Below are 250,075 nucleotides of genomic sequence, written 5' to 3'. Positions count from 1 at the left end.
TAGATGCCTTTTTTAAGCTTGAATGAGTCATAGGTCAGTTTTAAGTGCTTAACAAAAAAAAGAAGGTACAAAGACTGGACTGAAAATGATTGAAAAAGCAGCCAATTTCAAAAGAAGAGAGAAAAATTACAAGAAAATTGGGTCTATGAAAACAAAATGTGAAAAAATGAAGGGTGGCTCAAGTCTGTTGCGCAACTCTGTACATTTTCCTGCTTCCGGCCAGATATAAAGCAACTGTGTCCGGAAGGAACAAATTCACCTAGAAAGCCCACTAATTAACTTGTGTGGTCTATTTTAATATGTTTTCTTTTTAATGAGCTTTTGAGACAAACTGGACAAAAGATGAGAGCCAAAACGCTTTTGTTTTTATCTCTTTAACTGCACATCACTAGGCTAGCTGTTAATGTATTTGTGCTAAGCTAAGTTAGCCAGCTACTCCCTATAGCTTTCTATTTTACTTACAAACAACAGAATGGCATCTATCCTCTCACAATACAAAAACTAAAAGTATGCGTATTTACCATAACATTGAACTATTTAATGTTCAGCTTTTCAATATAAGAGGATCCATGCAAGTACACTCGTAGAGATTGCATATGAAGCTAAATATCTGTATGTATGTATTCTGTAAGTGACAGCCCTGCTTGACCACTGCAAGAAGACAGTAGTTGGAGTCATGGTATCTCTCACCTACAGCTTGAGCAGTTTGTGTGGTGTATTGTAGGTTGTAGGGAGTGTCAGAGAAGCACACATTGAGGTCAGAGATGCTCTGGAGGATCTAGTGGAAGAGACTGTGGGAGCCATGGAGCTTACCGAGGATTATTACACATACAGGGACAGCTGTCATACACATGCTCACACACGTTGGGTGCACAATGTGTGTGGAGAGGAGTTATACATGCCATAATCCAACCAATATTGATATAATGTATGACAGCAAGTGGATTTCTGTTCTCATTCACGACCACAGTCTTTCCACACAGTGTCGTGATTCATCTTCAGTGTCTGTCTGTGTGCGCTGTAGGGCTCGCTCTGTATGTTCTGACAATCAGCAAAGCAGTCTCTTGTTATTGCGGCTCATGTTTGTACAGTAAAAGAATACGGTATATGTGGCAGGTTGCATTTTTTTTTCAATAAAGTGTGACAATGGTGTTTCCATCACTCTCTCTAAGATGGATTTGAGCTTTGTTTTGACCTACGTTGTATCACTGAAACATTTCTTCTCTCTATTGGTGTTTTTTTTTATAGTCACAGTATCTCTCATTTGCTCCTCATTCCTCTCTTTCCCCCTGAACCCACTCGACCCTCTGTGGCCCAGGATTATGTGGGCATACAGTTTCAGTTTCAGCGTGTTGTCAGAATTCTTCTCCACCCAGCTGCTTTGAGCTCTTTGGGCTGACAAAGGTGAAACCGAGGTCAAAAGTGCGCTTGCGTGCACATGTGAGCGTGCATGGCGAATTTGAGGCTTTTGTGTGCACCGCTATCGTCTGCCTTGAACAGAACGACCTTTGGCTGTAATTGTTTTCGCTCTTTCTTCACTCATTCCCCACAAAGTCTTCTTCTATGACTATTTCGCCACGTAAGCAAAGCACAGGTTCATGATAAGCTACTTTTTGTATTAGTGAGAAATAGCCTTTTTTAGGGTATTGCAACAGTTCAGAACCTGGAGGTCTGGACCCCCAAAATAAATCTGGAGGGACACGAGAATATTAATTGTATATGAAATAACAAAACTAATATAAATCACATTTGGCTTTTCTCTAATCTTGGCTTTATATGTAAAAAGTTTGGTAATACATGCAACACTCAAACTTCAACATAAACAGTCACAGCCACTGCATTAGGTACACCTTGGTAGTACGGAGTTGGATCCCCTTTTGCCTTCAGAAGTCTCTTAATTCTTCTTAGCATAGATTCAACAAGATGCTGGAAACATTTCTCAGAGATTTTGGTTCATAATAACATGGTAGCGTCACAAAGTAGCAGCAGATTTCCCAGCTACTAATCTACTAATGTAGATCCGACCATTCCACCACATCCCAGCGATGCTCAATTGAGATCTGGTGACTGTGGAGACCATTTGAGTGCAGTGAACTCATTATCGTGTTCATGAAACCAATTAGAGACTTGAGCTTTATAACACGGAGCATTAGCTCACAGGAAGGAGCCACCAGAGGATGGTAAACTGTGGTCCTAAAGGGATGGACATGGCAGCATGGCATTTAAAAGATGATCGATTGGTACTGAGACACTCAAAGTTTAGTAAGAAAATATCCCCCACACAATTATATCACCAGCAGCAGACTGAACCACTTTACAAGGCAGGATGGATTCATGCTTTGATGCTGTTTATGCCAAATTCTATAATCAAAGCAGAATTTGAGGCTCATCTGACCATCCAACATTTTTACAGACTTTCCAGACTTTCCTGTTCTTGGCCAACAAAAACAGCCCCTAGTTTGATCTTCTGCTGCTTTAGCCCATCTGTTGTGTGTTCAAAGATGCTCTTCTGCGTACATCAGTTGTGATGAGTGGCTATTTGAGTTACTGTTGCTTTCCTATCAGCTTGATATGAACAATGACATAAGCAAGGCATTTTCATCCAGGGAACTGGATATTGTCTCTTTTTTATTTAGACCATTTAAACCCTAGAGATGCTTGTGTTGGGGAATCCCAGTAGATCGGCAGTTTCTGATCTACTTAGAAAGCCTGTCTGGCACCAATATTCAAAGTTACTTAAATCACCTATCTTCTTAATTCTGAAGCTCAATTTTAACCTCAGCAGTTCCTCCTGACTATGTATACACATATAAATGCATTGAGTTGCTGCCATATAATTAGATATTTACATTAACAAGCAGTTGAACAGTAATAAAGCGTCCAGTCACTGTATATTATTGTAGGTGTATGTAAATTCCCTTTATAATGAAAAAGAAAAAATAAATAAAGGGTAGTCCACTAGGGGGCACAACCAGGATTTAGGAATCCAGGAAGTAGGCCAAACCTTACTTGCTTCAGTCTGCTAGTACATCCAGTGCCCTACCTGATCTTTGTGAAAAGGCAGTGCTACACGTGGGCACATTATCAAACTCCCTGGAGGTTATGGCAAGGCCGAGCAGTGACGCCAGCACATCAAAGGACAGGCGCCGTTCAAAGCACTCTGCAATTTCAGAACAGTAAAAAAAAAGAAAGGAAAAAGAAGCAGGAGAACAGAAGCAGAGAATAGAGCCACAGGTGGGCACTTTCTGTTTAGCCGATGCAAGCATTTTTACCTACTACTGATGATAGATGATTGCCTGTCTTGCACCCTAGTTTTCTGTTCTCCTGCACTGTAATACCTCAGTGTAAACAGTTATTTTCACCTATTTGCAGCCTGTTCTTTTCCAGCCTTAGTTTATATTCTGTTCAGTGTGTGTGTGTGTGTGTGTGTGTGTGTGTGTGTGTGTGTGTGTGTGTGTGTGTGTGTGTGTGTGTGTGTGTGTCCTTTGATCCTGTTTGCATGCACCTTAGTGCCACCATCATCCCACCCAACTATGCCAACCATTTCACAGTGCCAGGGCTGCCCGGGATGCCTGCAAGGAGAGAGAGAAACCAGAGACTGACAGGGAGGTGCACAGAGAGAGAGAGAGATGGAAGGGAGGGGTGGAGGGTGCGTTCCCATGGCAACTGTGTTTTTGTTAGCGCTCGTGAGTCAGACAAGCAGTGAGTCACAGTCAGGAGGAAACACACACACACACACAGTCACATTCATACGCTCCCACTCACTCAGAGAGAAGCCAAATAAGGACAGCTACATGCACAGAGAGGAGACTGAGAAGGCAAAAAAAAAGAAAAGAAAAGAAAAAAGAGAGGGGAACGAGACGAATAAATTGCTCAAATCCAGAAATAATCAAGAGAAAGAAAATTTAAAAAATGATAAAAAGCTACAAGCGGGTCCAGGTAAATGAAGAAAATACGAGGAGAACGAGGATAGAAGAGTGCACAAAAGTGGAGAGAAGCAAAAAAATAAATAACTAAAAGCCAAAGGGCATGAGCTGCAGGCACATAACCTCTCCCCAGAGCACCCTTCACATGGGCGGAGGCAGCGGAAACACACATACAGACACACCCAGTTTGTGCACACCTTGGCTTAACTTGCTAAACCACCCATTTATTGTCTCACGGCTACACACCGAGGAAGGCCACCTGGTTATGCACAACAAACTTTGCATAATCTGCAGGTCAATGTACACTTTTATTATTTTTTCCTAACAAACTGAAAAAAGCGACACGTTTAGCAAAGCTTTTGACTTCAGATCTCGTCGTGTAATGAAAATGAGTGATTAAACCCGTGTTTCATCATCTTCTGTCCTCTGCGACCAGTCGACGTTCCCACGGCCTGTTGCGATTTTTTATAGCCGTATGGTCCTTTGGGTGGTAAACGTGACTAAAAATTATTTACACAAAGAAGGTGTTTGTGTAGGCAGTAGCAGAGCGTGGCTCACCCCCGTATAAAATGTGTGTTTTGACTACTATTGACCCCTGCTGAGTAACAGAAAGTAGACCGCACACAAACGCACACAGATCTCTTTTTTTTTTCTTCTTTCTGCACTGATGTGTGCGCGTGTTTATAAGCTGTCATAAACGTTCACACACTGGAAGACCTAGTTGCTTCACAAAGCTGACTACCATCTTCCACTCACGGGCTTTTTTTGTCCTCTCAGTTCAGTTCCCCGACTTTTAATGGTGTGATATACTACTGGAGCTTTTGTGTAAATAGTGAATGAATGACTGCATTTAGTAGTATTTAAAAGGAACATGTGTGATCATTTAAACTCTTTAAAACAAACCGGGTGAAGGGAGGGAAAAAAATGCAACTTTTCCCTTCTTTCTCTCTGCTCTAGTCTTTGACTGAAGTTCAGCTCGAAGCACTCTATCAGAGCTCGTGTTGATAACCTGTCATGTCAGCTTTATAACAGCAGAGATAAGGCACTAGATATTTCAACTGTCCTCCAACTGCCATGGGTTTGTTCATTTTTTCACAATGTACACAATATTGTCAAAAGTATTCACTCATCTGCCTTCACACGCATATGAGCTTGAGTGACATCCCATTCTTAATTCATAGGGCTTAATATGATTTCAGCCCTCTGGAGCTATAACAGCTTCAACTCTTCTGGGAAAGCTTTCAACAATTTAAGGAGTGTGTTTATGGGAATTTTTCACCATTCTTTCAGAAGCATATTTGTGAGTTCAGACACTGATGCTGGCTCATCGACTCGGCTCTACTTCAACCCAATGGTGTTCTTTTGGGTTGAGGTCAGGACTCCGTGCAGGCCAGTCAAGTTCTTCTACACCAGACTCACACCAATACACAAAGCTTTGTGTATTGGTGCGCAGTCATGTTGGAAGAAGAAGGGGCCATCCCCAAACTGTTCCCACAAAGTTGTGAGCATGAAATTGTCCAAAATGTCTTGGTATGCTGGAGCATTAAAGGTTCTTTTCACTGGAACTAAGGGGCTGAGCCCAACTCCTGAAAAATATCTCCACACCATAATCCTCCCTCAACGAAGCTTTACACTTTGCACAATGCACTCAGACAGCCACGGAAGTGACTGGAACACCTGACTTCAATGATTTTAATGTGGGGGAATATTTTGGGAAATATAGTGTGAGTACAAGAAGGTCAAAAAACAGCAAAGCCTAAACTATATTCTCACGTATGTTTAAAATTAATTTCCTGTGCTTCTATTGCAGGTGAGCAGCAGGTGGAGAATGTAAAATGTAAGTGCTGTACTTGTAGAAAGGGTGGGGGTCAGAGGTCACTGCTGAGTGGGCAGGGTATCTGGGAGCTAACGAGGGAGGGTAAAATGTGTTGTGGAGCTGTGAAAGGGCGCAGGAGAATGTGCACGCCTGTTAACGCACAAGTGATTAATGAGACGGAGGAAGCCAGTCGGCCCGTGTGTGTCACTCCAGATGATGTCAACGGTTGAGCAGAGGAACAGAAACAACCCCGTTGCTACAGACAGGCTTCCTCTCTCCTGCGCTGAAAAATTATGCGTTACACATACAGTACGCCACATTTCATCAGTTCCTCATACAGAGAAGGAACAGCACATCCATGAGGAAGGTTCACAGGTTTACTTTATTCTCTATAATTATTCCTGCCTTGAAGCAGTTTCGGCTTCCTCCTTTTTGCAGCCACAGTGGGCTTTCGTTATTTCTGTCTTGATTTTCTCAATCAAGTCTCTGTGGCGGCTTGTCCTGTTAACGGTTGATTAAAGTTCTGGTAGTCACACTCAAAGTAAGAGTCGCAGAAATTCCCCTGTGAGTTTTTGGGGCCCTGGTTTCTCTTCTGAGGCTGCTCAAAGGTCACCTCTTGGTTTCACAGGTTATCAGTCTATGTTTTTGTCAGCTAATATTGACACGATCGAGCTGACTTAATCAAACAAGAAATCATGAAATCATATAAAATGACTCATAGGATGTTATAACCCAATTATAGCATTTCGTTCTCACTCTGCTGACTTATTTGTGGTTCCTTAGTATTTTAAAGTAGTATGGGAGGAAGAGCCTTCAGTTTTCAGGGCCTTGTTCTGTGGAACCAGCTGACTTAATCAAACAAGAAATCATGAAATCATATAAAATGACTCATAGGATGTTATAACCCGATTATAGCATTTCGTTCTCACTCTGCTGACTTATTTGTGGTTCCTTAGTATTTTAAAGTAGTATGGGAGGAAGAGCCTTCAGTTTTCAGGGCCTTGTTCTGTGGAACCAGCGCCTAGTTTGGAGCCAGAAACCCTCTCTGCTTTTAAGATTGGGCTTAAAACTTTCCTTTTTGAATAAGCATATAGTTACAGCTGGATCGTGTGACACTGAATCCTCCCTTAGTTACGGTGCAATAGTCCTGGCTGCTGGGGGCTTCCCATGATTCAGTGTTTCTTCACTACTCACCTCTTTTAACTCTGTCTGTTTATGGACCACTCTGCATTTAATCATTAGTTATTATTAATCTCTGGCTCTCTTCCACAGCATGTCTTATGCCTTATCTCCCTCCCACTGTTCCCAAGTGCTTGCTCATAGGGTGGGTTTTTTTAAGTTTGGGTTTTTCTCTGTATTATTGTAGGGCCTTTAAAACGCCTTCAGGTGATCTGTTGGGATTTGGTGCAATATAAATTAAGCTGAATTGAATCGTTTTAGGACACGTCTAATACAGCAGTTTCAGTTTGTTTGGGATTTTTATTAATTTCTTCCTCTTTCTATGCTTTATGGTGTTTTAATCATAAATGAAACCAAAGCTATGATTGTGGCTGTGGCCAGCACTAATATTGTTTTCCATCTTCATGGCCCCACCGACAAATAGGTCATTCAACCATATCTGCATTTAATCTTTCCTTCTCCCTTCAACTTGTTTTGCTCTGTCGCTCACTCCCATGCTATGAGCTCACTTCAATAAAATTCACCTCTGTTTCTTCTTCTCTGTTTATGTGTCCTGAGAATTCAACTGTCGACTGAGTTTTGACACCAGAAGCTGAACCCAGAGGGGTTGGCTGGGTGCATGGATGGATGGATGTCTATCAGAAAGGGGGCCACACAGAAAAGTATGGGGAAGTAGAAAGAACAGGAGAAAGGGGCAAAAAGAAATCACAGCACACAAGAAAGTTAGGTAAGTTAATGAACTGGTGTTGAGTAAAGAGACGACAATGAGCAAGAGGGACAGCAGCAGTCGAAGGAGGGGGGGAGGGAGAGGGCCAAAAGAAAGGCAAGCACAGAAGGCAGGGGGTTGTAAAGGTGGTCTTGGCAGCGTATTTTTAGCACACTGAGTGGAAGAGGGCGGTATCTTCTCAAGGGGTTTTTCCAGAGGAGTATATTTAGAGGCAGGGTGTGTAAAAAGACAGAGGGAGAACAGGAGGGATGTGCACTGTACACTAAGGCCTGCCTGATGTAAGAGTCTGCAATAAGACCACACACATTCCCTTTGTACTCTCTGTGCCACTGCCCTTCTCATATCTGCCTCTTCACCGTATACGAAACACTTTACAGTACGCAAGCAGGCCACCGCCTCTGTAAGTCGCTTTCAGGCGTTCACTTATGTTTTTCACTCTTGAACCCGCACGTCCTGGAGTCCTCTCACAAGCTCCAAAACACACAGTAAACACACGCATTCTTGACCCAGTTTTTTAAAGCACGGGAGTAAGTTTCTCGACCTGCCTGCCTGTAGTCGGGCAGGTCGAGATATTTAAAACAGCCCAACAGCTTTTCAGCACATCAACTAACACCAAGGCATACCAGACACCGCAAATCAGACAGCAATTTTCCAAATACTGAGGTAGCTAATGTGGTATAAAGTTGAAGGGAGAGCGGGAGACAGCTGAAAAAGCAATGCTAATAATAATGAGAGAAATGAGAGAGACGGGAGAGAAAGAGAAGTGTGGTCTCTGTGTATAGCTCTGCTAAGGATAATAGCATGCATGCTGGCTGAGGCAGACAGAGGGAGAGAGAGGAGGGGAGGAGAGGAGAGCGAGCGCAGAGCCGCAGTGACGCCATTGTGGTTCCACAGCACTTCCTGTCTACCGCCACAGTGTTTGTGTGTCCTGTCTCCAGGGCAACTACCAATACATAAATACCAGAGAGGTAGTAGGGAGAGAGAGAGACAGAGAAAGAGAGAGCATAGGAAAGAGAAAATCAGGACAGACCAGTCAAAGTCAAGTGGATACATTCGGAGCCTCTTAACTGACTGTTTTGAGCTCAGCTTAGATGTGCTGGTGTGTTCATGGACTTTATGACCGAGTACTGGACCAGTTTCCAGCGAATTGGTCCAGCATGGATGAGGTGTAGAAAAGCTATGACCTCAAATGTCCCAGGACTGGGTCAGGGTTGGATGGGGGGAAAAAAAAAAAGAGGCCAGGAATGGGAGGAAAATGCATGATGGCGCTAATTCAGGGTGGAGATGATGATGATGATGATGATGATGATGATGAGAGCAAAAAAAAGAGTTGACAGGTTGATTAAGGAGGCCACCTATCAGCTGACAGGTTGCTGGTTCTCTAGCAACTACGCCAATACTGCTGCAGATCCAAGCAATATATCTATTTATACGCATTTCACAGTGTACCAGACTGTTTTATTGACGTGAAAGGAAAAATGTTAAAAACAGTCTTTGAAGTGCATGCTCCCTTAACCTCTGCAAGGGGAAAGCGCTCCGCTGTGTACTCCTCTTCGACTCCAAAAATCACATACTCCTTGTTTAACTCAGATACAGATGTTTGTGCACTTACATGCAGTACCGCAGATGTAAAAATCCAGCATGGAGCTGCAAAACAACTATCATTTTTATTACCTGCATAAGCCAGAAGTAGCCAATCAACAGCCAGCTGTGTTGTTGTTGTGCTGACACATGCACACAGTAAAGGTAATAATTGCTTTAACTGTAAAGTGGGAGGCACATCTACTCATTATTGTAGTGAAAGGTACAGGTGGGTGTACCTACAGACACCAGTTTTCCACACTCAGCTTTGTGAAAGTTATTCATACACCGCGGGGTTCATGCTAGCCGTATTTGCAATGGGAATATAGCAACATAGCAAATGTAAGCATCAAGACAAGTGATTTGGTACAGCTTTGGAAGGTAAAGAAACCTTTTTTTTTCAATGAGTAGGTTTAGTCTTACTTCACAGTACCCGCTTCTCCTTCTCCTTCTTCTGCTTGTTAACTTAATTGCTAATGGTAGCACACTACCATGCTCTCAAGTGATAATTTGCAGATGTTTGGCACGTCTAATATTTGTGTTTATGCCGTTTGAGAGCATGTTAGCAGGCTAAAATCTGAGCTCCATGAGAGAGAGAGAGAGCTTGCCGTCATTGCTCTTCTAGCAAGCCCTACTACTAGCAATGTTGGCACTGTTTTAAAGAAAGCTGCTGTGGAAAACTGTGCCAGCAGCTAGCACGCATTACCAGTCAGCTTTATCGCCACAACTTTTCTTCAAGCTGGGCAGAGTTAGAGAAGAAGAAGAGGTAGACTGAGGATTGAAGGACATACAGGAGAAAGGACAAAGCTATGATTACTAATCACGTAACAGAAAACACTTGAGGCAATTAGGTTTTACAGATGCGCTCATTTTTATTGGAGTAAAATTTTCTTGAAAATCTTAATGCAACATTGCAGTGTTATTTGTTCTGCAGTAACAAAAACAAGGGTAGAGCAACTGATTTAAAAGGCCTGGGGGGCTTTGGCACCAATAAGGCAGGCTGAATGACATTTAGGCTTGGGTACGCTAATCATTAAAATCAGTCATCAGATTGCAATGTTTGTTGCAACAAGCAATATCTGGAAGAGGCTAATCACTATGGTAAAGTATATCAATATGATCTTCTTATAATCTCTGTTCAGAGGGCAGAAAGTCGTTTGCCTTATACTTGATGACAGCATTGTTTAGGCAGATTTAAAAAGGACTCAACAAAAGTATTATTTCATGTAGTGAAGGGAGGATGGATTGTTTCAAATCCTTGGGCTGGCTCTTGACATGCAAAGGCAATAAAGTCAAGGTCGTGATGCCCTTGGGGAAAGCATTTGCAGGGCCCAGTTTCCAAGAACAGAAGAATAGTTTTAAAACTTAAACAAATCTGTGAATGCGTATCTCTTTCTGCAGAACCTGCTGCCGTTCACAGGAATGTGCCCTTAGCCAATGTGTCTGGTTAAATAAGGGTAACGCTGATACCTCTCAGATCAGCTGGCACGGCAAGCGGCTTTTTCTCCCAAGTCTCCTGAATATCTGTCTCTCTCCAAAACCATTTTCCGCTGCCTGTTGCATAATTGGATCTAACTCACCATGACAACCAAATGGATGTTGATTTTTTTTCTTTTTCCCAGACCCCGCGGCCCAGATTAGAGTCGCTTCCTGTCGTCTGACTCACCGGTGAAGATGATCGCTCAGCTGAACGTCCGCTGTGACCCATCAACACAAGTGCACACTGTTCATCCGCAATAAAAAAAAAAAGTGATTTTTATAGAGGCTTACTGAATGCGCCAAAAAATATGAAAAACACACAAGCCGTCCAAGAACACACACAGAAATACATGTTTTGAGTCCCATGTTACATGTTACATGTCCCATGTTGAGTCCCCTGAGCTGGGACACCAAAGCAAACCAAAGTGTGGAGAATATTTTTCAATGAACTACTATTCAGTGACTACTATAACTAAAAATGACACAGCTCAACCATGACTCCACAGAAGTGCCCACAACCCTCACAGGATTTCTCCAGGCCACAGTGAAGTTAGGTTTTTTTTTTTTGCAACATGTAATCTCCAACTGTACAAAAAACAGAAATGGGAATTCACACCACCTCGGCCACAGTTATCTTTCGAAAATGGACTGATATATGTTGAAATATAGACATATGCAAACATGTACAAATGTTGGATTCCATTTCCCAGAACCATAAAGTACAGAGTATGGCCTTGGAGTGGAGAAGACGCATCGTTTTCCAAATACCACAATCCTCACCGTCAGCAGGAAAAGCTCGAGAACGTTACGCACCAGAGTGTTCTCATTAATGTGTGCAAAAGCTTTGAGAGAGCATCGGTTTCATATCTTTCCTCTGTTCTGTTCATATTTTAGACAGACTGAAAGAAGTGCTACCAGCCTGAACTTAAGAGTGGCACATCTCTGTTTCAATTCTGTGTTATCTCAGTCATTACAGTATTTGGTTTGCGTGTGGCAGCGCTCATTGCCGTGCCTGTGAAGCAAAGCAAAAGAGGAGTGTGCACGGCACGCATAGTGGTTTAGACCACAAAATAAAGATGAAACTCATCGCTTAAAAGAGCACGTTAACAATATTCATCTCTCAGTTCACCACCTCAGAGAGGTCGTTTTTTTGGGTTTTTTTGCTTGCTTGACGCAAGCAGGTCATCATTTTATAAGAAGAGTAGGAAAGGACAAGAAAAAGATAGAGCTCCATCATCATCATCAACACAAGTTTACACATACCCGTATGTAATCTTTGATAGCTATCAATCAAAAGTTAAGGCCCTCATTAAAACCTTTTGGCTCTTGTGCAAAGCTGTAAATCCCCTTACGAAGACAACATAGAAACTGAGGTCCGCAAACAAAACATTATCCCATCCGAAGATAAACGATGTGTCGCAGGCGGTCACGTGTCTTACTGGCACAGTCATTTCGCTAAGCTTGAGTGTATGCGTTGCCTAGAGACGCGTATGTGTGTGTGGAATGTGTGACGTCTGATCTCGCACAGGGGCGTGGCTCTCTGTACAGGACTTTGCTACTCTCACGCACACACACCCAAAGGCTTCAGGGGAAGTTGTAAAGCTTCTAATAGCCCCTCTCAGAAGCTCATGTTACTGCCCCAGTGTTGCCTGGAGGGTTGGTTGGGTGGGGTGGGGGTCCTACGCTTGACAGGTGGAGATGAAAATCAAACGCTTCCAAAGACCTGAAAGTTACAAAGACAATGATTTTAAACAGATTGTAAGCCAGCATGAGTGATTTAAGTCATTTTTCAATGCTTTATTGATTATCTGACGTGGCGTAATTGATCCAAAGATCTCTCTCAGTTTGATCTTTATGTACCAAATGGAGCGTGTAGGGGAGGGAAAAATATCAGCCATGTTTTGCCATTTGCTAAGATTGCTGTGATCCTCCATAAAATCTGTTTAGTGCCTCAGGGTTAATAGTTTTATGACCTCAACAGACACTTTTTCAGCTTTGACGTCTCTGATCTGAAATCCACAACATGCACGGCTTTGATCTGACTTTTAAACACTCAGTTTAAAGACTTTTTAACAAGTGTGTCTAACCTCATTAATGTCACGTTTAACTTTCTTTTATTTCTTTATATTTAATTTCTTTTTTTCGGTTAATATGGTTAATATCTGCTTATATGGGGATGAGTATAGACATGCACTCTTTTTTCCTAAATTGACATAAATGGGCAAAAGTAGCAAACTCGTCTCAGTGTACATTTAGCTTCTTCCTGTCTGCTACTGACACAAACAGCCCTTGCTCATTTATTAGCAGCTGTGCAGCCAATTATCTCCCTGCCCCCTTTCCTGTGTTCTACCAGCAGCTTCGGCCATGCACAGGGGAGGAGAGGTAGGGAGGCAAAGGGGGGAGGAGAGGAGAGAGAGAGAGAGAAGGGGAGTGTTCCTCTCCTCTGACATCGTCATAAAGGAATCCCCTCTGCTAGGCTGAGCCCGCCTACTTGCTTACTCTCACCCCGTCTGGCTCCCAGACACACTCGCGTTCACACACACTCCTGTCTGCACGGCCAAAGCAGGAACGGACTGACAAGGAAAAAAGGACAAAGAGTGGGAGACGCGGAGACATTGCGAGAGAGACGGGAGATGGGATGGGGACTGTGAAGGTCAACTTTTAGAGTGTGACATTGAAGAGCGTGAAGAACAAGAGGGAGAGGAAAAGGAGTAAAAACTGTTGTCTCAGGTAGGTACAGCAGTGGGTTTGCCTCTTCTCAGGACATGATTATTACTTTTATGACTTTATGATCCATGAACACTGTGTACCTTCCTCTGACTTTTTTTTTTTTTTTTTTAAACCTCTGGTCTTCCACAGAGGGGCAATTCAGCAGTTCCTGCAACCTGTTGATCAGGACGGGACGTTCACACAGAGTCGGAGTAAAAGTCTGCCTGCTGTTCAAATGTACTGTGTTGTTGGCACTGGAATATTGCCCCGTTATGAGGTCTGCCACTGTGGACCGGCTCCATTACAAAGGTCAGATGAATACAGTGCCATTGAATGGGATGGTTTCATTCCTCGCTGCCTAACTCGCTTGTTAATTTAAAGGTTATGTACCACCCCCCCGTTTGAGTGATTTCAGGCATAATTGTTTCGCCTCCACCTGTTTCCATACAGCTTTCTGCTTATACAGTATGTTTGTCATCTGTCTGCCCATGTGTGTCATCTGCCTGTCGTCATGTCTGTCAGTCTGTGTGCCTCTCCTTGGGGTGTTGCTGGCAGCACGGAGCGCTAAGTGAGGTCATAAAAAGCCTGAGAGGCGTAATGGCAGTGTTGAAGCAAGGCCGGAGCCGCTCAAACATTCCTCTCATTGTTCAGGGGCCCCGTAAGTCTGCGAGCTCCCAAACCTCCATGAAAGGAAGGGAATCCAGTGGCTACTGTAGCTAACCCACTTTGAGCTGCATTTCAGGGCTGGCTCTCTGTCTTCCTGTTTGCCGTCCTGTCTGGTGTGTGTGTGTGTGTGTGTGTGTGTGTGTCGGGGGTGTTGGTATAGACCAAACTGAGTAGCGGAAGGCAAAAATGGAACTGAAGGAGGTAAAAGTGAGGTTGACCTAAAGAAGAAGGATAAGATAAAGTGGTATTAATTTAGCCCCGACAGTGGCGTCTATCACTTTGCTCCGTATGCGTCTGGCTGTGACTTCAGATAACCTCCATGCCAAATGACATGGGAAAGAGAAGGCACGGGTCAAATGTGTTGTTATTTTGCCTTCTGCTTTGAGAAGGTGGAAAAATGGGGTGATGGATTGATGGTGAGAAAGGATGGGAGGAGCAGAAGAATGTGGGGATCTAACCCTCAAGCCTTGGCTTTGGTGGGGTGGTTTGAGTGGGTGGGTGTGCCCGGCAGCAATCTGTAGGAATGGGCCCAGGCTCAGGAAACCGTGGCGTAGTGGAATAAAAGTGTGTGTGTGTGTGTGTGTGCAGCTTCAGCATCCACTTGTGCATGTGTGGTTCAGTGGCAGCAGGGCAGCTGTACTCTAAGTACAGGGCTGGTGGTGGTGGTAAGGGTGTTTGGCAATGAATCAGGCTGAGGATAGGATTACACGCACTGGGCTACAGGGAGTGGACCACGGGCTTGGGCTGGGCTCTTCACTGCTGAGGCTAGCTTTACAGCCCAAAGAGACTTTGAGCTTTTCCCTTTAAAAAAAAAAAGGAGTTGGAAATACTTCTTTTTTACTTCTCAGACTAATGTCCCACATGTGGCGCGTTCCATTGATTCCAGGCCAGCCAATGAACGGTCGCCTTTAATTTGGGAAAACTGCAACATAGAAGGCCCATAGTAGAGGCCTGGGCTCTTGTTTGAATGTCACTAAATGTCACAGCCTCAGCAATGATTACACCCTCGCACGTAACATGAAACAAATACAATCACATGCGCACACATACCCAGACAGACCCTGTCTGGTAGAAAGCAAGTTAAGGTGTGGTGCTGCGTTGTGTTTTAGTTGGCGGGCTTTGCCGTTTCGACTGCAGTTTTGTTGATCCTGTGGTTGATTTTCTGGCGGATTAAAAATGCAGCCTTGAATCTGGATAATTTTTTTTCTTTTGATGTGTCAGCTGCTCGCTCCTCATCATTTAACCGTTTTTAGGCTTTTCCACCTTTTCTTCCCAGGAGTGAGTTTAATAGGCGCAACAGAGAAGATAGCAATTATGGAAAGCAGACGTGGCAAATTTACACCGTAAGAAGGGAATTAACATGTTACTGTAACAATTGTGACTTCATGTCTTGAACTTATAGCATTTACAGAGAAAGATGAAGCTGTGGCTGGAAACAGCTTCATCTGGCCCCTGTGAAAATCAGTGGAAACATAAATGACTTGTGCTCGGCTTTGAGAAACAATTCTTAATGACATGCACGAGCCTGGGAATCGTACTGCTCACTGTTTGTTCTGTTAAGCGGTCCACAGCCTGGAGGTGCGAATGATGTCAGCTTGGTATTTTTACTATTCACAGTTTATGAGAAAGAGTGAAAACCAGCTTACGCGAACCACACGTTTGCCACTGACATCACTGTGTTTGCTCAGTGATAGTGAACATATTGCGTGTGTGTGTGGAGAGTTCGGTAGATTGCGCTTGGCCTGCGGAGCGTGTGTGCATTTCTGTGCAATGCGCACACAAGGACACGGGCAAAGAGAAGATATGTGTTGAAACAACAAGGGTTTGAGATCCAGCTGTCCCAGCAGAGGCTTTTCCACTTAACTGTGTGCCCTTGTGTAAACGGCAATGTCAATTCTGAACTCGAGCCGACGATCTGAGAAAACAGCCAGTGGCCACGTCTGCACTTGGGCCGCCATACGTCGTGTGCATGAACAATAAACACACATACACACCACGAAACCATCAAAGAACCCACACATGAGGCCATAATCCACGAAGACATGCTCTCTAAAAACACTTTAATTTCACTAGAATACATCTGCTGGCAGGCGTCACTCGGTGATGCTCATTTTCCAACCCTACGCCTCCGTCGAGGTGCAACAAGTTGCCACGGTTGCGAGCTACCAGTAAGATGCAGCCTATATGCCACATACTTGTTATTTCTAATGATAATAAACATCCAGTATGAGAAGCCAGTAGCAGGAGGGCCGCCTGTATCCTCCCCCCAAAAAAAACAAAAAAACAAGGCGAATGTGAGATCCTCGCAGAGAGTGTTTGAGGTGAGGTGTTGGACAGCGTGCGTCAACCAGAATGCCGTCATTACAGGGGAAGGAATGAGCTCATGGACATTAACGGGCTGCGGGTTTGAGTGGGGGGGGGAGCGAGAAACCGATGGAAACGATGAAAAGGCAGAGAAAATAACACACCAGGATGAAAAGAGATGGCGGTATAAAGGGTTTAAGGTTAAAGGCGGGTAGGAGGTAAAGGGAGCAGTTGTCGTGTCTTTGATGGATGCCAAGACCTTAATTTACCTTCTTTCTTGACAGCATCTTGTTGTGACCGTGTGGAGACCGGCCTAGGCTTTAAAAAGCGCAACTCGTAAAACAGAAAGGAAATTAAGAAGACGTACAACTGGGATCTAAAACGGGCCGCACTGGGTACATTTTTATGTTGACATTTTGGTTTTCTGTTAACCGAGCGATTAAAAAAACTGTCCCGAAGGCAATGTAAATGTACACTTTAGTTTACTGTAGAGTCAAAAAAGTTGATTTTGAAAGTTAGCGAGAACAGACAATGCTATTCTGTTTTCTTCCCAGTAGCACCCAAACACTGAACCTCACTTTGGCCTGGTGAAAACTGGAAAGCTTCCACATGAGATGCTGCTTTTAGCTCAAAACGATGCTCACAACTGGGCTGGAAAAAGTTTGCGTTCTATTTATGGAAGCTCTGTCTAAACACTAGATTTGTGAAACAGAGGTGCCCGCTTTAGTGATAACATTTCCCGGCCACTGCCCCAAAGAGACAACAGACAGCCAGCTAAAGCTTATTTAGAGTCTGGAGTTCCCACTGACTCATACCTTGTACACAGCAAAATATTCAAGCTGCTGAAAATAAGAGCAACTCAAAGGAGGGCGGCAAAATGAGCGGATCAGCCGGGATCTGGAGACTGGAATGGTGTTCATTAAATAAAGTTTATCCTGTCCAGACAAGTGAAATTCAACCAAAAGAAATTCACAGCATTATGTTGTGCTCCGGGGCGGGATGGCTGTGTGTGCTTCTCTTCTTCTCCTTTTTTTTTCTTTTAAGGAATACGCAGGATCAGACTTTATGTTTTCACAATGTATAAAAGCAAAGGTTCTCTATGCAACATGAAAATCCCTAACAATTTCTTAAGAGATTTTGCTGTAACTTAGCAGCAGAGGAAACATGCTCCAGTGCTCTTTTTCTCATTTTGTTTTGTCTTTGGTTTTCCCCTGTTCACAAGGGGCACAGATAAAGGGTGCAGGGTAAGCGTCTGTTAAAGGCAGTGCCATTCGAGTGGCCACTTCCTTCTAACCTAATTCTCCATTCTGTCATTGAAAAGCTATTTTTATAAGAGGCCACGGGAAGTCTGGGAGTTGACAAGGACCACGTACAGTGCACACAGGGTTGAGAAAATGCAGTGACTGACCTGCGAATGACAAACATGTGACAGAGCCAGACTGCTCTCTATGTGTATTGGGGGGGTTAAAGAAGAAGGGAGCTGCTGCTTAAAAAGGTGACAGTGATGCTCGAGTCTTATTGTGGTATTTATTACTGCGCATGCTTTGAAGTCTTCTTTCCACCACAGACCGTCCAGCTCTATCTGTTGGCCAGGGGAATTCCTGGCAGAGTGATTTTTTTTAAACTAGAGGACTGAATCACATTGCCAGGGATTTCCAATGGCTGACACGAAGAAAGCAGCCTCTTCGTCGCACGCGCGCCAATTTGCCAACTCATACACAGTCACTCATTTGCATACACACATAGAAACGTCTCCTTTCTGTGTCACAAACAGATGCCCGTCGAAGCCTGGCTGTGCGGCAGCAGGACTTAACCCACATGTGAACAGTGAGTGTCTGCCATGTTCACAGTGGTTAAGTTCTGCCGCCACAGGGCTGCAGCCTGCAGGGGACAAGGGAGAGGAGTAAAGGTCAGGGAGGGGCCGCACTGCATCAAAAACACCACTCTCCACATCAACACCAGGCTTCACATGAGCATGATCTCGTCCCATGACTATATCCTCCCAACAAAAATCTGCTTTTTTATATAAAATGTGGATCTAGCCGCCTGTTCGATGATTTACTTAAGAACCTGTGACCTTCTTTGGCACTTGAACCCAACAACAACAAAGCAAAAAAGATCTTTATCTGTCACACCATCGCCCATTTTTTTCTGTTATCTCATCGCTGCCCTGCTTTCTCAAGCGGTTTATAGAAACTTGAGCAGCAAACTCAGTGAGTCTATTTTTCCTTAAAGGAAGCTTTTCAGGAAGTCTGCCACACAAACCCGGCACCCATCAAAGGAAGTGTCAAAAAAGCCAATTTCACCTAAATGACAGCAAATGCTGTGCCATACTGCAAATTTTGGTATCGATCCGATACCAAAATACAGAGCCAGAATTATCAATGCTGCTACTTTTAACTGATAAATGCAGCTTATGTAGGGGAGTGTGTCATGACTTATGAGATGAATTACCACAATAATCACTCAGTACAACAAATCAGCGTTTCATGTGGCTGTCTCTAAAGCACTCTGGATCAGCTTCTGTCCTTTAAATGTGCTACGTACTGAACATAAGGATAGAAGAGTATCGGTCCAATTGTGCTAGTATCCATCTGATACCAACACCAGTATTGGTATCGATACTATCAATATTTGAATCGATCCACTGCCCGCTACTAGAAAGCATCACGTTGCCGGTAACGAGGCAAATACGTCCTACTCCTCAACAGCCAGATTGATCCTTTGACTTTATTTTTACGAGCTTTCCTGATCGTTGCTAAATTGACAACATGTGTCGGAGGCTGTGTGTGTGCACGCGCGTGCGGGAGTACTCCATGGATGACTCAGTAGTGTTACGAGTCGGCACTGTGATGTGGCTGAGTGGGATGCATGGGAACAGGTATCGCACTCCATTATGAGCGAGTGCCTGGCAAAAACAGCTAATCTGGTGAATTAGCCGAAATTGTTCGGTCTCAGTGTGTCAGAGCCTGATAAATGTCAGGCGTCTCATTAGTGTCGAAGGCTGCTCCCGTTCCTGTTGGGCGGGCAATATGTCATCTTGTGTTGTCGGGTGTATTGCTAGCTGCCAGGCTCTCTCTGGTGTGTGTGTGTGTGTGTGTGTGTGTGTGTGTGTGTGTGTGTGTGTGTGTGTGTGTGTGTGTGTGTGTGTGTGTGTGTGTGTGTGTTAGTTTCACTTCTACCTGTTGATTTCTGCATGAGCATCAGTGTCTGTTTGGCTCGTTGTTGTGTGTCTGTGTTTATGTGTGTGTGACCACCTCTGTCCCCTCCTCCTCACCCCCCCGCTGGGTCGGTCTCCTGTGCCTGCTGTGCTGATAATCAGTGTGTGACGTCGGCTGGCTCAGTTCAGCAGGAACAGGGGACTGTTCTCATTTCCACACTCTTTCTCTCTCACACACACACAAACACACACACACACTTTAATGTCAGTTTAATAACAACATTAACACCAGCGTGTTTTCTTTAGTTATGCAGCTCTTTTTCATGACATACACAGACCTTTAAAAGCATATAACCATAAAAGCTTATAATGTATTATAAATGTTAGAAATTTTTTAAACTGTATTTTTAGGGTTTCTTTCTTTGTTTTTTGTACCGTGATCTATGAAAATGAAAAAATATATCAATTAATTAAGTCTGTTTAAGTATATTTGAATCTTTTTTGGAAAAATAAAACTTGTTTTGGAAAAAAAAGAAGACCTGTGCATTTGTGTTCTGTGACTCATTCCTTCACCTATCAAATAAACCTCTTTAACCTTTGCGTCTCTCACTTGCTCTCCATCACTTTCTTTGTCTTTCTTATCTACGCTGAGGTCGCAAGCAGGAAATCAGATATGCGGCAAATGGCCACCAATCAGCAGGTAAAAGTTACACCGCGCCTGCTTACGTTCGCCTGTGAAACCAGAGAGCGAATGAAATCACTCGGCTCTGGTTTTTTTGTGTGGCGGTGAACTTAATTTGTAGGCTATGTTTCTATTGTGTACAGAAATTCATATTGCTTAAATCCAAAGAGCTTTCTGTGCCATTACGCAACAATAAGCTTTTACTTCCTACGGATTTCGCACAGTCTGTCACGCTTACCACACAACTGAAAGATTTGTGACAACAGAGGTGTGTGTGTCTGTGTGTGTCTGTCTGTGTGGGGGGGCAAAATCAAGAAATTGACAGGCAGCAGTTTCAACTTTCAAAATAAAGAAAAAGTGCAAAATTCATCACTATTCTAACTCAAAACTACACTCATAATTCATCAATCCGTGTCCACATTATAAAGAAAACAAGCACTAATGTGGAGAAGGGGGGGGAAATGGACATTTCTACACAAAAACCATAAAATATATATATATATATATATATATAAACAATGGTTATGAGAAGAGGACAAAGGAAAGTCTTACACTGTTTTCCATTTTTTCATTTGTGCTTTAGTTAGGATGTACTTTTTGTTTCCACAGCGACCTGAAAGTGAAAAAAGTACAGTGAGAGCTATGAGTGTAAAGGTTTCACATCTCTCTTTTTTTTAACAGTTTAATCATCACCCTTACCTCATTCATGGACATGTCAGAATTCATTCATTTAGCTAAATGCAGTTACACCTCGGTAATTTTAACAAGAGCCTGTAAGAGATATAAAAACCCTCATGCATCTTCTCCATGCAGAGTCCAGGTTTATTTCGGTGCTGTTAGGCATTTATTTGTTGTTGCTCTTTCACACCGTTTTGACCACATCCTCAGCCCATAGACATTTTATAAAAATACTTGTAAAAACACCCACCGAAAGCCTACACAAAAATACAGCAGGAAGTGTGACAAACATGACTGTATTGCAGGGTTAAGTTTTTTTTGTACATTTTTAACTTGAGCTAGCTTTCAACCTTTCCTGAGCTTTGCCTTAAACAAGGTATAAAAAGTGGTCTTACTATAAATGAGCAAAAGGGTGCTTTTAATAAAGTACTAAAGTATTGCTAGAGTATTTTTATTAAATAGAAATCAGTTCACTTCTATATCAGTTTCTCTCAATTTGTACCCCTTTAATTACTCTTCCACATTGTTAAATTTATTATTGCTCTCCTATCAAATTTCTTTACAAATTATACTTTTTTTTAAATAACAAAAGAGACACTTAACAAATGTGCATGAAAATGTTAACCAGCTATTAATATTAACTTTATTTATATGGCACTTTTCAAAACACGGCGTTACTATGGGTTATTTTTCCACGCAGACATGAAAGATGTTTCACGGCGGCAGCTTTAGAGAACATCAATACTATTAAACACAATTTGTAATCATTTAGAGCAGGCATGACAAACTCACTACTTTGATCTTAAGCGTGTCGGATCAGTCAAACTCCTATTTTCTGTCAGTGTAAAGAAACTAAACTACACAACTGTGAGATGAGGAAAAGATGTGCAATTTCAATAACACGTCTCGGTTTTTGTACATAATAGAAAGATGCTGCTGTTGAAAACAAAAGAAACCTGTGAGCGTGGATCTTTCTGTAAGAAATAAATGTGTAGAGTTACTGAAAATGGCATTGCTCAGACTATCCTGTGATTATAAAGTACACATTTTTATTTATGTATTTTTTGTTTACCACGAACCCATTCTAAAAACAAACAAACAAATAACTGGAAAACTGGAACTTTTCTATCATTTAATTGTTTAGCTGTTTAGCTTTAATTATGTTTGTGTAACATGAATAACCCAAGGTTAGGTATTTATCAGTTGAGGAGCTGTAAAAAAAAAAAGAAAGAAAGAAAGAAAAGAAAAGAAAAGAAAATACAGTTAAAGGACCAAAAGGACCAAAATTCATGTCCTCCCTTACATTTTCCAAAATGGTCATTTGGGCCACAATGGAGTCTTTGCTGGGCCATTTCTGGCCCCCAGGCCTTATGTTTGAGTGCAGTAAATAAGAGCTTAGAAACTACTAAATGGAACAGTGCACGACTCCCATACATACATACATATATATATATATATATATATATATATATATATATATATATATATATATATATATATATATACATATATATATATATATATATATATATATATATATATATATATATATATATATATATATATGCAGTATAGTGCACTATTAGTATTTGGATGTAAAGGAACTGACTACTAGAAAGCTCAAACCAAAGCCCGTCCTGATACCTGGGTTGATAATGCGGTTTTTCTTGCTACAACAAATCTGATGAAGAACGATGACGGTGCAGCAACAGACACATGACATCCGGATGTTTGTCCTTGTCCAAGCGGTTGCCAGAGCAACGCAGACACATGGCTGTCATCAAACTCAGCCAGCTGCGTCACTGGAGGAGACGGCGGTTCAACTGACGACTTCCTGTTTCTGAGAAAGCAAGCGAGGTGTGTGCAGTGCCCCCCCTCCTCCTCCCTCCTCCTCCCCCTCCGTCTCCACTACTTCCACCTTCACCTCTGTCCGTCCATTTATCACAGCTCCACCCCCCTTTCCATACATTTATTGCCCTCCCTATCGCAATGTTTATCTTTCCGTCGCTATCAGCCGCCCCTTTCTCGCTCCCTCAGCACGCCCACGCAGCTGCACTCCTTCACCTGCCGATACCTCTCCGGGTGGACCAATAGGCTGCCGAGATGGTGTTCCCGTGGCAACAACAAACAGGTAAACATGGGTGGAGCGAGGACGCCGCGGCTTTGCAACAACGTGCAGAATACTCCCTCGTATGTAGGCCACAGGTTTGGTTTCATGCTTTTTTTTAAAGGAGTTTTTTCTGTTCGGGGATTTAAAGTAACTGAGGGAATCTTTCTAGAAAGTTAACCGAACTATAGGCCTGTTATACATAAACATTATATTAATATATACATATATTATTTGCTCTGCTAAAGCTACCTTACTGCTAGCTTAAACTTTCAGTAGGCTAGTTTAATGATTAATTGGTAGTGAAATCAGATTTTAGTCCATTTAATTTGGTAAAGTGGTAAAGTGAATTATTTATATTTTGTTTTGTTTTTTAAATAAATGATCCAATGATATGTTTTTCCATGTATAAAGTGTCTTGTGTATATCATATTTTTCCCATTCAGTCACACGTAAGAAAAAAAAAAAACATTAACATGGTGAAAACACACTCTGCGTCATGCGTTATTCAACTCCCTGAATCCAGAAGGATATCTTACATCTATTTTACATCTACTTGTGAAGACACGATGATAATCTTCCTCTCTCCTTTCAAAAATTCCTGCATACAGATCCGGATAGACATCAAAAGGTAATTACTTCTAATCTGGGCCGAGCCCAAACTCCATAACTCTTTGAGTAATCCTGCAAGCATACATCCTTGGCGGAGGTTAAAAGACAGCGAGGGAAAAGTGTTATATTCCAAAGAGGGGATGGTTTTTGGACCTTTTGCAGGTTGGATTCGGTCTGAGAAGCAAAGCTCGGGGCAAATTAATGTGGAAAAAGTCTGCAAAGCAGCTAGTTGAGCTAACTGAAGGTGACTCAGACAGACATTTTTATCAGCACTTCCCTTCTCTTATCTGGAAATATGGTGACCGGACACTTGAAAAAAAAAAAGGGGGGGAGGACACAGTTTAAAGAGACCCAAAACGGTGAAAATAAAGAAACAAAGCAATGGGAATTGGCTCTTGCATACACTTGGACACGACTTTACTCAGAAACCAATGTAAATATGTAAATGGCTGCATATTACTTTTCTTTTCCCCTTTCACTCCTCACTGATCCACCCCACCCTGCAGCTGTGCAGCAGGTCAGTGCTCCCTCTCCCTCTCTCTCTCTCTCCCTCCCAGTCTGGCTCTTTGGTTCTCACCATAAAAAAGCTGCCAATCTGGCTGGAAGAAGACATAATTGCCATTATGACTGCTGCGGCCCTGCACATCACACAGTATGCTGATTGTTCCTCAGAGCAGGAGGAGAAAGGGGGAGGAAAACACTGTCTGCTCTGTGCAGACGCCACACAATATTATCATAGCGTGACTACAGCTCATCCACACACACAGATACACACAGACAGGGTCTCTACTCAGTTTTTTTCTTTTTTCAGCCCACTCAGACTCTGTAATCTTTCAGCTAAGCGCAGAGCAAACACGGGTTTCTATAGGGATAAAAATCCATACACTGCTGCCTTTAAAGAAAAAAAAGAAAGAAATTGTAACTGTCAATCCCTGGGTAAACACACACTTACACACACAGTGCCACCACCAATAGGAAAAGATAGAAGGCCTGAATGGAAAAGCAGCTTGTACCAGAACAGGAACACCCAGTTAATGTGTGTGCGTGTGTTTCTGAGAGCATATGGAGCTGAGGTTTTTGGGAAAGCTGACCTTACCCCGTGTCCAAGTCCACTTCTTCAGCTCCAAAAATTAAAAGGTCACAAACACATTAAAAGTACTGACACTTTAACAACTCCATAATATAAATAAATAATTTTAAAATAGCTTCAGCGAACATGTTACACACATCCTGGTGTAAAAGCAGCTCTGTGCAGAGGATGTGAGAGCACTGATTAGCTGCAGGAAATATCCATTCCCACAGTAGTAAACTGATGTATTTCGAAGGGAAACGTCTTTATCCTTGATACTTGATTACACGGCTTATTCGGCTGACAGCACAAAGAAAAGGGGCCAGGGAGTCCCACCTCCAACGGGTGGAAGAAAACTGTGCTGCATCTGCATGCGCGTGAGAAAACAACCCCACGTGCACGTGCCGCTTGAGGGATTTGAAGGTAGGATCTCGCAAGCCGCATCAAAGCCATTAGACTCGCTCAACAGACTTTATTCAAGCATTTGCTGCTCGCTGAGCAAGTCGAGCCAGATTTCAATTTTCTTTGTTTTTTGTTTTTTTTCCTCTCCTTGAAACCTTAAATTCTGCCCGAAGCAACAGAGCACAGAATTTGTTTTATTTGCTCAGTTTGGAAACAGTTTGATGAAGGATTTTTGAATCTCATAACTACAAAAAAAGGGGGGAGGGTCATAAAGTTGAAGGTTTATTTGATTAAAAGCACTGCTCTAGTCTCACACAACCCACCACAACTATTAAGGAATATTACAGCAGGCCAGGGGCCAATCATATTTATCAGGAAAATAAATTGTTAAGCATTTAAAGGTCTATAAGGTCATAAAAGGCCACTGACACCAGGCCTATAACTGCATATTTTACTGCATTCAAACAGCTGTTCTTCAGGTGTGAATAGTTACATTTTAGAGTCTGTGCATCAAACAGAGCTAAAAACCTTTTAAATTATTAATATTAAGTAAATTAGAAAATAGTCTGCGGGCCAGCTGGCACACTATGGCATGCCCGATTTGGCCCCGCAGGCTATAAATGGAGTATTGCTGCCATAAAGACAGCTTTAATGACACCGTTAATGTTCGCTTCCCTCACTTTAATGGAGGTTTTAATTATGCGTTTTAGCCCCGAGGTCACAGAGGTTTCGGATATCAGAATATCTTCTATTCAGAGGTATGCAAATGTAAGTTTGAATTGTTTCAAGTCAATCTTGTAAACACGAGGAAAGTAATTCAGATCTGTGCCTTTACAGAGATGTAAATGTGAAAGTTTAACAAGCAGAGCTTCTTTATTCATTTATTGCTTGAGTACCTAATAAAGTGACCTCTAATCAATGCTTAATAGCCACCTCTGTGTTCCTGGATGAAATGCTCCTGAGCCACTTCAAACTCTTTCTGCAAACTTTTTATGCAACAAGGATCGAGTCATGTGAAATTTAGTGTCATATGACAGGTCCTCCGCAGCCTTTTCTCACAGGACTACTGCACAAAGTCTCTGTAAAAGTGCAATAAACCTATTTTAAAACAGAGACAGAACTGATGATTTCATGGTTTATTAAGACATACAGGGACATCTTTCATCCTGTAACCATGACGAGAAAGTAAAGGTTTGCTTAATATAATAGAAAATAAGAATTATCGACCGGTGTATGTGTGACGCCACAACTAAAATGAAATAAATTAAAACTACACACACACACACACACACACACACACACACACACACACACACACACACACACACACACACACACACACACACACACTAAAACCAGTTACATTATAGACATAATCGTCTCTTTGGTGCATGCATTAGCATGATATCTATGACATTTCAGCTTTCTGAACAGTAAGAAATAGAAATGCTGTACTTGTTCAAACAAGTAAATACTGGAAAGCATTAAAACAGAAAAGCATCACCACCGTTTCCCATTCAATAAGTCGTTCAGTTACAGCACTGTATGTATGACAGTACACGGTCTTGAAGCTGACCCAGGATCAGGCTGAAGTGTTCAATTTGACAAACAAAAGGCGTAAACCAGAGGAGCAAAGACAGTCGTTTTTAAACAGAGCAGCCAATTAATCCGTTTTCTTGCCGGCGGCCAGCTTGTCGACGTGTTGAGCGAAGGTCTCGGCCACAATCAGAGGGAAGACCAGAGAGGCATCGGCGTACACCTGAGAACCAAGAACAGAGCCGCTGATCACTTTTCTATTATGATAAAAATCATATTTTTTAAACAATGATGCTGTATTATTGTTTTTCACTAAAGTGAAACCAGACAGTTTTCCTAGTTATGCTTTTCAGTGCCTTGGATGCACTCTGAGTACAAACACTGTGCAGACGCTGCCACCTTGAGGCCAAAATGAGGAACACATCTCCTAGTTGCACCACCATTGACACCATTTTCCCCCGTTCTGTTTGACTTGTTCTCGTTCCTTCGTTGTGTGCGAAGAATCTGTTGCTCTGCTTTGTTACCTCGCTGCCATTTCTGGTCCAGTATGAAAATATATCTAAACACTTTGAATGCCCCTAAAACACATTTCACTGGAAAAGAAGGAACTCTCCAAACATGGAACAATGAAAGCAATAAAAACGCAAGTCGCTCAGATCAAACAGAGAAATTCTTTGTTATTAAAAACTCACTGGCCACTTCAATTTGCACATCTATTCATACACTGCTGAACTACTGGGATTTACATACAAGAGAGTGATCTCAAACTGGTTTTCGGAACAGGACAATGAGTTCACTGTACTCAAATCACCAGACCACAGTCACCAGATCTCAAACCAGCGGAACGGCTTTGGGATGTGGTGAAACAGCAAAGTCTCGTCAGAAAGCCGACAAATCTGCAGAAATGTGTGATGCTATCCTGTCAATATGGATCAAAATCTGTGAGGATAGTTTCCAGCACCTTGGAGAATTAACACAGTTTTGAAGGTAAAAGGGGTCCAAACCAGCAGAACCAAGGCTTATCTAATAAAGTGTCCGTGACTCTATATTAAGCATGACAAAAAAAAAGAATTAAAAATTAAAATGCTGGTGGCTCCCAGTACCTCCCCCCAGCCTCTTAATAGCACCTATGGTGTAAATGTAAAAGTTCAAGGTGATTTTCAGAAAAGACGAGCTCTGACCTTGAGGTTCAGGTCACTGAGATCCAAACTTACTGCACTTACAGTATGAATTTGAAAATCCCGTGTTCACAAACCCCCTGATAATACCCCATCAACCTTTGACAGCTACAGGTAAAAACCCAGTAATTTAATATACTAGCTTAGCTTCTCAGACATTACTCAGTAGTCATGAAAACAGAAATGTTTGGATCAGTCTGGCCCGCAGTTATACGATCTCAACCCTGCTAACCAACCAACTCTAACCCAGTGGTTCCCAAACTTTTTTTGCTAGGCCCCCCTTTGTTTTACAAGAAAAACGTATGCTTCACCATATTTTCTAGTCTTTGGCTTAGAATGAAGTTGGTTTGGAAACATATTCAGCGATGCTTCATCTCCTGCTTTGCGTTTCTGTAGGCGCCCGCTTTGTCCCCCCCCTTTCATACCGCGCCCCCCCTGCCATGGGCCCCACACTTTGGGAAGGTCTGCCCTAACCCAACCAACCAACATCTCCGTGATGCCTGAATGATCCCATAAGTGCATGGAGCTGATGTGTCCAGTACAGCAAGCGTATGGGTGTTATGTACCGCACTCTTAAAAGTCTTCAAAGGCGTTTTCAGTTCTTAAAACACCTCTGAAACTGACACCCTTAGACTTGTGTGCTTAAAAAAAAAAAAAAAAAAAACCCCACCAAAAAAAATCCCCCAAAGACATCTCAAAATCTGATGTGAATAAAGACCATCTGACGTAAAAACAGGAGGTAAAGTTGACATTTATCATCACCTTAACAGGTTTGGCATCTGTTCTGATCTTGCCCCAAGATACAGCCTCGTCCGGTCTGGCCCCGGAGTCGGAGCCATCAAACTCCTGCCCCGTGTTCACATACACCACGTAGTCCGCTCCATTTCTCTGGCAGGAAAGAGAGAGTGTCAAAACAGGATTCTGATTAGGTTTGTGAGGAAGTTTGCTTTACTCGTTTAAACTTGTTAATATTTCTCGAAATAAGAACAATTTCTTATGAAATTGTCACAGCAACTTACAGGTAGAAAATCACAGTGAATCTGAAGTAACTGCAGGCTGTAACTGTTAAAGCAGCTACAGTGGAAATACTCAGACAGCCCACGTTCCTCAGATTTGTACTCAAGTAGAACCTCTTAGGTATAACCTAATTTATCAAACTTTTTCAGAAGTGAGAAAAGTTCAAGCTAAAGAAAAGAAAAAAAAAAAAAAAAAAAGTTCAAGCCAAAGATAAAAGAATTTCGTTACCATAAGATTTGCATTGGATATATGATGTTTGACCAGCCCCCCTCCCAGGATGATCATCCCAGTCCTCTTGGCGAAAACCGCCTGGCTGTTCAACCTGCGAATATCTGAAAATAAAGCGCGCATTAGCAACAAGAAACGACTAAAAACCTGCGTTTTAGCCAGCAACATCGGCGCCGCTACAAACCTTCTACGATGTCCAGAATCAAGCCGGGGTTCTTATACGAGTGGAAGTAGATCATGTCGCCCAGAGAGCCGTCTGTCAGAGCGGGGCTGAACACCGGGATGTTATTCTGAAACGCAACACAACAGCACATTTAGCCACCAAACAGCACAGACAGTTCAAAGTAAGCAAAGCAAGTGAGAATACGAGGTGCATAACCACCTTGTATGCCCAGTAGTAGACAGACTCTGTATTATTTATCTCCTTTCCAAGTCGGTGGATCATTTTGGAGGGAGTCCAGCGGGTGCCCTGGAATCGCAGAAACTTCTTATTATTCCTAATTCTTTATAAAGTTGTATATTACATATTAAACCTAAAAGTGCATAAGACTAACAACTATTGTTGCAGTAGGCTTTGGGGTGCAGGGAGCGACTCACCTCTGTGTTCTGCTCCAGCAACATCTGGTCCAGGATGGGCATCAGCCAGTCTTCAAATTTACAGTAGTTATCGTTGGGCACCACCAGATTACCAATTCTACAGCCAGTGAAGACAGAGGGAGACGGACAAGGACAAAATCAATACATCAGCAGGTTTGTCTATGTGAACCAAGGTCACAGATCAGCACCTGCCTGTCAAATCCTTGCACCAACACAACATGTGCCATTTGTGATGAAAGCATAGAGAATAAGAAACTTGTCCACGACTATGAGGTCAAACACTGTGTCCTTGGGTAAGAAACTGTACCCCGAGTTGCCTTCAGTGCATCCATTGGGGTGATCAGAGTGTGAGTGTGTGATTGGTAGATATTAGTGCTTAGGCATCGATAAAAGGACTGTATGTATGTATGTATGTATGTACGTACGTACAGTGGGGCAAAAAAGTATTTAGTCAGCCACCGATTGTGCAAGTTCCCCCACTTAAAATGATGACAGAGGTCAGTAATTTGCACCAGAGGTACACTTCAACTGTGAGAGACAGAATGTGAAAAAAAAAATCCATGAATCCACATGGTAGGATTTGTAAAGAATTTATTCGTAAATCAGGGTGGAAAATAAGTATTTGGTCAATAACAAAAATACAACTCAATACTTTGTAACATAACCTTTGTTGGCAATAACAGAGGTCAAACGTTTACTATAGGTCTTTACCAGGTTTGCACACACAGTAGCTGGTATTTTGGCCCATTCCTCCATGCAGATCTTCTCGAGAGCAGTGATGTTTTGGGGCTGTCGCCGAGCAACACGGACTTTCAACTCCCGCCACAGATTTTCTATGGGGTTGAGGTCTGGGGACTGGCTAGGCCACTCCAGGACTTTCAAATGCTTCTTACGGAGCCACTCCTTTGTTGCCCGGGCGGTGTGTTTTGGATCATTGTCATGTTGGAAGACCCAGCCTCGTTTCATCTTCAAAGTTCTCACTGATGGAAGGAGGTTTTGGCTCAAAATCTCACGATACATGGCCACATTCATTCTGTCCTTAACACGGATCAGTCGTCCTGTCCCCTTGGCAGAAAAACAGCCCCATAGCATGATGTTTCCACCCCCATGCTTCACAGTAGGTATGGTGTTCTTGGGATGCAACTCAGTATTCTTCTTCCTCCAAACACGACGAGTTGAGTTTATACCAAAAAGTTCTACTTTGGTTTCATCTGACCACATGACATTCTCCCAATCCTCTGCTGTATCATCCATGTGCTCTCTGGCAAACTTCAGACGGGCCTGGACATGCACTGGCTTCAGCAGCGGAACACGTCTGGCACTGCGGGATTTGATTCCCTGCCGTTGTAGTGTGTTACTGATGGTGACCTTTGTTACTTTGGTCCCAGCTCTCTGCAGGTCATTCACCAGGTCCCCCCGTGTGGTTCTGGGATCTTTGCTCACCGTTCTCATGATCATTTTGACCCCACGGGATGAGATCTTGCGTGGAGCCCCAGATCGAGGGAGATTATCAGTGGTCTTGTATGTCTTCCATTTTCTGATGATTGCTCCCACAGTTGATTTTTTCACACCAAGCTGCTTGCCTATTGTAGATTCACTCTTCCCAGTCTGGTGCAGGTCTACAATCCTGTTCCTGGTGTCCTTCGAAAGCTCTTTGGTCTTGGCCATGGCGGAGTTTGGAGTCTGACTGTTTGAGGCTGTGGACAGGTGTCTTTTATACAGATGATGAGTTCAAACAGGTGCCATTCATACAGGTAACGAGTGGGGACAGACAGAAAAGCTTCTTACAGAAGACGTTACAGGTCTGTGGGAGCCAGAGATTTTCCATGTTTGAGGTGACCAAATACTTATTTTCCACCCTGATTTACGGATAAATTCTTTACAAATCCTACCATGTGAATTCATGGATTTTTTTTTTCCACATTCTGTCTCTCACAGTTGAAGTGTACCTCTGGTGCAAATTACTGACCTCTGTCATCATTTTAAGTGGGGGAACTTGCACAATCGGTGGCTGACTAAATACTTTTTTGCCCCACTGTATGTATGTATGTATGTATGTATGTATGAATGAGGCTTGTGGAAAGGTGGGCTTATATAATGCGTTATATAAACACCAGTCCAATCCATTTGGTTTACTGGCACTGCTTCCTCTCTGTGCAGTGGCATTGATTCTAAGGCGAATAAGCATGTTTTCTTTAAAGTGGACCTATTATTGCTTTGCCTTATATGCTGTTCATCTACACTGTTTAAAAAAAGTTTCAAAAGGGGAAGTCAAACAGAAGAAAGCCAGGGGGATGAGCTAAAACAGAAGCTGAAGGGTGGCCACGACAAACAGTTTTATATTTTACTATTAATATTTTTATTTTACATGTTAGCTTACAGATAAACCACAGCAGCGCTAACAAACCTGTTGATGCCTCTCAGGCGGAGCTCCTTGCCAGGGAGGCTGAAGTCTCCCAGGTAGGTGTGAGCCAGGCACTTGATCAAATCCTCCTCCACGCCTCCTGCTGTGGTTACAATAACATCCACCTGACGCAGAGGAACAGATTCTGAGAAACCGGGTGACTGATTTAGAGCTTATGTGGATCGTTACATAAGACGTGTCATTTTGTACCATTTTGTGCTGCGCCAAATAGCGGATGCTTTCTCTGACTCCGGAGCTGATGAGGTTGGAGGTGTACCCCAGGAAGATGGTGCAGCCTGACTTTGGGGTTTCCGACTCATTTCCTTCCCCTTCCTCCACTGGTTCAAGACGCTTCTCGATCTGTGGTGGTCAAAATCATTGCTGAGCAACAGATAAACAGATATTGCAAACATACAACGTGGATCACTGTGGCAACAACCACACCTTACAAGTGAGGCCAAACACAACAGCGTCGAGCAGCTGGCTCCAAAACCACCGCTGGCTCAATGTCAACTTCATCAAAGTCAACAAATTTGTAATTTTACACTCCATCTCCAAGTTTTGAGGTAAACAGAACGCAGGAGAAAAGTCAGGTTGGATTGTGGGTGTGACACATGTGCCCAGTCTGGAGTGACTGATAAGTTTTTTGAATGAGGAGGGCGAGTAAAAGTCTCTCAGTATCAGTGGACCAAGACTCCAGGAAGTTAAAAGCTTTTAGGGTTCTTTGTTTTGTTTTTTTAAAATAGTGACATATTCATATCAATATGATCCCTATGATTCCCATCAATAGGACTCCTCTTGTACTACAGTGGAAGAAGAAATGCCAAAAGATGCACATAGCATAACCTGGGCAAGCAAAACCAAAACTACTATAAGACAGGAGAACGTGTGGGTCCAGACACCTTGTAGTCGTTTACTGAAAGTTAATAACCCCCCCAAAGGCTGTCCTCTCACCATGGTGTTGATCTCCTGGATAGCCAGGGCTAAGCTGCTGGCCTGGAAGCCCGTGGTGAGGTAGGACTTCAGCACCGCATGGAGATCGACTCCCTGGTTGAAGTCGTAACCTCTGATTTTCGGCATGTCCTCGGGGAGATCGCAGCTAGGCTTCAGGACAGCCTCCATGGCAACTGAGGGGGCCTGGTCTGCCATCTTTTCTGCAAAAGACAATCACCAAACAGAGGCTCTTTGAGATTTCCACAGAGGTGGGCCTTCTTGGAGGTTTTCAGCATATTTTAGGTAAAAAAAAATAAATAAATATAACACACACTTGCAGATCCAGCTTATTCAGGATGAGATTCATTTGAATGTGCAAATGTTGGGAAGAACATTTTCCTGAAACATTTGGTTACTGGAGTGTTTGCATGTAAAGAAACTAAAGTTAGTGGATTCCTAGTAAAAATTTGAGTAACTGAATTCCTGGAAAGGCTAGCAGCATGTTTCTAAGGTGGATGTCCATCCTGCAGATTCCTTTAAAGTGCACCTCCTGAAGTTTTCCTGATTTTCTATTCATCATTCATTACAGTGCTAAAAACCTCATAGTAAGGTCAACATATGTAAAAGTAATCCGTGTGAACCAGAAGTGGAGACTATAGACTGCTTTGTTTCTGCTATTTCTTTTTGGGCCTCTGAATGATGCCAGTGAGGGAGGATGTCTTAATCAGAATACTTTATTAATCCCGAAGGAAATTAGGGTTACAGCAGGCAGCACGCTAGTGGCGCATGCGCACTTACAAAGGAACCTTCTGACCAACTTTACGCAAACATCACATTGGGGAGACATGTCAGAAAGGTAGGCTGATAGGAAAAAAACAATGAAAAATACATAACATGAGGTAAGAGGAGGAGAAAAAAAAAAAAAAAAAAAACTCCACTCAGACTGAGCTCCTAGTGGGAGAACAGTTTGATAACAGAAAAAACACCTCAGCACAAAAAGCACATGACTATCAATACACCATAGAAACACAAGACAAGCAACAGGGGCGGGTAAAGGGTAAGAGAGAGCCGGTGTAGACAGTGCATCCGGTCCTGCAGCATGTCTGTGCTGGTCCAGTCGGCTGCCATCTTCCCCGGTAGGGCACAAGCATCGAAGGCGTTTGGAAAGGGAGGGGGGATCAGTGTGTACATATCAGTGTGTGTGTGTGTGCGCGTCCAGAGTTCAGCTGAGACAGTGTCCTTCGCCCTGCCAGGCTAAGTAAACAGTCTTCCAGCCAACCCAGGTGGCCTTGCATGGGATGGGGGGGGGACAGTCTAAACACAGTCGTTATCAGGGTGTTTTGTTCAGCTCCAGCCTTGAGACCGCAGCTGGCGCCAAGAGGGTCTCCGCATGAATTGATGGTGTTTTTTACTTTAGTGCGAACAACTCATATGAATTTCAAAGCTGTTCTAACAGTCCAACACTGGTCTCTCAATCTCCCGTTGGAGAGCCGTGAGCTTTCTATGATGTTATCCAAACTTACGTTCTGTGATGTTGTCATTGTTTTTGCTCAAAGAGCAGGTTCTGAGAACTCACCACTGCAGTGCACTTCCCAAGATTAATTAATTTGGTCAGCTCTGGCTCTGTGAACAACAGCTCCTCCCATCTGCTATTGAAACCTTCTGTTTCCGAGGGCAGCCAATCAGGAGAAAGCAGGTTTTTAGGGAAGCATTGCAGGCCAGGTACAAGATAAAAAATTATTATTTTAACTGTTATTTACATAAAGATACTCTAGTAAAGCCCATAAGTAAAAACATGGAGCTGGAAATGAGCAGATAGCGGGTCTGTTGTATATTCTCGTCTCTGGTGGCTCAAAATCTCTTTAATTTCATACCGTAGTTGAAGTGGAGGAAAATTACTTTAATACGTTTTTGAGGCGTGCAACAAAAAAAACAACTATGTATATTTATTACCACAGCACTGTACTGCAGTTACATTGCTATAGATCTGCTGCACAGAGACATACGGCACAGTTTACTCAACTATGCTGTAACTTGTTAAGACTTCACATAAACATATTGCAAGCTTATAAAATCAGCTATCTGATTTTATGAGTACCAACACTGTCGTGAGAGGTGACTGGGCATTGATTTATCAGGATATTCTAATACTTTGTTTGAGGATTACATATCTGGTGACTTTTCGTTACAACACGTGCTAATGTGAGAGTAAGCAGATGAATATTTTAAATGTAAATGCGACTTCTGGCCATCACATGGGTTTTGATCAGCTTTAAACAAAAAATAACATCGATTTCACAGGCACAAAATATCGAAACTTTAAAAACCCTATGGTTTAGATGTAAAATTCCACTTATTTTTGGAATAAATGTCTTTGTACAGGGACTAGCCTTTATTAAAAGAGCATATGGCGTTTAGCAGGTGCTACAACATCAATGAAAACATACAAAATCCATGTGATAGACGTTAGCTAGAAGCTAACTCTGAGTCAAACTAGCTTGAATGGCGACTTAACATCTAAAAGAGAAATGAAGACATACCTGTTCTTGAAGAGGCGTCAGGTGATGAAGAAGGCTGAACAATAAACGGCTGTCACTACGCGCAAAAAAACAAATATTGAAGATTTGTATTCCCCTAAACGTCGCATGGATCGCCTGTGAGAAACGAGCTACTTCTACGGAAAGTGAAAAGGGACAAATGTGATCCAGGTTGCCCTTTTCTTCTTCTTCTTCTTCAGTCAAGTTTAACGGCAGCTTGCATCCAAAACTGTTGCATTACTGCCAGGTTGCCCTTTTTTTTTTAGCTACTCTACCTTTGTGGTGTTCACGGTGTTTTTCTTTCACATCTTCCGCAGATAGACAAATAGTAAAATTTTAGATTTTTTTCCACCCGTTCTTGGATCTCTACAGAATTCCGTGAACTTTCCCATTGTTTTGAGTGTCGATCAGTCCAGTGAGAGCTAATCGCAAATCCTTTGTATGCTACACCCACCAGTTGCAGTCAATCATGATCACTAATGAGAAATTAACAGGCCTTGACTATTTCAAGTCATAAGACATTATAGAACCCTCAGCGCTACTTATTAAAAGATTTAAATGAGTGTATGTACATATTGGGCCTGTATGTATACTGTTGACACTGTGTGGATTAGAGAAAATCCTAAATATAATATAACATAAAATCTAATGTCAAAGTACAGACGCATAATCTTGTTTTAAGGGCAGACCACATCTCTAAAGCACAGCCTCCAGCAGTGCCTGTGAAGAGATGTGATGTTTGTGACATTTCCACCACTGTGTTGTCTGACCTTTTCTATCACAGTCTTTGAACTGGCCCCAACAGGGAATTAAAAAACAACAAACAGAGGAGGATACAGGTCAAAAGGGAAAGCCAGGAGCATCTCTGAGCAGATGCTCCTGTATAACCTGAGCTGTTTAGATCAGGTAAGTGACTGGTGTAACTCATTTTTCTGCTGCTAACTTTGGAGTCATAGGAGTATGTTTTTGTTGTTTTTCTGTGTTTTTGCTCTCAAGACAATGTCAGGAAAGATGTGCAGCAGCAGCAGCAGTGTTATTCAGGCACAAAAACTGGTGGATCAACTTCGGGTAGAGGCAAGCATGGAGAGATTCAAGGTGGGTAAGAATCTAAATCATCTGTTAATTTGCTTTATAGAGGTGGGCAGATTGATATAAAAATTTATTGTATTGATACCAATGCTGGTATCGGTATCGGATTGAGACTAAGCATGATATGGTCGATATTTGTTTCCATCCTCTACGTTCAGTATGTAGATCACTAAATTGTATTAAATTTTGTGTGTGTGTGTGTGGGGGGGGGGTGTAAAAAACCTATAATTTAAACATGCGCTATGAATGATGTCTTAATCTTTTTGTGTTTATTGTCACATCAGTTTTATTTAAAGCCTGCGGCACATTTAAACAACAGAAGCAGATCCAGAGTGCTTTAGACACATACACATTTACATCCCAGGTCTCCCAGAAACAGTTACAAAATAAATAGAAATCTGAAATGGTCATTTCAGTGGTCATTAAGATGTGTTCAGAATTTGAAAATGTATGATTCATCTGGTTGAATTTATGACACACTGGCCTCCCGACATAAGCTGCTGACATAAGTTAAAGGTATCAGTATCTGTATTTAGCTGGTATTGGATCAATATTAATTTTTAGTATCACACAGGACTATCATTTTATACTTTAATTGCTAAATTGCCAAAGTACTGAATATATATGTATTTTTTATAAAAACTTCCCATGCTCACTGTCCAACAGTTTTTCATACTTGTGTCTAAAATCCAGTCAACTCTCTGCCCCTGCAGATCTCTCTGACAGCAGCAGATTTAGTCCAGTACTGTCAGGAGCACAGGCGCAGTGACCCCCTGCTTACCGGCATAGCTGCTTCATCCAATCCCTTCAAAGATAAGAAGACCTGTTTGATTCTTTGACAGCTCCCAGACGGCGCTGTGAGGAAAACCTCTGTCCGAGAACGCAACCACGAACATGTACTGTGTAAAAGATACTACATGTCCTCATCTGGAAAATCATGAAAGAATCCACGCACTTGATTTTTAGAACTTTTAATGCTGTCTTCTGTGGAAACAGTCTCTCAGCATGTTTGTAAATGGATTTTTGGTCAATAGTAAAAACACACACAGCATATGGACACAAATAATAACACTTTCCTGACTGTATTCAATTAAATAGCTATAGAAATACAATCAGTTTGTCACAGAGCAATAATTAGTTTACTGTACATGAAATGTTTAAGTAATTATTCTTGTATAATGCCAGTTTACATATGAGATTCAATAAAGGTATTATAATTACAAACATTTACATGTCTGTGGTTTCAGTGCTGTTTGAACACTTAAAGTGTCCTTAAGAGTGATTCAGTGAGTTTTGGCACAAAATGAACATTTTTGGGGTAAACAATGAAAATAAACATTTGCTTTTCCTTCCATAGAAAAATCTTTTCAGTGGATCAAACAAGATAGAAATAAAAAAAATAAAAATATAATGTGAGGGTTTGTGACAAGACTAAAATACCTGAAATATCCTCCACCACATATTTACAACTAAATTAAACAACTGAAAGCAGTCATTTCAAAATAGTTCACTTAAAAATTAAAAATAACCTGATTGGTCATCATCTGTCATCATTTCTTCCCTTCTGTGTTTGTCTGTTTACTCAGCACTTACATGACTGTTGATGTAGCCAGCCTTCCAGGCAACGGCAGCTTCTTTATTTACCTTTGTTGATTTGTATAGAGACACAGAACAACACAACAAAGACCAGGGTTCCTGTTTTCATTGTTACCATGTAGTTGCTTCCACTTCATTTTCGAGGCCTCCACACTTGCACCCTGACGTCACCGGACGCTATAGCGAGGACTCCGGCCTCCACGCTCAGCTGAAAGTTTTCACACAGTGCAGTGAGAGAAACAAGAGGGAGAGAGAAGACACATGAACGATGAAAAGAAGCCCACATTAATAAAGTTAAAATATCATCACTGATGCCCAGAAAGAGAGAACTGTCAGTACTTTTGCGATCACTAACATTGAATTCCTCCAAAACAGTTCAAAATGTGTCATCCTTGATCAGAGTATGACCTCCCTAAAGGAAACTATAGCAACCCCTTCAGCTACTGCAAAAATGACAGATCCTAACCAAAACCAGAAAGAGAGCAAATATAAAACCAGTTTTAAAGTCTCTGCATTGGCTTCCTGACAAGTTTTATACGGTGTGTGTTTGCTGGGTTGATTTTTTTTTTTTTGCACATGTTGTTGTTCTGTAAACCATTCTGAGCTACGAAGTTGTATAAAAAAGTTGCTATATAAACAAAGTGTTGACTGACTGCACAGCACTCACCCCATGGACTCCAGTTTGATAGTGCAGGGTGCTTAACGTCCTCGGAGGCGCGCATGGTATATGAACCTGTAGCGCAGGCGGAAAAATTACAATTCAAGACTTTCAAGACATTCAGTAGCAAAGTTCCAGCAGCTTAAGGTAACGAAGAATTCTCTCACCTTGACGGTGCAATCAGATGAACAGGTGTAGAGGCTACCGGGGGATCTGTGGATGCCGGTGATCAGAGCTGTGTGCCCCACATCAAACTGAGAGACAGGTTTTAAGGTCCCCGCCTGCATGGAAAAGGAGTGGAGCATGCCGCCGTTGTCTCCTGCCCATACCTCACAGCCACTGTAGCTCATGGACAGCAGGTAGGAGCTCAGCTGTAAAGTGGTGGGGTGGGTGGAGTTAGTGGCTTGGTGTAAAGATGGATATGAGTATGTTTACAAAAACACAAGCTCTTCAAGAAATCTACCCGAAGTCTCTTCAAGCCTTTGCCCGCTCTGCGGTCATAGACAGCCACAGTGCAGTCTTTGCTCCCTGAGATGATGTATTTGTCATCTGCACAGAGGCACATTACGGCGTTACTGTGCATACGGATGCTTTTCACCAGTGGTGCAGCAGCTGTGGACAAAAACAGACAGAACCCACCTCAGCAAGTCATTTGTCTATATAACTGCTTTGTATTTACTAAACTCTTGACTCTCATGTGCACTTTCTACACAGCAAAACAAGCTTCATATAAATCCCTCTCACCTCTGGTGTCATACATGCTGACCCGCTTGTCAAATGTACCAGCCAGCAACATGTCGGGCTGACAGGACAAGCAGAGAACAGCAGCCCCGGTCCTGATGAGGGCCCTATCTGCACCTCCTGCCTGCAGGTCCCACAGCCTCACAGTGCTGTCAAAGCCCCCTGAGGCCAGCAGAGGTCCTTGAGATGCCAGGCACCAGACCCAGCCTCGATGGCTGCTAAAATCACCCTGCCGTCCCATCGTTTGCAGCAGTGATCCCAGCTCCAGATCCCAGAGCTTTACGTTCCAGTCTCTGGAAGCTGTGGCACAGACCTTCCCCTCTCCCCCAAGAAGGAGGACCGAGTTTACATGGGCAATGTGGCCTGTAGGCAGGGTAATGCATTCCAGCGCTGGTGGTGGGCTTGGACTTCTTGCCTCTACATGTTGCCCATTACCCAGATTCCTGTGGTCTGGCAAGTCTTCTTGGTGATTAAGAACTGCGTCTCGGCCCTCGTTGGCAATAAAAACCCTTCTGTGGTCCATTTCTTCTTCCATTAGTGCTGCAGCATCACCCTCTAGTCTGTCTTCAAGCTCTTCTCTCAATCTCGCTACTTGGTCCCCACCTAAGACGTGCTGCATTTCACCCTCTTCACCTTCCACTGCCACCTCCATTGCCTCATCCGCACCATAAGCAACCTCCTGCACTGCCACTGCCACTCCGACCTGACCCTCTCCACCATCATCCTGGCCTCCCACACCAGGCTCCCCATCCTGAGGCATCGCTTGCTCCCTTCTCTCCTCATCCTCCTGGTTTTGTCTGGCTACATGCTCAACTTCACCTGACCAGCAGGTTATGAGCTGTTCCATCTGCAGGCAGGCACCAGGCCAGTCAAAGTCCTCTCTTGGCCCCACTGGAAAAGCAGCTCTCAATCCCACCAACCTCTGTGCTCGGAGCTGCCAGGAGGTTCTGTCCTGCCCCACGTTACTCAGCGCATGGCAGACCTGAAACATGAAGGGGAAGGCATTGAAGGACATTTAAACATCTGCATGAGACAAATGTGGCCATGTGCCAAACATCTGTATTTTCCTGATTCATCTTTAACCCTTTCCCCCCCTTTTGGACGCCTGCTATGGGTAATTTTTGTTTCTCTTTGTTGACCTGAGCAGTTTCTGTCATATTTCAGGGCTGCTTCCAGAAGTTTGCGAGGGTGATCTCTGCCCATGCAGCTTACTAGGGATACCCTTCGAAAAACACAGTGCCCATTCTAATGGTTGTCAAACCAGGTCTTTATTGACATATACAGAGGTGTTAAAACTCATCTTTAAAGATACCGGGGAGCCCATCAAATGTTGTCTTTACAAAAATAATCAACCGTAAAAAAGGCTTTCAAACTAACCTTTGGCAGCACGTTGACTACAAAGTGAACAGGAAGATATGAGACAATGTGGGTTAATATCTCCCATGGTAAGGACAACAAGCCACTGGACTCAGCTGAAGGTGAGGGGCTGATATCTGCTGAGGATGAGTGGCTGGTGGTCAGCAGACTGAGAAGATTAGATAAACACAGATTAATTATTTTCTTCATGACACTGTGCCACATGAAAACCCAGCTGATTGTGTGAGGCTCACCCATGCAGGTCAGGCCTGGTGGCTTCAGTGCTCCTCACCTGGTCAGGAAATGGCTGCTCACCGCGTACACCTGCCTCGCCTTCCTGCAGCTTATCGCTGACCTCAGACATCACCTTTCTCCTCCAGAAGGCTAACTCATGGACCTTAGACTAACTTTATTTTGTGTTTTAATAAAGGTGGAGCTCTTTAAGCTAAGCTTAGCCTCAACTACACTGATGATGTTCGTATTCAGGGAAACTCTGCCTGAGGAAAGCTTTAGATAGCCGTCACAAATGAACGCTTTCCTTTCCTTGATAGCTGCTAACTGCAATAGAAATACGGCTTTAAAACGCCCAGATAGCGGTTATCTTCCAAGTGTTGGCTGCTACTCCCTAAAAACAAAACCTGAAAGCGTTTACCGCTTCTTAAAACTTACCGCCTGAGTCAGCGTTACTAAAGCGGAATATAAATCGAATTAAAGGCTAATGTAAGGCAGAAGCACCAATTGTTGTTTCTGTCCTATCATCAAACACACACACACACACAAAAACATTCAAACGGCAGTTCCGATGTCGTCATCAAACTGTGCAGCAGAATTACAATTCTATTGGTTGCGATTGGATCAGCCAGTATGAGGGAGGGGGACACCCTCATCGGTGATTGGTGGATACGTTGTCAACGCGACCATCACGGGGAAGACTTTCCTAAAAGCTTTTGCCCGCTATATGTTATCAGTTTTTGTATTTCGCGTGATGGAGGCTTTCTAGAAAAGTTAATACATTTATTTCTGAAATAAATGTATTGAAATAAAATAATATACACATACTTACATATATATATATATATATACATATATATATACACATACATATATATATACATACATATATATACATACATACATACACACACATATATATACATACATACATACACACACATATATATACATACATACACACACATATATATATATACATACATACACACATATATATATATATACATACATACACACATATACATATATATATACATATACATAAGATTATGGCTCTTAAAGTACCACTCTTATGACCGACATTAAAGTAGTATGCGCCTATTTAACACCATATACAGTTTACACATGACAATTTTATTTCTTATATGAATGAATTTATTTTAACTGTCATAAACAGGATATGACAAGTAATAATAATAACTGTACTGCATTAAAACATTTACAGCAGGTGCCACATCCGGTCTTTTGGACTTTTGGAGATTTATTTCCCTGGATGATTGAGAATGCATCAAGACGAACACAAAAGGAAGTTCACAGCTTTTAGCAGCTCCCCCCCCCCCTCATTCACACACCCCCACTCCCCCCCAGAATTCCCAGATAACAACCTAATTTACATATGAATGACTAGACAATTTAGCTTCCACTTGGCTGAAGCTAAAGCCTAGCTAAAAGCCCACCAGCCATTTGGCTGGAAGGCGGGTTTTAAAGGTAGAAGGCTGGGCAGTGCTGGTGTTAAGTAATGACGTATGAAGCATGCTTCCGGGTTAAAACTAATTATCAAGGCTGTTGTGTTTTTAACATGTTTTACTGCTTTGTGTCTTGTTTTATTTAATCTGAACAAGCCCCTAATTCAGTGATCACTGTCGGCCTCTCTCGGTTTTTATAACCACTGTTTGTTTTAAAGCTCAGTTCTTAAAGAGAGAGAAGCACTTTCAAGAGCTTCTCTCAAAAAATGTTTTAGGGTCTTTAGGGACTTTGAAATGATGGTGGTTTATGTGATCATAGACAATAGAAAATTCTGAGTCAACTCAAAGCTTATAGAAAAAAACTTTTATTTTCCCCTATTCACAAAAATTAAATAAAAAGAGACACACCAGATTACATCCAACCTGCACCACAGTTCAGCAAAAGAAAAAAAAAAAAAAAAAAGGTAATACATGAAATTCAACTGCTGGCCTTGATATCAGATTGAAACAAAACTTCTGAATTTGTCTTCCACGTTCTTCCCTCCGGTATGCACCAAGCACCGCCTTGTCCTCAGTACAACCGTGTCAAATTTAACATCATCAGATGGTCCGCTATAAAACAACGAAAACAAACTGTTCTTTAAATAAAAAGAATAAAAAGGAGAAAAAAAAACTTTTAAAGTCCAAAAAAAATTTGTGCATTACAGCACAAAAACACAACATAAAAAACAAAATAAATTAAAAAAAAACTTCTTTTTTTTTTTTAAAAAAGGGAAGAAAAAAAAAAAACAACAACCTGTGGACAACTTGTATTTATGTATCAACAACATGGTGAGATGTGGCAAAGCTTTTTATTTTCTTTTAACTAATTCTTTGTGGCACAGGAGCTGCAAGCATGCTGGTGCAGCCTGTGACCAGCAGGGGGCCACCTCATCTCTCAATGGCTGCCTTCCAGTTAAATCTGCACAGGATGCCCTCAGTTATTCACACTGTGGAGTGCTGCGGCTTAAAGTGGCCACATTAATTAGCAATAAACAAAACTACCAGAATTAAAGGGTTTATTCTAAAATACATAATCTACAGACAGAAGATGATGTGAATCCAACTTTGATCAGGCAGGAGCATGTGTTAGAGATGTCCATCAGGCCTCAGACTGATTGGCGACCTCCGGTGGCTAAATGTGAAAAACCTTCAAACCAGAAACTAAAAACATTTGCTGTCAAAGTAAAAACCGGGCCTTACTGATGCAACAATTTCTTTTCTGTTTTTTCCCTTCTGTCCTTTTTTACTTTTACTTTAAAGGGAACAGTTTCAGTTTCTGGTTAGTGGTGAACTTGGCAGTTTCACCAGCAGTGAGCAGTCTTCAATAGAAACTATAGACACAGAAGCCACCTGGAAGTATTCAAAGCAATTTCGAGGTTATCACTAGAACGCTGTATAAATCCCCTTTGTGACGAATTTCCACCTGGCAAACGCCAGAAAACACTCGTGAAATAGACATTTTTCCTCTAGCGACTGGAGGTTGCCAGGGAGACCCCTGACCGGTCTCTTGCCCTGCGTGGGTAGGATCTTAATCATCATCTCTGAAGCTTTTGTGCACCCTGTCCAGCTATTAACCACCAGGCAAGTGGCCTAACTTTACTCCCAAACATAACTTTTTGAGTAGGGCTGGTGTGAAATTATGTCTAAAAAGTACTTCTGGAAACACCAGGCAAACAGCCATATACAGCTCCATTACAACCGTCCACACCATGGACAGTGATGAGAAGATAAAGCAGAGTAAGATAACCAAGATGAGGGAACGTACTATCAGGACTCAGTCTGTTTATCCCAGGCATATCCTACACAGTATCAACGGGTGAATATATGGCAACGACAATCACTAGTTTGATCATAAGCTGGAGAAGTACCTTATCAGTCCAGCAGCGCGTTGCATTGCCATTGACAAGCACTTATAAAGGTGGGTCCCTAAAAAGGGACCAGCTACTAGAAGAACAAGAAAAACGAAAGGAGCAAGACCTGTCAAAAAGCATGCAACATTCATGACAAGGTGAAGCCTCGATGGCTCCAACAGCCATCACTTAACAGGAAGCTGTAATGAAAACTACAGGGGGCGAGGGGGGAGCGACATCCTCAGACACAGGTATGGATTGACGACTGCAAAAGAAAAACACTACAATTAAGATGTCTCCCTCCACTTACATCCTAATCAGTCCATTTTATAAGGAGCTACATTATAAAACTATGTTAAGAGGCCTCAAGTCTTACCAAGTCATCGTATCATTGCTTAACATTATCATTATGCTTACCTCGGCAAGCCGTTAACAGTCCTAAAAATCACTTATCAAGACAAAACGCTAGGTTTCAAGTTCAGTATATTACTGTATGCCTTACATTAGAAATTCTAAATTTATTACAAAAGAGAGAGAAAAAAAAAGTGCATTTATACCAGTAAGAACCAATTCATTCTTGGTGATGTCTTATAGCTCTGTTTTGCAAATACTCTATTTAAAAAGAAAAAAAAGAAAAAAGAAAGCAGCAAATATGATTCTCAGCTTGCCTACAGTATTTAAACTCCTGTTGCAGTGTTGGTTTTTTCCCCAAACAAAAATGCGCACGGGTTGATTAAACCTGCCTATAATCTGCTCTTCGCACATGTGCGCGCTGCCTCCGTTTTAACTACATGGACACTGATTAGACAATATGCATGAAAAGGGAGGACAAAAGAACCACGCACGTGACGGCTTTACGTCATGGCAAGCCTCCCCGTTCGGACGACGACTAGCGCGATAAATGGAGAAGGAAAAAAACAAAACGATACAAAAACAAAACCCATTTACTCTAACGTGCATCACTTAAGAGGTGATCGTATGCCATGCAATATTTTGGTACTGCGGTGGTAAAACCTTAAGAGGACAGATGTACTGCATCTCTTTGCCTCCGACAAGGGAAGGAAAATAGCTACAAGCCTGAAGATTTTCAGCAACCAAGGGAAGAGGAAGTAAACGTGAAACGGAGGGAGAGAGGAAAAGAAGAAAAAGACCCATGTGTATGCACACAAAATGCTTTGATGATTTTTGCAGTGAAAGGTGCAAAAGAAACTGTGTGCACATTGTTACATAGTAAAAGCGCCTGTTTTTATTATTTAGCCTCTGGCACGAGCCTGTTTAAACACCTGTGTGGGGTATTTGGGACTGTGGCACCCTATGCTGTTTCAGATAATTCCTTTTTGTTTTGTTTTTAAAAGTGTACCTATCTGCCACCCCCCCTCCCCTCCCAGCCGTCATCTATGTCAGACTAATTTAAAAAAAAAAAAAAAAAAAAAGAGGAAAAAAAATATCGAGGAGGGGGGGAGGTCGAACTTGGCCTCCGTTTTGCCCTCACCTACCTAGAATCCCTGCGGTGCTGTTGGCGAAAAGTCACTTTTGAGCATTTTGGATTTAGTGAGGCGTTTTATCCGAGAGGTATGTGTATATCCCCAGTTTACCCTCCCCACACCCACCACCCTCCTCCCACCCTCCCTCAGAGAGACAAACAGGGCAACGGGGGAGGGGAAATGGAGGCTATCCGCAGAGTGGAGGGTCAAGGCCAGTCACGTCCCTCCAGCTCTAGTTTCTCCCCACGTTCTGGGCAGTGCAATGAGTTCCCCTGTTACCCTCCCCTTCATTAACCTGGGGGACAAGCAAACACAAGAACAGAGGAGACACTTTTAAACCACATCGTGTGAACAGATGCATGCAGAGCTGATAATGAAGCGGTTAAAGTGCGATTCTGGATCAGAAAAAATGATTTGGGAACAAAATGTATCATTGTTTATCAATGAGCTGGGTGTTTCATCACTTCCAGAGGAGGGCTGAGGGGTATTTCATTTGGGTGACATCATTTGGTGAACATACCTAACAGGTCAGTGTCCTGCGTGGACCAAAGGGGTGGCCGGGTTAGACGCCGTAGCAGGCTGACAGGCGCTCCTTCAACAGAGGAGGGAACTGCTCAGAGAACTGCTGCCAGTTCTCCTCTCCGACCTGGTCCTTGAAGCCATGCAGGATCTTGGAAAAACAAATGAGACTTAATAAATTCTGCAGCAGGCGTTCAAATCTGAAGGTCAGACTTTGTGGGCGAAGTCTTTCGCAGGCTGATAGCAGACTGTCTTATGGCAACATTAATGGTAGATTTTCTCACTGGGTTGCTGTGCTTGACAATCTCAGTTTGCAGCAACTGAAGCGAGATAACTTGATAAATCATTACGTGTTGCTGACATATTCAAACAGACTGGAAAATGTTAAAAGTCACCATAATATATGGAGGGGTGTCTGTTCACTGCAACATCAGTTTATGGTCTCAGTTGCTGGCTTCATGTGTTATTCAATACACAACACACTTGTTCTGACTGTAAAGACACTAAAGAGATAGCTGTTCAGTTTTTTAAGCCAAAATAGCTTTGACATTTATATCACAAATAAACCAGCTAGTTAGCACTAGCTCTTTAGCTCCTCCTTACCGTCCAAATAAAGTCATGACAGCATAACAACCACACGACGACAATCAAAATTAAAGGCAACGTTTCATAATGGCAACCCACAAATTAATGTGTAACCTTAAAGTGGCATCATCCATTTTCAATATACAGTTTTTGTACATCTAGCTATGACCTTGCAACTGCAGCTGCATCTTGGGCCGAGCACCTAAAACTAATTTAAAGACCCCTCCACGATCTGGATTGCTCAAAGTAGAGGCCTAATGTTTTAAGCTTTAGCAAGAGGGATTTCTAAGGCTACCCAGAATTGATTAGTATTGATTATTATTATATTATAGTACTCATTATTGACTGATCAGCTTGACTTAGTGATGTACCACACTTCTCAGACTTCAAAGCCATCTGCACCATGCCGTCAGATTTCCGATGTCTGATTAATGATCATCATAGGTCGGTGACCCAAAACTACACAAGAGGGAACGTTTTAATCACAAACGCTGGTCCATCCTGCAGACTGTCACAGAAATATGATTTTTGATGAAGTATTTACCTTATAAAACATGTCCCTTAGGTCGTCCTTCGGGTTCACCCATGAGGCCACAGCATCACAGAAGAAAATAAAGTCCTGAACACAGAAGACTTGTTAACTCAGCACTTGCCAAAGTAGACCTCCCCTACTTCTCTAACCCCTTTAAAGCAATATCACCTTACCTGCACCACTCCTGCAGGGTTCACGCCGATCATCACACAGATTCCCCGGAAAGCCGAGTCCTTCTCCTCATTATCTCTTATATTCCTCAACGACGTGCACCTGTGAACAGGAGCAATGTGGCGACAGAAGAATGAGTTCAACTTGGGGTTTTTTTGTTTGTTTTACAGCAGCTCCACTTTGAGCAATTTTTCAACTATTTTCAACTATTTTTAGTTTTTCAACTTTTTAAACTAACAAGTTAAAGAGTTTTTACTCATGCTGTGAAAGTAGAACGTGAAAAAAAAAAATCAATCATATATGGTAATATCCATACTGGGACTCACCATGGCCTAATGAAATGCTGCAGCTGTGGCGCCACTTCCTGAGGACACACGAAACCCAGCCTGCCGATCGTAATGGCTGCATAGAGAGACATAAAAGAAGTCTTCAATATCAGAATCAAATTTAAGAGACACACTTATCATCATTATGTAGCTGATTGTTTACCTGTGTTTTCCAACAGAGTCTTGGGAGTGTTGGGTCTATTGATGATCTCCACCAGGTGTGGCAGCACCATACCCACATACGGCTGCATTTCTGCACCTGGAGAGCCACAAAGAAGAGAAGGAGGCAGTGAGCATCCTGCAGTGTGGATACAACATGGTAACGTCTCTAAGTGTGTTAAAGCCAGGAATTCATTGCCAATCAGGCACAAGACAGAATCGGACCTGCTTCAATCGAATAAAAAGGAACACGTGAAAAACCTAAAGCTGAAATGTCAAAAATACCCAACACTGATTTAACTTTCTTCCGGGCTTCATTGGTCATAAGTTACTGAGAAGAGCTTTCAGGTCCTTAAAAAAAAAAAAAAAAGAAAGAAAAGGGAGTGTCTGAACACTTATCAGCAATAAAACCATTTGCAGTTACCAAGCCCTTAAAACCTAAACAAGCCTTGGTGTTGTCTCTTACTTAAATTCAATAGAAAAACTAGTTTCTTACTAAACTATTAAATAAGATTTGTGAATAGTAAAAATCCATTTTGAGAATCAGGTTCTGAACACGTCTTTGATTCAAGTTTGTCTCAGCCAAAATATGTCGCCCACACTGAGGCAGAGTTTACAATTCCTGAACGTACGAGCTCAGACTGCACAGGCCTGCATGCAACATGTACTGTGAATGATCTGGATCAGAAAACATTATGGGAACAAAATGTATCACTTTGTGTCAATGAGCTGGGTGTTTCATCATATCCAGATACTGGGGGGGGGGGGGGACGACAGGAAAACCATCCACAATAAGATCTGTTACTTACCCATTTGCATGGAGATCTCCCCTATGGCCCAGGTGGCGTTGTTACACACGGAGATAAACTCTGGGTTCAGGTTGAGCCCAAGGATGGGCATGAACTCAGCTGGAGAAGAGAAATGGACACCAGTTACAACAATGATTCACAAACACACAGCTGGATATTCATTTCAGCCTCCTATTTTTTACAGCTCATCATTAAAGACATGAGCTCATGAGTGGCTACAACAATCACTAAATCTGGGTGTTCCCTGGTAATAAAATGAGAGGGCAGCTAGTAAATCAGTCAAAATGTGACAAAGTTGCTCTGATAACGCACGCTCACCAATACAGGGCTTCACGTGGAGGAAGCATGCCTTTGTTAGATCGCCCAGGAGAGCAAAGGAGCTCTGCCTCACCTCGGGCATGGTATCCTGCAGCAGAACCACATAACTTGGTGTTACACAGGGATCACAGAAAACTCAGAGGGAGAAAAAAACAAACCCCAAAAAAAACAAAAAAACAGAAAAACTAGTTTTTGCATGTAGAAAAATAAAGAGAACTTCCATCACACCTGCATGCACTGGAAAAGCAGGGTCATGATGTTAGAGCGAGCCACAAGCTGTTCCACGTGTCCTCCCAGACCTTCAGCCAGGCCGCTCAGCAGATCCAAGGCCACAATCATGAAATCCTTGTCAGGAGCTTCATACTGGTCTGGATGCTGGTTGTACATCTATGTAGACAGAAAGAAAAAATGTGAATTTTTAAGCACCAGTTCAAGATTTAAACAGACTCCACCACATTTATTCTATTCATGCTTGCTCTCTCACCATAGCCTGAGCAAGTGTCTTCTGGACTAATGTGACACAGCGCTGATAGACGGGCTCGCAGTAGGGCAGAAACCCACTTTGCAGGGCGGTGGCTACTGACGACAGACACTGAAAGACATCCGGACAGCACAGTTTTGTTTGGGTTTTCTTCTCCTTCCTCTAAATGACGTAAAGCATTTTTTCTTCGACATACTTGGACATGTCAAACAGAAAACAGGAAAAACCCTGTTTCTAAGCAGCGCTAAATTTACTCACCTCCAGCAGAGGGAAGAGATCCTTGTCTTCGTCCTTCAGCTCGTTCCACTTTGCAATAAGAGGGGGCATCAGCTTCTGAATGTACTCCTGAAAAAGCAACACAGTGGTAACAGCTCAGGCTTTCTGCAACAAATCAATGATTCCCTGTTATTAGTCTCCTCCCAAAGCTAAGCAACCCGATTGACTTGAGTAAATTCAAGACAAATATACAAGATCCAAATCTCAAACTCACAGGCTGATTGAGATGGTGACCCACTGAATCTGCCAGAGTTCCTATGGCATCATACAGGATGAGCAGATTCTTGTGCTGGTACTTCCCGAAAGCAAAGACCAGAGTGTCCAGAATGTAACTCAGATATGGCACCAGCTCTGTGCATGCCTCTTCCTCCAAGGTTGCAAATGCACTGAGAAAAAACAAGATGATGAAGGTCAATGCTGAATCTACACACACAGTCTTGTGGTCCAGGAATACCACAAGCAGGATGTGGATCAGAGTACAATATGGGAACAAAGTGTATCATTGTAAGTCAATGAGCTGGGATTTTCATCACGTCCACGTTAGAAGGGAACAAAGATTGCAGCGTGGCTCACCTGCAGGCGGCTTCCTGCACCTTCTTGTTGCTGTCCAGGATGCGTTTCAGGAGCTCCGTCATGAGCGGTTTGAGATACGAGTCGGGGGGCTGGGAAACCACCCAGTGTGCATAGCGACTCAAGGTCCAGCAGGCAATGGAGCGGACCAGGGCCTTTTTGTCACACAGACACTGGATGAGGTGAGGGATGAGCTCCGGCAGGTAGGGCACCATGCCCTGCATGCAGCCTAAGCACAGAGTGAAAGCACGAGTGAGAACGACACCAGACCTTCTGCAGTCAGCAGAGCAAATCTACTGATCCTAATAATCATTCGCCGGCAGTATGTGGCATAATGCAGCTCTTCCCTGTGAAATTCTGTCTCACACCAATGTGTACTTGCGATGTGCATCAATTTAGGGCGTTATATCACGAGAAGACTGCACAGCTGATTTGCTTCAGAGGAGACGATACAAATGTAGGTTTCTCTGCTTTATGCCTCTTAACCAACACTCAGACTTCAGATCTCACTGCATACATGGAACAGAAGCAACTCAGTTCTGTTTTAGTACAAATCTACTACGTCACTTGTTGTAAACAGAAACCTCAATCGCAAGCTTAATCCATCGCGCCCACTGCACTCCACACTACTGAGGAGCAGAGCCTAACTCATACTTATTCAACCTTGCTGCAATAAAGAACGCTTCAGGAGCTCATTCCTACAAACTCTGTGAAACTAAACAACACTTCTTTCTGTGACAGGTTCATTCTGACTCTCTTGCCAATCTGGGCAGTCATTAATCCATCTGCAAATCACTCTTTATTCATGCAAATTTAAAAAAATTAGGCTGAACAGTTTGTAAGATTGCATTTGCATTCCCTCTTTTGCTCATGAAACAGACCATTTACCTGCATGCAAAGCCCGACAAAACGTGATTGGTTATTATAACTCAGACATTCCAACACAGACATCACTTTATACAGATTACTTTTGACAGATGTGGTTCTGCATAAGGTTGGCGACCTAATTAGGCACCGTTGAGGGAATTCTAGGTATCAGTTGAAATGGGAAAGTACCAAATCCCAGTTCTGCATCCAAAAGATTTGAGAAGTCCCCTCTCTATGTTTCTGCCTCTTTCCCAATTGAGAAATATCAAGACTGCTTTAGCAATTTCAGAAAGAACAGTTTGACACAAATTACTTTTCCAATCAGGATTCACCACATCCGCAGATAATGCCAGTAACTTTGAATAAAGCATAGACGGCACTGTGGGGGTGATTTCTTAATCAAATCAGGTGTCCTGGTGATACCAACCCTGTGCTAATGAGGCATGACATTAGAAATCTATAATGTGTCCTTCAGAACACCAAGTGAATGTCTGCATGAACATGCAGACAGGCTTTTTGCACACTGCATATAATAAGGTTAAACCTCATTACTAGATCTCAACTAGGGACAGATAACTGTCTATGCATAAACTGGGAACATTTCAGGAAGGTGTAGCTCGGGTTTTTGCAGCTCTGACCACTAACCAGAAAATCTGTAGATTGCATGAAAAATGTGTGTCCTTTCATCTTACCCTCAGCTATGGCCCCCAACACCAGGATACCAGACTCCTTGATCACCCAGTCAAGGTGAAAGAGCAGGCCTTTCAGGAGTGGCAGGAGGTGGGGTAGCAACTCGTCACGGAACACGTTGGCCAGCACGTCCAGTGCTGCTGCAGAACATTTCCCTACGTGAGAAAGAAAAGCCATTTCTCTTATATCACCTGAAACTACAGCAGGTTTAAGTTTTCTAAAAACTCACTGCATGTACTTCCTGAATGACATCCACATGTCCACTCACAGCTTAAAAGGTAATAGATCTGTGCTACATTTGGGAAGGGGCCAGTTGGCATATTAATACCTGATATACAACATAAATGGAAACCAAAGTACAACCAGTCAAGTCACTACACTCACATTCTGGCAAATAATGTGTTTCTCCACCACTTACGCAGATTCCAGTCAGACAGCGTGTCGTCATCGTCGTCGTCGTCTTCCTCGATGTCCTCCCCCTCCTCCCCCTCGCCTCCTTCATGCTGCAAAGTGACCGTGCGCGACTTGTGGAAACGGGGTTTGATGTCCTGCTCGCTGTCTGGTACCGCCTCGTCCTCCTCCACGTCACCCTGGGGGAACGGTCAAAAAGCAGATTGATGGCAAAGAAGTACAGCTGGGTATCCCAAGCATTCAAATACCTACGATGGCACTCACCTTCAGTAGTATGATGTCTATCTCAGAATACTTCATCCCATTTACTAAGATAGGGATCAGTCTATATTAAACAAGTGAGACAAAAGAGGATATCCTTGATTAAAAAAAACACAGATGGAAATTCACACTAATAATAGGCACATACTAACAATATTTAACAAGCTACTCACTGCACTAGGTGTCCGGAGAGCACCTCTTTACAGATGGGTTGCTCTGCTAGAGTCAGCCAAAACTCGCAGGCCTCCAGAGCCACGTTCTCGTCAGGGTCCTGGGTTCGCTGCAGCATGTACTGAAAAGCAGATGTTTGAGAATGGGAATGTGTGATCAGGTGAGTGGGAAGGGAGGAAAAAAACAAAAACCAGCCTAAGAAGAAACTTGAGAGAAATCTGGATCAGAAACATTAGGAACTTGAGGTATCATCGTGCTTCAATGAGCTGGGTTTCTCATCACATCCAGATGGGCTCCAAGTTCCACGTATTTACACGAAAATGTGGCGTACGTGTCCTTTTACTTCCACTGTGTGCTCCACAGCTGGTTATCTGGTTGTCCTAACACTCACCTGGATGATGCTGTGCATGTGGGGGATGAGGCGGTCGATGCGGACCTCCAGTAGCATTACCAGGGCTCGGCATACATTCTTCCTGACCTCAGAGTCCTCATCTGCTGCCAGCGCAAACAGGCTCTAACAAAGGAGAAGAGGAGCAAAAAGAAAGGAGTGTGAAGTAGGCACAAAACTAACACAGCAGCCTGATACCGAAGCACACACAAGCTCACCTCTATGAAAGTGTCAATGTTGTCCATCAGGGCTTGGGCTCGGCCGATGATGAACTGGTTCACGCAGGCTATGGCATGGGATCTGCAGAGCAACAACAGCAATGATCAGACATTGTAGTGATGAAGAAACTGGTTCAAATGAAAATGCCTCAGATAAGAACCTTGTATAACTTACATGTGCCTTTCATTTAAACAGAAAACACCGGAAGGCTATAGGTCTACATAACGTAAAACAATAAATCTGCTAATAAATAAAGGAGTTATGAAAAGATCTGATCAGATAAGCACATTAAAACTCGCTTACATGCTCACAATGGTTCCTACCGTAGTATAAATATTGTAATGAGGAAGAAAACTTGCCACTGAAACCAATCAACACGACTCTTAACTAACCATATACAGTCAGGCAAATGTTAGCATAAATCACACCCAGATTCTCTCTTTCTTGTACCTAATCTTGGGGCTGCAATGCTTGAAGAACTGAAGAAATTTGGGTATCATTATGTTGAGGGGTCTGTTCAGAGCGTCGCTGTCCAGCAGCTCCGATGAATCCTCGCAGATCTTCTGCAGTGCGCCAAATGAGCCCTGAGACACGGACATACACAGAGAAGCTGTCAAATCAAACGCAAACGTACAGGGACACAGAGGAGAAAACGAAGACCGCATCAGACAACAAGACCGGAGCAAACAAGTTCTGAATGCACTGCAAAGACTCTGCCTATCAGCTGAGAACATCTTTTTCATGTCAAGCACATGTGCGACTATGAAATCGTCATCATAAAAGGAACGACTGGAGATATTAGCTGCTCCAACACAGATATTACAACTAATCCTGCCTGATTTTCATCTGTTTTATTATTATTACTACTACTATTACGACATCTACTGCTCCATTTCAAAGTCCATGCAGAGCTATATCTGGTTCTTCTCAGGAATCATTTGCAAACTATGACTTTCCAGTTAGCCTTGTTGTGGCTGTCTGTGTGGGATGAATTCAAACTTATGTCTACTTCAAGAATACGCGCCTCATTCAATTGTCAGATACTTAAACCAGAGCAACTATCTAAATGAGTCAAATGCCAAACAGGAAGTGCAGACCTCGCACGTGTTGTAGTCCTCTGAGTTGAGCAAGTTGCAGAGCTGAGGCAGCAGCTCGGGCCATGTTTGCAGCTCTCCTTTGGAGGCAATAGTTGTGATCAGGATGCCTACAGGAGAAAACGCAGTTCAGGTCAGTTGTTCACCACTGACAAAGACCGCAACCTTTGGCCTATGCAGAAGCTCTGGATCAGACAGTATGAATACAAACACCTTCACAGACACTCAGATGGATTTTATGCATCATTTCCAGAGAGTAACATAAGGACACACAGGAATTAAACTGGTTACTCTGTGTGTAAATAGATGGTATATAAAGTTATAAAACCAACACAACCAATACACTCACCAATGGTGGCACGGATGAGCGGCGAGGGATCGCCGATGTTGTTGAGGCATTCCTGCTTGATGAAGTCAGCAACGGCTGATGGGAAGTTCTGGTAGTGGGCTTTGACATTGTTCTTCAGTATCAGACCACTCAGAGAGCGAGTCGGCTCATCTGAGAAGAAGAGAGGGCAGTTAGAGACCAAGATGCCAAGCCATCAGCGTGTATTTGGAGTCTGATCACTACATCAAAGTGCACAACGTTTTCCACTACTCAATCCTGAGGACGTGTAATCCAACTCTTCATCTTACTTTAAAATCTGTGTGCCCTTCATTGTGGAATTCAGAGCAATCACTCTTAGTCAAAGTGGACGCAACAGTTTTTCTCAGTCTATTTCATATATAAACTCTTGCAAAGGTGGATATTCATATTCAAACTAGCTCCAAGTTTCAAATCATTAGATCAGCCAATCTAAAGGTATTCCCTGTGGGCCAAAAGACAGGCTTCAGGCTGCTCCAAGCACTCAGATCTCAGAGGTTTTTCCTACTCTTGGCACTCGCTCATGCCAGGAACAATATTATTTATACACACTCTGAACACAGAAGCACCACTCACCTATTATTATTATTATTATTATTCTTCAGACCTTCTGATTGTGAGGGACAGCCAATCAGAAGAAAGTCCGCTCAAAGAGAGCAGACTTACTCTAAAGGAAAAGGGATGAATGCAGAGCTGCTGCAAAGCCCGATGTAAAATCGATAAGGATTCATTTGAACTTTGAAGAGTTCAGGGCTGCTCTGGTAGAGGCATGAACAAATTCCTAAATTTTTACCAAATATAACAAATCTATATCCCTAAACTAAGACATGTATCCAAAGCAATGGTGACAGCACGGTTCACGGTTCTATATACTTGTCCTGTTACATTTATTGGTATATGTTTAAGTGCTACGTTGATTAAGCAATTGATGCGTCACTGCTGTCAGTCTGTGAGAAGAGTACAAGTGGCACAATTCATTTTTTTGCCCCCCTCACACTGTATAAACATGTATGCAAGGCCTCTGCTGGGAATGAGGCTCCAACACAATAAGTAACATTCAGTGCATCCAGCTATTACGTGCAACAGGAAGCACTAAATTCTCACCATAATGGATCAATGATCTGAGGGACATAAGACGCACGTGCCAGACTACTCACCTTCAGTTTTGAGTCGTGTAAGGACAAAGATGAGATAGTTGTTAAAGTCAGGGAACTGGTTGAGTTGTTCGAGTTTCTGAAGTGGCAGTTAAGGATCATTTCACTTTCAAATCACCCTTTCAGTCTGAGCTTTACTTGGCTCAGACTGAAAGGGCTTATTATAGATTACTCATTTATGTTAATCGCACAGATGTGATGTGACATTTCTTCCATCATGTATTTTTGGTCAAAAATATACTGTAAGTGAAGAAAAGTAGACAGTATAGATGCACTTAGTCCTTAAAGATGACTGAGGTGTCATGTCACAGTTGCTACCTCGCCTTTGCTCTCGCAGCTCCTACAAAATCCTCAAACACTTTCATTGTTATACTACATTAAAAGCAATAAAGGATCAAAATTTAATTAAATACCATTAACCAGTTTTATTATGCACACTCAGAACAGACTGAAGTAGGATACTTGTTGGACAGCTCTCTGTGTGACTGTGTTAGGTGACTGGGAGTCTTTGAGCAGCTGTAGGACCTGCTGAAGTCCCTGCTCATCTGGCTGCCACTCCATCCTGACACACACACACACACACACAAATTAATCCACATTTCTCTTTAAATTCAAAGGAAAATATTAAGAAACACGTAAGCAGGTGAGGTCTCTGGATCAGACAGTATGAATACAAACACCATCAGCAACAGGTCAGATGTTTTTTAATGCATCATTTCCAGTCGACATGCACGTATATAGTTGATATAGGCAAAAAAGAAGGATGCCTGTACATAGAAGAACAAATCTTCACACAGGAGTAATGCAATGGACCTGAAACTACCACAGGATGCCAATCACGTTGTACATTTCATCAGATGGTCTTCTGCTGGGCTTTTATCCAATCAATCACTACTTAAAACAAGATACCTCTGCTTAATGACATGCAAAGTTATTGGAACCCACTGAGGGTTTACTGTAGTTACTTAATGCATGCATGCACGAAACAGCTGAAGGAGAAAAGATCAGTTCTAAAACAAAACTGCGCAGGTGTCGGTTGGGAGCTCTCTGGCCGCCTTCATAGTGGGTTAAAGGGTGAAACGACCCGGCGGCACCGGGACTGGTCACCCCCCCCCGTCAAACACCTAAAACCCTAATTGCAGCATGCGGCACAAAAACGAGGACATCAGACAACAAGACCAGCTAAAATCTCTGTGACCCGGCTTAACTGCTCCAAGTTAATCCTACCCCCATCCCCACCCCCACCCCCACCCCACCCGGTCCTCCGGTCTGAGTTGCGGAACCGCGTTGCGCTTCGATATTTTTTTTTTTCGCTCGAATTTCAACGCAATGCCGTAACACGTGGGCCCGAGCCGCGCGGTTAGCCCGTTTTGTGAGGTAGAAGGTCACACTCACTCAGCTGTGGCTGGTCAGAGTGAAGAGGGGAAAAAAAGTTCTCAGGAAATGAGTTAGCAACGAAGCAACGATCGCCATGTCCGGCTCCAGGCTCATAATCATGTGGTTTACCTTTACAACATTTAGCTTTACTGGCTAGTTTTCTCCAATTATAAAATCCATTATCGATTAGCTTGTAGATTGTTTGCGCTATGGACAGCTGACCCCACTAATACCCAACCTGCCCTTCTTGCTAGGGCCTGGTCGACAGGGCAGTTCCCGGCTGGAGGCTCACAATGTGGTCGGCATGAAAACAAGAAAATTCTGCCGTTAGCTATCCAAAGAAAGGGCCGAGCTGAGCAATTATTTTGCAGAACAATAACAGCCATGCGGTCGTTTTAAACATAGCGGTTAAACATAAGGATGTCAATCAGTATTGGGTAATAAGTAGGTGAACACGCTTTGTAAGTAGGCGCTAGCCGCTAAATCGTCAGGCATCGGAGTTCGACTCACTCTGCTAATGCTAATACTGCTAGCAAGGCTAATGCTATTTAACTGAAACTTGCTTTGATTTTGTAAAACGCCTTACCCGATGAGTAGGAGTGATCGAGGTATTAAGAATTCGTTGTTAAAGTGCAACCCTATTAGGAGTGTACGTACAATATTAACTTGAAAGTTGAATAATCAGTACTGGGCCGCTCTTCTCTTCTTCTTCGTAGCGGTTCCTCTTGTTCAAATGAGCACGCCGATTGAAATTGACCCTTGGCGGCTTCCGTCACACATTTGACTGACTACGCGAGATTTGTCGTAGACTGAAAGGCAACTAGTTTTACTATCCATATTTGGTTAAACATAAATAAAAAAAAATACATTATTATACAAATACAATAACAATATATAATACTATAATTAAATACTACCGCCAACAAAAAATAAGCATTTTGTTTTAAATAAACGTTGTATGCACGCAAGTTTTATTTTAACTAAAAATGGAATTAAAGACGACCTAAAAGATGGATTGTGCATTAATTAGGAGTTAAATGTAGAAATAAATGTAGTATAAATGTAGTTAACTGCACAGAAGTTCGTTTTTTTCTTTCCTTTAGGCGTCAGCACAGCAGAACATCTGCCACTATCTCACTGTGTTCCAAGCTCCCCTGTCACACCAACCCTCTGCATTTCCTCCGTCACTACATTCACAGATCTTTTCTGTGGTCACCTTCTTTGCCAGATCCATCTTCAACACTATCCTTCCTCTGTAAATGTCCAAAAAATCTTAGCCTTGTGCCTCTAACTTTGTCTCCAGTGCTGTCCCTCTAATCTTGTCCATCTTCACTTATTTTTGTTGTTGTTACCATCTCCAAACAATACATGATAGCAGGTTACTACCATCTTGTAAACCTTCTCTTTCGCTCTTGCTGCTATCCTTCTGTCATAAAGCATCCCTGACACTCCTCTCCACCCAACTCTGATCTTAAAACTGCAATCATAATCCAAAATATACTTTTAATCAATCTATCTATCTATCTATCTATCTATCTATCTATCTATCTATCTATCTATCTATCTATCTATCTATCTATCTATCTATCTATCTATCTATCTATCTATCTATCTATAACAACCAACTTAACCATGTGTTACAATTATGGCCTTTTGGGTTTTGTTATTAAGTGTAATCATCTCTAATCATTACACCTAAATTGTGTGTTACACCATATTCCTCCAGCATGGTGTTGCTTAAACAGTCAATATTAGTAATTTAAATCAAATGTGATGGCTGTACATGTATTTGACAGACATTTTATTTATCAAAATATAAAGTATATTGTACAACAATGTAAAAAACTAAGAAAGATGTTAATATTTCCAACACACTCAAAATCATTTAAAAATCAAATTCAAAGGATTGTCATTTACCCCACAACCCAGATTGGATTGGAATAGAGTGGATGGATGGCATTTACAGAGCATGTGTGTGAGTAAATAGCAACAAATTCAGACTCTATTTCCAGTGACTTCATACAGGTCATGGATATGATAAAATTAGATCCAGTGTTACCTAAAGACGCTTTATGTGAAAAAACAAACAAACATCTGTTTAAAGCACAGTTTTATAATTGTACAGATAACTTTTATTTTTATTGAGTTTCCTGAGATACTTTATAATACCATAAAGTGTTTTAGCAGGTGGTGTCAGTATAATTTGTCACTCTGTGCACTTTGATTAGGGTTAATATGCAGATTCGAAATAAACTATTGTAAACTACTGCACATCCTGCAAATGTTTCGACTCTTAAAAATACTGCTGTTGGTGTTGTCATAGTCAGGCTCAATGCTGGGCAAAGTGTGGGATGCAGAGCGAGTCGACTTTAACTGAAATAGAAAAAGTATCCAAAAAATAAACAATAAACATGATATGATTAGATGGAACAAACTAATGCAAAAGCTGAAAACTGTGACAGAGAGAGACATAAAATCAGCTTCAGCAGACAAATTTTTCCAGTGACCCAAATGCTCTGCAGGCATCTCAAGAAAAAGGCTATCCAGAGGTTTCCCATCTTAAACAATCGTATATTAAACAAACAAACAAACAACGTGCCAGATGAGGTGTGGCGATATAGCCAATGTTAGAGTACTTCCAAAGGAGAGGGCATGAAGTGTTTCTCATAGCCGGATGTAAACTGTTCTTCCTCTGATGAGCTACAGAAATCCCCTGTCTCCTCATAGGGATCATCCATTTTGTTGTACACCTCTCTTCCACCCTCCCTCTGATCATCTGGGCTCTCCATCTCCGAGGACTCATCTCCCACCACTGGCCCTGTTAATCCCTCAGAGTTCTTGGGCTGTGTCTCACTGACGGGAATGCAGATAAAGTCCAAGGACTCATTAAACTACAGAGAGAGAGAAAAAAGGATTTGAATAAATAAGGGAGCCTTTAGTTGCAAAGTGTATATAAGACTGGCAGAATTATGACATCATAGTGGAATAAAAAACAAAAACTAAACATGATATGGTCGTATACTAATGCAAAAGCTGCAAATCATGACAGAGTTAGACTACAGGCCATTACAAACCAAGCACACAAAATTCTGAATTTTTGTGATCTGAACTTGTCATCTAATGTATACAAACACCAAAAGTGATGCATTTTGGGAGAAAATCTGCCCTCAAAAAGCACACAGTGAAAAAAATGAAGTTGACATCAAGCAATCAGGATGTTTCTAAACTAGAAAAGTAAGAAACTGAGATCCTGGGTCCACCCAATTCTCACAAGAAGGAAGCAGCAGAGAGAATTTCCTGGTTTAATCCAGGACTTGAAGCTGTATCACAGCTGCTTGATGAGAAAGAGTACAGGGCTGTGGTCGACTCCTTTGTCACGTGGTGTGAGCAGAATCATCTGCAGCTCAACGTGGCAAAGACCAAGGAACTGATCGTGGACTTCAGGAAGACCAGGAAACACTTGACCCCTGTTTCAATCCAGGGGGTCAGTGTTGACATTGTGGAGGACTATAAATACCTTGGAGTACACATTGACAATAAACTGGACTGGGCTAAAAACACCACAGCACTTTACAGGAAGGGCCAGAGTCGTCTCTATTTTTTGAGGCGACTGAGGTCCTTCAACATCTGCCAGAAAATGCTCAGGAGTTTTCTATGAGTCTGTTGTGGCCAGTGCGATCCTCTATGCTGTTGCATGCTGGGGGAGCAGGCTGAGGGTCGCAGATGCCAACAGACTCAATAAACTGATCCGTAAGGCCAGTAATGTTGTGGGGATGGAGCTGGACTCCCTCAAGGTGGTGTCGGAGAGGCGGATGCTGTCCAAGATAAAGACAATGTTGGATAACACCTCCCACCCACTCCATGACATGCTGGTCAGTCACAGGAGCTCGTTCAGTGAGAGACTGAGATTACCGAAAAGCACCACTGAACGACACAGGAAATCATTCCTGCCTGTGGCCATCTCCCTGTACAACGCATCCACTTAACACACTGTTTGCTGCTACAGCTACACATGTTTCTTTTCCAGCTATTTATTTATGAGTGACTTATGTATGTATGTATGTATGTATATGTATATATTGTACTATTCTTAGTTAGCGTATTGTCTGTCTTGTCTTAATGTTGGCTTATAATGGAGCACTGTAACAAAAAATAATTTCCCCCAGGGATCAATAAAGTATTCTGATTCTGATTCTTTCGTACATATTCCAGGTTGTCAGCGGGGCAGTTTGAGCTCTTGCTGGCAGAGTTGGGAGCACATCCGATGACGCAAAGAAATAATTTCAGTGAGCTGACTGACCTGGACCAGTGCTTAGCTGTATGTCTGAGGTAAAATAGTATTACTTTACTATTTGTATACTGGCTCTTTTTAAATAAAGTCAATAAATAACAACAAAGAAAGAAAAAAATGAGAATAATGTCTCTGATCAGGTGTGAGGCTTTGATAAAACTTACTTCTAAAGGAGAGGGCATGAAGTGTTGCTCGTAACCAGACGTGAACTGTTCTTCCTCTGATGAGCTGCCACTCGTTTCCTCATCGGAATCAACCATTTTGCTGTAGGGCTCTTTTCCATATCTGCGGTCCAACCTTCCAGTCTCCTCTCGGACAGCATCCTCCCTCTGATCATCTTGTGAAAACTTGTCTCCTGTCACTGGTCCTACTAATCCATCAGGGTTTAAATTTGGGGACTTTATTTTTACAACTTCGAGCACAGAGATCTTGGGCTGTGGCTCACAGACGGGAATGCATATCCAGCCCAAAGGATCATTAAACTACAGAGAGACAGAAAAAACAAAAAACAATTTCTTGATTATCATTGAGCCAAGTTTATATATCAGTGACCTGTATGCATCAACTGGTATTGGTCTTGATTTAGCTTATTTTTTGTCATTAGTAGCCTTGGGATTGTTTTGGAGCCAGACCAGGACACCATGAGCTCCTCTGTATAGTAAATTATGCTCCAAACTGGGTCATGCAACAGGGCAATGATTCGAAGCAGAGCAGCAAATCTGCAACCAAATGGCTAAAAAAGGAAAGACTCAGCATGTTGCAGTGGCTAAACCTGATTGAAATGCTTTGGTGGGAACTTAAGAGATCTGCATTTAAAAAAAAATTCCCACAAACCTCAACCAACTGAAGCGACGTTCCCCCACAACACTGTGAGATGCTGATAGCCATACAGGAAACAATCAGTTTAAGTTGTTGCTAAATGTGGCTCTACAAGCTGCTGAATGATGATGTCTACTTAGTTTTCCATGAGATTGCATACAGTCCTGTGACAACTTTCTTTTTCACATCACAGAATGACTGCTGTTGTTTCTGTAATACAGATCTATAAAGAGCCATTTTGTTAATTACTTACAATACCAGAAAGTATCTTTTAAAGGATTTTTGAAACCATTATTAAAGTTGTTTTTTAGGCATAAGGCATAAGGCTTTTACTATAACAAATACAGTAAAAAAAATTAAGACTTTTAGGAGTCTATAGAAACCTCGCAGTTACGTTTCATTCAGTCTAACCTGATGCTTCATCTGTTTAAAGATGTGACTGTTGCGGGGATCAGGCACTTTCTCATAGGTGCACGAAGATATCAGTGGACATGCTTTGATTGGTCCTGGACAAACGCTGCCAGAGACAAGACAGTAAACAGCAAATATGTTAGACTGGGAGATCACCTCATAAAAAAGTAGAAGTAACTATGTTCATAAAGACAAAACTGGAGGGAGTTTGAATTTAATATGTTTTGTGTCCTTGGTATACTGTGATATTTTTTTTTTTACTATATTTCTCATGTTATTCAACATTTATTCAGAATATAAAAGTATTTGTTAACAATACGTAACACAATTGTGATGTGCTTCAAATATGATGTCAGAGATAAGTTTAAGATGAGCGTCTCACCTGAGTAAAATACAACACACACAAAGGAGCACAACAACAGACAGAACTGGTATCAATAACCCTAAAAAAAGAGGGAGAAGCGATCATTGTGAGAGAAATAATAAATAGTTCATATCTTATAACACTGCACAATCCATTACACCCTAAGTTAGTTACATCCAGCAAGAAAAATAAAGAAAAATCAACAACAACTTCAAACATAACGTCAAACCCATCCTACCTACCATACATATCTTGCTGGTGGTTTATTTTGAATGTTTCAGTGGCATTCGCTTCACGTCCAAATTCAGTAATAGCTCTCATCCACACCTCATAGTCGCCTGGACTGAGATCACGGAGCGTGAAGGGCTGATGATCATTGGAAGCATTTACATTGAACACTGAAAGAGAGAAAATGTCTGGAGTGAGGTTACGTGTGTAATCAAAGTTATTGAGTCTTTATTTATCAAATATGTCAGAGCAGGAAGTCACTAATCAGGTGTTAATCATTAATAATGCACGTATGTCAGACAGATGAAATTAGTAGGATTATACTACTGTAAAATCATCACCTATGATGAAATGACTAAAGCACAAAGGCATTAGGCTACTATGATTACAAAAATAAAGAAAAACACTGAAAGTAAACTAAGAACTCTAAACTATAATCAAAAACTGAAAATTCTAATTATTAGACCAGAGTTTATATTCCAAAAAATCCTAAATCAGAGGTCCAATACTACAAACCACGGCACATTCCTGTCATGCGTTCATGCTGCGGGTGTCAATAAAGTTGGGCTGTGAAAGTTCTTGCAAATATGGCAGAAAAGAAGTGAGGCAGTGGTAAGTTGCCATTGCTTGCTTGAAAAGGTGGGCTGGGACACAGTTCATCTGGACTCGAGCACAGTGCAAATCTAGTAGCATTCCTATCTGCACCCCACACCTGCCCCCATAAAAATCACTGGGTTCAGTAGTACAGGGTGGGCCATTTAAATGGATACATCGTAATAACATGGGAATGGTTGGTGATATTAAAGTCCTGCTTGTGGTACATTAGTATATGTGAGGGGGCAAACTCCTTAAGATGGGTGGTGACCATGGTGGCCATTTAGAAGTCGGCCATCTTGGATACTACTTTTGTTTTTTCAATAGGAAGAGGGCCATGTGACACATCAAACTTATTGGTAATGTCACAAGAAAAACAATGGTGTGCTTGGTTTCAACGTAACTTTATTCTTTCATGAGTTATTTGCAAGTTTCTCTTTGCCATTGACATGTCAAAGAGGTTAACACATGAGGAGCAGATCGAAATTGTGTTCAAACTGGTTCAGTGTTGGATTTGCCAAAATGTGGACGCAAGAAAACTGTCACTAATGAAGAAACATCAGTGGCTGTCCTAGCTTCATTCAGCAAGAGCCCACAGCGTAGCACTCGCTGCATGTCACTGGAGAGTGGCATTAGTCGAACATCCCTTCGGCGGATATTAGCTACTCACAAATGGCACCCTTACAAACTCCAGCTACTGCAGCATCTCAACGAGGATGACCCAGATCAGCACACAGAATTTGCAGAATGGGCAAAACAAAAATTGGAACAGGACCCTCAGTTCATGCAGAAGATTTTGTTCAGTGATGAGGTAAACTTTTATGTGAATGGTGAAGTTAACTAACAAAACCACCGCTATTGGTCTGACACTAACCCACATTGGATGGATCCCTCCAAAACTGTTGGAACAACAAAAGTGATGGTTAGGTGTGGTATATGGGGTACAACGATAGTGGGTCCATTCTTCATCAATGGAAACCTCAAAGCCACTGGATATTTGAAACTGCTACATGATGATGTGCTTCCCTCTTTATGCACTGAAGCTGGCACGTTCCCTGAGTTTTTTCAGCAAGATGGTGCACCACCACATTATGGGTGCCACAAAATGCACAGAATCATGAGCTCCTTGGGTTCTGCAAAAGCTTTATCTAAGAGTAAAAAAGTATTTGTGACGCTAAAGGAAACTTCAGTGAATTAGCCCAGACAGTTAAACGCAATGTGAGTGCAAGCCTGCAGGGGAGAGGGGATGGAGGGAAGTTCTTCTCGAGTATGGTACATGTCAATTGAACCTATCGTTCACACCCTAAGACAATGTACAGTCAGAAGCACAATCCAAGTGGCTGGGATACAGTGCAGGAACATCTGGGTCACGTAAGTATTAGTCCACACGTCTCAGTGGGACACACCTCTGAAAGTGGAACAACAGGGGTAAGGTCTTGTGGGACTTCCAACAGCTGTTGGCCAACCAACCAGACACTGTGGTGGTTGACAAGCATCAGGGGACTGCAGCTGTGATAGATGACGTGATCCCAGCTGATAGCAATGCTAGAAAAAAGAAAAGGAGCACAAGACGACTGCTATGTACTAGTGGCTGAAGGAATAGGCGTGGAAGTCCAAAGTGGACCCAGTGGTTGTTGGGACCGTTAGGGGGTGTAAACTGAGAGAGTGGCCTTAGCAGATTCGGGGAATGTCCTGGGAAGAGTTAAGATACTGTGCGGAGCCCTCAAAATCCCAGACCTCTGGTACAAGACCTGAGCTTAAGGCAGAAATAATACATCAGGAACACATTTAAAACACAAAGCCAAGTCCTATATTATGCTATATAGGACTAATTCTGAGATGTTTGATAAATACAACCCAGAAAAATCTTTATCCTGTTTTCTGTCTTTTTTCCCTTCATATGTAATGTGCTTTATATTTTAAGCATGCATGCTATCTTCTTTACTAACTATGAACAGTTAGCTTTGCAAAAATCAGCCAGAAATAACTGAACTGTAACATAGTTTGCTGCTATATACCTTTTTGCGTATCCAACCATTTGTATCCAATTTCGTAGCACCAGATCCGGGCAGTCTGCTCGGAGAGAGGAATGGCTTTCCAGTGAAGAGTCACCTCAGTCTCAGTGAGAGTTTCCACCTTAAATGACGGCACTGCTAACAGAGCTGATTAAGAAAAAAAGAAAAAAATTATTATGATGAGAGAAAAGAGGCTACAGTGGCCTGAAACCATCAAAGGAACAAAGCAGAGAGCGCCACCTTTCTGACGAGAATATCCAATCTCTGTGAAGAGATGGAGGACTTTCTTGCTGTTCAATACCTTGAACACCGACACTTGGTATGCTTTGTACTCCTGAAACTGACCTGTAGGTGGAGACATACAACACACAACAGGGTTCAAAATGCAATCAACAGTTATCATAACAACAACAACTCTTTTAATTAATGAGGTTTGACACATTACAGACCTTTAAAAAATGTTCCGTTCTGGCTTTTTTTCACTCTTATCCAGTCAAACTCTCGGCCAGGTGGAGATCCTGCCTGTTTATATTGCACCACGTATTCTTTTAGCTTGGAGACGTCAGACGGTGGGTCCCAGGACACGCTGAGGTTCTCTTTATTCATCTCGAGGTTAACTTTTAGAACATTTTCTTCTTTACCTTAACAAGAGACCAGTGCTTAAGGTTAAATGTATCCCCTATCGGAGATGGTTAGATGCCGCTAGGGGCTTCAAAGCGTCCTGTAGTTTTTATGAAAGTCTGAACAGTCTCTTACCTGTTGTTGATATATTCAGAAACGATTCCTTTGTGGCACCTTTAGAACTGTAGGCGATTATGCTGACTGATGACACATCCTTCAGAGTGGCGTTGAGGAACCATTTTGTGGTACCGTTGCTGCACAATTGCTCCACAATTTCATGCACGTACTGCCTGTTTGGCTCGGCCGTGGACATCTGCAATTCAGAGCCGTTGCTGTAGAAAACTGTGAGGTTATATCCACGAATGAACCCACGTGCCTGAGAATCAGAGAGACTCTGGAGGGAATGGAGAAAAGGCGAGGAGAGTGAGGGATGAGTTGGCTCGTGGTGAGACAGAGTGAGCGAGTTAGTTCTCAGCCTACCTTCCAAGTCAGAAAACAGTCAGAGCTTAGAGGGGAAATACCGCAGTCCCTCCATAAATCCACTTCTCCAACAGGGTCTGAGTGGCATTGCAAGAAAGAGACAAAGCCAGGGAGATAAGGCAACATTTTCCTTCTAGCTGCACGAAAGACATGCCACTAAAACAGCTAAGAGAACAGTTACAGTTTAATGCAAAACTACAGTAATCAGCTACAATTCAAGTGGCTTCCCAATTCTGATGTAATATGTGAAAGAATGTTAAAGAGGTTTTTTTTAACAAAAAAACAAAAAAACCCAGAGAAACATGAACCTTTTTTGAATTGTTCTTAAATGCTAAACTTGGGAAAGTGATGCAATCCTCGTGACATTTCTTAGGTTCCACTAAAGGTGCCATAAAGATCTAAGTTATTATTATTATTATTATTTTTATCATCATTATTATTACTCCAAATGAGGACTCTCACCTGACTCTGAGCTCCTAACGCTATGGATCTTACTCCAGTCGCTCATTAATCCTGTACCACAGTCACAACGAACTTGGAATTCATAAACCGTAAAAAAGTCCGGTTCCTCCACTGCGTAGGTGCTATGTACTTCATCCTCAAACTGCACAAGAGGAAAAAAACAAGCTTGAGCATAATTTCACTGGATGACACTTTTGTCTCTCAAACTATACAATTTAACTTGCCTAATAAGCTTTTTTAAGGACTTTATTTCATGTATTCATTTGTTAATGGGGAAGAAAACCCCTAAACGCACTACACCTTTGGCCAGTCTGTTTCTCCCTTAGTCCGATATCGAATGTGACAGCGTCCAGAAGACTCTATGCAGGAAGTGTTCCACAAAAACTCCAACGGTTCCGGTTCGGCTGTAATGTCTTTAGGTGGGGGTGGCTTGGCTAGCAGTGAAAAAAAAAGTTTCATCTTTAATATTACTTAAATGAAAATCAATCATTTGAAGATAAACATCAAAAAATTTTCGGTATTAGGAACTGATCATTATTACTGCCGTTTGTGGTGGCGTTTGTATTTGTGGGACTGACTCACTGATTCCTTCGACGTTAAAGACGACCGGCTGAGATTTGTTGGAGCCATTCTGGTTAACGGCCTCGACCCAAACCCGAAGTTCTCCTCCACCGGAGAAGTCCTCTCGAGGAATGCGACCGTCTAAACTGGTCCCACCTTTCACATGGCTGTCGCTGAAAGAAAAGACCAGACGAGACATGACACCAGGAGAAGTTCAAGACAAATTCAGGGGGCATTTCTTATTGTTTACAGCTGTAAAAAATGGGTTTTATTTACTGGTTATGAGCTGGCTCCCAGTGCAGGGTGTAGTTAGTGGGGATCTTAGGGTCTGACTTTGGATCCCAGGTGCACTGTATGTCCACATGGCAGCTTGTCTCGTCACATGGTCTAAAGCACTCAAGATCAGAGGGAGGAGCTGGCGGATCTGAAAAAACACAAAGGACAAACACAAGTCATCGTTACCAATCTGGGTTTTGTTTGTAGTTTTTCTTCCTGTTTTATTTTCAGACCCACTTTCATTATGTTTTATGTTTCACGTGAGTTCATATCTGCTTTTTTGTTTCACCCGCTTCCCTTTGTGTGTTTAGGATGCTTTTGTTCTTGCCCGTGAGAGATAGAAGGAGGATATCCCTCCTTTGAGCTCCAAAGAGGAAAAGTCCAAAGAGGCAAACCTCTCACTGTTCTCTTCCTCCCATTAATGCTTCCTCACTCCTACTGTTTCCTCTGTCTTTCCTCTTCCTTTTCCCCATTCCTTCCTTTTCCATATTCCTTTTCCTCATGTTTGTCTCTTGCTCAATAAAAACAGTTCTTAGTTTGTACACCCTGAACTCCTTTCTCTACGTCTTCCTCTCGTGTTCCATCAGGCCAAGATGCAAGTAAAGGTGATGAGAAAAAGGCATGCTCACTCATATACAGTCATTTTACAGTGAAATCAAGCCCACACACCTACAAATAATGATTTAGAAAGTGTCTCTGTAATAAACTAAATACATGGTTTTTCTGACAGCTGTCTAGTTTGCATTAGATTATGATTTGAAGTTCCGCTTTCCATTAAAGACAGCTGCTGCATTATTAGCCTATGCCCATCCGCTGAACCATGATTCCACACCCTCCCAAATCTGTCAACACAAAGTAGGGGGGACACGTGGGCAGACGATCTTTCAAGGCACAGGCATAGAGTCCATGGGGCACTCAGGGAACACATCGCCCCAATGAAAGAAGCAGAGGGATTACTCCTATAAACCTCAGAGGCAGGTCTTTTTCCAACAGTGGGACTTTTTTTAAATTAAAAAAAAACTATATCAGATATGAGTTTGTACAGTTTATACATGAAATCTTTTGTGCCAATTTAGTGAATGTCTATGTTGTGCACACACATCCCATGGAGGAGCCACGAAATAAGATGAAGAGAAGGTTTGGTGTCAGTATTTTTATTTTTTTTTAACTCACGCAGCTTTCAGCGACTTTCTCGCCACAGCACGTAGTTCCTAATGTTTTGAGTTGGCAGAGTCATCACACACCAAAGGGATCTGTGTCTTCGGCTGGACTTGAACTGTTAACCTTTTGCTTGCCAAGCAAACGTTTTAACCACTACACTAAAGACGCCAAAAGCATCAGTCCCAGCAGACAGGCCCAGGTAGTCCCACTGTGGGCAGGTCTGGGTGAACCGTGGGAAGGTGTAGGAACGGTAAAGCCACACTTAGTCCACATGAACCCGTAAGGGGGTGGGTGGGGCTTATACCGACAAGGCAGGGAGAACATTACATTACATTTCAGATTACTTTAGCTGACTGCCAACTGTGGGCTGCCAAACAGGGGTCATGTTTACAAGGATTACGATCCACTTTTTAAGCCCAGGTTTAGAAGTACTGTTGCTACTTGGATAACTGACAAGGAAATTCTCTATAACCACAGGCTTTGTGAAAAGTTCTGAATGTGCAGAAAGTCTTGAACATGAGGTGAATATGAGCAGAAACACATATTTCTAATATTGAATAACATAATTAATCCCTGACATGAAGGGGTGACATATTTAAGCATTTTATACTCTGATTTTCTGCGGATCTGAACTAAACACTAAAGAGGACAGAAAATAAAATACATTTGTATCCATGTTGAGCCCTCAGTGTCAGGGATAATACTAGAACAGCGGCCCCCAACCTTTTTTGCGCCATTGACCGGTTTATGTCCGACGATACTTTCACGGACCGTTCTTTATGGTGTTTTGGATAAATACAACAAAATAAAACCAGCACCGGTACCAAAAAAAGAAGATTTATTCATAACACACAGGAAAAGACCCAGGGAAACCGAGTTAACGATAAAAACGATAAAAAACAACGCTAAAAACCGATAAAAACTCTGGAAACCATAAATTTTACACCCGAGCCTCAACTCTCGTGGCCCGGTACCAAACGACCGTGGCCCGAGGGTTGGGGACCGCTGTACTAGCTGACAAAGGTCAAAAGTCTGTTTCAATTATAAACTCAGAGGTCACTTGATTAGTTAAACTGTTACATGCTTCTTGTTAACACAAACATCAAATCACATAGAAAATCAGCATCCTCTGATCCGGGATGACCGGATGCTAATGCTCAGTTCAAACTGAGCATTAGCATGAAGGAGAAATGTTATTGCAGTGACTTTCAATGTGGCTGTTGGTGCCAGATGGGCTGGTGTGGCTGTTTGTCAAACTGCCATGCCTGTCATCTAAGAATAGGAAACTGAGGTCAAAATTCACACAGGCTTACCAGAATTGGGTAATAGAGGAGTTTCTGCTTCCTCATTCAGATGGCAGGCTCAGAATTTGGCATACAAAAGCATGGATTCATCCAGGGTTGTATCAACAGTTCAGGTTGCTGGTTGTGTAATAATGTGGGGGAAATTCTCTTAGCAGTCTTTGGGCCAGCCTACCTGAGTACTGTTTCTGCCCATCCCTTTATGACTACAGTGTACCCAGAGTCAGGTGGTTGCTTCCAGCACGATAAAACACCACATCACAAACCTCAGATTGGTTTCCTGAACATGACAAATAGTTCACTACACTCAAATGACCTCCACAGTCACCAGATCTGAATCTGGATGTGCGACAGACAAATCTGCAGCCATTGTAGCAATATGGACAAAATCTGTGAGGAATGTTTCCGGCAACTTGTTGAATCTTTGCAAGAAGAATAAAGGCAGACTTTGATCCAACCCACTACTAGCAAGGTGTGCTTAACGAAGTGGCAGGTGAGGTCCACTCAGTGCCTGATTTGTGTGTTTTCCATTACTTTAACTAGATCTTTTTAACATAAAGTGATGTAGAAAAGTATCAAACATTTCTAAAAATACGAACAAAGTACAGGAAATTCGGCCAGTGATGCACAAAATCTTTCCCAGATGTGTTCCACAACTTGTCCTTTCAATACTGCTCAACCAAAAACCTACGCTGATGCAACACAGCAGCACGCTGAATATAAAAACTCCCAGCTCACAGAATGCAGGAAGACAGAGGAGAGATGAAGTACAGAAAAAATAAACTGCAATGAGTTCCCACCTCATTGTCCATCTAATCAGCCTGCACTCATCCACTTCAAGATCCCACATTACTTAAACCACACCATGCACTCTCCCTTCTCCAAAATCCAGCCTTAGCTCCCTTCTCTAGTCACTTTCTGGCAGTTCTGTCAAACCTCTCTCTCTTGCTACACCAGTCACCTTCACTGCTGCTAAAACCCAAACACACTAACAGCACGAGTATTTATTTAATATATTTAATGTGGTTCTGCGTCTTGCTAGTGGGGGCTAATTTAGCTTTTTATAACAGCTTTACTGTTAAAAAGCTCCAGATGTGTTTTAAATCAGCTCCTTTGTCTCATTTCCTAGGAAATAAAACTAATGAAACAAAAGACAAAGAAAGGAAAGTGACAAAACGTCTGCAATAAAACTATATTTGGTAATATCCCCACGAGTCACAGTAAAGCAAACTGACCCTGTGTGACAGACTGCGAAGCTACAATGACTCACAAACTCAGACACATGTAATGAGTGAAGAAATAAGAGTGAACACGACTGATTTACCGTCAGTTCCAACCATATTCTCCACATTTATTATCATTTAATAAGATTGCATAAGTTAAGGCTTTTAGCAAAGGTGACTATAATTGTTATAAAATGATACAGGAAGTGAGAGATGATGAAGAAAAGGGGGAGAAAGCAATAGATCTAACACTGTTCTCAACCACAAGAAAAAAAATGTGCGCGCATCCGTCTATCTGTGCGCACACACACACGCATACCTTTGATTTTACTCATCGCAAGATTGCCACCTTTACACGTTTCTTGTAAGCCTCTACACTTTTAGCAGTAACCCATTCAATATATGCCGACTACTGCAGGAAAGCAGATTGCAGAACAGGAAATGAGCAGTTTGTGCAGTTTGGATCCAAAACAAGTGTAGTCTAGTCAATTATGACCACTTCTCTTTAAAAACAGCACAAACAATGAGGAAAGACTGATAGGTGTGATAGATGGGCCACCAAATAAATAAATAGTGAGAATAAATAGTAAAAATGTGTTGAGATTGATGTAGTGTCCTCAGCTTCAGGAAAATGTGATGCACATAAAGCTCCCAACTAACATTTTCTGTTATTGTACAGGTCAGTCCTTTACTAAGAACTAAAATACTCATTCATTTATGGATAGCATTTGCATGTGCCTAGTTGAAAAGTGGAAAATAATGTGAAAATTAAGCTTTAATATACTTGGTCTGCTCTTGGTTAGTCTGCAACCATTCCCTTGTACTGTGCAAAAGTCTTGAGCTACCCTCTTTTCTTTGTATGTTGCATCTGGGGAGCCAGACTGTTTTGTAACCTTTGAAAGTGGTCTAGTTCTCTTGGAACATGTTTCTTTCTTTGGTTGTTTGTTCCTTTTTTCACTCAGGAATGTCCACACACTATTTTTAGGGCCACTTAACACTGACCAAAGAATCATTCAAGCATAAAAAGGGATCAAAGTCAAAGGACGAACCAGTGTTGTGCCTACATAAAACACAGAACTGAGCAAAAACCCATTTTTTATTGTATTTAGCCACTTTTTTACAAGCAGCCTGTCTAATAAACAAATAATTTGCTTGTATTTCTTTAGTTAAATCTAAGAAAAATATCAAATATAACCTAGTTTGACAGGCATAAAATAGGATTTTTGTAAGATGATTCCAAAAGAGCTTTTAGCTGAAAACATGGCATATTTAGGCATAGTGTGCAGTGTGTCCTAAAACAAATTTGAGGAAGCTACAGCTACAAAACTACAAAAGAAGAACTGTCAAGCCTAAAAAACTCTCTACAGCAGACGGACACTACTGGAAACTCACGTTCTCAAAAACAGGAAAAAATGTGACCAGAACAAACAAAATGACCTGAGAGATGCATCTGACCCTTCAGGTGATTCATCTACTGTTCACTGAAGCATTATCAGAAATGGTCTCAGTGGAAGACTGGCTGAAAATTCTCAATAAGGGTGAAACAGGGAGAAAAAGCTGAGGGATGCCAAATTACACCAGAACTGGACTGAAAATCAGTGGGAATGATGGGGTGATGATTCTAATCTTAAAATGTATAGAGAAGGTCAGGACAGCGGTACCACAGTGAGTGTCTACAAGTTTAAGTTTAAGATTTTAAACCAAAGTATTACTAAACAAAGAAAGCAGTACAAAGAAGGAATTTCTAAAGCATTAGAGAACAGGAAAAACAAATCATTTAGGGGTTATGATAAAGCAAAACCTCTCAAAGTACAGAATTAATCAAATAATCAGTAAACATGACTGTAAAGAAAACAGCACTGCAGATAGCATGGCATTTAAGTGGGTTAGTGTAACAGGGTGTTAAAGTGTTGTGGTTATTACAGTTGATAAAGTTGTGGGGTACAAGGCGATAACACTTCCCTTTGAATGCAGGCGCAAGTACTTTTTATGAGTATTTGTGCACAAGCGCTTTTGAACAGGCCTACCTGCTGCAGCAGCAGAGACACTGGTCACCAAGATGGACAGAAGCCACCTTGTTATAGGTCTGGCCATCACATTTAGACAAGGGCATCTAGTGCCTGCGAAAAGCCCAAATTCATCAGGAACTCTCACATACAAAATAACAACAACAACAATAATAATCAATCACAAGACATAGTCAAAAACTCTGTTGGTCTTACAGAAAGAGTTCACGCATTGACCTGTAGCTGCAACATGTGGGGTAACTACATCCGTATCACAAATACAACATCTGGCATAAATAGCCCAACTGCATACAGACTGACAGTTTCAGACTTCCTCTTGGGTGCAGTGGAGCGTAAAGTCATTTGGTGATTAACAAAAATAGGCGTATTGCCAGATAGGAGGGAGCAGCTTTGTGATAAGTACCGAATTACCAGACACTCGGCATTTTATTCAGTCTCAAATTCTATTAAACCTTAATTATGATCTCTTTTTTTTCTAAGTAAATATTAAGTATTATTAGGGTACAAATGATTTACCTCCGGGTGAGACACGCTGAGATGTGAGCCGCCCATGCTCTGCAGGAACACGCAGCTTTTGTTTTAACTGAGAAACTTGCTGTGAAGTTCAGAAATGTCTCCTCTCCGCAGTTACCGATTCGCTCCACCCAGTTGCTGGAATTGCCAGTGACGTCAACTCACCCGCGCGTGCTCGCCGGCAGCTAGTCGTGTCAGTTCTTCCCACACACTAACTCGCTGCAGGTCCCGAAACGTGTCTGTCGTAGCTACCCTGTATTTTTTATTTTTTTGTTTTTTAATTACGCAAACGCTTTTCATAAGTTCAAGAAAAGAAAGAGAGATATCACGTGACAAAAAGTAGCGTAAGATATTTAGGTTACTGAACTTTGAGGTAGTTTTGTTTTGAATTTCTGCCGCTCAAACGTGAGCACGTGTATGAAAGTGTCTAATTAAAATGACAGCTACTAACCTGAGTGTATAAAGCATTTTGGGCTTATATAAACTTTTGAACACACCATAATTCCCTCTGTTTTAGAGTCTGTTACCTGTTTTAAGAAACACGTTTGTGTCTGCTTGTTTCCTTTTTAAAAGAATATCCTGAAGGTTGTTTGCAACCTTTAAAAATCATTATAGGAAAGTTCTCTAAACGTATTCATGTGAAATCTATGTGTCCTAATGGTCATTTGAATTAAAAAAATATATACACTAGCCATTTTATTACAAATCTGTATGAAGTGGATGGTAAGTGTGTTTGTGATAGAGCAGTAGAATAGTAATATCAGTTTGCTAAAGCTAAACTGTTAGCTAATATAACATTAGACCAACTAAAAAAATATGTGGCACATAAAACACAAATCACAGTAACATGTGTTAACCTGCATCAGAGGCTCTTCGTGCATGCATTTCCAGAGGGTATGTTTACATGACATGAGATATTGTTCTTTTTTGTGACCCCTTGTGAACTTGTTGACCTAGATAAATAGCATCAGTGATCAAAGCTAAAAAAAAACAAAACCCCAAAGCTAACTAAACTAAACCTAATACTGAAACTAATAAATAGTAAACTGAAACTAAACAGACATTAAAACCTAAACTGAAAGCAGCATATCAACTGTGGAAACCGACTCTGCAAATATAATTTCCCCCAAGTAAAAGTCATTTTTATGCTGCAGTGACTTAAGTATCGTACATTTTAATGTTTGCCCCCCTTCCACCAATTACAGCATGTTTTTAAGGAAGTGGAAATGCCTCAAAAGCTAAGTAGGCCACAGCAGCATATTTCATGGGAAGCAAAGCTGCTGTGTAAGCATTGGGGACTGAGGTAAAAATACACATCTACCTGTCACTTTATGTTTGTTATAACACAGATTGTAATGAATTTTCCATTCATTTATCCCTCCGTGTCATGTGACGAGTGTGTTTGTTAGTTTTTTAATGAACTTGTTCTCAAATGATTTTAGCAAAGCATTTTATTCCCTTGAGCTCTCATCAGTTGCAGCAGAGAAAGTTACTGGTAATGTAAAAAGAAAACAAGCAAAGACGTCATAAAACAAACGTGTCTCTTTATATATCATACTGGCCACATAAAGATTTACTTGATACTGAAAATTAAAGACATTAAACAGACTTTACTGAACAGACACACGCAGGATATAAAATTCACAAAAAAGTGAATAAAGAAGAGTGCGTGTGCATATGTGTGTCTCTGTTTGTTTATTAAGGTGTACAACATGCCTGGCAGCCAGCGCGCTCAGATTGCATATATCGACCCTCAGCAGAGAGAGCTGATCTCGCTCTTGCTGCAGCCCCACTTGCAGCAGGCGTTGGAGAGACCCACCACCACATCGCGGCCTTTGCGGTCAGCTTTGCGAAGCGCCTCCAGTATCTCTTCGGTGATGAATGAACGGGTGGAGCGGCTGAACGCTCCCTCCTGGTTGTCTCTGGATGCGGAGCTTGGATCTGTGTTTCTCTGAAGGAGACTCTCCACCGCAAAATTGTGATTCAAGCCCTCTGAGAGTTCATCCTGAGGGGAGGTGAAGGGGTCCTCTGAAGCATCTGTGGGAGTAAAAACAATAAAGTATGAAGGAATGGGTTTCTCTTGCATCCAAGCAAAATATGTGCATTATTTGCATTTCATTATTGCTGGAGACGATACGATGGAAGGAGCGAGGGTGGGATGCCACTGGATTGTTGCCAAGTGTGCCTGGTGGGTTAGATGCTTAAATGTACATTTGGTGGTTTATAGCTCAGAATAGTAAGCGCACATCATTATAGTAAATGAAAACCAAGGCACTTTGATTCAGAATATCACATTTTCAGCCTTTCAGGGCTGAGAGCAATTACATTTTAAGCTGTAGTCATTTACTGAACAGTTCATACATTTTTTTGTAAGTAATAACATAATTCAGTGGATACACTCAAATTCAATCTTAAACAACAATACAGATAGATAGATAGATAGATAGATAGATAGATAGATAGATAGATAGATAGATAGATAGATAGATAGATAGATAGATAGATAGATAGATAGATAGAGAGATGTGAAATGCAAAAGTCATAAAATTATAGTTAATAAGGTAAAAAAAAAAACAGACAAGAACAACAACTATAATAATACTACCATTAATTATAATAAAAAGCTAAAAATTAAGTAGGAGTCACTCGGTTTTTGTAATCTGATCATATGTAATCCATTGCTAGCTAACCAGCCATTCTAACCAGCCGGCCAGTCATTCTACACTTAAACTTACAGGTGATTTCCTTCCATCATTTCTCTGGATACCTCTGCATGATCACAAATGAGCAGAAAAAGACTAGTCTAAATTATTTACATAGTCATGGATGGCACATTGCACGTCTCTGCTCAGCTGAACACTCAAAGCGCTTTCTACTACAAGTGTCATTCACTCATTCATATAGAGCTTTTATCTATGCCTGAGTGCTTTCTGACATTCACACACTCCGACAGATGCATCGGGGCAACGTGAGTTTCAGCATCTTGCCCAACAATACTTGAGACTGGAGGAGTCAGGAATCAATCCACTGGTAGAAAACCTGCTCTATCACCTGAGCCACAGCCACCTCGATTCACAAATAGAAATTTTAAAAGTGGTTGCAAAAGGTAAAAAATAAAGTGAAATATCACCGGGCTTACCTAAACTCCTGAGTGACCGTCTCCATCGTGAACCCCCGCAGGTGAAGATGACTGCCCGGATGAACTCGCGGCCACAGAGCTTCACCCCATACGCTGGGTCATCCATGGGCTGAACGCCAGCCACAAGCAGACACACAGCCAGCACCACAGCTTTCCACATAGTTGCGAGGCAAGAAGTGGGAGGAGAATATTTGGTTTAACTCGCTCTTTGCATAAGCAATGACTTTTTAGATGACCCAGGCGCGCTTTATAAAGGTGTTTGAACCCCTGAAAAGGAGGAGATGCATACTGCGCATGTAGGCCTCCTCTGAGAGAAGAACAGATCTGAACAGGAGATACAGTGGGAGACCTTTATGGAGACAAAAAGAAGACCAAAGGTGGCATAGTTAATGAGTTTGTTAGAGGAATCTATAATCTAATAGTTTAGGCAAATGTTTGTCCCTCTATATAATAAAATGACCAGACCAGAAAACCCATATTGTGTACAGATCACTGACAATGACAAACACAATTAGACTGTTATAACAAGATTACTTGATTGCTGTTTGGTATACTAATTATAACCATTTTTATATACATATTGTATATCAAATGTGAAAAAAAGTTTACAAACACATGTATACATCTCCTTTAGCACTTAAAAAATACATATAGTGTTATTAATCAGTGTATAGCACATATTTGTGTAGTTTTCTGCACAGACCATTGGAAACTGAATGACTTTTACATGTTCAATTTTTTTTTCAAACAAATCCAATTTAATTCATATAAAACTGTATTATTAAAAAACAATGCCAACACACTGTAAAAAAATATGGTCCCTAAAGAATTAACATGTTAGTTCTGCCGACGCATGTGGCCTTTAATTGTCTTGATGACATTTAACAATATTACAGCCATACATTCAGGTTTTTGCAATCCTAGTTCATTACATCACCTTTGACACAGTTAACCTACGTAAAAATTCTTTATGTAGAACTTACCTTTTCTGCAGGAAATTACTCATCCTGTTAGCTCTTTGCCAAAAGGTGAATTGAAGAAGAGAGACTGGACCAGTGACATTTCCAAAGTCTGATAACACAGAAGTCTTATTATGAGTCAGAGACAAATAAAACACATTCTTATCTGTATATCCGCATAGCCAAAGGTCGCTCATTTAGGAAATTACAAAAGGGGTGCTGAATTTGTAATTAATGTGATGATACAAAGCTAACAAAATGACATTTTGGGAAGGTATCCACCATGACACTTGTTAAAACACTGTCATGCTGGGGCAACCTGTGGAGGTCAAGGGAGCAATATCAAAATGCTACAGACCACAGTAAATAAACCAGTGGTGTGTGGGAAAAAAAATGTATAAATTATGTTGTATGATGAGAACATTAAATGAAATTTAGGGCAAGAAATTTGCCTTTGGCTCACTATTATGCAGTCATATGCCACATGCACATATATAATAACCTGTAATGTGTTGTGATGACAGGTAAAAATGCAAAATTCACTGTTTATTTTTTAATTCTGTTTTCAAAACTTTTAAATTTGTCTTTATATAGCCTTGTGTTTCCTTGTATTCATTTATTTGTAAAACACTTTGTAATGTCTTGTTATGGACTGATATTTACATTATTGTAAAAGGAGAGTAAAGAAAAGGAAGAAACATATTAAAATAAAACAACACATCAATAGCCCATTCTTCAGGTAGGCTACTAATGGACCCTTGGGTAAGTCACTGAATGAATGTAGCCAGATGGATCAATTTAAATGACAGTCCATATAGGCTGTGCATTGATTTTATTCCAATTTAAAAACAAACTACAAACAATTCTATTACTTTCACTGGGATTTAACTGGGAGCCTCCACCTCTGGGATTTTCCACAAATGGGCGTGGAAGGCTTTGTAGTAAAATTTTCCTGGAGCTGTCACTTTAAGACAATTTGGCAGCTCTCAGCCAATCACAACAGCAAAGGGGGAGGGAAGGGAGCGGGTGGGTAGCAACAGTTGCCCTGGTGAGGACGAAGCGCCATAGCCACGGTAGCCCTGGCGACAAGAACCCAGCAACGAGAATCAACAACAACAACAACTGAAACCGCCATAAAAATAAAAGAAGATATTTTGCCAGTGGGAAATACACACGTGGAACCAGAGGTGAAGCTCTTAACATGATCTGTAGCATTTTATGTCCTCTAACGCTTCAGCTGAATTCTGCTATTGCTTTTCCCCCTTGTTGTTTCAGTAGCCATAACAGGCAACTGCCTCCCAGTGTTAGCTGGGGGTTAGCCTGCAAGCTAGCCGTCATTCTGATAACCGGTCGGGCTTTCTAGTGTGCGATAGTTTGTGCCTGCTTGCTGCACATCTGTGTGACTCTGAATTTCGCCTGCCATGACGACGCAGCCATAGATGCATACCCAAGCAGGCCGTTGTTATGGCGATGTCAAATGCAAAAGGTACAAAATGGCGGTTGTTGTAGAGACCAGTTAGCTTCCTGATCCTGCTATCTCGCTACACAGCTAGCATCAGTGGCTGTCACGACAGGCTAGTGCTTGCCGCCGCTCGCAGCCAACGTCTGTTTGACTATAAACGGACACTCATCTTGTTAACGGTGAATTATGTACAGTCAGTGATGGGTTTGCACTTTATGTTTTTCTCCGTTAGCTGACTAGACACACATATGGTGCATAAAGCTAGCGACAGCCCCCATCCCTTCCAAAATAGAAGGGAGGCCAATTTGGGATTGTAAAATTAATAGAGGGACGTGTTTTGTGTTAGTTTTGAGCAGTTAAATAAATTGAAGGCTGACTAAAATGCCGTTCTGTCTTTTAACGGAAAGTTTAGAAAGCTGTGGCAGGTGGCGGACATTTAATACGTAAGGGGCGTGGCGAAGGAGGGCGTTCTGCAGGTGCTTTCTAGGTTACAGTTCACTTTCACCTCTTTGTTCACTGACGCAGACTCCTAAGTGTACACCTTTACAGGTTCAGATTCATAACAAGCTCCCTACTATCTAACTGAAAAGAAGAAAACACACATTTTCAGTTACAAATGTTTCTTTCTGCTGTGTTTATTTGACTTGAATTATTGACAGCCAGAAGTTAACTATCTGTGTTATGGTATTAAAAATGTGGATTACGGTGACAGTGTACATGACATAAAGCAAAATAATAGACAGCACTGTAGCGTTAATACAGTTTGGTAAGGGATTTTCCCTAGCTGTTCTACGGGCATGCCTATGTACATCAAAGGCGGTGCGATCACATTACAGGTAATGAGACACCAAAATGCTTGTTCCCATCAATGCTCCTCCCCCGCATACCCTCATGAGTTGCACCACTGAGAGGCCCTGGCCACAATAGTACTTTCAGACACCCCCCTCGAGCATTCATTTACATCTAGGCGAGAAATGAGCATGTAAAAATATCTGTGTGGTGTATGAGCTGCTTATTACAGGCTAATATTGTTAGAAAAGACGTGATCTAATGCTGATTCCCATGATAGAGTTTAACCTCCTACCTTCTGTTTAAATGTTACCTATGCAATTGACAAGTTAGACTCCTTATTCATGATTGTTTATATTTTGGTTGTACTAAATTTGCCTCATTGCCTCTTTTTTTTTTAACACAGCATTGTCTACTACAGGGTGGGCCATTTATATGGATACACCATAATAAAATGGGAATGGTTGGTGATATTAAAGTCCTGTTTGTGGCACATTACTATATGTGAGGGGGCAAACTCCTCAAGATGGGTGGTGACCATGGTGGCCATTTAGAAGTCGGCCATCTTGGATACAACTTTTGTTTTTTCAATAGGAAGAGGGCCATGTGACACATCAAACTTATTGGTAATGTCACAAGAAAAACAATGGTGTGCTTGGTTTCAACATAACTTTATTCTTTCATGAGTTATTTACAAGTTTCTGACCACTTATAAAATGTGTTCAATGTGCTGCCCATTGTGTTGGATTGTCAATGCAACCCTCTTCTCCCACTCTTCACACACTGATTGCAACACGGCAGGAGAAATGCCAGCACAGGCATCCAGTATCCGAAGCTTCAGGTGCTGCACATCTCGTATCTTCACACCATAGACAATTGCCTTCAGATGACCCCAAAGATAAAAGTCTGAAGGGGTCAGATCGGGAGACCTTGGGGGCCATTCAACTGGCCCACGACGACCAATCCACTTTCCAGGAAACTGTTCATCTAGGAATGCTTGGACCTGGCACCCATAATGTGGTTGTGCACCATCTTGCTGGAAAAACTCAGGGAACGTGCCAGCTTCAGTGCATAAAGAGGGAAGCACATCATCATGTAGCAGTTTCAAATATCCAGTGGCTTTGAGGTTTCCATTGATGAAGAATGGACCCACTATCGTTGTACCCCATATACCACACCTAACCATCACTTTTGTTGTTCCAACAGTTTTGGAGGGATCCATCCAATGTGAGTTAGTGTCAGACCAATAGCGGTGGTTTTGTTTGTTAACTTCACCATTCACATAAAAGTTTACCTCATCACTGAACAAAATCTTCTGCGTGAACTGAGGGTCCTGTTCCAATTTTTGTTTTGCCCATTCTGCAAATTCTGTGTGCTGATCTGGGTCATCCTCGTTGAGCTGCTGCAGTAGCTGGAGTTTGTAAGGGTGTCATTTGTGAGTAGCTAATATCCGCCGAAGGGATGTTCGACTAATGCCACTCTCCAGTGACATGCGGCGAGTGCTACGCTGTGAGCTCTTGCTGAATGAAGCTAGGACAGCCACTGATGTTTCTTCATTAGTGACAGTTTTCTTGCGTCCACATTTTGGCAAATCCAACACTGAACCAGTTTCACGAAACTTAGCAAGCAGTTTGCTAACTGCAGCATGGGAGATGGGTGGTCTCGTAGGGTGTCTTGCATTGAAATCTGCTGCAATGACCCGGTTACTGCGTTCACCAGATATCAACACAATTTCGATCCGCTCCTCACGTGTTAACCTCTTCGACATGTCAATGGCTGTGAACAAAGAGAAACTTGTAAATAACTCATGAAAGAATAATGTTACGTTGAAACCAAGCCCACCATTGTTTTTCTTGTGACATTACCAATAAGTTTGATGTGTCACATGGCCCTCTTCCTATTGAAAAAACAAAAGTAGTATCCAAGATGGCCGACTTCTAAATGGCCACCATGGTCACCACCCATCTTGAGGAGTTTGCCCCCTCACATATACTAATGTACCACAAGCAGGACTTTAATATCACCAGCCATTCCCATTTTATTACGATGTATCCATTTAAATGGCCCACCCTGTAGTTTGAAAACAAACAGCTTAGGTTGAAAATGTGTAACTTGTTGTCTTGTTTTCTTTTTTCCCCAGCCTGATTCCCTGCTCTTGTAATGGCCACTACAGGCTACGTAGGTGAGATCCAGCCAGCGGCCCAAACTCAGGGGACTGCTGTCACTGTGACAACGGGTCAACCTGATGCCAGCTCCACCCCTGTAACTGCCCCACAATTTTTGGCTGAGATTCAGACTACTGTGGCTGCTCCCTCTGTGGTCACACCCACAGGCCAAACTACTCCCACAGAGCAAGCCGCTTCCATCACCACCCAAAAGCCCGCTGCTAGTCAGACCCAGTCCACAGTGCAAGCCCAGCCAGCTCAGACGCAGTATGTGACTGCAGAGATCCAGGGCTCCCCCACGCAGTCAGGAAATGCTCAGAGCACTCCACAGTACATCGTTGTTACTGTCACAGGTAAAGGCTTTCTGCACTAACAGTGCATGTGATCCCAATTAAATATTTATTTTATTTATTTATTTTTTAGAAAGAGGGGCAATACATATTAATGAACATTTTAACAAATGTAAATATGCCAGATTATAGCCTTAGGCTAATTTCCATCTGCAGACCCTCCGGCAGGTTGGTGTTAAACACAAGTTAGTAAAAACATACAGAGACACTATTTACAGGTCATGTGACAAGGACAAAAACAGTGATCACATTATACTACAGGGAGTGCAGAATTATTAGGCAAGTTGTATTTTTGAGGAATAATTTTATTATTGAACAACAACCATGTTCTCAATGAACCCAAAAAACTCGTTAATATCAAAGCTGAATGTTTTTGAAAGTAGTTTTTAGTTTGTTTTTAGTTTTAGCTATTTTAGGGGGATATCTGTGTGTGCAGGTGACTATTACTGTGCATAATTATTAGGCAACTTAACAAAAAACAAATATATACCCCTTTCAATTATTTATTTTTACCAGTGAAACCAATATAACATCTCCACATTCACAAATATACATTTCTGACATTCAAAAACAAAACAAAACAAATCAGCGACCAATATAGCCACCTGTCTTTGCAAGGACACTCAAAAGCCTGCCATCCATGGATTCTGTCAGTGTTTTGATCTGTTCACCATCAACATTGCGTGCAGCAGCAACCACAGCCTCCCAGACACTGTTCAGAGAGGTGTACTGTTTTCCCTCCTTGTAAATCTCACATTTGATGATGGACCACAGGTTCTCAATGGGGTTCAGATCATGTGAACAAGGAGGCCATGTCATTAGTTTTTCTTCTTTTATACCCTTTCTTGCCAGCCACGCTGTGGAGTACTTGGACGCGTGTGATGGAGCATTGTCCTGCATGAAAATCATGTTTTTCTTGAAGGATGCAGACTTCTTCCTGTACCACTGCTTGAAGAAGGTGTCTTCCAGAAACTGGCAGTAGGACTGGGAGTTGAGCTTGACTCCATCCTCAACCCGAAAAGGCCCCACAAGCTCATCTTTGATGATACCAGCCCAAACCAGTACTCCACCTCCATCTTGCTGGCGTCTGAGTCGGACTGGAGCTCTCTGCCCTTTACCAATCCAGCCACGGGCCCATCCATCTGGCCCATCAAGACTCACTCTCATTTCATCAGTCCATACAACCTTAGAAAAACCAGTCTTGAGATATTTCTTGGCCCAGTCTTGACATTTCAGCTTGTGTGTCTTGTTCAGTGGTGGTCGTCTTTCAGCCTTTCTTACCTTGGCCATGTCTCTGAGTATTGCACACCTTGTGCTTTTGGGCACTCCAGTGATGTTGCAGCTCTGAAATATGGCCAAACTGGTGGCAAGTGGCATCTTGGCAGCTGCACGCTTGACTTTTCTCAGTTCATGGGCAGTTATTTTGCACCTTGGTTTTTCCACACACTTCTTGCGACCCCTTTGACTATTTTGAATGAAACGCTTGATTGGTCGATGATCACGCTTCAGAAGCTTTGCAATTTTGAGACTGCTGCATCCCTCTGCAAGATATCTCACTGTTTTTTACTTTCCTGAGCCTGTCAAGTCCTTCTTTTAACCCATTTTGCCAAAGGAAAGGACGTTGCCTAATAATTATGCACACCTGATATAGGGTGTTGATGTCATTAGACCACACCCCTTCTCATTACAGAGATGCACATCACCTAATATGCTTAATTGGTAGTAGGCTTTCGAGCCTATACAGCTTGGAGTAAGACAACATGCATGAAGAGGATGATGTGGACAAAATACTCATTTGCCTAATAATTCTGCACTCCCTGTAGCACAAACAGTGACAAGGAGAGTGGACACAGAGGACAGTATAGATAACAACAACAACAATAACAATAACAATAACGGAAACACATCAATTATATTGCACAAAACCCAGTATTGTACATGCCCTGACCATCGTGATATTGCGTTCACCCATTGCACTAACAGTTGTTTCCCTTTTTGTAATACACTAACTCTTTTTCCCGTCCAATATAAAACATGATTATTAAACATGATTACATGTTTGTGTGTCCCTCAGCCGCCCTTTTAAGTGACTCTTAAAGATGGGGAGACTTGTACTTTCCCTCACTGACAGTGGAAGACTATTCCAGAATCTCACTCCCTGATATGACAAAGCATTCTGTGAAAAGGTGGTCCGCCTGAATGCCAGTTCACAATCACCTCTAACAGTGGCTCGAGTCAGTTGAGACCCGGCAACACTGGTAGACTTTTGTTTAATAAAATCACTCATTGGTGGAGGCGCCAGACCATGTATAACTTTGTATATTAGACAGGCAGATTTAAATAATTTGAAATTAGTAAAATTTAAAAACTTGTATTTTTCTAAAATTTGACAATGGTGATATGAAAAAGGTTTTTTATCTAATATTTTCAATGCTCTTTTGTAGCATACTTCAATTGTCCCAATAGCAGCAGAGCTCGTATAGGACCAACTTGTAATACAATATTCAATATGAGCCAGTATCATTGAGTGCAGGAATGTAATCGCTGCTGTGTCTGTTAATGATGTGCAGATATGTCTAAAGTTCTGTATATTAACATTTACAGTTTTCACTACTTTTTCAATGTGTTTTTTAAAGGATAATTTAGTCTAGTAGCACTCCCAAATACTTAAATTCCTCAACATTAATTAATTCTTGTGCACCCAAGCAAACTTTTACTGCAGCCACGGTTGTTTTAGGTTTACTAAAAAACATTGATACGGCCTTTTTAAAATTAAGGCACAAGCATGAGTCATTCAGCCATTTTTGTAAATCATGTAATGCCAGTGAAAGCTGATGGGCGGCATCATCAGCAGTTTTGGCTTGCGTAAAAATTACCGTATCATCCGCATACGTATCGGATGTGTCCACATTTTTGCACACATTAGGCAAGTCATTTACATAAAGTGAAAATAACAGGGGGCCTAGAATTGAACCCTGGGGGACACCTTGCGTACAGTAAAGATAGGGTGACTTGCTATTCTTTATTTGCACGCATTGTTTTCTATCTAATAGATAAGACTGTATCCATTTAACAGTGTGATTACTAAAGTTAAATGTTGACAGTCTAGACAAGAGCTATTATATCATAACACAAGTGTCCTAGAAGTTCCTTGCTTCAGACTGTGTAAATATGTCTCTATCTGCCACCCCACAGTCATATAACACATCACAAATAAAGATCTGTTGGCGCAAGGCCTGAAGTTAACCAGTCAGAGGTGTTTCACAATGGATGATGAGAATTTATCTTAAGGGGTTTTTCAGACTCATCATTTTATTTGACAAAGCAGATTTGATTTATAGGGACAAAATCAAAAAGGGTGAGGCGTGGAGTTTAATGCACAGGTTCTAGAAGTGGAAGGTAAGTAAACTAGTAATTAGCTGCAGCAGAAATACCTGATTTTGCCCGACTTATTGAATTCGACTTGTACAGTCAAGTATTTGTAAAGACAAAAACGCTCGGCTCACATACCGGATAATCCCAGTTTGGTATAAGGGTGTGTGGCGAATGAAGTAAAACTGTGTTACAGTCACAGGCTTATCCTCTGTGGTCAATTTTAATTGTGTCTTTAAAAGATGTTTTTTTTTTTTTATTACTATCATTAGTTTTCATAAAGGTTTTTCAAGCAAAAAGTTGACAAATAATTAAGTGCAAATGTTTTTTTAGGTGGGGAGATTTTTGATTTGTGCATACTTTTATGTGTTTAAAGACATGATTTTATCTGCTTTATTACACCATTAGTGTTACCACTTTATTATTAATCAGCTGTAGCAAGAGATGAGAGGCAGTGTATGATCAGCTTAATGAAGTAGAAATAATATCACTAATTTGTGCAGGTACTAAGATACCCTCTTTATCTTTCAGAGGGTTCCCTTCACTCAAATGACAGTGTGTCAGACTCCAGTCCACCTCCAGCTGTGGTGCAGACTGGAGTCCCCACACAAGTTGTTCAGCAGGTGCAGACAGCTCAGCAGGTAAAATTTGCACACATACATGGTTATGTCCGTCTATGTTATGTTATGTTGTTTTCTTTGCTCTTGAATCTTCTCTTCATCTCAATAGAGGTCAGTGGTGCAGGCCACCTCCCAGATTGCCAAAACTGAGCCAGGCACACAGCTCAGCGTCACCAGTCTACAGCCTGTCCACATCACCCAGGAGGTAAGCCAAACTCCCAGTGGAGTTTGTCAGTGGTGATGGCATATACGTGATGTCTGAAAATAACTTATGCTTTCACTAACCAGTGTGTAAATGCGAGCTAGTCATCACAGCTTCACTTCACTAAATGTGTGATCAATGTGACTTGTGATGCGTACAAAACTTTGCAACTTCCTTGTGTTTTGGCTCAGTATTAGTCAGCTCATCGTTTCTGTGGTCAAATCTGCAACTTTTCAGCTTCCCCTTAGCACGGAGGTGACCGGTTTAGTCAGGGATAGGAAACTAGAAGATTGGCAGCTGCGTCATGAGGCAGAGGAGTCAGTCTGCCTTGCCTGGATGTCAGCAGACTGCGTAAACGGCTACTGCTGCAAACCCGTCTACCTCCCCTTGGATGAGTATTGGCAGTCACTGTGCATGCTCTCTGTGCATGCTGAGAGAGAGATAGGCTACCCTGCCATCCTCAGCTCAGGTCCCAATCAGCCACCTCTGCACACAGCAACCGCCGCTTTCCAAGTAGGTCAGGGACACGAGGGAATCTGCTGCTACAAAGATGAGTGGACAGAGAAGCTGTCAGTATAAGAAATGTTTGTAGTGCAAAAACAAGGCCGGACATGAAAGATATTAAGATTCTAAAGGATGAAAGAGTTGATGTGGTTCAACAAGATTGCTGAGGATTTATTGGATTTTGGTGTGTGTGTGTGTGTGTGTGTGTGTGTCTGTGTGTGTGCGCGTGCTCACTCCTTAGGTCCAGCAGCAGCTCACATCAGTGCCAGTGCAACATGTGTACACCAATCAAGTGCAGTATGTTGAAGGAGAAGACAACAACTACACCACCAGCACCATGTTAGAATGAACCTCATTTTCTAACACTTGTCCACACAGAATTATTGTTTTCTTTGTCTTACTTCTTTCTTCGGCTGCTTGGTTTTGTAACCCATCTTTGCATGTCTCTCATCCAGTCGCTCCGGCACCTTCCCTTATACCGACACCCCTTTGTACACCCAGACCACCGCCGCTCCATATTACGAAGGTCAGCCGACTTCCGGCACCCAGGCCTCCACGCCCGGCACACCTCTGACTGTGTCCGTGACAGCCGGCACCACAGCGGGCGTCTCGATGTTCGTGGCCCAGCCTACCACCGCGGCGGGGGGAGGGGCCACAGTGGTGACGGCAGGCGGCACGACCAACGGGGCCGGAGAAGGGGCAGGGACCAACGGCGGCGCGGCAGGCAGTTATGTGATCCAGGGGGGTTACATGCTGGGCAGCGGCGGCAGCAGCAGCAGCAGCGGGTCGGCAGCTGGCAACAGTCAGAACTACTCACACACTGCCCGCGCCTCTCCGGCCACTGTGAGTATTACAGAGGGCGAGGAGAGTAGCGTGCCGTCGGCAGACAAGAAGGTATGCAGAGGCGCCAAGCGCAGGAATTTCTTCTCGTTCTGTTCTCATCCACACAACCCCCCCTTTTGGTGGCGCACACTGATGACGTCATAGTTTGAGTTTTGTCAAAGTGGAAAACACAAGTGAACAATTTGGAGATTAGGAGCAAAAAATGTTAGCTGAAATTTTATTTATTTATTTATTTTGCTTTAACTGTGATTTCCTCAAAGAAAACAAAACCATGACCTCATCATTTTCATACCATTGCAGTGCATGTAATGAGGGGCATTTTTAATTTGCCTGAAATGCCTTGACACTATACTGTTCATCCCAAATTCATCATATTGAACCCCCATACAATGGCCATAACCAAAACATGTCTGGCCGGCATCCCATCAGTACTCCAGGTCATTGATTCATTGCATACCAAAGTTGTATGCCACGGCACGCAAACAGATGTATTTGTGTTTTCATTCCTGAATGACAGACGGACTGTAAATACGAATGGATTTGCGTTTGTATAATACAAATACCAGAGAAATCTGTGTGTGTGTGTGTGTGTGCGTCTGTGTGCATGTCATGTACATGTATCTGTTCAAAGGTGTGATATGTGTGGTAATAGTTATGCATTTATCTGTTGCTCTATGTTTTTCTGTATATCTGTATATGCTGGCTTTGCTAACTGCACCAGCTATTTTCTTTGTTCCATTGCCTGTGTGTCAGGTACAGTGGTTGCTGGACAACTATGAGACAGCTGAAGGAGTGAGTCTGCCCCGTTCCACCCTTTACTGCCATTACTTGCTGCACTGCCAGGAGCAGAAGCTAGAACCTGTTAATGCTGCGTCATTCGGGAAACTCATAAGATCTGTGTTCATGGGGCTACGCACACGGCGTCTGGGCACTCGGTAAGCTGTGTAGTCACCCAAACTCATAGGGTAAAAAAAAATATATGCAACCCATTTATATCCATTAGTAAAGAGAGAGGTGAAGAAGACAGGACAGACAGGGTCGAGTGGGTGGAGACAAATGCTAAGGGTTTGTGAAGGAAAATGTTTACAAGTTGGTAGAGGGAACTTCTATGATTTATGGCTTTGAGATGGTGATGCTGACAAAAAGACAGGAGGCAGAGTTGCTAGGATTTTCATTGATAGTGACCAAGAGGGACAACTTAAGTTGAGTGGTTTTGAAAGTTAGAAAGTCAAGGCTAAGATGGTCTGAACATCTGCAGAGGACGGATAGTGAATATATTGAACAAAAGATGTTGAAGATGGAGCTGCCAGGCAAGAGGAGAAGAGGAAGACCACAGAGGAGAGATCAGACAAACACATCACACATTCCACTGTGGCCTTTTCTGCTGCAGTGATGCATGTCAGGAGCACAAACCCAGTAGTCCTCCGTTCATTTCACCAGACACCAGTAGTCTCCATGTAACTGACGTGCGTAATGCTATGCATGCACACACCAATCAGGCATAAGATTTGACTACTGACAGGTAAAGTGAAATCACTGATTGTCTCTTCACCATGGCACCTGTTAGTGGGTGGGATACATCAGGAAGCAAGTGAACATTTTGTCTTCAAAGTCGATGTGCTAAAAGCAAGAAGCAAAAGCATTTCTCTGCGTTTGAAAGGGCCAAACTGTAATGGCTAGAAAACTGGGTTGGAGCTGGGTTGTTATCAGTCTCCAATGGTAAGCATCTATCAAAAGTGGTCCAAGGAAGGAACAATAGTGAACCACTGTTATGATGACAGTATCATGGGCGGCCAAGGCTGATTGTGGTTTGATGCAGCCACGGTACCGTTCCTGTAGCTTAATCCTGGTTCTGATGGAAAGGTGTCAGAATGCACTGTGCATCACAGCTCGTTGTGTGTGGGGCTGCATAGCCACAGTACACCCTCTCATGGAAACAGTACTCCCTGATGGCTGTGGACTCTTTCAGCAGAATAACGTGCTCTGGTTGGTTTGAGGTTTGAGGAGCACAGCAACAATTTTGAGGTGTTGACTTGGCCTCCCAATTCCCAAGAATTTGGATTGTGCTAGTTAAACAAGTGCGATCCATGGAGGCCGCACCTCGCAACTTACAGGACTTAAAGGATCTGTTGCTAACCTCTTGGTGCCAAATACCACAGCACACCTTCAGGGCTCTAGTGGAGCCCAAGCCTCGACATATCAGGGCTGTTTCAGCAGAAAAAGGGGGACCAACACAATATTAGGCAGGTGGTCATATGTTATGCTTGATTGGTGTACCTTAAATTAGTTTCCAGCAGAAATGCAGTTTTTTTTGTGTTGTTTTGTTTTAATTTTTCTAGGAACATCTATAAAGCTCTCTGGAGCATTGGGAAATGTTTGCCTTGTGTAGGAAGACATGTGGGTAGTGATGAAGACAGACAGCATGTGTGTGGGAGAGTGAGTGAGCTAGTGAAATGACTTTTTAAAAGTATTTAGTGCTATGGGTGCAAATACTTTGTGTTTTATGAAATTCTAATTCAGTGTATAGTAAGACTATACATGTGGCTTGTATGGAGTTAACATACATTTAAACAGACAGCATAAACACTATGCTCTCTATAGAGTTAGGCTCTTTTAAAAATAAAAGTCAAACCACATTTGTCTTCCTGTTAGGGGTAATTCTAAATACCACTATTATGGGCTGAGAATCAAAGCGGGCTCTTCTCTTCTCCGGCTGATGGAAGACCAACAACACCTGGCTATGAGGCAACAGCCGTTCTCACAGAAACAGAGGTATCCACAGAAATGTCTACACATTCAAGCGCATCTTCTCTATCATTACACAGTTGACCTTTTTTCTACCTCATACGGTTTTTGCCACCGGCTCCTGTTTTTTCTCCATCTCTCACACCATGTCTTCCATTCTTCTCGCGGCTCTGGGCATCTGCTGCTCTTATTATAAGACTGAATTACAATTTCATTTCACTTCATTATTTATCACCTTTGTCTAGACATGAATGCCTGATGTGCTTTTTCGCTCCCTACCTATCAGGTTGAAGCCTGTTCATAAGGTGGAAGGAATGACCAATGGAACGGCAGCAGGAGCAGGTCAGCAGCAGCAGCAGCAGCAGGGATCGGGCCACGTGGATATCAGCACCCAGGTTCAGCAGTACCAACAGTTCCTTGGTGAGCTTAGTAAACAATGAACACACTTGTTAGTGAGTGCTGCTTTTTTTTTTTAATGTTAATTTGGTTGAGTCACAAGAGTGAGCAAGCAAAATATTCTTGTAAGCTCTCAGGGCTTGTTGTGAGGACCTTGCATTACAGTATGTGGTTGTTTAGAGTGCATGGGCTGTGCCTGACACAGCACCAGTCTTTGAACTTGCTTTTCCCTGTGAAGTAAATTGTTAATTTGGCCTGACAAAGTGTGTCTCCTCATCTTTAGGTTTTAGGCTTTTTGGGAAGCCTTCATTTTTATTAGCAGCAAGGACCTCCATGCCCTGTTAACGGACTGTCAAATCCAGTAACAGAATCTGCTGTAACAGTTTATTACAAGTATATAAGGCATGGTTTCCTATTTATGTAAGCATATAGCACACAGGGCTATACTTATGCTGCTGTGTTTACTTGAATTGCGTAGTTCCTTTGTTTGATAGCATGATGGGATTTTTACACCTGATATATGTTTAACATTTCTATATGCTGCTGTGCTGGCGGTGCAGTGGTTAACACTCAGAGCCTCACAGCAAGGAGGTTCAATTTCATCACCAGGACAGGATCTTCCTGTGTGGAGTTTGCAGGTTGTCCCCGTGTTTGTCTAAATTGCCCATAGGTGTGAACGTGAGTGCAAATGGTTGTCTATGTCTATGTGTTAGCCCTGCAACACACGAGCGACCTGTCCAGGGTGTACTCCACCTCTTGCCCTAAGACAGCTGGAATAGCCCCCCCCCCCCCCCCCCCCCCCCCGCCCCCTTTCAACCCTGAATTGGATAAGCAGAAGAGAATGGATGGATGGCTATTTCTATATGTGTAAGGCAGGATGGTAGTTAGCACTGTTGCCTCACAGCAAAAAGGTCCTGGGTTTGAATCTAGCATATTTGGTTGTGGCCTTTCTTTATGGAGTCTGAATGTTCTCCCCGTGTTTGCATGGGTTCTCTCTGGCTTCCTCCCACAGTCCAAACACATGCAGTTAGAGGGGCTGGGTTAACTGGTGATTCTAAATTAGCCATAGGTGTGAATGTGAGTTTAAATGGTTGTGTCTTTGTGTGTTTGCCCTGTGACAGACTGGCAATATGTCCAGGTTTGTTCGAGACCTACCTACTTATCCAATTCAGGGTCTTGAATTGGATAAGCAGATGGAAATGGATGGACGGATTATATGTTTTTAATCTGAACATAATGTAAAAAGACAATCTCATTACCAACATTTAAATGCCACATCCCTCCTACTATCAGCTAAACCACAACAGGCATGTCCATCTAAGCACATTTAGTGGCATTCACATAAATGTTGATTACTCTGTGCAGTTAATGGGATTTCTCTCTTAGTATCCACTGCTCCTTTGTCCTGTGTCCAGATGCATCCAGAGCTCTCCCAGAGTTCCCAGAGATCGATCTCCAGGGGAAGTCTCTGCCAGAGGGCATTGAGCTGGAGCACATAAAGAGCTTTCAGCTGCTGTACAGAGAACATTGTGAGGTAACCGAAATTGGAACCCACTGACTATTTACTGAAGTTTTTCCTTTGTGTGTAGTTCCTTTCTGTGAATCACTGCAGGACTACTCTAAATGAAATTACACCAATTATAACCTTTTAGTGGGAAAAACCGACTGTAATTTGATCAAAATGTCAAGTTCTTATAGATGTAGTGGTGAAGATGAGTTTTAAGGTTAGGAAGACCACATTGAAAGCAAAATCCAGAAATGCAGAATGTTGTTTTCCTCTCCTTTGTTCCTCCAGTTGCCCCACTACCCCCACCCCAATAATCTATTTGTCCTCAGTCTTCGATTCTTCGATGTATGGATTCTTTTCTTTCCGTTCTTTCAGGCTATTCTCGATGTGATGGTTAACCTGCAGTTTACCCTAGTGGAGACTCTGTGGAAGACCTTCTGGAGGTTCAGCCAAAGTCAGGCCGGAGATGCCACGTTGGCCGTGTGAGTGATTGTACTCCACAGGCAGGCGTTCATTCAAGATCCAGATTGTGTCCTAAGATAGTAAAAACATTTGTCTGTTGCCGTAGCATTACTATTTCCATACAAACTGTGTGTGCGTGTGTGTGCGCCTCGGCAGTCACGATGAGTCAGAGAAGCGTCTCCCTAAGTCCTGCCTGGTGTTGCTGTGCAAATATGAGCCAGTGCTGCGCTGGAGCCGCGACTGTGACAACAGCCTCTACCAGGGCCTGGTGGAAATCCTCATCCCTGATGTCCTCAGACCCATCCCCAGTAAGGCTCTATAGGAAGACTGATTATGTAGTGAACCATGTAAGCATGCTTATCCGTGCCTACAGAGTGTGTTTATACAAATAAAGAGCTATTCCTAAAACTCAGTGCCAATTTAAAGTTGTTGAAATGAGCCAACTAGGGAGCAAAGATCCTCCTGACAGCCTTTTGGATGTGTAGTGAAAGAATACACTGTTTTCCATCACGTGTACCCATTGCGCTGCCCTTACTGGCAGCTACACTTATTTCTTCTGGTTTCGGTTATAGTTTTAGTCAGAGTTTAACTTTTAAGACCTTGAACAGTTCCCTTTTGAATATTCGTCATTTTCTTTCCCATCACAATGCTGCCAGAGAAAAAAATGTTCCACATCCACATAAAGTGGATACAAGTCTGGTTATTCAGCTGTAATGCCAAAAAGAAAATAAATAAAAATTGAAAAATCTTTGACCAGCAGAACCTTGGCTAATTGTCTAGACATTAGATAATCGTTTTCCCACTCTAGCAGTGACAGACCCATTTCTGCCCACAGGTGCCTTAACTCAAGCCATTCGCAACTTTGCCAAGAGCCTGGAGAGCTGGCTGACCAATGCCATGATGAACATCCCTGAGGAAATGGTCCGCATCAAGGTAAAGCCCTCCATTATTAGCTTGGCGCTGATGGAACCGCTTGTTTTCTGAGCCATGGAGCAAACAGTCTTTTCAGGCATGACAAAAACATCGTCTTATTGTGTGGGACTCTAAGCTCAGACATTATTAGATTTTTGTGAGCAGGAGCTAGAGTTGAATTTATATAAAAGCTCTGCGGTGCAGCTTTTGTGAAGAAGGGAAAAAAGAGGTTCCATCAAAGTAAATAAATGACAACAGATGTGAGCAGCTATCACAGAAAACATCTGTTATATACGGATATTTGTGAAAATATTGATATGCATCTTTTTCTGACCCGTCGTCTTCCTCCTCTCTCAGGTCACATCAGCCAATGCTTTTGCTCAGACCCTGCGCCGCTACACCAGTCTGAACCACCTGGCCCAGGCAGCCCGTGCTGTCCTCCAGAACACGGCTCAGATCAATCAGATGCTGTCCGACCTCAACCGCGTCGACTTTGCCAACGTCCAGGTCGGTTCAGTGTCTAGCAGCATTCTCATTAAATCGCGCTGATGACATTGTCAGTGGTTGAATGCCGCTTTGGTTTTGCAGCTGACTCTGTAGCTTGTGGTTACACTGAGGTTTCATGTGTTATTTGTTTATCCAACTTCCGTCATAGTGTCTCTTTTTTATTTTACTGTTCAGGAAGCTCACTTGGTTTTTCTAAGAAACTGCTTCTTCCGCCTGATTATATGTTCAGATACTGAACAGTAAACTTAGTGCTAGTGCGTGGTTTAAGTTCCATCATCTGCTGCTGTTTATAAATATAAGGTCATCCAGCCTCTTTTACTGGTGCAGATGTGACTGCCCTATAATGACACTTTGCCTTTTTCTCCTTGTTTGTGCTTTTGTAGGAGCAGGCTTCATGGGTGTGCCGGTGCGAAGACCGTGTGGTCCAGCGGCTCGAGCAGGACTTCAAGCTGACCCTCCAGCAGCAGAACTCACTGGAGCAGTGGGCCGCGTGGCTTGACGGTGTGGTCTCCCAGGTCCTAAAGCCCTACCAACAGAGCCCTGCTTTCCCTAAAGCTGCCAAGCTCTTTCTGCTCAAGTGGTCCTTTTACAGGTGGGGAGCAGTCAGAAAGAATGAATTCCAAGTTCTGCCTCTCCTGACCTTTTCTGAGTCCATTTTTATTTGTGTTGATAGATTTGATTTGGTTGGATCTTTATTCTCCTCTTTTGAGCTAAATGTCTGGTAAAAATGATGAAGGAGGAGTGTACGAGTGCACAATTTAGAGCTGAAGTATACAGGGCTAAAATGGCCTTTGTCAGTTTGCATTATTTTTTGTGATGTTGTATTCAGTTTGAGCTGCAGGCTTTAGTCCTGAAGTTAAAACAAACCTAGTCTGTACTTTGTTAAGTCATTGCTAACTGTAATAATCACAAGATAATCATCAAAACTGTCCAAATTTTAAATGACTGGATTTTTTAAAATTAACAAAACAAGAGAGCAGTTTAAAAAGTGATAACCAAGACAAGGACATAGAATACTTACAATAACAACACAAACTAGAAAACAATCACTAGGATAGTAGAGATCAGAATCAGAATCAGAATCAGAATGGGTTTATTGCCAGATGTTGAGGTTTACAACATTAGGAATTTGCTGCGGTGCTTCAGTGCAGACAATAAGAATTAAAGTGCTATGTAGAAAGAAAGATATGTGCATGAGATATACATGAGAAAAGGATGAGTGTACTACTCATTATAACCATATTCCTAAATAAATGCTAAAAGTAACAGTAACAATAATCCTCATCCACCTCTATGCTGTAATCGTAAGTATGCATCCATATACCTTCCTATGCACATATGCCATAGTGATAAAAAAAAAAAAAAGCAAGGATATGCATATATATATATATATATGTGTGTGTGTGTGTGCACAGGACCCTCAAGCTCCTAGGCCTCTGGTAGAGACATGAGCTTGAAGGATAAAGATAAAGAAGGATAAAGGGCGAGTGGGGAATTTAATTTATTTATTTATATAAATATATATAAAACCAAGCTCATCCCATAAGCAGGGTCTTAGTCAAGCAGGTCATTACAAGTCAGTTGCCATTCATTTGCCTCCTTTGGAGACTGGATGGAAATCCGAAGGCTCTGAATCGCTCTCAGACCTGTCTGGAATAAATAGCAGAGCTGAAATTTAAAATCCAAACCACCCCACATCACACAGCTTTATTGAAGGAACTTATCAAATACTCAAATTGAGTAAATAAGTCACCGACTCGACTTGTGGTGTCAACCTTGTCCCAGTAAAGCAATGAGATAGAGGAAAAAAGCAGTTTCTGTTTGTAAGTTAGAGAAGTGGTACATGTATGAAGAGTGGCTTGTTTCCCATTTCTGTTCCTCAGTTCCATGGTAATCAGAGACCTCACCCTGCGGAGTGCCGCCAGCTTCGGATCCTTTCACCTGATTCGTCTGCTATACGACGAGTACATGTACTACCTTATCGAGCACAGAGTGGCCCAGGCTAAAGGAGAGACCCCCATTGCTGTTATGGGAGAGGTATCAACATACACGGATCCAGAAATGCAAATACATTCATATAATAGTGTAAGCCACATTTACACCACTAACCAAATCCCTTCTTGCCATTAGTTTGCCAGCTTAGGCCGAGGTCTGAACCAGCTGGATCCGGATAAAGGTCTGCACTGATTCTGCTGTAGCTCGTCTTAACTGACACCTGTGCTCTAAGCTTTGCTGGTAACCATCTCTGTTATGCTGTCTGTTGTAGAAGAGGAAGAAGAAGAGGAGGAGGAGAGTGATGAAGAAGGTCAGGAGCTGTCCCTTCCCTCAGACGGGGCCGTGCTCGGAGAGGAGTCTCTGGAGCCGCCTGCCAAGCTGGCCAGAACTGACCAGAGAGTTCTCTTCGCCACCGGGTCAGCTGACAACTAGCCGCAGTGTAAATGACATGTGCTGATCTCACAAACACACACGCCGATGTACAAAGAACAGTAATTTATACCCCCTGACACCTGTATATAGAGCTTGTTGAGGTGCGCCCGCGTGCACTCTCGCTGCATATGGTTCTGTTTGCGTGCAGTCCTCAGGCACACACAATCAAAACACACTCAAGTCAGTAACTGCTGCTGCCCGGATGGCACAACCGCCTGTCGCCACCATTGATTACTCCCACAGTCAGTGGCGTTTTGTAACAGGACGTGGCTTCAGAAACCCAGGGTCTCTTGATGCAGAGAGGACCTTCAGTTGTATGAATCTGTAAAAACAAAACAAACTAAAGCCAGGCACTTCTTTTCGTTTATCTCCTCATCGCGCCGCAGCCTCGCTGTTTTTCCCTCTCATTGCTGTAAAACGAATGCTCGCCCTCCCACCACTGTCACTGCCGTATCAAAGTGGTCTTTAAAAGGTACTGCGGTGTGTTTGTGTGCGGAGCGGACCGTAAGCGGTGTTTGAATTTAGTCACTACTTCATTTACCGCTTTGTGGGAGCGTAGGGTTTTTTGTTGTTGTTGCTTTTTTTTTTTTTTTTTAAAGACAGCAGGCGACTTTTTTGTGTGTGTCAGCTTGTACGAGCACTGTGGTCACACCGCTCTGCTGTTATTTGTAGAGGCCGAGTGAACACGCGTTTTTACCCGGTCGTGCGCGTCTGTTTGCGTGACTCATGCCGAGTGGTGACTGTTGTGTAGATATTTTCTAGAGCATTCATGGTTTGATTTTTTTTTTTGATGGCGTGTGCAGATTTCCTGTGTGATTCACCTGTTAAAAGACAAAAAAGAAAAAGAGAAGCTCTCGTGTTCTCGGAGTGCCTACCTCAGCTGCCACAAACACTTGTAAAGATGAAGCTCCAGCTGTGAAGTAGGAACTCCTGTTAGTTGCTGCAAGAAAAAAATTCTCTTTTTTTCCTTTTTTTTTAAAACAAGAACATCTGGTTCCCACGAGAGAGAGAGAAGTGCCGTACGTGTACCATAGTTTATGTTTAAGTGCTTCAATCCTATCCACCCATTAAGTTCCTCTGTGCCCTCATTTGCCCTCGACTCGTTATGTTTTTGCCTTATTTCATTCTGTTTCTGTTTTTTTTCCCCACATTTGTGTGTTTCTGGGTGCCAAACCGGTTTGCTTTGATCCTCGCTGATTTTTCTTCTTTCTTTTGTTTTTTTAAGAACTGTGCCTGAGTAAGAACGGTGATATACTTATATTCTACTGTATATTTATCCACTATTTTGAATTTCGTTGTCACTAAGTGAACCTCTTGTGCAGTGTACGGTGCTGTGTTGTCACACATTGTAAGCGACCCTCGTGTGCATTATTGATTTGTGATTGTACGTTCGGTTATCGATCCTCTTTCATATCTGATGACTTTTCCACTCACAGGCTAAGTAAGGCCCTGCCTCTTTGCACATGTTGACTTTATTGTCTAAAAGTTTTTTTGTTTGTTTTTTCCCCCCTCACTTTCTTCGAGGTGTTTTTTTTTTTTTTTTTTTTTTTTTAAACGGTGAGATGGAGGCGTCAGATTTCATGCAAATGTCTCTCACCCCTCGGTGAGATTCAGAGAAATCGACCGAGGTGAGAGATCTGCTCAGTCCTCCACCACCGCTCATCTCATTCCCCTTGTCTCACTATGTTTTTTTTCTCACTCTCATGCCCGATGGCTTTGTTTTGCTTCTAAAACACTGTTCATTGAGATCAGTTGTCATATTCCTTTTTCATTTCTGTCAATACTGTCTATAAATAGCGGTGCGTGTTTTTTCACAGGCATTGCCAGCCTCAAACCAGCACATCATCCTTTATACGAAGTCTAGCGCTACCACAGCTGAGTACATATCACTCCAGTCTTTTAATGATCTACAGCGTGCAGAATGGCCATTGTTTACCCACTAAAAAAGGAAAAAAATGTTCGTCATTTTTATAGTGCGTTGTTTCTTATGTACAAAACAAAATGAGGAAAAAAAAGATGTTCAGTGGCAGTGTTTTTTGAATTTTGGTCTGCTCTAAGTATGACTGTGCCTTTGGAGGTGGTAGAATGCAATTCAGATGTTTTTAATTTTAAAGATATAAATTAAAGAATTTTTAAAATTACTCCGGATATCTCTCGTGGGTTTCTGAGTCTGATTTTATCATCTCTGTAGTCATTACCAGTGTAAGGGCGGGGTTACTGTCTGAAAAACAGTAGCTTTCTTATTAAATTTGACACCCTTGGCTGAAAAAAAAAAAAACAAGACCGTGACTTCCTGGGCCACGCTCACACGAACACACTTGTCTGCTACCACTTCTGCTGCTGTATAAATAAGACACTGGAACAGGAAACGCAGAATACCTGAAACTCAAAAGTCAGCCTGCTTTAAGCAGAGCAGAAACGGATCAATTGTGCTGGCAACTTTTGACAACTGGTAACCCGAGCGTGTTCACTGAGAACAGCAGAGGTGGAAGAATCAGAGGTACAGAGCAGAGAAAGATGTTATTGGTGCAGTGTTTCTGCATGTGCGAGGTCCCATGGTACACACAGGATTTTAAAGTTTTGCAATAAATAGCTGAGCAATATTCAGATAAAAGCAGAAAAGCGCAAGTAAATGACTGCAAAGTGTCATAAAGTGTCAAAGTACCATGAGTGGCCACACCTAATGAGGCTCAGAGACACACAAACATGTCATTTATGTCAAGAGACCCTCCTTTACGTATCACGTCAGGTAAGCTAACAGTGACCCCTAGTGGTGTTTTCCCTCAAGTGCTCTTTTATGGCTGGCAACAGCAGGGCATGTATTATATACTCTGCAGCCACTTCATTAGTTACTGGTTTGGAGCCACTATTGCTTTTTAAGCTGCCTTAATTCAACAAGGTGCTATAAACATTCCTCGCAGATGTTGGACCATACTGACATGATAGCATCACACAGTTGCGGAAAATTTGTCAGCTGTACATCCATGAATGAAATCATCCGTTTCACCACATCCCAAAGATGTTCTAATGCACTAAGATCTGGTGACTGTGGAAGCTATTAAAGTATAGTGAACTCATTGTAATGCTCAAGAAATGTTCTCATTCTCTAGAGATGTCTGTGTGGGGACAAGCTGAACAGATCAAAGTTCATAGTCACTTGAATCACCTTTTTCTCTGTTCTGATGCTCATTTTGAACTTCAGCAGGTATTTTTGGCCACATCTAGATGCCTAAATATGTTGGGTTGCTGGCATGCGATTGGCTGATTAGATATGTGTTAACAAGTAGTTAAACAGGTGTACCTAATGAGTGCATTTGGTCCAAAAGCGACACAGACACGATATTCAAGATTTCAAAGTAGCTGATATATTTATTTCAGATCAGTGCTGCTGGTGGTCGTCTGTTTATAACAATCTCAACACAATATCAACCCAAAGGCAAGACTCGCAGCTGCCATTCAGAATACAAGAATCATACCTGATACGTCTCCGGAAGTGAAAACCAGCAGCTTTATATTGCTGAATATACAGTTTGTGTATATACAATATATGTTAAAGCAGGACACACTTGGAAGACTAAAGTTCAAACTTTTGCACAAACAATGACCGTGGAAGGACAATTAAGAGAAAAAAAAAAAGGCAGCGTTTGTAAAAAAGCTTTACAAAATAAAGGAAGACAACATGCAACCTGGAGTCTGCACAAGCGGCAATGAACTGAGGGATAAATTGCTGTAGGAGAACTCAGCAGTACAATCTACACAAGAATATAACTACACTTTAAAGTCTCCATATGCCGCCATTCTGAGGTGTGCTGAAAGCCCTTCTGAACTTTCCAAATGATAAGAAATAACGATGATTACTCACAGAAAGCTGGCCAAATCTGAAAAGCTATCCCCCACCCAGCCCCATCTTTCCAGTTTAGCCTTTAGTCCACAGTAAGCCGGCCTTTTCTTCTAACCCAAAACTAAAGCGGTCAGGTGGAACAAACAGTTCACGAGATGGGACGTTTCAAGAGGCAAAAAGGTGTTGAGCGGTGCGATTTAAAATGAACAGAGGCAATTAATACATTATTCACATTCGTGCTTCTGAACCTTGCAGCTCGGGGCTTCTTTTCATAAATCTAACCTGCGCACAGTCACCCAGATATACATGTGTTGAAACACCCTGCAAGCCTCTGCAGAGGAAGCAAAAAACCAATATGAGAAAATCAAATGAGGCATGTCTCCTCCTGTGTCTCACACACACACACACACGAACACATAACATGATTATAGTCCTAAAAGCTCTGTGCAAGTCAGTTAATACAACACTGGGATATGAAGGTGAGTACTTTAAAATGGGGCTACGGGATGACTGAGATGTGCTGAAAACTCTGTTAATGAAATAACCGCTCCGGGGCTCCCGTGAGTATTTAAATCTACGCTCAGGCAGCTCTGAGTAGCTCTGTGAAATGATCGCATTTAATCAGTCTTTTCCCTCCCGTCAGCAGCGAAGCACAGGAGCATCGGGTTCAGTTCACATTATTATCAAAAAAGGATCCAGATGATGTTCACATGTGGGGAAGCGTTTCACTTCTAGTTGCAACGGATACAATATATATGAATAAAGGGATCGATCCTGGCCTAAGACTTCAGAGCCCTCTTCTTTATCCCGTCTTCTGCCACGAACTCTCACTGCATCTAAAATACAGACGTTTGGAGGTGAGATGTGAGACGTGAGGAGGTAGATTAACACACACACAGAAACAAGACCTCGACGAGGCCGCTGCACCAACCTGTCCCTGCTGGGGATTGGCCGGCTGGCCGGAGGGCTGCTGTCCTGTTTGTCCATAGTACGCAGCCTGCTGCCTGTAGTACTCCGCCCAAGCTGCGCTGTAGTCCTGCTGGCCTCCCGTTGTGGATGCTGAACCTCCTCCTCCTCCTGCTGCTGCTGCTCCTGGAGCTGCAGCTGCTGTACCGGGTATAGAGCCGCCTGCCTGGGCTGAGAAACAGAAACAGACACAGACATGAAAAATTAAACAACAACAACAAAATTACATAAATTACTACCTAACATATGCAACATACTCGTACCCATCTTCTTGTAGTACTCCTCCCAGGCCTTGGTGTAGTCCGGCTGGCCCCCCGGTGTCTGTGCAGCCTGGGTCTGGTCACCTGCGGCTTGGGCACCTCCAGCCTGGTTTGCGGGGTACGGGGCTGGCGCAGCCCCCGATGGCTGCTGGTAGTACTGAGCGTAGTAGGCCGCCCAGGCTGCATTGGGGTCATTGGCTGCTGCCTTGCCTAGAAAAGACGCAGGGTGGAGGGGGTGAGGTCCTCATAGGGTGAGGGTGAGCCCCTGCTACTGGCCTGGAGACCGGGCTTGGAGACCAGGGGGAGGAAACAGAGACAGGGTTAGAGCCAGAGCTGCTACAGATAAAGACACCGCATCTCATCACATTTCCATCAGAACTCCTGTTGACCTTCTCAGATTAAAAAAAAAACAAGTATAATGAGAAATAAGTGCGAGGGCTGAGCAGTAAACACTTAAAATCAGCAGAGGTGGTGAAGCCAGCAGTGACTCACTGGGGTCATGTGGTGGTTGAGGCTGCCACTGCTGGTAGGTGTTGCTCCAGCCCTGCGAGCTGTACTGGGGAGGACCTGGAGGACCACCACTGAGGAAAGAAGAAGCGCTTTCTTATTTAAAAAACCAAAAAAACCAAAAACATCTCAGGGTCATCGTCAGTTCTCTGAAATCTGCTTTAAAGCTGCAGCCACTCACTGTGGAGGTCCAGGAGCCCCAGGCGGTCCGGGGTTGTAGGGGTTTGGGCTGTAAGGAACCATTGGCCCAGCAGGACCTGGCCCAGCTGTCCCCGGGCCCACAGGACACAGTGGACCCTGAAACACATCACATGATGCCACATGCCGAGTGTTCTTCTTGATCGGTAACTTAAGAAATAATAATTAAGAATAATGATAATCTAGAATGACAAGCACCTCGATCTTCTCCTCAATGAGCTGCTTGGCGTGGTCGATCTGCTGCGGGGACCCACGAATGATAAAAAGCTTAAAGTTGGGGTCTCCGTTGGGGGGTGGCTGTCGAGAGATTTCCACGAATGCCCCCGTCTGCTGGTTGATGGACTTGACGTTCTCTCCTCCTCTGCCAATCACAAGCCCACACTTTTGGGCGGGAATAGAGAAGGTCATTTCCCCTCCGGGGGGACCCCAACCGCCTTGTCCCCCACCTCGCCCCCTATTGCCTGAAGGCATTCCTGGAGGACCTGGGGGACCCTGTGGACAATTATACCACATTACTTCACATATGCCCAGTACGTCACAGCCTCTGGTGATTTTGCCTCATCTGACTACGTTAAAAACAAACAAACAAAAAAAAAAAAACGAAACAAAAAAACAAGGCTAAGCACTTAATTTATCCAAATATTTATGGACGTTATGATGTGAGGCCTTCATCTATTGATTTATGATGTTTTAGAGTGTGACAGCTGATCCGTACCCCCTGTCCCTCCTCTCTGACCCGGATGCTCTGCAGCAGGTCGTTGATGATCTGAGCCGCGTGCTCGCAGCGTTCAGGCGGACCGCTGATGTGTGCGATCTTATCTGGACCGGTCCCGTCATCTGGAAGGGATTTAAAAGTGCATTAAGCGTTTGGGATTAACACTAAATGAAATCAATCAGGTCAGCTTCCAGCACCGGTCAAAGTGAGAATTAACAGCTTTCTGTAAATTAGGATCTCAAAAAAAAGTGCAAAGTGGTAAAAAACAAAAACAAACAAAAAAGAAAACACGCTAAAGGGTCATGCCAGGTGACGTTCTGATGTGACCATTGTTCTTGTAACACTGGATCTATGCAGGGATCCTTCTTTATCTGATTTTCTTTTCAACATACAAGTCAAATCAATAGAAGAAGAAAAGGAGCCAATTTTACCAGCTCTACACAACAGCTTACGCAAAAGGCAATCACACTGCCTGAGTAAAAGATTCACCTGATACAAAGGGGCAAAGTACAGCAGATGCACAGGCTGTCAGGCTAGACAGCGAGTTTGTGACGCTTCATTTGTAGGCAAACTTTTACCCCCTCAAAAAATATCACTGCAATGGAGAAACCTGGTAATTATGTGTTTTAGGGCTTGTACTTCCAGGGGATTTGTGCCACCTAAAGACTCTCTGATGGATGGCAGTGCCAGCTGCCAGCATCTGTTCTGGTACTAATAACATTCATATTGATTTTACTAAATTTACTAAATTAAGTGGTGGCAGCTAAATGAGACCAAAACAGAGGAAAGCAGAACGTCAGCAAATGCGAAAGACGTATAAATGAAGCCACAACGCCGTCGTCAGAGCGTCCCACCTTGTTTGAACTGTATCCTGACTCCGGCATCATTCTGAATTTTCTTGATCATCTCTCCATTGCGTCCAATGACCACACCCACCGAGTGTCGTGGTACTGGGATCTAATATGACAAAAAAAACAAACAAACACATCTATTGCTTCCTCTGTTTGTGATTTGGTTAAAAAAATGTTTTTAAAAACCCTCTGCAGTCACTTCCAGTCTTGCTCCGACACACAAACTTACATCCATGCCGCCTCCCATTCGGGAGCTGAATTCGCTTCTTTCGCTGTAGCCGCCTTGGTCTCTGTCCCTCAGAATCTCCTGCACCATCTCCTGGGCTTGCTGAAAAACCATTAAGGATCAGGAAGCTCGGCACTATGCCACATTTACTTAGACACAATAACAGGACTTTAAAGTTATACCTGGACTTTGTATGGGTCTCCAATAATGCGCAGAGGCTTGTCAACGTTGGGTCCCTGAGAGGCATCCTGGATTAGGATCATCTTGACCCCTGCACGCTCCTGCATCCAATAACACATAATGAAACATAATTATCAGCCATACGCACTTGAAAGTGTTTACCTACACTGGAGTTGCCTCCACTTAGGCTTTTACTGGCACACTAACAGGCTAATTTGGCTATTTTATATACAGTGAGCTTAATGTATAAGAATTATACTATCTATTATAAATTAGAAACATTAATGGCTTTAAAATGAATGTTGTGCTCCTCTTTAGTCCCACCCTTGCATGGTGCATGGATTGCTGCTATAAAGCATCAGGCTGACTGCTTTCAGTCTGCAGGAAAGCTCATGATCTTGCCCTGATCCAGTGTAAGACAAACCCAATTAAAAACCTCACATTCCTGTAGGATTAAATTAACTCAGACCTTTGCTGCTATTTTAATGTGAAAATACTGACTTTAAGAAAAAGGTTCAGATTTGGCCTAATCAACTTTGGTTGGGTCATGCTGACTTCTAAAAATGCTGAAGCAAAAAACACGAAACTTACCTGTAGCTGTTTGATGGTCTCTCCTCCCTTGCCGATGACTAGGCCGGCCTTGCCGGCTGGGATCATCATCTCATGAACTGCGCCGTTCTGCCCGTTGCTGGAGTCATGATAAGAAGAAAGAGGGGGAGTACCTCTTCCTCGGGAGACTATCTCATTTAGCAGCCTCTTGGCTTTCCTAACCAAGGGAGGAGCTGATTGGTTACTTCATTTAAGAAACACATCACTCTAGTGTTTAGAATTAAGCACCAGACCGTTAAAACGCTTCCACATAAAACTGCAATGAGTGTATTTGTATGACGTCTAAAACTCACTGTATGGAGTCTTGTGTCCCTGTGAGGGAGACGTTTCTCTCTGGAAGACCTCCACTGTCTGCACAAGCAGAAAATGTACATATTTAACAAACTGAGCATAAAAATAATAATAATCAGAAGAAGTTTACACACACTCATCCTGGGCATGAATGTCATGGTAATTTCAGGCTTTTAATCATTTCTTTGAACTGTTCTTTATCCAGGGTGGTTAGTGACTGTACAGCATACACCTTTAATGACTTAAAAAAATGTAGTTTCAATATTTTTTCAATTTTCTACAATCCACACAGTCTCAAAAGTATAGATAAAGTTAAATGTCTGTTAGTGAGTTGTACCTTAACCGGATGCTTTTGGTAGTCATCAAAAAACTTCTGGCAAAATTACAGCTGGATATCTGACCACGCTTCCTGACAGAATTTAGAAGAGTTCATTTAAACTTGTTGGTTTTCTAGCACAGACTCAGATTTTAATCTTAAAGCATTAAGCATACAATAGGGTTGAGATCAGGGCTTTGGGAAGACCATTCCAAAAGTGTCAGCCTGCTTTTATCTATTCCAAATGCAGTTTTGATTTGTGTTTAGGATCATGGCCCTGGTGGGACACCCAACTGTGTTGGAGTTTCACTTATCTAGCTGTTGATTTGAGGTGAAGTTGAAGAATTTGGAGATAGTCCTCCTTCCTCATTATTCCAACTTCTTTGTGCAATGTACCAGTACCACTGGCAGCTAAACAGTCTCAGAGCATGATACTACCACCACCATGCTTGACATTACAGCGTTAGATACAGTGTTCTTAGGTGCCTTTACTCCTCCAAAGTAGTAAAGGAGAGGCCTCTTGTGGGAAGCGTGACCATAAAGCTTTTCTACAGAAGGCATTCAGCTTGTCCATGTGTGGAAATTTGAGTAAAGCCTGAAGGTGTCCACTTTGGAGCAGGGGCTTCTTTCTTGGTCGGCACCCTCTCAGACTACGTCCACACTAGCCCGGATAGATTTGAAAACGTCGTTTTAGAAAGTCTGCGTTTTTGAGTGTCCACACTGCGACGGGACAGCTCTGTTTTCAAATGTATGCGTTTTCAAAACGCCGTCTCAGTGTGGACGGGAGGCCAAAACGGAGAGAAAACGATGCATTTTCAAATGAAAACGCATTAGTGTGGACGTAGCCTCAGTTCATGATGATGTAAAGCTTGTTTCACTGTGGCAGTGACACTGGTGTTCCAGCAGTCTTTTATGGCAGGCTTGAGTCTTGGTGGTTCCTGGGTTGTTCCTAAACATCTTAACCAGTTGCTTTTAAACTGAGGGTGACCGCTGGGGTCTTCTTCAGATCTTGGCAAAGTGGTGACATATCTGAAAAACTTTACTTCAGATATTTTTTGTTTGAATCCATGATTGTGATATCTGCAGTTGTTTAGAAATGGCTCCAAGAGACTCACCCACCTTGTGTAAATCTACAATTCTCCATCTTAGATCTTCACTAAATGCCTTTCAGTGAAGAACAGCATTAAGTGAGCGTATGTAAAGGTTTGACCCTATGTGGATTAGAGAAAATCCAAAATAAACCCAAACTTGTACACTAAATTCTTGTTTTATAAAGTAATTAAAGATGCATGCTGTACAATCATTTCACCCTGAAAAAAGAAAACCCCAAATTACACTGACATTCACGCCCAGGATGAGTATCTGTAGACGACGAGTGCAACCAGTACCTGGAGCTATCTGAACCTTGCAACCCGACTCTTGCTGTATCTTATTGATCTGTTCACCGCCACGGCCAATAACTGAAGAGAGAAGGTGGGGTTTAAAAAAAAGTGTGGTATACAGTACGTGTTAAAATAAAGCTGGGCTACACTCACTGAGTCCCACCATACTGTCTGGAACACTGTACTCCTCTGTGGTGGAGGTGGGTCTGATGCCATGATTACAGGAGGGATACAAAGGTGGGGGGAAAAAAAGCAATAAATCAGACAATAGCAAAGTCAGATTAATACACAGTCACCTGAGAGGTACGAGATCTCACCTTTGCTGTGCAAGAGCAGCTAGCTGTGCACCAATAGCTGAATGAGAAAACAAGGCAGGGGAGAGGTTTAGGATTACCAACGGACTAATGTGGAGGACGCAGACACCCACTGTTGACTGTAGGTCACAAATAACAATGCATGCAACAGTAAGATGAACTCACACAGCGCTTTGGCTGACTCCAAGTCACTCTGAGCAGCCAGCTTCTTAGTCTCTGGCTCATCTGTCAGAGGAGGAAATGAAATGAATGTTCATAGGAGACTCCCTGGAACTAAAATAATCACAAAGCGAAATAAAGGTGCAGTCACCAGTATTTGTGTCCTCTAGCTGTCGTTTCTGCGCAGTGAAGGGAAAACTATCTGGAGCAGCGCTGTTGTTCACAGGAGGACCAGCGTCGCCCCCGATCTTAGCTGCGATCTGAAACACAAGCAGAAGATTTGCCAGATAGTTCACTGTAGTGCAGCAGATCTACAGTATTACTGCTTTTTAATGATTTTTACACATTTTTCTGATTTCCCCCCAAGCTCCCTCCTTGGGGTTAACCCACCCCACCCACGGAAATCCTGGGAATGCCTCTGGCGTGACTGTAGTTTATTTTATGGATCAGATCCACCATTACATTAAGATAAATAGAGTATTTTTTTTAATGAGCTATGTGATGGATACTGATGTGTTGAGGCCTGAGGTTGGGAAGAGTCCCACAGCTCTGGAAAACCTCCTGTGTTGTACCAGTGCCAAAGACTTCACGCCCCAAGGACCTCAACAGCTACAGGCCGGTGGCTCTGACATCCCACCTGATGAAGACCCTGGAGCGGTTGGTCCTGGCTCAGCTTCGGCGCCTAATAAGCTCATCACTGGACCCACTTCAGTTTGCCTACCAGCCTGGCATTGGAGCGGATGATGCCGTCATTCACCTCCTACATCGTTCCCTCGCTCACCTGGAGACCGCTGGAAGCACTGTGAGAATCATGTTCTTTGATTTCTCCAGTGCCTTCAACACCATTCTTCCCTCGGTTCTAAAGGACAAGCTGGTGAACTCTGGAGTGGACCATCACCTCACTACCTGGATCCTGGACTACCTCACCGACCGACCACAGTATGTGAGGACTCAGGGCTGTGTGTCGGACAGGGTCGTCTGCAGTACGGGGGCCCCACAGGGAACGGTTCTGGCTCCGTTCCTCTTCACCATCTACACTGCAGACTTCTCCCACAATTCCACCCAGTGCTTCCTGCAGAAGTTCTCTGATGACTCTGCAATAGTCGGCCTCATCACTGATGGGGACGACAAGGAGTACAGAGGTCTGACCCAAGACTTTGTGGACTGGTGCCAGCTGAACTACCTCCAGATCAACGCCAGTAAAACCAAGGAACTGGTGGTAGACTTCCGCAGGCACAAGCATTCTCCACTGCAACCACTGAACATCCAAGGTATGGACATTGAGGCTGTGGACAGCTACAGGTACCTTGGTGTTCATCTGAACAACAGACTGGACTGGACTCATAACTCAGACGCCCTCTACAGGAAAGGGCAGAGCAGGCTGTACCTGCTGCGGAGACTCAGGTCGTTTGGAGTGGAGGGCCCACTCCTGAAGACCTTCTATGACTCTGTTGTGGCTTCTGCTATCTTTTATGGCGTGGTCTGCTGGGGCGGCAGCATCTCTGCTGGGGACAGGAAGAGACTGAACAGGGTGATCCGAAGGGCCAGCTCTGTTCTAGGATGCCCTCTGGACCCAGTGGAGGTGGTGAGTGACAGGAGAACGGCGGCTAAGCTGTCATCCCTGATGGACAACATCTCCCACCCCATGCAGCAGACTGTGACAGCACTGAGCAGCTCCTTCAGTGGGAGACTGCGGCACCCACGGTGTGGGACGGAGAGATTTCGCAGGTCTTTCCTCCCCACTGCTGTCAGACTCCATAATAAAGACTTTAACTGATCAAGCACACATATCCACACATGTGCAATAACACTAAGTGCAATAATCCTTTCTGTCATCGTTGTATTTTTACTCAGTTGTATATAGTATTTGTATTTGTATTCTATTTTTATCTTATTGTATATTTATTTTATTCTACTGTATATAGTATTTTATTTTATTCTATTCTGTACAGTTGTGTACTGTATTTATTCTTATTGTATTCTAATTTTTGCCTCATAACTTTTGCACTGTCCACTTCCTGCTGTGACAAAACAAATTTCCCACGTGTGGGACTAATAAAGGTTATCTTATCTTATCTTATCTTATCTTTTCTATTCTTTGGCCTTGAGGCTGCAGCACACACCTGAATTATCCTGAAACACCTTTATATCAACTACTAACATTCATAATGTAGCTCAGCGCAGAGGAAGAAGCTGGTAGTGAAGTGAAGATAATAATGTTCTCTGAAGGTTTTCAGTGTTGTCACACTGGATATTTGGTGGGACGCTGAAACTGTCCGGCCTCAGTTAAAGCTAACGCTGACATGTGATGGATGAAGCGGCAGAGGTGTGCCTGACTGTAGACACATTCACCATGAAGTGTTCGAATGTCAAATTTAACCTGGTCTCAGGTGTGTCCGCCTTCATACATGCTAGCTTCTTAGCTGTCTGTCTCATCCCTGCCTCACCTGCCGGGCCCGCTGCACCGCGTCCGCAAACGCATCCTTCTTGGCGCCCCCCGCTCCGTTCCCCACAGCCGCCTGTCCGGGCAGAGGAGCCCCGGGGACGGGCGGAGGTACCGCGTTGTACTCCGACATGGTATCCAGAAAAGACCGAAGAGGAGAGAGAAGCAGAAAGCCGGGATCAGAGCTACGCAGGAGTGGGATGGGAAGTCAAGAAAGTGACGGGAAGGATATCGCTGGTTGGAGACACGACGGAGGCCGGCGAGGATCATTCGCAATTTTATTGTTGTTTTGGTGGTAGCTGATTTATTATCATAGAAAACATGATCAAAGCTCATATGCAGGATGTAAAAGAGACTTTTTATTTTAAAAAAAATAGTTGTGCTTGAGCGATTTAACAGCCTATCCAAAGCCCAATAACTTATGTTTTTTAAATAGATTTTGTATTATGAACAAAAAATATAAAAAGGAAAAGTAACCGAACTTTAATTGTGGTGGGATACAGGTGCAATATAGCAGAAATGAACTACTTTGGTCCAGCACTACAGTAAACATGGTTTAGGTATTTTCCACCTCCGTCCCAAGTTACTTACATCTTCCCAATAAGATGACTCTTGCTTAAAAATATAAAACTGCAGTCGACCTTTCAAGTCTGTTTTCTGAGTAAAGTTTGAGCCAAATCATGAAACACTTGAAATGCAATTATCGTAATAAACTCAGCAACCATTTCAGATTTTTTAAAATCAGCTGTGATTCTTATGGTGCACTTCTATGAAATGCGATCTAATATCAGCTGTACTTGTACTCCAAGTTTCTAGTATCGGAGAGACTTGGGCTATATGTGTCTTATGGACTTTGAATCAACACTGGGACAAATATTTTGTCATGTATTCAAGTAACTGTGAGTGGAGCTGTGGAACACGCAAGATTTCTTTGATGGCTTGTCGATTTCTAACATATCTCCCAGGAAGTCAATATAGGTTCTCCTCTATATTGACTTCCTGGGAGTCAATATAGAGGAGAACCTTTCCTGGAGTGTGAACACCTCCGAGCTGCTGAAAAAGGCCCAACAGAGACTGTACTTCCTGAGAATTCTCAGGAGGAATAACATCACACAGAAACTGCTGGTGTCCTTCTACAGAGCCACCATTGAGAGTGTTCTAATTTACTGCATATGTATTTGGTACACTAGCTGCATTGGGGCTCAGAGGAAAGCAGTCCAAGGGATCATTAACACCGCCCAAAAGATCACTGGCTGCCCTCTCCCCACACTGGAAGTTCTACACAATGCCCACTGTTTTAAAAAGGCCCAAAACATCATAAAAGACACCTCACATCCTGGCCACTCCCTGTTCGAACTGTTGCCCTCAGGCAGACGGTACAGGGCAATCAGAGCAAGGACTAATAGACTCAAACACAGCTGTTATCCAACTGCAATAACACATCTGAATACTACAAAAAAATGTCCATCACGCCACTCTTGTGTTAATCTATGCACGGTCTGAAGCATGTGTGTGGGAATGTATGTGAATGTTTTACTGTTATATCTTATTAGTATTTTAAGTATTCTATCTATTTTATTTATTGAATTTTATTGTTTTATTTATATTTTGATATTGCTAGGGATGATGCAATGATCGGGGACCATTCTTAATTTCGTTGTTCTCATGACAATGACAATAAAGTTTCTGATTCTGATTCTGATCAATGACACCGTAAATTTGTAGTTTAAAAAAAAAAAAAATGCATTGTATTAGTTGCATCTTTAAAATATGTTTATCAAAATGTGTAATTCTAATGATTATTTAAACATAATTTTATGCAGTAAAATATATGGAAATTAAATTAGGGCATTAACAGATGGAACTAAGTTTTTTACACTGCAGCATTTTGCTGTAAATTCTTTTCTTAGAGTGAAAGTACTGGGTTGCAAAATTATTACAGTCTACATTTCAAAGTTGTTGTTTTTTATCACAAGCAAAATACAGAAAACAGTCAAACATAAAATCTTTATTGAATTCTTAACGTTGAACCATTTAATGTAGAACCAGGGGCAAATATAAGGTTTGGGCTAGGGTGGCATCAGCCGTTTTGACAACGAGAATCTGCTAACTATATTAAAACCAACTGAAGGTTGCATAGCTTATTACATAAAAAAATAACCTATTTTTAAAAAAATCAGGATCTTAGTACCTCTGTTTCAATCCAGTTTTTTTAGTTTGCTTAGCAAGTTCCTGCATTTGAGTTTTTATAGAGTTTTTCTTCTAATGAATAACTATCTTGTCCGTTGTGGGAATTGCTGGTTAATCATTTTCATCAGGCAGAGGACTTTCATCCACATGACTGGCTGAGGCGCTCATGCTGCCAATCCCCGAGGTGACATCAGAGTTTCCAGCTCTGGTCTTCAGCCATTCAGACACTTTGGCACGTGCTCTTTGATTCCAAAGTTCTGACATGTTCCCAAACTCGGAGGGAACGTCTCCGCACACTGAAACAGAAATTGAATGCTATTTGATATCATACCCACAAGTAAAAATATAAAACAAATTCAGAGTTTTCTCTAATTAATATCAACTCACTGCTTGGAATGAAAACTCCATCCAAGCTGGCTCCTCGCTTCACAAATGGTTGTTTTGGTTCTTCTGGTTCATTTACAACAGCTGTCAACATTCGGTCTATCAGCTCTTGCTCCCTCCTGTTCCACTCTTCTTCTGTCAGCACAGGCTGTTTTTTCCCTTGTTTGCTTTCAGCAGTGAAGCATTGTTCCTTGTTCCGTGTAATCAAATCAATTATTTTTTGGAAGAGCAGTTTGACAGGAAAAGGATAACCCAAACTATGGCAGTTGAGGACATGGTATCTGTACCCACACTTTTCCACCAGCCACTGGAGGCTTTTCCCCTCTCCTGCAATGTGCTCCTCAATGAGTCTGTCATTCAGCCAGTCTCCCCAGGTGAACAACACCATGCAATGTCTCCACACTCTCTCTCCAAAGGGCATCAACAGCTCAACCAGTGCTTTGTGGTCTTCCTCTGTGAATGCTTTGGAAATGGGAACAACCAAGAGAAAAACATGAGGGCCTGGAGCGCACATGGAGACGCTGCGGAGAACTTCTTCTTTTAGCCAGACAGGAGCCGTCGTGTCTGCAGGCCAGCCTGGAGTCTCAACGACTGCAACATTTATTCCACCTAAATTTCCTTCATGCTTTACACACTTTTCTGTTCTTCTCTGGTCCTCGAATTCCTGCATAGAAACAAAGATCCGAACATTATTTAATGATCATGACACCTGATAAATTACACGTGAACCTCGGGCATTATATTTGGTTACCTTCTTCACCCAAACTCTCTCAAATGTCTCTTCAAAAAGGATGTTGTTTCCTGCCATACTCTTCCCAGATTCCTCTCTGCCAAGCAGTACAATCCTCAGGTCAGTGATTGTCAGCCTCTCTCCTGTAAAAAAGTAAAGTTTAAACTGAAAGAGTGACTAAAATAATGCCATAATTATTTGATGATTTCTTGATTACCTTCAAATAACTTTCCCAGTATTCTTGATTGTCTTTCAGTGGTCTTTCTGATCCTTCTAGCTAATTTTCCTTCTGCCTCTTTTCTGGCCTCCAGCTGTGCTTCACGATCCGGATCAACTTCATAATGTGAGTTTTCATTTCCTGCCCACATCTCTTCAATCTTCTCCAGGAGATCTTGTACCTGCATCTCATCATTATCCTTCATGTTGTCCAGGACGTGGTACCTGTTCCCACACTGCTTCATCAGCCACTGCAGACCTTCCTCACTCTCTATACGTTCTTCCACAGTCTTCACTCCCAGCCAATCACCTTTAGTGAACAGAACAATGGTGTGCTTCCAGACATCATCCCTAAACAGACTCATGTGCTCCTGGACTGCTCTATGATAGGATGTATTAAATGCAGCTGCCAGGCCGACCACGAGGAGCACTGCGTGGGGTCCTGGAGTGCACATGTACACACTGTTCTCTATTTCATGTTTATCTGTCTCAGAGGTGTCCTGAAGGGTGTGGTTGTAGAACCAGCCAGGAGAATCCACCACTGCGAGTGTCCTTTCTCCCAGAATGCCGTGATTAATTTCACAGGACATCGTTGTTCTTCTGTGATGAACAGCAAAAGCCTTTTTCCTCAGAATGGTGTTTCCAGCCGAGCTCTTAGCTGACCACTGAGCACCAACCATCACTAGTCTTAAATGTGCTGGTGGGGTTTTACCACCTGCAGAATTGGAAGGTAAACTAATCAGGAATGTAGTTTCATGCATCAAATTACATTTGATGGTTAGATAATGATGTGGGCCACATAGTTTATCAAGAGAGCTCCTCTTACTGCGAAAGCCATATTTGGCTGTGAGACATGACATCTACAAGGCAAATGGTTGTAGTTCATCTACAGTTTATAGTTACAGCACAATTTTATATTCGTCATGTGATCACTGCGTTTAGCACATTAAAATATCTTTGTAAGATCTTGACTTAGTATAAGTACAAATATTTTCTTTGACATTTTACTTTGGAGCTTTATTAGCATTATTTATGTTTAAGAAATTGTTTTACAAAACTCTGTGATTCTGTGTTTGATCACAAACATCTGGATTCACCCATTTATTTCAAATTTATCCTCTTCTTTCTATCATGGTGGGTATTTTGTAAAATGTGAGGCCGTACCTTCAATTAGTGCTCTGAGTTTCCTTCTGTGTGTCTGCACCTCACCAAACCTCTTTGATGCTCTGTCACTTATTGCTTTCATTTCCTCCCTCAGAGCGTTTCCATGAGCACGATCAATGGGATAGTGACGGCCTCCATTCGTAGCGACCATTGCCTCGATTTTCTCAAAAAGCTTTTCAACTTGACTGCTGTCCTCCCTGTTACTCACACAGAGGACATGTTTTCTGTTTCCACATTGCTCAAGAATCCACTGCATTTCTGACCACTCACTGATTGTAGTTTCTACATTTTTTTCATCCCATGCATCTTCAGCAGTGAACAGTACGATGGTGTGATTCAGCACATCCTTGTGGAAGAGTTTCAGGTGCTCTTTTAAAGATGATATGAAGATCTGAGGCAAATACATACTATCATGAAAGACCAGAAGAAAGGCGTGAGGTCCTGGGGGACACAGATGGACGCTGTTCTGGATTTCTATCTGATCCAGCTTTGGGGTGTTTTCTAGTGGATAGTGCCACCACCAGCCTGGAGTATCCACCACAGTGACCCGTCTGCCATGAACCTCCTGCTGCCCCGCGACACTATGGGCAGTTCTTCTGCTGGTGTCAAAAACATTTTGACCCAGTATGATGTTACCGCTCAGACTCTTATTACTGGGCTCTCCTGTTAATTCTCTGCCACCTATCAGCACGATCCTCAACTCTGGAGAGTCGTGACTGGGCCCTGCAACACAGATGCAGCACTGTTTACAAACTGTAAAACTATAAAAGTGTCTTCATACAGAATTTATGGACACGTTTGTGTAACTGCAAGTACTAGTAAATAAAACTGTGAAAACAATGTGAGTAGATAGCAGTGGTATGTTTGCTTAGCTTGTTGTCCATCAGTTTAAAAGCCAAGATGACAGAGGTGTGAAATAAAATGATGTTTTATACACACAGAATAATCTGTAAATGATATCTCTGTTAAGCACTGAGTACTCTACTGAACACTGTGGAATCTAAGCACAATCAGACATGCGACACTGAAAGTCACTTCCCTGTATGCAAAGACACGGCCAGTAACAACTGAGTCTGATTAAAAATGTGCTTCCTTGTTATGTTAACAAATAAATCAAAACAGTCTTATATTCCATTTCTATATACAGGTTTCATGAACAGAATAATATTTACCAGAGCTGGGAACAGCACGCTCATCAGCCATTGTTTAACTAAAGTGAAACAAAGAACAGGAAAGGCAGAACTCAAAGAACCAGTTTTGATCATCTACAAGCTGTTTTCTTAAAGGAGAAATACCAAATATTTACTTTAGAAATGTGGTGATATTCTTTTTAAAATCACTTCAGGCAAACAGTGCTGCGAAGAAGTATTTGTCCCTTCCTGATTTCTTGGTTTTTGTTTTTGTTTTTTTCCATATTTGTTAAATGTTTCAGATGGTAAAATAAATGTTGATATTAGACTAAAGTAACCTGATTAAATACAACAGTGATTATTTAATTTATTAAGGTAAGAAAGTTGTCCAATCCTACCTGGTCCTGTGCGACAAAGTGAGAGCTTAGTTCAGTTTCACTAACCACACCCAGGCCTTATTACTGCCAGACTTGCTGAATCATGAAATCACCAAAAGGAAGAGAAACTGTCTGATAAAGTGAAGTAGGCTAAAAGCTCTCAAACAGCACCACATAATAACACAGTCTAAGGAAACAGCTGAGAAATAAAGCCATTGACATCTCTCAGTCTGGAAAGACAAATGGAGAAGATTTGGAGCATAAAAGATGTCATAAGAGAACCAGAACAACATTTAAAGAACCGCAGGCCTCACTCACCTCAGTCAATATCCAAGTTCATGATTCAACAATAAGAAAAAGACTGTGAAAAATGGCGTCCATGGGAGAGCAAAAAGAACACAAAGGTTCGTATCATTCCCCAAGAAATATATTAAATAAAATAATATTAAATTGAAATTATATATATTATATATAAACTAATAGTCTATGAACTGATGAGGAAAAAAGGTTCATTTTTTGGAAGTCAAACGTGGTGGTGGTAGTATGATGGCCTGGCGCTTCTTTGCTGCACAAGGTCTGCTTGCAGTTTTTAGCAGAGACTTTTACATATCCTTTATTTATCCGGGTAAAAAGTGTCATTGACATAAAAAATGTCTTTTTTTAAAGAAAGATCTGGCCAGGAGGGAAGCAGAAATTGTAAAAATAAATAAATAACAATAAACAGTTTTATAAACATACTTTAAGTGACTAAGAAGGAAAAGATTGAATATAATATAATATAGGCCCTTCAAAAATCCTTTTTTTTTTAAAAAATTGTATTTATACAGCACCAAATCACAAGAGCAGTCGCCTCAAAGCGCTTTTTATTTTAAGGCAGACCTTACAATAATACATACAGAGAAACCCCAAAAATCATATGACCCCTACTGGCAAGAACTGGCGACAGTGGTGGAAAAAAAACCTCCCTTTTAACAGGAAGAAACCTCCGTCAGATCCAGGCTCAGGGAGGGGCGTCTGTCTGCTGCGACCAGTTGGGGTGAGAGAAGGAAGACAGGACAAAAAACATGCTGTAGAAGAGATCCAGATATATATTTATACTTCCCCAGTCTATGTACACTAACAGGCCAGTTGCCATTTCTTTAATGTGAAGGATGTGGACGTCCTGGAGAGGGAGGAACAGAGGGACGGAGAGTAACACAGGTCATTTACATGAAAGGGAAAAGATACCTAGGCCCCTTAAGTGTACCTCTATCTCCAACTTACAATGCTGTGATTGCGTCCACTCCCCAACTCTCTGAATGGTACTCATGGTCAATCAATGGTACAATCATGAAACTGCCCATTGTTAGACATTGTTAGTTTCACCTATTATGCAAATGTACTGTTTAAAAGGTTGGGGAAACCTGCAGTCAGCTGAGAGTGAAGAAGTCACTTGGATGAGTATTGAAATGGTTCTTCCACTGAAAAAGTCCAGGAAAACAGGATCAACTTCTAGGTTTGTAATTTTTGTTTATTCTCTTTAGTGACAGGGTTTTAAATCTGTGCTAATATTAGTGTTTTCTTGGAAAAACTTACTGACAGTGGAACAGTAGGCTGTGAAAGTCTGGGTGAATATAGTTATATAAATAAAGGTAGGAAACTTTGAAGTTAATTTGCCTTCTTTTGGTTGTATGGGTAACAGGTTAGAGTGACGCTCAGTCGGGTCTCAAAAGACTGGATAAGCACAAAATATACCAAAGTAAACTGGTTCCTGACTCAATCATTCTTTTCAGGTCATAGAATTGTTTTGCTCTTCCTTATCCAGGTTAAATGAGCTTCAGTAACAGGGTTGCTGATATGTTTTTGGGGAAAAAACATTTATTATTCTTCATCTTTAACATATTGATGTGATGAAAAAAATGGTGTAACAATATAAAAGACACAATTATAAAATGAATTGTAATTGTTTGTCATGAAATATGATTATCAAGAAGTTGGGATAAAATGTAAAAAAAATAAATAAAAACAGCTCCTTGATCTATTTTGTATTTTAAATATTTTGGAACCATTTTTTAACAACTAGCTTTAGCTTTTTCTCCCAATAAGTGTAATTTACACAAAAAATTATATTTTAATAGCTTTTACGTGGATGGATGGGATATAATTTTGTGAAACGTGAAATGCTCACACTAGAGGGAGCTGTCGTTATTTTACCTCTCCGTTGAAGGCGACGCCACACGCCATCTTTGTTATGGGCGGACTAGGACAGCTGATGACGGAGGCGTTTTCTTCCCTGTGATTGGTGGACTGACGCTATGCCAAAGGTCGTGTATATTTCGCGCTCTTGATTCACAACCGAACTGGCGCGCTATTGAAACAGCCGCAGTATGTGAAGAAATACGAACCTTTGGTTCGGTTTCGGAGCAGTTCGGAAAATATCCGTGTAACCTTTTAGCACTTTGCCTTCTTATATACTTGTCTGACACGCTGGTAAATGTTTGGAGCACTTCTGGGATCTGTGGGAAGCTTTTAGACTAGCATCTAGCGAAGACAGCTAGCTTGTTGTTTTACAGTAACATATTTCTTTTGGCACCAAACAGACTCACGCGATGATTTTATGTTTAGTTGTTTGTTCAGTCAGTCGTAGACGTGAATGACAAACCTTTGCAGCAAGTTCCGGTTCGGCTTCATCGGTGAGTGTTTCCTTTGTTTACGTAGTTTCTCTCTCTTGTGTCGCACAAAACTGGAAGTTCCTGGGCGCCATGTCATGAATAATATCATTTTACAGCTTAGTTGTTGTTCGCGAACACCATAAGTAACAGACACGTGAGCCTAGTGTTTATCAGCCTTTTCATACTGACAGTGCTTTAGCAAAACTTCTACTTGGCTGTCGTGACATTGACAAAAAGCGCTGACAGAACACTACTTTAAAGAAAAGGAAAGGCTTTGTGTTATCACTTGTAAATACACTTAGTGTTAAAGTAATTATTAATATTTCTGAATGTAAATACCACATGCTTTTATCACAATGTCAAAACATAATAAACGCTCGTAATCCGCGCAACAAAATAAAAGGAAAACTGCTAAATCATCCAGAACATACCTGAATGCAGATGCATCATATAAAGTACAAATAACCTGCACATAGCTTTATTTTAATTGTTGATTTTCATTTCCCCCCCTTTCTTTCCCCATTGTTATTTTTCCGGGTCCTTTTTTTTTCTTGCCACCAGACTCGCTGCCTGGTGATTGTAGTGAATTTTTCACATTCAGCGACTGATTGCAACTTGCGGTGACTAAAGATTGCCCACTCACGACCAATTTGGATTGCACAGGTTGCCTAGTAGGAGGCAACCTTTTTGCAGTCAGTCTGACTTTGACTGCCTGCCATTACTCGTTTAAGGTTTGCAAATAGTTACATCTAATTTATAAACACTGACTTACTGTTGGTTATTGTAAATATTGGATATTTACAAAGTTTAACTTTGAGGTCATCATTTGCAGTTAACAAAAGGTTCAAAGATCTCAATATATGTTAATGAAATACTCGGCAAAAATAAAATAAAAACATCAAAAAGTATTGTGATAATATCATATTATGGAGTGTCTGGTGAGTCCCACCTGTAGCTTGTAGTTATTATTTTCTCTAAAAATAGTAAAGTCACAGAGGAGGAGAGACGGCTCCTTGGCAGGAATCAGTATGAGGGAAAATTAGAAAATGTCAGGTGACAGGATGGCTGGGTCTCTGGGAAAAGGAAAGTAGTTAAACTTTCACCTGAATCTCTGATGTGCCTTTGCTGATCTGTTCTTCTGCAGAGTTTTGTGTAACAGTGTTTTATTTCTTTCTGCTTTAGGTCTCGTCGGAAAATGGCTGGTGTTGTGGCTATGCCTTCTGTCATTGAGGACTTTGACAGCCAGGTGTGCTATGACACTGATTTGAGCAGCGCATCAAATGCACCAACTATTTTTAACTGCCTTGCATTTTTATCTTTGATTAAATTTGTCTTTCTTTTGCAGCCTTGCAAGAAATCTCGCAAAGATGGTGGCAGTCCTGTTGTCAAAACAATCACCAACTATTTCTCTCCTGTGCCTAAGCCTGTGGAGAAACCCTTCTCTCCTCCACGTTCCAACAACATCATGAACTACTTTAGCAAGAGGGCTCCATCCTGTAAAGTGAAAACCAGCTCACCAGAGCAAACTAAAGAAGCAGGGAGGCCTCATTTTGCAGAAAAACACAACAATTCGGAGACGGTGAAACAGCTGTCTCAGAAACGGGGTCGAAAAACCAGCAAAGCTGCAAGGAAACTTGTGGGGGCTGAAGGTGTCAGTTCCACCGAGGAGTCAAGTTGCGTGACTGTACAAGAATCCCATGAAAGCAAAGACCAGGCTGTAGATGCAGTTAAAAGTTTTGGAGTCCTTGGCAGCGATACAGCAGCTCTACTGGCCCAGGTTAGTGCTGAGAGCTGCATTCCTGCAGAAACATCAGAGAGGAATGCCACTAAGATTATCACGGATGAGCAGGCTGAGAAAGATGATGATCAGGAAGATGGTTCTAAATGTGTTGAACTTAAAACAGCACTAAACACTATTGAGTTGTCTCCGATTGTACCATCAAAGTATGAAGCAAAACAGGTTAAAACCACACCACAAAATACCAGGAAGAGGCAGCAACAAGAGGCAAAGCAGTCAGAGCCAGAGGAGAAAGAAGCAGAAACTGAGAACTCTCTCCGTGATGTAAGCACGGAGGTCAATGTTGATGAGTCTTCTCAGTTGAACAGCAGCACAGTAAGAATCTCCTTTGAGGATTTTGTGCGGAGTCAGAATCAGGATGAGGCTGAAGAGGACAGAGAAGATGAAGAAGTAAAAGATGATGACCGTAAAATAAAAATTGAGACAAAGGAAACAAACTTGGGTGAGCTGGATATTTCCAAATCTGAAGAAAACATGGTTCCTAAGGAGTCGCCATCATTTCAGGTTTCACCCCGAACTGTCACCATCCAGGCTCAAGTGCACGTCTCACCAAAACAAGAACCAAGCAAAGCAGTGGGAAAGTTGGCTTCCATCTTCAACCGGAGAAAAGGCGCGCGTAGTCCTGCAGAGAGATTCTCACCTTCTCTCGCAGAGGCTGGACAGCAGCTTCCTTCTCTGACTACCAAACGGAAATCCAACGTGGTTCTCCAGGAGGAGGATCTAGAGCTGGCAGTGCTCGAGAGCGAATCCACTCCTAAGTGCAGTGAAGTCGAGAGGAAGCAGTTCATGGCCGCTTTTAAGCAGCCCACTGCAGACGGCTCCAAATCCAAGCCTGTCAAGAGCCAAAGCAAGCAGAAGCAACCAGGAGAGCAAAGTTTGGATGCTGCTGATAAAGCTGCTGAAGCTGAAACTGAAAATCTGCTGACTGTTGAGGAAACATCTCAACCCTCTCAAGGAAAGAAAGCCACTAAGAAGAAACCAGCAAAAAAGGGGGGAAAGAAAGCTAAAGAGGGAGAGGAGACTGTGAGTGCGTCTCCTGCTGCTGCTGAGGAAGAAACGCCAAACATGACTGTTGAGGTCGAGGAGAAAAGGCCAGAGTCTCCCATCACCACATCTCCGTCCGTGCCAGCTCTCAGAAGATCCAGACGGGAGGCCGTAGTGCAGAAAACACCTGAAACCACCCCAACAAGTCCTCTCAGAAAAACCAGGAGACAAACTCAAACAGAGTCAAAGGACACTGATGTTACTGCTTTACCTCATCCTGAGGACAGCCCCATAAAGATGTCCACCCCAAAGACCCGCACGTCCAAATATGGCGTCTTTCAATCGGAGCTGATGTGCCCGCCTGACAATAAAGAGAGTCCAATCAGGTGACGCATGCTTTTTCTTTAATCTGCCTCCTGATCTTACCCATTTTTAACATAAAAATGAAAACGTGTAATGTTTTTTTTCTTCTTTTTTTTTTTTTTTTAGGATGAAATTTACGCGATCCAGTAAAAATCTTTCCACATCAAAGGCTGAAGGCATAAATGCGTCTTTGCCTACTAAAGTAAGCATGGCATTTTTTTATTTTGTGACCTTGGGAAAAAATACTAAACCATCATAATTGTGGTGTGAAGATAATTAAACACTTGTTCTAATTCATCCTATTCAGACATCGAGTGAGTCTAAGAAGAGAGAACAGGCCAAGAGGTTGGTGCAAAAAGCCAAAGTGATTCAGCAGAATAAAAAAACTTTGGAGAAGAGCTCTCTGAGGCGATCATCGCGAACTTCCATCAAGAGGAGCTACTGTGAAAATGAGGTAGAGTCAGTGGCAAGCGAGGAAGATGAAGTGTGTGTTAAGATGAGGCTATGAGTGAGTGGTGTTGCGTGACTGTGTAAACAAGAACTAAGGCAGACTGGTCTCAGATTACTGAGACTACAAAATCGAACGTAACTAATACACACGTGTGTTAATACACACTAAACTACACATTTATTTCTCAGTCATGTTGTGGATGTTTACTCAGTTTGTCCTTAAGGGTCTTATGACATTATAAGACATTACTCGGAGAACATTTACATGTGAGGTTTTGATGTCGATTGCAAGTTACTTTAAGATCATCTTTATTGTCACTGACAGGAACAATGGAAGATATTTTGACAGCATAAATGTAAAATTTAAACATTTACATACAGTATAGTGCATAATTGGGCGACCGTGGCTCAGGGGGTTGGGAATCGCATCTGTAACCGGAAGGTCGCCGGTTCGATCCCTGGGCTCTCTGTCCTGGTCGTTGTGTCCCTGGGCAAGACACTTTACCCTACTTGCCTACTGGTGTTGGCCAGAGGGGCCGATGGCGCGATATGGCAGCCTCGCTTCTGTCAGTCTGCCCCAGGGCAGCTGTGGCTACAACTGTAGCTTGCCTCCACCAGTGTATGAATGTGAGAGTGAATGAATAGTGGTATTGTAAAGCGCTTTGGGTGCCTTGAAAAGCGCTATATAAATCCAATCCATTATTATTATTATTATTATTAATTGAGTGCTCTAGTGCAGATAAAGGTGGGGATGGATCGTCAGTTCTTCATTCAAGACACATTTCACTGTGGTAGAGGTTTCAGAGGGGTCATTATTTCAAACCTATGCCATAACTTTCCACCTGAAACAAATCCTCAGTCATTAGTCACCACTGACCCAGATGTTTTTAAAATTTGAGTTTAAAAATCTGAACAGTTATCAGTCTTAATGCATCAGGCCTAAATATTACCTCGCTGTCGCCCTCATGAGTCTTTCTGGAGTAAAACTTAAAATACAACACCATAAAAAAGGCTCTCTGTGTTTTTGTTTGTTTGTGTTTGTCAGGATTCTGTCATCTGCGTTGATGACCAGACTGCCTCTCCTCTCAAAGAACCTGAAAAGATGAAAACCCAGAAGCCTTTACGCAGTCTGAATGATGTTTTGGGCAAAGCCGCCCCACCTGGCAAAGCCTCTTCGGGTAGTTTTTATAGTTTCCTCTTAGCTAAAACTGTGATTTATTGATTTATTTTGTAATATCTTCTAACAGATATGTGTTTCCTTTGTTTAAGGCTCCAGAGTGGGCTCACACAGCCAAGACAAGACTGCTTGCAAGGTGTCAGCCGTGATCTCCATCTTTGATGACAGCAGCCGCGAGGGCTCGGAGAACTCGCAGGATGATGAGCATTTCAGGGCGCGCAGAGAGTTCCTGAAGAGCGGTTTGCCCGAGTCCTTTAAAAAACAGATGGCCAAGACTGCTGCCACGAAGGAGGCGTACTCTGCCTCCTGTTCCTCCTTTCAGCTAGTGACACACACCAGGCAACCACCAAACGGTAAGCAGATTCATATTCAGTAGTCGAATATCACGTTGGAGTTTTAAGGCAAAGCCTAATTTCTGTGCATACCAACAGATTGCTCTCTCTGGAGTCTGCCATGGCCCGAGTCCTCATTACTTTGTCAGCTAAAAGAGCTTTGGAGGCAAACATCCAAACCTCTGCCAGCAGTCAGCAGCTCGCTTTGTGTGAAGACTGCACCAGCCTGTCGGAGCTTTTGTAAAAGGGTACACTGTTTTAATAACCTGATCCTCAACACCCATCACTTAATATCCAGCTTTAATCCCTCCCATCTAAAGGCACATGTATAATAACAATGTTATATTTTTAAAAAAGGATGAGTTTATATGAAAATGCAAGCTTAAAACCCCCTTTTGGCTGTATTGTACTGGGATAAATAAAGAGTGGACTTGTTTTGGTTGCAGGGTTCAGGCTGGAGACCTGAGATCTCTGAAAGTGTTCGTCAGCTTCTAGTTGAGGAGTTCAGCACCAGCAACCCTCAGTTCCCTGCACAGATGTTCATCGCTCGCTTCCTGAAGAAACGCGCTGACCATCAGAAGCAGTTTACACACTCAGGTCAGTGTCTATAAGCAGATAAGTGCAAGGACACGTGTTAAACTGCAGTAGCTGTGTGTTTTAGGGTTTAATGACAGTCTGTTTAGTCCTTTTGACTGTAATTAATGTTCGCCTTGTTTGAGTGAAAATGGGACAAATGTGCTTGTCTTGAATTATCCTGAACAAATACTGAATTTTCCTTTCTCAGAAGAAGAGGCTGTGACCAGAGATGCAGCTGAACCAGCGGGAGGGAAAAGGAAAAGAACGAGTGAAGGAGAAAATACGGCAAAGGTGGCTAAAAAGCGGCGATCCAACCATTCAGAGGAGAACGTCTCCACAGCAGAGCCGACGAAGCGTGGAGGCCGTACAAGACGATCTCAGAGATCCAGGCGAGGAGAGGAGGACGAGGCGACAGAGAAAACCAAGCCTCCACTCCATCCTGTTCCCATCCCACCTGACGATGACAGCGTGTGCATAGTAGAGGACTTGCTTTCAGGAGAGGACACTGGGAAAAAAGGTGTGGTAGCTTTTCTGTGTGTGTTCTGAATCACTGCTGTTACCTTAAAGGAGTCTGTAGTTCTTCTCAGTATATATCAGTATTTATCTGCTTTTGAGATGAAGTTTGTTTTACAGCCTGTTCTCTGCTGCCCCCAACTGGCCAAAAAAAGAAAAACAGTAATTGCAAATATAAATCCTCAGATTAAAATCTGAAACTCAGTCTGGTGTATTCTTTGTTTTGTTTTTTCCTACAGATGTGGTGAAGGAGGACGTGCTCTGGACTGACAAATATCTACCACAACACTCCAGTGACATCATAGGCAACACCGCCTCAGTGAGGAGGCTGCACAGGTGAGGAAATGCAGATGTAGATGACTCGTTTTTATAATGCTGTGCCTCTCATTTAAAAAAAAAAAAAAATCTGCACTGTATGGAGATCAAATACTGACTGTATATATTCTTTTTCGGCTAGCTGGCTGAAGGAATGGAAACTCCGTGCTGACAGAGAAGAAAGAAAAAAGCAGAAGGAGAAGAAAAAAGAGGACGGCAGCTATGGTGAGCGATAAGAACAACAATAAAAATCTTAACTACTACTTTTAGCTCTTTTAACTCTGGGGATTTTTTTTAAAATCCCCAGACTCAGACTGGGACGGTGGAGAGGACGACTCCCAGGATGGAGAGGACATGTTGTGTAACACAGTGCTGATCACAGGACCCACTGGAGTAGGAAAGACTGCTGCAGTGTATGCTTGTGCCCAGGAGCTGGGCTTCAAGGTACAGACGTGTCACGTGACTCTGATGCGATGCGTTTGCTCAATGGATACCTGGATAACTTAAGTTCCTAAATTGTCTCTTCAGGTGTTTGAGGTGAATGCTTCATCGCAGCGAAGTGGTCGTCTTATTCTGTCCCAGCTGAAAGAAGCCACTCAGTCACATCAGGTGGATAGTCAGGGGGTCAATGCCCACAAACCCACATACTTCAACAGCTATGGCACGAGCAGCAGCACCGGCTCGCTCAGGCCTGGATCTTCTCCAAGTATGTGAAAATATCACTCTCTCTTTTTTAAATTTTACATTCTGCACAATCTGCATGAGAATATTACAAGATGACTCTCTGATTCAATCAATCAATCAATCAATCTTTATTTATAAAGCACTTTTCATACAAAAAATGTAGCACAAAGTGCTTTACATAGTTAAAAGCAGCCCACCCCACCCTCCAACTCACTCCCCACACTCTCATTAACATAAATGATGTGAATACTTTGTCTTTCAGGAAAGCTGAACTCCCCTCGCAGGGTGGTTTCCTCCCCCAGGAAACCACAGTCGCCCAGAGGTGTTAAAAAAGGAAGCCTGACTCCAGTTTCTTTAGCTAAATTCTTTAAAACAGCAGCGTCCAGCACCAAGGAGCCACAAAACACTACAAAAGGTAAGCAGATGGGTACATTTTAATCTTCTTTGATGATAAAACCTGCATGAAGGGTTTTAATTGGGGACTTTATTCTTTCATTTCTTCTTCCAGCTGCTTCCAAGAAAGTTGGGAAAGCAAATGAGGCTGTCCTTCCTGTGAAATCACCACCAGCTCCCAAAGAGAAGGGCAGCGAAGAACAGAGCAAGAAGACGGCAACGTCGCTCATCCTGTTTGAAGAAGTGGATGTTATATTTGACGAGGACTCTGGATTTCTAGCTGCTATCAAGACGTTCATGACGACGACTAAGAGGCCAGTCGTCCTCACGACCAGCGGTTAGTCTTTCAGTGTGGCCTGTGCTAACGGTGTGTTTATCTACTGTTTGCATATTGAGTTTAAATGATGTTTGTTTTTGTAGATCCGGCTTTCAGCAGCATGTTTGATGGAACCTTTGAGGAGATACATTTCAAGGCCCCATCTCTGGTGAGTGGAGGGTTGTTCGGCTTGATTGTGTCGGCTCTGATGGAGTCATTCAGCCCAGCATTCATGTTTGGTTTTTTTGTTTGTTTGGTTTTTTTCCTGCTACAGTTGAACGTGAGCAGTTACCTGCAGCTGCTGTGTTTGGCTGAGGACATGAGGACGGACCCCGCGGACATCCGGTCTCTGCTCAGACTCAACGGCTGCGACATCAGGCAGAGTTTGCTGCAGCTGCAGTTCTGGACTCGCAGTGCAGGCGGCCGCCACGGGGCAAGGCCTTTAGTGCCGACGGGCAAAAATGGTAAGAAGATGATCAGGGAGAGTTTGAGCTTTTAATACCTTCTGTTTTTGCATAATAAAATAATTTTCTGTAGCTGTGACTCGCTCTAAAAGTGTTTTCTCTCTCATTTTATTAGAAACTGAAGTAAAGCCAGAAGCTGAAGAGGCAGCAGACAAATCCACCCTGCCTCCCTGTGACACTGGCTGCACTGAGAGCAAGCTGGGCCTGCTCAATAATGGACAAGAGACAGATGTTTTGGAGCTGCTCAAGGTAAATTGTTTATTTACCACGCAGAGTGCATAACAGGCAGTCACGTCTATTAATGGATCGTGGCTCTGGTACTCAGGCAACAATTCCTGTCACTGCAGGGGCACCGAAAGTTTACTCACCGTACCTTCAGGCTGCTCATTCTTTCAAGTTAATTTTAGATGTATGGAAATACACTATCAAATAAAAGCACATTAACTGTGCACATTAGTTTGTAACTAAAGTGTGAAGCAGAACAGAAATGTCAGACTTTTAATTTTATTACACGCATTTTGTAGCTTTTCCTGCTGATAAAGAGCTCCTGTGGCCATTCATCCTGCATTAAAGTAATGAGATAATAGATTTCTATAAGTTTACACATTTACTTCTTAAAATTTAAGCCCAAAGAGTCGCAGTGACAGATTTCTTTCTGTTGAAATGCCGATTACTCAGGGATTAAATGTGTAGTTAAACCTCTGTACACTGACAGAAAGGGCAGTTTCAAACTTTAATCTTACTCAAATCAGTTTGACACCCCTGATCTGTAGTGTGGACTTAGTCAATATTATTAAAATCTCATACAGGTAATTTGGCTGCAGTGACAAACAGAAACATGAATTAACTAGTAGTAGGTTGGACATCGTTCTGTGATCTAACATTAAATTACACCAAAGGAATCTCTGATTCCAGTAGGGAAAAATGTTTTTGTGAAATCAAGGAGTGGACGATATAGGAAGAAACGCGGACTGTCGTATCGATGCTTCCTGTTAGACGCTGCAGTTAAAAGTGTCAGTAAATAAAAATCCTTCATCCTTCTTTTCCAATAAGCTGCTCTCAGTGATGACACACTTCCTAAGTAACATAACCTTAAAACCCTCCAGGAGATGCACAGTATTTTCACGTAATAAAACAAAAATATATTTCTACCTCACATGTTGTGCCTTGTAACCAGCTACCACATAACCACATCAATAATTTCCATCCCCTGTTTGCTGCTCCTCTCATATGGAGTGCCGAAAGTGAGAGCACCTTGCAACGCTTGAAGTCCTTTGTTTACATTTGGGTCACACATCACCAGCTCCTCGTATCACCTCCACGATTGATGATTTCACGCAGGAAATCATCAATCGTGACAATAAGGAGAATGATGTGCTGTGTTTAAAGGGGTGAAAATTTTATTTTGAAGAGTAGTATTGGACGCTTATATGGCCCCACACTTTGAATAATGTCTGGCTTTAACAGGAGGAAAAAGTAGACACAGTTTGTTGTTTTGAAAGTTCAAATGCTGTTATAGTTCTGCAGGACTCGCACAGCACTTTGAGCTGAGCTGGAGTTAAGCGTGTCCAGTATGACTGAGTGTGTGTTGTTTCTGCAGAGCCACAGTCTGGTGGAGGAGCCCAGTTGTTGGGAGCTGCTGACGGACTGCAAACGACGTGGAGTCGACTTGCTCTACTCGAACATGGAGCTCCTTTTACCTCTGCCGCTCACACATCTGACTACCTCTACCCGCAACCCAGAGCAGTGCGCTTCTGTATCGCAAGACCAGCCTTCTGCCAGTCCGAAAGAGCAACCGTCATCCACGCTGCTATCGACAGAGTCAGCTGATTGCTCAGACAGCAACAGTCCAGTCAAAATGTCTAACAGGATGAGGAAGAACAAGAGGAGACACCATCTACCTGACCAAGCTGGAGCTAACTCTGACTCAGACTCAGAAGATATATTTCTTTCTCTCTGTAAGCCTCAGAACGCTCCTCAGGCCAAAGAGAAAGTCAAAGCTTCAGAAAGGGCTAAAAGGAAGCCGCTGACTCCTGAGGAGTGCTTAAAAAGCCTCCCAGTGTCACAGTGTCTGGAATCAATAGCAGACTTCTTAGACAGCATGTCCTACATGGACTCGTTGCTCGACAGGGCTGACAGTCACAGAGGTCTGTCATCTGTAAGTGTGGTCATAAAAGATGGGATGACAGACGAGTCAAGTGTGGAGGCTGAAAGAGGGAGCTCGATGACAGCAACTGGCCTGGAGATCCAGGCGGCGGTCGAGGCTCTGAGCTTCCGCAAGTTCCGGGTATCAGCAGAGGAGGCTTTGGAGAGAACACGACAGCTGGAAGGGGAGCTGGCCAAAGAGGCTACAGCAGAGCTCAGCCTCCCCGTGGCTGCTCATCGTGAATGTTTCAGCTTCACACAGGACGGGCCCTCAGAGCCACAGTGAGTTTGGACCCCGAGAAAATGCCACGTTGCCCAACAAACGTGTAAAAGTAGTTTCAATGGTTTTAGCTGACGTTGATGTCCGGTGTTGCTTTCCAGGTTGGTCGAGCGGAGGAGAGAAGTGATGGAGAGTCTGATGCTGAAAGGAGTGTTTGGTACACTTGGCAACAGTCCACCAGCTGCTCTGGACTATTTACCAATCATGCGCTGCATCTGCAGATCCGAGAAGCTTAAGGAGCAAGGCAAAGTTAAGCGAAGGTGAGGACAGAATTGCTGCTCCTTCAGCCGGTCAGCGGTGGCGGGTTTGGATTTGAACCGTTGGCAGGATGTGGTAAAGATGACGGCGGTGGTAGTGAGGTTTCATTTTGTCACATTTGAATATGAGGCTACAAATAAATAAAATAAAACGTGGTGCATTAATGCAATTCATTTATATGAGTCCACAGATAATGCTGAGCTGTTTATTTTCTGCCTCCTCCAGGTTTCTGCACTACCTCGACGCGATCCACTTGGGTCTCGAAAAAAGGACTCTACAGCTGCTCGCTGAAGATTTCCCCTAAAACAACAAAGACGACCAGACTGGACTCCACAGTCACACACAGGCCTTCAATAAGTACTCTCTGGCTCTCAGAAGGACTGGTGTACAGATCTAAATAAGTGTGTGTCATCCTCTGAGATGGTGACAGAGCACACGGTCAGAGGCGTGTGAGCACAGAGGACCGCTTCCACATTGGTACCAACATAGAGGCGACTGAATAGTAAAGATTTAATCTGAGCTAAAGGACGGACAACTAACTAACCTCACTTGTGTCATCTTTTGGTGCTCTAAAAACTAAAATTTTACAATTTTGTCATCTTTATATTTTTGTACAGTAGTGCTCTATAGGGATGCGTATCGGTGGTTTTTATTTTGCAAAGTGCTGTTTTTATGAAGTAAAAAAAATTTTCTTCTTCTTCTTACTAAGCCCCTGGGGTCCCTCGTGTGTGGGTGTGTGCAAAATATAATTTGTAAGTTACTGAATTGAAGTGCACATGCATGTCTGGCAGCTTCAGATGTCTGCAGCCAGCACATCTTTCTGCACAATAACTTACAATTAAAGGAATGAAGAAAAAAAAAAAAAAAACTTCACGGGCTCCATGCTTTACACCACATGTAAGAGATTAACATGTAAAATAAATCTTGCTTCTGTATTTGTGTAAATTGTCACTGATTTATTTCTTTTATTATTTTTTTGGTTCATACAGTTAATAAAGACGTGCAGCTCTTGATCCAAAGCTTACTGTGACATCTTCAGTCATTTTGCTGTGTTTAATGCTTTAAATATGGACACTTTCTTCACCACAGTGGGGATTTCCTTACACAGCAATAAACGTTTATCATCCAAACAAGCCTAATGGTGTCATAAATCTGCTAAATTTAACAGGCTTCCGTGTAAATTGGCAGCGCGCTCGCATCTGCGCGGCGGGCAGACCGGTTTGTGGTTAGTTTCCTCTTTACCTTCATCACAGAGAGCAGCAGGGGTGCTCTGTGCACAAAGGTGCATTGTTTTAAAAAAAATAAATAAAAAAAAAATCAAAGGAAGCACCCTCTGTGACAAGCTCGCAGCTGGACGCGCTCCAGAGGGAGGAGGGTGGAGGTCCGCTTCGCGCTGAGGCATCCAAAACTCTTCTGTCGCAAGTTCCACTTTTTCTTTCTTTTTAAATTTTTTTTCTTAGTCGCCTTTTGTTGTTTGTCGCACCATGTGACCGCCACGCTCAAGTTCAACCGCGGGATCCATCAGTGTATGAGCCTGACTGTGCAGAGAAATGGCAAACCGTGAGCGGAACAAAAAGATTTTACTGGAACTGGTGAAACAGTCAGACAACAGCCGGTGCGCTGACTGCGGCGAGCCCGGTAAGCAAATATATAAACGTTGGTACGTTTGTTATCGAAATAAAGTGAGGCGCGGATCGGAATTTGATGTGCGGGTACTACTCAGAGGCCTCGAGATGTTCAGATTTGATTTATTTTCATGCAGTTTAACCGGTTTGTTAATGTTATTTATGAGGCTTGAAAAGACTGTTGCTCTGCGTGAACGCGTGCACCCTGAAGCATGTCCGTCACGGCTAAAGCTTGGTGATGGGCTGACATTGAGGGGCTGAAAAGGGTTTCCTGTTTTTGAACTTGAAAACTTAATACTTAAAAACTCAAAAGTCACTTTCCCGGGCATAGATGAGGCCTAATTGTGAACTAAACATTTACAGATTTCAGTGGAAATCTTAAATGATTGATTAGATTTTTTATATGTTCTTAACCTCCTAATAGAGTGGCGGGAAGAAGTATTTATCTGAGTCATGTCTCTTCTTCTCACCTCTCCCAGAACCGGACTGGGCCTCCTACAAGTTGGGGATTTTTGTGTGTCTGAACTGCTCCGGGATCCACCGCAGCCTGTCCAGCCATGTCAAATCTATCAGGCTGGACTTCTGGGAGGACAAACTAGTAGAGGTGATCACTGTTTTATCAGTCACCCACCTCTATTTGTGCTGTATCAGACTGTGTCTGTGTGTAATCCTAATGTGTGTGTGTGTGTTTATTCTGGGGGGTGGAAGTTCATGGAATCCAATGGCAATGCCAGGGCCCAGGCTCAATATGAGAAAGCTGTTCCACCGTACTACTATCGACCCCAGCGGGAAGACTGCAAGTAGGTCTTTTCCAGGATGATGATATTTACCAGCCTCTGTCGCCATGGCAGAATCCTTTATGTGTAATACCAGACTGCTGACAAGGCAGAGCCACAAAGTAGAGAAGTGAGAGCTTCTGGCTGTAGAAGAGAAATATAGATGAATTTCTGCTGCTAAATCAAGCTTCAATGATTCAGGTTTTTGTAAGAACACATTGCTATTGAACAGTGAATGCTTTTATATTTTCACTTTGATCCACAGTATCCTCAGGGAGCAGTGGATCCGTGCTAAATACGAGAGGAAGGAGTTCACAGGAGAGACCAAGTATCCACCGCTTCCATACACCACAGGTGACTTTTTTAACGATTTACTTATGAACTCTTTGGGGCTCACATTCTTGTCAGTATCGGGGTAAAGGAAAACCTGTTCTTTGCATGCAGAACTGTGCCAGAAAAACCCGTTCTTTGCACAATGAACCATCCAGGAAGTGAAATCTAGCCACTGTCTCTTTGAGCAACCAGAAGGTTTTCATTTTAAGTGAAACCTTTTTTCTTATTCCCCTGTGACTCTCTTGGATTCATACTAGGGTTCTATGAAGGAATACTGTTGAAGAAAGGCAAAGACAACACACAGTTTCTGAAGAGAAAGTTCGTGCTGTCGGAGAGAGAATTCACCCTGAGCTACTACAACAAAGAAGATGTGAGTTCCCTGCAGCTTTGACACAGTTACACCACCCGCTAGAACATGAATCACCAAGAGCGATGACCCTTAAATACTGCAAGATGTGTAGTTATTATGGCATAATCATTGCTTGTGTTGAAGAAATTAGATCTTGTATCTAAGCTCTTTGTTTATCTTTTGCACACACAGCTTCAAATGTTTCTTCAAAGATCTATTGTAAGCAGAAAAGCCACCTTAGAATCAGTCAATCAGTTTCCTATAGCTTCACATACACCAGCAACTATAAAGGCAACGGTCACCATTTACTGGAGGAAATTCAGCTAATTTGGTTTTAGTTTTACCGCTAAAGGTCAAACAAGGAGATTTTTGGTACTCGTCCACAGATGCTTATCAGATTATCAGGTTATTACCATAATCAGCCATCTGCCATGGCCAGCTGAGGTGAAAGGAGGGAAATGGGATAAAAGACACACTGTGGAAGCAATAGTCTTATCTTAGGATTTATTTGACTAATTTCACTTCGATATATGATGGATGTTTCCATCTGAAATTCATAAACTTGGATGGCTCACAACAAGATAACGGCAGCAATAATAAGAAGTTGCACGCATGAAGTGTCCCTTACACATTACGGGGCCTTATCTATATTATTTGCATCTGCATTGAATCCATGTGGAGCCTATGACATAAGCCTATTCAACTGGTCAACGCCACAGATAAACCTGAGCAGCTGTGATAATGGCGACATGCTGTTACATTTCTAGAGAGGAGCGTGTCCGGTTAAGGCGTAGAGTTTCAGAAGAGTTTTAATGCAATTCGTTTCACTATAGCTCTCATAAACGTAAAAGAAAGTTAAAAAAGAACTAGAGGAAAAGTGAGAAGATCACTAAAGTAATTTGGATTCATCCTCTGGGCATCATGAATGTCTGTGCTCCAACTGATGCTGAGCAGTTTCGATCTAAGTGACATTGAGCCAGTTTTTCCAGCAACAACAGCTGTATAAACTGGATGCCTTCCTGTTATGCCTCCCTCTGGGCTTCAACCAGGGATCCTTCACTTTTTATGCGCCTGTGGTAATCACCACTTGCAGCCAGCATGGCTCAGACAAGTGTAAAAACAGCAGCACAAAGCCTCCAAATCTGAACTGCCCTTGTGTATTTGTTACAGGAGTCTAAAGGCCCCAAAGCTGTAATATCCATCAAGGACCTGAACGCCACCTTTCAGCCAGAGAAGATCGGCCATCCTAACGGACTGCAGATCACCTACCAAGACGGGGATCACACCAGGAACCTCTACGTTTATCATGAGCGTTCTGAAGTCAGTCGACATGATCGTCTATAGCATCAATATTAACACCTGGTAGGTCTCATATACTTGTTTTGAGGTTCTAATAGAATCTCAAAGTTTTTGTTTTTGCTTTACTTCAGGAAATAGTCACATGGTACAACGCGATTCGAGCCGCTCGCTATGCGTACTTGAAGACGGCCTACCCGACAGGAAGCGATGAAGAAGTAAGTGTCAAACTATTTCATTTTAAGCCAGCTGTATGTCAGTTTTTAGCTTGTATATTTTAGTATTTGACATGTTTACTGTCTTGTGTCTTCATCAGCTGTTACCAATGATAACAAGAAACTACCTCAAAGAGGGTTACATGGAAAAGACGGGGCCTATGGTGAGCTCACTGAAGTCACTCGAGCGTCATTTGCACGCCTATATTATTTCTCTTCTACTTTGATTTTTACTCACACTCACCAGCAAACTTGTTTGTGACTACATTATGTGTGATCAGTACATCTGAATGTGTTTCTGTTCCTCTTTTAGACTCTGACTCACATGTGCGTGCAGCTCGAATCTTTTTTCTTTTTTAAGAATCAGTTTGTGCGATAGGAGGTTTTGAGGAAATGAAGTCTGATGAGCACATTTTTCAAATGCACATTTTATTTTTGAAATCAAATGCTTTTTATTTTATTTTGTACGCAGCAAACAGAGTCATTCAAAAGGAGGTGGTTCATTTTAGACTCTCAAAACAGGAAGTTGCTCTACTTCAAAGGCCATCTGGTGAGGACACTACCTCTTTTTTCCATCTCACTCTAACCCCACACTGTACACCTATGAAGTATGTGAGTCACGTGCTTTTTCTTGTTGTAGGATGCAGAGGAGCTAGGGGCCATTTTTATCGGCACAGAGTGCAAAGGTTACTCGGTTAGGGAGTGTGTCCCGCTGAACGCCCGGGGAAACAAGTGGAAGTGCGGATTGATGGTGGAAACGCCCGAGCGACAGTTCGTCTTCATGTGCGAGCAGGAGAGGGACCAGAGGGAGTGGCTGGAAGCGCTCAGGAAGGTTTTGTCCAGACCCATGTCACCCCAGGATTATACCAGTAAGCAAGACTTCAGTGTGCTTTAAATATGCTGGTGCCCAATTTTCCATATTATTTTTCTTTGTATTCAAAGGAAAACTTGAACTCCATTAACTAAATACCGTACATGGCCACTATTTAATCCTCCACAGGCACAACCCATAACCATCACCCCATTTTACAGAAACGTTTGGACACTGTGGAAATTATCAGTAAAAGCAGAATGACATATTTTGCACAAATTTAAAATCTTATCTCTTATCTATGATGTTGAAACTGGGAAAATGTGTTGGGTTTTGCTCATTTTGAATTTAATGGCAGGAGCACATTTAAAAAAAAGTTGGGCGAGGGGGATTAAATAACTTGAAAAAGTTGTGTAATGCTGTAAAACAAACATCTGATGGAGAGTGATGACAGTAAATAGTTTAAAATACTATTTATTGTCTATTTAATCCATTACTGACCATTTAATCCAGGGGTGGGCAACTCCAGGCCTCGAGGGCCGGAGTCCTGCAGGTTTTAGATCTCACCTTGGGTCAACACACCTGAATCACATGATTAGTTCATTACCAGGCCTCTGGAGAACTTCAGGACATTTTGAGGAGCTAATTTAGCCATTTAAAATCAGCTGTGTTGGTTCAAGGACACATCTAAAACCTGCAGGACACTGGCCCTCGAGGCCTGGAATTGCACACCGCTGATTTAATCCATCATTGGGATTGTTTCCAGTCCATATAAGGCAGGGGTGGACAACTCCAGGCCTCGAGGGCCAGTGTGGCTGAAAACCTATATTGCATGACCATTATCTTTAGGTCCAGTCATGATACTGGTCGCGCTTTATGGTTTTCTCACTGCTGCGCACAAAAATGCAATTTTGCCTTTTTCCTTTTAGATTAGATTAGATTAGATAGAACTTTATTAATCCCTCGGGTGGGTTCCTCTGGGAAATTCGATTTCCAAAAAAGCACAGCAGCGACAGAAGTTACAGAGTTATACACACACACATATATATAAATACAGAGACAATATAAATAAAATATACGAAGGGGATAAATAGAATAAATAGGAATAAAAATAAAAATACAAGTGAATTGCATATTTCAAGTATTGAGTCTATTGCACTGTTGACTATTTACAAAAGTATTGCACAAAAGGTATTGCACAGTGAGGTGAAGAGGCACTACAGCTTAGTTGTTCCCCCCTCCTTTGTCCTCCTGTTTCCTGTTTCTCCTCCCTCTCCCCTCCAGAGAGGAGTTAAACAGTCTGATGGCGTGTGGGACAAAGGAGTTTTTAAGTCTGTTAGTTCTTGTCTTTGGGAGAAGCAACCTGTCACTGAACAGACTCTTCTGATTGTTTATGGCCGTGTGCAGAGGATGCCTGGCATTGTCCATAATGTCCATCAGTTTCTTTAATGTCCTTTTCTCTGCCACTGTCACCAGAGTGTCCAGCTTCATGCCGACCACAGAGCTAGCCCTCCTGATCAGTTTCTCCAGCCTGGATGAGTCCTTCTTTGCTGTGCTGCTCCCCCAGCACACCACAGCATAGAAAAGTACTCCAGCAACCACCGACTGGTAAAACATCCTCAGGAGCTTCCTGCAGATGTTAAAAGACCTCAGCCTCCTGAGGAAGTACAGTCGGCTTTGGGCTTTTTTATACAGGTGCTCTGTGTTGCATGACCAGTCCAGTTTATTGTCCACCCACAGCCCGAGGTACTTGTACTTGTTGACCACCTCCACCTCCTCCCCCTCTATCTGAACCGGCAGTGGACCTTCTCTGGACCTCCCGAAGTCCACAACCAGTTCCTTAGTCTTTGAGGTGTTGAGTTGCAGGTGGTTTGTGTGACTCCATGCGACAAAGTTCCTCACCAGACTTCTGTACTCCTCTTCCTGATCATCCCAGATACACCCCATGATGGCTGTGTCATTGTAGCGGCTCCCCAAGTTCAGCAGCACACGCCTTTAGCATCCTAGGACACACCTTGTCTGGGCCTGCTGCCTTTCTGGGGCGAAGCTTCCTCAGTTGTCTCCTGACCTGATCCACTGTGACACTGGGAGATGTTTGGGAAGAGGGGAGGGGGGGAGATGTCTTGCTGCTGAGAGAGGGATTGGAGGAGGGGGGTGTCATGGTGTCAGGAAGGGGGGGAAGCGAGGGAGGTAGGAGAGTGGGGATTGGACTCTGTAGTGAAGGTGAGGGTGGGGGGGTTGTGGGCTGGTCAAACCTGTTGAAGAAGTTGTTGAGTTCGTTTGCCTTCTCCACAGTCCCCCCCACTGTGCTTTTCTTGGTGTTGTGGCCTGTGATGGTTTTCACACCATTCCAGACCTCCCTCATATTGTTCCTCTCCAACTTCTGCTCCACCTTCCTCCTGTAGGTGTCCTTTGCTTCCCTCAGGCAGCGTTTCACCTCCCGCTGTGCTGCCTTCATCTCCTCCTTCACTTTGCTCCTGAAAGCCTTCTTCTTCATGTTGAGGACAGCTTTGACTTCCTGTGTTACCCATGGTTTGTTATTAGGATAACACCGTACTGTCTTAGCAGGGGCGACCGTGTCCACACAAAAGTTGTACTTTGTGAAGAAAAAAAATTTTATACTTCAGGAACATTGCCACCTTCTCTGGACCTTAGTTTTTTAAGGCATCACTCACCCAGGCCTAGAGACCGATTGGCCAACCAATGGTCACTAGGGAAAAATGTGTATCCCCTCCCTGATTGGCGAGTAGTTGCTAGGTGACACACTCACAATGAAGGATCTGCACTAAAAATCTCTTCATGATTGTTCTGGTTGCTAGCACATGGACTTGCAGGGATGACATTTTGTTTGATAAGTGTTGCTAACTACTGGCTGAGCTGCAGTGAAACTTAAAGTGCAACACAAACTGGAAATGGAGAACTTTCACTTTCAAAAAATTCCAGCTTTACTGCTTCAACCAGTTCCATTACAGTAGTGCAACCTTTACTCTGAAGGTGAAGGGTCTCCGTTCAAAAGCTTGCATCTCTGTTGGTATGGAGGCACATCAGTGTCCATGGAATTGGTAGCTTGCGCATCTAGAAAGGCAGCATTAATGCTGAAAATACATACAGGTTTTAGAGCAGGGGTGGGGGAACTCCAGGCCTAAATGGCCAGTGTCCTGCAGGCTTTAGATATCACCCTGGTCAACACACCTGACCACCCTTGAGGCCTGGACTTCCCCCACCCCTGTTTTAGTGCAACACATGCTCCCATCCAGTATGCTAAACCACATACTGCTCAGTTTAAAGATTCATTATCTATTGTGTTCTACTGTGAATAAAATATGTGTTTAAGTTGATATTTCCAAATCATTTGAATCTGTTTTTATTTATATTTCACACAGCACACTCCCATCTACTTTTTTAACTAGGGTTATATTTGGTTTCAATGAAGGAACCTTGACATGTATTTACTTAAGATATAGTGTGCAGCAGCAAGACACATGCTGTCTGTAGCTGTTTCTGTCTGTCCGAGAAGAGGCAGAGAGAAAAAAAGCATCTTGTGTTATCACAGTTACAGTATGTATTTTTGGCCTTGTTTAGCACATTCAGATATGGTGTTGGTACGTTTTTAGGTAATATTTTAAGCCCTTAGTTGGCATGCTTATCCTCTAAATGTAGCTCGTAACAGTGCAAAAGCAAAGTGCCTCAAGCAATCTGGCCTCCCTGCTACAGCTTTAATATACATATGTAATCATTTATAGAAAGCTGTAGTAGCTGATCGTTAGTGTGTTAAGCTCTAATGATATTCTTTCTCATTCCAGCTGAAGCCGTCATGAAGTATAAGCGATGATCGATGAAGCTGCGAGCGAGAGAACAGACCTGCTGTCGGCTGCACTGACTCTCAGTACTGACTGATTCATGCTGTGCAGAGCATTAAAAGGCTTCAGTACGCTCACTTCAACTGACACTGTTTCTAATGCTAAAATAAGGCCTCACATGTGTTTATCATTATACATAAAATGCATTCTGCTGTTAAACACCTGATCAGCATTGATATATCACTGGGTACACCCATGCTGTATATGAATGTATTTCAAAATTTTAATAAATTTATTTTGGATATTTAATGAGTGGATACATTTATATTTGAAAGTGAAGATGCTACATGACACTATGGCCACAAAATAAATGTCTTTTTTTTTGAATGGTGTCTTTTTTGCAAGGTTTTTTTCCCCATGTGCAGACAAATTGCAAACACTTATTAGAAATGATGCTAATGAATCAAGATTATGTCACAATATCACAGCTTTTTAAATTAATGCCATTTTGGTGTTTGCTCTTTCTTGTTCCTCAATTATTTTTTATTTATTTATTTTTTAACTGAAAAATTTCTCATGCTGCCTTTAGGGGTCGCCAAAGCGGACCATCTGCATCCATCTCTGTCACACCAACTATGTGCATGTCTTCCTTCACTGCATCCATCCAATGAAAATTTGAACATGAGCTCGAAAACAAAATAACGTTTATAAAACATTATTTGACTTGATGCTTCCATAAACACCCTGAATGTGGAAGAACATGGCTGGATGGAAAACCTCAGCACTGATATAACAGGCTGCCTGACAGAAACTACGATGCCTTGGCATGAAAACACTTCATCCAGCTTTGTCCATATATCCTGTTTTGGGGGAAAATACTAGCTGAGCTGTTTAACGTGTAAAGCTGTTCACAAAAGGTAAGAAATATAGATATCATTATAAAGCAGTCATCTTATCAACCACATAAAACCAGGTATATTGTTTGCTGCTTGTTTTAGTAAAGTTTTAATTTTTAATATTTTATTTGGACAGGCAGGAGACGCCAAATCATTGCACTTCCACGTTTTAAATCCAGGGAGCAGCACAGAGTGTTTTCTTTTCATGTTTTTAAAATTTCTGGTGCGCGTTTTGTCCTGTCTGGCTTGCCGTAGATACCCGGTCTTGTAGGTCGGGCATGCCCGTGAACCATCCACTGCGAAATCCTCTGCCAGCGCCTTCAAGAGAGCGATTAACGTGCGCTTACAGAGATATGTGACACATACTGCATTAAACGTTGTCTTTCTGTCCAGCGGATAAGCAATAAGTTCAGCAGAAGCGTGCGGAAAATTGCGAGCAGGACCCGAAAAGTGTCCGTCCGTTTTGTCCTACAAAGGCGCGGAGTGTTTGACAGCGGCAGGGCCCAACGGTAGTTAACTGCCTAAGGAGGAGGACGGCATCCAGAGGTCTACATGAAACAATAAAGACGGTCCTCTGTGCAGGAAAACAAGTGCCAACATGAGGAAGGACGTGAGGATACTCCTTGTAGGGGAGCGTAAGTAGCAACTTCTTTAATCTTCACTAGCTAATATGCTAGTAGCTACAGCTACTTTGTATCAGTTACATATCGTGTGATGAGCTGCGAGGGTCAGCGGAATAGCTTCATTATCCCACAGAGCTTGATAATCACACACTTCGACTGGTCCTGTTATTAGAATAAATAGCAGGCTTTGTTTATGTCGAGCGGCCAAATCATTATCACATGGTGCATGACTGCTGCCTTATCAGGTCTTACATGCACTGCTCGGCTCGCTGCTTCTTATTTGAAGGGAAAATATGAGCCAAACAGTCCAGTTTGGAGTATGGACATCACTTTAACTATTTTATGTTGATATCTGTAGAAAATGTTTGTGTACCATTTTTTGGCTTGTGAGTCATTCTCAAAGTATGTGTAATGGGATTCAGGGAGAGTCTGAAACCATGCATGCACAAACAGAACAATTACAAGTCAGTGAGGGTGGTTTAACATATTATTGTAGTATTTGTTAACATGATAGTGATCTGAAGGCAAACCTCTGTGTGTTCTAAAGAGTCCTAAAACAGAATATCAATACTACAGATTAGATGTGATACAAGTATTTGTATTAAAAAAAAAAACTAAAAAAAACTACAGTTGCTTTAATTGGTTAATTACTGTAATTTGGCTTATCGGAGTCAAGCGATGAGGATTTAGGAGGATGTAAACGGAGTTTATTAACTAAAGTGCTCTTAATTGGAATACAGCCTTGGTAAGCAAAGCAGAGAAGTAATTAAGTGGTAATAAACACCCCCAGACATCGCAGGGTATAATAAATATGTGAATCATGATTTTTTTTTTTGGGCCTCTTTAATTGTATTTTTGTAGGTGACATATTCTGATAGTTCTGTATTATTAAGTGATTGAAGGGCTATTGTGCCGATTAGATGGTGTAAGAGTGTCTGAAAGTTTGAGCTGTGACAAAGATCACAGGAATTCAAAGACTTCTGGGAAAACCCTGAAGTTAAGGTCATTCTGTGGTATAAAAAGTTTTGTTGGCTTAAGATAACATAACACATGATAAGGTAAGAAATACTTTATTCATTTCAAAAGTTGGGAAGTTCTTGTTGAAATGAAACAGTCGATAGTAAAATAGTTTGAATAAACAGAATAAATATTTAAGCTTGTTTAAAAAAAATACAGGAATTATAAAGAAATTTCACATAAAAACTACACAAGAGAAAGAGGGTGAAAGAATCTAAACGCACTGCTATTACAAAAACCTTTATCTCTTATTAAAAAAATATTAACATCTATGTAGTACAATTAGGGCTGCCACAAACAATTATTTTGATAGTCGACTAGTCACCGATTATTTCTGCGATTAGTCGACTAATCAGATCATCATCCATTGGACGTAAAACTACAGCTTATTGCACCAGCAGCATCTGCTCTTATATAACTATCATTAGCTTACAGCTTTAAGTGTTTAAGGTCTGTGCTAACTAAAAATAAAGACAAGATGATAGTTTATTAAATTTTAATGAAATTTGCAGATTGTTTCGGTGAAGTTTAATAAACTCCTTGCTATCTAAAATATAACAGGACACTGGAGTATATTCTGGAGCATCTCACACTTCTGATAATCAGTTGTCTGCTTGATGTTTATTCAGCTGTGTAAAAACTATAACTTTAATCTCAGACAAACTGATTTACTCAGGAACAAATAAAATACTAAAAAAAAAGCCAAACAATAACATTTTAAGTTATCTAAGTGACTCATATATATATTTAACCTGAGTAGCGAAAGACGGTGGTGGGTTTGAAAACGATTTGCGGGGAGTCCGGTGTTCTCATGGCGCTAGTGAGCCTAGCCCCCGGCTCGCTAACGAGCTAGTGGGTAACAGATGTCTCCGAAAACGTCGGAGCGCTTTTGAAAATATGTGGTGTCCTGATAAACTGAGCAGATATTTGAGGTTTACACAGCTACATTCTCGCCTGAAAATATGTTAAACGTTTATTTTGTGACCCAGAAAGAATAATAAGAGTAACATTAAAACTAACTAGCTGCCGCCATTGTTGTAAACTGCGCTGGGCCGCGCTATGAATTCTGGGACACAGCTGCTTCTTCTTCTTCTTCTTCTTCTTCGGGGTTTAACGGTAGCTGACATCCTTGTACATGCAATGCTGCCATCTTCTGTTTCAGTCCGTTATTACACTCTTAAATCCTGCCACTTATTCCTGCGTCTTTTGTGATCTTACAAAGCTTCAAACGACGCGTCGACTATTAAATCAGTCGTCGACGATTTTGATAGTCGACGTAATCGTGACTAGTCGACAAATCGTGGCAGCCCTAAGTACAATGAAGCAAAATATCTTATTTAATAAGTCAAAATAAAATATAGTTTAATACATTTAGCAAGAAAAAAACTACAGCAAATGAAAATGTTAATGTTCACTGTTTGTCAAATGTTATTTCTTTGTCTTGTAAAATGGTTCACGTAAACTACCTGAAGCCCAAAGTGATCTCCTCACTTTACTCTTGTTTTTTTTTTTTTTTTGGACCCAGAGCTTCAGAACCGGGAAGCTTGAAGCAGAAGATATTAAATAAATCATCCATCCATCCATTTTTCTTCTGCTTAAACAATCAAGGTTCACCTTGCCTATTGCAGCATACATTGGACAGCTTGGCACACTGGCTGCTCATCTATCACAGTGCTTAAATAAATGATTTGAACTTTTATTTTGAAGAGCTGTTTGTTGACCAAATGTGCCAGTTTTACATGGCAGAGGATATTATGGGTAAACAGCTGCATGTTTACAGATCCTGACCTTTTGAAGGACTTTGAAATTACCTGTAAAGCCAGCATATCCCACCCTGCGTGTTTCACCGTGTCTGTTTGTTCTCTTTTGAGCACACATGTTGACAGTACTATTTATATTCAAGTTGTGGCTCTTCAGAATGGCACACATTGCTACTTTAGGAGAGTTAGTGCTTAAGGAGGTGCAGCCAGAAAGCTACGTGCCAGCCTGTGTGTTATGAAGTTCAGGTTGTGAGATTAACTGTGAACACACCGAGAGGCAAGTGGCAGGGAAACGCAGGGCTGCAGTTTCAAATAATTGCAATTGACTGTTAACTTCTATAAAAATGAACAAATATAAAAAAATATGCTGTCACAGGAATCAGCAGTGATGTCAGGGAAGTGGTAGCTTTGTCCAACTCACGATTCAAAAGTAAGTTTGCTGGAAAAAAGCAAATCGCCACATTTCCAAAGCTGTAAAACACTCATGCTTCAGGGTGTTTTGGCTTCATTTATTGCATTGTGGGATTCGACTAATCGTTCAGTCAACACATCATTTCACTCCCAGTCCTTAGATCTAGAGTTTGAGGTTTTTCTTGATAAATACTGCCTGTATTAACAAAATGGCAATGGCCACGTCCTGTGTGTGAGACAGATCATGTTGTTGTCGGCTGTTTACCTTGATTGTTATACATTTATTTTTTATTTTTTGTAAATGTGCAGCCTATCCCAGCGATCGTAGGGCGAGAGGTGGAGCAGACTCTGGACAAGTCTTCAGTGCATCACAGGGCTAACACAGAGAGACAGACAATAAGAACTTAGAATCAGCAATTACCTTAACCCCACTAACTGCATGTCTCTGACTGTGGTTGGAAGCCAAAGTACTCAGAGAGAGCCCACACAGACACGAGGAGAAAATAGGGCTGTGCGACGTGACCAAAATCTCATATCCCAATATAAGAATTCTATCGTCCCGATAACAATATAAATCACAAAAATGTAACATTTTCTGTAAATTCTGTGAATCTCGGGCAGCTCGACTTGCGGGAAGTGTTTCCAGCTGCGCGTCATGTAGCTGTTACCGTCGTTGTTGCTAACCACAACGCATAAAAACAGGCGCTTGTCCGTCTGTAGTGTGGTTATATTAAATATAAGAGAAAGAGAGAACTTTAAGGAAATTAATATAGCCACTCGTAAACAGCCTTTTTTGCGACACCACGAAACAAACGATAGCGTAAAATGACCTTTTTATATCGTCATCCGATATATATCGTTATATCGAACAGCCCTAGGAGAAAATACAAACTCCATACAGAAAGGCTCCGGCCAGATTAACATACATGGAGTTTAACTCAGGAGCTTTTTTGCTGTGAGGCAACAGTGTGGACTACCACACCTTAACATCTTAAATCCTACTAAATCTACACTAATTTGAGTTTAAAACTACTCATTTACATGACTTTGCATGACTTTACTTTCATCATTTCTGGATGTTTTATTCACATAACAGTGTAGCTCTTTGACCTGCCTTTCCAGTGCAGGCCTATTTGCAGACTGCGTTACCTCTCGATGTTCTGGATTCACTGGATGGTGGCCTTTAGTGAGCGCTCAGCTGTGATCGGTGGCACTTGGCTGCAGCTCTTCAGCTGCTCTTATCTGTTCCTGTCATTTCACACATCACCAGGATCTGTCATGAAAATGGCAGAGCGTTTTTGCATGTTAATGACCCTGTTCTGTCTTTTTCTTGTTGTGCTCTACAGCTAAGGTGGGGAAGACGTCCCTGATTATGTCTTTAGTCAGTGAGGAGTTTCCAGATGAGGTATGTGTGATGAGGCACTGTGGTTATGGTTAAAAGCCTCCTTTTGAAGGTTCACTGTTGACCGTCATTTTATCATTGTTTGACATCATTGTCCTGTTTTCCAGGTTCCACTCCGAGCTGAAGAGATCACCATCCCAGCCGATGTCACCCCGGAGAGGGTGCCCACACACATTGTGGACTACTCGGGTATCTCCCCCCTTTACACACAGTCTTTCAAACTGACACAAGAACAGTGTAGCTAATAAAAAGAAGCCCATTCAAATCCTTCCGACACAAGGAAGTATTGAGTGTTCAGCTGACATCATTTTGTGCGTGGCTGCACCTCTTATCTGTTCCACTGGGTTTCAAGATGTAGGTCATGAAAGTGTCTCCATTTTTATTTGAGAAAAACAAAGTGAGCACAAGAGGTGTTAGGTAACATAATACTGTACTAATTTTCCTTTTGCACAGAAGCAGAGCAGTCAGATGAGCAGCTGTATCAGGAAATATCAAAGGTCGGTGTTATTTCATTCTTGCTTTGCCCCGTTTGTGCTGCATATTGTTGATGTGTGCTTCATAATGTTGCTTTTTCTCTTCTTAGGCTAATGTGATCTGCATAGTTTACTCAGTCAACAACAAGAAGTCGATTGAGAAGGTGAGCCTGGTGTCAGCGTACTTATGTTTCATATTACTCTTGTTTGGCTCGACTTGCTTTTTCATCTCGACATAAGTTGGTTTCTTTGTAAGAAGTTGGCAAAAGCTGGTTGCTGTTATTATTTTACTGTCCATAAACAATCTTTAATGTTATCTTGGGGTGACGCCAGAGAAGAGTAATGGATGTAGTGAAGGAGGACATGCAGTGGTTGGTGTGACAGGGTGAGATGAAGGCGTCCCCTTAAGGGAGAAGCCAAAAGAAGAAGTTATTTACACTAAAGCTCACATTCATCCTTTCACACACACAAAAATGAAGCTGTTTTAGAATCAGAATCAGAATACTTCATTAATCCCATTTGAGATATACAGCACTACCTCCTGAGCCAGCAACAACTCCAATACCATTAAACACCACGGTGGTCACTGGCATCCCTCATAATAAAAGTCAGATCATATTTCACCAGGTAAAAGCTTTTAATGTGACACTGCGGCAGAAATGTTTGATTTGCACTTCCAGTAGCTTTTACTGGGATGGTTGCCATAGACACAGACTGAATTACTCTGCAAATATATTGCAGTACTTTCATCAGACTGGGTTACCTTTGTTATTCCAGGCATGTATTTAAATGAAAACCTTTGTGTTGGTGCTGCATGTTTGTCATTGTGTGTTCCTTCCCCAGGTGACGAGCCACTGGATTCCTCTCATAAACGACAGAACGGACAAAGACAGCAGGTGTGTACGTCAGCTAACGGTTATTTTTATCATCAGCTCATCTACCGACCGTTTTCTTACTTAACTTATTCAGTGTTTGGTCTATACAGGGTCAAAAATTGTAGTTTAATTTTTCTCTTCTTCCAACCAGAATAAACACGTTTACAGTTTTGTTTTGTTTTTTTTTAATGAGGCTGGAAAATCCTTCCCTTTAGATATCTGCAACCAACTGCAGATTTTAAAGCAATGATTAAAACACATGATCTAATTAGCTTTAGTCTGATTTTCTGTTGATTGGCTGATTGTTGCTGCTCTGTAATAAATGGCTTCACTGCAGGGTGCCACTGATTCTTGTGGGGAACAAGTCAGACCTGGTGGAGCACAGCAGCATGGAGACCATCCTGCCAATCATGAATCAATACCAGGATATTGAGACGTGTGTAGAGGTAAAGCAAAAGTGATACAAACAGACACACACACTTGGACTCATACTATGATTGGGTCTATTGAGGCTGTTTGGAGGTCCCACTCAGTTAAATGTCAAAGTCTGATGAAACTGTTGAGAGCAGTGAAACTGCAAATAAAGTTTAAAAGGCTGATTGAAAATCCAATACTGGCAGAGTGTGTCAGAGTGAGACAACCTGTGCGGAGGACAGATTGACCCCCAGCTGCTCTTAGAGTGCAATCCAGATCCTGACTGCACATACACTCTGAGACCTGAATAGATTTATATTACCACGCTCCGGGGCCACGGCCTGCTGACTGACTGTGAATGTGCCGTGAGGCTCGGCTGTCATGGAGCGAGGGAATGGGAATCTGCCTCCCTCTGCGTTTATTCAAATTTCCCTCTGCCGCCTGCGACGGCTCGGTCCTGCCCTTCTGAGCTGGCTTAGTTACGAGGTTAAAAGAGGGACGCATGGTGGACGTGAGGGACAGCACATACACAGTGGGAACAGACTGGGGTCAGTCACTCTGCTATGAGAAATATGTGATCCTGTGAGGTGCTTAGATTTCAGATATAACTGTGTCAAAAATAAAAGCAGCAGCACAGTTTAAAGTACAGTCTTTATGAAGCTTTTTAGAAAATCATGTTTAAGATAAAAGTCTGCATTTACTCAACCCCCCCAAATGAGATGTTTTTAAGGGGAAATGATCAGAATTATTTGGACAGTAAGCTGCATTTTAAGTCAGTTTTTTATATGGACTGCAGTACCCCGTATAATGTTCAGAATTTCCATCCTTTAGTATTACCTACTTCATGCATTCAGCTTTTTTCTATTCATTTATTTTTTGTTTATTGGAAACCATTCATAACAACATGGTAACCTGAGCTGCACAGTGGGTCAGTGGTTAGCTCTGCTGCCTCACGGTTAGGGCTCTGGGTTCAAACCTCCGGCTAATGAAAAGCATGTTCTGTCAGCCATGCCTTCGTCATACCCATCATACTCTTGGAGAAGAGATTCTCAATCTCAAGAGTTTCACTTCCTGGTAAATAAAAGTTTAAAATAAGGCGGCCTGTTTTTCTCTCAGTGCTCTGCAAAAAACCTGAAGAATATCTCCGAGCTGTTCTACTACGCCCAGAAGGCCGTTCTCCACCCGACAGGACCCCTGTACTGCCCAGAGGAGAAGGAGGTGGGTTCTGACTTGTTGAACACAGGTAGCTTTAATGGAAATGTTGGTTTGCAGCTTTCAGAAACCTGGTGGAGTTACCTGTGGAAACTATGGGCAGCCGTGTCAATCTGTTGGCAACCAATCGCAAGGAAGTTTTAAGTGCATCCTCTTTGTGACCGATTTCAGCTGGCAACAAGTAGCAACCACTCACGAGCAGACTAGAAAAGATTTTTCACTAGGTCGTCAGGGATACACCGACCAGGCTGTAGGTCTGAGACGGCATTATCCTTTGATTACACTCGTCATAAACTCTGCAACTGTACAAGAATCACCTAAATCTGTTCTTCATGTATTTTATCCTCACTGTGGCCTGTTTTTATGTTGGAGATCAAGAGTAAAGCTAAGGAAATAAGAAAAGCAGATTTAAATCTTGGTGCATCATAGAAGTGCATTTTGTCTCCTAAAAAATGGTTTTTCTCCTGTATTACAGCTGAAGCCTTCATGCATTAAGGCTTTAACCAGGATATTTAAAATCTCTGACCTGGACAATGACGGCACCCTTAATGACAGCGAGCTCAACTTCTTTCAGGTAATGTTTTCCTCTTTAATAACATCAGCGTCTGTTTGTTAGATTGTGAGTACTGAGACGGTGTAAGGTTCAGCGTTGGTCTGTTTGTATATGAGGAAAACAACCTGTAACAGGTTTAGGGAGATGGGCTTTGACATGAAACGATGTGCTCATAACAACACATGTCACAGCAGCAGCATCTGAAAACTGCATATATGTTGTGTATGCATGTAGAGAACATGCTTCAATACACCACTGGCACCCCAGGCGTTAGAGGACGTAAAGAACGTGGTCAGAAGAAACATGATGGATGGAGTCAAAGACAACGGGCTCACGCTCAAAGGTCGGACACTGCCCCGTTCTTCCTTTGTTTTTATGTGTTTCTCATACTTGGTGGCTTTGTGAACATAATTTGTACTGTCTGAATCACTTTTCTGAGTGTTCACCCTCTCTCTCAAATTGTGTCCACTTTTTTTCTTTTTTTTTTTTTTTTAATTGCAGGCTTCCTCTTCCTGCACACCCTCTTCATACAGCGAGGTCGGCACGAGACCACATGGACCGTGCTGAGGAGGTTCGGTTATGACGACGACCTGGAGCTCACGCAGGAGTACCTGTTCCCCCTGTGAGTGCAGATTAGTTTGCATGTCACTTTGAGAGGTGTTCAATTTAAAGCAAGAAGTGGAGAAAAAAGCAGGTACCTGAATAAAACCAGAAAGCTGCAAATTCACCAAAACGTATGTTTTTCTTCCTTCTCTTTATACCAGGATAAAGATCCCTCCAGACTGCACCACGGAGCTTAACCACAACGCTTACCTCTTTCTTCAGAGTGTCTTTGACAAGCATGACAAAGTGAGTGGTCATGTTTGTTTTGTTTGTTGGTTTGTTTTTTCCCTTAGCACTTTTATTTCCATATTTACGACTAGATTTCAGCAAGATGAACCTTTCTGTGCTCAGTTGAGTTTGTGTGTGTTTGTCTCTGTGGTCTTCCAGGACAGAGACTGCGCGCTGTCGCCAGAGGAGGTGAAAGACTTGTTCAAAGTGTTTCCCTACATGCCCTGGGGTCCAGATGTAAACAACACAGTTTGCACTAATGAACAGGGATGGCTCACATACCAGGGATACCTCTCCCAGTGGACGTGAGTGTGCATATTGTTACGCATCTGTTTTAACTTCATGCACCCTGAAAAACTTCACGCTGGGACAGATTAACAGGCACTTCTCAGTCATGTAAAATCTTCTCACTTCTCTTCCTTTCCTTTGGTAGGTTAACAACATATCTGGATGTGCAGCGTAGTTTGGAGTACTTGGGCTACCTCGGCTACTCTATCATCTATGAGCAGGAATCCCAAGCGGCTGCAATTACAGGTAGGTAGAGGTGGGAAGTAATAAAGTACAGATGCTTTGTTACTGTACTTAAGTACAATTTTCAGGTATTTGTGTTTTACCTGAGTAGTTTTTTTGTTTTTTACTCCCAACATTTTTAAATAAATATCTGTACTTTCTAGTCTTTACATTTTAAAAACAGGCTCATTACCTTTGGTTTTAACGCATTTGAGTTAATATTTTGTCACTGCAAACCTCCAAACATCAAACACGTTTGAGCCTAAACAGAAACGGATTAAAGGCAGCCCTGTTTGTTTATTAATCAGCAGAGGATGTCTCATAAAAAGAGATGACGCGTGCCAAAGTCAGGGGTTAAAGAGAGGGTGTTTTTATTGAATTATGTATTTATTGCCGCAACACTGGAACGACTCCAGGTGTCTGTAAGTTGTGGCTGCGCTGCTTCGCATCTAGCTAGCTCTACTGATGAGGGAGAATAAAAGGAGTGGCAGGTAATTTCAAAAGCAGTGTTTTTATCAGCTCAACAAACATCAGCAAAATCACATATAGGGTCTGTACATGTGACATATATATTTTTAAATTATTATTGAAAAACATGCTGCAAATCAAACTGAGGTAGACTGTGCTTTTTAAAGGTTGCATGAAAATCCTCTGCAGGTTAGTGCAGGATAAACAGGTTAGTTTGCAGTACTGTGATGGATTTAGAGTTAAGTATAGCCTGTGACTGCTGCACAGTGGCTGTGGAGTCATAGTCAGAGTTAGGTTACATCAAGTGTAGCAGAGATTCATTTATGGAGTCCAATATAAAGACAGCATAAGCAGTGTACTGTCAGTGTAGAGGATGGAAATCAGCCAGGACAACTCGTGAAACATCTGCTGACATCTGGTTGAATTCAGTCGTGTCCATCCACAAAGAGCAGCAGGTCAGCTGATCACAGTCTGTACACGAAGAAAATTTACTGCAGCGCACAGTAGAAATCGTTGAGTTTTGATCCATTACTGCTGATTTTAGGGATCCTGCTGAATCCACTTTATCCCCTCATTGTGCTCATTTTCCTGTTTTGAGGCAAAGTCACCATCTACAATGTAGCCAACAGAAAATAGAGAGATGCATGTTTTTATTTTCCTTTTTTAATTTTTATTTTCCAAGCTGAGTATAATTAAATTGTATTCGCATGTATGTTATTTCATCATTATGTTAAAATAGCACAAGGTTCAGTTCACAAAAAAGAAACTTCCTCCAACGAGCTCATTTTACTTACCTTGAGTACATTTCAGATCCGGTTAAGTACAGAATCTCTGTACTTTTGCCAGCTTTGTATATTACTAATTGTATTATAAAGCTACAAGAAAAATGTTTCCTTTTCCTTCAGTGACCCGTAACAAGCGCATTGACCTGCAGAAGAAGCAGACCCAGCGCAGCGTCTTCCGCTGCAACGTTTTAGGAGCACGGGGCAGCGGGAAGAGCGGCTTCCTCCAAGCATTTCTCGGCAGGAACCTGCAGGTCAGTGGAAATCATTAACAGAAAGCCTGTTAAACTTTATGAAACATGCTAATTCTGCAGCTATCGCAACTGTTTCCGATATGTACAAAATAAAGTGGGATGTACGAAGTGAATATAGGTACAGATCTTACAAATGGTGAGTAATAAAAAAAAAAAAGGTTAATTTTCAGGACTTTTACATTAACTTGTCAGCATTTAAGGATAATGGTCACCATGATGAGGAAGCCTAAATTCTAACCAATGCAAAGCTCGTAATTAAGCCATTTTTTCCTACCCTGTCTACATGGAGCACATCACAGGAGGACTTGCAGCTCTGTTGATTTTGCTTACAGATCCAGTGTTGAATGTGAACTCTGTTTCACTTTCAACACTGGATCAAAATTTTATTATCATCATCATCTGTCACTGATTGATGGATGGCACTCAAGAGTCACACATGCACACTTTGACTCTGAATTGGATAAGAGGAAGAGACTGGATGGATGGTTCTGTGTATTTTTACACAGCTTGGACCCCTAATAACATTTTGCCGTTCTTAATGAGATTATATTCATAATCTAAATCATCAAAAATTAACTACATAATGTAAAATAAAGGATTTTCCCCCCTAAATTAAATAAATAAATAAAACAATAGTGTTGACGGGCGACACTGGCTTTGCTTTCCTCCACAGCGACAGAGGCGGATTAGAGAAGAGCACAAGTCCTTCTATGCCATCAGCACAACTTACGTTTACGGTCAGGAGAAGTACCTGCTGGTAAGATCCATTTACTCTGAGGAGTCATCAGCTGCTCGCTGGATTACTGTTACATAATCTGAGTGCTTTACTGAGTTTCAGCATTACAAATGTTAATCCCTCCGTCTGCACGCTCTGTTGCTCCGTCCCTGCTCCCTGCCCTGCCTGCTCACTACAAGCTCCACGAGGTGATGCCGGATATTGACTTCCTGACGGAGACGGACTTGGCCTGCGATGTGGTCTGCCTGGTGTACGACGTCAACAATCCTCGCTCGTTTGAGTACTGCGCAAAAGTGTACAAGGTGTGTAAACTGAGAGCGTCTTATCAGGCCTTATTTTAAAAGTCTTGCCTCCTGACACGGAGTTCTTGTGTTTGGCAGCAATACTTCATAGACAGCAAGACGCCGTGTGTGGTGATAGCCGCCAAGTCGGACCTGCACGAGGTGCGGCAGCACTACAGCCTGTCGCCGCATGACTTCTGCCGGAAACACAAGCTCCACCCACCCCAGCCTTTCACCTGCAGCACGAACGAAGCACCCAGCAAAGACATCTACACTAGACTCACCACCATGGCCATGTACCCGTAAGCATTAAAATTCAGCTACAGTCTTCACTGTTTCTTTCCCACTTATGCTTCTTTTACCTCTCTTGGGTGATTTTATGACATTTAGCACTCAGTGATGTTAGGAAAATGAATACTAGCCGCCTTCAATGTGTTGTGTAGCACTGAAACTTTACAGTTTAGACCTTAACCCAATGATTTTTGCAATCATTCGATCACACCGGTCAGTACGCGAAGACTTGACACTCTGAAATACACTGCAGCCAGTTCTTTCATTTATGGGCCCTGCAGGGTGTCCTAAGTCCTCAAAGCTCTCTGAGCAGATTGGATTTCAGTAGCTTAATTAATTGGCACTTAAGGGATGTGCCCGTTAAAGCTCATTGTAGCAGCCCACAAATCCTATTGGCTAAAATCTGAAATCATTGGATCTGCTGCGCTCTAGAGCATTAGTCTGAGTAGATTTAAGCAGAAGTGCTTACTGAAAGGCGACTTTCTGCCCGGATCTTCACTGTGTAGCGTAAATGTTGGTAAGTTTATTGTGTCAAACCAATAAGCTCCCATCACTCAGGCGTCAGTAGTTTCTAAAGGTGTTTAACACCTACATTTTAATGCGTAGCAAGTTCAGTGATTCAGCTGTCTCAGCAGTGAAGCTGCAGATAGTTTGTTTGGTCAGCTGAAACCACTGTGGCTGTCTGTTATTTACAGGTGACTGTGGTCTCTGAAAACTCGTATTGCATAAGCCACGTTTTTCTCTGGTTTTAGCTGCCTCTGAAATATCTAAAAGTAAAAGCAGCTGACAAAACGTCAGTCTGAGATTGTTTTAGTTGTGATGTCTGTTTTGTGGTTTTCCCTCCTTTCCTCTCGTTTTGTGTTACAGATATCAGTAATTCTATTCCATTGGATGAAAGTAAGAGTTTGAGGTAACCAACAGCAGTGCAGGTTTCATATTACAGTGAAGGTCATGCTTTGATGTAGTTTAGCAGTTAAACAAATGTAATTGCTTTTCATCTGTCAGGCTTTGGTCCCTCCTCCTGTGAGTGTGTGTCCTTCTGTGTTTGTGTGTGTTGGCGTGGTGGTGAATACACGCATTTCTGTGTATCTTTCTGCAGCCACGCCCGTCTCCACTGCATGTGTGCCTGCAACAGGTGCACATATTGCCTCTGTCAGAACCTCCTCAAGTTGGAGCTGCTGCGCAGCATTAAGGCCCAACTCCGCACGGTCGTGTTCAACAGGTTCATACACAAAATAAACTCTAGTGTTTAACATGGACTCATTCCTCCTCTCTGTCTCCGATCCTGGGGCTGGACCTCCACGATGGGACGCAGAGAGGCTTTACCCAAGCTCACTAACACTGGTGGTAGTGACAGCTCCTCTGCTTTCCCTAAGTGTTCCCCACTGGTTCAGTTTACACTGCATATCAACTGTAAGGAGAGGGGGACACCATTATTGGTTTTACGTTATGTTTAAATATTTCTGCTGATAAATTATTGGCTTTTCCTGCCACGGTTGGGTTATAGTACTCGTACAGAGCAGGCTGTTCTCTGCTCAATGAGAAACACAGTGATGAAGTCGTTAGCAGTAGTAAAGTTAATAATAATATAGTTAACAGTTAATCTCTGTTATCAAATGATGATCGTGTTTCCCAGAGGTCATTGTTTCAGCTGAATAAGAGCTGAAGGTCTTTAAATCTTCTGCGCCGTGTGGGAAAATGCGTCCTCAGACTTTCTCAGGCAGGTCGTCAGGGATGCGTAGAGTTAGCAGCTGTAGCAATGACACAAAAACCAGCTGCTTGACTGTCGATGCAGTTGTGTGTGGATTTTGTGCTATTCAAGCTTAAACTGTGACGTCAGTTTATCTCTATCAGCTGCAGACAGATTCTGATGCTGCAGATGGTTCATTTCCTAAAATTCCAGAAGTTCTTTTTCCAACTTTAAAATCATAACACATTTGGAATAATATTACATCAATTTACATGCAGCATATTGACTATTCTCACATTCACTGACACAGGCCAGACACAACTGTCTGTAGACCCTAACGGCCTGCTGTCTTCGCTCAGCATTTCTCTGAATGAATTAATAAAAGTCTTGTTAAAAGCTCTTAAGCAGGAACTCTTTGCTTGTGATTTAGGACTGCTGGGAGTAACTTCCCTATAAATGATGTCAGATATCTCGCTTTCTGCTCCAGCTCCAGGCAGCCGAGTCGCTCTCTGTACAGTCTGACACGGCGAGCTGTGACGGTGCTGTGCCAGCTAACAAACAGCGTGGTAGCCAGGGAGGTACCTGTGTGACTGTGTTGCGATGCATGATGCTTGCACCACAAACTCGGCTCCTAATACTGACTCCCACACTAACATGCAGTAAAAGAAACTTCAGCCCCAGTTAACTGATCGTTTTATATTTGTGAATTTTTTTAAAACTAAAGAACAGAATTTTTATGTTGGCCTGAATTTTGAATGATAAAAAAGGAACTTTGATGATTCCAGGTGTGTATTAGAGCTTTTCTCCGAGTCACGTGTGCCCCCTCCTGTCCTGCAGTGGATATGCAGACAGTAAATCTGACTAACAGGCTTTGTGTGCGCAAAATGAGAAACAACCAATTTCTTTGGTTTGTTTGTGGTTCAAAATGAAAACGTCATTGCTCTCTACATGTTTGCATGTTTGATTTCATTCACAGAGAAGTATGTTAAAAAGCAAAAGCCTGTTACGTCTGTTTCCAGCTCCTCTTTCAGCTGTTTGATTATTTGTGACGTTTTCAGCCTCATTTTGTTTCCATTTCCATTCTTAACCTTGAAGTCTGCGCCCACAGGAGAGACATTAGTCTGAAAAGCATCGCTCTTAATGGGCAAAATAAAAACTAAACCAGTCTGTTTCTTGTCCTCCTGAAGGGTTAAGACTTGATGAACTGATGTTTGAAATCAAATGTGTTTAAATGATTGAATTTGATTGTTTTTGTTCTTCTCCAATTACTCGGTCATTTCATCCTGTTTTCCCCTCCTGTCTTCTATTTCTTGTCTTTGTGTTCTTCCTTCCACTCTGTAGGTGTTCACGCACACGTTTGTGGCTGCCCCTCATCCTCTTCCTCTTGCATGTGTTCACTCTCTGCTAATCTGCATGGCTCACCTGTTCACTTCAGCCTCTGTACTTAAAGGGCATGCCTCAGTCCTCTGTGAAATACTGCCATCTGCTGGCAGCTGGGGAAGGTTCTGCATCTGTCTGTACAGTGTAGTGAGCTTGGTGTTTGAATTTAATGGTGCAGGTTTGCTGAGCTACACTGCGGGTGTGAATGTGTTTAAATGTGTTTTGAGTGCGTACGTTTCTAATTTTTGTAAATTATTGTTAGTCACTCAGGCAGGGCTAGATGAAGTGTTGCACCCAACAACTAACCCTTGTGTCGACATCGTCTCTGGGAGTTGTTATCAGTGACCTTAATCAGGCAGAGTGAGGGCCTGACAACCTAAAATCTAACATTAAAGGAACATTTCAGCTCTGATTGATTACAAGCATCGAGATTAAGGTGCATTGAGCCAAAGTGCTCATTAAGATTAGAAATTAACTGAGTAACAAGTACAGACCATCCTTTATACTCTGTTGTTAAAGAATCTAACACGCCAAGAACACAAACTATTATTTTATTTGGTAACAAACTATACAGCTTGTTTATTGTGTGTTTGTGTGCTTTTGTTTGAGATATGAAATGAAAGTGGGTCAGGTATCGTGATTGTGTTCAAGCTTTTGTTTCAGAGGTGGTGTTTGGCCTACTTTTCGGACTCGGTGGAGCTGGGCGATACAGATGGCTTTTTAGTATTTTGTTTATCTTATTGGTGCATTTTATTGTATTTTTGCCATTGTTATAAATAAAAACTTTTTTCCTTTTTTTTTTTTTTTTTTTTTTAAAAAGAAGAAGAAATAACCAAAATAACTACTTCACATCAACTAAAAGGGAAAATATATTTTGCTGAAAAAGTGTATTAAATAGTTTTTACTGTTAAAGAGGATATAATGTAATATAGAACCAAGTATATACAGTATGCACCACATATATGTGGCCATTTCCTCATTCTATGTAAAAACAGTTCCCACACACATAGTATTTTTCGGCTTCAGTCTCCCTCGTGAATATTTCCGGGTTTGTTTTTTTTTTTGTTTTTTTCGTCTCCTGTGATTAAAGACTATATTTTTAAGTGCTGTTGGGTCAGACCAAACCTGACTATATTCTTTTTAGCTCAAACAAGTGTTTAAAAAGCAAACAAAAAAAGACCAAAACGCGAATGTTTTTCTGAGCAAACAGGATATTAGGATGGCTGGAAATAGATTTTCTACCAGTAGCCGCCCATAGACTGTGTTTGCAGGCCTATTTATGTCAATGAGTTGATGGTCAGATAACCTATAAAGATAGCCATCACCATTTCCTACTGATTCAGACTACAAAACCACAGTTGAAAATTTTTTTAAGTAAATGCCTGCACAGACCAGCATCGTGTGACCGGACCACAGGCACGGTGTAGAGTCCACACAGAAACGGAGTTTTGATGGAAGTTTGGTAAAAGCAAACGACAGCAGTGCAGATGCAGACCCCGTGTAAACTGTAGTCTGTAAAGGACGTGCATCCTTCCTTTATTCGACGCCAGAAACAAAGGATAAACTCTTAGGGACAGAGTCTACATTTTATTTCTACAGCAACAACTGTTGTTGTGAAATCACAACTACAGTTGCCTCACGGTGCTTTATATTCCAAGGTAAACCCTACAATAATACAATAAAAAAACTAGAAGACCCCAACAATCATATGACACCTTATGAGCAAGCGCTTTGGCAACAACGGGAAGGAAAAACTAGCTTTTAACAGGAAGAAGAGTAAGATTCTTAACGGTCTTATGAAAATATCCGTCCAGATTCCTCACGTGACAACATGCTGTCATTACTTTCACCTCGCTTCCTTGAAGAAGAGATTCTTCTGATAAGATGACAGCTTGAGGGCCACGTGCAGGTTTCCTGCTGTGCAATACTTATTTGCATATATCCCGTAGCTATGGCAACTCAGTTAACAGGTAACTGTGCGTGTCATGACGTGCTGCATGTTAATTGCAATTATGAGAACCTGTGTAAGTGATTTCACTAAATGAATGAACAATGACTAAAGTATAAACACGTGTTTAAAAATAGATGTTGGCATATATTGTATGATGGAGTATGAATTATCTGCCTAGCAACCAAGCAAACATCGTTTACTATGCCAACACCAATTTGTGTTTAAAACATGTTTACAGAAAGTTTTGATGTTCAGTAAACTGCGCCTTCTTTAAAAAAAAATCCCTAGAAAGAAAGTGTTAGCTGGTTGTTAGGGAAAATGTTTCTCGTAGAAACCACTGCCGCCCCTGAAAACTTCCGCTGCATTGTGGAGGATGCTTGAACCGGGTTTCATGCTTTAATCACTAACTGAGCGGTTCTGGCTGTGATAAATGTGTTGATTGTTTAACAAATTCAAAGTATCTCCCTGCTTCACCTGCTGCATTTGACTCCTTTTGTGACTGTGTGAGAGGCTGCCTGGTTGGGTGGAGTTTGTGGGGTGGGGGTGGTGGTGAGGCAAGCTGCCTGCTGTCAGAGGACGATTTCAGCCTGAAGCAGCAGGTTTCAGCCATCTCCATCGTGGAGGTGGGGTCCATCTTTTATGGAGGCCTCCGCTGAACCAGTAATTCCTCCACAAAGGTAACAACAGAAATCATAGAGAGAGGGGATGTTTGATTTTTATACCCGTGGAAGGATGGGCGAACACTCCATGCATGTGACTGTATCTCATAATGGCAGCAGGTTTATCAGGTTTTGACCTATAAGAGTCATGTCGATATCTACTGCCAGAGGCGTTTTCCTCTTTTTTTCAGTAGATGGAGCATGAGTCTGGCTTTTCTTTGGATCCTACGGGAGTAACAGGACATTTGAAGGGTTGAGTGGTGACGTGTCTGTCCCCAGATCAGCTTCTCAAATTTCTGATGAAGCTGTACAATCAGTATATTATGTATACGGGGCACTTGGGTTACTCCCTTTCTCCTCCCTCCTCCATTGCTTTTACCTGTCATTGCAGGCTGCATAGTTCACCTTGTTTTTCCTTCCAGCTCAGTCTGTTGTTTTAGAAGTGTTAACGCAGTTCTATGAAGCTCAGGTGGTGTCATGTACACACATGCGCTTAATCTTAAAATAATGCGTTGCCTACCTCATTGTTGCCACAGGTATATTTAGGTGTGAGATTTATTTCACTCTACGCCTCATTTAAATTAAAGCGCTCTGTATCAAAACTGTTCTCTGCCCTTTGTGAGAGGAGATGAAGCCAAATTATAGAGAAATGATCCAATCAGCAGCACTAGAAATACCAAATTTATTTAGTTTAGACACCACCTGGGCTCCATATAATTTTAACAATCCTTTAAGGTACATAGCAGGTGCTTCTTTAAGACTCTGCTCTTTCCCTTTTTTACGTATCCCAAACTGAAACAAACAATGACAAGAGAAGGCATGTGTTTCCCTTTCATGCTGCCATGAGAGGATCCTTGGATTCGTCATATGTGGTCAGGCTTTGGGAAGTTTTCACCCAGAGGGGGAAACACATGACTTTGTTGTGTCATTTGGCAATTTCTCTCGTTGTGGTTTTACGAGCAGATGGAAAATGTGGCACTAGATTCGTCATTGTGTTTTAAGCTGCTCCCCTTTTCTGCTATTCATGTGTTTTCCCAGCCTCTCACCTGCTCTCTGTGTGTTTCCTGCTTCTTCTCTCAGACACATGGCTCAGGCAGACCTGAAGAACTCCACCTTTTGGCTGAGGGCGAGCGTCGGCGCCACAGTGTTTGCCGTGCTGGGCTTCGCCATGTACAGAGCGCTTCTCAAACAGCGGTGATCAGACAGAACCAGACTTCCCCTCTCTGGTCCTTCTGTTGACTCTGCCCCTTCTCCTCCCACCACTCATACCTGGGGAAAGAAAAGACTCACAAAGACGGCCTGACCCACCAGCCAGGCCTCATTTCTTGGTCACCATGAACAAACGTGCAGACTTATAGGTACCTTTTATATAAGGGAGTGTGGTGTTTTTCTCCTTATGTTTTGAAGAGGGGGGCAGGTTACGTTTGAAACATCACCTCGGTTTGTAAATGCTGGCGTCGTTTGGTCTGTTGGTTTAGTCTAGGTGAGATTAGACATGAGTAGTCAGCTGGTCCAGTCCTCTTTTTAATTCCCCCACCTCCTCAGGTCAGTATAATTAGATATTTGGACACCAGAGAGAGGCAGACATCCACAGATCCACCACAAAGGGACTTGAATCTGTTTATAGATGTGCATATGCAGGTATTATGTATGTATTCCTTTAAAAAAACATTTTAGGATCAAAGCTAAAGCCAGAACAGGAGGCGATGGGACAAAGAGCGCTGCATCTAACACTAAAAAGGTCACGGATGCCGTGCACTTGTTTATTTTGTGTGTTTAATTTATTAACCTGTTTCTCTCTCTCGTCTGTTTTCCAAGTGCACCGCATGAAACTCTGGGATTTTTTTCTTTTTCATGTGTTTTTGTATTTAGTATTATCGAAGCCATTTTCATGGTGAACGACTACCTGCTTTCTGTTTTTATTTTTGTTTTTCTGCCTTTTGAATAAAGCTTTTTTCCTCCTTATATTTTTATGAAGTTAGACGCACCGTTTAAACCAGGCATCATTATATTAACAGCTGTTCGCCCTTTTCCCCACTTTGAGTCTTGTCATTCTTCATCTTCGGCATTTTTAATAACGACTTGTGCCGTACGGATGCTGGTGGACAAGGAGAAATGAAATGGTTTTAAATATCTGTAATAAATGACCTTTACACCCACTTATGTCACCGTGTTTGTGTGTGTGTGTGTCACTGAATAGAAGCAGCAGTCATAGTAGAAATGGTCATTGCTGTACTAGCTTTGTGACATGAACTCAAACAGATAGGACTTCTGTGCAGAATGCAGAAGTGAGAAGGTGATGTGGCTGCAAGCGATACTGCTCTCAGTTCGAGCGATGAGGAAGTCTCACCACACGCACACAGGTAGCAAGAACTGGCAGCCACAGTGTGAAATTGTAATCTGAAGGTTAACATGTCTGTGGATGGGACCGAGCTGCTTTTTGAGAGCTTTCTACAAAAAAGAAAAGACACGGTGGTAAGTTATAAAGCTCCTTTTGCCCTTGAGTTACTGTGAACGTTACGGTTGTTGTTAGAAAGTGACTTTGGGCACTCTCTGCTGTGGTTGTAGAAAATGAGATGGGTCACATACTGGTTCAGGCTTCAAAACACAACCTTGTTCTTCTACACTAAGAAGAATGGAAGTGCTGTAAGTGTTTTTGTTTTATTTAATTAGTAATTCCCATTTAATTATGGTTTCATTACAGGTAGAAATAGAAAATGCCTCTTGTAAAGATCTCACTGCTTTGTATGTTCACACTGGACGTTTTTCTCTTTGCAGTCGAGCTTGAGAGGATTTTACTACATATACACAGTAAGTCCTTCATATCCCTGAATATTACAGTTTATATACAGGAAGCTGATTTTGCACATGTGGCAGTAAGTGCCCAAATTAACCACAGTAAGCATTTTTATTGAGTGTTTTTTTTTATTTGTTAGGACTAGCAGTGGTGCCTCACTAATTGATGCCTCTGATGAACTACATTCATTTGATGGCTTCACTCACAAGTTGTCTCACAATAATGTGAAATAAAATGTATTCTTTCATTTTACTCTACAACTATATAAGCCAGTCTCACACATGACTGCTTTAACCTCTTCTCTTAATAAGGAAAGTGCTGTATTTAAGGCTGTGAGCAGCCTTTCTCTTTAAATGAGCACCACTTCTCTGAAATGCACTAGCACATATTTTCCAGTCTGTTTGTGATTTCTGGGGTACTTCCGCAGCTGTTGCGCCTGTACGTGAGTTTGGATTACCTAAATGTGTCATCTGTCCTCTGGGTCAGGTGCAGTCAGTGCGAGAGGTCCAGAAAGCTGACAGGAAGCGCTTTATTTTTGAAATAACCATGACAAATGGGAAGAAAAAAGTGTTGGTGAGTCATTACTGCGTTTTAGAAATGTCATATTTCTAATTTTGATATGCATGTTGTCAATTGTAAGTTCAATCCTTTTCCCTCTTCAACCACTGGACGCGTGTGTGTGGTGCAGGCAGCAGAGACGGAGGACCTCAGGAAGGAGTGGGTGGGATACCTCTGGCAGGCCATGCATCTCTCTGCCTCCCCGACCTCCGTCTCTGAGGACGCACAGTAAGATCTGAATTTACAATCATATCCCGGCAAATTTTCTTTCTTTTGTTTTTTTTGACCTTTCACTTTTTCTGCTCCTCAGACTTGATGTGTGTGAGCAGCGAGAAAGACTACATAGCATGGCACCCATCTGCTCACACCGCGAAAGTGTCATGGAGGAGCTTCCAATTCGGCCCCTCTCTGCGCCCCCTCCCTCCGACTACATCTACGCACAACCCCATAAAATCTGCCCCCGCACCAAAGACACCTTGCAGCCCAAAGACACCTGGCAGCCCAAAGACACCTGGCAACCCAAAGACACCTGGCAGCCCAAAGACACCTGGCAGCCCAAAGACACCTGGCAACCCAAAGACACCTGGCAGCCCAAAGACACCTGGCAGCCCAAAGACACCTGGCAACCCAAGGAGACCTCTCAGCCCCAAAACACCTGGCAGCCCATAGAGCAGGACAGCGAGGAAGACATTTATCAGAACACAGGGAAAGCCTACCAGAATCGCAACGGTAAAAATGATCATGACTGTCTCTCTGCACCATCACAGCTTGAATTGTTATTTCTGGTGCTAAATGCTGCTGTTCTCAGATGACTGTCCCAGCGATCCCCAGTGGTCCAGCCAGATGAGCAGTGCAGAAGCCGGACAAGAAGGACACTATGATGTTTTGCCTATTAGAAACAGTATGACCAAAAACTTTCTTGAAATAGTTAAGCTTTCACAATAAGAGCATGCAGATGTCCAAGAGGGGGCTCTAATGTGTGTCACATCTTCAGGGTTGTGTAAGGCGAACCGCTCAGCAGAGGCAGAAGAGGACGTTTACGATGTCCCTGCGTCCTACAGACAGACTGCTGAGTGTCATGGTGAGACTGTGGTTTGCTTGTAGAGGAAAGAAGTGAAAAGTCTGAATATTTGTTGTTGTTTGCTGATGTTTTATCCATTTCACACCCTCGCAGAGAGTGTCTATGACGTGCCAAGCTCACTCCTGAGAACTATGTCTGATCACACCATAGGTAACTTCTATGACTTTACCCGGTTAAACAATTAAATAACCCAGTTCTTCATAAACTCATTTGACAGTGTTTGTTTGCATCTGCAGACGATCAGCCAGAGGAAGGAACCTACTGGAATATATGAGGTGTAGTTTCAGAGCATCGGTGGAGGCCGGCAAACTCACCAGCTTTGGATTGGAAGACCGTCGCTGCTTCATCTCTTTATCTTTGTGTTTCAGTTTTAAATGAAACTAATCGCGTCTTCTACTCTGGTTTATTTTTTTCCCCCAACTGACTCTACACAATGAGAACTTTTAACGTGTGCTGCAATAGTTTGTTTTGATGCTGGTATGTAAAGGCAGACAGGCAGTAAAAACTGCATCAGTTCTGTGAAATGCACTTGCACACAGTTTCATTGTATCGGTTGCAGCCAAAGGAAGGAACTAAGTGGATGATTTGAGCTGTGGTTTCAGAACATCAGCACAAGCAGCTCCACACGCTGTCAACCTTGGGAACTGTTCATTTCTGTATTTTATTTGTTTTACTAGAAGTAGCAGTATTGGATACTAGTACTATTTATACAAATGTAAATAATATCCCTCATCTTTGTTCAATGTTTCGTCTAAAACTAGGCAACAGATACGACCGCAGCAGAGGTTCAACTGTGGTATTTATTTACTCCTTCTATACAAGACCAGAGAACCACAAACACATATTTATAGGTAGAGAAAACATGCTGTACAGAAATGTGTACACACAAAGAACTGCAGGGTCAGTCACACTATGTTTCACAAAAGTAAAAACAATTCATTTTACATGTCAAACTTGGTTCACAGTTTAAAAGTATACACCATTATACTTTACTGATATTGCTGTATTACACACTTTGGACTTGATTTAATGGGAATGATCTGAGCTTAATGCTAAAACACTTTAAAAGAAGGAAAGAAAGTAAAAGTCTACTATGAGCTTGTTGTCAAATCTGTATTTTTAATCTCTTATTTCATTTATTTTGTGGGAAACTCTTTAAACGCCACGCACTCAGTTTAGTGATGTAGCGAGCGATCACGTGGTGCCTGTGAGCTGATGAAGGCTGTGATACTGAATGTAAACAAAAATATTCACACATTACAAATACGACAATTTTCTTTCCGTTACCAGAGTAAGACTAAACATACAGTTGGTACACACACAGTATCCTTACTCATTAAAATAATTTAGTAGTGCATATATTGTGTTGAAATACAAGCAAAAACAAGGCGCACGTATGTAACAAGCAATGCGTAAAAAGTGATTTGTGCAGTAATTTTTTCCCCTCACAATCAAAATAAATTCTAAATATTAATGAACTGATAAGAATAGAATTAAATAAGCCACACGCTACGCCCTGTTGTCATCTTTGTCAGTTAGCAAAAATACCAGAAATAATATTTGGTTCATAGTATCGTGATACACAACACAAGCTGCACTACCCACTCAACAACTGCAGTTTAAACAATCTGTTTTTCTTCAATTTGTACTTATCTTCACTGAGGTAATGTCCTTAGAAAGTTATAATTTGTGAATTACAGCTGGCGTTAATAGTTGTCATTGTTAATACAGTGATGCTACTCAATCTGTCACTGCTTTACAGTACAGTATATTCCAAGTCTGACCACCAGTCTCCAAAACAGTTTTATAACTTACACATTTTATTACGCAGCAGCCTCGACAGCTGCGATTCTCTCAGGATATCTGATATTTTAGATTGTAGTGTGAGGTTTGCTGGTAGTGCACGTCGGTCGGGGATCACGCTTGGGCCTGGGATTGTTCCCTGAGGAACTCCTCCAGGACCGTGATGATGCTGCAGGCTTCGGGCAGGTCGCTGTGCTCGGCCCGGGCGTTCTGCAGGAGCACGTCCCCGTTTCCGCAGCCCTGCAGGAACTGGCAGCAGCGAAATAGCGCGTAGTGACTCATCTCTGCCTGCCGCACAAAGCGCTTCAAGCTGTTCATGTCCTGGATGGCCTGCAGGGGGAGAGACAAAGTAGTGGGTTTTACAAAAAGGGAAGAGGCGAGGATGGAAAAAAAAGGCAACAAGTAAAAAAAAAAAACAACTACAGTCTGTGTGTGTGTGTTTTCCCACCTTAAGTTTAAAGTTCTCCAGAATCTGTCTGAGCAGGAACGGATTGCAACGCTCTGCAGCGTTCAGAAATGCTTGAATCCAGTCATCACAGAAACGGTTACTGACTGAGGGGACAAAACATTTTTATTAGTTTCTCAGACATTACAAAGACAGACTACATACATGTCACAGTGTGTGAGTTACCAGTTTTTGTGAGTGTGGGTGGGCTGGTGGAGCAGTCTATAATCAGGGCAGACTGTGCGTCCTCTGAGATGGCCTTGCACAGAGAAGCGGTCGTGGTGTCTTGCTGGGAAAGTCCCTGCAAACTGGCTGCTTTGATGAACCTGAGAGCATAAAGTGGATGCTTTTTTTCTTCACACTGAACTGCTGAACATGAACAACAGGAAGAAAGACAGACCTGATACATGAGGATCAGCATGGACTTCGTCACCTCACTCACCTGGAAACGTCAGCCTTCGTCCTCTCGTCTGAATTGATGACCTCGACATGTGTGTGACTCAGAGCCTGTGCACACAAGGTTTTAGAGGTTGAAATGAATTAAGCTGGAAACAAACAGACAGCTAAACCATGATTTCAAAACCAGTTCACCCAGAACCAAAGTAACACTCATCTTCCTCCTTGGTGTAATTATGTCAAAATGAACTGAGGTTTCAAGCACCTCGTTGAATCTAAGCAATAAAGAATTTATTCTTCTATGAAGGGCAAAGGGGGTCCAACCTGCTACTACTGAGGTGTACTGAATAAAGTGGTCAGTGAGTATATGTAGTTCCAATACTTTTCAGACGTGTAAAAAGGATAAAGACTGATCACAGACAGTGAATGTGTGGAAACCCTGGCAAGTCTCACTGTAGTTATGGAAACCTGTGCTTAATTCAATTTGTTTTTTTAGCGCCCCACACATTTTATATAAATCTATTAATTGTCTTGAGGATCAAGTGAGGGGTGATTTGATGATAGAAATGATGTAATATTCTTGAAATGAGAGCAAACCAAACCACCTGTGACCGAGGTTTGTTTCTAGACACACTTTTTGGTAACTGTTATGTAATGTCTTCCTCACCAGGGTTATGTCACAAGCTTCTGATATTATTCCAACACTTGTCTCATGGAGTATTGTACCTATTAAACAAAATTCCTCTCTAGAGCAACTCGCAGTGTTATTCTTGAGTCCTCCATTCTTATCTTAATTATTTATTCTCTTGTATCAGATGAGTGTTTGCTTTGTGAGCACTTATCTTTACTGGACATACTTCAATAAGTAAACAGTGTAGTGGTGAGAAATGACTCACAGCGTGGAGCAGGAAGCTGATGTTGCTCTGGACCAGCTGCACCACTCGATGAATGTGCATCACAGACTCCTCGTACCACTGACTCAGATAGGGGCGCACCTCCGTCTCAAGGTTCTGCAGCTAAACACAAACAAAGTGGGACACGTCAGTCTTGCACGGATAATACTATAACATATTATTGGTACACAGTTACACTGTTATTGCACTGTCATACCTCTGGGGTTTGCAGGCTGCTGTGCAGGCCTTGGACGTACTTATCGAGCTCTAATCTGAATGTGTATGCAGTCAAGGAATTTGAACTGTAACACGGACGCACCACAACAATGCAGTGAAACACATTCCGTAGCAGCAAGGAGGATCACGTATAATAGTCCTGGAAAGCAATTTACTTAGAACTTTGGCTTATTTTATACAAAAGGATATAAATTCAGTCCTTTTTCAGACCCTCCCATAAAGCAGATGACATATCCATTTCCATCGGAATCCGGCTGTTCGGGAGACCGTTCCTGCTCCAGGAGGCAGCAGTAGCAGCCGACGGCCTGCTCTGGAATACTGTCGAGTAAAAATTCAGAATGGTTGTGTTAATAAATGTATACATTTCCACTGCTGAGCCATATTTCCAGTTAAACTTTAGCTTTTCATTAGTATGGTTAAATGAAACGGGCTATATTCACTTTGATATAAATACATAATATGCTTCCACATCATGACCTGCACAAGTCTAACAAACGAGATGAGGTTCAAAACATGTGCTCAAATATCCAGCTGAAGTTAAGCCAGAAGCTTGTGGACTCTGTGTGGATTAGAGAAAATCTTAAATAAATTGAAGCTTGTGCACCCAGTTCTTGTTTTATTTTTAAAGTTCTTAAAGATGTAGCTGTACAATCATTCCACACCGGAAGAAGAACAGTTCAAAGAAAGCATATTGAGTGTGTGTAAGCTTACCACTGCTGTATGTAAAATTATTACCTGAGTTCCACAGTGGCAATGTTGCCCATGCCTCCAAGCAGGGCTCCTTTGCTCAGCCTCCTTGAAATGTAGGTCCGCAGCTCTGGCTCTGCCTCTGATGGCAGGCTGCTGTCAATTAGTGTGAGGCTGTGGGCAAAGCAGAGAGTCAGTGCGGATAAAAACAGCCAGTGCAGGGATGAGAAGTTTGTGGAAGCCACTGAAGTCAATGGAGAGGAGATGGAGAAAGCTGATGACAATATGCAGCACACAACACACAACTGAGTCACATAGTTGTTAAACTTTTCCACACTCTACAAAGACATTCAAAGTTATTTTTATTAGTTGTTTTTTTTACCAACAGTAGTTGATACATAAAAGTGGAGCCACTGTTTAGATCAGGAGGCACCTTAAGGCCACGTAACTCAGAAGCAGAGTGATGACCAGTTGGAACAAAAACCATGAATGAAAACAGCACTGAATCCATGTTAATCGGATTGCCGGTGGCAGCTCGTGGAAACACTGATGCACAACAAAGAAAGCCAGAGAGAAACCAGGCAAAGCAAGTGGGAGGTAGGCGCTGGCTCCTTCGTTACCTAAAGTCTTCCTGACTGGTTGTGGAGTCTGCTCGTCTCTGGTTCCATGCCACATTTTCCCCAGAAGCCTCAGATCTAAGACAATCGACAGTTTACTCATCACCTGGTTAGAGTTTAATGTATAAAGTGGGCTTTACCCGCATAATAGCATGAGAAGGGACAAATACAGCTAAATAAAACCATAAACTACACAGAGATATCTTTCCTGGCTGTGTTCAGAAATAAAAGGAGGATAAGGGTTATCCACAGTAATAATCCTAAGATTTTAAACATGCTCCTAAATTCGAGTTATCGATGCAAGAAGCAGAACCATAGGTATCATATGGTTGCAGCAAAGCTCTGCAAAGAAGAAACCTAGCAGATAAATAGCCACGGTTACCTTGTGCCTTGATAAAGATAGATGGTGTAGTAGCAGTTCAGCTGAATCTTCTGGCTGTATCCAGCTATTTCTTCGCTGTCAAAGTCATCTCTCTCCTCCACGTCGATTGAATCTTGGAAGGACGAGGTTTGGGAGGCAAACATGCTGCACGGAGAAAGCTAGCAGCGGTGGAAGATGACAAGGACAAACTTTATTGTTTAGCTGAGCTGCTTTAATATGAAAAAAAGGACTGTAAACGTTGCAAGCCCTGACTGATATTAACTGAAAGCCAACAAACAACGGCTTCGTTTATGGTCCTACTGCGCATGTCCTCTTTGTACGTTTCCAAATACGTCCGACTTCAAAGTGGTTTGCTGGAAGTTCCTGGGTCCGACCAGGTAAATAAAAGCGAAGGTAACATCCTATAACGAAAGAGCTTAAAACCCATTAAATCTTGCAACGTTTTTTAATATCTTTATTTAATGCCAATGTAACTCTGGCGTCTTTTTTTTAATATATCTTGCTTGTGTTTCTGTTATGATCGGCTTATTTTGCATACTGTGATTCATATAGCTCAATCTTGTAGTTTTGAATTTACTTCATTTTTTAAAATCTGTGTCGTAAATTAATAATAACAGGCTAATAATTAATAATTTGACATCTAGAAATTGATAATTAGGAATTAATATTGTATCCTTAAACTAATTTGTAAATATATTATGCATAATACCTGCACATGTTTATAGTGTATTCTTATTAATTAGTACACCTGTTCACCGGCTTAATACAAATATCTAACCAGCCTATCACGTGGCAGCACATGTGGATGTGGTCAGGTCGACCTGCTGAAGTTCAAACCGAGCATCAGAATGAGGAAAAAATGTGATTGAAGTGACTTTGAACATGTTGGTCTGAGTATTTCAGAAACTGTTGGTCTACACAGCTATCTCTAGAGTTTACGATTCCATAAGAAGGCTGCTGATAATTTAAATAACAGATATAAATAAATAAATAAATAAATAAATATCACATGTATATGAACCTACAGATATGTTTAAGGTAACCAGGTATCGTCAAATACTTTAATAATCTTTAATAATAGTTATTTTGTCCTAACAGGTTTTAAGGTGAGTGTTTGTTTAAATCACAGAGGTGGCCGCAGTGTGTTATGGGATGTTGGAGAGCTGACGCCATCGCTGTGAGGTGTTTTTATTTTTAGCAGGCAGTGAACTGACAACGCTAAAATCATGGGCAGGAAGAAGAAAAAGCAGATGAAGCCTTGGTGTTGGTATCCTTTAGCACACCTTACATTATACTGTTATATTACGCCAGTCGGCACCCGTTTCTATGTCTTGCCAGCTAACGGTTGTGTGAATTAGCAGCTCTTAAGCAACACTTAGCTAACATGACAGTTATTTGTTTACTTGGCATGTGGCTGTTCAGCTTATTTTTAGCGATACTAAATAAAATACATATTAAAAATATCTGTAGTAACTAAACGATATTTTCACCTGGAAGTGCAGCGAGTTTATCATCCAAAGTTTCCTCAGCCGTTATCTCAGGTACTGTAACAGAGATTTCGATGATGAAAAGATTCTCATCCAGCATCAGAAAGCCAAACACTTCAAGTGCCACATCTGTCATAAGAAGCTGTACACCGGCCCCGGGCTCGCCATCCACTGTATGCAGGTGAGGAAACGATAATAATGCAAGTGAAGTGAAGCTAAATCGTGTCTTCGTGCAGTGAAGTTACCACGCTGTACCACTTCACATGTGTAGGTACATAAAGAGACCATTGATGGAGTTCCTAATGCAATACCTGGAAGAATAGATATTGAACTGGAGATATACGGCATGGAGGGTATTCCAGAGAAAGACATGGAGGAGAGGAGAAGGATGTTAGAGCAGAAGAACCAAGGTATTAACACCACGATAATCTCAGGATCCATCTCTTTAAGCTACATGTCTGACACTGCTCATCCTGATTTTCAGAGACTCAGAAGAAGAAGCAGAACCAGGATGACTCTGATGAATATGATGACGACGATGAGCCCGGTCCCTCCTTTCAGCAGCCTGCTGCACGTCAGCCACAAGCTGGCTATGTCCCCCCTATGACCCAGCCTGGTATGCTTCCTGTTGGATCTGGGACCCCAGCATTACCACCAGGCAGCTACTCAGGTGGGGAACAGATACTTAACTTGATCTGCAATGTTCAAGACTGTTGTAACACTGTAATGGAGTCCTACTTTCTTTTTCATGTCTTAGTTTGAGATGCAAGGAAGGAGCCTCAGCGTAATTTATGTGTAGCATTTGACAGAGATGTATTTTATTATTTTAGCTATAACAGTGTTCATAAATGTTACTTTAGTTGCTGTGCCACAAGATAGACCTGTTTTTGTCACAAAAATAGTGAAAGGAAGAAAGTGTGGTCATGCTAAAAAAAAAAAGAGTCTTCCTTGCACTGTGGTTTGTGTATTCCAGCTGTGTGCTTCGCCTCTTTTTATAGGTTTAAGCTTCTGGGAAGCCTCGTCTCCGCTTTCTTCTGAAAGCATTTTAGGAACTGAAACATCCTTGAAACATCCGTCACAGTGTATAAGGCACGAATTAGAGAAATGAGAAAGGCCTCTGGTGTTTGAATGACTCAATGGTGACCCCATGTGGCTGTTCAACATAGTATTTATGCTTTTTTTTGTTTTGTTTTTTCGCCTTGGTGCAAAATTATCTAATTGCTGGTTCCCAAATACTGAGCCTCATTCCTGTTGTTTTGTAAGTTTACATAAAGTATCAAACATCAAAGATGCTAATTGCATTATGTGTGCAACACATAGCTTGTAGCCAAAACGTGTAAACCACATGGTGTACGTTACATAGACACACATCCCTTCGAGGGTACTGACAAAGGGATTCCTCGGGTCAGAGTCGTAACTATTGTGAGCTAAACCGGTACTCTCTTACATGAATTTGAATGACCTCCTGTGTCTCATCTGAAGTAACTATTTGATCCACAATGGGGCGTAATATATTGTATTTATCAATGAAAACTCAACTTGCATTATAGGCCACATTCGGCACACTTTGATCATAAGTGGGGTAGATCAGTGAAACTCCCCTTTCTGTCAGTATAAAGAAGTTAAACTGCAAACAGAATCCATCAGATTATTAACATTTGAAAAAGCATTGAAATTTTAACAGCATGTCTCATTTATTTTTGCATGATAAAGTGACGTTCCTGTAGTGAATTAAGGAATCTTTCAGCAGACACTTTGGACTTAAACTGTAATAACTAAATGTGACAGAATATGTGTTTGTTTATTCTCCCTCTTTTTTCCCCCTTTTTATTTATTTATTTTTTTACTGTGAGCACGCTGTAAAAAACTGAAATTTCTAGACAGTGAAATTTTTTTTGACTTTTTAAAATCTCCTTCACATTTTCTAAAGCTAACCAATAGACAGGACCTAGAGTCTTTGGCCACAATTCTGGCCACTGGGACTTATTCCCCTGGTGCACATAATGAAGTGGCAGGATCGTGTGTTTTGATATAAGTACAATTTTTTTACTTGCTTCAGGAATTCCCCCGATGATGCCAGGTGTGCCACCCATGATTCCAGCGACGCCCCCTGTAATGCCAGGAATGCCTCCAGGGTAAATCTTTGTCATTCTTAATCAAATCTTTCTATCAGTCAAACCCTATATATTATATATATTGTATATTGTAAACATCATGTTTTCTTATGTATTTAGGATGATCCCAATGGGTCGGATGATGCCTCCGATGATGCCCGGTGTACCACCAGGTAATGCCTTGTTAGCATACACCCTCAGGATCCACTTAGATCTCTGTAACTCAGTTTCATTTATTTCTTTTTAATATTTTTAAATACTAAGTAACACTACTGCAGTGAGGTGTTTGCACACATGGAATTAATTTGTTCTGCTGGTATCAGGCATTCCTCCTCCAATGGGTACCCGTCCAGCCATCACTCACATGCCACAGCTCCCGCCTGCTGCAGGCGTGCTGCCCAGACCTGCAGTTCCTGCTGGCCCGTCGGTGCAACCTGATGTCACAAAACCTCTTTTCCCGAGTGCTGGGCAGGTAAAACCCTTGACGCCTTTTTATCGCTGCACAGTTTTCACCTCCTCTCAGCATTCTGACAGGACATTACAGTTTTCTTCAGTAAGAGATGTCTAAGCTTGCACGGGCTGATTAAAAAAGGAGACTTTACCCAGGAATTCTTTTAATTGAAAGACTTTTCTGTTTACTTTTCTTTACTTTTTTCCTGTGCTACAGATGGCCGGTCAAGTTGCAAGTACAAGTAAAGCCTCACCAAGCGCAGACACTCAGTCCGCTTCCCCTAAAGCTCTGTTCCCTAGCACTTCACAAGTATGAGGCTGTCTGCCCTCTTTACTCTGACAACCTGCTGCTTTACAGCTGGCATGCACACAACTGTGTATAGTTTGCTTGTGGCGGGCAGGTTGAATCTCTTTCATTTGCAAAGCTGTTTTTTCTTCTTTTTTTCTTAATTAAAATGTTTAGCTATTTTTTTAATTTGCTTTTTAATTTATCTGCATTCACTCAATATTAAAAATAGCTTCATCACCTTAAAATCAAATGTTAAAGTGAAGAATTATGCGGATATGTATAATATATGGGCTTCTGTTGTTGGGCAAAATATGACAGCATGCTCAGCACTTTATTCTTTTTTTTTTTTAGTTTTTCTGCAGATCTAAAGAAACTGGTTTTATTTTAGTCAAACTTTGAAAGATTTTTTATCATGTTACAATGGTGGAGTAAAATGTTACAGATCCATCTTATAGGCTTGGCATTAATATGGTAAAAGCTTGTTTAGTCAGATGAATTAGATATTTGTGCTGCTTTACAAAATTTGTCCTGTAAGGTTTTGTTTTGGTGTTTTAAATTTTAAAATGTAAATTTACAGTTTAGTGAGTATAAAAAAAATCTAGGGTCATAAATTCTCATTTTAAAAAAGAACACATGAAAGAAACACTTTTTGATTGTCATCTATTACGGATACAAGGAAGAGATCAAAGTATTAAACTTTTTGTCTATAGCTGTTCCAGACAAATGCATTTTATTCCTGCTCATGAACGTTATGAATGCCAAGGCTAAAAAGGACCAAATAATCGATATCATTGGAGTAATCTTGGAGTTTGACTAAAATTGACCCCCCTGTGAAATTCAAAGGTCTTTCTGCTGAGTGTCTCTAACCTGCTTTCCTGTCTCTTCCCTCAGAGTCAGCAGACAGTGTCGGGGTCCCCTCACACTCCCCCCTCCACCACCTCCGACCTCGCAAAGCCCACTTTCCCAGCCTACACTCAGTCCTCCACCGGTTTGGCCAGCCCAAATGCTGGCAGCAGTACGGTCTCCAAACCTCCCTCCACAGTAACCAGTAAGCCTGCCACGCTCACCACCTCCAGTGCAACCAGTAAGTTGATCCACCCTGATGAGGATATCTCACTGGTAAGTATTCTAGCTGGAACACTCTTGTTAAAGTAAGTAGTTATGCAATGTGTTTATTTAAAACAAATCTTTTTCTTGTTTTTTTCCTCCCAGCTGAGCTACACATGTCAAGTGTCAAATCACTTTTATTTGCTTTTTTTGTGCCGTAGGAAGAGTTTCGGGCTCAGTTGTCCCAGTACCAGTGCAGTATTCCCCGTCAAGGCCAGACCACCAGTGCTGCAGCGTCAGTGGGTGGCATGATGGCTCCTCAGCAGCACAGCATGAGGCATCCCATACCTGGTATACACTACTGGTAGTTTTAGGCCAACTGTAAACCAAATAATTTAATTTAATTGGCTTCATTTTTTTGTAGTCTTGAAAATGTTTAACTCTATTTCAGCTTTAATTGTTTTAGAAAGTGCTCTATAGATAATGTTTGTAGAGTCTTAAAAGGGCTGCAGTAAAAATTATGTTTTTACCAATGAGCCTGGTCCTTGCAGGTCAGTATGGTGGGCCACAGCAGGGGATGCCAGGCTACATACCTGGGCGACTACCTCCGTATATTCAGGCCCCTCCTGTTGTTCCCCCAGTGTACCAGGGAGGCCCTCCACGGCCAACCATTGTCACGAGACCCCCTGTCATGTCTCCTGGAGGCCACTACTGAAGTCTCCCTCTCTTCAATAGGTTTGGACTCTCAACCCTTTTCTAATGCCCTCAGCGGCTAGTAGAGAAACCAGTATTGGTATTATATTACCAAAGTATACTGATTTTCTGCTACTGAGCTATGAGGAAGAGACATTAAATAAACAGCAAAGACAGGAGCTGTAAACATCCCATGGCATGGGAAATATTACATTGCATCTATCAAAGACCTGTTTGATTTGATTCTGATTGAAACCATCTCTGTTTTGTGGCTTTTTTTCCTTTTCATGTTTAGGTGTATAGAAGTGTAGTAGATATGGTTCGTAGTGTTGTGAAGGCGCTGGAGTTACATGGGCAGTACCCACCCTTTATCAAGGCAAGTTTGATGTAAATACCTTTCTGTTCTAAGCTAAACGGTGAGGCCTTCACAGCACGTAGTGCTGTTGGACTTGTGTCCCCAACTTTGTTTGGTGAGGGCTTCTACTACCTGTTCATGCTCTAACTCTGTCTTTGTGTTGATATTTGTATGAACAATTACTCCCTTAACTCTAAATAAAGGAGGTATTTATTAGTATATGTATGACTGTGAAACTGTATTGTAATGAAATGTTAGATTTTTTTGTGGGATGTTGCTGGGCTGAGACGTCACAACAGGTTTGTACTCCTGGTATAAACTGCATTGTGACTGCTCTTCTGTTATTATGAAGGTGAACAGTAAACATTGATATCTTGTATATGAAATGCAAAATGCTTGTAAATATTGTCTTTTATCTATAGGCAGTCTTTTACTGATGCTCTGTACATGTCACTGATAGAAAGCATTGTACAGGTGCATAGCATCCAGATCATTAAAGGCTGTAGTGCTAAAACCCAGATTTTTCTTCTCCCTGTAGCAATGCCATTGGGGGAACTGGCTGAGGCCCTGTCTCAGTGTAGCCCTGTTTCAGCCAGAGGCAAGTCTCACTGTTTTCTGTCTTCTCATTCATTATCAGGGGCCCTCACAGCTTACATGCTGTTGGATGCCAGTGTCCCCAAACTTGTAGCAAGTTTGGTGAAGGCCCTTGATTGTGTTTTTGCCTTTAGGCATCTTTTCTACAAACATGTTAACTCACGTAAACACTATTTCTTTGTTTTTCATTAAGCTGTATCTGGTATATTGTTATTTACTGGTGAAGTTCTTCACTGGTCCACCTGAGCCCTAGAACTGGATATCTGACTCAGTCTTACTACTGCTATCCTGGGTCTGCTATCCAGTTTGGGTAATACATGAAAGGATCAGAAAAATTCACCTGCTATTAGACGGTCCTGATGATGATGATGGAAGTGAAGTGCAAAGTGCATCTTTGGCAAATGGCCAGAGACACACTGCACCCTTGTACAGGAGGTATCAGGTATAACCAAGGAATTAGCTATTGCTTCTCCAGTTCAAGTGGACTTTCAAAATAAAATTAGTCCATTAGCCACATTGTTTCCATCAGCAAGAAAGAAACCATAATCAGCTTTCTTGGCAAAGAGGGGGTATTATATGCATCACAGCCAGGCCAGCAAAGAAAGCTAATGCTAAATTAGGTCAAGTTTTATTTTGACCATCTGTAAATAAATTGTTTGTTTGTTCATAGTAATCAGCTGTAAAAGTGATGCAAATCCAGACTGTTTCACCTGGTGGGGATTGGCAGCTGTGTCCAGTTTGATTCTGACTCAGTCAGTATTCCCCGCCAAGGCCAGACCACCAGTGCTATAGCAAGTAGCACAGAAAGCTTTGGAGCTGTGAAGATCTCTATTGGTGAGAACATCAGGAAGGTTTGATTTAATTCAGTCTTGAAAGTATGGACCTTTAATTGTAGTTTATCAATATATTTAATACTGAATGCTCTACAGTCAGATATTTAATACTGAAAGTTACAGTCAGATGTACACAGATAGACCCCAGGTGGTACTCAAGCATTTGCCTTTTGGGCTCCTGTTTGATATCATTTTATATTTTATTTAAGATTTTAATTTGGGCTGTGTCAATTCTCAGTTAACAGCTTGTGATGCCCATCAGTTGCATTTTTATAATTCTGCCCCTCACTGGACTGTTCTTGTTGTCACTGCCACTTGCATGTCATTTGAGAGGCCTGAGGAGCAGCATCAACTTTCTGACCGGATTTTATTGATGAGAGACAGGTAATAATAGGGTTCGCACAGCTTTGTCAAAGTTTGTGACTGTGATATTTAAATACTATGAAATGTCAATACAGCCAGCCAAACATAAGCAATAATAGCCCACCGTCAACTTATAAAGAAGCAAACTCTGCTGATTACAAATGTATAGGTGAACTCCATCACATATTATTAGTCTTCACAAATATTTGGATGTTAAAAACATTAACCCTATCAGTCTGTAGTCATACAGAAAAAGTGTCACTTGGGTGTATCTGTGTCATTTTTATATATCTTTGTAATGATATATTCATTTAATTCCAGTTAACCATTGATTATCATGTACAGTATTTATTTTGCATTTATCACTTGGATCAGGCGATATAGCAGTGAGAATGATTTTATTATGGCCTGATAAACAGTTATTAAATGCAAAAGACCATTGTCTCTCTGTGTGCATGGACAGTTTTTCAGAAATCTGTTAATTATTGTTGTCTGATAGACGTCTGCATGAGTATATCAGTGTTGAAATAAATACGTCATGTATTTATTTTAATTTAAAATAAATACACAATCATTTTAATTTAAATGCTTACATGAGGATGAATCTCTGCCAGTAACCAGTTAAAGTAACACTACTATAACGATGATGTTCATTGGCTGTTTGGTATACATTCTTGCGATCTTAATGTCTAATCATTTATTTGGATCTCACATAATGCTTCATAAATATGAAGAAGTTTATGCTAGTATGCAGCATGTTTTTTTCATTACTACATAATTTCATGAGCAGTTGAATATAATGTATAGTTTAAAGTCAGTGCAGGATTTATGCAGGTAGTCCTCATTGGTAAGTATGGGGTTGTACATTTATTAAAATCAAGGTAAGGAAGCTGGTTAACAAGGAATGGAAAGTTGCTTTATAAACTGAAAATCTCTTTGTTAAACCTATGTCTTATGTATGTACCAATTCTGAATGCTTTCTTGTTTTTCTTTTTTTAAAAAAAATAAAATAAAGAGTTTGAATAAATGTTGCCTTTGTGAATGCATCTTGAACCAAATGTGCCACTTAACCTGTTTTATAAAAAAAATTGAGAACACTTGTAATAGTCTTATTGTAATTGTAAAGAACACTAATATATTTCAAGATGTTATTATGAAAACTAATAGCAAAAATAGTAAAAAAAAAAGTACCATGATGAAATATTTATAAAAAACGAAATGTAAGATACAGAATAACTGACACATTCCACTCAACTATCCCAAATTGCAAGTGATCTAAAAACACAAAACAAGTAGTAGTAGCCACAAAAGTTTTTTTTTTTTTATTAATCTCCGGGAAGAGGCACTGCTTCCATTTACTAAAACAAATTAACTTTCTCAAGGCATAACAAAATAGCACACAGATAATAAACCCAGAAATAAAATCATTACAGACATTTGCTTAAAACACACAAGTAAAATAATTTTAAAAATGCTATTAGAAATGTGACTTTTTGTCTTCTGCAAAATTAGATGTTTTTTGTATGACATTATTTCAGAAATGCATATAACCTTTAGTACATGAATTCACACTTCCATATTATATCACGGTTTACAAAAGAATAATGGTATATTGGGAAAGAAAAATATTGGTAGGAAAAAGTTGTTACAAAATGATGTTACATTACAGTATTGTGTATATAGACTAGAGATGGCACAATACCACTTTTTTATGTCCGATACCGATATCATAAATTTGGATATCTGCCGATACCGATATGAATCCGATATAGTGTCTTTTTTAATCAATAAAACAGTTTTTTTAATATCTTGCTGCATTTTGTATAAGTTCAAACTCAAGTTAAAAACAAAACTAAACACTAAAGCTAGTCTGTTATACCTGTATGCAAAAAATACACTGCACCCAAAATATTTCATAGTTCAGCAATACTGATCAATCTAATAAACTTAAACCTACTCCATCCTCCCTATTCTGGTATTTTAAAGAGTAAGCAACCTAACCAATAGGGCTGCAAACTCCCAGCAAAAATAAATAAAAATAGGGAACCACCTCATGATGCTTAATCGATGTAATCAACTTTAATTTGATGCAGTGTGAAAAAAATGCACTGAAATAAATTATTTTCGAAGAATAATTAAATAGATTCAACGTCTTTCTTCAACAGAATTGCAGACTGCACAGATGGTACCTTCCCAAAGGAAAAACTACTATAGCTTTCTAGGGTATATTAAACTTAATAGTTACTATATACAGTAATGGACTTCCATACATTTTACATCAGATTAAAACTTTGGGTGTAAGATTCAGATAATTTTTTATTAAAGGCTAGACATTTTAAATGAGAATAAGAAAGAAAAGTATGTCTTAGGGCATTAACAGGGAAAAGGGGGCACAATCAGCCCCCCTGGCTAAACTTTGCTAGATCCGCCCCTGCACAGTTACCAGCCGCCAGCTATGTAGAAATGGATCCTGGTGTAGAAAGTAATATTAAATAAATTCTAACAACAGCTTATCAAACTTAAACGTGCTGCTGTTGTTCAGCCGCTGGTTTCCTCTTTCTAGCGCGAAGTGGGCGATAAACAAGAGAGACTTGTGACAGAAAAGCTGATCAGCTGATCATTGATCAGTTTCATGATTGAAGTAGCAGCAGGAGAGGGAGGGAGAGAGAAGAGGCACTCCCTCCATATATTGGTTGTTAAGCTTAACGTGGGAACGCTTTACAAACATTCAGAGATGAACTTACACATTTGCTTTACTTCTCTCGGGGATCACTTCCTCGGAGATGAAATGCTGGACTGCTAGCGAGGCTACAAATACACACAGCCGCTCTATCACGTGATGCATACTGCTCCTACGTGCTACGGTTATGAGCAGAGTTACGGCATGTCGCAAGTTTTGTGAGGTGCTTTTTTGATATTTAATGGATTGGATTACATTTTTTTATTTTTCTCCGATATCCGATCCAGTAATTTACGTCAGTATCGGGCCGATACCTAATATCGGATCAGTCCATCTCTAATATAGACACATACATATTGCACATTTACACTGCAGATATTATTCCATCACTTGGATGTCAAAGGCAAGTACTCCATCAAATGAAAAGCCCAAGTAGAAAGTGACCTTTTCATTTCCATGTGGCAGGGAGGAACTATATCGAGGAATGACTCTGATCTTGCTGCCTCCGCTTCCACACTTCACAAACAAGTTTTCATTTTCTGTCCACCCTTCAACCCGTTTGAGAAGTTGCACAACTTGTTTTGTTTTCCATACTTCTCCTCCCAGCCATTTTAGTTTTCTTTCACTTAGAGGGCCTTTAATCTCCTTTTCGATAGCACCTTTGTGAACAATCTTGTTAAGCCCTCTTGCCTTTGCCAAAAAGAAGTGTGTCGCAATTCTGCTTTTCCGCTGAGATTTGTGCTGGTTTTTTTGCTCACAGAGTCTTTGAAGGGCATCAATGGCACATAAAAGAATTTCAGTGTCATTATGAGTGACTTCATTACATGTCTCAGGCCAAAACAGAAGGGAGAGAAGGAACAGAGCACTTGCTGATGACATCTGTTTGCCTTTTGTCACAAATCTCCTGCTGAGTTCTTGTAACTTTTGAAGAGACAGAAGCTTTGAGGAACCAGGTAGAATACAGTTGAGAGCTATCTGACAAAAGATGAAGTTTGTGAGTTCTGTTGGTTCAAGATCATTCCACATCAGGTTTTTTGGGTACAGGCTAAAGATTGTCTCAAGTTTTTTTCCTGCGTTCTTTGCATTTTTGTCATAAAATAGTGAGAGGATGGATGTAACATTTCCTCCACCAAGCTTGTAGGCCCTCATCCGTCTTTGGAATGGAGAAAGCTTTTCAACTGGACCAACCATGTGAATGTTTTTGCTTTCAGCTATTTGATCACTCTCATCTGGTGCATTGCAGAAAAATCCAGCATATACAGCACTCTTCTTTGTCAACCACTTTCTAGGATTGTACACTTGCTCTGGATCTCTTGCATCGAGTTCTTCATCATCTTCGCTAATATCAGTTTGAAAGTAGCTAAGATCTTCAGAAATGTACTCAAGTGCTTGGCTCAAGCTCCTCTGTAAGCCTTTCAACTGTTGATGAAACTTCTGCCAGGGTGCTTTGACCTCTGCTGGTATGTAGTCTGTTAGCAGGTACTGCATCAGCTCTGATTTTCCAGTAGCGTTTGAAAAAACGTCTACTCCTGACAGGAATTTTAGGAGCCTGCAGCCAACATCTACTTCCCCATAGTATGAATTGTTAAAGCTGACAGTATCATATATTGGTGTTTTTTCAGAGGCCCGAAAGGCAGAGATTCCTTTGAGTGCTGTGCTTATGATTTCAGTGCACCTTTCAGGAGATGGTTCTTTTTCTTCAAGGGTATCATACAAGTGATAAAACCACCGCTTATACACTTGTCCCAGTGTGTCAAGGATAAATGTGTCATATGGAAGAAGAGATTTTGCTTCCTCTGCCCATTCAAGAGCCTCTTCAAATCTATTATGAGTGTAAAGCAGCCGAGCAAGCTGTTGTGCCACATGTGCATCTTTTCCCAAAGCTATATAAGCAGCTTTCATGAGATCAACAGCTTTCTGAACACCCCCTTTATCAACATCACAGACATGCTCAATAAGGGGTGAAAAAGTTGTGTCTTTAGGATCTCCTCTGCTCTTCTTGTTGCGTCTAATGAAAAGAGCTCTGATGAACTTCAGAAACTCATCTCTGTCAAACCTGTGATTGATCAGTACCTTATCACTGATGAGATCCATGGCAATATCACTCTGAGGCAAATTAGCAGACAGCTGACTCAGAATTTCTTCTGCCACCAGTGGATGAATAATTTGTATCGATGGGATGTGTGTTGAACTTTGGTTAAGGTGGATGAAAATGAGCCTGGCTTCTTCACTTAGATGATCCACAAAGGCATGGTACTGAGCTTTGTCAAAATGGGTAGTAATGCCGAGAGATGCCTCACAGTGTGATACAGATATATACGAATCATCGACATAGCAGTTCAGGAGAGCTACAAATCTGATGAGACGAGTTATTGGTGTTGAATGATCGATTTTATCTAGAAGATTTTTTACAAAGTCCTCAATGTAGCTTGGCTGGTACCCTTCACTCATCAGTAAAAATGTGAGGATGAAGTCAGGTTCAAACTGCAGTTTGAGTTGCTCAAGCTTTTTTGAGAACTGACGCTTCTCTTCTGCAGACAGCTTGTGAGTGACTGCTATTGTTTGAGATGGTAATGCTCTACACATTCTTTCTGAATCGTTTGACCTGCTGCAGATGAGCAAGATAAAACACAACACAGAGGGACTTATCTTTTTGGTTGCAATGACATTTCCAAGTTGACGCCTGAGATCGTCAATATAATCCTTATTGTAGTCCTCTAATAGGAGGAGCACTGGGAGACATTTGCTTTTGTCTGTCTCATCATGTTCCCTCAGTTTCACTGCATGTTCACACACAGTTGTGATTTCCTTACCCTGTTTAACAACTGCACATCGCACTTTATTTCTCCACCTCCAGAGGATCTGCCGTGCCACTGTACTTCCACCACTGCCAGGATGATGGTATATGTTCACACTCTCTATGGGGCGTTTGGCTTTATTACGATATACTATGTTGTCTAGTAAGGTATTTGCTTCTTTGTAGGCATCCCTCTCTATTATCATACCACACTTATGTTTATCAGCAAGCCAGAAGTTGATCCAGTTGATCTTTCCACCTCGATAGAAGTAGCTCTCAGTTTGTTCCATTTTCTCCTCATTCATGAGCTCTAGTTTTATATCATCACACTGGTCAACACTGATGACTTCCAAAGAATCTAGCATAGACTCTTCAACAGACTTTATGAAGCACAAGCCTCCATTTGGGACTGGTAATGTCCTTCTGGGTTGATTCTTTAATAGTTGAATGCTTTGAACTGTGGCATCCACATGACTCAGTGGCATTTCAACAATGCTGATTTCTTTGAGATCAGAAATCGGGCAAGACACCTGGGCAAGACTTGACCACTTCTTATAGATTTCCTTTGACTCTGATAAGACTGTCAGAAATTCATGTCCACTCATCTCTGCGTAGAATTCGTGAAAATTTTCAACAAGTGGCTGTTCAGTTTCAGACATGAGCAGGAAGAGGACAACAAATGACCCTCTGGGAAGTATCTCATTGCAGATGAGTGACACTACTTTTTTCAGTTTCCTTTTTCTTGTTTTGATCCAAGTTTTCTCATCACAGGGTTGTTCTCCACCTGGGAAGTTGTTTCTTCCATTGCAAAAAATCCAACTTGTTCTCTCGAAAAGTTGCAAAGAATTTATGATGTTAGTATCTCCCAATTTATTGTCATTTGCATAATCATCAAGAAAGTGGAGGTTTGTCACCTTCTGTTCCTTGTATCTGCCACAAAGACCAGATGTTTTTGAATCTGGGTCAAAGTCAAACACACAGAATAAATTCATGTGAACTAAGAAGCTTATGTTGTCAAGATGTGCTGGTTGTAATTTGTTTGTTACAACAATGTAAAACAGAGAGTTGTCCATGTGTTTTTTCCCACATGTTAGGAGGATAGCAAGTTTCCTCTTTTGATCCTCGCCAAAGTCCAGAGTTGTTTCATTGCTTGTAGATTCTGCCTCCTCTCTCTGTTGGTCTTTTTCTCTCAGTCCTTGAATGAAAGGAACAAGGTCGTCTTCAGGTACACGTGGTGTGTTTGCTCCAACTCTGTAATAGGGAATTTTCTCTTCACATTTGACTTTTTTGTCTTTTTCAGAGAATTTAGGAACACCAACATAGTAAAGCTTATCTTTTACAATGTTTGCTTTTGGGACAATGTCATATTCAATGACCCATGTGTTCCCACTACTTTCCTTGTCAAGCACCTCAATGAATCGGGGGTGTCTTATGCAACTCCTGGCATCACTTTGTTGATTTGACCCTTTGAAGCACCTTTCAATGTAGTCTAATGCATCCACAAAGTCTTCTCGATTGTTTGCAGGTATCCCGATGATTTCTCCATGTTTGTGAGTTCCTTTGACTTTATCCATGATGCCAAAGTGAATTGTCCCATTTGCTCTCATATTCATGCATGCGCATGCAAATCTTAACACTTCACTAGCTACTTTTACTTGTAACCTCTTTGAGTCTAGTTTGTATGCAATCTCAAGCGACTTATATTCATGACATGGAACCATCATGTTTTCAGTCCCTGTCTCAGGAGGCAGGACATGATGTTTCACGTACCTGAAGTCCTTTTCATCCTGGTCAAATTTGCGATAGTCACAAAAAGATAGAGTTACTTCTGTAGATGACGTGTTTTCACTGCTATCTGTAGGATTCTTTTTATGCTCTGGTTTGTGATGAAATGGTGAAAGCTGTGGCTCTTGTCCTATATCTTCAACAGTTTCTTTTTTGCCATCTCTACTCTTACCAGACAGATCACTCTTCTGTTTTATTTTCTGCTGTTTCGGTATTAAAAGTTCATCTCGTTTCTTCAATAAATGTTCAATTTGGCCACTTTTCATTCCAATTGTTTTTCTGAGGAAATCTTGGTGTAAAGTTGTGAGAATTGGTCCTGTCACTTCCTCCTCCTCCATTTTTATAATATGCACTTCTTTTATTCCAATGGATCTCAGCCAGGAACTCACATGAGATTCTGTCCAGTTGGCATATGACAGCTCACGCCAGTCTGAAAGAAAATTTAAAATTTCTTTTAAAGACTAAAAACACCAAAAAACAACATTCAGTGTGTCTCTTCTGCTGTCACTGCGATAAACAATTTATTATTATTATGGTTCATATATAACGTTCCTTGGCCTTTTAAGCACCTTTCAATGTACTCTAATGCATCCGCAAAGTCTTCTCGATTGTTTGCAGGTATCCCTATGATTCATGCGAGCTAAATATCCTTGGCAAGATACTAACCCCATGTTGCTCTCCATCCATCAGAGTGTGAATGTGTATGAATGTAAAATAGAGCACTTAAGAGCTTAGAAGAAGTGCTTGTGTGATTGGGTGAATGAATTAGTTATATATATTTTAAAGTAAAGGCTTTAAAACCAAGTTAATTCTGAAAGTACAGACATCGCTAATGTCACATAACTTTCCCGACATGTCGCCAACAATAATGGTTTAATGTTCTTCATTAAAAAAATATTTGCGCATAAATAAGTGACATAATATTCAGTACTTACTTCTGAAAGTTTACTCTTCCTCCGCTCCGCTTCCACCGTTTTTTTTTGGCAAAATTATCCACACCACCACCGCACTATGAAGTCTGGGATATGTTGGGCCATGAAGGCTACACCGACCCATCCTTAAAACTCAGGGAAATTAAGGACGCATTTGAGGGCCGCATTTCGAGCAGCCTTTGAATTGGGACAGTCTTCTCTTGTCGCTGTGACGTAATCGGCCTTAAAATGCGGCCTTTAGGGCTGCAAACCCCAAATCCGGTCATTGGTACTTCCTGGCTTGTGTAGTTACTAGGTAACAATAGCTCAACACTGCCCCTAGCGTCCTGGAGCACTTCCGTTGTGTTTTTGAGTTTGCAAGTGTTTTGGAGTTTGTACGTGTTTTGGAGTTTGCATGTGTTTTTTAGTTTGCAAGTGTTTTGGATTTTGCAAGTGTTTTGGAGTTTGTACGTGTTTTGGAGTTTGCATGTGTTTTTTAGTTTGCATGTGTCTTTTAGTTTGCATGTGTTTTGGAGTTTGCATGTGTTTTGGAGTTTGCATGTGTTTTGGAGTTTGTACGTGTTTTGGAGTTTGTACGTGCTTTGTCTCTAGGGGCCACCGTACATTACAGTTTTGTGCACATGTACGTGGCGGTTTTGAGCCTCAGTTTTGTACTGTGTAATGGCCATTAAGATAACGGCAGGAGCTAAAAACGCCACCATTGTCAGCCATTTTATTAGGAAACCTGCTCAAGTATATGTATAGTAAGCACTTTAGTATTTCGGTTTATTATTTAGTGTTTTTCTTCCACCATGTGACATTTAGCAGTACAGAATGTGAAGAGCTCTTGCGGCGACCAACAGGTTGTCTCTGTCTGTCAGTGTCAGTGTCTTAACTTATTTTTTATTCCTTTATTTTATCCTATTTTTCTTTCTTTTTTTTTTTTTGCCTGAGGAAATCCTACAGCATCGGCTTGTGCTTTGTGGAACTTCTTTTGTTGGAGATGGGTTTTTTATTTCGCTTGGTTTTATTGGCAATCCTGATTGTTTGGAGTCAGTGCTACTCCCACACAATTACATACTCACGGGAGTTTCTTCTGGATCTTCGGTGGACAGGCCCGTCTTTGGACTCTTTTCACCCTCCAGTGTTTTCCAGCTCTGGATTATCCAGTAATCACAGGGGCACTTTTGTTTTTAACAGAGTCAAAGCAAGGAAGCGGGGTAAGAAGGGAGGCCTACGTCAGCGATTGCGGAAGCAAATACGGTACAACCGTATTCCTTTACCATCAATAATCCTGGCTAATGTGCAGTCTCTGAGGAGTAAATTAGATGAACTGCATTTGAATGTTGCACATTTATATGACTACAGGGATGCATGTCTAATGGCATTCACAGAGACTTGGCTCAAGGATTCTGACCCTGATTGTTCTCTGGAATTAAATGGCTTCGGGGTTCCCATACGTTTGGATCGAGACCCCGGAGCTACCCAGAAATCGCAAGGAGGAGGGGTGTGTTTGTATATAAATCAGAAATGGTGTAAAAACGTGACCGTTCGCAGACAAGTGTGTCTGCCTGACATTGAGCTCCTCTCTGTGTCTTTGAGGCCGTTTTATCTGCCGAGGGAATTCCCACAGATCAACGTCACCGTCGTTTACATCCACCCCAAAGCGAATCCTAACAATGCGACTGACACCATCTCCAATGCTATCCACTCTCTACAATCTCTCTCTCCTGAAGCCCCTAATATTGTTCTTGGGGACTTTAATCGCTGCGACTTGAAGAAAACACTGAGCAGTTTTTATCAGTATGTGCACTGTCCCACTCGCTTCAATAAGACTCTGGATTTATGTTATGGCTCCATAAAAGGTGCGTATACATCTGTGGCTGGCCCCGCCCTCGGATCCTCGGATCACAACACGGTGCATCTTCTGCCAGTCTATAAGACTGTACTGAGAAGAGAGAAAGTGAGGAAACACCGCATAAAGGTTTGGAGTGATGATGCCTCTTTAGCCCTGCAGGGCTGCTTTGACTGTACAGACTGGTCGGTGTTTACTGAATCATGTAGAGACATTAATGAACTCACTGACGTTGTCTGCGGATATATATCCTTCTGTAGAGACATGATTATTCCCTCAAAGGTTGTGCATTCTTTCCCTAATAACAAACCATGGTCCTCTAAAGTTCTTACGAGGCTGATTTACGAAAGGAATAAAGCTTTTACTGAAGGGAATACCTTGAAAGTCAGAGAAATTAGGAAGGAGATTAGATCAGAAATTAAAAAAGCTAAAATAAAATACAAGGATAAGGTAGAGGCGGAGATGGGTAGCAATAACTTAAGGGTGGCTTGGGCTGGCATGAAACACATGACTGGTCACTGTCTCAGTGACTGTAATAAGATAAGTCTCCCTGGTTTTAGTTCAGATTTTCAGTTAGCCAATGAGCTGAACAGATTTTATTCGCGATTTAATGATAACTATATTCCAAGGAATACACTTGATTCCTTAATAGAGAGCACCAGAGGCCCCCCAGTTTTGTTCTTTGATGAAAGAAGGGTGGGAAATCTTTTTAAAATGAGTAAGACTAATAAAAGTCCAGGTCCTGATAATATATGTGGCCAGGTGCTTAAAACATGCGCTGAGCAATTATGTGGTATTTTTTTTATCACATCTTTCTTTTATCTCTTCAGCAACAGAGGGTTCCAGAGGTATGGAAAATATCAATTATTTCTCCAGTTGCTAAGACCACAAAACCTACATCATTAACTGATTTTAGGCCTGTTGCTCTTACATCTTTAGTGATGAAGTCCTTTGAAAAACTTGTCAGGAAGGAGATCCTGCAGCAAGTAGAGAAGCTGATAGATCCACTACAATTTGCATACAGGCCTTGCAGAGGTGTGGATGATGCAGTGGTCACTCTGTTGAACTTCCTTTATCGCCATCTTGATGGCGCCAAAGCTCATGCTCGGCTTTTATTTATCGATTTTTCTTCTGCTTTTAATACTATCCAGCCACATCTTTTAGTGGACAAGCTTCTTAACCAATTTAAACTTAATTTTAATCTCGTTGGTTGGATCTTAGACTTCTTAACTGATAGATCACAGTGTGTGAGAATAAACGGCTGTTTTTCCAAACAGCTGAACTCTTCCACTGGCTCACCACAAGGTTGTTGTCTCTCTCCTCCTCTTTTGTATATTTTGTACACTAATGACTGTCGCAGCACACAGACCAATAGGCATTTCATCAAATACGCAGATGACACAGTCATTGTAAGCCTCCTTCATGGTGAAGAGGATTCCCATGGGCCTGTTGTGGAGGAGTTTGTTTCATGGTGTGATCAGTCTTTCCTAATGATTAACACCTTGAAAACCAAGGACATGGTTATAGATTTCAGGAAGTCATCCCCTCATCCTGCGCTTACAGTGGTAAATGGTGCAGCCATTGAAATGGTGGATAGTTACAAGTACTTGGGGGTTGTTCTTGATAAGACCCTGTCCTTTGAGTCACATCTTGCTGCTACAGTGAAAAAGGCCCAACAAAGACTGTACTTTTTAAGGAGGTTGAGAGGTTTTAATGTTTCATCTGAAATGATGACTCTCTTTTATAAAAGTTTTATTGAATCTGTTTTAACTTTCTGTATCATTGCTTGGTACGGTAGTATGTCCATGGATAATAAGACCAGACTTAACAATCTGGTTAAAGTGGCGGGCAAGATTTCAGGGAGGTCTCAGGTCCAGCTTGTGGACTTTTATAACAGGCAGGTGCTGAGGAAGGCAACTTCTGTCCTGTTGTGTTCAGATCATCCTCTCTTTAACGATTTTCAACTGCTTCCATCAGGTCGTCGTTATAAAATGACTGCAGTGAAGACAAAGCGACACAAATTGTCGTTTGTACCTAGTGCTATTATCTTAATTAACAACACTAAATTGTAAGTGTTGTTGCCATTGCACATTGTACTTTTTTCGATGGAATATCTAGGTTGTTTTATCAGGCTTATATTATATTATAGTATTTTTTTAATGAGTGTACGTGATGTGTTGGTTGTATGTTTGTTGTTTGTTTTGACATACTGCGAATCAATTTCCCATCAGGGACAATAAAGTTACCATTGACCATTGACCATGTTTCTGTTCTCCTCACTGCAATAAACGACTGCATGAGAGACGCAAGTCATAATCACTGTCGTGATTCTTTTCCCCCTGTTTTCAGGGGTGTAACAGGAGCTGATCCAGTGATACCGGTACTTTGGGCCAAGAGTGGCAAAATAAACACCAACAACTCCAGTCTGCTGGTTGTTATCTACACCTCCTGCTGCTGCCTGACGGAGGATAGATGCTACTGCTTGTGCAGGAAATGCATTGGCCATGTGTCACAACTAGTGTAATGGACAAGAAATAAGAAAAAGGACAAATAAGGACCGTTTGGTGCTGCTTGGTGCTCGAATCATCACCCATCAAGGCTAAAAACTGTACGAAAGCTGACATTGTGTGACCTACTGCAAGGGATAGGGAAACTACCATGGTGGAAGGTGAGAGGAGGAGCTTGGTGTGGGCCATCAAGAAAGACCTTCTCACCCTCTCTGCTGATGAACTGTTCCAGATTGCCAAGTCTGTGGGTCCAGTGCCAGGAGTGGATCAGTCTTGCCTTAAGTCAGGGGATGAAGACAGCTGATTCGAGTACATCATTGGTTTCATGTGCAGTAAGCCTTTTTTAGATTCAGAAGATCAGGGCATGTCACACTTATTGTCACTGAAAGATGTTGTTGATGTTGTTACCCAGGGTCATGTTTCTGATCTGCATATACAGGCCACCACTGGTAATGATTCATGTGATCTACACTGAACAAAAATATAAACGCAACACTTTTGTTTTGCTCCCATTCCCCATGGGATGGACGTAGAGACCTAAAATTCATTCCAGATACACAATATAACCATCCCTCCCAAACAGTGGTCACAAATCAGTCCAAATGTGTGGTAGTGGGCACATCTGCTATATTGAGATAATCCATCCCACCTCACAGGTGTGCCACATCAGGATGCTGATCTGACATCATGAGTAGTGCACAGGTGTACCTCAGACTGCCCACAACAAAAGGCCACCCTGGAATGTGCAGTTTTTTGCGCTATTGGGGGTCTGGGGACCCAGAACCGGTCAGTATCTGGTGTGACCACCATTTGCCTGATGCAGTGCAACACATCGTCGCATGGAGTCTATCAGATTGTCAATTATGGCCTGTGGAATGTTGGTCCACTCCACTTCAATGGCTGTGCGAGGTTGTTGGATATTCGTGGGAACTGGTACACGCTGTCGTATTCGCCGGTCAAGCACATCCCGAACATGCTCAATGGGTGACATGTCCGGTGAGTATGCTGGCCATGCAAGAACTGGGACATTCTCAGCTGCCATCTGCCCTGAACAATGTGAACCATGATTCATCCATGAAGCGCACACCTCTCCAACGTGCCAGACGTCATCGAATGTGAGCATTTGCCCACACAAGTCTGTTACGGCGACGAGCTGGAGTCAGGTCAAGACCCCGATGAGGACGACGGGCATGCAGTTGAGCGTCCCTGAGACGGTTTCTGACAGTTTGTGCAGAAATTGTTTGGTTGTGCAAACCAATTGTTCCAGCAGCTGTCTGGGTGGCTGGTCTCAGACGATCTTGGAGGTGAACCTGCTGGATGTGGAGGTCCTGGGCTGGTGTGGTTACACGAGGTCTGCGGTTGTGAGGCCGGTTGGATGTGCTGCCATATTCTCTGAAACGCCTGTGGAGACGGCTTATGGTTGAGAAATGAACATTCAATGCACGGGCGACAGATCTGGTTGACATTCCTGCTGTCAGCATGCCAATTGCACGCTCCCTCATTGCTTGTGGCATCTGTGGCATTTTGCTGTGAGACAAAACTGCACATTCCAGGGTGGCCTTTTGTTGTGGGCAGTCTGAGGTACACCTGTGCACTACTCATGATGTCAGATCAGCATCCTGATGTGGCACACCTGTGAGGTGGGATGGATTATCTCAATATAGCAGATGTGCCCACTACCACACATTTGGACTGATTTGTGACCACTGTTTGGGAGGGATGGTTATATTGTGTATCTGGAATGAATTTTAGGTCTCTACGTCCATCCCATGGGGAATGGGAGCAAAAACAAAAGTGTTGCGTTTAGATTACCTTCTAAGAAAAAAATCTCCAAAGGGTCCAGAGACAGGGTATCACAAAGCACAGCAACTGAAACTGTCAAATGTTACAGGATTAAACCTCATCTAACTCTAAGCTATAGAACATTTCTCATGAAACATCTCCAACTGTAAAGTTTTACAGTCACTGTAGATCAGAAGTGTCAAACATAAAGCCCAGCGAGGACTCCACTACAGCCCGCTGGATGGGTTCGGCTATGTGAAGGGAGGACATGAATTTCTGCCTTTTAAACATGTTTTAATAAGATTTGCAGCTTATCTGTTATTTAATTATCTGCTATAGAAATTCATCTTTTGCCCTGAGAAATTAAATTCTGTTTATTTGTTATTAATGTCATGATGCGTGCTGTGTGGCAGGCAGGAGCTTAGACCCAAATGCAGGACTTGCAGAACACAGAGGGATGAACAAAAAACGGCAGCTTTATTGCTGGAAAACTTTTCATCAAAAGCAAACTTCAAAAAACAACCCAAAATCTCAACACGACAACCAGAAACTATGAGACGAGAGAGAGAAACAAAACAGACTGAGAGCTAGACTAAGCCTCAGGACCACGGGAGGACGAAACACAGCACGAAGAAGTATGCTACAGCACAGGGTATGGAAAACACAGGATTAAATACGCACTGGCGTAATCAGGGAAAGGGAGACAGGATAGATACACAGCTTAACGAGAAATCAGACTTAACGAGAAAAGGGAAGCAAAACTAGACACACTGACATGAGACACAGACGTTCAAAGTAACACAGGAAACATGGCAGACACAGACTAGACACTGAACTAAACCTACACTAACACGAGGTGTCATGGTCCTGGGTCGATTTGTTCTCTATTTATTCTATGGTTCCTAGTGTCATATACTGGGTTGCCTGTGTCGAGCGGGTGGGCGTTGCGGCTTTACGCCACCATGACATGCTTTGCGGCAGGGCTGTCTATGTGCAGTTCTTCTCTTAGCTGCCACACCTGTTGTTGTGCTGTTATAACCCATGCTGGATACACGTTCAATAAAGCAGCATCATAAGAAAGCTACCGAGTGGTCATTCTACACCTAGGTTGTTCAGTTTATTAGAATTCCCCTCATGTCTTTACCCCGTGTCCCCCTCCACGTATCTGAGTTCCCATGCCTCATTTCTCCTCCTTGTGTTTTATTCCATGTTTTCCCCAGCCCGTTATGTCTGTGGTTTCTCTCCGTGTTCTCTCCTCCCCTCCTGTCTGTCTGTGTACTTCCTAAACTTTTCATTTACATCACACAGTGTCTTGTTGTTTGGTCTTATCTGATGTTTTGATGAATGCAGTTTTAATTGTATAATCTGGCACTGGCATCTAAGTCTTTCAGGTTTTCAGTCCAAGCAAGGAAACACCATTTCAATATAATATTCTGACGACTTCTTCAGCTCCTGTTAAAGATGTGTTGGTCACTGACAGTTTTTACTCTAGTCTTGCATCCTAAAAATAAATTTAACACCTGTGCAGGAGTGAAACCCTGAAGACTCTGAGCCCTTCATGGTCCACTGTTTGAAGTTTGTATTTATGTGAAAATAATTTCAACTGTTTCTACAGGTAGATTTTGAAGGTTTACAAATATAGCACAGCAGGTGAAGTTAAACACATCGAGACAAAGTGTACAATGGAATAACTGTCATTCAGCTGGTTGTACCAAAGTGTTGTAGCTGCCTGATTCTCAGGACATGGAGTCATAATAATATGCCAGCAATTCTAGTCTTCTTTTTATCCCCAAGCTTTATTTTCATTTTAAATTGGAAAACAAACAAAAACAAATAAACAAACAAACAAAGCAAAAAAACAAACAGAAAACTCACAACTTGTATCTATGCCTTTCAAGGATAACCAAACACAGAAAATACAAGCATAATAATAATAATAATAATAATAATAATAAAAAATAAAAAATAATAATAACAGCAAAACAACACTGATAATTACAGATTTTTTTAAAAGCAAACAAACAAAAAAAAAACAAAGAAGAAAAAAAGTGAGCAAAACAGAAAACACATCATGTGAACCCCTCCCACCATCCCCCCACCCCATTACCCCTGTATGGCTTTCAACCTCATCACATTCGTGTATCCAGACAGCCCATATTTACACCTATCTATAGAAACTATCATGCACAGGAATCAACATCCCCCACGATAAAACTGCAGCATTCAGGAAATCGAATCAGGAGGACCTAACCGGGGATCAAATCAAGGCAGACCCAGGGGGATTTGCGTCATCTCTATGATCTATTAGGTTCAAAGACGGTAGTACTGCCAGGAAGGGGCCCCAAATTTTTTCAAAGGTTCCATATTTCCCTTTTACACTATACGATATCTTCTCAGGTGTGCAGTAGGACGCTAGCTCATTAATCCAGTGTCTCAGTGTTGGAGAATTTTCAGATTTCCAATGTAACAGAATACATTTTTTCACTGCAGTACTCGCAAGTAAAATAAAATATTTCTTATGATAATTCACATTAATAGAACCTGTGTCACCTAGAATCCATAGTTTTGGGTCCAGTTCGATTTGGATCCCCATTACCCTTGAGATTATTTCAATGGCCCGTCTCCAGAACTCTTCTATCACTGGGCAATTCCACAGCATGTGCAGGAGATCACCATCTGTCACCTTACATCTCAAACATTTGGGGGAATAATTATTATCAATTTTATGCAGCAGTTCTAGTCTTCTGGTTGTAATTTGTTTTTCTTTTTAATCACACACAATGTGAGATCAAACTAACTGTTTACTATATGATGAATAAACCCTTTTACAGTAAAGTTGTGAAATATGATGTGGTGTAAATTAAAAAATTACATGATTATGAAAATAGAAAAAGACAAATCTGGAAAAAATCTGAGGCAATTTGTTTGAGCAGTGGGCAACAGAGCAACTAATCGTCATATCACCGTCTTTGTTTCACATTAAGGCACCACCAGGTGACAAGCTCTACTTCAAAAAGAGCATGGCAAGAGTCAAACAAGAAATAAATCCATAAATTAGCAGTTTCTTCTCAAAAAAGCTGACTCAGTTACAGCTTTAAATCAGTGTATCATCATAGTCATGATAAGCCACCCTCTATTAAAGGAAGCATAGGCAGATTAAACAAAATTGGCCCAACAAAAAGATTAATGGTGAAATACTGTTTGCTCAAGGGTTTGCAGTCAGTGGCAGTACACTGTAATAGAAAAGTTCAATTTAATCTGTGTGTTGACACTGATTGTAGTTAAATTAATGTTTAAATGCCCAGTATAGAAGACCAACAATGAGAAGAAGAATAACAACAATTATGACAACACAGATGACAGAACAAACACAGGTGTTGTTGTCCTGAGATGTGAAATTCAAATTAGTATTGTTTTGGTTGCTCTCTGTGATATTGACCACAGCATCACTTTGTGTGTTGCTTCTTGGTGCCGGCTGACGTCTGTTGTTGTGTTCATGAGAGGAATATTTTTCTGGGATCACAATAAACAACAACAGTCCAACACAAGCAAGTTGTCCCCACGTGTTTCTCATCTCTAATAACTGGGAATCATTAGCGCTGCTTCTAAAGTGGTCTCTGAGAGACATCAGTAAATTGATGTTATCATTGTTAATGGAAAACTTTCTGATAGCTCTTAAGAGGTTAGTAGTGATCTCATATGTATGTTCTGGATCATACGCTGTCCCTCGATGTTCAGATGTCTCATAATGCTGTGTGATATAGACTCGGTCTATTATCTGTGAAGTTCGCCGTCCTACATTCTGCTCCCTGACTCTGATTACGATCCGAGCCCTGTTACCGTCCTCGTGCTCTGATTGGATGACATGCTGTGGAAGCCGCAGCGATCCTTGTCGATGGATATTACCAAGACTGTAGTATTGATATCCCCTCGGCAGTGGGTCTAACAGCTGTTCATCGTTGCGATATCGATGTGAGCCATAATCATAACCAGTTGGGTCAAAGGTCAGACTTATGTCACCGTTTATGTCAATGTCAATTTCATTGGCAAACCAGTGGAGCAACCGGAGGCTCTGCTCAGGCACAGACTGGCCAAAGCCTACTGACCTCAGATCAGTGATTGAGTTGAGCGCTCGTCCTACAGCTGACACAGAGCTGAAGGTCAGGAGGAGAGCCACACAGCAGCTCATCATTCTTCCAAACATCTTCATCCTGGAGAGATTTAAGAAGTCACTGTTTTTATTGTTCATACTTTATATTCTGACATTTGTTACATGTTTTTTTACCAGTGAAGCATCAAATAATTATGTAATGACTGCATAAAGTGATTAAGAGATGTTAATGATTAAGACAGCTTTATTAAATGTATTCCCAGTTTATAATTTGATAGTCATTCAGCCACACAAACTCTGAAACAGGTTTTACTTGTTTGTCTCCTCTCTGGTTAATACCATCCATCATGGGTTGGAATTGCATTTAAAAAAAAAAATTTAATTAAAATTTTGCTTTCTTCAATTGAAATCAAAAGTTAGTTTTTAAATATTTAATATCAAAGAGCTTTAACTTTGTGACATAAAGAGAGAAAATCACACTAATAACTTGTATCTGTAACTTGTTGGCTGAAGTCTCCTGTCAGCTTCAGATAAATAACAGGGAAGGATCGCTCAACACTCAGTTTACAGAGGATTAATCAAACAAAGCAAACTAAGTAATTCTTTAACAAAGAAGTGAAGCATATTTTACAGCCATTAGCGAACATCCTTGTATTTCCCCAACTTATCCATTACACTTCTGTCAACCCAGAGTTTATTTGTTTGTGTTGACTAAGTGCAATGTAATCCACTCCATGTTAAACCCACCTCATTGAATCTTAAATACAGAATAATATAGGGTAAAGTAATGTGAGTGAAAATAAGTAAAAATTAATCCACCAGGAAATGAGAGAACTTACCTGTGTAAGTCTCCTGCTGCCATTTGTGTGAAGACAGTTCTAACTCCCTTTATGTTTTGCTTTTCTTGGTAAATGAAACCAAAACAACAAGCTCTGCTAGTCGTGAAGAGGAATGTTGATTATCCAGCTATTTAGATAAGACAATTACAAAGCAACACCCTCATGGATTTAAGTGTTTCTAGTTTAGCTGTCACATAAAAGCAGATTATTGATCTTTTTACTAGCAGGTTTATGTCATGGTCCTGAGTCTATGGACTCAGTGGTTTTGTTTTGATTGTTATTATCTTTTGTTTCAATTTAATTCTGAGGTTTTGGTTTCTGTGTTCCCTCTGTACTGTGTTAGTATTGTGTCTCTGTGTTGATGTCATTTCCTGTTTTATTTTGACAGCGTCATGTCCTACATTAGTGTGTCTAGTTTTGCTTCCCCTTGTCTCCTTATGTCCAATTAATCCCAGCTGCTCCTTTGTGTATATGAGCTCTGTGTGTTCTTCTGCTTGTTGCTGGTTCGTCTGTGTTGTCTCCCTGCATTTCCTCCGTACGTTTCTCCCTGCTTATCATGCCCTGTGTTGCTCTGCTCTTTGTCTCCTTCAGGTTTGTTACTTTGGTTCTTAGTATTTCCCAGTTTAGGTGTGCTAGTTTTGTTCGTACCATCTCCACCTTTTGTTTGTATGTCACTCGCCTTCATTAAAGTTCACTTGCATGTCAGCCAGTGCCTGCATCTTGGGTCCTAATTCTCACCCTCCACACAGCTTGCCCCGTGAGCCGTGACAGTTTATGTCCAAAATTTGAATATGGGCGTGTCTGCCCGACTTTAGGGTCAGAGACTGCAGTGGAGTAATTCAGCCTTCTATAAATCATGTCAGCATGGTTGAATTAACTGCATTTACCTACACCAGCTGATCCACCGTGTTTGTTTTAACAATTTTCCAGGTGATCACCAGTATAGAAGAGTTTGGAGGACAGATCCTTTGTCCAGTCATCTACATTTAGACAGAAACCCATCACTACAACCCAAGGGTATTGTAGGCCTTAACAAGCTGTTGCACCTGATTAAAAATAAGCATTAGTCAGCAGCACAAGAGCTGTCCATTAAATTAATGTAAAGGATTTTAGAACTCCTTCAACAAAAAAGTCCAGCACAGAACACAACACGACATATTTGTTGCTCTAAAAAATTGAATCAAGCACAAATTATATAGGAAGGTTATACAAGAGAAACATGCAGGTAGAAAGCCATCAAAGCGTCAAAGCAATATGGATTGAAAAAGAGAAAATGTACACAAAAATAAGGCAGAAACAGGAACCAATATTGTAACAGAACTGTAAGAAATTAGAATTACAGCAGATTAACAGCTAAGGAAGAGAAAACAAGGTACCACACTATTCTTCAGCCTCAGAGAGAAAGTAGAGCTCCCTGCTAAATATGATGCAGGGATGAAGATCAGGCATGGCTGCTGAGTGTTACATAATTGTTTGTACAAATGCAAGAAATTCATGTCTTAATAGTGACTGACTACATTTATGAACATGAAAGTACTTAAATAACACATCTGGGAACAATTCTAAAACTAAGGCTGTAGTGTAGGCAAAACAGTAGCTGAAACACAGTAGCTATCAGTCAGAAGCCAAAACAGTCCCACATTGATAACTGTGTTATGTCAATATCATAGAATTTTATTACACATATATAAAAGGTGTACATAATCCAGCAGTCTTATGTCCATTTTTCTTGGGCTGAGAGGCTAGTAAACAAAGCCCTGTTTTTCTGAAATGACTTTTTCGTGAGCCGTTGAAAAAGACACGCAAATTAGTTTTTTGTTTGATCAGGATCTGAGCTGATTCTGATGATGATCATTACAAGTTTGCAACAAGATGGTAAGAACATTATGGAGCCACCAAAAACTATCTGCAGTTAAGGAGTATTTTGAGATATCTCCCAGTAATAACATACATCTCCTCAAATCAATCACAGAGGATGGTTAGTTGGAGGTGAAAGTGTACAGGGAGTGCAGAATTATTAGGCAAATGAGTATTTTGTCCACATCATCCTCTTCATGCATGTTGTCTTACTCCAAGCTGTATAGGCTCGAAAGCCTACTACCAATTAAGCATATTAGGTGATGTGCATCTCTGTAATGAGAAGGGGTGTGGTCTAATGACATCAACACCCTATATCAGGTGTGCATAATTATTAGGCAACTTCCTTTCCTTTGGCAAAATGGGTCAAAAGAAGGACTTGACAGGCTCAGAAAAGTCAAAAATAGTGAGATATCTTGCAGAGGGATGCAGCAGTCTCAAAATTGCAAAGCTTCTGAAGCGTGATCATCGAAAAATCAAGCGTGTCATTCAAAATAGTCAACAGGGTCGCAAGAAGCGTGTGGAAAAACCAAGGCGCAAAATAACTGCCCATGAACTGAGAAAAGTCAAGCGTGCAGCTGCCAAGATGCCACTTGCCACCAGTTTGGCCATATTTCAGAGCTGCAACATCACTGGAGTGCCCAAAAGCACAAGGTGTGCAATACTCAGAGACATGGCCAAGGTGAGAAAGGCTGAAAGACGACCACCACTGAACAAGACACACAAGCTGAAACGTCAAGACTGGGCCAAGAAATATCTCAAGACTGGTTTTTCCAAGGTTTTATGGACTGATGAAATGAGAGTGAGTCTTGATGGGCCAGATGGATGGGCCCGTGGCTGGATTGGTAAAAGGCAGAGAGCTCCAGTCCGACTCAGACGCCAGCAAGGTGGAGGTGGAGTACTGGTTTGGGCTGGTATCATCAAAGATGAGCTTGTGGGGCCTTTTCGGGTTGAGGATGGAGTCAAGCTCAACTCCCAGTCCTACTGCCAGTTTCTGGAAGACACCTTCTTCAAGCAGTGGTACAGGAAGAAGTCTGCATCCTTCAAGAAAAACATGATTTTCATGCAGGACAATGCTCCATCACACGCGTCCAAGTACTCCACAGCGTGGCTGGCAAGAAAGGGTATAAAAGAAGAAAAACTAATGACATGGCCTCCTTGTTCACCTGATCTGAACCCCATTGAGAACCTGTGGTCCATCATCAAATGTGAGATTTACAAGGAGGGAAAACAGTACACCTCTCTGAACAGTGTCTGGGAGGCTGTGGTTGCTGCTGCACGCAATGTTGATGGTGAACAGATCAAAACACTGACAGAATCCATGGATGGCAGGCTTTTGAGTGTCCTTGCAAAGAAAGGTGGCTATATTGGTCGCTGATTTGTTTTTGTTTTGTTTTTAAATGTCAGAAATGTATATTTGTGAATGTGGAGATGTTATATTGGTTTCACTGGTAAAAATAAATAATTGAAATGGGTATATATTTGTTTTTTGTTAAGTTGCCTAATAATTATGCACAGTAATAGTCACCTGCACTCACAGATATCCCCCTAAAATAGCTAAAACTAAAAACAAACTAAAAACTACTTCCAAAAACATTCAGCTTTGATATTAATGAGTTTTTTGGGTTCATTGAGAAAATGTTTGTTGTTCAATAATAACATTATTCCTCAAAAATACAACTTGCCTAATAATTCTGCACTCCCTGTATATTTTACACAGGGCTCTGTATTATCACAGCAGGACTACTGGTGTACATGGAATGATCAGCAGATGAATAACAAGAGACATGAAGACCTAGTTACCACCGTGAGGTAGCTGATGAACTGGTGATGAATGGAGGGATGAGTTGGTCTTAAATGTCATCCTGCTGATTGGCGCTGATGGGTTACAGGTGGAAGATGCAGGTGTGGAACCTTCACGGATGGACACAGCAAAACAGGAACCAAGCTGAAAAACACCAGACACTCGTTTGGATCATAACACCTTTAAACATGCACTATGCCTGGTAGGACAGGGGAAAGGCTCTGAAAATCATGCCCAGAAATTTGTATAATATTTGGATATGTTCTACAAAACAACTTTGCTTATTGAGACACTGAACGCTTGTACTTTTCAGTTCCTCCTAACATAATATAGAGTAACCCTGATAAATGTTCTCTAGCAGTTTCTGGCCTACAAGTAAAAAATAAAAATGTAAAGAAGTCACCTTGTGTAGTGGCTTTCTTAATTTCTTCTTGGAGTTGTCTATTTTTCTTATATTTTAAAAAAACACTCTGGATGGATGAGACTGTTTTATGCATCGGTTTGTGCAACAACGATGGTAAAACCATCGTGTCGCACCATATCCTTTTGAGGCTTTTCAAAATAAAACATTGAATAACTATACATGGAGCTAACACCTTGGATGTATCTAGCTGCAGACCTTGTTTATTGAGCTGTAAGTAAGGAAGTAAAATAAGTTGATACTATGAGCTGAGCTGCCCTCGCCCATTGTTTTCAATGAAGTAGTATCTCAGGATTGACGATGCGTCAGGTGTCAGCGTGGTAACTACTGTCAATGAAGAGTCTCCTCTGTCCAGAGTCAGGATCAGTATAACATGTGAGGTTGTAAGAGCTGAGGGTATAAGCAAAACTGTCAATTTACTAGTTGTCTACATCCCTACTCTCAACCTATGGTCACGAGCTTTGAGTAGTGACCGAAAGAACGAGACTGCAGAAATAAGCTTTTTGTGAAAGGTGGTTGGCCTCTCCCTTACAAATAGGAAGAGGAGTTCAGTCACTTGAGAGGGGCTCACAGTCTGACCACAAAAAACGTTGTGTGCTCCTTCCTGCTGCAGGCTGAGGTCTGTTGTTGTGTTTGTGAGAGGAATACTTTTCCTCAGAAACAATAAAGAAAAACAGTCAAAGACAAGAAAGGTCACCCCATGTGTTTCTGATCTGCCTCAGCTGGAATCATCAGCACTGCTTCCATCAGTCAGCTCATGTCATTTTCTTCCACAGAAAACTCTCTGATCTCCTTCAGCAGGTTGGTAGTGAGCTGATATGTATGCTCTGGATTAGACCTCATACGCTGATTTTCATGTCTCATAATGCTGTGTGATGCACATTTGGTCTGTTATCAATGCCTCAATTTGCTCCTTGACTGTAATTATAATAAAATCCTTGTTACTTCTCTTATTGTCGGCCACATATCTTATCTGCTGTTTTTTATACACTAAGTTGTGAATCATGAAAGTCCTGCAACAAACAGTCAGAGATGGATTTGAATCAAGTGAATCGTGTTGGTTTTAGGTCAGCAGATCTCCAGGAAATTTGTATTATTGAAAACATTAACTATTATATCAAATACGACTTTTGTGTCAAGGCAGTTACGACACATCACAAAATGACCATCACACACATGAAAATATATTTTATTGAACAGTGTTTTCAAAACTACAGAAATAATCAAACTTCTACACTCTGCACCATAATGAAGTATATTATACTTAATAAGACCAGATTATTGCAGTGCATCCAATTTTATTGTGTTTTTATATAATATTTGTTATTTATAAGTAGATTTTTCTTATTGAAAAACATGCAACAAATTCCTTTCTCAATGTTTTTTCGGGTCATGAACGGATTAATGGCATTTCAATTCATGTCAGTGGGGAAAATTGCTTTGACATACGAATGATTTGACTTATTAGCTCCGTCACGAAACAAATTAAAGTCGTGAGACAAGGCACCACTGTATATAATAAGAAAGACTGAAAAAATTATTGTTAGAAAACAACAACAGAATAAACACTGAACCCGGTTTTTCTCATTGCACCTGTCTCTTCGTGAGGGAGATGTGTAATGCCAAGGATCAGAGTTGTACGTGTCCAGGACGACAGAGTCACCATTTTCCCTGCTCTCTGGGATATTGACCACAACATAACTTTGTGTGTTGCTTCTTGGTGCTGGCTGACGTCTGTTGTTGCGTTTGTGAGAGGAATACTTTTCTGGGATCACAATAAACAACAACAGTCCAACACAAGCGAGGTCCCCCCACATGTTTCTTATCTCTGATAGCTGGGAGTCATGAACTCTGTTTCTGAGAGCCAGTGAGTTGATGTTATTGAGATGCAAGGAAAACTTTCTCAACACTCTTAGAAGGCAGGTAGTGACCCGATATGTATGTTGTGGATCATACTCTGTCCCTCGAGCTTCATATGGCTCATAATGCTGTGTGATATAGACTTGGTCTATTGTCCGTACTGCGTTGCGCCCCCTGACTCTAATTATAATGCGAGCCCTGTTACTTTCCTCAATGTCCGACTCCACGACATAATCTGGAAGTTCCAGTGATGCATCTTGGTAGATGTTACCGACAGTGTAGTATCGGTATCCCCTGGGCAGTGGGTCTAACAGCTGTTCATCGTTGCGATAATGATGTGAGCCATAATCACCACGGTTTGGGTCAAAGGTCAGCAGGATGATGTTGTTATTGTCAAAGTCAACTGTGGTTGCAAACCAGTGGAGCAAGCAGAGGCTGTACTCGGGCACAGACTGGCCAAAGCCTACTGACCTCAGATCAGTGATTGAGTTGAGCGCTCGTCTTACAGCTGACACAGAGCTGAAGGTCAGGAGGAGAGCCACACAGCAGCTCATCATTCTTCCAAACATCTTCATCCTGTAGAGATTTAAGAAGTCACTGTTTTTATTGTTCATACTTTATATTCTGACATTCGTTACATGTTTTTTTTACCAGTGAAACATCAAATGACTATGTGTTGACTGCAAAAAGTGATTAACAGATTATTAATGATTAAGACAGCTTTAAATTTATTCCCAGTTTATAATTTGATAGTCATTCAGCCACACAAACACTGAAACAGGTTGTACTTGTTTGTCTCCTCTCTAGTTAATACCATCTATTATGGGTTGGAATTGCATTTTAAAATTTAGCTTTCTTCAGTTGAAATCAAAAGTTACTTTTTTAATATTAGAGTTTACTTTTAATTAAGAGGGTGTTAAGAGAGGCTTGTTAGTGAGAAATGTTGTTTTCTCAAACAGCTTTAACTTTGTGACATAAAGAGAGAAAATCACACTAATAACTTGTATCTGTAACTTGTTGGCTGAAGCCTCCTGTCAGCTTCAGATAAATAACAGGGAAGGATCGCTCAACACTCAGTTTACAGAGGATTAATTAAACAAAGCAAACTAAGTAATTCTTTAACAAAGAGGTGAAGCATATTTTATAGCCATGACCAAACATGCTTTTATTTTCCCCACTTATTCATTACACTTTTGTTAACCCAGAGTTTTACTTATTTATGTTGTCAGGTTTGGCTCTGGTTTCATGATATTCGCCTCTCCCTTTCTCAGAAAGTTAAACTAATTATATTGTTTAAAACTGTAATACTGCAGATGAATAGATCATTTTTATGTGAATGAGTGTGCTTGTAATTTAAGAGAAGGTGGACTGAGTGCAATGTAATTGACTCCATGTTAAACCCACTTCATTGTATCTTTAAATGTAGAATAAATGCTGCATTAGAGACGAAGGTAAAGTCATGTGAGTGACAGTAAGTAAAAATGAATCCACCAGGAAATGAGAGAACGTACCTGTGTAAGTCTGCTGCTGCTGTTTGTGTGAGGACAGTCGTAGCTCCCTTTATGTTTTGCGTTTCCTGGTAAATGAAACCAGAGCAATAAGCTCCGCTAATCGTCAAGAGGAAGTTTGATAATCCAGCTATTTAGATGAGGCTATCAAAGAGCAACACCAGTAGTAGTTTAGCAGTCACATAAATGCAAATTATTGATCTTTTTACGAGCAGGTTTAGGTCCAAAGTTTGAATATGGACGTGTCTGCCGGACTGCAGGGTGAGAGATTGCAGTAGTGTCTGTAATCTAGAAGCTGGTTACAAATGAATTTCAAATAGTGTACAGATGTTTTTAATGGCAGCGTTTTCTTGTATGATTTGTTTGGTAATTCAGGTTTTCATCGTTTAAAGGTGTTCTATCATTGCTGTCATCATATAATCTTATATCTTTCTGCCGTCATATGTAGAAAGATGTGATTGTGTTACAACTCAAACTTTTTCCCCCCAAAGATTTATTTATTGCTTTTCCAAAAGTATTTTAAACAAGGAAGACAGAGAAAAATAAAATAAAATAAAGGAGGAAATTGATAAAAATACAACTCAAACTTTTAGTTTCATTATATCAAACTTCAACTAAAAGTTTGCGTCATTTTTTATTTGAATGTTTTTACTAAAACATCAGAGGTCAGAGGTCACATTTTCTAGAAGTCTTGTAAATGCAATGACTAATTCCACTAGGATTTTATCATTGATACCAGGAGGCTAAGAGGTAACGCTAGCTGCCGCCAGTAGTTTTCCTTTAAAAAAAAAGGTCCTTCTTTTATCAAACTAACTTTATGCGCTGCCCATCCACTGCAGCCTACTCAGCAGTGATTTAAGATGTCTTTCAGTCCTGTCTTTGATTAAATATTATTCATGAGCTCCACTGTTTCACTGGACTGCACTCTTTAGACGGAAAAAACAAACGAACCTGTGACGCACAATACCCACAATGAATCTATATTCTACGATCATCATGTTTCTGTGCTTTTAAAGTCCTTCAACAGCTGCAAGGAACACTGTCAGTAATTCTGCCCTATAGAAATCGTGTCAGCAGGGTTAAGTAAACTGGATTTGCCTGCACCAGCTGGTCCACTGAGTTCTTTTTTCTTCTTCTAAGAAATCTGTGAGACATAAAGGAAAAAATGTAAATGTTGGCATAGATGTATTTAAATGAATGTCTACAATAGACCAATGAGTCAGAAGTCAATACTTTAGTAGTGAGTGACGCCATAGAGCTTTATTAAGGACTAAAAAAGGCCTCTATGTTGTTATATCAATCCACCTTTAATACTTAACCATGACATCATAAAGGAGGAGGAGTTTACTTTCCAGGCATTTGCTCTTTGTTTACTTGCTGTTCAAAGTCAACAAAGATCTCAGAGTCAGTGTGTCTGAAGCTGTCAAAATAATGTTACAGGATTAAACCTGATCTGTACGGTGGCCACTAGAGACAAAGCACACACAAACTCCAAAACACATGCAAATTCCAAAACACAACGGAAGTGCTCCAGGACGCTAGGGGCAGTGTTGAGCTCGATTTGCAAAATAAACGGCAAGTTTGTTGCAAACATGGGCTGTATAGGACGCTCTAGTCTCCGTTGCGCTTCCCAGGTTGCCTAGCAACCATGATACTAACCGCTGGAAACCTGTCATACAACTTTGTTTGACAGAAATGAAGGAGAACATCTTTTGTTCATTTGTTTGTTTGTTTCTACAAGAGCTTTGTGTGATTTGATAAGTATCTGAGGCTGAGACCACAGGACAGTTTGCACGTGTTTTGGAGTTTGCACGTGTTTTGGAGTTTGTACATGCTTTGTCTCTAGGGGCCACCGTAGTACCATAACCTCATGAAACATCTCCAAGCAGTAAAGTTTTACAGTCTCTGTAGATCAGGGGTGTCAAACATAAAGCCCAGCTAGGACTCCACTACAGCCCAATGAATTTTTACCTTTTAAGCATGTTTTAATTAGATAGGTCAGAAGGTCGAGTGGTTGCCACATGATCAGAAGGTCGGGGGTTCGAATCCACTGAACGGCTACCCTGAGGTACCCCTGAGCAAGATACCGTCCCTACACACTGCTCCCTGCGTGCCTGCCCACTGCTTCACTGAGTGAATGAGTAAAATGGGGAAAAGTAATTTCCCCACGGGGATCAATACAGCACACATTATTATTTAATTATCTGCTATAGAAATTCATCTTTTCCCTCCCAAAACTGATTCTGTTTATTTGCTTTTAAACACTGACAAAATGTTAGTTAAGATAAGATAAGATAAGATAACCTTTATTAGTCCCACACGTGGGAAATTTGTTTTGTCACAGCAGGAAGTGGACAGTGCAAAAGTTATGACGCAAAAATTAGAATACAATAAGAATAAATACAGTACACAGCTGTACAGAATAGAATAAAATAATATACTATATACAGTAGAATAAAATAGAATAAAAATATACAATAAGATAAAAATAGAATACGAATGCTATATACAACTGAGTAAAAATACAACGATGCCAGAAAGGATTATTGCACTTAGTGTTATTGCACATGTGTGGATGTGTGTGTTTGTTCAGTTAAAGTCTTTATTATGGAGTCTGACAGCAGTGGGGAGGAAAGACCTGCGAAATCTCTCCGTCCCACACCGTGGGTGCCGCAGTCTCCCACTGAAGGAGCTGCTCAGTGCTGTCACAGTCTGCTGCATGGGGTGGGAGACGTTGTCCAACAGGGATGACAGCTTAGCCGCCATTCTCCTGTCACTCACCACCTCCACTGGGTCCAGAGGGCATCCTAGAACAGAGCTGGCCCTTCGGATCACCCTGTTCAGTCTCTTCCTGTCCCCAGCAGAGATGCTGCCGCCCCAGCAGACCACGCCATAAAAGATAGCAGAAGCCACCACAGAGTCATAGAAGGTCTTCAGGAGTGGGCCCTCCACCCCAAACGACCTGAGTCTCCGCAGCAGGTACAACCTGCTCTGCCCTTTCCTGTAGAGGGCGTCTGAGTTATGAGTCCAGTCCAGTCTGTTGTTCAGATGAACACCAAGGTACCTGTAGCTGTCCACAGCCTCAATGTCCATACCCTGGATGTTCAGTGGTTGCAGTGGAGAATGCTTGTGCCTGCGGAAGTCTACCACCAGCTCCTTGGTTTTACTGGCGTTGATCTGGAGCTGGTGGTAGACTTCCGCAGGCACAAGCATTCTCCACTGCAACCACTGAACATCCAGGGTATGGACATTGAGGCTGTGGACAGCTACAGGTACCTTGGTGTTCATCTGAACAACAGACTTAGTTAGTTAGTTTGTTTGTTGCAATAATATCGTATCATGAGAGACCTATTGTGATGTCGTATTGTGGGGTGTCTGGTGATTCCCACATCTACTTACCAGAGTGTCTTCTAATAAAGAAGGTTAGAAATGAAGCTTTGAAACTTTGAATACTTAGTATTTAGAGAATTCAGTCAGCTCTTATTATGACACCAAAAGGGGGCAGATCTAGAGAAACTTTCTTAGGGTGGCAAATGGAGAAATCAAGTAGGGTGGCAAAATCAAAGCCTTTTTTCTGTTTTTTTTTACACATATTCAGGTGTTACATTCTGTAATATGCGAGGTTTCAGACGTCACCAGTGATCCCACTCTCCCTGCTTTACAGAGAGCGCAGTCTGCCTTTTCGACTCGCTGTGAATGCCTACTAGTTAAACTGTGTGTGCAAAGCCGAGGTTAGCTGAGTAGGGTTTGTCGTATTGAGTTACTCTTCCTCCCTTCCTCAAGCCTCATTTACTTATCTAAAATGCCCTTTGTGTGTGTATGTGACGTTGCCCATTGGCTTGCTGTGCGCAGCCCTCATGGTTTTCAGTTATACAATTGGTAATACAATCCCTGTTTCTGTTAGATTCCTGTGTAAGAGCTGTTACTCTCCCCCTGGCCTCTAGCAGAGGGGGTCGTAACAGTCTAAATGTGCAGAAAGCATTTGTAGAACTTGAACCTAAATGAAAGTAAGAATGAGCCAGCAAAAGAGTCCAGGGTCAGAGATGTAGTAGAGTCTCCAATGTCGAAGCTTATGAATAAATTTAAAATAGAGTGTACATGTTTTTAATGGCAGTGTTTTCTTGTACGATTTGTTTGGTAATTCAGGTTTTATTTAATCCATTTAATGTTGTTCTATAGTTACCATCATACTATAAAACTTTTGAGATCATTCATATGTAGAAAGATGTGATTGTGTTACAACTCAACCCTTTTTTTATTGTCATCATTTATCAAACTAAGATATTTTATGGCAGAACTTCAAACACTCCACATGCACCCGATACTGATTGTCTTCCAGCTATCATTTTGATTAAATATTAGTCATACACTGCACAAAAACCCTTTGATGCACTTACTGTAATGCCCACAATGAATCTATGCTTCTTTAATCATCACATCTCTGTGTTTTGAAAGTCCTTCGACAGCTGCAAGGAACAATGTCAGTATTTCTGTCTTCTAGAAATTATGTCATCAGGGTTGAATAAACTGGATTTGCCTGCACCAGCTGGTCCTCTGAGTCCATTTGTTTGTTCTATGAAATCTGTGAGACACAAAGAAAACAATGCAAATGTTGGCATAGACGTATTTAAATGAATGTCTACATTAGACCAATGAGTCAAAGTCAATACTTTAGCAGTGAGAGATGCCATAGAGCTTTGTTAAGGACTAAAATAGTTCTTTCTTTTGTTATATGAATCCACCTTTAATTGTGCAGCATCACACAATTGCGAGGACGAGTTCGTTTTCCAGGTATTTGCTGTTTGCTTACTTGCTGTTGAAAGTCATCAAAGAGCTCAGAGTCAGGGTGTTACTAAGCACAGCATCTGAAATAATGTTACAGGATTAAACCTTGTTTAACCGTGAAACTTCACTGTAGGTCACTGTAGGTCACTGTAGGTCAGCTTTTCTGTTATTTAATTATCTGCTATAGAAATTCGTCTTTTTCCCCAAGAAATTTGATTCTGTTTTTTGTTTTTAAGCATTGACAAAATGTTAGTTAGTTTCTTTGTACTGTATGTGGCAGACAATGGGAGAAGTAATGGGACTCAAATTATAATTAGAGTCAGGGAGCAGAATGATGTATGATAATAGACCAAGTGTATATCACACAGCATTATGAAACATCTGAAAATTAGGGCACGAGGTATAATCCAGAACATACCAGGTGACTACCAACCTGCTGATCAGAGAGTTTTCTGTGCAAGAAAATGACATAAGCTGACGGTTTAGAAGCAGTGCTGATGATTCCCAACTACTGTCATGGTTTTCTGCGTGGCAGGCAGAATGTAGGACTCGAACACAGAGTAAACTTAAAACAGCAGCTTTACTGCTGGAAAAAGTCTTACACAGAAAACAGAAAACAAACCCAAAAACAAGAAACTCATAACCAAAAAATAAGAAACTGAACTGGGAACAGAGAACTCGGAAATACAAGGAGTACGACAGAAACACACAGCGATGAGGGTGTATGATTGTTAACGAAGGGATAGAGGACAGAGGAAAACACGGGGCTCAAATACACAAGGAAGCAACGAGGGAATGGGAAACTGGAGGGAAACACAGCTGGGACTAATCTGACATAACAAGACAAAGGAGAAGTAAAACTCAACACACTGAACACAGAACAAGAGACTATCAAAGTAGAACAAAACAGGCACGGAGACGCAGACTTGACAAGGAGGCACAGCTGACTGGGAAAAAAGAGCGAACATAGAGACCGGGGTGACTAGACATGACACGTGGGACACGGGAACAGAAACTAAACAAAAAGATGAAAATAGAGGGAGGGAGAACTAAGATTGCTGAGAGCTTGAAAAATAAGAATAACCAAAACCAAGAGCAACAGTAATCAAAGAATATTAAACCAAAAACACAAACACTGGATCATGAGACCCATTTCCATGACAACTATGACAAATAAGAAACATGTGGGGTGACTGGTCCTGATTCAGGACAGAGAAGAGACTTCATTGGTTGCTGTGCTGGCACACTCGCACCTGACCCAACATCAGGCCCAGAAAATGGGCAGATTCACTTAAGTTGCAGCTCGTTACCTGTTTCAAAGGGATCAAGTGTTGTTTTTTACACATATATAACTTGGCTGCATAAATAACTGGAAGCTGAAACTACAATATAGAGAATCAGCCCAATTAAAAAGCCCTGCAATTACATATACTCAAGGTTATGTTTTTATTGTAAATGAAAGGAAATAATCAGGAAATGAGTGTTTAGCAGTCATAATAAGAGCTGACTGAATTCTTTAAATACTAAGTAAAACTGCTTCAAAGCTTCCTTTGTAACCTTCTTAACTAGAACATAGTCTGGTTAGTAAATGTGGGAATCAATAGACACCCCACAATACGACATCTCACTGTCACTCATGATACAGTATTATTGAAACAACATACAGTGGGGCAAAAAAGTATTTAGTCAGCCACCGATTGTGCAAGTTCCCCCACCTAAAATGATGACAGAGGTCAGTAATTTGCACCAGAGGTACACTTCAACTGTGAGAGACAGAATGTGAAAAAAAAATCCATGAATCCACATGGTAGGATTTGTAAAGAATTTATTCGTAAATCAGGGTGGAAAATAAGTATTTGGTCAATAACAAAAATACAACTCAATACTTTGTAACATAACCTTTGTTGGCAATAACAGAGGTCAAACGTTTACTATAGGTCTTTACCAGGTTTGCACACACAGTAGCTGGTATTTTGGCCCATTCCTCCATGCAGATCTTCTCGAGAGCAGTGATGTTTTGGGGCTGTCGCCGAGCAACACGGACTTTCAACTCCCGCCACAGATTTTCTATGGGGTTGAGGTCTGGAGACTGGCTAGGCCACTCCAGGACTTTCAAATGCTTCTTACGGAGCCACTCCTTTGTTGCCCGGGCGGTGTGTTTTGGATCATTGTCATGTTGGAAGACCCAGCCTCGTTTCATCTTCAAAATTCTCACTGATGGAAGGAGGTTTTGGCTCAAAATCTCACGATACACGGCCCCATTCATTCTGTCCTTAACACGGATCAGTCGTCCTGTCCCCTTGGCAGAAAAACAGCCCCATAGCATGATGTTTCCACCCCCATGCTTCACAGTAGGTATGGTGTTCTTGGGATGCAACTCAGTATTCTTCTTCCTCCAAACACGACGAGTTGAGTTTATACCAAAAAGTTCTACTTTGGTTTCATCTGACCACATGACATTCTCCCAATCCTCTGCTGTATCATCCATGTGCTCTCTGGCAAACTTCAGACGGGCCTGGACATGCACTGGCTTCAGCAGCGGAACACGTCTGGCACTGCGGGATTTGATTCCCTGCCGTTGTAGTGTGTTACTGATGGTGACCTTTGTTACTTTGGTCCCAGCTCTCTGCAGGTCATTCACCAGGTCCCCCCGTGTGGTTCTGGGATCTTTGCTCACCGTTCTCATGATCATTTTGACCCCACAGGATGAGATCTTGCGTGGAGCCCCCGGATCGTGGGAGATTATCAGTGGTCTTGTATGTCTTCCATTTTCTGATGATTGCTCCCACAGTTGATTTTTTTCACACCAAGCTGCTTGCCTATTGTAGATTCACTCTTCCCAGTCTGGTGCAGGTCTACAATACTTTTCCTGGTGTCCTTCGAAAGCTCTTTGGTCTTGGCCATGGCGGAGTTTGGAGTCTGACTGTTTGAGGCTGTGGACAGGTGTCTTTTATACAGATGATGAGTTCAAACAGGTGCCATTCATACAGGTAACGAGTGGGGGACAGAAAAGCTTCTTACAGAAGACGTTACAGGTCTGTGAGAGCCAGAGATTTTCCATGTTTGAGGTGACCAAATACTTATTTTCCACCCTGATTTACGAATAAATTCTTTACAAATCCTACCATGTGGATTCATGGATTTTTTTTTCACATTCTGTCTCTCACAGTTGAAGTGTACCTCTGGTGCAAATTACTGACCTCTGTCATCATTTTAAGTGGGGGAACTTGCACAATCGGTGGCTGACTAAATACTTTTTTGCCCCACTGTATATTATCTGCTGTTTGTTATACACTATGTTGTGAAACATGAAAGACCTGCAACAAACAGTCCCAGATGAATTTGAATCAAGTGAACTGTGTTGGTTTTATGTCAGCAGGTCTCTGGGAAACTTAATTTGTATTACTGAAAAAATAAACTAATATATAAAATACAACACAGAGAGACTGAGGAGGAGCTTCTTCCCGCAGGCGATACGGTCTCTCAATCACACCACCACACAGTACTGACCCACACATACAGTTCTTACACACACACTGGACTTTCTGGACTTTGGTTTTGCACAACACTGGTCACTATATTCTTCATTTCCGGTTAATACTTGTACAGCTGCTGTTATTGTGTATATATTTATTTATATTTCTTCATACATTCTTATATAGTTCTATATTGTGTATTTTGTTGTACAGTTATTTTATTTTCAACTTTAATTTATATATTTATCTTTATCTTATTCTTCCCAGTTAAATTTACCCTTCATTCTAATTTGTGTTGTACAGTTATTTCATTTTTAACCTTAATTTATATTTTATTCCTTCCTAGTTAAATTTACCCTTTTTAATTTTTCATATTTATTTCCTATCTTATTCATAGCCTTTTCCTTTTTTGTTTTCTTTAGGTCACGAGCAGTTGTCCAAGCATTTCACTACATATCGTACTGTGTATGACTGTGTACGTGACAAATAAAATTTGAATTTGAATTTGAATTTGAATTTGAAAATATGACTTTTAGTCAAGACAGTTACGACACATCACACACGTGAAAATATATTTTATTGAACAGCGTTTTCAAGATTACAGAAAGAACACAAACCCATCAGTGAAACAGACTCTCAATCAACACGTGTCATTTATCCATCAGAGTAATTGTGCATTCTCCTCAAACGAGCCACACTGATTCACAAACTGTTGTTTTGTAAATTCAGTTCAATTCAATTTTATTTATTCAGCGCCAAATCACAACAACAGTCGCCTCAAGCTCCATAAAACTGTTATTAAACACTTTCTTGTTGTTTCTTGTTGTTTCTTGGCAGTTTTAATAGGAAAATGCGGCACAGGCATCTGAGTGTTTCAGGTTTTCAGTCCAAGCAAGCAAACATCACTTCACTGTAATATTCTGACGACTTCTTCAGCTCCTGGTGATCATGTGTTGATCACTGACAGTTTGTACAACTTTTTACTACGTATACCTACTATACCCCTGCAGTTTTAGGTATAAGTGGTTGTAATTTGTTTTTCTTTTATCCCACACAAAATTCAACATGCGACGAATAAACACGTTTTAGGAAATATCATGAAATGCGAGATGCTGTGATTTTATTTGAAATGTTCCATGTTTTTAAAAATAGAATTTGATAAAACTAGTGAAGATCTGAGGCAGTTTGTTCAAGCAGTGGGCAGAAACTAAATGTCACATCATCCTCTTTATTTTCACATCAAGGCAACACAAAGTGACCCGCTCTACTGCAAGAAAAGCATTGCAGTAGTCAACCCATAAAGAAATCCATGAATCAGCTTTGTCAATAGAGACAAAATGTAAACAATCCCCACCTTCTAAGTTTGATTTAAATGGTCTAAGAATGATTCCTGTGAGATGATAATGCCATATTATGATCAAAAGTACTGAATATTGTGGTAAGAAGTAGCATTACTATACCAAATATAATTTCACACCTTTCATGAGAGCAGCTTCTGTGCTGTGACACTGATGAAAGCCTGATTGGAAGATTTCATGGTAGCTATTAATATTCAGGTACTCACTAATTTGGTTTTCAACTATCTGAAGAATAAATAGAGACCAAGAATAAAGTGAATAATTATTATACTGTCTTATAATGTAAAAATATGTAAATTTCTGTCTTTTTCACAAGGGAAAATACCAGGAAAAAGGCTGCAGGGGCTAAGTGACTGAGGGGAAAAAGTCTGGCAGGACATGAAGAACAAGATGAACGATGCCACACAGTTTGCTCAAGGGTTTTGCAATAAGTGGCAAAACAGAAAAGCTCAATTCAATATGAGTGTTGACATTGAGTTTAGTTGAATTACTATTTACGTGAGTATGACAGATACAGAAGACCAAAAACAAGTGAAGCAACAATCACAACAGCACAGATGAAACAATAAACACAAGTGTTGTTGTCCTGAGATTGGAAATGCAAATTAGAGTTGTACCTTTCTGAAAAGAAAAAATCATTGTTTTGATGGCTCTGTGAACTCTGGAGCACATCATGCGGACGTCTGTTGTACTCGTGAGAGGAATAGTTCTCCTGGACTACTCTGCGAGACTGTAAGTTGATGTTATCACGGTCCAAGGAAAACCTTCTCAACTCTGTTAACAGGTCAGTGGTGACCTCATATGTATGTTGTGGATCATACGCTGTCTGTCGATCTTCATAGGTCTCATAATGCTGTGTGATATAGACTCGGTCTATTATCTGTGAAGTTCGCCATCCCACATTCTGCTCCCTGACTCTGATTATGATCCGAGCCCTGTTGCCGTACTCGTGCTCTGATTGGAAGACATGATGTGGAAGTCGCAACGATCCTTCTCGATGGATATTACCAAGACTGTAGTACTGATATCCCCACGGCGGTGGCTCTAACAGCTTTTCCTTGTTGCGATAATGATGTGAGCCATAATCACCACTATTTGGGCCAAAGGTCAGACTTATGTCACCATTCATGTTGATGTCAACTGCATTGGCAAACCAGTGGAGCAACCGGAAGCTGTGCTCATTCACGGACTGGCCAAAGCCTACTGACCTCAGATCAGTGATTGAGTTGAGCGCTCGTCCTACAGCTGACACAGAGCTGAAGGTCAGGAGGAGAGCCACACAGCAGCTCATCATTCTTCCAAACATCTTCATCCTGTGGAGATTTAAGAAGTCACTGTTTTTATTGTTCATGCATACTTTATATTCTGACATTCATTACATGATTTTCACCAGTGATGAATCTAATGATTATGTCATGACTGCATATTAACAGATGTTAATGATTAAGACAGCTTTTAATGTACTCCTAGTTTATAATTTGATAGCCATTCAGCCACACAAACTCTGAAACAGGTTTTACTTGTTTTTCTCCTCTCTGGTTTATACCATCTATTATGGGTTCGAATTGCATTTTAAAATTTTGCTTTCTTCAACTGAAATCAAAAGTTACTTTTTTGATTAATTGTTACGAGAGGCTTGTTAGTGAGAAATGTTGTTTTCTCAAACAGCTTTAACTTTGTGACATAAAGAGAGAAAATCACACTAATAACTTGTATCTGTAACTTGTTGGCTGAAGCCTCCTGTCAGCTTCAGATAAATAACAGGGAAGGATCTATCTATCTATCTATCTATCTATCTATCTATCTATCTATCTATCTATCTATCTATCTATCTATCTATCTATCTATCTATCTATCTATCTATCTATCTATCTATCTATCTATCTATCTATCTATCTATCTATCTATCTATCTATCTATCTATCTATCTATCTATCTATTGAAACAACTACATATTTGAGTGCTTTTTCATTCATCTTTTTATTTTTTCCCACTTAGCCATTACACTTCTGTTAACCCATAATTTTCTTTATTTATGTTGTCAGGTGGTTTCATGATACTCACCTCTCCATGTGTCAGAAAGTTAAACCAATAACATCAAAACTAGATCATTTTGCACTTGAATGAGTATGCTTCCAATTTAAGAGAAGGCGGACAAAGTACAATCCATTTCATCGTATCTTTAAATATTTTGTCATTGGTAGAATAAATGGAGCATTAGAAAACAGGGTAAAGTCATGTGAGTGAAAATAAATTGGAATGAATTCCCCAGAAAATGAGAGAACTTACCTGTGTAAGCCTGCTGCTGCTGCTGTTTGTGTGAGGACAGTCGTAGCTCCCTGTATGTTTTGCTTTTCCTGGTAAGTGAAACCAGACCAACAAGTTCTGCTAGTTGATAAGATGAAGTCTGATAATCCAACTATTTGGATGAGGCTGTAAAAGAGGAACACCATCATGGATTTAAGTGTTTCTAGTTTAACAGTTCTTTTCTAATTTAAAAAAACAAACAAACTGTGATGCACTTACTGTAATGCCGACAGTGAACCTATGCTTCTACGATCACCACGCCTCTGTGTTTTGAAAGTTCTTGGACAGCTGTGTGGAACTCTGCCAGGGGTCAGCCAGTTCAACCAGTATTTCCGCCTTCTTTGAATCATTTAAGACAGATTAAGTAAACTGGATTTGCCTGCACCAGGTGGTCCAGTCACTCTATTTGTTTGTTCTAAGAAATCTGTGAGACACCAAGAAAACAATGCAAATCTTGGCATAGATGTATTTAAATGTATGTCTACATTAAATCAATCAGTCAAAGTCAAAACTTTAGCAGTGACTGATGTCATAGAGCTTTATTAAGGACTAAAATAGTTTTTTCTTTTGTTATACTGATTCATCTTTAAACTGACACCATAAGGGAGGAGGAGTTCGTTTTCCAGGTATTTGCTCTTTGCTTACTTGCTGGTCAAAATCTTCAAAGGGGCCAGAGTCAGGGTGTCACAACGCACGGCCGCTGAAACTGTCAACATAATGTTACAGGATTAAACCTCTTCTAACCGTAAGCTTTACAACATTTCACGTGAAACATCTCCAAGCTGTAAAACTTTACAGTCAATGTAGATCAGGGGTGTCAAACACACAACCCAGCTAGGTCTCCATTATAGCGCACTGAATGGAAAATGTGAAGGACATGAATTTCTGCCTTTTGCATTTGATAAAGACCTCACCTGCGGGCATCCAAACTACAAAGTAATAAACAAAGTGAATAACAGGAACTTTTCATTCATCACACACTGACAAAATAATAGTTGTGTAAAATCTGAAATGCCCATGGTGTTGATTCACGATGTGCTCTGGCATCGGCATCGGTTGCTACTGACAACAAGAAATAAAACCAAGAGATTAATTTAGGATGGCACGTGCCACCCCTGAGGGTCCAGCCCTGCTGCCAAGCATTAGGAACCTTCCTAAATAAAATTGAGACTAGTTCGACAAATACAATAGCAACATAACCTTGAATGTTTGTAACTGCAGGCATTGTTTATGGGGCTGTTCAGAGTAAATAAATAATTTGATATTATATGCTGAGCTGCTCTAACCCATGATTCTTGATGAAGTAGTATGTGGGCACCGGTCAGGTGTCAGAAGTGTGCAGATGAAGCCTCGTAAAGCCTCATGAAACCTTAAAACTTTCAGTCCAGCTGGTTCAAAGTAAGTTTAATTTCTCGAGGCTTCATCTGACCACGCCCCCTGCTGGTCAAAACCTTTATTGTCATTTCAACCACCTGTGAGGCCTCGTGGCTGTTGAGCTCTATCAATGTCAAAAACCTGTCAGTAAGACTTCACTCAGTGTTTAAATAAATCCAACAGGATATGAGAAGTTTATGTTAAACCTGTTGTGGTGTTTTCAAAAGATGGGACAGTGACTGTGCTCATGAATATTGGGCTGATGGTATTTTCTTTCACATAATGGTGAGGAGGCAGGCGTGCACCAGTATCCCACAGCACAGACACTCATAGGTGATGTGTTGTGCCCCAGTTAATTGGCACACAATAAATACTTAAAAGTGTATTAATTTTGTTTCATTTAACTTAACAAAAAAAAAAAACCCAACTTGTGAATGTTTTAGTAGTAATGTTTATATGTAACATTCAGCTAAAAGTGTTTCCACCCAGGGGGAAACCCTTCTCCTTTCAGCTGGCTCTATAAAATCAAGCGCCTCTGTCTCACAGACGAAAACCCAACACGAACGCTAACACGCAAATTTATACATGTTCATAAATCACACCAATGCTCAGACCACCTTCTGAACCAGCGAGGTTTCAGACGTCACCAGTGACACCACTGCCCGTAAAGAAGAAGAGATGTTCATCCAGCTCCTTTGTCCATCATTCCACCCACTGGCAAACAAGATGGCATCACCACAGAGTCGGATGTTCATCCAGCTCTTTTTCTTTGTAGCAAATAAATTACACACAAATTAATCAAAAGTTTTGTTCAGAATTTTTATTTCCAGACCAAGTAGAGGAAAATATATATAATTTACATGTCTACAAATAAACACCTGCAAACATCTAAATGTGCAAAAAGTATTTGTAGACCTTAACAAACTGTTGAACCTGATTGAACAGAAGAATAAGTCAGCAAAACGTCTGTCAGTTAAATTGATGATTCCAACACAGGATGTGTCACAAGATGTTTGTTTCGCTAATATTTGGGTTGTTTGGGATACATACAGATAGATAGAACATGAAGAAAGCAGCAACATGCATTGAAAATAGAAAATGCGCACAAAAAACAGACAGAAACGGGAGCCAGTGTTGTTACAGAAGTGTAATAAATAAGATTCATGTAGATAAAAAACAAAAACAAATTAAGCTAAAAAGGAGAAAACAAGTTCACAAAGTCCTAAAGAGAAACCTTTGTTTCTCTTCTTGTTTTGTTTTGCATCTAAGTCTTTAAGGTTTTCAGTTCAAGCAAGGAAACACCATTTCAAAGTGTACAATGGAACAACTCCTGTTATTCAACTGGTTGTAACAAAATAGCTGACTGATTCTTAGGACATGGAGTTCTGGTTGTAATTTATTTTTCTTTTTATCACACACAATGTGAGATCAAACTAACTGGGTTTATTTACTATAAAATTAATAAACCCTTATTAAGGAAAGTCATGAAATATGAGATGATGTGGTGTGAAATTAAAAAATTTAGCTGATTATTAAAATAGAAATGGGGAAAGTTGGGGAACAAAAAATAAATCCATAAATTAGCAATTTCTCTCGAAAAAGCTGACTCACTTACAGCCTTAAATCAGGGTGTTATCTGCGTAGTTATGATAAGCCACCCTCTATTAAAGGAAGCATAGACAGAACAAAATTGGCTGAATAAAAACAAACTACATTTTCAACAATCTTATGGATACTTTGAAACCAATAATAGAGACAATAAATATTATAGTGTAAAATATACCAATTTCTCTGTTTTTTCAAGAAGGATTGACAACTTCAGTCTTCAGTGCTGCAGGGAAAATGTCAGGAAAAAGAGTTTAGGGGCTGAGCTTCTGAGGAAAAGAAAAAAGGGAGTGTATCAAGACTGCAGGAGGAAGACTGATGGCGAAACACGGTTTGCTCAAGGGTTTTGCAGTCAGTGGCAGTACACTGTAATAAAATGCTCTATTTAATCTGTGTGTTGACACTGATTGTAGTTAAATTAATATATAAGTGAGTATGCCAGATACAGAAGACAAAGATGACTGAAACACCAAACACAACACAGAAACACCTAACACAGGTGTTGTTGTCCTGCAAAGTAGAGTTGAAGCTTTCTGGGGAGACAAAAGCATTGTGTTGCCTGCTCTCTGTGATGTTGACCACAGTATCACTTAGTGTGTTGCTTCTCTGTGATGGCTGCCATCTGTTGTGTTTGTGAGAGGAATTGCTCTTCTGGATCACAATAAACAACAACAGTCCAAGACAAGCGAGGTCACCCCACGTGTTTCTCATCTCTGATAGCTGGGAGTCATCAGCGCTGCTTCTAAAGTGGTCTCTGAGAGACATCAGTAAATTGATGTCATTACTGTCCATGGAAAACTTGCTGATCGCTCTTAAGAGGTCAGCAGTGATCTCATATGTATATTGTGGATCATAATCTGTCCCTCGATGTTCAGATGTACCATAATGCTGTGTGATATAGACTCGGTCTATTATCTGTGAAGTTCGCCATCCATGGTTTGGCTCCCTGACTCTGATTATGATCCGAGCCCTGTTGCCGTACTCGTGCTCTAATTGGAAGACATGATGTGGAAGTCGCAACGATCCTTCTCGATGGATATTCCCAAGACTGTAGTACTGATATCCCCACGGCGGTGGCTCTAACAGCTGTTCATCGTTGCGATAATGATGTGAGCCATAATCACCACTATTTGGGTCAAAGATCAGACTTATGTCATCGTTTATGTCAATGTCAATTTCATTGGCAAACCAGTGGAGCAACCAGAGGCTCTGCTCAGGCACAGACTGGCCAAAGCCTACTGACCTCAGATCAGTGATTGAGTTGAGCTTTCGTCTTACAGCTGACACAGAGCTGAAGGTCAGGAGGAGAGCCACACAGCAGCTCATCATTCTTCCAAACATCTTCATCCTGTGGAGATTTAAGAAGTCACTGTTTTTATTGTTCATGCATACTTTATATTCTGACATTCATTACATGATTTTTTTTGACCAAGTGAAGCATCAAATGATTATGTGATGACTGCATATTGTGATTAATAGAATATTAATTATTAAGACAGCTTTAACTGTCTGTCCGTCCGTCCATGTATATACAGTGGGATGCAAAAGTTTGGGGAACCTTGTTAACCCTCTCAGGCTCAAATTAGTTTTTTTGTTGCGAATGCACAACCAAGTCCTGCAGTGGTACTTCTGAGTAAAAAAAACTCATAAAATATGTATGTGGGGTAATCAGGTTGTTAGTTTTTAACTGTTGCAAATCGGCAACGTCTGCCTTGAGAGGGTTAATAGTCATTATTTTCCTGTATAAATCGTTGGTTGTTACAATAAAAAATGTCAGTTAAATGTGTCATATAGGAGACACACACAGTGATATTTGAGAAGTGAAATGAAGTTTATTGGATTTACAGAAAGTGTGCAGTAATTGTTTAAACAAAATCGGGCAGGTGCATAAATTTGGGCACCAAAAAAAAGAAATAAAATCAATATTTAGTATCTATCTATCTATCTATCTATCTATCTATCTATCTATCTATCTATCTATCTATCTATCTATCTATCTATCTATCTATCTATCTATCTATCTATCTATCTATCTATCTATCTATCTATAATATATATGTATATGTGTGTGTATGTATGTATATGTGTGTGTATGTATGTATGTATACAGTGTATAAACATACTTTTGCACCAACACACATGTATACATGTCACTGTTATGAAAATAGTGGGTGAGAACTAGACTTGTAGTCAAGACCATCTAAACCAGCGGTCCCCAACCCCCGGGCCTCGGACCGGTACCGGTCCGTGAGTCGTTTGGTACCGGGCCGCGAGAGTTGAGGCTCAGGTGTGAAATGTATAGTTTTCAGGGTTTTTATCGGTTTTCAGCGTTATTTTGTTATCGGTTTTATCGGTTACTCGGTTTTCCTGGGTCTTTTCACGTGTGTTATGAATAAATTTTAATTTTTTCGGTACTGGTACTAGTTTTATTTTGTTGTATTTATCCGCAACACCTTAAAGGCCGGTCCGTGAAAATATTGTCGGGCATAAACCGGTCCGTGGCGCAAAAAAGGTTGGGGACCGCTGGCCTAAACCAAGATCAAGACGAGGACAGTCCAAGTCATGACCAAGACAAAGTCAAGACTGAGACCGAGACAAAAAAAGTCTTTAAACTGCACCCAGATGCTGCTTTGTTTACGGGTGTCAGGCATATTTATGTGTTTTTGCAATGCACTCGCACAGCCCTCCTCACCGCTGTCTACTGTCTCACTCACTTACTGAGAGGACAGCTCCACTCGACTGCCGCGTCTCTCTCTTTTTTTTTCTTTTCTGTATTTCCTTTCCAGGGCCTTTTTTTTAAACTTTAACTTTATTGAAATTATAAAGCGAACAGTCAGTCATTCTAGTTCAGTTTGTACAGTAGACATACAAGGCAAATAAGAGTAACAATATACAGTACAATGAAATAAGAAGGATAAATAAATAAAGAAAAAGAAAGGGGGGGGGGGGATGTGACAGACTTCATAACAACTTTGTACTTGAAAGTTGTGACAGCTCATTCGTTAAACATGTCTGAATGAATTTCAATCAATGATAAACCTTTTTTATTGGAAGTTAATTTAAGAGAGTTTAAGTAATATTCAATTTCAATCAAAAACAAATTAAATGATGGGGTTGAGTTTTGAAATTTACATTTATATATATGGAATTTCCCTAATAAGATAGAAAAATTGACAATGGCACATATTTTTTTTTCTTTAGTTTCAAAATAAGTGATAATGTTCTTCCCTTCAATTTTGATTTCGTATGTTGTCTTGCACAGTATATAATTTTCAAGCTCTCTCCAAAATGTAGCACTATATGAACAGCCATAAAACAAATGGGTAACACTTTCAAGTTCAGTTTTACAAAAGGTACATTTTCTATCAATGTCACAGAATCTTGAAATGTACGTGTTAGATGGATATATGTTATGTAATATTTTCAAATGTAATTCTCTAACTTTGTTTGTAATACAAAATCTAAAAGGAACAAGCCACGCTTTATCCCAGTTGATATTATCAAAAATAGCATTCCGAAAAAACTTCCCTCTTGGAGTTATTTTCTTCGCATTATACAAACATTCTCTAATATGTTTATTGGTCCATTTCTTGCTTAAGAAATCAATACCATTTATATAAAGAGTGTTAACGGATGCATGTGGTGTGTTCTGTGTTTTGTAGCTTTTCATCAACTCAGTCAGTCCACTGGGAACGGACTTTATTACAGAGCTAAAATCTTTAAATTTGATAGGGAATATTTTTTCTGTAATAAAGTCATTGTAACTAAGTAGCTGGCCTTCAGAGTCAAATAAGTCTTTTAAATATATTATATTTTTATCAATCCAATTCTGCAAATATAGTGATTTGTTCCTCTTAGTAATACATTCGTTATTCCAGATAATAGATCTATGTGGAGAAAAGTTATGTGAATAACATAATTTCCAAGCCAACAATGCCTGTTGATAAAATACAGACATTTTAACTGGTAACTTTGATATACTATAATTACAAGACAATAGGAACTGTAAACCTCCAACATTTCTAAAAATGTTATGTGGAATGAAATGCCATAATGATCCAGGAGATTTTAAGCATTCTTTTAGCCATTTCACCTTAAATGTATAGTTCAGGTCCATGAAGTCCAGAAGGCCAAAACCACCTTTATCTTTAGGTCCACAAAGCAATGATTTTTTTAGATGATGGTGCTTATTCTTCCATACAAAGTTAACAAATAAGCTATTAACATTTTTACATGTGGAATCATACACATTAAGGGAAAGAGCTGGATACACAAATCTGGAAACACCTTCAGCTTTAGTCAAAAGGATTCTACCAAAAATGGATAGGTCTCTTTGGAGCCATAAGTTCAATATAGTTTTAGTTTTTTCCATCTGTTCTGCCGTTTTTTCCACTATACTACAAAATGTATCATCATTCAATAAATTATTATTTAGCTTCCAAAAACCACGTAGTTTACTTTGACTTTGTTTATTGCCAACTAAGTGAATTGTGATCAATTTGTGATCAGTTAATGGAGCAAAATCATGAGAAGATTCTGAAACAAAATGTAAACATGAAGAAGATATTAACCACAAATCAATTCTGGATTGTAGAGATCTATTTGCATTGCTCCAGGTAAACTCTTTTGTATCAGAGTTGAAGAATCTCCATACATCTATAACTGCAAGTTGTTCACAGAAAAATGCAGTGCTTTTAAATTTTGAGTGTTGAGATGTTCTTATTGGCACTCTATCTATAAGATCGTCTGGAGCATCATTGTAATCTCCTCCAAGAATCATGTGGGCTCCTTTATATTTTGATTAAAAAAAAAAAAATCAAGTTTCTCAGATAATTGTATGCACATAGATTTGGCCTGAGTTGTGTTGTTATGACTGTATAAATTACAGACTATAAAGAAGGTGTTGTCCAATTTGAAAACCAGAATAATCCATCTGCCTTCACCTGAAGACTGCCGCGTCTCTCACCCTCTCTGTTTTTCACATAATGATATTATCATATCCTCGCATGTGATTGGCCACAATATGGAGGGATTGGAGCATAGCAGAGCCACTGTTTGTACTAATTACAAATTATTTGAATGTATTTAACTTTTTTATATTACACCCCCTGGCATATGTTAATTTATGTCTCGAACTCCTGTTAGCTTCGAGCTGGTGGGTAACAGACGTCTCCGAAAACGTCGGAGCACTTTTGCAAATATGTGATGTCTTGATAAACCGATCAGATATTTGATTTTTTACACGGCTACATTCACGCCTGAAAATATCTTAAACGTTTATCTCGCAAAAGTTCATCTTACTTTTTTCCCTCCTATGTCCCTTGCGGGGCTCCGTAGAAATCTCCCCTGTCATAAACTCCAGCGACTTAATATCATCGCCTTCCTCAGCTGTCGGTCCTTTCTTCGGCTCATATTTAGAGACGCGCTCGTAGCGTTACCCCGATGACCCGTTAGCAAGTTTGCCACTAGCGTCCTTAATCCAAAATATCCCAGGGAGCGATGATTTAAATTAAGCAGTGTTAACCGAGGTTGTTACTGGCCGTCCAGTGGCTCCGGACCGAAATCAAAACTGAAATCAAAACGCTGAAAACGGAAAAACTAGTCCAGTAGCGAAAGCAGTGCGTGCGGCACGACAACAAACAGGTGTCATGATACACACCTCTCCCTGTGCCAGAAAGTGAAACTATGACATTTTTCTAAATTGTAATTATACTACAGACTTATAGATCATTTTTCATGTGAATGAGTATGCTTGTAATTTAAGTGCAGTGTGATCCACTCCATGTTAAACCCACTTCATTGTATCTTTAAATATAGAATAAATTCTGCATTAGGGCAAAATCATGTGAGTGAAAGTAAGTGAAAAGGAATCCATGAGGAAATGAGAGAACTTACCTTTGTAAGTCTGCTGTTGTTTGTGTGAGGACAGTCGTAACTCCCTTTAAGTTTTGCTTTCCTGGTAAATGAAACCAGAGCAATAAGCTCCGCTAGTGGCGAAGATGAATGTTGACAATCCAGATATTTAGATGAGGCTATTAAAGAGCAACGCCATCATGGATTTAAGGGTTTCTAGTTTAACAGTCACGTGAAAGCAAATTATTGATCATTTTATGAGCAAGTTTATGGCCAAAGTTTGAATATGGGCGTGTCTGCCCCACTGTAGGGTGAGAGGTTGCAGTAGTGTCTGTAATATAGGAGCTGGTTACAAATGAATTTCAAATAGTGTACACATTTATTCAGTGGCAGTGTTTTCTTGTATGATTTGTTTGGTCATTCAAGTTTCCTTATTTAAAGGCGTTCTATAGTTACTGTCATCATATAATAACTTTGAGATCATTCATACATAGAAAGATGTGATTGTGTGTGTTACAACTCAGACTTTTAGTTTCATTATCTCAAACTGTAACTAAAATTGAGTTTCATTTTTGATTTGATTTGTACTAAAAGTCTGTGAAACACAAAGAAAACCATGTAAATGTTGGCATAAAAGTATTTTAATGAATGAATGTGTGCAGTCGACCAATGAGTCAGAAGTCAACACTTTAGCAGTGAGTGACCCTGTAGAACTTTGTTTAGGATTACAGTACTTCTCTCTTTAGTTATATTAGTACACTTTTAATACTGGAGCGTGACACCATACTGGAGGAGAAGTCTGTTTTCAAGGTGTTTGCTCTTTGCTTACATTGTGGAAATAAAATCATCAAAGAGCTCAGAGTCAGGGCGTCACGAAGCACAGCATCTGAAACTGACAAAATAATGTTACAGGATCAAATGTCATCTAACTCTAAGCTTTACAACATTCTTCATGAAACATCTCCAAGCTGTAAAGAAACAGTCACTGTGGATCAGGGGCATCAAACATAACACCCAATAGAAAATGAATGCTTAAAACAGGCAGCAACAGGAGCCAGCGTTGTAACAGAACTGTAATAAATGAAATTGATGTACATAATAATCCAAATGAAAATCTAAAGAGGAGACAACAAGTTTAGAGACTCCTAAAGAAGAACCATTGTTGACTGTGGATGTTTGGATGAAAGTGATGCTCAGTGACGAATGTGCACGAGTCAAGCAGATGATGCTGAAATGTTCATTTATTGCTGTTCCAATGACACAAAGATGACTGATGATAATAAGCACATTTCCCCAAAATGGACTATATGATGAATAAACCCATTGTAAGGAAAGGCATGAAATATGAGACCATGTGGTGTTAATTTAACAACTTACACGATTATTGAAATAGAAAGGGATATAGTTGGAGACGATCTAAGACAGTTTGTTTGAGCAGCAGGCAGCAGCGCTACTAAATGTCATATCACCCTCTTTATTTTCACATCAAGGCACCACAGGATGAGCGGCTCTACTGCAGATACCTGCCAGGTTCATATTAATTAAACATGTCAGGTATAAATTTAGGGCCCAAACTTTCTCAGTGATTTATCTGAAGTAAGTTTAAAAAAAAAATTTAATATCTTACTGGAAGTCTGTGCAGTGAGCTAAGAATCAGAGTGATATGCTCTTTAATAAAAATATCGTTGCAGTAGTCAACCAAAAAATAAATCAGTAAATCAGCTGTTCTTTTAAAAAAAAGCTAATTCGGTTACAGCCTTAAATATAGATGTCATCTGCATTGTGGAATTCACATGGTAAATAATCCCGACCTTCTAAGTTTTATTTAACAATCTGAGAATGGTTCCCATAAGACTCTAATAATGCCAGTGTCTGTATTCAGGCAGATATAATTTAACCCCTTTAATAAGATCACTGTCTTCACAGTGACGAAGGCTTGATTGGAAAACACCATAGTTGCAATTAATATTCAAATAGTAACTATTTTGATTTTAAAAGTTCTTTCGCAATAATCGTACCAATTATGTAAAATTTCAAATCCATAATAATCATAATAATTATATTATATTATATTATATTATATTATATTATATTATATTATATTATATTATATTATATTATATTATATTATATTATATTATATTATATTATATTATATTATATTATATTATATTATATTATATTATTTTATTCAAGAGGGATTTGACAATGGGAAGTTTTAGCGATGCAAACACAGCACATTCTGTGTGCTGATACTGATTTTAATTAAATTAATACTTGGGCAAGTTTTCAAGATACAGAAGACCAAAAACAAAAAATAATAATAATAATGAAAATCAAACAGATTGAATAACCGACCCAAGTGAACCAATCATTCTGACGTCTGTTGTGAGAGGAATGGTTCTCCTGCATCACAGTGAACAGCAATAGTCCAAGACAGGCAACGTAGCCCCACGTGTTTCTTGTGTTTCTTTCCTCTGAAAACTGGGAATCATCTCTGAGAGACATCAGTAAGTTAATAGGGTCCAAGAAAAACCTCCTCAATGCTCTTAAGAGGTTAGTAGTGACCCGATATGTATGTAGTGGATCATAATCTGTCCCTCGATGTTCAGATGTCTCATAATGCTGTGTGATATAGACTCGGTCTATTCTCTGTGAAGTTCGCCGTCCCACATTCTGCTCCCAGACTCTGATTATGATCCGAGCCCTGTTGCCGTACTCGTGCTCTGATTGAGGGTGAGTGACATAATGTGGAAGTCGCAACGATCCTTGTTGATGGATATTCCCAAGACTGTAGTAGTGATATCCCCACGGCAGTGGGTTTAACAGCTGTTCATTGTTGCGATAATGATGTGAGCCATAATCAAAACTATTTGGGTCAAAGGTCAGACTTATGTCACCGTTTATGTCAATGTCAATTTCACTGGCAAACCAGCGGAGCAACCAAATGCCCTGCTCAGGCACAGACTGGCCAAAGCCTACTGACCTCAGATCAGTGATTGAGTTGAGCTTTCTTACAGCTGACACAGAGCTGAAGGTCAGGAGGAGAGCCACACAGCAGCTCATCATTCTTCCAAACATCTTCATCCTGTGGAGATTTAAGAAGTCACTGTTTTTATTGTTCATGCATACTTTATATTATTAATTATATTGTGATTAATAGGATAATCATGATTAAAACAGCTTTAAATGTATTCCTAGTTTATAATTTGATAATCATTCAGCCACACAAACACTGAAACAGGTTTTACTTGTTTGTCTCCTCTCTGGTTTATACCATCTATTATGGGTTGGAATTTAAAATGTTGTTTTCTTCAGTTGAAATCAAAAGTTACTTTTTTAATATTAGAGTTTACTTTTAATTAAGAGGGTGTTAAGAGAGGCTTGTTAGTGAGAAATGTTGTTTTCTCAAACAGCTTTAACTTTGTGACATAAAGAGAGAAAATCACACTAATAACTTGTATCTGTAACTTGTTGGCTGAAGCCTCCTGTCAGCTTCAGATAAATAACAGGGAAGGATCGCTCAACACTCAGTTTACAGAGGATTAATTAAACAAAGCAAACTAAGTAATTCTTTAACAAAGAAGTGAAGCATATTTTATAGCCATGACCAAACATGCTTTTATTTTATTCATTACACTGCTTTTAAACCAGAATTTTATTTATGTTGTCAGGTGTGGCTCAGAAACGAGTCCAGTATCTAAAGCAGTGCGTGCGACACGACAACAACCAGGTTTCATGATACTCACCTCTCCCTGTGTCAGAAAGTTAAACTGATTACGTTTGTCAAAACTGTAATATTGCAGACTTATAGATCATTTTTCATGTAAATATAAAATAAATGCTGCATTAGAGACGAGGGTAATCAGTCATGTGAGTGAAAGTAAGCAAAAATGAATCCAAAAGGAAATGAGAGAACGTACCTGTGTAAGTCTGCTGCTGTTGTTGTGTGAGGACAGTCGTAGCTCCCTTTATGTTTTGCTTTTCTTGTAAATGAAACCAGAGAAACAAGCTCTGCTAGTCGTGAAGAGGAAGTTTGATATTCCAAATATTTGGATGAGGCTATTAAAGAGCAACACCATCATGGATTTAAGGGTTTCTAGCTTAGCAGTCACGTAAAAGACCATTTTATGTCCAAAGTTTCAATATGGACATGTCGACTGTAGGGTGAGAGGTGTATTAGAATAATTCAGCCTTCTGGAGATCGTGTCAGCAGGGATGGTTAAACTTTATTTGCCTCCAGCAGCAGGCTCACTGAGTCTATTTGTTTTAAGAAATGTGTGAGACACAAAGAAAGCAATGAATGTGTGTGTTGAACCAATGAGTCAGAAGTCAACACTTTAACAGAAGTTAACACTTTAAAACACTTTTAAGGACTTACAGTGCTTCTCTTCTATGTTATATTAATCCACCTTTAACATTGTGTAGCCGGTCTGGCCTGAAACTCCGATCGGACACTTTTATCTTTTCATTGATGGAAAGTTGGTTTTGTGGCTCCATCCCGCAGAGCTGATCCATCACTTACTGTTGAAGAAAGCTGGAACCAGCTTAATGGAGAATTACTGAATCAGCTGGTAGAGTCTGTATCTCAATTCAAGACATTTTAAAATCCAGGGGAGGTGCCAACAATGCAGGCCTAGATGTTTGCTGTATTTTATGGAGCTACTAAATCAAATTATTATTATTTTTTGTCACTTAAATGGTTTATTTCCTACAAAATAAAAACCCTGAATCAACATCTGTCTCAGGTCAGCCAATAAGAGGCTATGCTGAAGTGCATGCTCTCCTCTTTGAACAAGATAATGAGTTAAATGTTATCTTTTATAGCGGCAGGAAACAGGAACTACAGCAGAGGTCATCCTTATTCTCAGATATATGTAGGTTATAATATAAACATAATGAAAAGAGCCAGACAGGCTGAAGGAGCTGTTATCGCCAATATGCTTTCATATCAAGGACGGACTTAAGTGGGAAAGATTTTGAAGCTATTAAAGGTTTAAACGCTCCTGTCAATGTTCCCTCTAAGGCAGCGGTCTCCAACCTTTTTCGCGCCACGGACCGGTTTGTGCCCGACAATATTTTCACGGACCGGCGTTTAAGGTGTCGCGGATAAATACAACAAAATAAAACTAACACCGGTACCGAAAAAAAGAAGATTTATTCATAACATACGTAAAAAGACCCAGGAAAACCGAGTTAACGATAAAAACAATAACAAAATAACGAAAAGAAAAGAGGGCGATGACATTAATGCCAAGGGTTCTGAACTTATGTTTTGTTTTCACAGTGAACTGATGTCACTCATGTTGCAAAGACACTCATGCAACTTTGGTCAGCCACCAAAATGTTCATATAGAGATTATTGGGAGCAGCAGAAATGTTGGCCATGATGACACATTCACATTTGTCCACCCAACACCCCAACTGATTGTCTTGTAAGTAGAGAAACAACTTCCTAAATGAAATTCATCTACCACAGTGAGCAATCTAGTTTCCTCCAGTGCTGGAATCAGGCATGACAGACAGCATGTCTCAGAGACCAGCTCAGTTACTGCAGATTAAACTGAATCATGTCTTAATTCAGCCTTTTTCTACTATTGGACGTTGGCACTGCATGAAGCAGTTTGATTATTCTTCAGATCGATGTTTTATGCATTGCCTTGACTTTGATGCTGGCACTCAAAGGGTTGATTATGTCTGCTGACGAGTCATTTTATTGATGGACAAACAGCACATTTCAGATTTAGCTTTAAGTGCTGCCATTTTGCTCCGTCCTTCACTACATCCCAGAACTTGTGTTTTCTTCCTCCTGCCTGACAGCTCCATATTTAATATAATCCTGCCATCCACCTGTGCATTGTTGGTGTTATTGATGAGCTGCAAGTCAGACTCAAAACTGGATCTCCTTCCATATACAACCCTCATTCGAGACAGACCAGCACCATCTCGCAACCTCATGTTAGAAGACAAGTCCAGTATCAAAATGCAAGTGCACTCGTCAGTTCTTCCCACAGCTATAGGAGTTAGAACCAGCAACATGTTAAGTGCAGCAGTCTCCCATAATCTAAGGTTTCTCCATGTTGCCTGCTACTCTACATCATGATCTCCTTCCAAAAGTCTCATCTTGACCAGTGACCCCATGTTTCCAAAGAAATGTGCCTTGTTGCAGTCCATTTGCAAGATTGTGTAACTGTGACAGAACAGATTAGTCAGATCAGAGTACAATGTATAGCTAAGTTTATTTCTTAGGGTCAGACTCTATAGCAGTTGCATTAGACAGCATGGTCTCCTCCACGTCAAACTCTGAGGTGGTGTTGACATGGGGAGCTGCAGTGGTGCTGTTGTCCAGAGAGGATTCTTCAAGGTTCACTTTAAACTCAGGAGCATCTTCTTCCCCACCTGTAATTGGAGGAAAGAGAACCCCACATTATCACTGTTCAAATTTTAAAAGACTTGACAAGACCCTAGTTTACCTTTTCCAGCCATTTCACTTTTGCCATCAGTCTCATCAAAGTCTGGTGCAGACAAGTCAGGAAGCAGTCCTTTCTCCAAATCTATTATTTTAAGAAGTTTCACTTATAACAAAACCAGACTAAAAATTAGTAATTACTGTTGCCCTTCTGGTTACCAAGTTTATGTATTCCACTTCTCCACTGGCTTCCATACACAGCAGGCCCGCCGATTTTATTGAGACCCACAGGCAGCTTCTCCACAGTGAGTGCAAGACCTTCACTGGTCCTAGTTTAGCTTCATGTTCCCACACTTCCCAAAAGAAAATAGGACACCATCAGACTTTTGAGCACAAAACTGGGTTAATGCTGACATCTAGTGGTGACCAGCATGCACAAAACTAAACAGCAGCTACAATGGACAGACTGGAAACTCTACCCTGATTAGTCCTCAGTGGTTCAGGTTCCACTGGTTTCCCAAACCCACGGGGACCAAATCTTCCTTGGCTGATGGGCTTACTGCGGGGCTGGACGACTTCATTCTGGCTTTGACACTGCCCACAGAGGTAGTCGTTCCCATCAGCTGACCGCCATCTGAAGAGAATCATTGGCACGTTTTAGTCAGTCCCACATGCATTGACTTTCAATCATCTGTTGGACACTTTCAGACACACCTTTCATTTATGAAGGTGCATGCTTTATTTGTGGATTCTGCATCATTCACTGGGACAGCAGTCAGATGGCATGTGATGTAGACCTAACAAGAGAATTTGTCAGGAAGACAAAGAAAGCACATCTGCAAGAGTACGACTTACTGCCACAATACATTCTCACCTCCCCGTTGTCAGCATTGTGGAACCTAAAGGCATCGATCACCAAGTGGAGCTTTTCGTCTTGTGCTCTGGGTAGGAAGAAGGCCCTCGACCCTGGAAGCCTTGAATCAACCAAGCACCTAAACAAGATTTTAGGGTAATGTGAGAGTCAGATAAACTACACTTAACTTACATTGACTGTAGAAACTTTAATAAACCTCAAGTCTGCATAACTTAAACCATTCTAGCCAGCCTTTACACCATCTTCATCATCAACAGTTACACATCTACTTACCAGAGTGTCTTCTAATAAAGAAGGTTAGAAATGAAGCTTTGAAACTTTGAATACTTAGTATTTAGAGAATTCAGTCAGCTCTTATTATGACACCAAAAGGGGGCAGATCTAGAGAAACTTTCTTAGGGTGGCAAATGGAGAAATCAAGTAGGGTGGCAAAATCAAAGCCTTTTTTCTTTTTTTTACACATATGCAGGTGTTACATTCTGTAATATGCGAGGTTTCAGACGTCACCAGTGATCCCACTCTCCCTGCTTTACAGAGAGCGCAGTCTGCCTTTTCGGCTCGCTGCGAATGCCTACTAGTTAAACTGTGTGTGCAAAGCCGAGGTTAGCTGAGTAGGGTTTGTTGTATTGAGTTACTCTTCCTCCCTTCCTCAAGCCTCATTTACTTATCTAAAATGCCCTTTGTGTGTGTATGTAACGTTGCCCATTGGCTTGCTGTGCGCAGCCCTCATGGTTTTCAGTTATACAATTGGTAATACAATCCCTGTTTCTGTTAGATTCCTGTGTAAGAGCTGTTACTCTCCCCCTGGCCTCTAGCAGAGGGGGTCGTAACAGTCTAAATGTGCAGAAAGCATTTGTAGAACTTGAACCTAAATGAAAGTAAGAATGAGCCAGCAAAAGAGTCCAGGGTCAGAGATGTAGTAGAGTCTCCAATGTCGAAGCTTATGAATAAATTTTAAATAGAGTGTAGATGTTTTTAATGGCAGTGTTTTCTTGTACGATTTGTTTGGTAATTCGGGTTTTATTTAACCCATTTAATGTTGTTCTATAGTTACCATCATACTATAAAACTTTTGAGATCATTCATATGTAGAAAGATGTGATTGTGTTACAACTCAACCCTTTTTTTATTGTCATCATTTATCAAACTAAGATATTTTATGGCAGAACTTCAAACACTCCACATGCACCCGATACTGATTGTCTTCCAGCTATCATTTTGATTAAATATTAGTCATACACTGCACAAAAACCCTTTGATGCACTTACTGTAATGCCCACAATGAGTCTATGCTTCTTCAATCATCACATCTCTGTGTTTTGAAAGTCGTATTGTGGGGTGTCTGTTGATTCCCACATCTACTTACCAGACTATGTTCTAGTTAAGAAGGTTACAAAGGAAGCTTTGAAGCCGTTTTACTTAGTATTTAAAGAATTCAGTCAGCTCTTATTGTGACTGCTAAACACTCATTTCCTGATTATTTCCTTTCATTTACAATAAAAACATAACCTTGAGTATATGTAATTGCAGGGCTTTTTAATTGGGCTGATTCTCTATATTGTAGTTTCAGCTTCCAGTTATTTATGCAGCCAAGTTATATATGTGTAAAAAACAACACTGGATCCCTTTGAAACAGGTAACGAGCTGCAACTTAAGTGATTGTGCAGGACAGCTGGCTGGGATCTTCACCAGGATTTTCAACAAATCCCTCGCACAGGCGACTGTCCCACTCTGCCTGAAGTCCTCCACCATAGTCCCCTTGCCTAAGAAGCCCCACATCACCGGCCTGAATGACTACAGACCGGTGGCACTCACCCCAGTGGTAATGAAATGCTTTGAGAAGCTGGTCCGCAGACACATCACAGCAGCCCTGCCCCGCAGCCTGGATCCACACCAGTTTGCCTACAGAGCAAACCGATCCACGGAAGACGCTGTAGCCACAGCACTCCATGCTGCATTAACTCACCTGGAAGAGCATGGTAGCTATGTGCGGATGCTCTTCGTGGATTACTGCTCAGCTTTTAACACCATCCTTCCACACAAACTGGTGGCCAAGCTACAAGACCTGGGGCTTCCATACAGCACCTGCATGTGGATCAATAGCTTCCTCTCGGGCCGTAGACAGAGAGTCAGAGTTGGCCATCACACATCCTCAGCCCTGAGTCTCAGCACTGGCTCACCCCAGGGCTGTGTGCTCAGTCCACTGCTCTACTCTCTCTACACACACGACTGCACTCCTCGCCACCACAGCAACATCTTTGTGAAATTTGCAGATGACACCACAGTGGTGGGGCTCATTTCCAAGGGAGACGAGTCTACGTACAGAGACGAGGTGGAGCAGCTGACGTCATGGTGTAAGGCCAATAACCTCCTCCTCAACACTTCAAAAACCAAAGAACTCATAATAGACTTCAGAAGGAAAAAGGCAGAGATCCAACCACTATTCATAAATGGGGACTGTGTAGAAAGGGTGGCAAGCTTCCGCTTCCTGGGAGTCAATATAGAGGAGAACCTTTCCTGGAGTGTGAACACCTCCGAGCTGCTGAAAAAGGCCCAACAGAGACTGTACTTCCTGAGAATTCTCAGGAGGAATAACATCACACAGAAACTGCTGGTGTCCTTCTACAGAGCCACCATTGAGAGTGTTCTAACTTACTGCATATGCATCTGGTACACTAGCTGCACAGGGGCTCAGAGGAAAGCACTCCAAGGGAGGCTGAGGAAGCGTAGAAGCAAGATGGCGCCGGTGTGCATGGCTGACCGTCTCCGACCACGTCTTCGCCTTGGCGTTGTACTTCTCGTTGTTTTATCTTTGGTTTTATGTTCTCTAGGTGATTGTACACTAATAACTTATGACAGAGACACGCTCCTGAATCTTCGGTTTTCCTGTTCTCAACGACCTGACTGCCTTGGGACCGCCGGTGCCGCTATCCCCCTGATGCCTGTCTCCCCTACCTATGTGACCTATCCTCCTCTTCCCATGCTCCGTAGGAAACGCTTCAGGAAACGGGGTAGGAGGAGCGGCGTCCGTGTCCGCGTTAAGGCTTATATCAGAGCCATGGCTATGGACTTCCCCTCTACAAGCCGTGAGCTATCCTGTTTCTTCCACTATCTCAGCAGCCACTCTGCGGCTAGATTGCTAACCCACCGTTGGATTTGCTCCGTCGGCCTTCAAACCTACCCTGCTCGCCCAGTGGCTTACCACTCTGCCCGATTTTGGATAACACCGCCTGGCCGCGGTGTTCAACATAACAACCTTTGCTCCTTGCGACGGGCTACTACAAAGGTCCTGGCCCCCCGGATTCGGATGGCCTTATTTAATGTCAGGTCTCTTTCAAATAAGGCCTTCCTCCTAAATGACTTTTTTCGCACCTCGGGACTGGATGTCCTATTTCTAACGGAGACCTGGACTTCTCCGGGTGAGTTCATCCCCTTCTCTGAGCTTCTACCTCCTGACTGTGCCTTCTTTAGCTCACCTAGGCTAACTGGTAGAGGTGGTGGCTTAGCCTCGGTTTTCAATAATAAACATGATGCACGGCTGCTATCCTCTCCAACCTATTCCAGTTTTGAAGTTCAGCTATTGGAACTGACGGGCTCTCGGACCACTTTGTGTGTCGTGGTCTATCGTCCGCCTAAATATCATAAGATGTTTATCTCTGAATTTGCTGATTTTTTGGGATCCGTTCTTTTTAAATATGATTCTGTTATTGTTTCTGGAGATTTTAACATTCATGTCTGCTGTATGAATGACCAATTGGCTAAAGACTTTCTTGTGCTGACTGATTCTTTTAATCTTATTCAGTGGGTGAATGAGCCTACCCATGTTCAAGGCCACACCCTTGATTTGGTTTTTTCATTCAATGTGGACATTTGCATTAAGGAAATCAGGAATACTGGTCTCTCTGATCATTCCCCGGTCATCTTCGATGTAGACCTGGGTGATACTGGACAATACCTAAACTCTCCTCTTTATCCTACGCGCACTATTAATGCCAATACTGTGGTCAACTTTACTACGTCTTTTGTTAACTCCCCATTTAGTATGCTGGATTGTTCTTCCCCACACACACTTGAGAACTCTACTAATACTCTTTTTACCACCTGTTCCTCGATTCTCAGCATTGTTGCACCCATCAAAATGAAACGCCCTAGAACTTTCTCACAATGCTGGTTAAATGATTCTGTTCGTGCCCTACGACGTATATGTCGGCGTGATGAGAGGAAGTGGAGGAGTGATAGACTTCAGTCTTCTTATGATATTTTACGTATTAGCCGCTCGAAGTTCCAAACTGCTGCCAGAACGGCTAAAGCGGCTTTTCTCTCTAAAATTATTACCACTAATGGTGATAATCCACGAATTCTATTTAAAAATTTTAACTCTGTGGTGAACCCCCGTCCCTCTATGCCACTGCTGTCTTCCCCGGGTCTTTGTGGAAAATTCTCAAACTATTTTTTAGATAAAGTTTTATCCCTTAGATCTACTCTTCCTCTGGTGACTGATTGTATGTCTACTCCTGATTGTTCGGCCACTTTTTATCAATTTGAACCCGTTTCTCTCTCCACTCTGAAGCGTCTAATTGATAAACTGAACAATACTAACTGTGTACATGATGCTCTCCCATCCCGTATTGTTAAGGATTGTTTCAGTGTAATTGGACCTTGTTTATTGTCCATATTGAACTTCTCCTTGCTTTCTGGCTATGTACCTTCAGCTCTCAAGCATGCCATAATCCAACCTGTTCTAAAAAAAAGGAACCTTGAGCTTAGTGATTTTGCCAATTTTAGGCCAATTTCTAAGCTTCCCTTTCTGGCTAAAATACTTGAGAAGGTGGTTCTGCTCCAACTGCAGACCTACCTTGATGAGAATAATATAAATGATAAATTTCAATCGGCCTTCAAACAACATCACAGCACAGAATCAGCATTGCTTCGTGTTTTCAATGATCTCCTACTAATGGCTGACAATGGACGCCCCTCAGTCTTAGTGCTTTTGGATCTATCATCGGCATTTGACATGGTTGACCATAATATCTTATTAGCGAGACTTGAGCACACTGTAGGCATCAAGGGCGCTGCCCTGGATTGGTTTAAATCCTATCTCTCCAATCGGCTCTCTACGGTACATCTGGCTACATCCTCTTCCTCGGCTGTACCTGTTTGCTGTGGTGTCCCCCAGGGATCTGTGCTGGGCCCTACCCTTTTCTCATTATACTTGCTTCCTTTAAGTGCCATCTTTGAGAAATACCATATTGCTTATCACTATTATGCAGATGATATCCAGCTCTATTTTGAGCTAAACGACGATCTTCCTCTGTCTCTGAATAGCCTCCGAGAATGCATGTCTGAGGCCAAGAAGTGGTTGTTGTCGAATTCTCTTATCCTTAATGAGAAGAAAACCGAGATTATGATTTTTGGTAGTAATGCCCTTCGTGCCAAACTCCGGGATGCCTTTGGTTTTCTTAGTTGTTCTCTCTCTGATACTGTCAGGAATCTGGGTGTCTTATTTGACAGCTCCTTATCTGTCTTATTTGACAGCTTATTTGTCTGCTGTTGTCAGATCTAGTTTTTACCAGCTTCGTCTTATCTCTAAGGCTAGGCGCTATATCCCGCATAAAGATCTCGAAAAGCTCATCCACGCCTTTGTAACGTCGAGGCTAGACTATTGTAATTCACTTTATTGTGGTCTCCACTCTTCCCTTTTACAGAGATTACAGACAGTTCAGAATGCTGCAGCTCGCATTCTAACCAAAACCAGCAAGTTTGCCCACATTACTCCTGTCCTTGCCGATCTGCACTGGTTGCCTGTCAAATATCGTATTCAATTTAAAATTTTGTTGTTTACTTTTAAAATTACTAACAACACTGCACCCAGCTACCTTAAGGACCTTTTAAACCCTTATGCTCCTGCTAGGGCTTTAAGGTCATCGTCACAGTTACTGCTGGCTCAGCCCAGATCTCGACTTAAGACTAGAGGTGATCGATCGTTTGCTCTAGTTGCACCTGTGCTGTGGAACAAGCTCCCGATTGGCATCCAGGCATCTGATTCTATTCATTCTTTTAAATCACAGCTTAAAACATATCTTTTTAAACTTGCCTTCTCCACCTTTTAATTGCTGGTTTGTTTGTTTGTTTGTTTGTTTGGTTGCTGTGACCTATTGACCTCTTGTATTAATTCCCTCCTATCTTTCTATTGGTGTCTTTTATTATGGTGGTACAGCTTTTATCTTGCTATTACCCATGTGCTGTAGTCATTCTTATTGGTAGCTTTTATCTATGATCATAACTCGTTATTTTTTATTTTTTTTTATCCGTTATCAATGTTTGAACCTTTTATTGTTTTATGTAAAGCACTTTGGTATGCCCAAGGCTTTTAAATGTGCTCTATGAATAAAGATTGTTGTTGTTGTTGTTGTTGATCATTAACACCGCCCAAAAGATCACTGGCTGCCCTCTCCCCACACTGGAAGTTCTACACAACGCCCACTGTTTTAAAAAGGCCCAAAACATCATAAAAGACACCTCACATCCTGGCCACTCCCTGTTCGAACTGTTGCCCTCAGGCAGACGGTACAGGGCAATCAGAGCAAGGACTAATAGACTCAAACACAGCTGTTATCCAACTGCAATAACACATCTGAATACTACAAAAAAATGTCCATCACGCCACTCTTGTGTTAATCTATGCACGGTCTGAAGCATGTGTGTGGGAATGTATGTGAATGTTTTACTGTTATATCTTATTAGTATTTTAAGTATTCTATCTATTTTATTTATTGAATTTTATTGTTTTATTTATATTTTGATATTGCTAGGGATGATGCAATGATCGGGGACCATTCTTAATTTCGTTGTTCTCATGACAATGACAATAAAGTTTCTGATTCTGATTCTGATTCTGAATCTGCCCATTTTCTGGGCCTGATGTTGGGTCAGGTGCGAGTGTGCCAGCACAGCAACCAATGAAGTCTCTTCTCTGTCCTGAATCAGGACCAGTCACCCCACATGTTTCTTATCTGTCATAGTTGTCATGGAAATGGGTCTCATGATCTAGTGTTTGTGTTTTTGGTTTAATATTCTTTGATTACTGTTGCTCTTGGTTTTGGTTATTCTTATTTTTCAAGCTCTCAGCAATCTTAGTTCTCCCTCCCTCTATTTTCATCTTTGTGTTTAGTTTCTGTTCCCGTGTCCCACGTGTCATGTCTAGTCACCCCGGTCTCTATTTCCCAGTCAGTGAAAACAGAGCGAGCGATGGATAATAGTAACAAACTCATCAGTGAAATAGACTCTCAATCAACACGTGTCATTTATCCATCAGAGTAATTGTGCATTCTCCTCAAACGAGCCACACTGATTCACAAACTGTTATTGAACTTGTAAACTTTTTACTCTAAGTAAACTTCACACTTTCTTGTTGTTTCTTGTTGTTTCTTGGCAGTTTTAATAGGAAAATGGGGCACAGGCATCTGAGTGTTTCAGGTTTTCAGTCCAAGCAAGCAAACATCACTTCACTGTAATATTCTGACGACTTCTTCAGCTCCTGGTGATCATGTGTTGATCACTGACAGTTTGTACTACTTTTTACTACGTATACCTACTATACCCCTGCAGTTTTAGGTATAAGTGGTTGTAACTTGTTTCTCTTTTATCCCACACAAAATTCAACATGTGATGAATAAACACGTTTTAGGAAATATCATGAAATACGAGATGCTGTAATTTTAAGACAACATGACGCGCTCTACTGCAAGAAAAGAAGTGCAGTAGTCAACCAATACATAAATCCATGAATCAGCTTTGTCAATAGAGACAAAATGTAAACAATCCCCACCTTCTATGTCTAAGAATGATTCCTGTGAGATGATAATGCCATATTATGATCAACAGTATTGAATACTGTTTTAAGAACTAACAATACCAGTACACCAAATATAATTTCACACCTTTCATGAGAGCAGCTTCTGTGCTGTGACATTGATGAAAGCCTGATTGGAAGATTTCATGGTAGCTATTAATACTCAAGTACTCACTAATTTGGTTAATATCTACTTTTTCAACAATCTGAAGAATAAATAGACCAATAATAAAGCCAATAATTATTGTACTGTGTTATAATGTTAGAATACGTCAATTTCTCTCTTTTTCACAAGGAGCTTCATAACCGAAGTTTTCAGTGATTCAGGGAAAATACCAGGAAAAAGACTGCAGGGGCTAAATGACTAAGGGACGAAAAACCCTGGCAGGACATGACGAAGAAGATGAACGATGTAACACAGTTTACTAAGCGTTTTGCAGTAAGTGGCAATACATCAAAAACGAAAAGCTCAATTTAATCTGCGTTGATGTAACGGGAGGGCAGCACGGTGGCACGGTGGTTAGCACTGTTGCCGCACAGCAAGAAGGTCCTGAGTTCAATTCCACCATCAGGCCGGGGTCTTTCTGTGTGGAGTTTGCATGTTCTCCCCGTGTTTGCGTGGGTTCTCTCCGGGTACTCCGGCTTCCTCCCACCGTCCAAAGACATGCAGCTTGTGGGGATAGGTTAATTGGATAATCCAAATTACCACTAGGTGTGAATGTGCGAGTGAATGAGAGTGCGAATGGTTGTCTGTCCCTGTGTGTTGGCCCTGCGACAGACTGGCGACCTGTCCAGGGTGTACCCTGCCTCTTGCCCTATGACAGCTGGGATAGGCTCCAGCGCCCCCCGCGACCCTGAAAAGGATAAGCGGAAGCGAATGGATGGATGGATGATGTAACGGGTGTGTTCCTGCGTTGTGTCTGACAAAGAAAGGTAAAAGAAAGAAAGACCTCCAAGTAAATAACCTGACCGCTCCAGCTCCTACGACCAAATACAAACAGTGGGGAAGAGGGTTAGCTCAACCCATCACATCTTCCAAGTGTTACGATTCTTTGATGTGGGGTTGAGAACAAAACCACCAATACACCAGCCAAGTAGAGTCAAAAAACTGATGTATTAAACACACGTGTGGGAGAAGCACACAACGTCACCGTCTGCATAGATCTCAACTAAAAAACACATCAGACTGTTTTTGTATATCAGCCTCTTAATGCATAAGCAAAAACATATCATATCATATCATACGTCTATTACAGTTAGTGACCTTTAGACACTTCCTATATCTGTATGTATTAAAGAACTATTTTCAGTCGTCTTAGACTGCAGATATTTCCTGTCGTTCTATTCTTTTCGTACCCGACCGGAGCACATCCTGTCCTTAACTGTAGCTAAGCAGGCACGTCTACAAGTTACAAGCAAAATGCTTTTTTAAGGCTCTGCGCGTTCAATAGCTTCTAGATTAACATGTTACTAATAAAAGCCCTCTTATCTAATAATGTATTTTCCACACAAGCTAGCCAGAATTATATATTCATGCTAGTGTTAACGGCGCCCAAAACACATTTGTGGCACAAACACATTTATTGCATCTAACAAAAACAGGCACAATGATGACAATAACTGAACTAAAATCACAATTAGAAACATCAGGGTGGATAAATATACATTATATGTGTGTTGTACAGTGTCTGGAAATAAATCACACCAAGCTTTCTCACAGGCAAATTGTAGAAAACGGGAGAGGCCAAAGGGGTACACTGTATTTATAGGGTTGCACCAAAGAAGAAGAACAATGAGGAGGGGCTCTAACTGATAAAGAACATAACTACAGGCTTGAAGGTCCTAAAAGTCAGGTATAAACTGGAAAATAAAATATGTGGTCTACAACACATTTTGTGTAATTACAACAATATGTAATTCATGGCCCAGTTACATTGACATTGAGTTTAGTTGATTTAATATTTAGATGACTATGACAGATACACAAGACCAAAAAAGACTGAAGCAAGAAGCACAACAAGACAGATGAAACAATAAACACAGGTGTTGTCCTCCAAATTAGAGTACCTTTCTGAAAAGGCAAAAGCATCGTTTTGACGACTCTGTGAGCTGTGAAGCACATCATGCTGACGTGTGTTTTATTCGTGAGAGGAATTTTTTCTACTGGATCACAATAAACAACAACAGTCCCAGACAAGCGAGGTGTCCCCACATGTTTCTTATCTCTGATAGCTGGGAGTCATCAGCGTTGCTTCTATAGCGGTTTCTGAGAGACATCAGTAAATTGATGTCATCACTGTCCATGGAAAACCTCCTGATCGCTCTTAAGAGGCTAGTAGTGATCCCATATGTATGTTGTGGATCATACGCTGTCCGATGATATCCAGCTGCCTCATAATGCTGTGTGATATAGACTTGGTCTATTATACGTGAAGTTCGCCGTCCATGGTTCGGCTCCCTGACTCTGATTATGATTCGAGCCCTGTTACCGTCCTCTTGCTCCGATTGGATGACCTGAGGTGGAAGTTGCAACGATCCTTCTCGATGGATATTACCAAGACTGTAGTATCGGTATCCCCTCGGCAGTGGCTCTAACAGCTCTTCATCGTTGCGATATTGATGTGAGCCATAATCACGATGGTTTGGGCCAAAGGTCAGACTTATGTCATCATTTGTGTTGATGTCAATTTCATTGGCAAACCAGTGGAGGAACCGGAGGCAGTCCTCTTGGGCAGATGTGTCAGAGCCTACTGACCTCAGATGAGTGATTGAGTTGAGCTTTCTTACAGCTGACACAGAGCTGAAGGTCAGGAGGAGAGCCACACAGCAGCTCATCATTCTTCCAAACATCTTCATCCTGGAGAGATTTAAGAAGTTGTTGTTGTTATTGTTCATGCATACTTTATATTCTGACATTCATTACGTGATTCATGACCAAGTGAAACGATTATGTGATGACTGCATAATGTGATTAATAGGATAATCATGATTAAGACAACTTTAAATGTACTCCTAGTTTATAATTTGATAGCCATTCAGCCACACAAACTCTGAAACAGGTTTTACTTGTTTTTCTCCTCTCTGGTTTATACCATCTATTATGGGTTCGAATTGCATTTTAAAATTTTGCTTTCTTCAACTGAAATCAAAAGTTAGTTTTTTGATTAACTGTTACGAGAGGCTTTTTATTAAGAAAAGTTGTTTTCTCAAACAGCTTTAACTTTGTGACATAAAGAGAGAAAATCACACTAATAACTTGTATCGGTAACTTGAAGCCTCCTGTCAGCTTCAGATAAACAGGGAAGGATCGCTCAACAATAAGTTGTCAGAGGATTAATTAAACAAAGCAAACCAAGTAATTCTTTAACAAAGAAGTGATGCATATTTTATAGCCATTAGCAAATTGAAACAACTACATATTTGAGTGCTTTTTCATTCATCTTTTTATTTTTTCCCACTTAGCCATTACACTTCTGTTAACCCATAATTTTCTTTATTTATGTTGTCAGGTGGTTTCATGATACTCACCTCTCCATGTGTCAGAAAGTTAAACTAATAACATCAAAACTAGATCATTTTGCACTTGAATGAGTATGCTTCCAATTTAAGAGAAAGTGGACAAAGTACAATCCATTTCATCGTATCTTTAAATATTTTGTCATTGGTAGAATAAATGGAGCATTAGAAAACAGGGTAAAGTCATGTGAGTGAAAATAAAGAATTTGAGAGAACCTGTGTAAGTCTGCTGCTGCTGTTCGTATGAGGACAGTCGTAGCTCCCTGTATGCTTTGCTGTTCTTGTAAATAGAACCAGACCAACAAGTTCTGCTAGTTGATAAGATGAAGCTTGATGATCCAGCCATTTTGATGAGAGTATTAAAGAGCAACATCATCATGGATTTAAGTGTTTCTAGTTTAACAGTCACGTAAAAGCGGATTATTAATAATTGTATGAGCAGGTTTAGGTCCAAAGTTTAAACATGGACGTGTCTGCAGGGTGAGTGACGCAGTTGTCGCCATAATAAACTTGTTAGTTGTCTCTTAGCTAATTTTTATTTTCACAAATGCAAATACAGTAGCCAAAAGCCTCATTTTAAACACTACTACAATGATACTGTATCTTACATAAAATTGATTCGTGAATTACTTAATAAAAAGGCTATGAAAACTATTAATATTTGTACTAATTACAAATTATTTGAATGTATTTAACTTTTTATATCAAGTTTAAAAACAAAACAAGGAGGTCGAGGCACGATGTGCCGGGAGTGCGGTGTTCCCCCCGCACTCCCGGCACATCGGGAGCGCACTCCCGATGCTCGACCTCAGCTTCGAGCTGGTGGGTAACAGACTTCTCCAAAAACGAACACTTTTACAAATATGCGCAAATATGTCTTGATGAACCGATCAGATATTTGAAGGTAACACAGCTACATTCATGCCTGAAAACATCTTAAACGTTTATCTTATAAGTTTATTAAAAGTACTACTTATCCTCACAATAGTTTTGCGATCTCGCAAAAGTTCATCTTATTTTTTTCTCTCATGTCCCAAGTGGCCACTTCATTGTATCTTTAAATATAGAAAAAAAATTCTGCATTAGGGCAAAATCATGTGAGTAAGTGAAAAGGAATCCACCAGGAAACTTACCTTTGTAAGTCTGCTGTTGTTTGTGTGAGGACAGTCGTAACTCCCTTTAAGTTTTGCTTTCCTGGTAAATGAAACCAGAGCAATAAACTGCGGTCAAGTGAGCCCTCACTTACGAAGTCGCAGTCAAGCTAGCCGCCCCGCCAGCCGCACCGAAAATGTGGTTGCACTACTCTTACGTATATTACGGTATAGGTGAAAACCGGCTTAGAAACGCAGTGTTTTGTGTCCTGACACTATTTTACTTCACAATCCACTCCCATTTTTAGTGTATCTCCACTTTCCCCCTGTGATCCACAGCCCAAATTACTGTATGATTCAGAGAAAATTAACAATAAAATTTACCCAATTTACTCAACTATACTTTTAATGTCCTCATCTTTGACCTCAGATTACAGGAAAACTGTAAGAGGTGACGCAGATATTTCACTGGATTATGACTCTGGGTGACCCCCACTCTGCACCCTGTGATCCACAGCCAAAATTACTGTACGGTTTTTGAGAAAATTGATAGTAAACTTTGCACAATTTACTCTACTGTACTTTTAATATCCTCGTCTTTAACCTCAGATTACAGGAAAACTGTAAGAGGTGACGCAGATATTTCACTGGATTATGACTCTGGGTGACCCCCACTCTGCACCCTGTGATCCACAGCAAAAATTACTGTACGGATTTTGAGAAAATTGATAGTAAACTTTGCACAATTTACTGTACTATACTCTATATATTCTCATTTTTGAGCTCAGATTACAGGAAAACCATAAGAGGTGACGCAGATATTTCACTGGATTATGAATCTAGGCTGTCGCCACTCTGCACCCTGTGATCCACAGCAAAAATTACTGTATGGATTTTGAGAAAATTCATAGCAAAATCTTCCCATTTTGCTTTACTGTACTCTACATATTGACATCTTTGGCCTCAGATTACAGGAAAACTATAAGAGGTGACGCAGATATCTCACTGGATTCTGACTCTAGGCTGTCACCACTCTTCACCCTGTGATCCACAGAAAAAATTACTGTACGGTTTTTGAGAAAATTGATAGTAAACTTTGCACAATTTACTCTACTGTACTCTATATATTCTCATCTTTGAGCTCAGATTAAAGGAAACTATAAGAGGTGACGCAGATGTCTCACTGGATTCTGACTCTGGGTGACCCCCACTCTGCACCCTGTGATCCACAGCCAAAATTACTGTACAGTTTTTGAGAAAATTCATGGTAAAATCTTCCCATTTTGCTTTACTGTACTCTACATATTGACATCGTTGAGCTCCGATTACAGGAAAACTGTAAGAGGTGACGCAGATATTTCACTGGATTCTGAATCTAGGCCATCTCCACTCTTCACCCTGTGATCCACAGCAAAAATTACTGTACGGTTTTTGAGAAAATTGATAGTAAACTTTGCACAATTTACTCTACTGTACTCTATATATTCTTATCTTTGAGCTTAGATTACAGGAAAACTGTAAGAGGTGACGCAGATATTTCACTGGATTCTGAATCTAGGCCATCTCCACTCTTCACCCTGTGATCCACAGCAAAAATTACTGTACGGTTTTTGAGAAAATTGATAGTAAACTTTGCACAATTTACTCTACTGTACTCTATATATTCTTATCTTTGAGCTTAGATTACAGGAAAACTGTAAGAGGTGACGCAGATATTTCACTGGATTCTGAATCTAGGCCATCTCCACTCTTCACCCTGTGATCCACAGCCAAAATTACTGTACGGTTTTTGAGAAAATTGATAGTAAACTTTGCACAATTTACTCTACTGTACTTTTAATATCCTCGTCTTTAACCTCAGATTACAGGAAAACTGTAAGAGGTGACGCAGATATTTCACTGGATTATGAATCTAGGCTGTCGCCACTCTGCACCCTGTCATCCACAGCCAAAATTACTGTACAGTTTTTGAGAAAATTGATAGTAAAATCTTCCCATTTTGCTTTACTGTACTCTACATATTAACATCTTTGAGCTCAGATTACAGGAAAACTGTAAGAGGTGACGCAGATATTTCACTGGATTATGAATCTAGGCCATCTCCACTCTTCACCCTGTGATCCACAGCCAAAATTACTGTACGGATTTTGAGAAAATTGATAGTAAACTTTGCACAATTTACTCTACTGTACTCTATATATTCTCATCTTTGAGCTTAGATTACAGGAAAACTATAAGAGGTGACGCAGATATCTCACTGGATTATGACTCTGGGTGACCCCCACTCTGCACCCTGTGATCCACAGCAAAAGTTACTGTACGGTTTTTGAGAAAATTGATAGTAAAATCTTCCCATTTTGCTTTACTGTACTCTACATATTGACATCTTTGAGCTCAGATTACAGGAAAACTATAAGAGGTGACACAGATATTTCACTGGATTCTGACTCTAGGCTGTCTCCACTCTGCACCCTGTGATCCACAGCCAAAATTACTGTATGGATTTTGAGAAAATTGATATTAAAATCTTCCCATTTTGCTTCACTGTACTCTACATATTGACATCTTTGAGTTCCGATTACAGGAAAACTATAAGAGGTGACGCAGATATCTCACTGGATTATGACTCTGGGTGACCCCCACTCTGCACCCTGTGATCCACAGCCAAAATTACTGTACGGATTTCTGATAAAATTAAATCCTATTCCATTACCAAACAAAATGAGTTCATTGAAGTATTTGCTTAACTACAAGAAATGTCTTTCCACACACAATTTAAATTTTTCAAAATGTCATTCACACACCACCTCAAGTATCAACTTCAGTTTTAGACATTATTTATTCAGTGCTTAATCACAACAATAGTCAATTTAAGGCACTTACATAATAAGTTAAACCTTACAATAATACATACAGAGAAAAACCCAATAATCATATGACCCCCTATGAGCAACAGTGGGAAGGAAAAACTCCCTTTTAACAGGAAGAAACCTCCGGCAGAACCAGGCTCAGGGAGGGGCGGCCATCTGCCTCAACCGGTCAGGGTGAGAAATTACATTTCTCAGATTACTGATTTCTCATATTACTACTACACAGTTTAGATACACTCAACAAAAATATAAACGCAACACCTTTGTTACTGCTCCCATTCCCCATGGGATGGACGTAGAGACCGAAAATTCATTCCAGATACACAATATAACCATCCCTCCCAAACAGTGGTCACAAATCAGTCCAAATGTGTGGTAGTGGGCACATCTGCTATATTGAGATAATCCATCCCACCTCACAGGTGTGCCACATCAGGATGCTGATCTGACATCATGAGTAGTGCACAGGTGTACCTCAGACTGCCCACAACAAAAGGCCACCCTGGAATGTGCAGTTTTTTGCGCTATTGGGGGTCTGGGGACCCAGAACCGGTCAGTATCTGGTGTGACCACCATTTGCCTCATGCAGTGCAACACATCGTCGCATGGAGTCTATCCGATTGTCAATTGTGGCCTGTGGAATGTTGGTCCACTCCACTTCAATGGCTGTGCGAGGTCGTTGGATATTCGTGGGAACTGGTACACGCTGTCGTATACGCCGGTCAAGCACATCCCGAACATGCTCAATGGGTGACATGTCCGGTGAGTATGCTGGCCATGCAAGAACTGGGACATTCTCAGCTGCCATCTGCCCTGAACAATGTGAACCATGATTCATCCGTGAAGCGCACACCTCTCCAACGTGCCAGACGCCATCGAATGTGAGCATTTGCCCACACAAGTCTGTTACGGCGACGAGCTGGAGTCAGGTCAAGACCCCGATGAGGACGACGGGCATGCAGTTGAGCGTCCCTGAGACGGTTTCTGACAGTTTGTGCAGAAATTGTTTGGTTGTGCAAACCAATTGTTCCAGCAGCTGTCTGGGTGGCTGGTCTCAGACGATCTTGGAGGTGAACCTGCTGGATGTGGAGGTCCTGGGCTGGTGTGGTTACACGAGGTCTGCGGTTGTGAGGCCGGTTGGATGTGCTGCCATATTCTCTGAAACGCCTGTGGAGACGGCTTATGGTTGAGAAATGAACATTCAATGCACGGGCGACAGATCTGGTTGACATTCCCGCTGTCAGCATGCCAATTGCACGCTCCCTCATTGCTTGTGGTATCTGTGGCATTTTGCTGTGAGACAAAACTGCACATTCCAGGGTGGCCTTTTGTTGTGGGCAGTCTGAGGTACACCTGTGCACTACTCATGATGTCAGATCAGCATCCTGATGTGGCACACCTGTGAGGTGGGGTGGATTATCTCAATATAGCAGATGTGCCCACTACCACACATTTGGACTGATTTGTGACCACTGTTTGGGAGGGATGGTTATATTGTGTATCTGGAATGAATTTTAGGTCTCTACGTCCATCCCATGGGGAATGGGAGCAA

The 250,075-nt window shown here is 41.5% G+C and overlaps 18 protein-coding genes, 3 long non-coding RNA genes, 1 other non-coding gene and 1 pseudogene across 47 annotated transcripts; 8 read left to right on the top strand and 15 right to left on the bottom strand.

Moving 5' to 3' along the window:
* Positions 1–26,402: 26,402 nt before the first annotated feature.
* dhps (deoxyhypusine synthase) lies at positions 26,403–35,693 on the bottom strand. The gene is made up of 10 exons (XM_026165230.1): positions 35,531–35,693; positions 33,012–33,211; positions 32,268–32,417; positions 32,061–32,182; positions 29,654–29,750; positions 29,439–29,525; positions 29,241–29,346; positions 29,057–29,160; positions 28,574–28,699; positions 26,403–26,856 (listed from the first exon to the last, which is right to left on the bottom strand). The coding sequence occupies exons 2-10, from the start codon at positions 33,204–33,206 to the stop codon at positions 26,761–26,763; spliced, it is 1,083 nt and encodes a 360-aa protein (XP_026021015.1). The 5' UTR covers positions 33,207–33,211; positions 35,531–35,693; the 3' UTR covers positions 26,403–26,760.
* On the top strand, positions 34,439–37,503 carry LOC113020913 (guanine nucleotide-binding protein G(I)/G(S)/G(O) subunit gamma-7-like). Of its 2 annotated transcripts, XM_026165231.1 has the most exons (4): positions 34,439–34,712; positions 36,312–36,433; positions 36,484–36,622; positions 37,330–37,503. In XM_026165231.1, the coding sequence occupies exons 3-4, from the start codon at positions 36,488–36,490 to the stop codon at positions 37,453–37,455; spliced, it is 261 nt and encodes an 86-aa protein (XP_026021016.1). In that variant the 5' UTR covers positions 34,439–34,712; positions 36,312–36,433; positions 36,484–36,487; the 3' UTR covers positions 37,456–37,503. The 2 variants fall into 2 exon arrangements, with proteins under 2 accessions (XP_026021016.1, XP_026021017.1); XM_026165232.1 differs by lacking the exon at positions 34,439–34,712 and having other exon boundaries at positions 36,039–36,433; positions 36,524–36,622.
* Positions 37,504–37,571: 68 nt separating this feature from the next.
* fbxw9 (F-box and WD repeat domain containing 9) lies at positions 37,572–41,782 on the bottom strand. The gene is made up of 7 exons (XM_026165229.1): positions 41,222–41,782; positions 40,989–41,136; positions 39,615–40,593; positions 39,334–39,482; positions 39,038–39,241; positions 38,880–38,945; positions 37,572–38,420 (listed from the first exon to the last, which is right to left on the bottom strand). Exons 1-7 carry the CDS (start codon positions 41,329–41,331, stop codon positions 38,346–38,348), a joined length of 1,731 nt encoding a protein of 576 aa, XP_026021014.1. The 5' UTR covers positions 41,332–41,782; the 3' UTR covers positions 37,572–38,345.
* Positions 41,783–46,011: 4,229 nt separating this feature from the next.
* On the bottom strand, positions 46,012–58,564 carry LOC113020910 (transportin-2-like). Its single transcript, XM_026165228.1, has 25 exons — positions 58,443–58,564; positions 56,871–56,970; positions 56,412–56,487; positions 55,240–55,389; positions 54,894–55,000; positions 54,247–54,380; positions 53,796–53,877; positions 53,581–53,703; positions 53,192–53,310; positions 53,022–53,082; positions 52,765–52,936; positions 52,349–52,501; positions 50,793–51,018; positions 50,434–50,605; positions 50,202–50,288; positions 49,947–50,054; positions 49,691–49,849; positions 49,463–49,550; positions 49,145–49,243; positions 48,340–48,435; positions 48,177–48,252; positions 47,853–47,952; positions 47,692–47,766; positions 46,564–46,713; positions 46,012–46,338 (listed from the first exon to the last, which is right to left on the bottom strand). Exons 2-24 carry the CDS (start codon positions 56,967–56,969, stop codon positions 46,606–46,608), a joined length of 2,670 nt encoding a protein of 889 aa, XP_026021013.1. The 5' UTR covers position 56,970; positions 58,443–58,564; the 3' UTR covers positions 46,012–46,338; positions 46,564–46,605.
* On the bottom strand, positions 57,061–57,130 carry LOC113021585 (small nucleolar RNA SNORD41). The gene has a single exon (XR_003272318.1). It is a non-coding gene; the product is annotated as a small nucleolar RNA SNORD41 (small nucleolar RNA).
* A 1,005-nt stretch (positions 58,565–59,569) lies between the features above and the next one.
* On the bottom strand, positions 59,570–75,269 carry il12rb2l (interleukin 12 receptor, beta 2a, like). The gene is made up of 16 exons (XM_026165226.1): positions 75,136–75,269; positions 74,620–74,712; positions 68,908–69,055; positions 68,653–68,804; positions 68,371–68,504; positions 68,071–68,212; positions 67,609–67,685; positions 67,264–67,522; positions 66,957–67,148; positions 66,748–66,852; positions 66,511–66,654; positions 63,913–64,068; positions 63,689–63,749; positions 63,307–63,412; positions 62,241–62,558; positions 59,570–60,676 (listed from the first exon to the last, which is right to left on the bottom strand). The coding sequence occupies exons 2-16, from the start codon at positions 74,684–74,686 to the stop codon at positions 60,413–60,415; spliced, it is 2,325 nt and encodes a 774-aa protein (XP_026021011.1). The 5' UTR covers positions 74,687–74,712; positions 75,136–75,269; the 3' UTR covers positions 59,570–60,412.
* A 1,327-nt stretch (positions 75,270–76,596) lies between these two features.
* On the bottom strand, positions 76,597–80,739 carry rln3a (relaxin 3a). Of its 2 annotated transcripts, XM_026165225.1 has the most exons (5): positions 80,678–80,739; positions 79,255–79,342; positions 78,561–78,620; positions 78,272–78,421; positions 76,597–77,169 (listed from the first exon to the last, which is right to left on the bottom strand). In XM_026165225.1, exons 3-5 carry the CDS (start codon positions 78,565–78,567, stop codon positions 76,886–76,888), a joined length of 441 nt encoding a protein of 146 aa, XP_026021010.1. In that variant the 5' UTR covers positions 78,568–78,620; positions 79,255–79,342; positions 80,678–80,739; the 3' UTR covers positions 76,597–76,885. The 2 variants fall into 2 exon arrangements, with proteins under 2 accessions (XP_026021010.1, XP_026021009.1); XM_026165224.1 differs by having other exon boundaries at positions 78,272–78,620.
* rfx1a (regulatory factor X, 1a (influences HLA class II expression)) lies at positions 80,261–99,085 on the top strand. 8 transcript variants are annotated; one of them, XM_026165221.1, is made up of 19 exons: positions 80,261–80,417; positions 83,622–83,999; positions 87,900–88,009; positions 88,098–88,193; positions 88,428–88,703; positions 88,936–89,033; positions 89,150–89,537; positions 90,297–90,472; positions 92,190–92,309; positions 92,569–92,702; positions 94,094–94,212; positions 94,561–94,667; positions 94,804–94,955; positions 95,483–95,580; positions 95,917–96,066; positions 96,450–96,658; positions 97,950–98,103; positions 98,197–98,242; positions 98,333–99,085. In XM_026165221.1, exons 2-19 carry the CDS (start codon positions 83,642–83,644, stop codon positions 98,491–98,493), a joined length of 2,952 nt encoding a protein of 983 aa, XP_026021006.1. In that variant the 5' UTR covers positions 80,261–80,417; positions 83,622–83,641; the 3' UTR covers positions 98,494–99,085. The 8 variants fall into 8 exon arrangements, with proteins under 8 accessions (XP_026021006.1, XP_026021005.1, XP_026021004.1 ...); XM_026165220.1 differs by having other exon boundaries at positions 90,291–90,472; XM_026165219.1 differs by having other exon boundaries at positions 89,150–89,588.
* A 2,750-nt stretch (positions 99,086–101,835) lies between these two features.
* LOC113020906 (far upstream element-binding protein 2-like) lies at positions 101,836–112,026 on the bottom strand. 5 transcript variants are annotated; one of them, XM_026165210.1, is made up of 18 exons: positions 111,756–112,026; positions 109,460–109,568; positions 109,315–109,374; positions 109,153–109,189; positions 108,989–109,041; positions 108,842–108,913; positions 107,140–107,197; positions 106,829–107,003; positions 106,240–106,338; positions 106,061–106,159; positions 105,835–105,937; positions 104,981–105,102; positions 104,464–104,757; positions 104,249–104,364; positions 104,053–104,141; positions 103,558–103,770; positions 103,266–103,471; positions 101,836–103,170 (listed from the first exon to the last, which is right to left on the bottom strand). In XM_026165210.1, exons 1-18 carry the CDS (start codon positions 111,882–111,884, stop codon positions 103,162–103,164), a joined length of 2,043 nt encoding a protein of 680 aa, XP_026020995.1. In that variant the 5' UTR covers positions 111,885–112,026; the 3' UTR covers positions 101,836–103,161. The 5 variants fall into 5 exon arrangements, with proteins under 5 accessions (XP_026020995.1, XP_026020997.1, XP_026020996.1 ...); XM_026165212.1 differs by having other exon boundaries at positions 106,061–106,150; XM_026165211.1 differs by having other exon boundaries at positions 103,564–103,770; positions 111,756–112,025.
* Positions 112,027–113,739: 1,713 nt separating this feature from the next.
* LOC113020905 (GTPase IMAP family member 8-like) lies at positions 113,740–118,009 on the bottom strand. The gene is made up of 7 exons (XM_026165209.1): positions 117,964–118,009; positions 117,608–117,645; positions 116,436–117,158; positions 115,273–115,986; positions 115,077–115,198; positions 114,329–114,989; positions 113,740–114,237 (listed from the first exon to the last, which is right to left on the bottom strand). The coding sequence occupies exons 2-7, from the start codon at positions 117,636–117,638 to the stop codon at positions 114,053–114,055; spliced, it is 2,436 nt and encodes an 811-aa protein (XP_026020994.1). The 5' UTR covers positions 117,639–117,645; positions 117,964–118,009; the 3' UTR covers positions 113,740–114,052.
* A 2,220-nt stretch (positions 118,010–120,229) lies between these two features.
* On the top strand, positions 120,230–132,338 carry atad5a (ATPase family AAA domain containing 5a). 2 transcript variants are annotated; one of them, XM_026165205.1, is made up of 22 exons: positions 120,230–120,614; positions 121,776–121,839; positions 121,939–123,761; positions 123,865–123,940; positions 124,046–124,192; positions 125,234–125,366; positions 125,458–125,718; positions 125,797–125,945; positions 126,144–126,294; positions 126,485–126,790; positions 127,026–127,122; positions 127,244–127,326; positions 127,409–127,545; positions 127,630–127,807; positions 128,048–128,200; positions 128,294–128,515; positions 128,599–128,663; positions 128,769–128,958; positions 129,074–129,207; positions 130,559–131,385; positions 131,485–131,643; positions 131,867–132,338. In XM_026165205.1, exons 2-22 carry the CDS (start codon positions 121,789–121,791, stop codon positions 131,943–131,945), a joined length of 5,421 nt encoding a protein of 1,806 aa, XP_026020990.1. In that variant the 5' UTR covers positions 120,230–120,614; positions 121,776–121,788; the 3' UTR covers positions 131,946–132,338. The 2 variants fall into 2 exon arrangements, with proteins under 2 accessions (XP_026020990.1, XP_026020989.1); XM_026165204.1 differs by having other exon boundaries at positions 120,231–120,614; positions 126,482–126,790.
* Positions 132,339–132,828: 490 nt separating this feature from the next.
* On the top strand, positions 132,829–141,155 carry adap2 (ArfGAP with dual PH domains 2). Of its 2 annotated transcripts, none has more exons than XM_026165206.1 (11): positions 132,829–133,279; positions 133,746–133,870; positions 133,975–134,066; positions 134,308–134,396; positions 134,633–134,745; positions 135,895–136,044; positions 136,155–136,238; positions 136,337–136,399; positions 136,708–136,785; positions 136,876–137,104; positions 140,850–141,155. In XM_026165206.1, exons 1-11 carry the CDS (start codon positions 133,192–133,194, stop codon positions 140,876–140,878), a joined length of 1,140 nt encoding a protein of 379 aa, XP_026020991.1. In that variant the 5' UTR covers positions 132,829–133,191; the 3' UTR covers positions 140,879–141,155. The 2 variants fall into 2 exon arrangements, with proteins under 2 accessions (XP_026020991.1, XP_026020993.1); XM_026165208.1 differs by lacking the exon at positions 132,829–133,279 and adding an exon at positions 133,350–133,411.
* Positions 141,156–141,974: 819 nt separating this feature from the next.
* Positions 141,975–162,474, top strand: rhot1a (ras homolog family member T1a). Of its 5 annotated transcripts, none has more exons than XM_026165186.1 (20): positions 141,975–142,377; positions 146,900–146,958; positions 147,063–147,144; positions 147,412–147,452; positions 147,539–147,592; positions 148,272–148,324; positions 148,641–148,749; positions 149,834–149,935; positions 150,405–150,503; positions 150,717–150,825; positions 150,984–151,104; positions 151,247–151,331; positions 151,473–151,618; positions 151,747–151,847; positions 153,197–153,327; positions 154,001–154,084; positions 154,243–154,365; positions 154,444–154,646; positions 155,735–155,857; positions 161,396–162,474. In XM_026165186.1, exons 1-20 carry the CDS (start codon positions 142,341–142,343, stop codon positions 161,511–161,513), a joined length of 1,980 nt encoding a protein of 659 aa, XP_026020971.1. In that variant the 5' UTR covers positions 141,975–142,340; the 3' UTR covers positions 161,514–162,474. The 5 variants fall into 5 exon arrangements, with proteins under 5 accessions (XP_026020971.1, XP_026020970.1, XP_026020973.1 ...); XM_026165185.1 differs by having other exon boundaries at positions 147,409–147,452; XM_026165188.1 differs by lacking the exons at positions 155,735–155,857; positions 161,396–162,474 and adding exons at positions 156,813–156,899; positions 157,667–158,465 and having other exon boundaries at positions 147,409–147,452.
* Positions 162,475–162,553: 79 nt separating this feature from the next.
* Positions 162,554–165,861, top strand: LOC113020896 (uncharacterized). The gene is made up of 10 exons (XM_026165197.1): positions 162,554–162,790; positions 162,884–162,961; positions 163,094–163,126; positions 163,599–163,685; positions 163,801–163,898; positions 163,981–164,399; positions 164,479–164,571; positions 164,665–164,751; positions 164,845–164,901; positions 164,988–165,861. The coding sequence occupies exons 1-10, from the start codon at positions 162,728–162,730 to the stop codon at positions 165,023–165,025; spliced, it is 1,053 nt and encodes a 350-aa protein (XP_026020982.1). The 5' UTR covers positions 162,554–162,727; the 3' UTR covers positions 165,026–165,861.
* On the bottom strand, positions 165,534–170,556 carry c4h17orf75 (chromosome 4 C17orf75 homolog). 2 transcript variants are annotated; one of them, XM_026165195.1, is made up of 10 exons: positions 170,212–170,555; positions 169,833–169,907; positions 169,261–169,386; positions 168,715–168,843; positions 168,506–168,566; positions 168,292–168,411; positions 167,442–167,506; positions 167,186–167,325; positions 167,003–167,106; positions 165,534–166,884 (listed from the first exon to the last, which is right to left on the bottom strand). In XM_026165195.1, exons 1-10 carry the CDS (start codon positions 170,352–170,354, stop codon positions 166,669–166,671), a joined length of 1,179 nt encoding a protein of 392 aa, XP_026020980.1. In that variant the 5' UTR covers positions 170,355–170,555; the 3' UTR covers positions 165,534–166,668. The 2 variants fall into 2 exon arrangements, with proteins under 2 accessions (XP_026020980.1, XP_026020981.1); XM_026165196.1 differs by lacking the exon at positions 169,833–169,907 and having other exon boundaries at positions 170,212–170,556.
* A 783-nt stretch (positions 170,557–171,339) lies between these two features.
* On the top strand, positions 171,340–177,164 carry LOC113020894 (BUB3-interacting and GLEBS motif-containing protein ZNF207-like). 3 transcript variants are annotated; one of them, XM_026165193.1, is made up of 12 exons: positions 171,341–171,478; positions 171,753–171,879; positions 171,970–172,108; positions 172,183–172,368; positions 173,758–173,833; positions 173,933–173,985; positions 174,136–174,284; positions 174,480–174,572; positions 175,443–175,670; positions 175,820–175,949; positions 176,150–176,333; positions 176,587–177,164. In XM_026165193.1, the coding sequence occupies exons 1-11, from the start codon at positions 171,438–171,440 to the stop codon at positions 176,311–176,313; spliced, it is 1,386 nt and encodes a 461-aa protein (XP_026020978.1). In that variant the 5' UTR covers positions 171,341–171,437; the 3' UTR covers positions 176,314–176,333; positions 176,587–177,164. The 3 variants fall into 3 exon arrangements, with proteins under 3 accessions (XP_026020976.1, XP_026020978.1, XP_026020979.1); XM_026165191.1 differs by having other exon boundaries at positions 171,340–171,478; positions 176,150–177,164; XM_026165194.1 differs by lacking the exon at positions 174,480–174,572 and having other exon boundaries at positions 176,150–177,164.
* A 21-nt stretch (positions 177,165–177,185) lies between these two features.
* Positions 177,186–179,463, top strand: LOC113020900 (uncharacterized). Its single transcript, XR_003272244.1, has 2 exons — positions 177,186–178,074; positions 178,312–179,463. It is a non-coding gene; the product is annotated as an uncharacterized LOC113020900 (long non-coding RNA).
* A 1,924-nt stretch (positions 179,464–181,387) lies between these two features.
* On the bottom strand, positions 181,388–186,153 carry LOC113021540 (sterile alpha motif domain-containing protein 9-like; the record flags this gene model as incomplete). The annotated part of the gene is made up of 1 exon (XM_026166298.1): positions 181,388–186,153. A coding segment is annotated over one exon (4,659 nt), but the record flags the coding sequence as incomplete, so codon positions are not given.
* An 8,698-nt stretch (positions 186,154–194,851) lies between these two features.
* LOC113020898 (uncharacterized) lies at positions 194,852–197,861 on the bottom strand. The gene is made up of 2 exons (XM_026165202.1): positions 197,704–197,861; positions 194,852–196,964 (listed from the first exon to the last, which is right to left on the bottom strand). The coding sequence occupies exons 1-2, from the start codon at positions 197,724–197,726 to the stop codon at positions 196,040–196,042; spliced, it is 948 nt and encodes a 315-aa protein (XP_026020987.1). The 5' UTR covers positions 197,727–197,861; the 3' UTR covers positions 194,852–196,039.
* A 5,202-nt stretch (positions 197,862–203,063) lies between these two features.
* On the bottom strand, positions 203,064–226,174 carry LOC113020897 (uncharacterized). 4 transcript variants are annotated; one of them, XR_003272243.1, is made up of 3 exons: positions 225,954–226,174; positions 221,302–221,406; positions 219,391–221,184 (listed from the first exon to the last, which is right to left on the bottom strand). XR_003272243.1 is itself a non-coding variant. In XM_026165199.1 (2 exons), the coding sequence occupies exon 2, from the start codon at positions 204,218–204,220 to the stop codon at positions 203,198–203,200; it is 1,023 nt and encodes a 340-aa protein (XP_026020984.1). In that variant the 5' UTR covers position 204,221; positions 225,954–226,174; the 3' UTR covers positions 203,064–203,197. The 4 variants fall into 4 exon arrangements, 3 of the variants coding, with proteins under 3 accessions (XP_026020984.1, XP_026020983.1, XP_026020985.1); XM_026165199.1 differs by lacking the exons at positions 219,391–221,184; positions 221,302–221,406 and adding an exon at positions 203,064–204,221; XM_026165198.1 differs by lacking the exons at positions 219,391–221,184; positions 221,302–221,406; positions 225,954–226,174 and adding exons at positions 203,064–204,221; positions 205,157–205,325.
* Positions 226,175–226,534: 360 nt separating this feature from the next.
* LOC113020902 (uncharacterized) lies at positions 226,535–229,887 on the bottom strand. The gene is made up of 3 exons (XR_003272246.1): positions 229,835–229,887; positions 228,898–228,999; positions 226,535–226,803 (listed from the first exon to the last, which is right to left on the bottom strand). It is a non-coding gene; the product is annotated as an uncharacterized LOC113020902 (long non-coding RNA).
* A 2,244-nt stretch (positions 229,888–232,131) lies between these two features.
* On the bottom strand, positions 232,132–233,436 carry LOC113021539 (zona pellucida sperm-binding protein 3-like; annotated as a pseudogene).
* Positions 233,437–242,608: 9,172 nt separating this feature from the next.
* Positions 242,609–245,868, bottom strand: LOC113020901 (uncharacterized). Its single transcript, XR_003272245.1, has 2 exons — positions 245,696–245,868; positions 242,609–243,903 (listed from the first exon to the last, which is right to left on the bottom strand). It is a non-coding gene; the product is annotated as an uncharacterized LOC113020901 (long non-coding RNA).
* Between the last annotated feature and the right edge of the window lie 4,207 nt (positions 245,869–250,075).

Source organism: Astatotilapia calliptera, chromosome 4 (genome assembly GCF_900246225.1).
Source record: "Astatotilapia calliptera chromosome 4, fAstCal1.2, whole genome shotgun sequence".
In the NCBI taxonomy this organism is placed as follows: Eukaryota; Metazoa; Chordata; class Actinopteri; order Cichliformes; family Cichlidae; genus Astatotilapia; species Astatotilapia calliptera.
The sequence above is the reverse complement of the archived record's forward strand: the minus strand, read 5'-3'. Positions and strand labels throughout refer to the sequence as shown.

Coding starts and splice junctions, on each gene's coding strand:
- dhps (XM_026165230.1), bottom strand. CDS start 33,206: ATGGCAGACCAGGCCCCCTCAGTTGCCATGGAGGCTGTCCTGAAGCCT. Junction 29,161..29,240: donor GATTCTGGACATCGTAGAAG/GTTTGTAGCGGC, acceptor CTTTATTTTCAG/ATATTCGCAGGTTGAACAGC. Junction 26,857..28,573: donor CAGATGCCAAACCTGTTAAG/GTGATGATAAAT, acceptor CTTGGTTCTCAG/GTGTACGCCGATGCCTCTCT.
- LOC113020913 (XM_026165231.1), top strand. CDS start 36,488: ATGTTTTTGTTGTTTTTCTGTGTTTTTGCTCTCAAGACAATGTCAGGA. Junction 36,623..37,329: donor CAAGCATGGAGAGATTCAAG/GTGGGTAAGAAT, acceptor CTGCCCCTGCAG/ATCTCTCTGACAGCAGCAGA.
- fbxw9 (XM_026165229.1), bottom strand. CDS start 41,331: ATGTCTGAGGTCAGCGATAAGCTGCAGGAAGGCGAGGCAGGTGTACGC. Junction 41,137..41,221: donor ACCAGGCCTGACCTGCATGG/GTGAGCCTCACA, acceptor TAATCTTCTCAG/TCTGCTGACCACCAGCCACT. Junction 39,483..39,614: donor CAGCATGTATGACACCAGAG/GTGAGAGGGATT, acceptor TTTTGTCCACAG/CTGCTGCACCACTGGTGAAA.
- LOC113020910 (XM_026165228.1), bottom strand. CDS start 56,969: ATGGAGTGGCAGCCAGATGAGCAGGGACTTCAGCAGGTCCTACAGCTG. Junction 55,001..55,239: donor GCTCATCCGTGCCACCATTG/GTGAGTGTATTG, acceptor TTTCTCCTGTAG/GCATCCTGATCACAACTATT. Junction 52,502..52,764: donor GCTGTCTGACTGGAATCTGC/GTAAGTGGTGGA, acceptor TTTCTCACGTAG/GGAAATGTTCTGCAGCAGCA.
- il12rb2l (XM_026165226.1), bottom strand. CDS start 74,686: ATGGCCAGACCTATAACAAGGTGGCTTCTGTCCATCTTGGTGACCAGT. Junction 66,655..66,747: donor TGGATATTCTCGTCAGAAAG/GTGGCGCTCTCT, acceptor TTTCTTAATCAG/CTCTGTTAGCAGTGCCGTCA. Junction 62,559..63,306: donor TTAAACAGATGAAGCATCAG/GTTAGACTGAAT, acceptor GTCTCTCTGTAG/TTTAATGATCCTTTGGGCTG.
- rln3a (XM_026165224.1), bottom strand. CDS start 78,431: ATGTGGAAAGCTGTGGTGCTGGCTGTGTGTCTGCTTGTGGCTGGCGTT. Junction 77,170..78,271: donor ACGGTCACTCAGGAGTTTAG/GTAAGCCCGGTG, acceptor TTACTCCCACAG/ATGCTTCAGAGGACCCCTTC.
- rfx1a (XM_026165215.1), top strand. CDS start 83,642: ATGGCCACTACAGGCTACGTAGGTGAGATCCAGCCAGCGGCCCAAACT. Junction 88,010..88,097: donor AGGTGCAGACAGCTCAGCAG/GTAAAATTTGCA, acceptor TCATCTCAATAG/AGGTCAGTGGTGCAGGCCAC. Junction 94,213..94,560: donor TGTACAGAGAACATTGTGAG/GTAACCGAAATT, acceptor CCGTTCTTTCAG/GCTATTCTCGATGTGATGGT.
- LOC113020906 (XM_026165210.1), bottom strand. CDS start 111,884: ATGTCGGAGTACAACGCGGTACCTCCGCCCGTCCCCGGGGCTCCTCTG. Junction 109,042..109,152: donor GCTGCTCTTGCACAGCAAAG/GTGAGATCTCGT, acceptor TCATGGCATCAG/ACCCACCTCCACCACAGAGG. Junction 105,938..106,060: donor GAATGGGAGGCGGCATGGAT/GTAAGTTTGTGT, acceptor TTGTCATATTAG/ATCCCAGTACCACGACACTC.
- LOC113020905 (XM_026165209.1), bottom strand. CDS start 117,638: ATGGCTGATGAGCGTGCTGTTCCCAGCTCTG. Junction 115,987..116,435: donor ACTCAGAGCACTAATTGAAG/GTACGGCCTCAC, acceptor CCAATTCTGCAG/GTGGTAAAACCCCACCAGCA. Junction 114,238..114,328: donor TGGAGTTTTCATTCCAAGCA/GTGAGTTGATAT, acceptor TTTCTGTTTCAG/TGTGCGGAGACGTTCCCTCC.
- atad5a (XM_026165204.1), top strand. CDS start 121,789: ATGGCTGGTGTTGTGGCTATGCCTTCTGTCATTGAGGACTTTGACAGC. Junction 123,762..123,864: donor AATAAAGAGAGTCCAATCAG/GTGACGCATGCT, acceptor TTTTTTTTTTAG/GATGAAATTTACGCGATCCA. Junction 128,959..129,073: donor AGTGCCGACGGGCAAAAATG/GTAAGAAGATGA, acceptor TCATTTTATTAG/AAACTGAAGTAAAGCCAGAA.
- adap2 (XM_026165206.1), top strand. CDS start 133,192: ATGGCAAACCGTGAGCGGAACAAAAAGATTTTACTGGAACTGGTGAAA. Junction 136,045..136,154: donor TTTATCATGAGCGTTCTGAA/GTCAGTCGACAT, acceptor GCTTTACTTCAG/GAAATAGTCACATGGTACAA. Junction 136,786..136,875: donor TCTACTTCAAAGGCCATCTG/GTGAGGACACTA, acceptor TTCTTGTTGTAG/GATGCAGAGGAGCTAGGGGC.
- rhot1a (XM_026165185.1), top strand. CDS start 142,341: ATGAGGAAGGACGTGAGGATACTCCTTGTAGGGGAGC. Junction 148,325..148,640: donor AGAACGGACAAAGACAGCAG/GTGTGTACGTCA, acceptor GCTTCACTGCAG/GGTGCCACTGATTCTTGTGG. Junction 154,085..154,242: donor GTCAGGAGAAGTACCTGCTG/GTAAGATCCATT, acceptor GCTCACTACAAG/CTCCACGAGGTGATGCCGGA.
- LOC113020896 (XM_026165197.1), top strand. CDS start 162,728: ATGTCTGTGGATGGGACCGAGCTGCTTTTTGAGAGCTTTCTACAAAAA. Junction 163,686..163,800: donor ATGGGAAGAAAAAAGTGTTG/GTGAGTCATTAC, acceptor TGTGTGGTGCAG/GCAGCAGAGACGGAGGACCT. Junction 164,902..164,987: donor TATGTCTGATCACACCATAG/GTAACTTCTATG, acceptor TTGCATCTGCAG/ACGATCAGCCAGAGGAAGGA.
- c4h17orf75 (XM_026165195.1), bottom strand. CDS start 170,354: ATGTTTGCCTCCCAAACCTCGTCCTTCCAAGATTCAATCGACGTGGAG. Junction 169,908..170,211: donor TATCTTTATCAAGGCACAAG/GTAACCGTGGCT, acceptor CGATTGTCTTAG/ATCTGAGGCTTCTGGGGAAA. Junction 167,507..168,291: donor TCAGCTTCCTGCTCCACGCT/GTGAGTCATTTC, acceptor TTGTGTGCACAG/GCTCTGAGTCACACACATGT.
- LOC113020894 (XM_026165191.1), top strand. CDS start 171,438: ATGGGCAGGAAGAAGAAAAAGCAGATGAAGCCTTGGTGTTG. Junction 172,369..173,757: donor ACCACCAGGCAGCTACTCAG/GTGGGGAACAGA, acceptor TACTTGCTTCAG/GAATTCCCCCGATGATGCCA. Junction 174,285..174,479: donor TTTTCCCGAGTGCTGGGCAG/GTAAAACCCTTG, acceptor CCTGTGCTACAG/ATGGCCGGTCAAGTTGCAAG.
- LOC113020898 (XM_026165202.1), bottom strand. CDS start 197,726: ATGGCAGCAGGAGACTTACACAG. Junction 196,965..197,703: donor GCAGCAGGAGACTTACACAG/GTAAGTTCTCTC, acceptor AAATCTCTCCAG/GATGAAGATGTTTGGAAGAA.
- LOC113020897 (XM_026165199.1), bottom strand. CDS start 204,220: ATGAAGATGTTTGGAAGAATGATGAGCTGCTGTGTGGCTCTCCTCCTG.